General features: G+C 36.2%; 13 protein-coding genes and 1 pseudogene across 22 annotated transcripts; 7 read left to right on the top strand and 7 right to left on the bottom strand.

Annotated features, from left to right (window-relative positions):
* Nucleotides 1-11,867: 11,867 nt before the first annotated feature.
* LOC122147835 lies at nucleotides 11,868-13,203 on the bottom strand. Its single transcript, XM_042771829.1, has 3 exons — nucleotides 12,963-13,203; nucleotides 12,752-12,864; nucleotides 11,868-12,591 (listed from the first exon to the last, which is right to left on the bottom strand). Exons 1-3 carry the CDS (start codon nucleotides 13,065-13,067, stop codon nucleotides 11,949-11,951), a joined length of 861 nt encoding a protein of 286 aa, XP_042627763.1. The 5' UTR covers nucleotides 13,068-13,203; the 3' UTR covers nucleotides 11,868-11,948.
* Nucleotides 13,204-14,935: 1,732 nt separating this feature from the next.
* On the bottom strand, nucleotides 14,936-18,551 carry LOC109104160. The gene is made up of 3 exons (XM_042771751.1): nucleotides 18,455-18,551; nucleotides 17,071-17,131; nucleotides 14,936-16,524 (listed from the first exon to the last, which is right to left on the bottom strand). Exons 1-3 carry the CDS (start codon nucleotides 18,549-18,551, stop codon nucleotides 15,909-15,911), a joined length of 774 nt encoding a protein of 257 aa, XP_042627685.1. The 3' UTR covers nucleotides 14,936-15,908.
* Nucleotides 18,552-20,002: 1,451 nt separating this feature from the next.
* LOC109104455 lies at nucleotides 20,003-39,419 on the bottom strand (annotated as a pseudogene).
* A 3,225-nt stretch (nucleotides 39,420-42,644) lies between these two features.
* On the bottom strand, nucleotides 42,645-47,716 carry LOC109104169 (E3 ubiquitin-protein ligase RNF186-like). Its single transcript, XM_019117526.2, has one exon. It carries the CDS (start codon nucleotides 47,237-47,239, stop codon nucleotides 46,469-46,471), a length of 771 nt encoding a protein of 256 aa, XP_018973071.1. The 5' UTR covers nucleotides 47,240-47,716; the 3' UTR covers nucleotides 42,645-46,468.
* Nucleotides 47,717-48,075: 359 nt separating this feature from the next.
* Nucleotides 48,076-56,871, top strand: LOC109104170 (sphingosine-1-phosphate phosphatase 2-like). Its single transcript, XM_042771814.1, has 5 exons — nucleotides 48,076-49,255; nucleotides 49,765-49,926; nucleotides 52,121-52,300; nucleotides 54,100-54,189; nucleotides 55,509-56,871. The coding sequence occupies exons 1-5, from the start codon at nucleotides 48,977-48,979 to the stop codon at nucleotides 56,070-56,072; spliced, it is 1,275 nt and encodes a 424-aa protein (XP_042627748.1). The 5' UTR covers nucleotides 48,076-48,976; the 3' UTR covers nucleotides 56,073-56,871.
* Nucleotides 56,872-57,658: 787 nt separating this feature from the next.
* LOC109104167 (phenylalanine--tRNA ligase beta subunit-like) lies at nucleotides 57,659-66,514 on the bottom strand. Its single transcript, XM_042771804.1, has 17 exons — nucleotides 66,378-66,514; nucleotides 65,798-65,853; nucleotides 65,197-65,351; nucleotides 65,043-65,118; nucleotides 64,759-64,874; nucleotides 64,525-64,675; nucleotides 62,845-62,953; nucleotides 62,620-62,690; nucleotides 61,913-61,974; nucleotides 61,329-61,380; nucleotides 61,014-61,075; nucleotides 60,734-60,941; nucleotides 60,555-60,635; nucleotides 59,157-59,249; nucleotides 58,925-59,042; nucleotides 58,704-58,856; nucleotides 57,659-58,056 (listed from the first exon to the last, which is right to left on the bottom strand). Exons 1-17 carry the CDS (start codon nucleotides 66,433-66,435, stop codon nucleotides 57,905-57,907), a joined length of 1,773 nt encoding a protein of 590 aa, XP_042627738.1. The 5' UTR covers nucleotides 66,436-66,514; the 3' UTR covers nucleotides 57,659-57,904.
* A 1,338-nt stretch (nucleotides 66,515-67,852) lies between these two features.
* On the top strand, nucleotides 67,853-92,019 carry LOC109104457 (SR-related and CTD-associated factor 4-like). The gene is made up of 19 exons (XM_042771803.1): nucleotides 67,853-68,046; nucleotides 68,566-68,649; nucleotides 69,502-69,546; nucleotides 69,638-69,799; nucleotides 69,897-70,026; nucleotides 71,133-71,278; nucleotides 71,991-72,080; nucleotides 72,542-72,627; nucleotides 72,711-72,774; nucleotides 72,859-73,023; nucleotides 73,675-73,745; nucleotides 73,827-74,041; nucleotides 74,243-74,343; nucleotides 75,514-75,627; nucleotides 76,161-76,317; nucleotides 76,423-76,514; nucleotides 89,793-89,919; nucleotides 90,432-90,494; nucleotides 90,927-92,019. The coding sequence occupies exons 1-19, from the start codon at nucleotides 68,011-68,013 to the stop codon at nucleotides 91,403-91,405; spliced, it is 2,427 nt and encodes an 808-aa protein (XP_042627737.1). The 5' UTR covers nucleotides 67,853-68,010; the 3' UTR covers nucleotides 91,406-92,019.
* Nucleotides 92,020-93,597: 1,578 nt separating this feature from the next.
* LOC109058609 (rho guanine nucleotide exchange factor TIAM1-like) lies at nucleotides 93,598-175,907 on the top strand. Of its 7 annotated transcripts, none has more exons than XM_042771781.1 (29): nucleotides 108,522-108,700; nucleotides 123,282-123,348; nucleotides 124,266-125,154; nucleotides 128,938-129,147; nucleotides 130,257-130,530; nucleotides 131,391-131,563; nucleotides 132,700-132,924; nucleotides 134,626-134,811; nucleotides 137,262-137,408; nucleotides 137,748-137,822; nucleotides 139,071-139,241; nucleotides 139,627-139,731; nucleotides 140,212-140,293; nucleotides 141,440-141,526; nucleotides 142,930-143,142; nucleotides 143,468-143,560; nucleotides 149,835-149,887; nucleotides 156,072-156,266; nucleotides 158,095-158,163; nucleotides 159,567-159,692; nucleotides 159,963-160,071; nucleotides 160,420-160,599; nucleotides 161,108-161,226; nucleotides 161,840-161,948; nucleotides 162,097-162,155; nucleotides 165,806-165,911; nucleotides 166,020-166,107; nucleotides 174,637-174,809; nucleotides 175,256-175,907. In XM_042771781.1, exons 3-29 carry the CDS (start codon nucleotides 124,276-124,278, stop codon nucleotides 175,759-175,761), a joined length of 4,812 nt encoding a protein of 1,603 aa, XP_042627715.1. In that variant the 5' UTR covers nucleotides 108,522-108,700; nucleotides 123,282-123,348; nucleotides 124,266-124,275; the 3' UTR covers nucleotides 175,762-175,907. The 7 variants fall into 7 exon arrangements, with proteins under 7 accessions (XP_042627709.1, XP_042627715.1, XP_042627710.1 ...); XM_042771776.1 differs by lacking the exons at nucleotides 149,835-149,887; nucleotides 162,097-162,155 and adding exons at nucleotides 122,964-123,167; nucleotides 165,510-165,568 and having other exon boundaries at nucleotides 128,938-129,156; nucleotides 143,468-143,568; nucleotides 175,256-175,906; XM_042771777.1 differs by lacking the exons at nucleotides 149,835-149,887; nucleotides 162,097-162,155 and adding exons at nucleotides 113,237-113,537; nucleotides 165,510-165,568 and having other exon boundaries at nucleotides 128,938-129,156; nucleotides 143,468-143,568; nucleotides 175,256-175,906.
* A 4,154-nt stretch (nucleotides 175,908-180,061) lies between these two features.
* Nucleotides 180,062-182,960, top strand: LOC109058630 (claudin-8-like). Its single transcript, XM_019075832.2, has 2 exons — nucleotides 180,062-180,590; nucleotides 181,711-182,960. Exons 1-2 carry the CDS (start codon nucleotides 180,540-180,542, stop codon nucleotides 182,449-182,451), a joined length of 792 nt encoding a protein of 263 aa, XP_018931377.1. The 5' UTR covers nucleotides 180,062-180,539; the 3' UTR covers nucleotides 182,452-182,960.
* Nucleotides 182,961-185,108: 2,148 nt separating this feature from the next.
* Nucleotides 185,109-186,497, top strand: LOC109058629 (claudin-8-like). The gene has a single exon (XM_042771828.1). It carries the CDS (start codon nucleotides 185,209-185,211, stop codon nucleotides 186,103-186,105), a length of 897 nt encoding a protein of 298 aa, XP_042627762.1. The 5' UTR covers nucleotides 185,109-185,208; the 3' UTR covers nucleotides 186,106-186,497.
* Nucleotides 186,498-187,160: 663 nt separating this feature from the next.
* Nucleotides 187,161-189,870, top strand: LOC109058628 (claudin-8-like). Its single transcript, XM_019075831.2, has one exon. It carries the CDS (start codon nucleotides 188,003-188,005, stop codon nucleotides 188,813-188,815), a length of 813 nt encoding a protein of 270 aa, XP_018931376.1. The 5' UTR covers nucleotides 187,161-188,002; the 3' UTR covers nucleotides 188,816-189,870.
* Nucleotides 189,871-195,662: 5,792 nt separating this feature from the next.
* On the top strand, nucleotides 195,663-224,522 carry LOC109047044 (glutamate receptor ionotropic, kainate 1-like). 4 transcript variants are annotated; one of them, XM_042771799.1, is made up of 16 exons: nucleotides 195,663-196,684; nucleotides 196,774-196,865; nucleotides 206,782-206,949; nucleotides 208,008-208,265; nucleotides 209,436-209,617; nucleotides 209,820-209,873; nucleotides 210,548-210,721; nucleotides 211,981-212,124; nucleotides 215,149-215,391; nucleotides 216,670-216,783; nucleotides 216,855-217,058; nucleotides 217,198-217,421; nucleotides 218,527-218,645; nucleotides 219,451-219,668; nucleotides 221,062-221,287; nucleotides 221,999-224,522. In XM_042771799.1, exons 1-16 carry the CDS (start codon nucleotides 196,662-196,664, stop codon nucleotides 222,286-222,288), a joined length of 2,733 nt encoding a protein of 910 aa, XP_042627733.1. In that variant the 5' UTR covers nucleotides 195,663-196,661; the 3' UTR covers nucleotides 222,289-224,522. The 4 variants fall into 4 exon arrangements, with proteins under 4 accessions (XP_042627733.1, XP_042627731.1, XP_042627734.1 ...); XM_042771800.1 differs by having other exon boundaries at nucleotides 195,666-196,865; nucleotides 215,149-215,255; nucleotides 215,352-215,391; nucleotides 221,999-224,521; XM_042771797.1 differs by having other exon boundaries at nucleotides 195,663-196,865.
* A 6,556-nt stretch (nucleotides 224,523-231,078) lies between these two features.
* On the bottom strand, nucleotides 231,079-242,136 carry LOC109073802 (NACHT, LRR and PYD domains-containing protein 12-like). The gene is given in 11 exon segments (XM_042771802.1): nucleotides 231,079-231,378; nucleotides 231,776-231,949; nucleotides 232,334-232,507; nucleotides 233,300-234,725; nucleotides 234,728-235,065; nucleotides 235,342-235,392; nucleotides 239,808-239,921; nucleotides 240,203-240,319; nucleotides 240,560-240,700; nucleotides 240,820-240,952; nucleotides 242,065-242,136. Coding segments are annotated over 10 exon segments (2,739 nt in total). The 5' UTR covers nucleotides 240,870-240,952; nucleotides 242,065-242,136; the 3' UTR covers nucleotides 231,079-231,224.
* Nucleotides 242,137-243,476: 1,340 nt separating this feature from the next.
* LOC122147821 (ribonuclease inhibitor-like) lies at nucleotides 243,477-244,948 on the bottom strand. Its single transcript, XM_042771749.1, has 3 exons — nucleotides 244,903-244,948; nucleotides 244,359-244,530; nucleotides 243,477-243,953 (listed from the first exon to the last, which is right to left on the bottom strand). The coding sequence occupies exons 1-3, from the start codon at nucleotides 244,946-244,948 to the stop codon at nucleotides 243,785-243,787; spliced, it is 387 nt and encodes a 128-aa protein (XP_042627683.1). The 3' UTR covers nucleotides 243,477-243,784.
* Nucleotides 244,949-245,187: the final 239 nt, after the last annotated feature.

Here is a 245,187-nt window from a genome sequence, read left to right as displayed (position 1 = left end):
GTTCAGCAGCAAATTGAGAGGTTAATATATTTTATAAGAGTGGTAGAGGTGGTCTGCAAGATATTTGTTCTTCTCAACACTGTAAAAAAAAAGATAAAAAAAATATCTTAAATATTATGTAAGATTTTCTACTCCAAAATGTCATATTTAATTAATTGTGTTACTTGCTGTTTGTTTGCAGTTGTTTACATTTACAAGCAATTTCTGAGTGAAAATAGTTTCTACACCTTTTTTGTGTATTTGTGTGTGTGTGTGTGTGTGTGTGTGTGTGTGTGTGTGTGTGTGTGTGTGTGTGTGTGTGTGTGCACAGCTCCGGCTTTCTCTCATAGAGCAGTGGTTTTCAAGCCTCTCCATGAAGTACACCCAGCACTGCACATTTTGCATTTTGTATGTCTCCCTACTGTATATCTGACACACCCACTTCAGGTCTTGCAGTCTCCACTAATGAGTTGATGAGTTGAATAAGGTGTGATAGATGAGGGAGACATATGAATGTGCAGGGCTGGGGGTACTCCAGGACAGGTTTGAGAACCACTGTTGTAGTGGAAGCGTTTTGTCCAGTTGAAGCCTTGTTCATACTTTATGGAAAGCCGATAGGGCCAAAAATGCGCAAATTTTAACATGTCTATAATGTGCTGTCTATGAATTGTTTGTGCATCTATTATGCTTGAATTACGTATTTTACGTGTAAACAACATATTCTAGACGCATTAAAATTTGCACGTTTTTGGCCCAAATGGCCTTCCACAATGCTTTGCCTGCCTCTACACCGCAAACCTGCTGACGGTGCGCACTCCTCCCTAAACAGACGCAGCTTTTTTTGACACTTGCTTGACACTTTTTTCACTTGCTCGCCGTTGTGTAATTCTGTGAAACAACAGGGCAACTCAGAGTATGTGTTCTCCAATCCATCGGAAAGCAGCGGTGAGAAGAAGTAGTTTGCCGAGTAGTTTGTCAAACAATCTTTTCTTGAGAAGTTTATAAATAATGATACTGACTGAACAATACTGATTGAACAATACTGATTATTGATTACAATATTGATACAAACACTGACAAATGGTACACCACAAAGAAATCTTTAGTTTTTGGTTTTATTGTTCATCAAAAAAAAAAAAAAAAACCTTTGAGCAAAAAGTGTTAAATGCTATTTAAATACATAATTCTTGTACATTGTACATTCTTCTAACGTTTACATTTTAGATAAACTTTCTAATTTTAATAAACTTTATATACAACAAAATAAACTTTACATGAAATAAACATTAACCTTTTTTTGTATTTATTTATTTATTTATTTATTTTTGGAGTTTTGTATTTCCTACAGGGCAGGGGAAGGGAAGATGTATGTTAAATGAAAATGGTTTCTAAGTACTTGTACACATCTAAAGGTTTTTTTTGTTTTTTTGTTTTTTTGCCTTCAGAATAGGTCCAGATAGATTTGAGCCTATAGGGATGCCTACATTGGATGGCCAATTTCACATGTATTTTGTTTATTTTTAAAATACAAATACTCTATTTGTATTTAAATACATTTTACCAAACAGTATTTTGTGTTTGTATTTAAATATATTTTTCCACAAAGTATTTAGTATTTTTTATTTTAAATACATTTTCATGTATTTGTGCATGCATAAATGAAAATTTTTGGTCATTTCTGGTTGCAATAAATCACTAGTAAAGAATTATGTATTTATGTATCATCTAAATCTGTGCTAAATAAAAAGCATTTCATCTTCATGCAACAGCTTTTAGGTGAAAAATAATGAAAGGATATCACAGTTAAAAGAGATATTTGCACTCAATATGACTGAATAATGCGTATAATAAGATAATACTTGAACCACAAATGATGCTCAATAAAATGTATTTTTATTCACTCCAGCAGTAAGCAGACATGCTAACATTAGTTTACTTTAACAGTACTTGTCATCTTTCAAAATTTATGATTTTTTTTTTTTACATATGATTGATTTTATCTACCAATTTTAATGTTTACTGCATTCAAAACAAAAACAAAAAATCCTCAGCTTAATAAAACTTTCTATATGTGAGGAAAGCAACTGTCAAGCATTACTCTTCTTACAGGCTGTCACATCTAGCTTTGTTTTTCTCACACTGATAATATGGCAAATTAGGTGCAATTTCATTCAGTCTCTTTATCACATCCTCCTTTTTATCATGTGTCCAAATTTTTTTGAATGCAAAAGCTTTAATACCCACATACTTTTCTAACAGTACAAGACTGTCTTTAACGCTGTATGGCCCAGATTCTGCTAGGCATGTTTTCAAACAGGGTGAATTTACAGTGAAAAAACCCACACACTCATTTTCATCCTTCAAGATATTCTTCAGATAATTTTTCAGACGATACTCTGAATGATCTTTTCCATTCGGATTTGCAGCAATGAGGTCATCGCTCACGTAAACCTCTTTCAGCTGAAGTTTTTCTTTCACTTTAGTTAGTAAGTCCTTGCTTGGATAGCCAGAACCTTTAAGACAGTTGTCCTTCTCAGTACTGAAGGCGACAGCGTATTGTCCCATGTTACCCAACCTGGAAATTACAAAGAATGTAATATTTTATAAGAGCTTATTTCTTGAGTTTTAAAACAAAGATTAAAAGAAAAATATGCATTATATATATTTAAAAGTGATAAAATACTTTAATGTTTAAATTATTGCATGACGGTGTAATTATAAAAGACAAAACATTTTGATTTAGAACTATTGTTAGTTTTTCTTAATATATTTCTTAATTTCTTATTAATTTTTATAGATAATTTCTAATATTTCTTATATTTGATAATCAATTTCATGATTTTGATCATGTATGTGCAGTTTTATTTAATTAATTTTTTTTTTTTTGTAATTGTAAATTCTGTTTTCATGTTCAATCAGAGCAACGTACTGATTCTCAAAGTTCTTTACAATATTCATGAGAGTTTTGGGGTCCACATTCTGACCGACTGCACAAGTGCAAAACTGAAGCAGGCAGATCAGGAGGATTCTCTGAGGTACAGCGAAAACCTGAAACAAACACACACAAATATAAAGATTCATATACAAAGTATGTGTACAACAAAATGCTGAATTTTAAAATAGCATTCTGTCTGTTAAAAACAAAATATTCTTTGAAATTTTGTTGCGTGTACAGTTTTTAGAAGCTTTTATTTCACAACATGAGCAATAGTGATGCTGCTTAGCTCCACTAGCGATGATATTAAGTAATAGAAGTATAACTTACCATTTTATCTGTTGCTCAAGATCCAACGGTTCAGAGATGCTGTGTGAGTCTTTAATGAAGCAGGATTGATGAGAAAGAGGAAGCAGATGTTGTTTATTCTGACACTCGTCCAGTCCTCTTCTTTAACACCGTGACAGACACACTTGACTTACTGATCACACTTGAATTGCTGACTCCTTTAACAGTGTCATTGAGATCTTTGTGAACGTTGGACTTCCTAGAAACTGACGATAAGAAACAGAACCCATAAATTAAGACTGTCTAAGACTCTCATGGGTTCCTCCAGTAACCTTTTAACATATAAAAAGAAATGGTTTTAAGGCCCTTGAAATACACAAATATAGAGTACACTGTATTAACATATATTGGAGGCAAGCTGAAAGGTTCCCCAACATGTGAAATGTAAACAAGGAAATGAACCGAACTGGCGAATTGGGTGTCTGTTTTTACTTTTACAGCTGTGTTCGCTCAATAGAATAGAATTTGAAATTATTTGAATTATGAAATACGCACAAAAGGAACAATGGTATCACTTTCCCAACATTTGTTTTATGTATTTTTTATTTAAATGTATTTTATTTTGTAAAAACATGGAAATAACATACATGATGCTGATTATAATAAATTTAAAATATGATTTAAGATGTTGCTGTGGGTCTTACGCAAACTGCATTTGCAAAACATTTCTGTTATTTTCTGTGTTACAGAGTGGTGCAAAGCATTGTGGTCTGTTTGATAGTTTTTTGGTTGTAATTGATCTGGCAGTTTTGTGTGTGTGTGTGTGTGTGTGTGTGTGTCAGTCATTGCATTTTGTCATATTCTCCACATATTCACACTACTGTATTTACAAACAGATGCATTAAATACACCCTTGTGGAACCATTTATCAGCATGATCTGTTTGGCCTTGTGCAATTGTGATTAATATTACAATGTTTTGCCACACCTTGTGGTCTGTTTGACATCAAGCTTTGTGCATGTGAATGACCTTGTGTGGTCTGACGACAGCCAGTGCTGCAGCAGTGAACTGTGACAATCTCTCTAAGATGCTTCTAGAAACCACAGGTTGTTTGGGAGGGATTCAAGAGAAATCCAAAAAACATACTCTAGCACATAGGTCTTCAACCCTGCTCCTGGAGACCCACTGTCCTGCAAAGTTTATCAGCACACCTGGCCTGTGACTCTACAAGTGAACATAAAGACCTTGATTATCTGGTTCAGGTGTGTTTGATTAGGTTTGGAGTCGAACTCTGCAGGACAGAGTCTTGGGCCGGCAATACCACGACTGAGGTGCACTTGAGCAAGGCACTGTACCCACAAATGCTCCCCGGGCGCTGCAGCATAAATGGCTGTCCACTGCTCTGGGTGTGTGTTCACGGTGTGTGTGTGTGTTCACGGCTGTGTGTGTGTGTTCACGGCTGTGTGTGTGCACTTTGGATGGGTTAAATGCAGCACGAATTCTGTGTATGGGTCACCATACTTGGCTGTATGTCATGTCACTTTCACTTTTTTATTTCATGTATTTGGCCCAAGTGTTCAAATGAGCATGAAGACCACAGCTTGCATCCGAAAACTGAAAAATGCTGCCCTTTTGAAGGGCAGTATTTACATTAGTTATTTATATCTTCAGAGCTCAATGTCTAGTTAAACTCATAATATTAAGAAAAGTCTTGGTAATGAAATCAAAATTAGTTTATAATAATTTTCTTACACTCTAAAAAATGCTAGGTTGTTTCAGCCCAACTTTGGGTAAAATGGACTAGGCCACCTTTGGGGTTAAAAAAATTAATCAAAAATGTACTCCAACAATTGGGTTAGTCCATATTTGACCCAAAGTTGGGTTGAAACAAGCCAGCATTTTTATAGGCTAAATGGGTTTGTTTAGCTTTGCCAACAATAAGAAATAATAAGAAATACTGTAAAATATATTTAATATTATTTATTCATACATTTTGAATTTTTGTTTTTAAATTATAAATTAATATTATCAGTATTATTGTTTATTGTATTAATATTATTGTTGATTTTGGACAGTTCCACAAATATATTTTATTCTACAAAGGTTCCACAAATATATTTTATTCTACTGTGTATGTTTATAATGATGCTGATTGTATTTTTATTATTATTATTTGATTTTTATTTTTGATTTTGATCTTCTGCAAACAGGGTTTTGTGAAAAATCATCTCTTGTTTGGCAGTTTTTATCAGTTCTAACAGTTACGTGAGGTCACACTGAACTTCCTGTCCCATATGAAAATAATAAATACTATATGTAACATTTCATATTCATATCATGGCTTTAAATGTAAGATAATGGAAGGATATAATAGTTAAAAGAGACATGGCCAGTGTTTGAATGAGATAATACTTGGATCACAAATTATGCTTAATAAAACACATTTTTATTTGTTCCAGCACTGGGCAGACATCCTATCTGTAATGTGGGCTACTTCAGAGGAATGAGTGAGAGAGTATAGGATCCAGATGCAGCAAACATTTATTCAAAATATGATGATATATGTGATTAGTTGTCATGGGTAACAAGGGTAGCTATGGTAACAAACAAGGGGAACTATGGCAAACAGGAACTGAGAACACAGAAACAATTTTACAAAAACATTAAATCCTTTACAGATTATAGATTTTATTTGCTAATTTCATGTTTACTGCAATTAAAAGAGAACCAAAACCCTCAGCTAAATAAAACCATGTCTGTTTGTGAAGAAAGCAACTGTCAAGCATAAGCATCGCTCTACTTACAGGCGATCACATTCAGCTTTGTTTGCCTCACAATGATAATATGGCAAAGCAGGTGCAATTTCCTTAAGTCTCTTTTTAACCTCCACACTTTCATCACGTATCCAAAATAATTTGAATGCAAAGGCTTTAGTTCCTTCATATTTTTCTAAATTTCTCAGATTACCTCTAATGCTGAATTGCCAGGATTCTGATATGCATTTATCCAAACAGGGTGAATTTACAGTGAAATAAACCACACATTTATATTTTACATTCAAGATATTCTTCAGATAATTCCTCAGGCGATACTCTGAATGCTCTTGGTCATTTTTTTCAGCCCTTGCAGCGATAAGGTCACCACTCACATAAACCTCATTCTTACTAAGTTTTTCTTTCACTTGTCTAGTTATTAATTCCTGACCGCCATAGTTGGAATCTTGACATTTTTGCTTCTCGACTCTGAATGCGACAGCATATTGTCCCATGCCAGACAACCTGGAAAGCAGTGAGAAGTTATTATTTTGCTTATCAAATTAACAAATATTATATATAATTAAAATAGTTTAATGTTAAAATTATTGCATAATGATTTAATTATAAAGGGAAAATGATTTTGATTTGGAACAATCTCTGTTATATTATTATATATATATCATTTTATAATTTTGATTGCATTTTTATTGTGTTTGATTGTTTTTATTATTTGTACTTGTAAATTCTGTTTCCATGTTCAATCAAAGCAACGTACTTTTTCTCAAAGTTCTTTACAATATTCATGAGAGTTCTTGGGTGCACATTCTGACCGACTGCACAAGTACAAAACTGAAGCAGGCAGATCAGGAGGATCATCTGTGGTACAGCAAAAACCTGAAACAATCAAACACAAATATAAACATTCAAATACAAAGTATGTACACAAAGAGCACAAAATCATTCTGTAAGCTAGAAAATTAATATTCTTTGAAGGCTTATTGTATTCACACTTTAACTTTTTTTTATTTATTTATTTGACAAAACAGGTTTTCCAAACAATGTAAGCAAAATTTGAATGTTGGGCTTCCTGGAGACTGTCGTTAAGAAAAAGCACCCATAAATTCCTGCAAGAACTCCAAAGACTGGGTTCGTCTAGTAACCTCAGTATATGAAGATAAATGGTCATTGATACTGACAAATACACAGTAATAACACTTATTTGAGGCAATATGTTATACTAGTGTTAAGACCATAATGGTATTGCTTTCCCAACATTTGCTTTATTTATTTTGAATTTGAATTTATTTTATTTTGGTTGTGAATGATCTCGCAGTTGTTTGTTTGTGTGTGTGTGTGTGTCAGTCATTGCATTTTATCATATTCTCCACTTATTCACACTGCTATTTACAAAACAGAGCAAAATGTCCCTAAGCATTCAACCCCAATCCCAATGAAGACAAAAACATTCATTTTCTGATTGTAATACTCAAGTTACCTCACCTCACCTGATTATGTTCATAGATTTGTGTTGTCTTTGGAATGGAAATACGGATATTTTATTTGTAAACATCATACCTTTTTTAGCTTATTTCAGTTAATCTCATAAAACTACTGTAGTGAGCTAAGCCAGTATTAGTACTGACAGTGACGTAAACATGGCTGAAGATGGGAAAAGTGGAGGAACAGACAAACAAACAAACCTAAAACCAGTTCAAAGAGCCAATCATTTTCTAATTTAGAATAATTGGACATTCCGTTGCACATGGTCCCTACAGGGACAAGAGAGTTTAAAAACAGAACAGAAAAGAAAGGATACTCAAACTTACCATTGCGACTGCTTGAATTATGAGGAAGAAGATGCTTATTTTCAGAGCTGAAGCACTTTTGTTTCTCTTCTGATATGCTGATGGTTGAGAGGAAATGAGGAATATATAAAGGCCTGACTGGTTTATAATTGACAAACTTAGTGTTTAACTAGAGTGGGTGGGATTTTTGTGTGTGTGTTTGTGTGTGTGCTTTTCACTTTTGTTTAAGATAACTGATAACCAGGTCCAGAATCTGTCTACATTCTTATCTTCTATATCGGGAAATCCAGCAGAATTCTGTACGATAAATGTAAACATGGAAAAATGTAGTAATCAGAACAAACAGTAATGTACATAAGCATAACTATTCATCAAATTACTGGATGGTGCTATTAAACAAGACCTAAACAGTAAAACAATGAAGACACAAAAAATATTATAAAAAAAAAAACAGATGTAAAAGTATGATAAAAAAAAATTAAAGTATTGATAAATAAATAATGACTAAATTACAAATAAAATAAAATAAAGTGGCGTTTATGCATGGATATTATCTACTGGAAAATTCATAAAACATGAGAGAAACTCACCATTTAATGGGTGAATTAATTAATTTAATCATGCATACCATCATGAAATTTTGGATTTGTTAAAAGGCAAAAGAAAAACAATTGTTTATATTCAATTAACATTAGAACTAGCAGACTAGCAGCAGTTTATGTAACCGGCCACTGAATGTGACTTTGAGAATAAGCACAAAGATTAACATTTCTCTACAGCTGTTTATTTACCTTCAGTTTCACTGAAGAGCACACATTTCACTGAAGCTGTTTTTTAACCTTCGGTTGATATAAACAGCATCAAGGTTACATCAGAATTATACAGTACATACACAAATGGGCATAAATTAATGTGTGCATATTTTAAAATATTATTTGCAAATATATTATATGTAAATATATACTATAGTCCTTCATAAATGTAAATATTCTGTATATAGTCCTTCACAAAACAAGTTTTATTTAGGGGCAACACATAAAGTGATGTGAAAATCATTCATTACCATACAACAACAGCATGATTATTGACATAAAAAGCTTTTTCAGCAAACACAGTTTGAATGCAACTTCTCACTGCCAGCATTTCTGCACTTATAATGTTGCATTTGATTATTATTTTTTACACATCGATAGAGAGACACTAGATTATTCATCTTTACAATTTGCTTATCCCGATTCTGTGATGAAGCAGTCGAGTCAACACGCCAGTTCTCATGGAAAACAGAAGCTTTAATCCAAATTTTCTGTGTGTTTAACCATTTTGAAAGGCCATATGTCATACTGTCTCTGCTTTATCATTAATGCATTTTTTTATGCAAGTGTAAGGTCCGCGCACTCGGTCCAAGGAAGGTATCCGGTCCTGGCTGAAGGTGTCTTGCGTGTTTGGTCTTTTCAGCACGCAAAGTTATTAAATTTAGGTTAAACTCAAATCTGACTCCATTTTATTATTAAATCTGACTCCATTTTAGTATGACCTCGAATTTAGGTTGAAAGGCAAATTGGTTGCTTGACCATTTCTAATCATTATTATTCTGAGATTTGATTATTCTATTTATTCTCTCATATTATTGTACTCGTTCATTTGGGTGCTTATGTCACTCAAAGATATCGCTTTGGCCTTAGCGTATCTTATGGTCACATTCTCGTCAGTCTTGGTTATTAGACAGAGGTAGTTGGCTAATACTTTAGACCGCTGCTCCTTGCTCATTCTAAAAGTACTTTTAATTATCCCCCATAGATTTGTACACACTTGAATAAAGCAACATTATTTCTAGTCAGAGGTCACGACCACTAGGTATAAGATGACCAACATTACTTTCCCTGATAGTAGATTTGGTATGGTCATACCATGGTTTCCCATGTACACTTAGCAAAAGTAATATTACAATAAACAGAGGTTAGGCTCATCCTATTTAGGTTGGTCGAACAACATCCAGTTGACCTAAACAGAAATTCCCTATAAGCCCTTACAATCTAAGTACACTTGAACTAATACCAAGTGTTAGCCAGATCTCTAAAGATACAGTTGGTGTGCTCTATGCTCCATCTCAACTGAATTTTAGTCCGTTACTAACCTGACGCAGGAAATGCGGTAACAAGGATACAGCGTAATCTACTAGAGTCAATAAATGTGAACACAGTTCATACACTCCCTCCCACCTACAACTCCTGCCAGCACTGAGACTCAAACCTGCGACCTTCGGGTTACAAATCCAACTCTCTAACCATTAGGTTAGAACACACTTCATACCATGGGCTCATTCCGGCTACAGAAGGCCCTGATCCTGGTGCTCTGCATTTACATTACCTTAAATACCTCAGACCAAGACAAACAGGAACAATTGGACTTTGCATTGACAAAGGGCATTTTGCATTAAAGACACTGGTGAAATGGCACCCCCTCTACAGTGAGCAAAATATCTCTTAACTCTTAGGATCTTTATCACCTTTTAGTCTATTTATTGTAAAATTAAGACTATTGTACCAGTCGCCCTGAGACAATTCAAATGACACCAAACATGACTGTAAATATCACTTGCATTAATGTAGCCTATTATATTCTACTATTGACCATTCTGAGTGAGCTGGGTGAAGGGAAGGAAGGGGATGAGGAGGAACTAGTGACTATATGAGAGAGGCATTCCCCGCATTTTCTCTCAGTGGGATGTGGGAACAGATGTCTGTATGTAAATGCACTGTGTGTCTTTTGTGTGTCTCAGAAGATCAAAGTGTCTGAGGTTCTGTAATTCTTACACAAGGTGAGTTGTAAGTATTATTTAAAAAAAAAAACACACACACATTGATCATCATTTTCCATGTTCAAAATTTTGGGGTCATGTATTTGACCATGCTTATGATGAATGTTAGATAAAGGAGACACTTCTGAGCTCTTCAGATGTTGGGTCCGCTCGATCCGACTGAGAGAATATTTATCCTGGGATCAGCCATATGCAAATAAACTACTTGTAATCTTTAACAAGGAAGGCTGTATTAATGTTCGATAAACTCTTTGACATTTGCATATTATTTAGTTCATATCAGTTTATAGTTTGCAAATTACAATGATAAACTACAGTGGTATAATTAAAATATCATAACAAGAATATCTTCTCTTGCATGACAATCTGACTGGATTTCAGCTGGCGCTCTCTACATCACACTTTGTTGTCTCTTCTGAAATAGAGCTTTTAGAAACGAGTGTTTGGGAAAGAATACAAATAATCCTCCCTAAATATATACTTGTGCATCTGGCAACAAAACCATATGCAACAGATTTCACTTCAAGTTTATCATTGTGAGAATATAAGTGTAATTTCTCTGAGACCTAATTTTTATGACCAAACTGCTATCTCTTTAACATTTTGTTATAGAAGATACAGAAAAGAACCACGCTAGAACCACATAAAATGACATAATGACTGCAGCGACTGGCTGTGTCGCCTGTCAAGAGACTGAAATATAAGACATTATTCACTGTAAACTTATAGAGATAACCCATTTGTGTTCATACTCAATAACTAAATGTAAAATTTGACACTGACAGTTCTTAAAAGAACTAATTTTCTTTTCTTAGTGTAAAGAACATTTTAATAAACTTAAGTTTTTTTTTTTCTCTTGCCTTTTGTGGAATAGAAAGGTTAAATTGATCTACACAGAACCATCAATGCCAATAAATAATCGTTATGATTAAAAAACATGTCTAGAGACACTGATCATTTGGTCTGAAGAGTCTTTTACTAAAAGTGTGTAACGATTACATGAATGTGAGACACTATTTAATCTGTATTTTGCGTACTGTGCAAAATATAGGCTTTGCTCGAACAACTTTTGCTGGAGATTAAAATTATTGTTTTTAAGGAATAACACATTAAAATGATCAGAAACAAACTGTTTTGTTAAGAGTTAGAAGCACTAGATAAAAGTCAACAAGATATCCATGAGCAGAATATGTCTGCACACAAATTTGTAATACATATTATGGCAATCGACAAAGGACACGTGTATAATTATTATTTTTATTTATTTTATTTTATTTTTTCACAGAACAGGTGTTCAAGAATAATATGTGTGTTTGGTTAATATAATTCAGATTTCATAGCCTAACTAAAGCTTGGCGGAAAGAGCTTTATGAAAGAAACAATTCGATCATTGTCAAAAGCATTTCTTGGAAATACAAAAGTATAGATGTATTATCAGGCAGACAGAAATCATTCGGAGTGTTTCCATTGACACAATTCTGACATTCCATCACATTTGTACTCTTACACCTATAAAGAGGCACAAGCTTACTAATCATTAGGAAATCATTGCCAATTTCCTTCTTGGCATCCTTCCAGAGATTTCCAAAGACAAAAACATTCATTCCCCCTTCTCGAACTTTATTCCAGTTTTCAAGGCCCGGAAAAATATTGTCAGCACTCTTAATACATTTTTTCACACAAGGTGAGTTGTAAGAATAGAAAACTACACAGTTGTTTTGATCTGTATTTTTTAGAAGTGTGTCCAAGGGAGAATTACCTGGAGGAAAGAGCAGAACATGCTCAGAATGTTCATCTGTGACTACGTTTGGCCTTGTGGCAATGACATTTTGTGATGCTGAGCAGCGTACACATGTCTGTCCTTCGGTGATAAAATCTTTTACATATTGTGCCTCTTCCCTGCTGAACACATTCTCAATATGAGATTGTTGGTTTGTACACAGATCCTGTGGGACACTGATTGCTATTGCATACTGGGCATTAGTTCCTATCTTGGTCTTTGGCTGGACACTGGAAGACATAAAACAGTAAACAATTCTCAAGAAACATTGTATTTACCTTGTTCCTTGTGCATTTTTACATTCAAACTGCATGTAAAATTACATGCATTTGACTAATTTAAAGCTGAATTATTGATTCATTTGTCTAAAAACTGTACAAACCGACTTACTTGTTATCAAAATATTGGATCATATTAGCAAGGGCAGCAGGGTTCACCTGTCCCTGAATGTTTTGAACACACAGATTAAGCATGCAGAGGACGATGAGACACTGCAGTGAAGCCTAAAGTGCAAACATCATTCATTTCAGCACAAAACTTGAGTTAAATCAATGCATATAAAAAAAAAACAGAACAGAAAAGAACGTTTACTCAAACTTACCATACTGACTGCTTGAATTATGAGGAAGAAGATGCTTATATTTTTAGAGCTGAAGTACTTTTGTTTCTCTTCTGATATGCTGATGGTTGAGAGGAAATGAGGCATATATAAAGACCTGACTGGTTTTTTATTGACAAACTTAGTGTTTAACTAGAGTGGGTGGGATTTTTGTGTGTTTGTGTGTGTGCTTCTCACTTTTGTTTAAGATAACTGATAACCAGGTCCAGAATCTGTCAACATTCTTATCTTCCATATCGGGAAATCCAGCAGAATTCTGTAAAATAAGACCTAAACAGTAAAACAATTATGACAAAAAAAAAAAAAAATGATCTAAAAGTATGATGCAAAAATATCATAGTATTGATTGATAAATAAATAATGAATAAATTATAAATAAAATAAAATGGTGGCCTTTTTGGGTGGATATAATCTATTGGAAAATTCATTAAACATGAAAGCACCATTTAATGGGTAGATTAATTTAATCATGCATACCATCATGGAATTTTGGATTTATTAACATGCAAAATAAAAACAATTGTTTATATGCAGTCAACATTATAAACTATTTGATTCATTGTGGAGCTGGATATTAAGCGAATGCATAGGTGAGTTCCTGAACATTTTCACACTAGTCCAGTGTGTCACAGTTATGTTCTGTTAAACCCATTTTCATGGACTTTTAGTTGCTTTGTTCTGGTTTCCCGCCACTCATCTTTTACCATGGACACTAACTCAGTCTTCACAGTTGCTCATCATTTACCCTGCGTCTCAATGTGTCTACTTATACTACGCCCTTAAAGTATGTACTCTTTTGGTGAAGAAAAAGTACACACTTTTGAGTGTGTAGTAGGCAAGCTTTGGGACATACTATCACATCACACAATTGTGTCTTTGTCTATGCATTTAAAAGTTAACGACCAAATATATGTTTATAAAAGTTCACATTGCTGTTGCAGATGAAATATAACATGGATAACAATAAATAAATATTTTTTCACCAGTTAAATTTTGATTAGTAGTAACTCAAACCCCTTTTTGTAAACCTCTCTACCTAACTCATTTTATTCGTGTTTGTAGTTCTGGACCGAATCCTTCACCAAATCGCAATGGATTGTGGGTGATTTAGCCATTAGAGTGTGCTTGGATCCACACTTCAAAAATCAACCTGAAATAGTATACCATCCAGGGACTTTTGGCATACTCTTTTCAACATACTATGGTTTGGGACACACTTATTCTAATCTTACATACTATTTAGGATGGATATATGAACATTGAGATGCAGGGTAAGTTCATCACCACTGAGCATTTAAGTTCCTCTTTGTGCACTCTTCAGTGCTCTGGTCTCATTAATGTTAAGCTGTTTGCTTGCCTGCTTGTTGGATCATTGCATTTTTGGATGTTTTTTAACCTGATCTTCATCTTTCTGTACTTTTTTCAGCCTAAACGTGACACAGTGGGGCCAGCTGCATGAACATAGTCACTAAGTTAAGACTGTGTCTAAACAAATATTTTGACCAACTAGCTGTTAACCAAATGTTCAGTCTTACTTTTCAGATTCAAAATAGACCAATCTGACTTAAAAAAAAAATAGAATGACTTTTAAGCAGTAGTTTATGTAACCAGCCACTGAATGTGACTGAGAATAAGCACAAAGATTAAGGTTTCTCTATAGCTCTTTATTTACCTTCAGTTTCACTGAAGAGCACACATTTCATTGAAGCTGTTTTTTTAACCTTTGGTTGATATAAACTGTGGTGTATTCCAGAAAGCAACATTAACTTACCGTCACATACACCCTGAACTCTCGGTTGATTAACCCAGACCTTTCTTACAGAGATATGCTGGTTCCAAAAATGGGAGCATGTTCACGTTTAACACACAACACTTTCTCAACAGAGCGACGAATCGACGAGTCATTATGGAAATGAAAAAAGTGCACCATACTTCTTCTTTTGTTCAATAGCCATTTACATACATATTTACTTAATTGGTGGTTGTGCAATCATTTTTCAAACTTTTCATTTGATGTTTAATCACTGGGAATAAGAATTATATTGTAATAATGTTTAGATACACCATTAACTTATTTCAACAGGTTGTTAATACCGAGGGCAATAAATATCTATCAAATTATTAATGTTCTGGTTTTAATTTCTCATATAACTATAAATACTTTTATACAATAATACAGACAATTACATTTACAGCCATAACAAATTATTGCATTTAACATTTTTATTTGACTTTGCAGTGCTTTTGTTTCGCTGTGCTGTCAATCTGTGTTCAAAGGTGCACCACTCTTCATATGTGAAAAAGTTTGCAATCCACAATAGAAACAGAACAGAAATGAAATAAGCTTAAAAAGATCTAAACAAAGTCTTGATTAAGTTAGCGCATAATGAATTAATCTGCTTAAAGGTTTTTGTGTTTGCATTTGTCCAAAAATTATTCTCAAATTATTCTGAAATCGCATTGTGATGTCTATGAAATACAATAACTGTCTTCCATTCTTAATAATCAGTATTTTCAGGGCCTGGTTGCAACAATCCCCTTAAGTTAAGAAAAGCCTTCGTTTTAACAGTCTTTTAGGCATTTGATGCACCTGCCTGCAGACCTGGTGTCATTAAGTAAGAGTGTAGCATGATCTTCAGCTTTCACCGCATGCTTTCCTCCTCTTTGATTTAGATATTTTTTGTGTGAGAACAGTGGGTGTGTTTATGAGCATTACTGCAGCCCATAGCCTACTCTAAAAGATCCTCATTTGTAAGTTTGGATAAAACGAATAAATGTAAATGTAAAACAAGTGTTTACCAAGCAGAAGTATTTTATTTGTTCTAGCAAGAATCATGACTCATTTTTAAATGCATTTTAGTAGTTCATCTATCCATATTGAATTTAAACACAAAAGTTAGCAGATCTGAACACAGACTCACAGAACTGTTACAATTCATCTTTGATCTTTTTTGGAGGCAGACAGTGCGCATCTATGGGAGTGTTTCCTTCCCCTTTACAAGCATAACATTGATTCTCACTCACACAGCGGTAGAGAGGAACATGAGCCACGATCTGCTTAAGTATGGTCTGGAGATTTTTTTCAAGGTCACGCTTCCAGATATTCTTGAAAACAAAAGCTTTAATTCCTCTGTGTTTTTTCCAGTTCTCCAGGCCCTTTAAAATGTTGTGGTCCCTGGTCGCATTCAGACATGAGTCAACACAGGGAGATTCAAACGTGTAGAAAACCGAGCAGCCGTCTTTTCTTTTATTTAATAGTTTGGTCATGGCTGAGTTGTCAGCAGGATTCAGCAGAAGAGACTCTGAATGCATGTTGTATTTCTTGTTTTTATTTACAACCTTTTTAGTTCCTGCAGCGATGAGTTCTGCACCTTGGTAAAGTGCCTTTGTGTCATCACTAAGAGCATTTCTCACGTTCACCGCATCCTCTTGAGTCAGGAAGTTGTTCTGTGCAGGACTGAAGTTCTTTTGACACTGATGCTTTGGCACGTTGATGGCTGTAGCATACTGACGAGGATGTTTATCTTCATCAACTCTCTTATAGCTGGAAAACAGTAAACGGGATCAAATATTGTTTGGAGAAATCAATAATACGGGCTAGAGTACCGATGTCCACAGTCTCAGCATCAACGCTTTCTGTCCAAACACACAAACGCACACAGAAAAACAAAATGAATGTATAAATCCACTGTGCATAGTTCATCAGAAAAACTCCTACAAACCCAAAGTGAAACAAACCTGCTCCCAAAATCACTGTGTAAGATATGTGACTGACCAATGCTGGTTCTTGTTTCAGGTGATGAATGAATGAAGTGAAAGAGAAAGTAGATTTCTTCTAGTCTGCACCAGCCCTCTTCTTAAAAAGACTGTAGAATCACTGACTCCCCAAATAATGCAAGTGCCATTTTGTGTTTGTATGGCCCTTAAAAAGAACCAGTTATTACATGATATGATATATTTCAAAATGTTAATGGACTTTATGTACAGTATGTGCAACTAAAGGAACGAAAATGCGAAGTAGTGTTATTGTAGGATTGATTCGAGTATTTGTTAATGTTTTGATGGTAGAGTTGCAGGTGTAATTACACACCAGTAGAGGGCAGCATTGCGATGGAAATACATCAGCAGATATCCAAAATTGCACAGCAGTTCTGTGCATAAATATATAAAAGAGATAATGAGAGGGGAAAACTAGAAATGTAGATCAGTGTATATGTGTATATATCTACAGTTTAAATCAGTCTTAAGCTGTACTAAATATTGCAGAGCCAATGGAGATTTTATTTGAATTTATTTTCCGTTGGCGGAGAAGAAATTAACAAGATATCTGGCCATATTTAGTTTAAAACATAAGCTACATGATATTAACTGTTATATGAAAACAATATCTCAATCACAATCACAGCTGTGACTCTTGTCTATGCGATATTGATTATTTGAAGAAAAAACCACAAAAAACTACTAGATAAATAAATAAATAAATATAAAAACAATTAAATCAAAGTTAAAAAGAATAAAAATGTAAAAATAAATAAATATATAATAAAATAATAATAAATGCGAATAATACATAATGGAATAATATTATTGATATATTTTATTATGTATTATATTTTTTTTTTTTTATAATGTATTTTATTTCTTTATTTTCCTATTATTTTGTTTCTTTATCTATCCAGATAGATAGATAGATATATATATATATATATATATATATATATATATATATATATATATATATATATATATATATATTATATATATATATATATATATATATATATATATAAAGTTAAAAAAAATAACAATTTTATTAGAAATTATCTTTGTTTTATCAAGTCGGTTATTTCTTTATCTTCCGGTTTATTTTATTTCTTTATCTATCCAGATAGATAGATAGATAATATATATATATATATATATATATATATATATATATATATATATATATATATATATATATATAATATAATAATCTATCATAAAATATATATCTATATATATATATATATATATATATATATATATATAAAGTTAAAAAAAATAAAAATTTTATTATAAATTATCTTTGTTTTTATCAAGTCGTTTATTTCTTTATTTTCCTGTTATTTTATTTCTTTATCTATCCATCCATCCATCCATTAATTTCTGCAGGTTTGGTCCTCCATAAACGTGTCATATCACTTTGAAAATGTTATACGGTGAACTGATGCACAAATTTGTGTTTCTCTGCTATGTGAGCGTAATCAAGTCAAGACCCATGTTTGAGGATCAGATGAAAAACAGATCAGACTGTAGTTTTATTTTCATCTGTCTCTCGCTGTGATGAACATGTGTCGGACCTGTGAACTTTGCACTTTGACCCCTCAGATGATGGAGCAGGGTGAAGGAGAGGACGCTGTTTGAAGGTTGGCACGTACAGGGGAAGACAGAGGGTCAAAAGAAGCTTCTGAGAGAGAGAGAGTGACATAAACTAGCATCTGTCTCCCTGTGTTTGAGGAGGTTTTCAGTGTTGGCTAGGGCACAGGTGAAGCGTTTGAGCAGCTGAGGAGGAACAGAGACGTGAATCATCCTGAAAAGTGTGAAGCGTTAGCTATGACTGCAGACAGATGTGCAGAGATCACACCCGTGTGCTAAATTCTGTTGTTTTTATGTCAAATTAATTATAATGAACACAGTATCATTTCAGTAATAATGACATACAGTTATAGTTTATATTAATATCTTTTTTTTTTGTATATTTTGTGTTTCCTTTTTAATTTTAGCTTAATTTTAGTCTTTTTTGTTGTGTGTTTTTGTCATTTTTATTATTTTTCAAAGATATGTCTGTATAATTTTTATTCAGTTATTTTAGTACCATTTTAGTATTAAGTTAAACTAAATTAAAATGACAAATGACAACCAGCTGAAATAAAATAAGTTTAGGAATATTATTAATCATTAATAAAACTTATATTTTATTTTATTATTTTAATTGTTCTATTTAAATTTAAATTTTGTGAAATTTTCTTGTTTATTTTATTATTTTTAATTTTTTTATGGTTTTAGTTTTAGTTAATTATAACAACTAATTCAAAACCTAAAATTTATGCTAACCCTAAAACATTAACTTTTTTTTTAAAGCCATGAATAAATGTAGCAATTGCCAACATCTACAAAAGCTTTGAAATTAAGTCTTTGTTCCCAAATGTATATAGCTCAGTACATATACACACAAACAAGGTTTATTATCATACAATGAATGATTTAATTATGCAAAATATCTGGAGGATACAGATATACATTCTCACACACACATACAAAATAAATTAATACAAAACATCCAGAGTTGTTGTGGCTGTATTATCAGGATATTTGAGCACTTTTAGTGTTTTACCATCTCTTGGAAAGAAGGAAAAACAACATTAGGAAGTGTTATTGGGGACGACCAAATTTATATTGCAGTCTTAAACATATCAGATAATATCAAATGCTTAAAATAAAAAGTCATTTTCACAGTGCACCTTTTAACACTACAGCACCGCTATAGGAATTATTTCTGAGATGTAAAATCAAACAAGTATGATTTTGAACTCCCAAGTTCCCAAATAGTCGTTGCTCATTTAAAAAAAACAAAAATATCATTCAGATGTCAAGGAATGCATGAGAAAAGTTCCTTTTCAGCTACAAAACATTTGTCTTTTATTTACAACACATATCCAGCTCAGCGCTTTCGTCTGGCCTCATAAGATCGGCTCGTATGAATATGGCCATTTTTTTATATTGCACTTCAACATGTTTCTCAGTGAAAAACATCTCTTTTTGTTTTGATTCAGCTTGTCTCGTTGTGTTTTCTGGGATTGTTTATAATTCTGCTGGAAGGGCTTTTGAAGAAGAGTTCAAGGGAATGTTTGAGATCTTTTGATCTGCCGGCTGTGCCATCCAGTGGTAAAGAAGTTTTATTTTTATTGCCAAGAGTTTTGTATCTCTGTCTGCATTTCTCTTCTGTAGAAACCTTTATTCCAGGACTTTGGGACTTTACGTCACACTCCTTTAGCTGCACGAGCCGTTCAGGCGATTTCAGGCTTCAGATAATGAAAGGAATCTGGAAGAAATTCAGGTGTAAAGAGCATAATTTATTAATAATGTTCAATGATTTCACATTTAATATACATCTTAATAGTAATATTTGTTCTGATAATATTTGCATGACCTATTGCAGCCGTTGAACTCCAAAAGAAAGCATGTGTCGTCCATTTGACACAGCAACCAGGCGGGCAAACGCTGAGCCTCCGCTTTAAGAAGGACTCATTAAAGAGCTGCTGTATTTGTGCATCGTTTCATTCAAGCATAACTGTACGAGCTGTGGATAGTGAGTTAGACAAGCGCAGCTGCTTCTCATCATGATCCTGCCACAGGAGATTAGGATCCAACCATGACATTCACACACACACGAACCCGGTCCAGATATTACAGTATCAGACCTCTGCAAATCACATACAACTATATACCAGCCTCTGATGTGTGTGTGAAGCCTTTTAACCTTTTATTATTTGTTCAGGTCAAGAACAAACCACATTTTGGAGTGGAATCACCTCCGTTTTGAAGTCATTCACAAAACTGTAATAATTAACTCAGTGATGAGTGTAGCAACGTATTGTGTGTGTCGCAGCTGTAAACACAGACACAAATACAGATACAAAATATATAACCTGTTGACAGTTTTTCACTAATGCAATATTAGCCATCAGAGAGTAAACTGTTGTTGAATTTCCTGACAGACATTATTATAAATGTTATTTTAATTTAGTATTATCATTAAGCTATATTTTGAGATGGTTAATGTTAATGTAAATTATTTGAATTTATTTAAATGTTTAAACTGTTGCAATGATTATTTATATATATGATATTAATTAATTTTATTATATATTTAGCTTTTATATATTATATATTTTGATATATAAATACAATTATATATAAATATGTAACTATATACAAATTTGTATTTTAATAAATTTGGTACAGTATGCACAAAATTGAATAATATTGGTCAAAGCTGATTTCAAGAGCTGCTGGTTAAGCAACTTAAAGATGTTAAAACAATTTTAAATAGTAAAATGTTTTTATATATATATCTATATATAATTTTTTTTATATTTATTTCATACATATTTTAATATATTAATGTATAAATACATTTCTATATTATATTAATATTTTTATTTTAATATTATTAATATATTACTATTAATATTTTACTATAATAATAATAATTACTAATTATATATATATATTTGGTACAGTTTGCACAAAATTTTATCATGACAATTTAAGCTAATTTATGGTTTGTGAACTATATGAAGCTTAACTGATGGTGTCAGTTTTTTTTATATATTTTTGGCCTTTTTACAAGGTTTATTAAGAAAAAAGAAAATGATGGACAGAAGACAGGTACAGTGTGCTATCAGCAAATGATGCAAGCCACAATCAAACACACGCAGTCCAGATATAAGTGCACATCACTAACTAAGACTCGCTAGCTCACTCACTCACTTGCTAAGACACAAACAAACAGCACACAGCTTAAGTCAGATAAGAAGGATGAAGTAGTCTGACAGTAATAATGACCTTACTTTGTCCGTACTGGCTGTACTGGTAGGGGGCGCTGTGCTCCATGCTGTAGAAGGAGGCCTGGACGTAGGACTGTGGGCTGGGCAGGTTAGAGAGGGCAGGTAGACTGGACAGTGGCTCCATGCGCTGAGAGCAGCTGCTGCTGACCGATCCACCCGAATCCAGAGCACCGCCGAGAGACGACAGAGAAAACTCAGCCTGAGTCTGATGAGAAACTCCAGCTGGGCTAATGAGTCCCATAACCTACAGAGAAACAGAGATCTGAGTATCAGCCTCGCTCAAACAAGTGTGTGAGATTGGGGTTAGTGCGTCCAAAATCATAGTGCACTGAAAATAATCTGCCAACATGCCCCTATCAGAACTTTTACTGCTCATATGATCCTAATACTGATCAAAAGGTCAATAGGTCATAATTTAAATTATGAAATATATGAATCGTAATTGAATTCTAAATGAAAATATAAATGTATGTATTTATGATATAGTCAGAAGCACTAAATATTTTCCTCCAAACTAAAATGTAAAATGTAATAAACATAAACATTAACAAATTTTAATGCTTTATTTAATATTTATATAATATTAAATCAAATTATTAATTTATATATATATATATATATATATATATATATATATATATATATATATATATATATATATATATATATATATATATATATATATATATATATTATTCTGTATTTGATTTAAGTAAGTTTCATGTAAATACATGAGATTTTCATCTAAGCATCAAATCTGCTTTTTTTGTGTGCTTTTTTTCACAGGCTAATTTTACCCACAATCCCCTGAGTTTCAAAAACAGAGTTTGTAGTGGTTTTCGTTTGAGTTTTTATAAAAGCAACAAGAGACTTGAGATACAGTATGTTGTGACTGTATTGTTAAAATAACACACACACACACACACACACACACACACACACACACACACACACACACACATACAGATACATATCTGTAGATCTATTTGACCTGCAATTGATCAGGCAAAAAAATAATTGAATTTGGGGATTGTTTAATCTGATTCTTGGACTAGAACAGAGCCAGAGGGCAGCGTAGTGTGTGTGTGTGTGTGTGTGTGTGTGTGTGTGTGTGTGTGTGTGTGTGTGTGTGTGTGTGTGTGTGTGTGTGTGTGTGTGTGTGTGTGTGTATTAAGGTGTGTGTACTCATTACTGTTTACTCTTGAAAACACTGTGCTGCATTTGAGGAATGTTGCATGTGCGCTCTGGGGAATAAAAGTTCCTGAAGCCTAATTGAATCTACCAGCAGAAATATGGCCAAAATAAACACATACTCCAGTTGCTGCACCAAATAAGCACCTTTACATAGAAACAGAGAGAGAAAAGCATGTCTCCCAGGCTACAGGATCCTATTACATCAGTGCATACAGTCAAAGCACTGCAGCACACACACACACACACACGGTCACGCACATGGTCTCGCTTAAACCATTTCCCATAGTGGAGCAGGGAGTGACGTGTGCCGAAACCATGGTGGAATTCTGTTTCCGAAGCTCTGGAAGGTTTTCTTTATGATTTTTGGAAAATTTAGCACTCAATGGAATCTAAAAAAACAACACCTTTATTCCAAATGTACATACTTTCTGGATACTATATAAAATAGTAGAGTTTGGCAGTGGGAAGTTACATACAAAGTTTTTAATTCACTATAACATTGAGAAATAGCTATCTTTTTTAAGATTATAAATATTTTACTGTCACTTTTGATCAATTTAATGCATGCTTGCTGAATAAAAGTATTTGTTTCTTTAAAAAAACACGTAAAAAATCTTGTTGACCCCAATATATATATATATGTAACACTGTGAAGATTGAAACATCCATCTCAATACTACGCCGGGATGCTTTGAATCTTAACAGCATTTTTCATGTATTAGCACTGTGGATGATGACAGCGAGAATGTGAGACTGTACCAGACTCACTCCTCACTACATTCACACCCGTCAGACCTGTAATTCATCGCAGGCTGTCAGTGTTCTTGACAAACACCCCCCGTTGAGGCTTTGGTGCGCTCCTTTAACAAATGAGAAGCATGTGGAGGTCAGTCGTCTATCTCTCACACAGAGGGGTGTCAGTGTTTCTGTGTGTTCTGTGCTGCGTTTGCACGGTCCAGTGGAAAGCTAAAGATAACCGAGTGAAAAATGGCCCTTGGATGGTGGAATTTATCTGCGTAATGCGTTGTCTTGGAATGTGTAATAGTTTCTACAGAAGCCAGAAGAGCCCATTAAACTGACACTCAGCTGTGGGTCAACAGGTGGGATCCACTGCACCGTCCACTGACTCACTTTCAACTGCATGTTTTTAACATTTAAGGGTTTAGCTAACTAACTAAATACACTATTTTTTATGCTGTTTTTAAAATCTCAAAAAATGTGCTAGGTTTAGGCTTGATCTTGCTGCCAAGCACCACAAATAATTCAGACAATTTAGACTCATCCCTTAACTTGCAGCTCATAGTTTTGTGAATTTGTCACAAAAAACGTTTTAATTATATATATATATATAAAATAAATAAATGGAAAAAATGAAATCAATTAATTAAATTAATTAAACTGTTAAATGGATAAAGTGTCATATAAATAAATAAACCTTTCATTAAGAACATGAATATTTTTTTTCATTGGACTTTAATGTGTATGCATATAATCTACTTATTAGTAATTAAATCATGAAATAAATTAATTAATTAATAAACAAATTTAACATTTTTCCACCAGAAAACATTTAGATTTTAAACATTATAAATTAATATTAAATTAAATATGCTAAACATTAATAAATATTATTTATTAAATAGTTTATAATATAATTACATTAATATTATAATATTATAAAATAACTTCACATTGTTAAATATTTTCTTTTTTCTACTGGAAGAAATTTATATACATATGACATATCAGGTATAGATTTTTAGATTTTCATTGCATGAAAGAAAAACTTTAAGTGATTTTATCATACACAGATGCAATATTTAAGTGTTCTGGAAACGCATTTAAAACATGAAAATGATTTTATGTTAAAAGTGCATTTCTGATGCTGAACACTTGCCTAGACTTCCATGATAATTGTGTTCCTGTATGCAAAATGAGGGACAAGTTGACATTATTTTCTGTGGAAATCAACATCAGGCCATTGAGGCTTTACTCCTATCCAGTTTGAAGTTCAGACATAGTCATGTGACAAACAAAGCCTGACAACTCACAACTCACTCATAACTGAGCATTCTTAGAAATTACATTCAGGGGTTTAAAACAATTGAATGACTTCATTACCTGAGAAGACAGTCCATTACTGATGGCAGAGTTGGTGTGACTGTTATGAGGTCCAAATGTATCTGAATATCCTGCGTAACCATGGCGACTGGAAGGTAGGAAGCCCCGCCCTCCGGCCCCGCCCCACCAGAACTCTGATGGCCTGCAGGCAGCGTGAGCGGATGAGGTCTGTGTACAGTACTCGAATCTGAGAACACAAACAGTCATTAATAGAATCTACCCGGAAAGATTTTATATGTCAAAGTGGATGTAAATACAACATGTTTACCTTGAGAAAGGCCAGAGGGTGGGTACGGGCTCTCTGACAGCTGATACGGGGAGAGATGTGAAAAACCACCAGGGATCAGGTGATTGAACGGCATGAGCTGATTGGCTCCCGCTTGCTTCCTCCAACGAGCTCGTCTGTTACTGAACCACACCTGAGAAAAGACAAATGTAGGAGTGTAATGAAATAGTTTTTGATTCTGTCTGTTGTTTTGGCAGGTGTGTGGGGTGTATGTGTACCTGCACTCGTGCCTCTGTGAGTTTGGCTCTCTGAGCGAGCTCTTCTCTGGTGTAGATATCAGGGTAATGCGTGCGTTCGAAGGCTCTCTCCAGCTCCTCCAGCTGTTCGGCTGTGAATGTCGTTCGACTGCGACGCTGTTTCCTTTTCAGTGGCAGATCGGGCTCCGATTCCACATCTGAACCTTCGTCAGATGGACTCGCTGAAACACACACAAATGCAAAGAATGAAATTAGAATTTTTTATACATCATATATATATATATATATATATATATATATATATATATATATGAAATATTTATTTATTTATTTTTAAATTGGATTTGATTATCAGATTATCAGATGGTCTCCCTGAAACACGGATGCAAAGAAAAACAGATTTTTTTTTCCACACTTTATGATTTTTTTTTATTATGTAATTAAGATATAAAAAAAAAAATTTTATAAGTTTATTTAGAAAATGGTATAATGTAGATATTATTTTTATACATTATATAATTTTCTAAATATCTAAATATGTACTATAAATATAATGTAAGAAAATAAATATTTGTAATTTATTTATACGGTATATTTTAAGATTTTGAATATATTCTGAACTGTATTTTATTTTATATAATATTTAATGTAAGAAATATTTTATATATTATATAATGTTTATATATGTATATATAATTTTATATAGATTAAAAAAAAATCAAAAGTATCCAAACTCTTCAGTCTCTTCAAATCCAATTTTTAAAAATACATAAATAAAAATTCTTGAAAATTTTTGTGCGCATGTGTGTTTAATAATTTTTTATTATTTATTTTTAAATTGGATTAGGTTTTGTCTAGTGTTTTGGAAGCAGTAGTGGTTAATGGCAAATCCCCACTTAAACAATTGTAAGTGTCATAAGCCTACTGTAGAAAATACACACAAATATGAAAAAACAGAAGCACAGAAGATGCTCTTCAATGCGTAGAAGAACCAAACAAACATGTTTTAGCAGCTTTTACTAATTTTTAATAATATAATGTTTTTGTGAAGAGAATTCTATGTGCTTCTTCACATCTTTTCTTGAAAGTTTTGAGCAAGGTTTTTTTTTTTTTTGTAAAGTAGTTATTTGTTTTCTTTTTTCTTTCTCTCTCCATTTTGCCTCAGTAACTAAAAAGTACACAGAGCAACAGTCAAAGAATAAAACACAGACAGAGAGAGTTGCAGGAGGGAATATAAAATGCACAAGAGCAAAAAAAAAAAAAAAAAAAAAAAAAAAAAAAACAGGATGAAAGAGAAATACAGCGGAGGAGAAAAGAAAGAGGCAATGTGCTGAATGATTGTAAAATTAAATTGTAAATAAATAAATAAAGCGCAAATCATTCATATAATAAAACATGACATATTTCCTCATAAAAAGCTTTTGTTTTTCTTGTTTCAAACAGAAATGTGCGTATGAGAACTATGGGAGAATTTGGTTGAAGGAACACTGAAGCATGTGTTGTTGTGAATGTTGTGACATTCCAGACAGAGAAGCTGGGAACTATATATTCATGGTCCTGGAATTAAAGGAAATTCATATTTAGTGATTTTTTATTCTACAGACATTGAGCTATTTGTGCATCTCTCTCTCTCATTCTGTCTTCCCTTCAGTCTTTGTCGGATCGATTTGCACGCTCCATCTGTGGAATCCGTCATGACGGCCGGGGCTCTCAGTGGAGGCCGTCACCTGCCCTGGAGGGGGTGGAAGGGGCAGAGAGAAGGCCAAAGGTGGGTGGGTGGCAGGGCAGAAAGGGAAAAGGTTCGGCCGGGTAGTTCAAGTGCTCAGTCTCTTCAAAAACCCATTTAGAAATAGCGCAGAAGCACCTGAAACTTGGGATGTGGACACTGCTCTGAATAATGAGTCATCTGTGGGTTTTGTTGGTGTAACCTGATGCATTTCAGAATCAGAATCAGAATCAGAATCAGAATGAGCTTTATTGCCAGGTATGTTTACACATACGAGGAATTTGTTTTCGTGACAGAAGCAGAAGCTCCGCAGTGAAACAGAATGACAGAACAAAAAAACACACAATAAAAGAATAAAAAAATACAAAAAATACAAATCAGTAGGTAAGGAATGACAATATACAAATTGACAATTGTATGGCAGATATATTACGAGCAGTTATGTATGTACAGGTATATTATGTGCAAAAAAATAATAATTTAAGTGTACATTAAGTATGTGTGTTAGATAATAAGTGTATGTGTCTGTAAAAATAAATAGTGTAATGTGTTCCACAGTTATTGTCAAGTGTTCATTAGATGGATTGCCTGGGGGGGAAGAAACTGTTCCTGTGTCTGGCCGTTCTGGTGCTCAGAGCTCTGTAGCGTCGACCAGATGGCAACAGTTCAAACAGGGAGTGTGCTGGATGTGAGGGGTCCAGAGTGATTTTGCCAGCCCTTTTGCTCACTCTGGATAAGTACAGTTCTTGAATAGACGAGGAGGGTTGTACCGATGATTCTCTCTGCAGTCCGGACTACCCTCTGTAGTCTTCTGAGGTCAGATTTAGAAGCTGAGCTGAACCAGACAGTTACTGAAGTGCAGAGGACGGATTCAATGATGGCGGAGTAGAACTGTTTCAGCAGCTCCTGTGGCAGGTTAAACTTCCTCAGCTGGCGAAGGAAGTACAACCTCTGCTGGGCCTTTTTCACAATGGAGTCAATGTGAATGTCCCACTTCAGGTCCTGAGAGATGGTGGTGCCCAGGAACCTGAATGACTCCACTGCAGTCACAGTGCTGTTCATGATGGTTAGTGGGGGGAGAGCAGGGGGGTTTTCTCCTGAAGTCCACGATCACCTCCACTGTTTTGAGCGTGTTAAGCTCCAGGTTGTTGAGAGTACACCAGACAGCCAGCTCTTTAACCTCCTGTCTGTAAGCAGACTCGTCACCATCCTGAATGAGGCCAATGAGTGTGGTGTCATCTGCAAACTTCAGGAGCTTGACAGAGGGGTCCTTAGATGTGCAATCGTTAGTGTACAGGGAGAAGAGCAGTGGGGAGAGAACACAGCCCTGGGGAGCTCCAGTGCTGATTGTACGGGTGCTGGATGTGTATTTTCCCAGCCTCACTAGCTGCTGCCTGTCTGTCAGGAAGCTGTTGATCCACTGACAGACGGAGGTGGGCACAGAGAGCTGAGTTAGTTTGGGGAGGAGGAGGTTTGGGATGATCGTGTTGAAGGCCGAGCTGAAGTCCACAAACAGGATTCTCACATAAGTCCCTGGTCTGTCTAGGTGTTGCAGAACATAATGCAGTCCAATGTTTACTGCATCGTCCACAGACCTGTTTGCTCTGTAGGCAAACTGAAGAGGATCCAGTAAGGGTCCAGTAATGTCCTTCAGGTGGGCCAGCACCAGTTTTTTCAAATGACTTCATGACCACAGACGTTAAAGCCACAGGCCTGTAGTCATTTAGTCCTGTAATTTTTGGATTTCTTTGGGATAGGGACGATGGTGGAGCGTTTGAAGCATGAAGGGACTTCACACAGCTCCAGTGATCTGTTGAAGATCTGTGTGAAGATGGGGGCCAGTTGGTCAGCACAGGATTTCAGACAAGCTGGTGTAACACAGTCTGGGCCTGGTGCTTTTTTCCTTTTCTGCTTCCGGAAGACCTGGCGCACCGCATCCTCGCTTATCTGTATTGCAGGGTGTGGGGGAGAGGGGGGATGCAGGAGGTGTGAATGGTGAGGGCGGTTGTTTGGAGAGGTGTTCAGGACGGGTTGCAAGAGGTGTAAATGGTGTGAACGGTTGTGTGGAGAGATGTTCAGGGCAGGTGATGGGTGTTCAGGTGATGGGTGTTCTTTCAAACCTGCAGTAAAACTCGTTCAGATCGTCTGCCAGTCGTTGATTCTCCACAGTGCTGGGGGGTGGTGTCTTGTAATTGGTGATCTCTTTCAGACTTTTCCACACTGATGCTGAGTCGTTGGAAGTGAACTGAGTCCTTATTTTATCAGAATAATTCCTCTTTGCCACTTTGATCTCCTTTTCCAGTGTGTATTTAGCCTGTTTATACAAGACATTGTCCCCCTTCCTGAAAGCATCTTCTTTGGCCTGACGGAGCTGACTGAGTTTTGCTGTGAACCACGGTTTGTCATTGTTGTAAATTAGTTGAGTCCTGGTAGGAATACACATATCCTCACAGAAACTGATATAAGATGTTACAGTCTCTGTGAGTTCGTCCAGATCAGTGGCAGCAGCTTCAAAAACACTCCAATCAGTGAGGTCAAAACAAGATTGTAAATCCTGCTCTGCTTCATTAGTCCATCTTTTTACAGTCCTTACTACAGGTTTAGCTGATTTTAGTTTCTGCCTGTAGGTCGGTATAAGATGAATCAGACAGTGATCAGAACCGTCCCAAAGCTGCTCGTGGAACAGAGTGATATGCATCCTTTATTGTGGTGTAACAGTGATCCAATATATTACTGTCTCTTGTGGGACATGTAACATGCTGTCTGTATTATGGCAGCTCACGGGAGAGGTTGGCTTTATTAAAGTCCCCAAGAATGATTAAAATGGAGTCCGGGTGTTGTTGTTCTGTCTCTGTGATCTGATCAGCGAGTTTCTGTAAAGCCAGACTTACGTGCGCTTGCGGAGGGATGTAAACACTCACCAGAATGAACGAGTGAAACTCCCGCGGCGAATAGAACGGTTTGCAGTTAATGAAGAGTGTTTCGAGATCTGAGCAGCACATCTTTTTTTAACACAGTTACATCTGTACACCACCGTTCATTGATGTAAAAGCACGTTCCGCCGCCGCGCGATTTCCCCGTTGATTCTGTATCGCGGTCCGCTCTGAACAGCTGAAAGCCCGGCAGATGGAGCGCGCTGTCCGGAATAGCGTCATGCAGCCAAGTTCTCCGTGAAACACAGAGCAGCAGAGTGTGAGAAATCCTTATTTGTCCGAGAGGAGCAGAAGGAGTTCGTCCGTTTTTGTTGGGGAGAGAGCGGAGATTGCCAGATGGATGCTAGGCAACGGCGTTCGAAATCCGCGTTTTCTGAGTCTCACGAGCGCGCCAGCTCTTTTTCCTCGTCTGCGTGTCCTCTTGAAGCGTGTGATCAGCGCAGCTGCTCCACCGACAAAAATGTCCAGCAAAACATCAGAATAGTCGAAAACCGGTAATATATCGGGAGATGTGTGGTGCCGAATGTCCAGCAATTCGTCCCTGGTGAAACTGATTGCAGGAATATAACTAGAGACAGGACAAACTAACAAAAACACAAAAACAACTGCAGAGCACGTCACTGAGGCAGCCATCCTGTATCGGCGCCAGCTCGATGTTTCATTGTTTTAGTGTTTGTTTAGGGTGATTCAGATAATGTATGTTATATATTAAGTTTTTATATTATATTACACATTTTTTCATACATTTTAGGTTAACACTACCAAGCTCAACTAGGTGGCTGTGATCTTCTGTGCTGATTTTTAATTCATTTTTTACTATGCTTGTCTATGTAAATATGCTCTAGACACGACTGATACTAAACAGCTTTGGTTCTCACATCATTAAAAGCGATCGCAATGTGGCAAGTTAAAAAATGCAGTCTCAAATGAGATTTGACACCAGAATCAGTGAAAACAACTGTGAATTTGTCAATCTATTGTATGATTCACTGTAAGAAAATATGAAATATAGTGCACATAGACTACTTTTATACTGCTTTTATGGTGCTTTTTGTCTTTTTAGGCAAATTGACAGATGCAGGTTTTTGTCACTGTATGGAAAAGTGTTTTCACAAGAAAGAAAATATAGGATCGGAACAACACAAGGATGAGTAAATATGGTCAAAAATGTTCTTTTTTGTTCTAGTAGCCAATATCGTTAAATTTAGATATGTTGGTGTAACTTAATGTTTTTAGGGTGATTCGATGACTATAAATTCTATTCTACTTTATACTAAGTTATTATATTAATTAAGTTTTTGACTTTAATGTAGTTGAAATGTAGTTGCATGAACTGCTTTTGATACTTTTATGGTGCTTTTTGTCATTTTAGGAGCTTGACAATTGAATGGAAAAAAATATACTGTAACAACACAAGGGTGAGTAAATGGTCTCAGTGTTCATTTTTGACATCTGATGACTTGGGTAGCAAATAAGCAAGCATTTAATTTTTATATTTTTGATGACTGAATGACAATCAAGGCAAGTGAATAAACAGAACCAAAGAGCAAACAGTAAACACCAGTTTAATTCTGACATCTGATGACTTGGGTAGCAAATTAGGCACAGTAAACACCAGTTTAATTCGGTTCTAAACACACACACAACCAAAACCCAAACGTCATGGAAATGGAGCCGCTGGAGAATCTAGAGATATTCTGCCTTCTGTAAATACACAGTGTGTATGTGTGTGTGTGTTTTCAGGTCTTTGGCACGTATAGCGTGTAGTGTGCATGAGTATGTGTTTTAAGATATTTTAGCCCTCCGCTATGTAAACGGTGCAGTCCCTAAAAGCATCTCCATCTGCCGTTTCTCTTAAGCTCTGGGCCCTCGTCGCTTAAATTCAATATTCAGAGGCGAAATATCACCCTGAGCCCATTTACCTCATGCGTTCATGTACACAGAATCCACCTAAGGAGTTTCATTAATACTGCAGGACGGCGAGTGCATATCCAGCAGGCTTTTGCACTTAGTTTTGGTCGGGTCAGGATAAAACCATATGTGCGTGTGTAGAGTTAGTCTGTGTGTGTGTGTAAGAGTGATTCTCTTGGGGGCAGGTAATGAAGAGAGCTAATTGAGCCAATGACATGGCCCCTCGCCATCAAAAACAGCCAAAAAAGAAAGACAAAGACATGCACAAAAGAAAGCTTGGGAACTAATGCAGCGTCTCGGAGAGGGGAGAGCGAAGCGGGTCCTTTTCAGTGCCGAGGTTGGCTGAGTGACTGCCCGACTACATTAAGCAGTACATAGAGAACTAACAGATGCCGGAGACAGAAAGGATGAGTGACAGCTCGTGGGCCCATCTGCCCCCCAGCGTTTAGGAACAGAGAGAAACAGAGGGAGGACTTGACTTGCTAAAGAGCAACTGTGACCCTCGCAGCTGCCCTCAAACAACCACACGTTCCAGCTCTAAACCAAATGTGCTGTTCATCTGTTTAGCCTCTTTTGCTTTGCTCTCGAGTCACTTTTGATACGTTTTTTTGGCGGTGTGGCTTTTGTAAAAGAAGTTAGTGCGTGAAACAGCATGCATGCAACTATAAACATTTAATGGTGCACGATATGGCTTCATCACACTTGGCTTCAAGCTATTAATTAGAGATGATTATTTTGCATTTTTAATCCAAGTTTCTGTAGAAATGTGTTATCTTATACCACCGCTCAAAAGTTGAATTAAATTAATACTTTTATTCAGCAAGGATGCATTGAATTAATCAAAAGTACAGTAAAGACCCATATTACAGCAAATAAATGCTGTTCTTTTGTACTTTCTATTCATCAGATAATCCTGGGGGGGGGGGGATTCATAGTTTCCAAAAAAATGTTTTCAACATGTTCCTTGAGCAGCAAATCAGCATATTAGAATGATTTCTGAAGATCATGTGACACTGAAGACTGGAGTAATGATGCTGAAAGTTCAGCTTTGCATAAATTGCACTTTAAAACATTTAAATTGTAATAATATATCACATTACTCGTTTTACTGTATTTTTATCAAATAAATGCAGCCTTAAGATTTCTATTGAAAACATAAAAAATTATTGCAAACCTCCAACTTTTGAACAGCAATGTATGTCTGTATGATCAGAAAATAAGTCAAGAATAAGATCGCTATTAATAAATCATACTGTGATATATACATAAAGATCAGGTCAGTGCATTGCATTGTATATAGTATTTCTTACATTGTGTGTATTGCATATTTTGGCAATCGTGGTGATCATTTTGCGCAATACAAAAAATTTGCATACTATACACTTACTACAGAAATAGCACTAGATTAATATGCTAGTATGTACATAGTGTGTAGTGAGTGCCTTTAAGGGAATAGAGTTAAAACAGGAAGTTGTCACCTGTCACTCTAAACACACACCAGTGTGACCTTTGATCACCGGAGGTCAAACACCAGTGATTTCATCCTGCTCTGTTTAACAAATGAAAACACATATTCAGACAAATGTTTGTAAACAATGCACCATATTTTTAAAAAAACAAACTAAGCAAGAAACTGCACTTTGTGATTGTGATAAGGTGAGTTGATTCATGTTTTCATACTTAAGTCTTATAGGCTCACTTATCAACTATCCAATAAAAAGCAACCTCCCTGAACTCTCTCAGTGTTGTTTTCATGCAGTCTGTGTCCTAACTGACATGCACACTGTAGTTTTGCCTTCAGGGCCTCAACTCAAGCAGACATAGATTCCTAAGTCTGCTGACCCTGACACTGCACGCTGGACACAATGGAGACAGTTTTGTTTGGGGGGTTTCCCAGAATTGTCCGTCCAACTGTACTCCTCTCACTGTCTGTCGCACTCTGTGTCAGAAAAGGATGCAATGTATGCTTTAATATTTCAAATAAAATATTACTCTATATCAATCATTTCACTAGTTTTTTATTCCTAACCCGAGACCAAATTTGCACCTGTTACTCCTCCTACAGATTTTAAGCCCAGGCTTCATCTAGCCAAGTTTGTGTTGACAAAGTTTCCTTTTGTAGGGTTTGGTGGTGCATTTGTGTTCTTGTGCTTGTGTTGGTGTTTGTTTGTTGAATTACGACCCGCTGACTGCACACTCCATGGTGCCACACAAACCATCCCGCACTGGGCCAGTTGGCACTGTTTATGTATGCATGTATACGTGTGTGCATCCATGCGTGTGTTTGCATGTTTGTGCATGTGCATATGTTTGGCCACATGTGCATATGTGCATATTATAGGAGTGTCAATAATTTTACACTTTTCTAAATATGTTTCTCAGTATCATTTTCTGTTTGAGTAAATTAATTATATCTTTTCCAACAGGACACAATGCATGCCAGGAACTGAAAAGGGAACATTCTCAGAACTTTGTGTAATGTTCTGGCAAGGTTCTCTCAAAGTTATGAACAAAAATTCTTCCTGTAATGTTAACAGAACGTTGGTCTTTAATATCATTCTCAGTCAAAAACATTATTTTTGCATACGTTTTTTTTTTCTTGTTGCATGTTTGTCTAACATTTTTAATTGCTACTACTTATTACTTTCAGATGGTTCAGAGAACTTTCAAAAGTTACCTTCCCATAATGTTTGCAGACTGATAAAGTGGAGTGTTCTCTTCATGTTTTTCTGTTTACATAACCAATAAAAATCTTTAAACATTTTTTTTTTAAAAAATTGGATGTTTTAGAACGTACAGAGAATGTTCAGAAATAACATTTTAAGAGCTTAAAGGGAACATTAGGAAAACATTCGTAGAACATGTTTTTATTAGCTTGGAAGTTTCTCTCAAAGTTATGAACAAACATCTGGGAACGTTAATAGAATGTTCATTCAAATTTATCTGGCATGTTTTAGTATAACATTTAACATTTGTTGCATATTTGTCTAAGTTTTTTTTTAACTTTACTACTTATAGTTTTAGATGTTCAGAGAACATTCAGTTGTAACATTCCCATAATTTTTTTTTTAAATGATAAAATAGAACTTTCTCTAAGCGTTTTTTTTTTTTCTAATGTTCACATAACCAAGAAAAGTTACGTTTTTTAAACATTTATTTAAAATGGTGGTATTGTTTGTTCGTTGAGAGTTCATTAAATGATGTTTTTTTAATGTAATGTTAGGTTAGAATGTTCATAAAACATATTTTTGTTAGCTGGGATGAGGGGAGGGATAGCAAACAGTGAGATTTCATAACCTACAGACTCCCCCCACACACATCAACATCTTTGAGTCTTTAAGATGATATATGGAGACAGTATGAAGGAGAGGGTTCAGGAATCAAGCTGTTGCCTATTCAGAAGAAGGGTGTAAATGCTGAACTCAACTTGCCTGTCTGTGTCTCCCAGAAAAGGAGGGGCGTTGGAAATGGAAGGGACTGACAACGGCCCACAGATATTAACTGAAAATCTGCCGCAGGCCAAGAGAGGTAGAACGGGGCATGAGGAGGACAGAGGAGAAAAAGAGCAAGGCGTGTTTGACTCATTGGACAGATGAAAGTGAAGTTCAAATAAAGAGCCTGATTTAAACGGCTCGGGCAACTCGTCTTTCTTGGATCGCGAGACAGGGAGAGCGTGACGGAATGGCTTTGTGGCAACGCGCATGATGAGAGGCTCGCCCCCATTGTGACCGCCGCTCCGGGCCATGAAGGAACAGCCGAGAACACTGGTCCCTATTGACGGAAATAGCCTTTAATAAACTCCCATCACCATTAAGTGTGACACTGCATCCCGATCAGTATTATTTAGGGAGCTGAAGTGGTGTTAGCAGGGCATCAGAGGCAGTCAATAACGTTCACCTTAATTAGTCACGCAGGGACAGACTGTTAGCTCATTAAATATCATTACAGAACAGCAAAACATCAGTCACTTCAGCTGTTGGCCAGTAGGCAGCAAGAAGGCAAAAATAGACTCTCTTCCACTGTTCTTCATCAAATTTTTCCTTTTGATTCCTCTGAGGCCTCTCTGCACAGAAATGCTATGATGTCCTTTCTTAACAATTCATTTTGTTGTCATATTTTAATATTTATGATAATTTCTCCTTCAGAGAACAGAAAGAAACAGAAGAAAGGTCATGTACAGTAGGTTTGCAATGACATGAGGGCGAGTACGGTAAATTAATGAAAATGACAATTTTCTTATTTTTTATGGATTATTAAATTTGTTTTAGTATATAACTTATATTTTCCTTTTTTTAAGTGAAATTCAAGTGAAATGTAGAACTCCATTTAAGATCCTCATTGCATTTGCAGAATGAATCTATCATTGGGGCCACTTTAAACAGATTTCCAACATGTTTGGTGGCTTTTTCCTCCCACTTCCCTCATGCCTGTTGCATAATACTTGTTAATATACTTCAGATTTATTATTGGTTATTGATCATCAGTAAATCTAATTCATCATTAATGCAAAGAAACTAATTAATATACTAGAAATGTTACAAGTCAATACACCACATTTTTGTTTATATTTATGCTTTATAAACTACTTGGGCTCCTCATTGCATATAATAAATTCATAAATTCATCAAAATAATAAAAGTCATCAAAACTATGAATTAACACAAATTAAAAATGATGCACTGACCAAGAAACGTTAAATGAATGAATTACAGCTAGATTACAGCTTTACACATTCTGGAAATTCTTTCAGCCAACTTTATAAAGTGCATCCTGGGATGATTTTGAACACTTCTAGACACTTGTTGTCCTGCTTTCCTTCATTATGCAGTCTGTCCATTTAAAAAAATATTTTGCTGAGAAATTCATGCTTGGGAACAATTTATATTAATGCACAAAGCTTTACAAGCATTTTTAAGCAATTGTCTGGCAGGCTAATTTCTTTATTTTGCTATATGGTTAAATTTATAAGAATCATTAAAAGCTTGTATCACCATTATAGGCCTCAAGGGTTTCAAGCCATATATATATATATTATATATATATATATATATATATATATATATATATATATATATATATATATATATATATATACATATATATATTCATAAAAAAAAAATAAGTCTTTCATTCTAGTTCAATTCAGTCATATATTTCCAACAACTCTAGATAAACTACAATCACAGTTATTTCTAAAACCTGTTAAAGAGTTTGTAGGATCCACTCACATCTGTCTGCGAGAATCCCCTCGATGCTGTGTCCGCTCCTGCGGCCGTGTTCTTCCTGCTCGCGCTTTTCGATGTCCTCTTCATCCTCGTCCTCCTCCTCCTCCTCGTCACCTCTCTCGCCGCATCTGCCTCTCATGATGCGGCTTATCGCACTCACTGGACAAGAGTTGATCCGAATGTGTAAGTGCTCATAATATGTTTTATAGCTTTTAATATAGAAATATGCATTTCAATACGTCGATCTAGCTTACGTTGACAAAACATTGTTCATCGCTGTATTATAGATTTTATGCATATCACAAGAAAATAAAAAAGTTGACTACTAACTGTGAGTTAAAAAGTTTTTTTTTTTTCGCACACTGTAGCCTAGTTCATGTATTTTTTTCGTTATGTTTGACGCATACCTGAGGGTACGTTGTTCCGGTCACAAATGCCCTCTTTGAGCAATTTATCCTGAATTTCCCAACTGAATATTCCAGGTTTTTCCCGTTTATATTCCTCAACGCGCTTCTCCACATCTGGAGATGTAGTCTGTTAAAAATAATAAAAATAAATAAATAAAAACACTCAACAAGGTGCCTGATTCAATTCAAAGACTCGTATTTCAAATTCAGGGTCATTATGTCAAAAGTCAGTCGGCGTTGTCGGTCAATCATCGACCTAGTTGCTCCGAGATTATCCACAAGTTTCCTTGGAAATATCCGCATGCCCCGCTGGAACAGATGGATGCGCACTTCCATGCCTCCCTCACCTTGGATTTACTCCCGCCGATGGCTCCAGGCCGGATGGATCCAGTCTCCTGGTACCGGCACAGGATTTTGGAGACGCAGCCGTGAGAGACTCTGAGCTGGCGGGATATCACGCAGGGCCGGATCCCGTGATGGGCCATCTCCACTATCTTATGCCGAATGTGGTTTGGTAGAGGCCGGCCGTTGATGAAAACTCCTCCAAGCTGGTTGACTCGACCCTGTCCCATCGGAGTTGACACTGCATCGAAGCCAACCCAAATCATGACAGTGGAGAGGTAACATAATTGCAGAAACATGAAAGAAATAAAAAAAAAACATGCTGCATAACTATTCCTAAATAACTTTAGTGTGCTTCTGGGGTAAGACAGTTCAGATAGCTTATAGGCTCCATGTGCAATTAATTCGCATATTCAGGTGTTTCTAAACACGTTTTTTCTTTTTTCTTTTTTTTTCTTTTTTTTAAAAAAGCAACACAGTAAACAGTCAGTATAATTGCTGCTTTAAATTGAAGGTAAATTAAAAGTGGTGCTAAAGTTACAGTCACGCTATTTGAAATTAATGACTGATTGAGAAACTCTAAACTCATGCAATCGAGTAGAAATTAAAGGAATTATTGCGGCAGATGCATGGAAACAAAGCCTGGTGCTTGATGATGAAAATAAATGAATGATGCCGATTAAAACAGCCTTTTTTAACAAAAAAAAAAAAAAAATCTAAGAAACTGAAGCACAATGTACAGTGAAATGGTTATTAGTTCTTCATACTGGAGGTATTTGAGAATCACTGAAGAATATTTATTTTTTAAGAATTCTAAAAAGAAATTAATACAATGTAGTCTAGCAACAGTTAACAACTTTTAATATTGTAATAAAATATTTAAATTTGAACAGAAATGTAGGCTACTTCATGCTAAATAATAATTAAAAAAAAAACTTTTTTTTTCTTGTGGAAAAATAACATCACCGTTTTCAGTTTAGTTAGTCTACTCATGCAACCCAGATTCCAAAAATAGTTTACACTTTTCCTCAAATTTAAAATGTAAAATTAAATTATTTTATTGTGCATATTTAATGTAACATGTTACCCTCCATTGGGAAGCCGCTGCGGGGATAGTTCTGAGAGAGAGTTGGACGCATCATCCTCGGAACGGTCCCTGCCAAGCCGCTTTGCTCCAGAGCAGTGCGGTGACTAAAAGTGCTCTTCAGCAGGCTTAAAAATTTATGTAAATATTCCACGATTAAAAACAAAAAATATAAGCTCCGATGATCTTGTTGTATCCCTCCGGAAAAACAGACAAATACGTAGGCTACTCGAGGATGAAATGAAATGTTAATAATCAAATGGCGTCTCTTCTCTTTTGTGGTCCCTGGTCTTTGTTTTCATCATGTGACGAGAATTATAATCGCAGCGTTATTGTTATTAACAGACGTTTAGGATGAGCGCGAGTGCTCAAACTACCAAGACATTTATGAGTTTGCAGAGACCCCCATGTCTAGTACTCGAACATCGCGTTCTGATTGGTCCACAGGATCCCGTAAACGAGAGCTGATTGGTCAAATAAGTATTTTGCTCTCAACGTTCCAAAGTGGAACTCGAAGATTTCAGCAACTGATCTGAGATAGTGGCTTGCTGTTAATGAATGCATGATGACGTGTAATCAAATTATTCTTATATATAGGCCTATATATATATATATATAGACATAGGCCTACATACATATAAAGACAGACATGTAAACACTATTTAAATAATAAAATAAAATATCGAATTATCATATCGTAACATGTTTTAATATAGCTTAATATTATAGCTTAATATAAGTTATTCACTTTATTAACTTTATAAGTTATTCACTTAAAATGATACTTTGTTGATCATTTGAGTTTGACTGTTATCATTTTGAGTGACACACACACACGCGCGCGCACAGTGATTTCAATGACATGTGGCTCTTTTGTTCGACTAAACAGAAACTTCAAATGTTTTCTTTCTGCCTGCACGCGGGGGAAACGGGGGTCCTTTCACGTGCAAAACACTAGATTATTCTCTCTTACTTAAAAAGTTAAATAAAGCCAAAGAGGTCGGACCCTGGAGACACCGACCCAACTATTTAATGTTTAACAATGAATGAGTGTGTGCTTGTTTGTTAATGAGATTCTATCCGATGCATTAATTGCATTAGCATATTCACTATTTTTCTGTCAGATTAATATATTTATATTGAATGTTTGTTTATATCTGCTGTACGTCATCTTATATTTCTACTTTTACAAGGAGGCTGAATACGAAATCCCTCATTTACAGAACATAAGAAGTTTAGTTCATTCTAAAAAACACTAAGGTTCTCAGAGTCATTTTTAAAACAAAAATCACACAGAATAGATAATGATTTTTTTTCCCTTTAAACTTTTGAAAAGTAGCTATAATCTATTAATGTTGTGTGACACATCTAGAGTAGCCTACATTTATTAAGAATAAATAGTTTCTTCTTTATAATAGCCTACATGTTGGGTTCTTTTGTAGGATTTATTCAGCATTAAAATTCAAAAACCTAAGGTGATTGGTTAAAAACGAGAACAGGCGGAGGAATGATGCATGTTTCAGCCTTTTGAAACACCGGATCCGCGTGTCCAATCCATTTTTAGGGAACAGATCTCGAGCAGTGGTGCGCTCTGATGAGAGCTTAATTAGTTTTATTATCAAGGGTCAAATATAGCAAATAGTGTCAAAACAATTTGAATCGGTTTTACAATATGCATGCGAAAGTTATAAAAAGTTTGAAATGTATGCATGAAACAAAGAAATTTGAATAGAGTTAACTGAGATCCCCTTACAGCATAACCTGATGTTGAGTATGTTGGTCAAATCTAACATTAAAATTAGACTAGGTTTGCCAGTGTTGTCAGGGAAAGGAAAAATAGAATTCACCAACACCATTTAATGAACTTCTTGAACAGTGCATATGTTGTTTGTGTCATTTGTCTTGTCCAGTCTGAGGAAGGTCACCACCCCGTTAACCTCAATTAGATGGGGTTCACTCAGAGAAAACGTAAATCCTCCCCAAAGACAACTTTAGAAAAAAATCATCTGTCCTGCATTTACTGGCACAAGCATCCATGAGCTCCAGGCTATGGAGAACGCATGGAGGACAGCATGGTTGAGATAGGCCTACTCTGCTGAGACACTTAGCCAGGTAGGCCTACTGAAAACATTTATCATTCATTGTCATGCTGTGTAATAATGAAAATTTGAAGAAAGATCATAACAGGTCAAGTTTATTGTTGATTGTCTCAAACTTGGCCCTCACGTTTAAACGATGGAAAGTTGTCAGAAAACATAAATTTGATACTCTCTTCGCGTGAGTATTCACAGTAACATGTAAATGTTAGTGGAAATAAAATATTTAATTTTACCCACCTTATTTATAATGTAAAGGCAGGCACGGCCATATTTGTAACATGAATGTTTGAAGCTTCTGGTGCAATTTGCTGTTATTTTACCTGTACAAAAACTGTCCATTATGCTGCTTGATACTGCAAACTGGTTGATTTGTTTTCATGTTATTTTAATTATATCATCATAATCATAAACACACTTGTTTGTAGCGCAAATAATTTTACCATTTACTAGCCTACTACTTTTTCTTCAGCAACTAATGAATAGTACATCTCGCACATTCTAAGACAATAGTACTTCCGCGTTTCAAAATAATTAGGATAGATGCACACACATGCAGTCATTTCATACTGTTTATATGAATTAATGAAAACAGCCGTTTTCTTCATTTTTCTCATTTATTAGCCAACCGAGAGTGTGTTCTTGTATGTAAACAGAACAGTTTCAATGTGCAAATACAATTCAAACAGGTTTCACAACAATTATTGCGGCATGATAGTAAAAACACACATTTCCTAATTTCTAATAAACATATTACAGAGTATATAAGGGCTGTGTACAAAGCCCGTGACCCTATGTAGTGTTACTAAGAGGGCTGGAGTGCATTAAGGGAAGTATAGTCATCCCAGGCAGTAACACTGGGTTCAGGTAAGTGCCGTGCAGTCTCTGGGCCAGTGTGTGTGGGAGAAACAGACATATAAACAGATGTACGCACATCAGGCCGGATGATCCAGACAGTCACAGTAAAAGCAGTACCATGAGAACGAGGGGAGATCACACTGAATGGTACAGAAATATCAGTTTCACTTGATATGAACATTTTGATCGTCAGTTTCGTTCTTTACAGTTTGGTCCTTGTTTTTGTGAGTCAGCAAGACTGAGTTGACTGAGTTCACAACTCTCTTCAGGCTCACATCTAGCCTATGAAACATCTGGACCAGGACAGAAGATGAGCATCTTATCTCTTTTCCTTATCTGCACCCCTGCTGAAAAGACCAGCATATATTGAGCTTTGAATGCCGGTGTCCCTTCCAGTCTTCTTAACCAGCAAGATTTTCTTGGTCCACCAGCTTCACAAAAATGCTGCATTTTTCCAGCAAGACTAACCAGTGGACACCTGTTAAAAATTTGGAGTTGGTAAGATTTTTCAAGGTTTTTGAAACAAGTCTCTAATGTTCATCATTTATTTGATAAAATAAATGCATTTTAAAATGTATATGCATTTAAATGCATTTAATGTGTATTAAAATGTAAAATTTTAAAATGTAATATGATGCAAAGCTGAATTTTCATGTCATTACTCCGGTCTCACATGATCCTACAGAAATCATTCTAATATGCTGCTCAAGAAACATTTTTGTTTATGATCAATGTTGTGCTGCTTAATATTTTTGTGAAAACCATGATTTTCCCGGATTCTTTGATGAATAGAAACTTCTAAATCATTTACTTGAAACAGACATCTTTTGCAACGTTTTAAATGTAACTTTTGATTGATATAATGGGTTCTTTCTTTTAAAAACAAACAAAAAACCTTGTTGTTGGTCTTTTCAGCAGGGATCAAAAAGGCAGTAAACTGAGGTCACTGTATAAAGTATTATGACATATATTGCCCAACAGAATGGCAGGAGGAGCTCTGAAGCTGGTGACTATAACACTATTGCAATGCACACTACACTACTTTCTCTACAAATGTTGCTTTGAACAGCATGGATAACAGCAGACAATGGCTGTTTACATCCTTAACACACAGGAAAATAACCTTAGCGTGTCTAAACCACTGCTGCAATAATTCAAATACCCCCACATTCACTTTGAAAAACCTTCCTTACAAAAAACGTAATCAAAACCTCACATCACTACACACAAATGACTGCATCACTACACTTGTCCACCAGAAGAGGGCAGACCTGGTTTGATCCATCACATCTGCCTGAAACAACAGCACAACTTCTCAAATATCAAATGGTAAGCTTATATAAACTTAATAAATAAAAAGTAAAGGCACGTAAGAGCTAATTTAAAGAAGTAGTGATTGAAAATGTTTTACACACCCTCATGTTTGCTCTTGTCCTATTTAGAGAATGACTTTTTTAATATTTCTCCTTTTGTGTTCCACAGATTAAACGAGAGGATTCAGGAATAACATGAGGGTGAGTAAATATCAGAATTGTAATTTTTGGATGAACTATCCCTTTAAGAGAATATAATCAAGTATGTTTACCATCCTAAAGAAAATTACCTTTACCCTAATGGAAGGAAATTTAGGCCATCAAGTTTCCTTTAATCATCGTCATCAAACCATTAACTCAAAACAATCAGCTAGACGATATATTCAGTATAATGCCAAAGCTTGCTAGATAGAATGTGTTAACAAGCCACAGTTAGGTGGATGAAAATATCAGTTAGTGACACTAAGACAAATGACCTATAGGAGAGATGCAGAGTATCATAAGTGGGTCAGTAAACACTCGAAAGCACTTCTTGGCGGCAGTCCCAGTGTGCAAGTCTTTATCATTGATTTCTTTATGGCTGCATCCTGTCACTGCAAGGACAGAGCAAAACTCTAGCTGCTTCTCAGGTGTCAGATTCCTTCTTACTTCACCCGCTATGCACATTTTTTCTAAATGTGTGGTCACATTAGTGAAATTTCACGGACAAAAATAGACCATTCTCGGATTTATAAAGCACAGCTTGCACAAAAGTCACTCTTATAGCAAGCAGCGGCCAACTTTTCCTATTCCTATTTGAATGACTGGAATTCGTCCATGAAATTTCATTGAGCAACGGTAAATATGAGCATGCTTTAACATAGCTCTGAGTACGGTTTGTATAGATTTCCACCAACACTTTTTACATGAAACATCATCATATCAAATACCCTTTATAAATGACTGATTTGCCATTGCTTAATGTAGAAATCAGCAGTACTGATTTGAGTAACAAGAAAGCTTTCATCAAGCAGTGAAGGCTGACCTTGGTTTCCAAGCACAGTTCAGTATCTAGTGTTTGTTTAACATCATGCAGGGACATCACGGACTGCTCATCACAGGTTTGCGTGATACAAAAATCCGATGAACGAGGTGGTAAAGTACTAAGGTCAATGCATTGTGAGGCTACGCATATTGAAAGCACACACAGACGATAGCAAAAAGAGATTGTCAGTTAGTTGTTAAATGACACGGTTTTACCGTGATAGATGCATAGGTGAAGTGAAGAACAAAGAGGTGGTATAAAATGAGCAGTTTCCATAGTAAAGCTATTGATCCATAAGAACAAAGAGGTCTTTTCTGAATAGTCGCCTATATGATAAAGGAGAGGATGACAACACCCAGCAGCCATTTTCAGAATATCATCCAATAAATTGGATTTGCCCAGCTGATTCAAATAAGTATTTTACCTAGCTACCAGACTTTATTAGTGAATTTTAAGTATTAATTTTAAATGGCAAATAAGTCCACGTCTCATTTGTTATGATAAACCTGTATTATGCAGGCCTACAGTGGGGTCCAGAAGTCTGAGACCACATTTTATTATTCAAACCTTGATATAAACAGAATTACTTGGATTTTTTAAAAGTACTAATTTTTTTTAATAAGAACTAATTCTAAGTCAGCATGCAAATTTGTGACATTGACTAGTTTTTCAAAGTCATGGTTCGGTTCCTAGGGAATGGATGAACTAATAAAACGTATACCTTTAATGCAATGTAAATTGTTTAGGATGAAAGTGTCTGCCAAATGCATTAATGTAAAATTAATTAATAATAAATGTAATAATAATATGTATTTTCCCTTGTGGTCTCATTTTTGGACTTTGGGACCCCACTATAGTGGCTCCACAACCAAAGTCTGAATATCATTGCATTAGCAACTAAATATCAAACCAAATGGCAGCTGTGGGTTTTTACCCAGAACGTTTTTTTGCAACAGTGTTTAAACAACTGATGTTTTGGTGATTTTCAGTGGATGTATGAAGTCAGCTCTTCTTAAGCTTACACAGGTGTCCTAGCAGAAAAACCCCAGGTGGCCATGCACAAATATGAGGCCCATGAAGAGCAGCACAAGAATGGACAGACAGGAGAAGATGGCACACACGTATCCGGTTGCAGTGGATGCCGTAGGGCAGGTTCTGTATCCGATAGTCTGGTGCATGCAGCATGGGAGCATCTGATGCGCCATGGCTTCTCCTTGTATAACTGTAACATATGCAGACTCTCCTAGGTGTGCAGGCACTCCAAGATTTTGGGCAGATATAGTTGAAACGGTAGTAGATTTTGCACTCATACTCCTCGTGGGGAAACGCCGGCCCGTACCAATAAGTGATCCGATAGTGTCTCATTAGATACTAGTACTTCTCTTTAGTTATTGAAATTTACTATTCAAGGAGTTACTAGTATATTTTACAGTTTCCCTAGTACTAACTGAATAGACAGTGTGAATTCCATGTAACTTTACAGTAAGGTTCCAGTTGTTAGAATTAGTTAATATGAACTAACTGAAAATTACTTCTGAAGCATTTATTAATCTTAGTTAATGTCCATTTCAACATTTACAGATACAATATTAAAATCAAACCTGGTTTCCGAAGATATCAGCCTCACTGATTCAGCTCGCTCACTGAATGCATCTCATTTTTCATCTCAAGGACAAGAAATAACAAATATATTTATTTATATCTGAATGGGGCTTTGACACAATGTATTGCTCATTGTAAGTTAATGCATAAACTAACGTTAACAAATAGTTTATAATCATTACACAAATATAAGCAATTGTAACTTGTGAGATAAAAATGTAACTAGTAGCCTAATGCTGTAAAAAAGGTGGGTTTTTTTTGTAAACACAATAGAAGTTGGTCTACGTTTTGCAAGACAATACTTTCAAAATTCCACGTTTAATTCAGTGTTACTTGAAGTTCTCTATAAGTATTTGTGAACTTTACCATTAATTTCTGAGTGAAAAAAAAAAAAATCCCAGTATAGCCTACTGGGATTGATACTAGTTGGCACATAGCCAATACTAATAAATAGTATAACTCTTTAAAAGATACTTATAGTAATAGTAACACAAAAAGAAACTAACCGGTATTAAGAAATAAATGCTGAAAGGGCTTATCATACGATTCTGATTCTGTCACGCGTTTCTCCGGCTCGCGTTAGTGGTGGCCGAGGAGCGGCCCGTCTCGTGCTCCGGTCGGTCTTTTAGCCAGTAAAGGAGCCACGTTACCATCGCCGACACCATGGCTAGGATGCTTGCCACCGACAGACAGAGGGGTCCCGCGGGCGAAGGCGGCCCGCCGTGGCTGTGTACGAAAACGAGGCCCATGAAGAGCAGCACTAGCATGGACAGTAAAGAGAAGATGACGCACACGCATCCGGTTGTCAGCGCGAGCCGCCTGCAGTTTTGACAGCTCTCGTAACGCGAGACCGAGTCCTGGGACAGCGTGGTCGCGGTGGACACCGTCGTGGTGGACGGCGTCGCGTGACCAGCCATGGACGCCCCGGACGCGTCCTCCTCGCGCCTGAGCGCCACGAGCGCCGGGTGCAGCGGAGGCCGGTGGGGCGGCAGAGCATCTTGAGGCACAGGGTCCGAATCGATGTACAGAGGGAAGTCCTCCGTGACCTTGGTGTTGTTAGGCAGGTTCTGTATCCGATAGTCCGGTACGGGAGTGCGGTGGCGGCACACGGGGCAGCTGATGCGCCACGGCCGCTCCTCGCACAGCTGCAGCGAGTGCAGACACTCCTCGCAGAACGTGTGCAGACACTCCAAGATCTTGGGCGCCCGACGGTCGTGGTCGAAAAAGTTGTAGCAGATTTTGCACTCGTATTCCTCGTAAGGAAACGCCTTGGGTACCGGAACACCGGGCGGCTCCGGCCCGTTAGCTGCTGCATCCGCCGCTGCCATGGCATCTCGCGCCGCTTCACATCCTCGACACAATGGGCGCCAGCCACCTTTTCTTCTCTCTATCCTGTCAGCGAAAGCCGTTAAAACCGGGCATTTGATGTGTCAGGCATTTTTAAAAGCGCTTCTTTTAGTCTCCGTGCGCATTGAGTAAATAATTAACCGTATGTTTCCGGTCCGTGCGGGAGGTGATGTAATGCTGCCTGAAGGGCGACTTTATTCGCTCTCATCCAGAACCGATGGGCGAACGCGAGCGCATCGAGCCCGGAAAGATGGGGGACGCGGGGATCACACCTCAATCAAAGCACGAGACACGCGTCCGGGTCAAACAGCGCGAGCCTTTCGGCTAAACGATGCTGTTTGCGTCAGTAGATTTAACTCCTTCTTTGCTGTCCAGACCTCTCTGTATCATTCCCGACTCCGTGGAATTGAAAGCTGCCGCGTTTATTCCCCACTGAGAGTCATCTACCTGTTTGACATTTCAACTAGCGCACGTTGTTGCCAAGGAAACTAATAATCCAGAAATATAAGACTTGCCTATGCTATTTCAGGTTCATTCAGAGACTTCTCAGACACCCTCAATTCAAATAAACAAACATGTTATTTACTAATTAGCCACGGTGTCCTTTTTGCGTTTTATATAAAAAAAAAAAAATTAACCCAATTTAAAAAATTGGAAATCACATTTTTGTCACTTTTCTCCACTTCTTTGACATGAAAAATTGGCAGTTTATTAAGAATTCTTAAGTGTTTCTTCATTTTTTTATTTTTACTAATCAAACAAAACCTTAATATTAATTTCCTGTTAGTCTTTTTTGTAGTCTTTTGAACTAAACTAACAAAAGGCATTTGCCAAATGACATCATCTTCCAGAACCAGGAAGTGCATTTTTGGTGGGAAAACAACAGCAGGGCCCCAAATATGATTGGATCAGATTGGATCAAATCTTGAAAATAAATTCTTATCTGTTCAGATTAGATTATGTCTTGGTTTTGATCTGGGTCAAAACATCAGCAGTGAATTCAGGGTAAATATGGACACTTTTTGCCATTGAGATTGCTTGAAAAATGACCAAATTAACCCCTGTCTGTGTGTTGTTAAAAACTTTTAGGTAAGGTTGGGATTGATCCAAAACATCAGGAATATCCTGGAAAAAAAGAGTGGATTTAGATTGGATTTAAGGAACAAATTAAAACTTCAAAATTGGTCATATAGCCTAATACAATAGGCTACTTGAAGCATTCTGATCCGGATTAAACTTTTAGAGTTTTAGCAAAGGATTTGGTAATTGCTGTGATGTTATTTGATTTGGTTAATTTGTCTCACTCTTAAATTCTACATCTCATTAGATAAAATGACATAAAAAGTGTTATTATCATATAAAATATGAATTTGAAATAAACACAAAGTTGACACCATAACAGTCAAACGCTAATTCTTTATTTTTGTTATAAATAGGTCTACTCAAAGATCGAAGCCTGAGCTTTATCAGAACATATTTCTGAAAGTTACTTTAAGATGTATATATATTTTTTGACTATAATAACACTAGAATGTATTTTTAAAGGCACAGAGTTAAAGGTTCTGCGTGGCAGGAATGACACACCTGTGACAGGTACGATAAGCAGGTAATTTTCCGTGAGTAAACATGTCAGCCAATCAGAACAGCCATGAGCTTCTACGTCAGCAGTCTTTCACGCTCCGTCACATGAAGCTGTAAAACTCACCTGTGAACGTGGGATGGGCTGGGCGCGGAAGCTCAAAATGTGGGGGTTCATCTCGTACCTGAACAGCCCCGAGCTGGTGGCCGGCTTCCAGCGGTGCTGCGGCCTGGTTCCGAGAGAGACGCGCTCGTATGTTAGTCGAAACGGACTCGTACACGCGAATGGATCCGGTAGGGACGGTCCGGTCACGATACACCGGCGCAAAGCGGAGCAGGTGGCGAACGGGACGTCACGCGCACACGACAGTAACTCCAACTATAAATCCGCCAGTTCACAGTATGAAACCAAAGGCGAAGTAAGTAAATCAGATTTAAATGAAACTCTTCATTCAGGTAAATTGAAATCGAGAGGTTCCTCTGTGTTTTTAAAAACAGAAATGGCAAACTACAAGATTTTCCTGTTTTTCTGGTTGGTTTAGACTGTTAGAAGTTTATAAAGCAATTTTTAATGTCTCATCTAGATACAGTAAAACTGTTTTTAAAATTCATTTATGTTGTTAATATATACAATGAAGAATAAACTGAAAGGCAGGTCACTGACCTAATAACATACTTTAATCATAATAATTAAAAAAATACCAGTTTTTAGTGTGGATTTAATTAGTTATTAAACTTTAATATATTTTCATAATCAGGGCGAACTATGTAAAAGTGAAATTTGTTTGATATGTGATGGTGCATAGATAAAAAATGTGAGTCTTTCATGGTGCATATGTATATATCCGGTATAGTGGAAAACTAAGTGTGATTGTGATTTGTGGTTTGTTGAAGCAGTTTATTTAGCTATGCATTTCTCTGTGTTCAGGAACATCACAGGCCTCTTTATGAGGTGAGGAACTGGCTCTTCTACTTCCTGTTTGTGACATCAGCCACACTGGGACATGAAGTCTTTTACATCACCTTCCTGCCCTGCATCCACTGGAACCTCGACCCGTTTCTGTGCAGGCGGCTTGTCAATGTGTGGGCTGTGAGTGGCTGAGAAAACACACACACACACACACACACTTTGATTAAGTCATCATACTGTTGGGTCTTTGTTTTTCTGCAGCGAGGAGAAATATATTACAATAGACAGAAACAAAACTAAATTTAACTTGGACAGCTGTTGTAACAAACCAAATTCTCTTCTTAATTTTCCTCAGTGTTTCTTTTTTAGATCTTTGTTCACTTTATGCTATACCACGAGTTTACATATAGTTTCCACAGCATCAGACAAACTGCATTTGATTGGTTCACCTCTGGAATCAATGTAGCTGAGCTAAATTAAACATGAGTGGAGAAGTTATTAATTTGTTTGATCGTTCAACGAAGCTTAATTTTGAATTGCTTTTTTTGTTATATCTCCTGAAGAAACAAGGATGAACATGACTGAACCAAGGTTATTATCATTAACTGAGGGGTTTACACGACACTGTTTTCAACTAAAAACTGAAAAAATTATGCACTTAGGCTGTTCATTTACATGTTTTGGGAGCCTGAACATGCAAACTTTTGAAAACGTGTTTCAAAGCACAAGTTTTTTAAAATGGTCATGTTATCGCCTCAGTGTAAACTCAAAAAAGTGAAATTATGAAAATGGCGATGTCATTTGCTCGCATATTATGCATTCAATCTATAGAATTTCATATGTGTGTGGTAGGTTTTTTTTTTTTTTTTTTTTTTTTTTTTACAAAGGGACATCGCCAACTACTGGCCTAGCATGCATAATACAGTGCTTTTAGTTTTAGTTTTCGTGGATCCGTGAATATAGCGATCATTTTGACAATGTTGTCATCTGTAATGTGTTTTAAAAATGCAAAGGAAAAAAACATTTTTAGTGCAATCGTTGTTGTGTAAACGTACCGTAAAACTGAAACCATTACAACATTTTGTTACTTAAAATAAACTAACTGAAAAACTAAAAAAAAAAAAAAAACACAATTAAAAATATTAGTAAACTAAACTATAATAATGTATTAATGATACTAAAATAACACTGAACTAAATGATGCATATTATTACCTTAAAGGTACATATTAGAATTTTTAAAATATTGGTTTTGTAAATTATAATGGTTTATATGATGCAGCTAAAAAGAACATTTATTTTGTGTATTTGGTGTAATGAAATGGGTTTATGCGGTTTAAGGTTAAAAAACACTTTATTTTCCACATACTGTACATTATTGTTTCTTCTCTATGCCCCGCCTTTGGAAACGCATTGATTTTCACAAAGATCATCGCTCTGAAAAGCGAGGTGTGCTGTGATTGGCCAGCTATCCAGTGCATTGTGATCGGCGGAATTCCTCAAGCGTGTGATGGAAATGTTACGCCTCTTAACATTTTGATATCATATGCCTTGTCCGGCCGGAGTGACGAGACAAAAACATAAAACCCATTATAAACGTGATATAAACATGATTTCTAGTCGTATCTTCTTTTGGAAGGCAAAAACAAAGTAGTTTCGCTTTCTCAATGAAACAGCGTCACACACCGCAGCCTTGAGTGAGCAGAGACGGGCGGCTTGAGAACGGTGCGGCAGGCAGATTCTACGAAGGAGCGTACCTTGTGCTTGCGGCCACCATATGTGACGACCCTGAGCTGGACACCGCTTCATCCACGGTGAAAGCCGATTCAGCGATCCACAGTGCAAAGTTGATGTATTTCCTCAGTGACCAGCACGGATCAGCTCCAGGCATGACGAAGCGGATGTCATCCTCTCTTGGAAGGCCAAACAAAGTAGTTTCGTTTTCACAGTGAAACACACAGCGTCTATACGACAACAACAATACTGCAACGAGAATAAAAGGTATGCCATCTTTCTTTGCATGAACATCTGGGCGGCATTATGCAAATCTTCCCACATAGTGACGTAGAGATGTGGGGGCGTGTTAGAACGAGCCATTTCAGGGGGCGTGGACGAGTATTAACTTTTATAAAGAATATCTCTTTGGATTTGAGACTTTAGTCTTTGCAACTTCACAGATCTTCTTTATTCACCAAGAGCTTGTAACACTCCAAAGAGAATGGAAAATTTGAAATCGCATCATATGACCCCTTCAACACTACAGTAACAGCTATTGTACCTTTTTTCTGAGAGTGTATTATCAGCAACAGTAGCCTACTTATTTTGTATTTCCCCTTTGCCTCATTTACATCTCATTTTTCTGTCTCTCTCTGCAGGTGGTGATGTATATTGGGCAAGTGATGAAGGATATTTTAAAGCTTCCGCGTCCTTCATCTCCCCCTGTGGTCAAACTGGAGACACGTGTGGATGCGGAGTATGGGATGCCATCCACACACGCCATGGCAGCGACGGCCATCTCATTTACGCTGCTTCTCAGTGCTCAGGAGAGAGTGAAGGTCAGACACACATGCTGGATTCAGAATGTTTTGAATGTGGCTTGTTTTTGCACAGTTCTCTGAAGGGGCGGGGCCATCTGTCACCATCGGTCAGCCAAGTCCCGCCCACACATCTGCTGTGTGCCATTATAATGAACTCTCAGTAAATGACTGTCAATCAGCGTCGGTTATAAATGGTGCCATCAATCAGCTTTCAATCCTTTGACTTGATATTTAAGCATTATAAAACTTTATTAGTGGATTGTAAAGTTGCATTCCTTTTAAGAGTGCTGTTTTTGTCTGTAGGCTTATTTTTTATTTGTTTATATGGACTTCAGTTTTTAAATGTTATAATATTTTAATTTTATTTATATGATTAAATATCTGTGTTGAAGCTAATTTGAAACCATATTCAAGATATCAAGTTAAATGTACAAAATAAGATGAATAATGATTAAATAAATTGCAGTCAGATAAATATTTACACTGTCATCAAAAATTTGGGGCCAGTAAGATTTTTTTTAAAGAATGCAATACTTTCAATCAGCAAATATGCATTAAATTGAACAAAAGTGACAGTAAATACATTTGTTATAAAATTTCTGTTTCAAATAAATGCTTGTTCTTTTGAACTTTCTATTCATCAAAGAATCCTGAAAAATAAAATGCATCACGGTTTCCACAAAAATGTGAAGCAGCACAACTGTTTATAACATTGATAATAATCAGAAATGTTTCTTGAGCAGCAAATTGGCATATTAGAATGATTTCTGAAGATCATGTGACACTGAAGACTGGAGTAATGATGCTGAAAATTCGGCTTTGCACCACAAGAATAAAGTACAGTTTAAACTATATTCAAATAGAAAAGTTTATTTTAAATTGTAATAATATTTTACAATATTATTGTTTTTACTGTATTTTGGATCAAACAAATGCAGCCTTGGTGAGCATAAGACAAAAAGTATTTTGTTACTAGTCCAGATATTTAGTTTTGAAAATGGCTAAACTATATTGTCGCCCTACTTAAAACTGGTTAAATTACTAGCTTAAAAGGAAAAATGATTCTGTGTACGTAAAGGGAACCAGAGAGCTGTGTGTATGATTTATGAGTAAAAAAAAATCTATTCCAGTCTATTATACATGAGCTCTACTGTCCCACATTCCTCCGTGCCCATTCAGGAAACGTTCTTCATTAACTTCCTGTGAAAGACCCCCAGCTGACAGATGAAGAAAGAAAGGGAGGAGAGGAAAGGAGAGATAGACAGATGGAGAGACAGGAGATGGATGGAGAAAGACAGAACGGAGGGGGCGGGGCAACTTCATGAATATGTAAAGACTCTTCCAGTGTTGTCAGTGATTAACAGAGTCCTGAATAAAACCAGAGGGAAGAGCGCTTATTAGGAGAAGAGCTGCCACACAGAATGACAGAAGACCACATCATAGAGAGAGAGAGAGGAAAAGAATACAAGGAAAGATGGATGAGAGGATGTTTTAATAAAGACACTGAATTTTCAGCTGGAAGGATGGATTGGGAGGAAAAAACACCATAGAAGTGACATTCAAAGTAGTTCATATGACTTGTGCACTATATTCCAAGTCTTATGAAGCTAAAAGATAGCTTTTTGTGAAGAATGGATCAAATTTAGCACATTATTTATGGAAAATCTTCCCCTCTGCTATAGCTTTCAAATCAAATGTGTATTTGTTTACATTCAAAGTTGTCCACTTTTGATAAAAGTGACATCAAATTGACTGTGAATGATGATAAAATGCTCATTTTTGATTGAACTGTTCATTTCTGTCTTTGTGCATGTTAGTTCCCGTTTGAACTGGGACTGATTGTGGCCGTGGTTCTGTCTGCGCTGGTGTGTCTGAGTCGTCTTTACACCGGCATGCATTCTGCTCTGGTAAGACTGGAGGAGAGACTTCAAAATGGACATGTGCTTTTGCATTTGATATGAAACATTTATACTCTTGTATAATTCATATCGTCTTGCTGGTCTCTATAGATTTTAACTCTAGTTGCTTTAATACAGCACAGCTGTGGTGCTGCATCATGCTGAGGCAAACATTTGGCCTATTGGTCATGCTTGAAGATATTAATATAATAAAATGTTAATGAAAATAATGTTAATACAAATATTTTTATATATATATATATTTTTTTTTTATTAGCAAACATTTTATATGTAATATTATACAAAAACTTAATAGTTTAGTAGTTTAGCATTAAATCTAGCTATCAACCTGTTGTTTTAAATGGAGCTTTAGAAAAATTCCATTTAGAACACCCTGTAAACAGCTAAAAACATCCTAATAATAACCATGCAAAACACCCTAGCAACCACACAGCAACATGTTAACAACCATTTAGAGCACCCTTGCAACCAGCTAGAAACATTAATTACTTAATTACAATAACCTAGCGACTAACAACACATTAACAAGCACTCAAAACACCATAGCAGCACGATAACGTAAAGATAAACTTTGTAATCTAGATGGCAACATCTTAACCACTTATAACACTCTAATAACTACATAGCAACACATTAACAAGCACTCAGAACACCCTAGCAACTACATAGCAACACAGTAACCACTCAGAACACCATTGCAACCATCTAGAAACATTATAAAAACCACTCAGAACACCCTAGTGTCCGCATAGCAACATATTAACAACCACTCAGAACAACAATGTAGCAATCATATAGCAACACATTAAAAACAACATTAGCAACTATATATTAGCACGAACACCATAGCAACAAATTAACAACTATTAAAACACCCTAGCAACCACATAGCAACATGTTAAGAACCACTCAGAACACTCCAGAAACTGCATAGCAACACATTAATAACCACCCAGAACACCCTAGCAACTGCGCAGCAACACGGTCACCACTCAGAACATCATTGCAACCATCTAGAAACATTATAAAAACCACTCAGAACGCCCTAGTGTCTGCATAGCAACATATTAACAACCATATAGCAACACATTAAAAACTACATTAGCAACTGCATAGCAACACGGTAACCATGCATAGAAAATGTGTGCATATTTCATAATAATGGCAAAGAAACTGCATTATTGTGTCATTAGGAGTTGTGTCTCAATGAGTTTGTGTGTGCATAAAACTGAGCTGCATGAAGCTAGAATTACAGAGTCTGATACTAATGACTTCAATCTTTCTCCTCCGTTTCCTCTTCCTCTCAGGATGTGATCTGTGGTGTTTTAATTTCAGCGGTCATCATGGCTGTGTCGTACCCGTACTGGGGAACCATTGACTACCTGCAGCTGCACAACCCGCTCTCCCCCGTGGTGGGGGTGGTTCTGCCCCTCTTCCTGTCCTATAAGTACCCCGAGCTGGACCATTACAGCACCACACGGGGGGACACCACCATTATTTTAGCATGCTGTTCGGGATGTTCAGTTGGATACTGGGTGAATGAGCGACTGGGCTTGACCTTCGACCTAGCCGGGCCTTTTCCAGTGACCCTTCCACCGCTGACCCTCGTGGCCTTGGGTCTCGGTGTGGCGCGGTTCTTGGTCGGGTTAGGGATGCTGGTTCTGACCCGGCAGACGGTGCGCTGGGCGAGTCTGCGGGTGCTCTGTCGAATTAACGGAGCGTCTGTGAGTGACGTTGATGCACGCAGGAGGAAAGAGATTGAAGTGCCGTATAAGTTCAGCACGTATGTTGCCATCGGACTGGTCAACAGTATCTTAGTGAACAGAGTGTTTGTGATGATGGGACTCTGGGATTTGGGAAATTCTGTGTAATTTCACAGTGTTTACAGGCAAGTTTGAACAGAATCTCACTCCGTAATTCATTCTCAGGGAAAAAAATCACTGTATGCTTTGTTCAGGAATGGTTGGCACATATAAATGCTCACATTGAACAGTAGTTTGTTAAACCTACTAGCTGCATTTTGTCAGATTTTGAAAACCGAATTACATTTTGTGGATGTTTTGCATCAGATTCGCTTGATGTTTAAGGGAATATTCTTGGTTAAATTCAAGCTAAAGGTGAACGGTGTAATTTGTGTCACCAACTGAAATCAGAAACGCATACAAATCATTTGAAAATGACTAATGAATCATTTCCTTAATGCTCATCTGCTAAGAAAAAGATTTCACCACACAGATTTCGTGACGGGTTCAAGATGGTCACACAAATTTGTTGACTAACAGAAAGCTGCTTGAGTTGTGCTACACCATTGACAAAGGACCTTTTGGCCCTCAAAATATCGCTCAAATTTTGCGAATGTGGCCGCAATGCGTTCCTTGAAGGAAAAAGGACCAAGTTCAGTTTTGTGACATCACAATGACAAGCTTAAAAGATAGATGATGATGTTAGCATGATCACAGATGATGTTTAATAATGACCAGTTTTACTAACACAGTGCTTTGACTGCCTCAAATCTATGTTTTTTTTTAAAAATGTGTATGCATTTGATATTTATTACAAAATACTGAAGAACATATTTTGTTCTTTGAGTTGCCAGGTATGATACTCAGGATGTGTGTTTATGAGCTTTTACTGATGTGGTAAAAGAAATGAATAAACACATTAAAAACAGCTCAGAGTATGTGTCTTCTCTCTCCCATCATTGTTTTTTAATTGTGTTGAGGAGTGTCTGTTGAAGAGGGTTTAACAGTTCTTTATGACAGAAACCACAAACCCTCACAAATGCAGTGTACACACAGGCCATCCTTTCACACACACACACACACACACACATTTAAAGACTGAGAATAATAGCCTCTAATCACTCACCCTCTTAAATGTGCAATTCAGACCCTAAAGACACACCTACTCAACTTTTAACACTTAGAATAATATCAAAGGCATTAAATAGCTAGTATGAAACTAACAAGTATGCGAAGCTGTTGAGCTCGTTTTAAGCATATGAACTGAAGCCTTTGGATTTTTAAGATCACGAAAAACTAATTCAGTCTAATGCGTGTAAACAAGTCTGGTATCTGCTGGAAATCAGGTGGAGCCCTGACCTGTCTGATAACCCGTTAAACCAGACACTTCCTCGCTATCATCTCAAACCAAACACACAGATTTGGGCTTGTTAATCAGTGATCAGGAGTCCTGCTTAACGACTTACAGCTGAAATATACTCACGTACACAAGCCACTTCAGATATACCTGTGATTACTCCTATATAGCACACACATACATAGACATACACACTTGGTTTTCTAGCATTAGTGTAGCTAAAGTTGTTTAACACACATACATACAGGTAAACATCAAAGTTCACCTTGATTTAAAAAACAATGTACAGATAGAATATTAAGTTAGCTTTAGATAAAGTACAGTGCGTCACATTAGATGAATTGCTCAAATCTAGACATTTTTGTTGTATTCATCCATATTTATTTGTTTCTGTGTTGTAAAATGTGCTGGACACAAACAGACAGCCATGATGTTTAATATATGAATAACATACTAGCAGTGGACAAGTTGAGTTTCATTAAAACATTGATTTATATCCTGAACATACAGTAACACATGCTCCAAAAGATAGACGGGACAGTAATGTATGGCTGGGAGGAGCCCAAAGCGGAGGGGTGTGGCTAAGGTTATTTGCATTATGACATCACAGGAAGGGTTCGATGTCGATATCGATGGCGGAGCAGGGCATGGTCAGCTCAAAACGACTGATGACATCAGGGTGAAGGACCCCGAGGTGTCCGATGCTTTTGCCACATGAAAAGATCTCAGCACAGCGGCCAGGAAAGAAGGTGGAGTCTGTAAGGAATACAATGAAAATAACATTCTTTATAACAACATGCACAGTGTTATTTTAGCATATATCATATACTGTTATAGTATTTTGTAATATTTTAAATTAACTTTTAATATTTTCAATTTAAATCTGAAAGTTTGTCAATTTGGTTTGTGCTTGTCTTTTATTTATTTTTTATTTTAATATTTAGTTTTCATTTAGTTTTTAGTAAATTTTAGTACCTCAACTTAAATTATTTTAGCTATGATCATTTCCAATTATGTTTTAAGTATATTTTTTATTTTTCTTAATAAATATAATATGCATATAATTTAAATTATTTTATTATAAGTTATTTTAAATTCTGTATTTTTTATTTTATATTATATTTTATTTCAGTTTATTTATTTATTTTTTATTAAGTAAAATTATTTTTAATAGTTTAAGTTTTAGTTAATAATAACAACAGTGAAAATGTACTGATGAATCATTTACAATAAAACCAAGAACATGAATCAAGGAATTAAATTTAGGGTCAATTTTTATTGGCAGCTAAGTTTTTAAATGCTATTAAATAAATCTTTGAATATGGCTCAGAGAGCTCATAAAACAGGTGCACAAAGCGTTTACAGGAAGGACAACATGTCAACTTTTAACATTTATGACTCACCCTCTGCCGCCTGGATGTGGTATCCTTGGTTACGGCCCGGTTTGACGTCCAGCAGCTGCATGACCCGGTCCAGAAGTCCATGGATGACTTCAAATCCCGGGCTCTTGTTGTAGTAAACGGCACAGAGACGCCTGTTGTTACGGGCTCCTACGTCTGCCAGACAGATGAGGTTCAGTGACCGCATAATTGTTAGCATATTAGCATGAGGACATCAAACACACCTTTTGTTTCATCCTTCAGGACGACGTCTGAAATCTCGAACAGTTTGAGAGGAAGGGGCATCTTCCTGTTGGCAGCGAGAGTCTTCAGGAGTCCAGGAAGAAGACAGGTGCGCGCCACCTACATGAAAGCACGGTTTAGTTAGTATACCCTCACTACTAACTGATTTCAACTTGTGAACGCGCCCACTAGTGGACAGATGTGAGAAATGCCAAACAAATCTTCTGTAGGTACCTGAAACTCGGTGGTCTTTGGGTTTGAGATGTGAACAGCTCTGGTTTCTGCGATGTTTTTCCTGAGTTTATCTGCGATATCTTCTTCTGAGCACTGCAGAGAGAGGAAGAGACCATTTTAAAGCAGTCACGTCATGGAAAATACGATGATAATATGAAAATAATGCAAAGTCAAGAAACAGACAACACGTCTTTGTTACATTGTTCTTGTGGCTGTTTACAAAAACAAATATACAGTGCAACCACTGTTGACTTTTATGAGAGGATCTTCTATTTATTATCTATTTTCTAAGTGCATGTTCTTGATCTCTTTTTTTTAACGATTCATCCATGCATTTTTTTTTAACATCTGCTGCTACTTCGATCACTACTTGAAATGAATCAGTCAAAATGACTCACGAACTCAAGATTTACTGCTTTATAATCATTTTCAAAAGTGACTTGTTGAATCTGTCAGGTTGCTATGACAACGTGCAGTTATAAATACACAGTCACACAAAAATGTTGTTGTTATAAATGGTATTTAAAAAAATAAACATTACAATATGTTGTTTAGTAAGCAGTTAAAGGGGTCATATGATGCGATTTCAATTTTTCCTTTCTCTTTGGAGTGTTACAATCTCTTGGTGCATAAAGAAGATCTGTAAAGTTGCAAAGACTAAAGTCTCAAACCCAAAGAGATATTCTTTATCAAAGTTAAGAGTCAACCACACACCCCTGAAACAGCTCGTTTAAGCACACCCCCACAGCTCTACATCACTTTGTGGGAAGATTTGCATAATGCCTTCCAAATGTTCATGCAAAGAATAAGACGTAACTTTTATTCTCTCTGTTGCCGCTGGCGTTATGTTGTGGAGACGCTGTGTGTTTTGTTGTGAAAGCGAAACTACTTTGTTTGGCCTTCCAAAAGAGCTTTGTAAAAATCGACACGTTTCAGAAAGGCGTAGTTTTTAAACAGTTTTTATTTCAGTGTTGATTAAAAATAAATGCAAATTACTTTCTCTGTTGTTAATTTTAGCCTGTAATATTGAAGTAATGTACCATCTGACAGGGATCCCTGTATAGTTTACAGCATTAGTTGAGAGATTGTTTTCCTTAAGAAAAATCGACAAGTACCATCCCTGATATTTATACGGACAAACTGATATCGAATTGAATCAAGAGCTTTTGAATCAGGATAGATTTGATTCTTGAAATGTCTACCCAGCCCTAATAACAAAGATTATTTACATACACAAATCCTGCAAAAATGACCTTTTTCAATTTTAATGGTCAGAGAGAGGGAGAAAAATGACCATGAAAACTAAATGACACATGCTTTCAGTACAAGAAACATTATGAATGGACTTCAAGAGGAAAGCATGCAGAATATAAGAGAGAAGTAGTAGTGATTTCTAACCAGAGCGAATGTCAGTGCTTCAGTAAACCCAGCGGCCGCGAGGTCTTGTCTCAGTAACTCCGTCAGCTTATTTAGAGGGAGCTGCAAATATAAAAACACATGTAAGAGCCATGAAGCCACCGCTGAACCTTTAAAGTGATCTCAAGTTTAACTGGTCAGAATGAATGTTATTCTCAAACCTGATTGGCTATGGTGTACGTGCGCGGCGTGCTCCTGACGATGTTGTTGAAGCCGTACGCTATGGCAGCGTCCTCCATGATGTCACAGGCGTGGATGACATCAGCGCGCGTGGGCGGGATCTCAACCTGGATCAGATCGCCCTCCCCGCTGACCTCTGACCTCAAACACATCCGGGTCAGCAGCTGAGCGATGCTTTCTGCCGATTCACTGAGAAACAAGGGTTCAATCTACTGACCGAAGTGAGGAAAGGTTCAAATGAAATATTTATAATGTGCTCACTTGATCCCAACTCTTTTGTTGATGAAGTCTCCAGACAGCGTCTCCGTCCTGTACGCCAGCTCCTGTCAGCAAAGAACAATATTTAATTAATTTTAATCTAGATTTAATATTTAGTCCTCTATACAAGTTAATCTTTGTCAGCAACATCTGTAGCACAAAAATATATTTATGTGGGTTAAAATAAGACCAATTGTGTAAGTAAGTGATGACAGACTTTTCATTTTTGGGTGAACTATCACTTTAATTTTAATGCAGTTGTGTGGTTAGTTCAGAAAATGAGTGTGATTACAAACAAGTTGAAAACTGAATACATACAGGATACACACACAATCTGCCGTCGGGATAAACAACCTCTGCCCCCTCAACCCTGAATAAAGAGACAAACACATAAAACACAATACACATCGCAGAACTGAACAACATGAAAACTGGAGATGCTAGAAAACAATATGTGACCCTGTAGCACAAAACCAGTCTTAAGTGTCAATTTTCTGAAATTGAAATTTATACATCATCTGAAAGCTGAATAAATAAGCTTTCCATTGATGTATGGTTTGTTACATTTGGCCAAGATGCAACTATTTGAAAATCTGGAATCTAAGGGTGCAAAAAAATCTAAATATTGAGAAAATCGCCTTTGAATTTGTCCAAATTAATTCTCAACAATGCATATCGCTAATCAAAAATTAAGTTTTGATATATTTACTGTAGGAAATTTACAAAATATCTTCATGGAACATGATCTTTACTTAATATCCTAATGATTTTTGGCATAAAAGATAAATCGATAATTTTGACACATGCAATGTTTTTTGGCTGTTGCTACAAATATACCCCAGCGACTTCAGATTGCTTCTGTGCTCCAGGGTCACATATAGAGTGTGTCGTGCGATACTCACGTGAACGGTTCCTCACAGTATTCACTAAACATGGTCACTACCATGTCCAGCGTGGTCTTCGCCTGCAAACACACACAGAAAACGCTTTTCATGTTTAAAAGCATGTGGTAGTTCTTAGTTACTTTTCAGGATCGTTTGATAAATTGAAAGTTCAGAACAACCGCATTCGTTTGAAATAGAAGTTATTTGAAACATTATAAATGTCTTTACTGTCACTTATGATTTAACGCATCATTTCTGAGAAAGTATTCATTTCTTTAAAAAAAAAAAAAAAAAAAAAAAAAACTTACAGACTCCAAATGTTTGAACTGTAGTATTATATATATATTGTATTTTTACTAGTGCTTTCAAATGATTAATTGCATCCAAAATAAGTTTTGTTTACATAATATATGTGTGTGTATTGTGTATATTTATTATGTATATATAAAAGCACACACTTACAACATATATTTTGAAAATATTTACATGTATATATTTATATTCATATAAATTATATCATATATAAATATATTTAATACATAAATTTAACTTTTTTTAAAAATATATACATGCATGTGTGTGCGTTTATATATACATAATAAATATACACAGTACACACACACATTATGTAAACAAAAACTTTTATTTTGAATGCGATTAATCATTTGACAGCACTAATTATTACAAGACAGTAATAATAACAGTATAACAGTAAAGCGGTTCACCTTTGTGAGGTCTGTGGCCGTGCACTCAATGAAAATGTTCTTTGTGTTTAATGAGATTTTGCTGTGGTCCCCTGAGAAAGAGAAAAACAAAGCTTTAGACTAACAGTCTCAATGAACAGAGCTATGTACAGAAAACTGATCAACAAAATCACAAAGCTTAAAGATGAATAGAATGAAACGATCTATCCGTGTGTCTGTGAATGCATGTGTGTGTATTTAACTCGCCGTTGATGATTGGAGGCATAGACAGGACGATTCCGTTACTGTCGTATATGATGGGGTAGAGAGGTTCATTCTCGATGATGTGGAGGTAGTGTCTCAGATGACTGTCAGTCTACAAGACATTAAATATTCATAAAACAACTTATTAACATTAAGATTGATTACGTTTTTTTAAACTTGTTAAATGATGCAGTCCGAGGAAAAATCTCTAAAAGATACAAGATTTGACAAATACATGAACAAACAAGCTACTAATGTATTAAAGGGGTCATGAGAAACTGAGGAATCAAAATTCCCTTGATCTTTTGACATATAAGAAAGAGGTCAGTGTACTATAAAAACAACCAAACTTTCTTGTTAGTCTAAAAACGGCTTATATTGAAGCCGATCTGCTAAAAACGACAGCTTGTGGAATGTGTCACTTAATGATGTAATAGCGTGGTTAAACTCCGCCTCCACAGAAGAAGATCAACGCCTGCTTCTACATCACTGCCTGTTTAGCTCCGCCCACTGATTCATGCATGTAGTGTAAATAACAATAGAGGCCTTTCTTTTGATCCCAACATTAGAAAAGAGTGGATGAACTATATTTTTAATGAAGTTCCAGACTGCGTCAGTAAGAAATTGGCCCTTTGTTCACATTTTACTGCGGATTCGTTTACCTTCAGAGAACATTAAAAATAAAGGCAGTTCATAACCCCTTTAATGTATTTATGTATTTAATACATTACATACATTTTATGTAATATTTTGAATAAGATTTTTTAAAAAAAATTCTGTTATAATTTTGTAATTTTGTCATTTTTATTAGTTTTTTTTTTTTGTTTTAGTTTTTAATTTGAATTTGAACTAAAAGGGATACTCCACCCCAAAATTAAAATTTTGTCATTAATCACTTAACCCCATGTCATTACAAACCCATAAAAGCTCTGTTCGTCTTCGGAACACAATTTAAGATATTTTGGATAAAAACCGGGAGGCCTGTGACTGTCCCATAGACTGCCAAATAAATAACAGTGTCAAGGTCCAGAAAAGGTATGAAAGTCGTCGTCAGAATACTCCATCTGCCATCAGACGTGCAATCTGGGTTATATGAAGAGACAAATGCTCTTCTGTATCATCTGTGCCACCAGGATGCACTGTTTCTACATGTATTTAGCTTTGATTTTAAAGAAAACAGCGCCTCCTTGTGGCACAGATGATACAGAAGAGCATACACAGCATACGGTGATATTGAGAGACACAGAGGAGACCGCTGACAAAGGAATTGTTGAATAAAGTCATTATTTTTGTTTTCTTCGCTTACAAAAAGTGTTCCCGTCTCTTCATATAACCCAGATTGCACGTCTGATGGCAGATGGAGTATTCTGACTATGACTTTCATACCTTTTCTGGACCTTGACTGTTATTTATTTGGCAGTCTATGGGACTGTCACAGGCCTCCCGGTTTTCATCCAAAATATCTTAAATTGTGTTCCGCAGACGAACGGAGCTTTTTATGGGTTTGTAACGACATGGGGGTAAGTGATTAATGACAAAATTTTGGGGTGGAGTATCCCTTAAAAAAAAATTAATAAAAAGAATTAAAAAAAAGAAAATGTTTTAAGTAATTAAATTTTGTTTTTATGGTTTTAGTTAACAATAATAAACCTAATCTGGTCAGAACAACCAATCAATTCTCACCTTATAGAGGCTCATGAGCTCTGTGGCGGTGTACTCTTTGCTCTGATTGAGCGGTTTGAAGCGGATCTCGCCGGGAGGTTTGGCTGTGTAAGTGAATGGACCGGAGATGGTGTCCAAATCATGAGTTCCTATGGCAACCAGGGTCCTTTTCCTGATGGGAGAAGAACAGAGTGATAAAACATCAGAATCCACAGAGTTCACCTTCTCATAATAAACCAGCGAGTGTTGAGTCACCTGCAGATGTTCTGGTGCAGCTTCTCCTGCAGCTCTATGAAGCTCTCGTATCGCTCCTGAGTGAAGGTGATGTTGCGCAGTACAGCTGCTACAGCGTGCGGCCGCACAGACGCCGTCTAGATAAACACGTAATATTATCTAAAACATCAGCACTGCAACCATTACATACATTTTAATGATCTCCCTCCATTCTTCACCACGGCTGATGCTTTCTCACTCTACTCAAGCTTTTAAGAAATCAATATAATTAAACCTCTAAGCTGAAATACGACTCTGATATGAACCTCCTCGGTTATGACCAGCCGCTGAGGCTCTCCTCCGTCCGCCGGACTCACACGCTTGTACCGGGGAGCTTCCAACCTAAAAGCACAACAAAACCAGCCATATAAAGACCATAACACAGAGTCAGACAGCAGAACCACACACACTGAGTCTCACTTCTCCTTGAAGACCTGCAGACCCCTGACGAGACCCTCCAGACACAGGAGATCATAGCGGTTAGCTGGCACGTCGATCTTATACAGCACTACATCAGACGCTCCTTCTGCCTTCTCATCGCCCTGCTCACGGATTAAGATTTCCTTCTCCGATGTCTAGACATGGAGAGACAGACAAAATCATGATTTAATCAGATGCCCTAACATCAAACTTCTATAATGACATTCCAAATATAGATATATTTTATTATATATATATATATATATACACACACACACACATATTAGTACTGTATAATATTAAAAATATTCAAATTGCTATAGTTATACATTTATACAATTGATAAAGTTTTTACATTTTATTGTTACTATATATATATATATATATATATATATATATATATATATATATATATATATATATATAAATAAATATATAATACATTTCTTAACACATGTATACATACACAAAAACTTCTATAATTATAATAAATATATGTCTGTTTATATATAAGCTATATATATATAAACATAGGAGGTAAAACTCTAATAACTCTTTAATAAAGACAGAGTGTAAACAGATATAGTTTCATATAACTTACGATTTCGTCCAGCTCGAGGCCGAACTCGAAACATAGTTCATCAAATTCTTCATCAGCTAAAATGTGGATAAAAAAAATATATATTTTATAATAAATTAAAAAAAAAATTTAATGAAATTCTGAGTCGCGGTATGATTGCGTCATCAATGGGCGTCCAGTTTGACATATCGGTTTTTTAAATGAATGAAGAAGAATAAAAACTAACGCTGGATTACAAGACATGAAGCACTATAGTATTCAAGCAGCACCGGACTAAAAAAAATACATACATTAAATATAAGACACAATATTCACTGAATTCGGTAAAATCTCGGAATGATCTGAATCTGATGCAATCGCTGCGACACACCGGAGAAATGTCATTTAAATTCGTTTTGAGTCTCGAAATAAATTCGTTCGATAATGATGGGACAGTAGGACACGTGATCCATAAAATGTGATTTGTTTTATTAAGACATTCCTCGATGATTTCCACAGATGCAGATACAATCACACACACACTGAGCACATTTTCCCTGCTAAAACACACACTCGTGAACGCGCTCGCCCGATAAAACACATAAGTGTGTGAAACACTTACTGTATTTTTGTCCCAGAGCTTCAAAGAGCAGATCTCTCTTCACGCTGACCGTCGGCATGGTCGCAGCTGATCACCGGAATCTGATCCAGCGTCACCGGAACACTACTGCTTTTCAAAATAAAAGTTCACGTTTTATGAGAATAACATGGAAAATGGCTATAAAAATAAAAATAAAAATTTATTTATTTATTTAAACTCAGAAATATGGCACTATCTCCCTCCCGAATATTTTTGCAAATAAACAAATATATTAATAAATATCCCAAAAAAATAAAATAAGCGTCTCAACTAGACCGGGGGGGGGGGGGGGGGGGGGGGGGGGGGGGTTATTTATTTATATATTTGTTTATTTGCAAAAATATTCGGAAGGGAGATACTGCCATATTTCTGAGTTTAAATAAATAAATACATGCATATATACATTTTGGGATCAGTAAGATTTTTAACGTGTTTTAAAGAAGTATCTTCTGTTCGTCATGGGCTGCATTTATTTGACCACGAATGTAGAAAAAAACAGCAATATTGTAAAATATTATTACCGTTTAAAATGACCGTTTTCTGTTTTAATATACTGTAAAATATAATTTACTTCTGTGACGCAGAGCTGAAGAATTACTCCATTCTTCTTCAGTGTCACATGATCTTTCAGAAATCATTCTAATATGCTGATTTATGATCAATGTTGGAAACAGTTTTGCTTCTTTATATTTATTTGGAAACTGTGACACTTTTTTCAGGATTATTTGATGAATAAAGTTAAATAGAACAGCATTTATTTAAAATAGAAATCTTTTATTTCTTTAGGATTATTTGACGAATAAAGTTAAATAAATAGCGTTTATTTAAAATAGAAATATTTTCCAACAATATAAGTCTTTATTATCACTTTGTTATCACAATAAATGCTTTTATTCAGCAAGGATGTGTTAAACTAAGTTTATTCTTCAACAGTTTCAACATCCTTGCTGAACAAAAGCATTTCTTTCAACAAAACAAAACAAAAAGAACGAAAGAAAGAAAGAAAGAAAGAAAGAAAGAAAGAAAGAAAGAAAGAAAGAAAGAAAGAAAGAAAGAAAGAAAGAAATTACTGACCCCAAACATTTAAACGTTAGTTTATATTGTTGCAAAATATTTCTATTTTAAATAAATGCAGTTCTTTTATTAACTTTATTAATCAAATAATCCTGAAAAAAGTGTCACAGGTTCCAAAAAAAAGCAGCAAAATTGTTTCCAATATTGATAATAAATCAGCATATTAGAATGATTTCTAAAGGATCTTGTGAAACTAGACTGGAATAATGATGCTAAAAATTCAGCTTTGGGTTAAAATAGAAAACCATTATTTTAAACTGCAATAATATTTCACAATATTAATGTTTGTACTGTATTTATGATCAAATAAATGCTGCTGCCTTTAAAACACATTACCAGTGTCGCTGCAGTTGTTCTCCGCTCCGCCACGCGGCGCTGTCTCCCCGCGCACTCATCACTCCTCAGCGGTCGCGGACGGAAGGTTGTGTTGTTGAGTTTCTGAGCGTCAATCTCATGTGGCCTTGTCGCGAAAATCCAGTTCATACATGTTTATTCGGGTCCAGGAGAATATATCCAATAACACACTGAGTTACTAACGCTCATGGACATGGAAGCGGTGAACGCCTTTAACGGGGAGGTGAGAATTCGCGTTTTATTCGCCGTGTAGCTCTCATCGCTAGCCGAGCGCGCCCTGCAACTTCAAAACAATCCGTGTTTGTGTGTGTTTGTTGTTCACTGACGGATCAATGTCGTATATTTTTGCAGTTTAAAGTTCTAAACTCAAATAAAACCCGAAATATAGTTCAACAGATGTGATATGAGTATGAATTAAGTTAGTTTGTTTAGTGACCCTCCACCTGTTCGTGCTAAGCCTAATAATACATTAGCTTGAGTGCTCACAGCACCTTTATGAGAGATTATATAAGAGATACACAGTATTTTAAGTGACCTGATCAACTCTATTGATGATTTAATCATGTGATATAAAGGCTTTCCTGATCTCTGAACGTTATGAGGTTCAGTGTATGTTTTATTAATTTTGACATTATCTGTATTGAGTTCGCAGTAACTGAGCTGAAAGGTTTGCATGTCGGTTTGATATTCGTTCTGTAATTTCTTATGAGGATGAATTGGACTTTTTTTCTTCATCCTGTAGATGTCGTCCATGATGGACATGACTCCCCCAATCTCTCGAGCCAAAATGATGTCTGTAACCAAAGCAGGAATCAAAGCTATCAAGGTAAGTCAGGACAGAAATAGGAAAGGGAAAGGATTTTGATAAATTATAGTTATTTGAAGAATGATTTGATTTATGTTCCAGTTGTTTTTGAGTTTGCAGTTTGAAAGATGTGTTCTTCATGCACAGTCATATATTAAGAATGCTTAAAAGAATGCTTTTAAAAAAAGAAAATTAGCTCAGCCTCAAGGATCCCCTGTAGTGAATTGGTGCCATCAGAATGAGAGTCCGAATAGCTGATAAAGATAATCCACACCAGTCCAATCCATCAGTTAATGTCTTGTCAAGCCAAAAGCTGCATGTTTGTAAGAAACAAATCCATCAAGTTGTTTTTAACTTAAAATCATTGTTTTCCGGGTATAATGCAAGACTTTCTCCAGTGAAAAACGCATCTCTTCTGAATCAGGAGAGAAATCTGCACAGATCAAGCACCGTTTACTATTGAAAACAGTCCAAAACAGCTCTAAACAATTATTTATGTGGATGCTTTTTCACTGGAAGAAGCAGTATTATGGATTATGGACTCTTATGGACTTTTGGCCGAAAGGGACGGTTAAAGTTGAAATGTCTTTATGATGGATTTGTTTCTTACAAACGTGCAGCTTTTGTCTTCTCCAGATGTGAACTGATGGACTGGAGTGGTGTGGGTTACTTGTGGATTATTGTGATGTTTTTATCAGCTGTTTGGACTCTGATTCTGACGGCACCCATTAATTTTACATGGTAGATAAATTAATTAAAATTCTCATTTGAACTGAGTTTTCGTGCGTTATCTGTTTATTGATTTTGACAGTTGATGCTGATAGTTGTTTATTGACAGTTTGTAGACTGAATTTTTATGGTTTGCTTTGTTAGCTTTACAAGCACGTTGTTCAAATCGTGGAGAAGTTCATCAAGAGGGTATGTAATAAACAATAAACTCACGTTCTTGTACTGATGATGGCTGTCATGGGAAGGTAAAGATTGACTGTGTTTTTCTTTTTGCGATCAGTGTAAACCAGACCTAAAGGTCGCTGGTCTGTATGTGGTCGACTCAATCATCCGACAGTCCCGCCATCAGTTCGGCACAGACAGAGATTTGTTCGGTCCGAGGTTTCTGAAAAACTTCACACTTACTTTTCAGAACCTTTTCCAGTGCCCAGCTGACGATACGGTACTGAATAATTGCATCCAGAATTTAGAGTGAAATTGCGCTGAGTTGTTTCTGTGCTGGTGGATTTCATCGGTGGATTTTGTTTGTTGAAATGCAGGGGAAGATACTGCGTGTGTTGAATCTGTGGCAGAAGAATGACGTGTTTAGCATGGACATCATTCAGCCGCTGTTAGACATGGCCACAGCCCCTGTACTACCTCTTGTGGAGAATGGAATCCCAGCTGCCGGTAAATAAGAAAAATAATTAAATCATGTCATTATGCTTTACTCTTTAGGTTTTGTATCAAGCCTTTTGAGTCAAAGTCTTTAAATTTACACCACCGTTCAACAGCTTGGGGTTGGTAAGATTTCTCTCCAAGGCTGCATTTATCAGATCAAAAATACAGGAAAAACAGTTATATTGTGAAATAGGGCTGGGCGATATATAAAAAAAAATTATATCTCGATATTGTCACAATTTTTATGATATTCGATATATATCTCTATGTTTGCATTTGCATTTAAATATTAAAAAAACTCTAGACCAAGTCATCACTTAAAGGGTTAGTTCACCAAAAAATGAAAATTATGTCATTAATGACCCTCATGTCGTTCCAAACTCGTAAGACCTCCGTTCATCTTCGGAACACAGTTTAAGATATTTTAGATTTAGTCCGAGAGCTTTCTGTCCCTCCATTGAGAATGTATGTACGGTATACTGTCCACGTCCAGAAAGGTAATAAAAACATCATCAAAGTAGTCCATGTGACATCAGATGGTCCGTTAGAATTTACTGAAGCATCGAAAATACATTTTGGTCCAAAAATATCAAAAACTAAGACTTTATTCAGCATTGACTTCTCTTCCGGGTCTGTTGTGAACGCGGCTGCTGTGACTGTTGACGTAAGACGCTGCTAACGTGTTTTCTGGTGCGCCCAATAACAAAGAAAACCACGTCAGCAGCGTCGTACGTCAACAGTCACAGCAGTCGCGTTCACAACAGACCCGGAAGAGAAGACAATGCTTAATAAAGTCGTAATTTTTGTTATTTTGGGGCCAAAATGTATTTTCGATGCTTCAACAAATTCTAACGGACCCTCTGATTTTTTCAGGATTCTTTAAATAGAAAGTTCAAAAGAACAGCATGTATTTGAAATGGAAATCTTTTATAACATTACAAATGTATTTACTGTCAAATTTGATCAATATAATGCATTTTTTGCTGAATTTCATTGCATTTCTTAAAACAACAAAAATCTTAGTGAGCCTAAACTTTTGAACAGTGCATATACTTGGCTGAATTGTTATTCAAACTAACAGCCTGTTAAACTGCAGTTTTCATCTCTTTTTGTAGCGCCTCCAGCCGTGCCGGTGCCGGTGGCAGTGCCAGAGCCAGCGCCGGCATCAGCTGTTGCTACGGCAGCGGCTCCACCCACCCTTCAGAACCCAGTGGCCCTCGCCGCAGTCGCCCAGCTCCTCCAGGGCACAGGGGGCGTCGAGGTAAAACAACACTCACTGCACTCAAATGCGGCTTCCTTTATGAAAAATGGTAGACTTGATTAATCCTGTTACATATTATTGAGCATAAGATTTTGTAGGAGTGCAAAGGAGCAACCAGGCACACTGTAAAAAAAAAATACTTATTAGAAATTGTAAATTTCTAAAAGTATGTTGCTATTTCAGTCTTTCTACTTCAATTTTTTATTCAAAGGATTGTTGATTCTTTATAATTATTTGTGAAATTTACTAGCAGTTTCTGAGTAAAACAGTTTCAAAATGCATTCTGTAGAGTGCACATTTTCTGTTTTTTCTCATCTAGCCATTAAGAGATGCTTGACTTCCTCCATAGTGTTCATGAAATGTACTACAAGTTGCATTAGCAGGCTGAAATTTTACTTGTGCAGTGTTGTTATCATTTTGAAATAAAATATAAATATAATCTAAAAAACTTATTTAAAGTAATTGCAAAGGCGACATTTTAATTTCCTTTTACGTTGAAGCATTAAAATTTCTAGAACTGAAACGAAAATAAATTAAATCTATATCGAAATATACAAAAAATAATAATACAAATGACAAAGCATGTAAAAAAATTTAAAACAAAAGTTAAAATATATAATCTAAATAATACTAAAATAACACTGCTTCTGCGTGCACTGAAATATTTATATTTTGATATTTAATCTGCTATGTTTGTGTGTTTCATTTACAGCAGCTGCTCCAAACTCTCCAGCAGGCCGGAGGGGCGGGGCTTCCTCAGTCCACTGCCCCGCCCCCTGAGCAGAAAACATCCTTAGCTAAGGTAAGCAGTCAGTCAATTTGATGCTTTACAACCATTTTGACATTACCCATATATCCTGATATGTCTGGTAGTGTTGTTAAAAGTACTGAAATTTAAAAAAATGCGGCAATATCAGCATTTTGAGTGCTGTTGAATGGCTTGTTAAACAGCTCTGATTGGCCATTGTGTTCACGTGCTCAACAGTTATGTCTGTGATTGGCTACAATGATCATTGCTGCATCTATCAGAGGATCTTTAATAAATCTGCTCATACACTGATCCGCTGATATTGTCACATTTTTAACATTCCAGTACCGACGTTGGTACTTTTGACGACACTAATGTCTGGTTAGGGAATGAATAGAGTAGAATCTGGAAGATAACAGCCTATCTCACTGTTCTCATGCAATATAGAAACCACAGAGTGGACACATTGTTAGGAGCTATTAATTCTGTAACAATGTGTTTCTGGTTTGACTCAGTCTCTGCTGGATCGATTCGATTATGATGATGACCCCGAGCCTGTGGAGGAGAAGACTGAACCAGCTCCTGCTGCTCCCATTGCCATGTAGAGCATAATAAACTCACTTAAGTGAAATATCATTTTGTTTTTTTTTGCAGATATTGATTGAATATTGTCGTTCTTTACAGAAACCTCCCCCCAGAATTACAGCAAGCCCTGCAAGCTCATCTTCTAAGCCAAATTGTTAGCCAGGTATTTACTCTGACCCACTGAGCTTTAAAGAATAAGGACATGACAAAAATAATGTATGCAATCAAATGGTTTCTTCCTGTCCAGACGCAGATGCAGGGTCAGATGATGTCGCAGGGTCAAGTCCCGTCCCAGGGTCAGGTGGCACCTCATGAGTTCCCAGTGATAGTTCAGACCCAGATACCAGATAACACTCCTCACGTCTGTGATGAGAGCATCACACAGCCCAGTACAACTCAGCAGCTACAGCAGGTATGGAGCATCTTCACCAGATGTCCTCACCAGTCCAAGTAGAGCTCTTATTGAAACTTAAATGAAATTAATTATTTTTTTTTTGGATTCTGTTTTAATGGTTTCATTTTAGTAATCAAAAAGCATATCTAATTAAACTCATGAAACGTTTACAGTTTAAAATCAATTTATTAAAAATGTTACTTTTATGAGTTTTTTTTTTAAATGTCACGATTCCAGTTTAATAATCAGTAAGCATGTCGGGTCAATTGAATTTACGAAACTTTAGCAATTTCATAATTTATCGGCATTTTTAAAACAATATTTTTTTTCTTTTTTCTCATAAATTCTATGTTGTCTGTTTCATTGTTTCTGTATTTATGATTTTATACTAATTCATTATCAAAACTGGTGGTAATCAAATGAAAACATTAACTATTTAATCAATTCTTTTAAATGTAATTATTGCTATTTGATTAGGTGTACAGCCATACTTTATTCATTAAACTTTTGCCAAATTCTGTGACATTCCGTGTTATACAGTAAATTCCATTTTTATGACTGTATTCTGTTATTGTCTGTTTTCCGCATTGTGGAAATCATAGGACCATATCTAAATGCCTACAACAGTTAGGTTAAAATCACATACAGTATGTCTTTGACTCATTTCAGGTTTCAGCTGAGACCGAACGCTCAGTGCATGATGGAAGAGATCGAAGACCCGGCAGACGGACGAGATCAAGGTGTGCTTCATGAATGTTCTTCAACTTAAAGTCTCTTAAAATGATTGCTGTCTAATTTCTGAATGTTGTGTCTTCTCCCAGGTCTCCACGAAGACGATCGTCATCACGCTCACGGAGATCGCGATCCGGCTCACGTTCCCACCGAGAACGGTCGAGGCATCACCGCACGCGCTCCCGATCCAGAGAGCGCCGAGGCCATTCCCCACGAGCGAGATCTGAGGAGAGAAGAGACAGAGAGAAAGAGCGAGAGCGGCGACAGAAAGGACTTCCGCCTGTCAAGAAGGAAACTCTCAGTGGTGAGAACACCACCTTCTCTTATAATTGTGTTTTACTACAGTCAAGTCTTACCACTATTTTTGTAAACATGAAATAGAATGTGTAGCTGTCTTGGTTTTTTTTTTTTTGTTTTTTTTTTGCACTAATAAATGTTAGATGTCATCTTATTGTGCTATTGTACTGATGTGTTATTCAGGAGTGTTTTTGTTAATTTGTTTTAGTGTGCAGTACTACACTGTGGATCGGACAGCTGGACAAAAAGACTCAGCAGCAGGACATCATGAGTCTGATGGAGGAGTTTGGACAGATCGAGTCCATCAATGTGTGTATAGATCAATCATATCAATGCACGTCACTGTTCAAAAGTTTGGGGTCAGCACAAATGTTTTTTTATTTATTCTGAAAGGGTGCATTAAATTGATAAAGTAGCAGCAAAGTCATTTATATTGTTACTAAAGTAAATAAAGGTCTCTTGGAATTTCTATTCATCAAAGAGTCCTGAAAGAGAGTGCATCACAGTTTCTAATATATATATATATATATATATATATATATATGAGCAGCACAACTGTTATAAAACAATAATGATAAATGTTTCTTGAGCAGCAAATCAGTATATTAAAATATTTCTGAAGGATCATGTGACACTGAAGACTGGAGTAATGATGCTGAAAATTCAACTTTACATCACAGCAATAAATTGCATTTTGAAATATATTTAAATAGAAAAGTTTTTTTTATTTTAATCATATTTTACAATAGTACTGTTTTTACTGTATGTATCAAATAAATGCAGTAGGCGAGCACAAGAGACTTCTTCCAAAAACAAAAATTACTGACCCCAAAATTTTGAATGGTACTTGATAAAGCATTATAGGCATCACATGAAGAGATGGAAGTCCCAAAATTGCATTTTTATGTGTATTTCAATATGGTTTTGTTCGCTTATCAACATATTATTTTCAAATGTTGTAAATGAGGCTCAGATAGGTCTCCTACATAGTTCGGTTTTATTTAGGATGCAGCTGCCTATGTAGACAACAAGACTGCTCACTAGATTTTGAAACAGAGCCTGCTGGTAAAATTTGCATCTCTTCCGCAATGGAAATTTGGCTCACGGGAATACGGAGTCAAATGTAAAAGTTTTTTTTTTTTTGTGCATTTACTCTTTAAAGGTGCTGTATGTAAGATTTTGACTCTACTAAAGCATAAAAATACTATAATATGTTTGCAGATATTTAAGAAACATGCTAAGTTAACATACTTGTTTATCTGAAAAACAGTGCTGCAGTCAGTTATTCTCCTTTGAAAATGTGAGTTCCGGGCCGGAATGTCGGTGTTTGTTTTGGTTTGTGAAATCCACCCACTGACAGTTTACCCAATTGTATTTCAGCACCGCGGGTTGCCAGTTGGTGGAAAACATTTGGTGTCAATCCTACATACAGCACCTTTAACTAAAGTTAAACCAATTTTATTAAATATGTTTCTGTAGATGATTCCTCCCAGAGGTTGTGCCTACATTGTCATGGTGCACAGACAAGATGCCAACATGGCCCTGAATAAACTCAGCAGAGGGGTTGTTAAAGTCAACCAGAAAACTATTAAGGTACCGTAACCAACCTTTTCTTCCTGTCGGCAATGTTTTTGGGTTAAGATTTGAGTTATTGCGTTTTATATGACTCTTAAAAACATTTAGTATATGGTTATATTCAAATCAAGAACACAAGCAATTTGTTACAGAACCAACAATATTGATAGTATACAGTAACAGTGCCAATTCTGAATGGTCAAAGCATTCTGTGGATGAATATATTTGTATAATGATAATTTGTAGAATTGACCGTTGCCTTAGAAATCAATTTACTACATATCTGTGCTAGTTTTAAGTCTCTTACATCACTCTTCTCACGTAATTAATTTCATGGGTAAGAAGTACATTTTGATAATCATTGTCTTTATCATTTTATTTCTCTGGATACACTTCCAGATGGTTTTTCTAGTTAGGCATAAATCCTTTAAACAGTCATAATGTGTTGTGTTTGCTGTTGGATTAATTGCGTTACTCGTCTCAGATCTCATGTTTGCATGTGCCGTAGCTTGTTTTGAATCTGCGCTGTTTGACTTGTTGTCCTTGATCAGATCGCATGGGCGTTGAATAAGGGCGTAAAAACGGACTTGAAGAAGTTTTGGGACGTGGAGCGGGGCGTCACGTATATCCCATGGGATAAAGTGAAACCCAATGATATTGGAAGTCTTCAGGAAGGAGGCATGCTTGATGCTGAAACACTCAAACAAGGTAAACACCCACATATGACCTTTCTTTAGCTTCTAGTTCATTCTTTAATAATGTTTTTTCGAAGAACTTGAAGTGAATGTATGTATTGTTTAATTTGATCTTTAGAGTGGAAATGTGTTGTGGGCAATCCAGCTGTGCCAGTAACAGGACCTGAAGGAAAACAGGAAGACGGAGCTGCACTACCAGCAGTATCACAGGTAAAATACGAGGGGTTTCCTACAGAACTCCTCCAGGGCGTTCAGTGTCTCGGCCAGTTTTTCTGCTCTTGTTTTGTCACGTCTATGACATATGGGAGGCAAACAATGTTTGTGTTCTTTGCTTTGCACTGACGGTTTACTGGTGCATGGTTGCCATCATTTCTGGCAAGTGAAGAGCCATAGAGCACAAAATAAAACAAGGTTAGTGTCATGACTGTCTAGTTTTCTTTCCGTGTTTCAGTGGCATCGCTTTCAATGACGTTTTTTTGTCACACGGTCACTGCTGTTCTGTAGTAGAGGTGATTTCGCATAAATGTGTGTCTGTATTGAACATTCATGACGTTTGACATACACACAGGCACACAGTCTCAAAGGCTCTTATAAATCTGTCGTATATGTTTTGGATGGATTAGGTTGCTTTTCAAGAAACTTTTGGTACATCGTTGTCTGATATGACTTACAAATGATTTGTTACTTAGCTGCTTAAATGAATAGTTAACCCAAAAATAAAAAACTGCTGAAACTTTATTCACCTTCAGGCCATCCAAGATAATGGAGAAATGCCTCTGCAGTGAATGGGTGCCGTCAAAATGAGTCCAACAACTGATAAAAACATCACAGTAATCCACAGCACTCCAGTCCATCAGTTAACATCTTGTGAAGTGTAAAGCTGCGTGTTTGTAAGAAACAAATTAGCTGTTATCAGCTGTTTGGACTCTCATTCTGACGGCACCCATTCACTGCAGAGGATCCATTGGTGATCAAGTGATGTAATGCTACGTTTCACCAAATCTGTTTCCATAAAAAGAAAAACTCATCTACATACTTGGATGGCCTGAGAGTGAGGAAATTTTCAGCAAATTTTCACTTTTGGGTCACTATTCCTTCAAATTGAACGGATGCAAATGACTATACTTCATGTAAAACTCAATTTTTAGTAAATGTAATTTGCCAACTTCAGATTTGACCCAAATTTGACTATTTGCGAAATGTGTCAGTGAGCAGTACAGTACCACAAGCTCTAAACGGAAATAATAACGTGGAAGCCTAAAGAGACCATACAGTATTAATTGTCTTGTTTTCTCAAACAACTTATGTGTCTTATGATCTTGACATGAAAACAAGTTTTCTTGACAAAAAGTATGAAATATAACAGTAATGAACTGCCTCCAGATAACTCGCCAACATTAAAACGGCTGTCATTCTCATGCAGTTAGCCCTAAATAATATGATTTCCGTTGTTTATTTACTGTATAAAATGGAATACACACAGAGAGTGCCTTATAAATAAATGAACTTTATCAGATGGAGTTAAATTTTTATCTATTTCAAAAAGACTATGTGCTGAGAGCACAACAGTGGTTGGTACATGGGGTGTTTCTCTTCAGATGGCTGAAGTGTCTGACCAGTAGAAACCGTTCTATGCTGTGTCTTGACATTCAGTGGCACCTCACATGCATGCACTCCATAACACACTGAAGCTCATAGAGGTTTAGCAGTCACTTTTATAGGAAAACCACAACTTTGTTGCATCACTGGCTGATTTAGGCAGAAGGCGGAAGAAAAGTTGCTGGGAAAACGCAAAAGAGGACAACAGGTGGGTTCAGGAAATGCAAGGAGAATCAATTATAGACAGTTTAATACTGGTTTATTTGAGTTTTATCTATTGTTAAAAAAAGCGACAAAAAAAAGCTTCAGCCCATGTCAGATTAAGACTTTTGCGTGTTGAGTAAAATGTTTGCATCTGGTAAATTAACTGTAAATAAAGGTGGCAATCTACTCAAATGCATTTATTATAATTATAATTGAAAAAAAAATTCTAATTATAAAAAACTTTCTAGCTTCACTACAAGCTGCATGGCAACATGTTGCTACACTAAGGCTACTTCATACTTGTTTTTCAGTCATGGGAAATACATAAAGCTGTAATGTGTGTTAAGAAACAGAACAAGAAAGGTACATCTTAAACTTTTTTGTGTGTGAGTCTTGAGAAAATTCAGAAATCGAGATGGAACATGTATTTATGGTCAAAAACACCTCTGAAAAGGGTAAATCTTTCAAACCGCAGTCAGTAGAGAATAACATTGAGCTTGCATTGAACCTGATGAAGACCCTCGTTACTGGCCAATGTTGGAATGCATTTGTTTCAGCTGTAGTTATATTTGCGTATTGTCCAGTGCTGTTTTTGAACTCTGTGCTCTTAAGTATCTTATTTCATTGTTAACTCCTGAAGCACTCTGACGTGTTCAGTCAGTGAATCGTCTGCCGGATTCACTGATTCACAAACGCACTTATACTGACTGATTTGACATTGTACAGACATACATAAATGATTTGTTCACAAATATATTATTTGCTGGTCCTGGTTTTGTCCAGAAGACTGAGAAAATGAGCAAACATTTTTAGGCAAAAACAAAGTTTGGAAAGAACTTCTGAAACTGTATTGATCTTAAATCGACGACTTAAGGCAAGACACTACAGGTGAATATGGTCAAAATATGAAACAACAAGGCAATGATAAATGAACAACCCTCTCTGTAAACACCTTAATAATATAGATAGAAGTAAAGCTGTAAAGTTTGGTGTAAGTGCTACTGAAGTGGAGATTTCTGGCTCAGTACATGAGGATCTCATTTTGAGGAAACTGTGTGTATTGTAAAAGAAACCTGCAGACTCAAGTGGATGAAGTGTAATAAACACATTCGTTTTTTAGATGTTTTGCATGTAATGTCTTGTCTTAATCGATTGCTTCTGAGAAATTTAGTTCAATTAATAGCAGTGCTTGCGCCCAACAGTGGTAAAGTTCTCTAATGGTTTTTCACTGGTATCTTCAGTCTGGTGTTTGGTTTAAAAAAAGTGAAATGTGGTCATATTTAAAGCAGATTTTCTACAGACATTAGGCTCTTGGTTTAAAAAGTTGTTAGTAAAAATAAACCTCTGTTCAAGCTGAACTCTCAAAAATAGTTCTTTGTCAACTCTGGTTCCTTGAAGAACCTTTAACATCTTTCCATTGTGCAAAAGATTGTTTATAGTGGAAAAAGTTCTTCAGATTATTAAAATGTTAAACCAGTGGCTCTCAATTCCAGTACCGTGGCACCACATATTTGATATTTCTACTTCTACTTAATGCAGCTTTGGCTGGATTTGAATCAGGCGTTGTAAATGAGGTAGACATACCAAATGTTTAGTTTATTCTTCACAACCTAATGTCCATAAACTCATCCAAACAGCCTAGAAGCGCTTTGTTCAAACTAATGACGGAGCATTTGAAATGACACGTCGGTCATTTGTATTGAGAGCTCTTCTGTGCTTCTGCTCTTCTTGAATGGAGTGAAATCACCAGTTTTCTCCAGTGGACTCACAAAGGTGGTGCTGGATCCGTCAGCTTTGCAGTTCTATGGAGAACTCCAGTGCTGGGAAGGTAAACGGTCAATGATTTCAGGACAGTAGATGTTCGCTGAGCTTCACTCAGCCACAAACACACAGAAAGGTAATGGCTTAATGCCCGGATGAATGAAGTTTCACATTCGCTCTAATCTAGTTTAGTGAAATGTTTGGATTTTCCACTTTTGAAAATGGCAAGGCAATGCATGCATTGCAGAACTTTTAAATGACATTTTCGTTGTTCAACCAGTTGGATTCAAATCTGAGAATGAAATGCGTACACGCCATTGTCGAAACAGCAGCAATGCATAGATTGGAGAGATGGAGCATCTACCACAGCGATGGCCTTGTGTATCTGAGGATTGAGTCTTTCGTGATACAGCATCACCAAATGGTGATTGTTTGGAAACCGCTGGAATCATTTCGGTCGGGCAACCAGGATGTCTGATATTCTGGAGTGTCTGCTCTCTTTCCGCGAAGGAACCAGAGATTTGGTAAGGTGAAATTCTCTTTTACTTGACTTCAGTCCAACCACGATTTTAGGCCAAGTGTTAACAGCGTCTTGTTGCGTTTTTCTTACTCTCAACACTAAATATGTGAAATTGCAGAAAACATCTTTTGTGCTGATCTATTCAAAGAGTTTAGTCTTAGCTCTGATTGATTGACAAAGTCAGAATCTTTTTTGCTAAGCAGCAAGTCTAGACTGCAGTTTAAAAAAATGGCATAAAGTGGTTCCGTTAAGAACCTTTCCATTGCACGAAAGGTTCTATAGAACCTTTGGTTCTTAAGATTCTTATCATATCTTTCACACTGAGAAAAGAAAATGGTTCTATTAAGAACTGTTCACAAAAAAGGTTTTTAGGGAACCAAAAATGGTTCTTCTAGGCCATCTCTGCGAAAAACGACAACCACTTTTCAGAATATTATATTAGCAGAACTGTATAATGCATACTGTCATTTAAACTGCATACTGTTATATTTTGTAGTATGTGAAACAATTAGTAATATGCTTTGATAAACCTTGCATCATTTTTTCTAAAAATACCTTGCTTTTGGCAGCCCAATCAAACTGCTAATCAAGAAAAAGATCACTGTTGACAATGCATTCAACACTGTGTGCATCCTGCCAATATATAGCCACAGTTAAATAACTTTGCTTCAATAAAGAAGTCATGAAATGTTTCAATATGAGATTCTTACCATGGGTAAGGCATGCAAAACAGTGTTTTTATAAAATGCATCCAATTACATGTTTATTACTAAACATTGAATGACCTTAACGCAATCTAATTTGACAGCAGATTCATTATGTTCTATTTGATTTATTTGTTCTGTTCTATTCTGTTCTTTGGCCCCAAAAACACTTCACTCTTGGACACTTCAGTCACACTTAATTTCTGAATTTCATTGCATTAGATGTAAAATATCAAACTTAATGTCATCTGTATACAAATTATGCTGGAGCTTTTCTTACTTTTCTGAGCCACTTCGATTAATTCAAAGTGTTTTTTTGTTGTTGTTGTTGTTGATCTGTGACGCTAGTTCCCCGTCTTTACCCAGGTGTCCATGCAGAATAACCACTGGACAAGACTTTTTGCCTTTTTTTGAACATTATTTGTCTTGCTTCATACACAGAGAAAAAAAAAATTGAGGTAGCATTTACCTCAAAATAATTTTCACTCAGAATTTTTCTTTTTTTTTATTTTTTTTATATAAACACATGCATTTTAGGCTGGGGTATAACAGACAGGCTTAAGCTTAAAATGCATATCGGTGAAACCAGGCCTTGATATTTTGATGGAAGTACATACAATTGCAGTTACAAGTGTCCGTTCACTTTTGTGGCTACATGACTGAAATGTTGTTTTTTACAGAAATGATATGGTGAAAAACAGTGGAGGACTTGATGCATCTTTGTGATTATGACTAATAATGATTATACTATTTTAATCGATTGTCAGGCTTATAAAATGTTTATAAAGTGGCAACAACAGCAATATAACAGAAGTACACACCAAATAATGAATAGTTAATGGAAATAAAGTTCCTTAGTTCTTTAGTCTAATTATGTTTATGATTGCATAGCAACATAACTTCATTATAAATGTATTAGTATTGAATATTAATATTGGCTATATTAATATTGAATGAGTTTATGGGTATTTCACAGCAGCTTCAAACATCATTTAGTATTTATAATCTGAATTAGTTATCTACGGTATTTCTTTTGTATGAAGTGCACTTTTATCTCAAGTCATCTGTTAAATATTTGATATCTCCTCATGTGAAGGGCTGTTTTCTTGTTACTGTCAGTGAGATCCTTCTCTGTGTTTAGGACAGATCTCAGGGTCAGCATACGGACCCATAATGACATATTTGGTTTGCCCAGGACCACTACTGATATTAAAATAGTCACTATACAGGTCCTTCTCAAAAAATTAGCATATTGTTCATTGCACACCAACTGAAATATTTCAGGTCTTTTATTGTTTTAATACTGATGATTTTGGCATACAGCTCATGAAAAACCCCAAATTCCTATCTCAAAAAATTAGCATATCATGAAAAGGTTCTCTAAACGAGCTATTAACCTAATCATCTGAATCAACTAATTAACTCTAAACACCTGCAAAAGATTCCTGAGGCTTTTAAAAACTCCCAGCCTGGTTCATTACTCAAAACCGCAATCATGGGTAAGACTGCCGACCTGACTCTTTCTGAATAACCATCATTGATACCCTCAAGCGAGAGGGTAAGACACAGAAAGAAATTTCTGAATGAATAGGCTGTTCCCAGAGTGCTGTATCAAGGCACCTCCGTGGGAAGTCTGTGGGAAGGAAAAAGTGTGGCAAAAAACGCTGCACAACGAGAAGAGGTGACCGGACCCTGAGGAAGATTGTGGAGAAGGACCGATTCCAGACCTTGGGTGACCTGCGGAAGCAGTGGACTGAGTCTGGAGTAGAAACATCCAGAGCCACCGTGCACAGGCGTGTGCTTTTGAACCAGAAACAGCGGCAGAAGCGCCTGACCTGGGCTACAGAGAAGCAGCACTGGACTGTTGCTCAGTGGTCCAAAGTACTTTTTTCGGATGAAAGCAAATTTTGCATGTCATTCGGAAATCAAGGTGCCAGAGTCTGGAGGAAGACTGGGGAGAAGGAAATGCCAAAATGCCTGAAGTCCAGTGTCAAGTACCCACAGTCAGTGATGGTCTGGGGTGCCATGTCAGCTGCTGGTGTTGGTCCACTGTGTTTTATCAAGGGCAGGGTCAATGCAGCTAGCTATCAGGAGATTTTGGAGCACTTCATGCTTCCATCTGCTGAAAAGCTTTATGGAGATGATTTTGTTTTTCAGCACGACCTGGCACCTGCTCACAGTGCCAAAACCACTGGTAAATGGTTTACTGACCATGGTATTACTGTGCTCAACTGGCCTGCCAACTCTCCTGACCTGAACCCCATAGAGAATCTGTGGGATATTGTGAAGAGAAAGTTGAGAGACGCAAGACCCAACACTCTGGATGAGCTTAAGGCCGCTATCGAAGCATCCTGGGCCTCCATAACACCTCAACAGTGCCACAGGCTGATTGCCTCCATGCCACGCCGCATTGAAGCAGTCATTTCTGCAAAAGGATTCCCGACCAAGTATTGAGTGCATGACTGAACATAATTATTTGAAGGTTGACTTTTTTTTGTATTAAAAACACTTTTCTTTTATTGGTCGGATGAAATATGCTAATTTTTTGAGATAGGAATTTTGGGTTTTCATGAGCTGTATGCCAAAATCATCAGTATTAAAACAATAAAAGACCTGAAATATTTCAGTTGGTGTGCAATGAATCTAAAATATATGAAAGTTTAATTTTATCATTACATTATGGAAAATAATGAACTTTTATCACAATATGCTAATTTTTTGAGAAGGACCTGTATATAGCAGTTTAGTCAAACAAAATGGATTATTATCATTTGTTTTGTACTTAATATTTGTTAAAAATAATTTTTTTGTAACAAATTGATATGCTCAATTCAGTGCTGAATTCAGTGTTTGTGAGTCTAAAGCAGGGATCTGTTCTTTGTATCTTAATACATCTTGAGATGATTTGACAGATGGCAGATCTTTTAATCTTGATAACTGATCTCTGGATAATTTGGCAAACATTGATGGCAAACTAAATAGCTTCCTCCTTTTTATCAAGACAATTCAGTGCTTATACACCAGTGAGAACATTACTTTTATATATATATATATATTATATATATATATATATATATATATATATATATATATATATATATATATATTATATATTTTATATATATATTTATATATATATTTATAATATAAAATCTCAACCAAAAAAAAAAAGGAAATTTTATGTTTATGTGTTTATAGTTTTGCCTTAAATTTTTATTTAATCATTTATTTATTTTTTAGCTATCCTTAATTTTCTGGTCATATTCGGAACTGGAAAACCGAGTTTTGTTTGGTGTTCTCATTGCTTTTTGCTTCTGTTTTGGCACATCAAATAGATGTGTGCTGTTTTTGGAGAACACAAAATTCCTTAAATTAATGCAGAACTCCTGCTTATGAAATAATATTAAAGATTATATATTTAAATAAATATATTTAAGAGAGTTTTTTGCTCTTACTGTACAATCTTTGTTTTTAAACTGTGGTCATAAACACAGCCTGATGGTTCAGGATCCAGATCACTAACTCAAAGATTGAAGGTTCGGTCTCAAGAAGGTCTGATCCGGGACCTGGAGAGTTACTGAGCATCAGGAAGGCACTGTGTGAGCGCTTCTGTAAGTGCTGAGGATGTAATGATTCTCCTGAGAAACACAAAGTACTATCATCCCTATCAGTCTAAAACTGTGCAGTATTTTTTCTTTAGTAGTGTGGGTTAAACTGTCCTCTTTGATAAGTGAGCAGGAACATATGGATGCCAAACGTGAAAAGGTGTTATTTAGGTTTTTCATCCTTTATTCAATGTTCAAGTATTTGGACACTTAACCAACACAAATGTGTGAATATCAGTGCTAAGGCAGGAATATGCTACATGATTTTAAAACACTAGGTATCATACACTTGCCGAGGAGTAACTTAAGCGACTGAGGATCTATCACTTTCACAACAATCTCGGGCAGAAACACATGGCTTGCTGCAAGGAGATGCATGAAAAAAGAAAACTATGTTTTAAAATCGGCTTAAAATATCAAACATTTGTCCACTGACGACTGAAGGGAATCAGAGCCTGTGCCCACCATACACTACGTGATTTTCTTTCTCAACATCTACAGGCTGGCTCTGACTTTCAGCGAATAATATCAACTCGTCCAGACTAAATCGGGGCAAAAATCTATACAGAAGTTGTGTATTTCAGCCTTTAGATAGCAAAATATCTTAATTTTATATTTTAAAGAATGCTAGCACAAAACTAATTTTGATGAGTTTAAAATTCTAAAGCAAATACTAGTAAAAATGGCTTGTTATTTTTATACCTAATACAATTACATTAAGACCATTTAGTTGTGATTTAAGTGTCTAAATATTTCTTGGTTACAATGTATAACTTAAATATTTTGGTAACACTTCACAATTAGGCTCTATTCATTAGTTATTGCATCAGGCATTATAATAAAACACAGAACAATACTTAAACATGTATTAATCATAATGTTAATTTCTAAACATACATTTTATCTATCCATTTTCAAGTTAAAATTAGCAAATGTATTATAAGTGAACAATATTTATTTTTAGTAACTGAACAAACCTAAATTAATATATGTTCCTGAGGCTATTTTATGTTTGCAACAAGCAGCTGCAACATGCAAAACGTGCCACTAGATGTCATCGTTCTGCCTTCATTCTGCATGCACATTATTGTGCCTCTGGGGTCAGTGGCAGGGCAGGATTTAGGGGGCCGGGGGCCCCTGGGCTTCAGGTTATGTTTGTCCATATATGTGTATACTACCAATGTCCTCAAATATGATATCATGATGCAGTAACACAAAATACACAAACATTTAAATATACTTTGAGGTTCATATATAGTACAATTAATATGCAACATGTCTTGCCCAGTTAAAGTTTAGATATAATATTAAATGGTCATTATAATATGATAAAAAGATCAAAACCCTGAAATTGCACCGAGCAAATAAAGCCAGAGATGTATTATTATACAAATCTATCATATCTGTCATATCTGTGTCCTCTTATGTCAGTCAAATTTGATCAATAAAGACATTGGCTATTAACAATCAAATAAAAACACTATCAGCAAAATCCATGGATAGATTCTGCAAAAAATATGTTGTTAAAATATAACATTTTAATGTAGAAATATTAAATGATTGCAAAAATGAAATAAGCTACTTTTGTTAAAATATTAAACTACAACCGCCAGTAGGTGGCAGCAAGTGTCTTAATGAGTGAGTTGAATCCTTAAATCAACTGATTCGTTTAAAATGCTAATTAATTTAACTTCACAAACGACTGTACTTGTAGCCTGATTGAATCATTTACTGGTCTGTGAAACCTAAGGAACAAAACACTGTTGCTCGGAGATGCATCGGTTCTGCTGTTTGGTCTGTTTTCTTTTAAAGCAATAAACCCCAAAGAAGCCGTGGTTTACAGTGAATTTATAACAGCTAAGGGGCGTTGTTAGGCACGACGTGAATTCACTGTAAACCACGGCTTCACGAGGCTTTTTGCTTTTATAAAACAGTTATTCCATATACGTAGTAAGGTTTCACAAAATAAAACAGAGCAAATAAAGTGTAATAATATTAATAAAAGCATTATTCTTCCGCCAAACAATGTAGTTTCTCAGAAACGGTTGTGGTTACAACAAAGTGGTTGCCAAGCAACACACAGAAGTAAACAAAAGGTGTATGTTTGTAGAGAAATTTACAACAGCTTCGAACGCGGCTCAACCAATCAGAATCAAGGACCGGAACGATCCGTTTTATAATCGGAACTTTGTGTCTGAAGTTACTCAGAATCTTGTTGTTTAGCCTATTTTACATTTGTGATCATGCAGATATTTTGAAAAACAAGAATCTTGTTTGTGTGATAGGCTAACTCTATCATAGGCTATAAAAACTCATTAAATGGCAATTTTTTTTTATTTTTGCATCCTTTTGATGACATTTCTGCCCCACTATGTCTGATGGCAGTGAGACGGGGGAAAGCACTCAAAACTCTTCAAATCGCATAATTTATTGGAGCATTAATATAGAATCATCCTCTGTAAAGAAATGAGGTGTGAACATATGAGAATTTATCATTATCTTTATCAATGTGCTGAGCTGAATGATTAATGGAGCTGTTTAAAGTACCCATGTGATCACAAATTAATAGGCACAGATGCGATTCAATACGTGTGTCCTTGTTCTATGTGAAATAATCATAAATAGCAGTTTATGCTGTTTGTTTATGGGCTTGAAGGTCGCAGTTGGAAGCTGTTAGCCCCGGCTGGCCAGTTCAGCCCTTGCGTGTGCAGTGGAAATGCGGCTGATCATTTCTGACCAGCATATCACTGAACAAATCAAACAAACATAAACAGGTAAATGCGGGGCCCCCTACAAGACGGGGCCCAGTCAAGCCCAATGGTAAGTCCAGTCAGTGGATGTCTGGGTGCAGTCCATTCAGCAAAACTTTAAAGCAATAAAGAATTATAAAAGAATTTCTGAAAAGTGAATATATAAGTATTACTAGAGAAAACTTGAAAAGTTCCCTCTAAATTCTCTCCGTGGCAGTCTTAGCCTCAAGTCAATTTTTTTTTTATTAATATGATATGCTTAATTTAATAATATATTAATGTTTATATTATATTCTGTATATTATGAGTTATATGTGCATATTATCTGAGTTAGTCTGTGAAGTAACTGTGTTTATAACTCAGGACGGACAGAAATTATTACATTAATGCACACATTAAACAATTATTACATTAATGCACACTGTGCTGGTATTATTTTAAATTTTTTTTTTTTTTTTTTTATTTGTTTGTTATTTTTTTAGACAACTGCTGCAAAAAAAAATATAACAAAAACAAAAAAAAAAAACTCTTCATATAAAAAAATGAGCTGGCCTGGTGCCTTGAATTCAGCAATACTGAATGCTGGAATACACTACACAAATTCTCAAATCTGAACAGATTTTAGGCATCACACCATTGCTGGCTTTGAAAATAGTTACAGAATAAAACTGGTGATCATACACTAGATGCTTGAGGATCACATTCTATCAGACTTTCAAGTCGTTACGAACACAACAAACACACACAGAAACATGCTCTAGGAGACACATGGCAAATGAAAACAGTAAGTGTTCTCAAAACATGTTTGATATCCTCCCACTGGATAGATTTGCAGTCTGAAGCTAAAGAAATATCCGTGTCTGTGTTCATACACTGTGATGTTCAGTGAAATGAGTCTTCTCAAATCTGCAGACTGGCTTTGACTTTCAACTTTGTTGTCAATTCATCCAGACTGTAAATCAGGGCAAAATTTGTGTAAAGTATTCAGTGGGTAGCCTAGGAAAGGTTGCAAAGTGGATGAGACACTATGCTGGTAGTGAGAGACTGGCTGTGTGAAACTGAGTTTGTGCTAATGTTTACATTAAAAGAATAGTTCAAGTATACATTTGCTGAAAATGTGCTCACCCTCAGGCCATCCAAGATATAGATGAGTTTGTTTCTTCATCAGATTTGGAGAAATGTAGTATTGCATTATTTGCTCAACATTCTCTCCAATGAATGGGTGCCGTCAGAAGGAGAGTCCAAACAGCTGATAAAAACATCACAATAATCCACAAGTAATCCACAGCACTCCAGTCCATCAGTTAACATCTAGTGAAGTGAAAAGCTGCATGTTTGTAAGAAAAAAATCCATCAAGACATTTCAACTTTAAACGTCCCTTCTGGACAAAATACAAGTCCATAATCCATAATAATGCTTCCTCCAGTGAAAAAGCATCCACATAAATAATTGTTTAGAGCTGTTTTGGACTGTTTTCAATAGTAAACGGTGCTTGATCTGTGCAGATTTCTCTCCTGATTCAGAAAGGACTACTTTCATTGGAGAAAGCGATATTATGGATAGAGGATGATTTGGAGTTAAAGAGTTTTAATGATAGATTTGTCTCATAAAAAACAGGTAGCTTCATAAGAGGTTAATTGATGGATTGGAGTCATGTTGCTGGTCAAAGATGATGGTGATTTCCTGTCTTCTACATTTGGATATTTAATGTCATTCACAATTTTTTCACCATCATGGAGATGTTACTACAGATTCACTCTCTGGCTCTCTCGTGTAAAATACTCTCATGCACTGAGATCACCTTGGGACGAGGATGTTCTCACAGGATTTTATACCGACTTCCAAAGTCTCTTCAAGTTGGTGCTGACATTTCAGAGTGCATTTTATGCAAGGTTCAGGCAATGGATTTTGCTTTATCGTACAATACTGGTGATAGAAACATAATGGAAGAAGAAACATCTTCAGTGTTTTGAGGTCTGAATGTTAAACAGTACCTGTGCATGTAAGACCTTTAGTTTTGAATGTATGGCTTCAGATGGCAGCAAATCAATTTTATATGCCTTTTTTCAATGAAAAATCTAAATAGTATTACCTTTAACATGTGACATTATTCAACTTCTTCCAGGATTGATCCTCACTTTTCATTTCAAAACTTTCAGGTGTAGTTTAAACGGTTGAATCTAAAGTGTTTATTTGTGTTTTGTGTGCAATAAAGAATACAGCAGAACACTCTTTGCCTCCTCGTGTCCTAATAAACATATCTTTATGATCTCTCAAGTCTCATTGCTGTTAGAAATGTCCTTTCACACAGCTGTTCCTCATCTTTTTCTTCTTGACATTATAGAGCCCTTCACTGAATGTTGTCCCAGGACCCTCTCCTAACATGAGTTTACCACCTCCAGCCATGATCACAGGAGCCTCCCCTCCGTCGTTCCCTCCTCCTGGATTCAACCCCTCGCAGATGCCCGCAGGTACTGAAGTGAATACTTCTGTTCAGCAAGGATGCATTGAATTGGTCAACAGTGTCAATACAGACATTTATAATGTTACAAAAGGTTTCAAATGCTGTTCTTTTGAACTTTCTATTCATCAAAGAATCTTGGGGTTGAGTTAGAGCTAGTGTTGAGTTAGAGCTAGTGAAAAAAAATTGCATAATGTTTTCCACGTTGTTGTTTATAAGAAATATTTTTTTTGAATAAGATATGCATGTTTGTTTTTTTTCTGAAGGATCATGTGACACTGAAGACTGGAGTAATGATGCTTGAAATTCAGCATGGCGTCACAGAAATAAAATACATTTTACAATATATTCACATAGAAAACACTTATTTTAAATTGTAATAATATTTCATAATTTGAGGATCTTTAATAAAAATCTTACCGACCCCATACCTTTTGTCAGTGTTAAGATGAATAGCTAGACCAGAATGAAATAATAACACAAAGTCACCTTAACATGAATTATTGCCTTGTTTTTAAACAGGATTCCCTCCTGCCGTCCCGGTGGCTTCTATGAACCCCGCAGGTCCTCCTCCATCCGTCACAGGTATCCATCAGCTGGAATTCAGTGTACAATTAAATTCAACATGAAATCAAAACTGGCCAAAAAACTTGATACATGTTCCAGGTCCTGTTTTTAAACGATTCGTCATTCTTGTAAATGATTTATCAGTGCACGTAACTCCAAAGAAACTATAATGGTTTGTAAAATCTTTCAAAATGTACTCCGTACATCTCTGAATTATTTAGCTTTATGGGTTAATGTTGAGAACGTGTCAGTGATATCAAACTCAAGGTCACTTCCCGCCATCAAGTCAGTTCCAGATGCATATAATCAAGTGATGAATATCCTGATTCACTTGGAAGCTTGACTTGGTTTATATATATGCAAATGATGCTGGAGAAATCAAAGGCTGTCTGTTTGTAGTTAAACATGTTTACTAAAGCTAGTGATGTTTTTTGTCTTTTGTAATAACAGAAACCCCAACCGAAGAACCTTCAGATGAATCCTTCGAGGCTCCCAGGAGTCACATGGACCCGACGGGAGCTCAAGCGCTCAGTCCGCCTCCTCTCAGGGGGATTCTGGGGCCCAGACCGGGACCCCTACCACCACACCCCCCTTTGGGGCACCGCCCACCATTCATGCCCCCTTTCGCTAATAACGGGCCCCGTCACATCCTACCCCCTCCCAATATGGCCCCTCAAATGATGCCCCCTAGGGGCCCCAACCCCATGTTCGGAGAACCCCCTGCAGGGCGATTCCGGATGCGCATGATGGGTCCTCCAGGACACGATTTCCCCCGTCACAGGCTCCCGATGGGTCCTAGAGGAGAGGAACCGCACTGGCGGGATCAAGGACCCGAAAGGGCCCCAGACAGATTTGGAAACGAGCCACCTTTTCATCGGGGTGGATGGGGAAGGGGGGGCCCTCGTGGACGAAGTCGCTTTGGGAACTGAGCTGCGTGTTTTTTTTTAGGCACTACTGGTTTCAGCTGCGGAAAACGGGACTGCGTCCCTGTGAAATGGGAATACGGAGAACATACTCCATGTATTATATAAGGAGTCCACATGAAATCAACAGACACTGTTTCTAAAGTTCACATCTCTGAATATGAGTGATAGTGCTCATGTTCGCTTAATTAGGCGAGAAAGATCCAGGGATCATATATTATGAAATTCCCATCTCGCTCCATGTGAAATCTACGAGGTCTGTCATTTTCAGACGTTACACTCACTACCACAGACTAATATTAGAGGTCTAGTGTAACTTGTTAAATATAAATAGTATAGTACAGTTTGCACATTTCTCAATTGTTCTATGAAGAACCTTCTGTGGAAAATGTTCAGCCCATCTTCCGTTGTGTATATTACGAGGAAGTATTTCCTTTAAAACTATGTAGGCTTTCAGTGAGGAAGAAGAGTGAAACTATAGTCAGAAGTCGAGCATCATCTTTGGCCAGTTAATTTTACGAAGCTATTTTTTTACCAATCAATCTTGTTTTCTTTTTCTGTCTTAATAGTTTGTATTAACATGCTAAAACGAACACGAGTAAATGTTGTGGCTACTTAAACTGACTTGTTAGATATTTTTTTTTTGTTGTTGTTGTTGCAAGGACTTGAAGTGTAGAGGATGCAGTTTTGCAGTTCTCTCAGTAGAGGCCGCCATTTGTCAAGACTCAGACCCGAATACTGTCAGTCTGGTAAAATGTAAAAAAATAAATAAAATAAAAAATAAATTACTTAACCAGGGTTATAATAGTGAACTAAAACTAAAAACCAAAAAAAAAAACCTTTCTTATATAAAAATGTATTTTTGTTTTATTTTAATTTCATCTAGCTGCCAAGTCAACGTTTCTTATTTTAATTTAGTTTCTTGAATAACAGCAACTAAAACTGAAACTCTAAAACTATAAAAAGATGAAAAAAAAAATACTAAAAATTGAACTAAATTAAACTGATACTTATTATAATTATGCTAAAACAACACTGTTCTCAACACAGGTGTCAGATAAAATTAATTTCATTAATTTCAGTTGTTAATTTGCATGTTAATTCATATCAAAGACAGGTTATTACAAAACTAAAAACACAGTACAGCTATATAAAGTTGAATCATTCTAGCTAGAAGACTCCAGCTCAATCCATGAGTAAACAATCCATGGCATGTATTTAATATTCATCAAGTCTGTAGATGTGTGTGTTATGAATAAATCTTTCGTTGTAGTTCTGTTTATGCTTTTGTAGAGAGGATTTTTAGCTTTAAACAAACAAAGAAAACAATAAATTTAAGAATATATGTTGTAATAATATATTACTAATGTATTACTATTACTATTAATATATGTGACCCTGCAGCACAAAACCAATCTTAAGTCGCTGGGGTATATTTGTAGCAACAGTCAAAAATACATTGTATGGGTCGAAATTATCGATTTTTCTTTTATGCCAAAAATCGTTAGGATATTAAGTAAAGATCATGTTCCATGAAGATATTTTGTAAATTTCCTACTGTCACTTAATTTCTGATTAGTAATATGCATTGTTAAGAATTCATTCGGACAACTTTAAAGGCGATTTTCTCAGTATTTAGATTTTTTTGCACCCTCAGATTCCAGATTTTCAAATAGTTGTATCTCAGACAAATATTGTCCTCCTAACAAACCATACATCAATGGAAAGCTTATTTATTCATGATGTATAAATCTCAATTTCGAAAAATTGACACTTAAGACTGGTTTTGTGGTCACATATTACTATAAATAGTGTTTTGTCAGAGGATCCGTCTGCAAAGTAAATGTATTATTAAATACAGTTTTATTACGATTTCATTATTTTTCGATGATTATGTGTATCTAGTGTAATAATAATCAAAATATTAATATCATAATTAAATAATAAAAAGAAATCGATTTATTAAAATTATTATTCTAGAAATAATAAAAAAATGTAATTCTAGTCATAATTACAAAATAAAAGTAATAATATAATATTAATAATGTCTTGTATTTTATATAATAATTTATTATTTACTAATTACTAAATAATCATTTTTACTCAATTGGCCAGCATGGTTCCAACAAGTGTGTGCGCGCGCCGGGTGAGCTCTAGTGTTCAACGGGTACAGCGCGCGCGCTCCTCACTTGGAAGCGCGTGTGCGCGCTCGGAGCGCTGCGTCTGACAGGAGAGAGGATGCTACGATGTCTCACAGTCACCCCACACGCAGGACACCGTGCGGAATTATGACAGGTATGTACACACAATAATACACATTTACAAATGAATGGCATTATTTCGTGCGGAATTGCTATGAGGCGACACAAATGCTGAGGCACGTGACTGCGGCATCACTAGAGACCGCGCGTGCTGGGCGCGAATTGTTAATTGACTCGCAGTAATTGTGTTTGTTTATCTAGACTGCGTGTATTTCCATAACAACCGTCGGCTGCGTTTAGGTCAGTGATTCTCAGCTAACCGTTTTTGGTTCCCGCCCTGATCAGAAATTTCTAACGGAAATTCTGTCAGAATTAGAAAGCAATCCTAAAGGATCCCAATGAGAATTTACAACATACTACAGTAAGTATGTCTTTTTTAGGTCATAGTTTCCCAGATGCCCGTGTGAAACAACAAATTAAGCATCTGAAAACTTTAACTTAATCCAGTAGCGTCTTATTTGATTATTTACGGATTCATTCAAGTACAGATTATGATACAAATTTCAATAGGAATACTGTACATATTGCTTTAGGATTTTTTTTTTTACCAGGGCAGTGTGGTTTTAAATCAAATAAACCTCAATGAAAGCTTTACTGAACGCTCTGTATAAGTTCTTAGGTTGTGAAACAAAAATCTTCCTTAACATTCAGACAATATTAGTTTTTGGTTCTGAAAAATAACCTTTACAGAACGTTCTGTATAATTTCTTATGAGGTAATTACACAAAAACCTTCCCTTAATGTTCCGGGAATGCTAGTTTTTGGTTATTAAAGGGATACTCCATCCCAAAATGAATTTTTTTGTCATTGTTCACTTACCCCCATGTCATTCCAAACCCGTAAAATCTTCGTTCATCTTCGGAACACAATTTTAGATATTTTGGATGAAAACCAGGAGGCTTGTGACTCTCCCATAGACTGCCAAGTAAATAACAGTGTCAAGGTCCAGGAAAGTATGAAAAGCATCCCACCGCATCTCACACAGAGGAGAGGAATTGTTGGATAATGTCTTTATTTTTGTTTTTCTTTGTGTACAAAAAGTATTCTTGTCACTTCATAACGTTACGGTTGAATCATTGATGGCAGATGAAGTATTCTGACGATGCTTTTCATACTTTTATGGACCTTGACACTGTTATTTACTTGGCAGTCTATGGGACAGTCTCAAGGCTACTGGTTTTCATCCAAAATATCTTAAATTGTGTTTCGCAGACGAACCAAGCTTTTACGGGTTTGGAACGACGTGGGGGTAAGTGAACAATACCAAAAATTTTCATTTTATAAAACATAACAAAACATAAAAGATTGTTTCTAGAACGTTAGGAGTTGGTTCCCAAAAATAACACAAACCATAACATTAAAGGATTAGTTTACTTCCAGAATAAAAATTTCCTGATAATTTACTCACCCCATGTCATCCAAGATGTTCATGTCTTTATGTCACAAAGAAATTAAGGTTTTTGAGGAAAACATTTGAGGAATTTTCTCCATATAATGGACTTCAATGGTGGCCTATGGGCTGAAGGTCCAAATTGCAGCTTCAAAGTTCTCTGCACGATCCCAGCCGAGGAATAAGGGTCTTATCTAGCGAAACGATTGGTAATCTAAAAAAATAAATATATAAATTTATATACTTTTCAACCACAAATGCTCTTCTTGCATTGGCTCCACGATGCACGTCCGCAAATTCACGCATTACGTTATCACGTTGGAAAGGTGACGTGCGGTTAGCCCTGTGTACTTTGGTTCAGAAAGGTAGGGTAGGATGAAAAACCATCTCACCTTTCCAACGTGACTACGTAATGCATGAATCCAGCTAGTGCAAGATGATGGTTAAAAAGTATATAATTGTGTTAATTTTTTTTAAGAAAATGACATTGTTTCGCTAATTAAGATGCTTATTCCTCGGCTGGGATCGTGTAGAGCTTTTTGAAGCTGGATTGAAACTGCAATTTGGACCTTAGGCCCATTGGTTCCCATTGAAGTCCATTATATGGAGAAAAATCCTGGAATGTTTTCCTCAAATACCTTAATTTCTTTGCGACTGAAGAAAGAATGAAAGAAGTTCTTTTGTACTGTTAATCTCAGAGTCAACAGATGCGTTCGCGATGCATCAGATGTTTGAGCGCGTCCATGCGTGTGTTATGAATTCATCTGCAGGATGCTCAGTCAATGCCAAGGGCACAAGCTCCCCGGTGACCCTGTCCTTACAGCTCAGAGCGTACTGTACTACTGATTTTAATACACGGATGTGACAATCCATCATTGCTCGTGTCACTGGAGGTTTTCCCTCTAGAATAAATGTAGAGAGATTGGCTTCTCTTGATGTGTGTGATGGTCTGACCCCTGCATCTGGTGCATTGATGCTCAGAATATGTGCCACATGATGACATGCAGATCGTTCTGGTTTAAAAATGGAAGTTTGGGTGGATTTCCATTCATTGATTAAATGCATAAACAATGCATAACATTATATTAGTGATACCATTTGTAATGACAATTCAGGCTTCAATAGCATGATGCTGTGGTTTTGTGGGTGACTGCCGGGGCATTGCTATTTGGTTGCTAAGATGTTGTTTATAATATTCAGATATGACTCGAATCCATCCTTTATTGGAAGTAAGTGCTTCAATGGAGTTTGCATTCCATGCAAGCTCCTCTCGCTGTGAATCTGATTGGTGAGATTTTCTGTACAGCATCATATAGCTTTCCGCCAGAAATTCAGCTTTTAAACTGATGTTAGAAATCAAGTGAACGGATGGCTTCAACAAAAGCATACCATCTTTTAACAACCTTGAAACTCACAGTAGGTCTGTATTTAAAGCATCATAAGTTATCATTGAAAATCAATTTCCTATGGAGAAAATGAATGAATTTTGTTTTTTTCTGGAACCCGTCTTTATTGTGTCAGTTCCAAAATCAAAACGACCAATATGTTCACCAAAGCTTTGTAAGCTTAGACCATAGAGACTATTGGTGCCAATGGTTTCTACGATCTACAAAGATCGTATAATGCTCCATTAAAATGGATACAAAGTCCCAAGCAGGACAAGGAAACCCCAGAGCATTTAAGTGGCATATGAGGTCGGTGGAGAGCAGAGAGTGTTTAGTTAAAGATCTTTGAGTTGTAGCTTGATGTGTCTCCAGGGCAGAGAGAGAAAACTACTCTCTCTCTCTCAGGTTCAATCCTCAGTTGAACAAGCTCTGCGCTGCTCCTTTATCAGAGAGCAGATATGATCTCTGATGCTCTGAGAAGATTGAAAATGAGAGATGAGAAGCGTTGAAATGCATTGATATGCACCAATCAGCCATATGCTAAAATAATCAGCTGTATAATCGGTGCTCATTTAGGACTCATGCATATTTTATTTTAAATGCAAAATGGCTATTTAAATTTTTGACCTGTTTCATAATGCAGTCTTTTACTTGATAAAAAATGATGTCTGTGACCCTTGTTATTCCAGCTGTCGTGAATCATAATGTTTGTCTGGGCCTGTTGTGTGATTTGTGTATTAATAACAGAGGTGTTTGTACAGATCTTGATGCTGTGATGAAACATGCCAAGTGTAAGGACTCCAAATATGCATATTTTAAATCTTCCCGATGTGAATTATTCATATCATACCCATGTCCACAGAATTGTTCATTCACTCCAGAAAAGGCCCAGAATAAATTGAGCACTGTTTTTGCTGAGACAGATGGGTTTGTTTTTGTTTATAATTAGGGCAGCGGGATTCACCGACCACAAACATTCTTCATTGACTTCATGTCAGCAAAAAAATAATAATAATTTTGAGGGTGTAACGCAAATTATTTTGAGTTTAATTGTACTTTTGTCTTTGAACTATTTACATGCTGAATTGAGAGTATTATTGATTCTTTTTAGATGTTTTGGTTATGATTGGTTAAATACAATTTAGTCTTGAATTTTTAATCTGTGTATGGGTACTAATTTGTCTTAGATTGTGATTGTTGCTAAGATTGGAATGATTATTATTATTGGTTCAAGTTATTGTTTGGTGTGCAATTACTTAAATGACTTGCAGATTTTTCTTCTGGCAGAGAATAAAACAGCAGAAGAATCCAGTAGATTAGCATTTTGCATGGTTCACCCAAAAATGAAAATTTGCTGAAAATGTACTCACCCTCAGGCCATCTGAGATGTAGATGGGTTTATTTCTTAATGGAAACAGATTTGGAGAAATTTATTTTATTTCATTTAAATTCCATCACTTGTTCATCAATGGATCCTCTGCAGTGAATGGGTGCCGTCAGAATTAGAGTCCAAATATCTGATAAAAACATCACAATAATCCACACCACTCCAGTCCATCAGTTCACATCTTGTGAAGTATAAGAAATAATGTGTGTTTGTAAGAAATAAATCCATCAAGACGTTTTCAACTTCAAACTGTTGCTTCTGGCTAAAATATGCATCATACATCCATAATATTGCTTTCTCCAGTGAAAAAGTTGTCTTATCTGAATCAGAAGAAAAATACGAACATAGCAAGCACCTTTTACAAGCAAAAAACAAAAAGTCCAAATAATTCAACAGTGAGAAGACAACAGGAATGGACTTCTTTGGTGGAGGAAGTGTTATTATGGATTACGGTCTTGTATTTTGGCCAGAAGCGTCAGTCTAAAGGGTTCATATGATGCGATTTTAAATTTTTCCTTTCTCTTTGGAGTGTTACAAGCTCTTTGTGCATAAAGAAGATCTGTAAAGTTGCAAAGACTAAAGTCTCAAATCCAAAGAGATATTCTTTATCAAAGTTAAGACTCTGCCACGCCCCCCTGAAACACCTCGTTCTCACACTCCCTCACATCTCTACGTCACTATGTGGAAATATTTGCGTAATGCTGCCAATGTTCACACAAAGAAAGAAGGCATGGTTTCAGTAACCGCAGTTAGTGTTGAAGCAGTCATGTCAGGGAGATGCTGTGTGTTTCTAGGCAAAAGCAATAGCACTTTATTTGGCCTTCCGTAAGTAGATGCATTTAGGAATTTTTAAGATTACTTACAACAGAACAGCAACGCACCGAGGACGACCGTTTCGTGAACCCAGGAGAGGAGGTAATTCTGACTTTGCAACGATAATCTGGCGCTTCTGAATCAGCTACTGTAAGTATGTTTTGTTATTAGTTTAAGTATTTGCTGTTGACTGTTAAAATGCAGAGTTTTGCGCGTCGTGTGTGTGTTGTGTGAGGGGGGAGAGAGAGAGAGAGAGAGAGAGAGAGAGAGAGTGGTGTAATGGTGTCAGCTGTCTTAACCGTCCGTGGCTTGTGTAATGTTTGAGCTTATTAGCTTTGTCTGTGTGTCGACTCTGTTCCCCTCTCAGGCTTGAACTGATGGTAAAACTAAGGACTTTATTACCTGTCGTATATCGGTCACCCATCCGGGCCGATCATGAGGAAAATTGGCAGATTCCGATCTCTGGCTGATCGATCGGTGCATCTCTAGAAGCAATAATTTCTGAGGTTAAAACACTGGCTTGAGTCCAGGCTTAAATTAATTTGATACACTTGCAGCTTTGCATGGAGGGAGTCCAGACAACATGCCAACTTGAGTGAGATAAACAAACTGCTTAAGATTGTTTCTTGTTGGTTTAAATGGCCCTCTTTGTGCGTAACTCATCTCCATTGCCTTAATCACGGGATTATGGCCAGAATTGTCTTGTGAGTGTTATTTGCATTTTCTGTGGAGAACAACAGATTACTTATTCCTTCTCATACAACATGAGTACATATTACTGTCTGTGCTTTGCAGCAACTTATTTGCCTGTTTGATCACACTGGGTTGTTTTAACTAAATGTACGTCGTGTAATCAGATTAGTTGTGCTGGGTTTCCCATGTTTGGACATATGGCTGTGTCTCTGGTTATTTGTTTTGAATGTTTTCTGTGTACGTGCTATTGCAAGATTCCCACGATTTGTTATAGAAAAAGGATCAGTGCTAGGCCTCTTACTAAGACCTGTCATGCAGTGCACAAAACTCAACCCTGAAAGACTGAACATTGTTTAATTATCTCAAGGCTGTCTGTCCAAACACTTATTTACAGTCAATGTGTCCTTGTGTTGTGTAACAGCAAAACCCTATAAACAAGTGCAGAAATGTCTTATAAAATATTGTTGACAACTTAAGATCAGTGCTGAGTTTATATCAGTAACTGATATTTAGGGGTAGTTTGATGTGATTATGAACATTTTGAAAATTAAAATCAATTTAAAATTTTCGAATGTTATTTTATGTCACTATTTTTTATTTTTAATCACTATTTGGCCTTTCAGTAGTTAATTTATTTAATATATTTACATATAATATTTTTCTAAATATATTAAAATGTTAAAATAATTTGATATATAATTTATTGATTTGATACTGTAAATATAATTGTATAGTATTATATTTTATATATATATATTCTTAAAACAATGTAAGACATCTATCTATCTATCTATCTATGGTATGTAATATATTTAATGTATTTATATTGTATTGAATATATGTATTTATTATAGATCCCATTAAATATTAATATATTTTTTCAAATATTTTAGATTTATTAAATATATATATATATATATTATTATAATATCTATATATATATATATATATATATATCATTACATTTCCTTAATTAGCCATTAATATTAATATTATTTTATTTTTAATTTGTTTGCAAATATGTTTGTTATTAAATATTTTAAGATGTGCCATCAACTGGAAATGATGCAGTTCTGTTAATCAGCCGATGCTATAATCACAAAATGGCCAATTATTGGCTGATATATTGGACGGTCTGTACTTAAAGCACCTCCACTTCACCTTCTTCTTAGTTAGTGTTGTCATATGTTTTTCTCATTTGTGAGCTGTTGTTCTGGACGTTGTGAACCGTGTGGAGTTGGACTCACCAGTCCTCATGGCTCATTGGCTTGTCCTAGATACTTGGGGCTTAAGATGACCCACTTAGATGCTTTTACTCATTGTGTTTCTGACTGTGCAGCAACACAACACTTGAAATATGTATTACAATACACCTGCGCTCATATTTCACTGTGCAGGCTTTAAACTAAAGTGAATGTAGAACTCCGGCTGATAGGCTGGTTCTCGGCACAAGCACGTCTGATTGGTCCTGATCTGCTTTTAAGTCTGTAATTGGTTTGATTTATGTTTTAAAACATCCATCTCATCTCACTCTAGTCCAGGAGAGGACAGATGTGAAGTTGGCTTTGCATAATGGACCATGCATCTGTATTTTGCCAGTAATGGATGCTGGGAAGGAGAGGGACGGCTGCTGAGCCAGCGTGGCTGATAAAAGACATGCACGCCTGTACATGCAGGGTCTTGGATTCACATGGATGATCCCTAATCCTGATAAATATGTAGGATGAATTGTCTGGAGGGGTGACTGCAGATCATGGCTCTGACTTCGGGAATGACTCAGCATCCTCTGCAGCTAACGAACCTGCAGAGGATTGTGGGGAAACTTAAAGTGGGTCTGTTAGCCCAGCAGATCAGAGTAAATGTATAAAACAGGACCATCCATCAATGCTGTTAATTATGCAGGAGATAAATAATCCTCGTAACTTTAGCATGACAGAGGACAGATGCAGAGGAGAAATGTCACGGTGTAGCTGTTTCGTACTTAGCATTTCCAGCCTTATCTAAGATCTGATACACAAGAAAATATGCCAGCACGTTATTGTCAGCCTGATGTGATTGTGTTTCAGATCCCTGTTTTTGAAAGCAGACAGATGCTCCCATTGCAATGAAACTCGTATTTCATTGTTGTTGATGTGAAATGGCTGTAGCTGGAATGATAAATAACTGGAACTTTTTGCACCCTGCAGGAGACTGTTTAAGACTAATTTGGTCATTGCAAGGGAAAAGTGCCAGGATGTTGTACTGCTGAGCCTTCAGGAAATATTTTTCCCACCTTATACCTGATGTGCCATAGATAGACATCCAGTACTGCCAAAGAGATACAATGTCAAATATGTAGAAGAGTACCAATAGTTTTAATGTAAACATAAATTTACTGGTAAAAAGATATTTATCTCTGTTAGAACTAGGGATGGAACGGTTCGCAGAAAAAAATCGACCCGTACGGTTCTCCACACACGGTTTGAGACCGCGGTTCAACTTTAATCTGACAGCGCATCTGAAATATGGTTTGCTAGAAATAACACGTAAAACGAACAGGGTTCGGCTAATATATGTTTCTGTTGATAGATGGGCATTCTGGCTTCCCATTACATTACATTTCAAAATAAAAGTCCCGGTGCATTTCGGGCTTGTTTATAATTAAAAGTCACACGTTAAGTTTTTTTCTGGGCATTATTGGTATTTTGGTTACACAATTAATTGTATTTAATTAAATTTCCATTTCATCCATAGTAAACTATTTTAGTTTCAGGCTGGGATGCTTCCTCACAGGAAGAAAAGACTAAGAACATTATTTGACATATATTGTTCAATATATAAATTTTACTATGACACAAAAGCACACAAAAGGCATTTTCCTGAGATTGACCCTGATTCTGATACATTTGGTTTTCTGGATGGTCTGAACAGAAGGACATTGACTGTCCCTTAGTTTAGCTCTGGCTGAGTTCACAATTTATCACACTTGTTTATTTTATGACACTATGCTGAAGGAAAAATTCAACCAAAAATTTTAATTCTGTCATTTGTTTCTCACCCTCATGTCATTCAAAACTGTTTGCTGTTAACTTTCCATGCAACACAAAATGACTAATTTTGAAGAATCTTCAGCAGCTCTTCATAAGATGTTAATTAATGGACTAGAGTGGTGTGGATTACTTGTGGATTATTGTGTTTTTATCAGCTGTTTGGACTCTTATTCTGACGGCACCCATTCACTGCAGAGGATCCACTGGGGATCAAGTGATGTAACGCTATATTTCTCCAAATTTGTTCCAGTGAAGAAACAAAACTAACCTTAGATGAACTGAGGATAAGTACAGTTTTTAGCAAATTTTCAATTTTGGGTGAACTGTTTCTTTAAGACACAAAACGTTCTGACCTCAGAACCGCTCACCAGAACAACCTCACCTTTGTCTCTCCACACTGTGCAGTAATCAGCGTGCAGTCATGCTGCCCAAAGTCATGTGACCCTGCAGGAACGCCCTTTTCCCCTGGTGATGTGTGCGCAGATATTCAAATGTGTACAATCTTGTGCGAGAAGATCAGCCCACCTCAAGCTAACATATCATCGACTGCCTGAGAGTTTGCATGACATGTTCTGGCTGGTTTGCATTCATAGTGACAGACATGCTTTGATGTATATTGGAGAGAAGGAGATGAGATGGATGGAGTCTGCTGGGGATCTTCACTAATGATCTCCAGTATGTTCCGGCCAATCCCTTTCATCTGGTCCCTAATACTGAGGCTGTGTCTTTGTTGTTTGAGATCAAGCCTAGCAGGACTGTAATAAATATTTCTTTTTCTTCTTAAGCCCTAATTGAAGTGAGGTATGGCCGGTAAGCGTCCTCTACTCCATGCTCATGCTGTGTGTTGCTTCTACAAGAGAAGGAATGAGTGAAGATCAGATCATAGAAAGTCAACATGCCTGGATTTTATTAGGGATTTGAACCAGAATCTCAAATATTGAAGGTTCCAGAACATATTTAGCAGCCGTTGCTTCCTAACAGGAATCTTACAGGTTCAATCCAGGGTTTCTGAAACATCTGCGTCATCTTCTCAAGCCTTTCAGACTCTAAGAATATAAACAAAAAGAAAAAAATCTTTTTTCTTCATATTAACTGTATAATGATAACAAACATTATTAATTTGAATGGGAAGGTAAAAGTATTATATTTAAGTAATTTTTGCATTGCTCTTCTGCTCACCAAGGCTGCATTTATCTGATCAAAAAATACAGAAAAAAATGTAATATTATTTAATATAATACATTCATATTTTACATTTTAACTTTAAAAATGGTTAATGTTTTAAACATAAATATCAATGTGATCAATTTGTGTCCTTGCTGAATAAAACTATTCTTTTAAAACTGACCAAAAACTTTTGAATGATCCATTATATATTAAGCTATTAAAAATAATATCCACATTTAGATCAATAATGTAATAATAGATCACACAGATCCCCTGCAGTGCCTACATGGACTCATCTGTATTATGGTTGACTGTTGATTACAGGTACTTTTAATGTTAACTTTTTTCATCTTTTACAACTTTTTAATTGATAGATATAGTAAACAGAAATTATAAGAAATTATTGGTAAAATCTCAAGCCGGACTTTACTGCTGCACCACTAAAACTGACCATTAACTCTTGCTATTGTTGATACTCATACTAGGGTTAAGCTAAGTATTGAATTTTGTCTCTTTCTGCACCATTTATGCAACAGACGTCAATGATAACAGCAAATCAAGCTTTTCTAAGCAGTTTTCATCTGCTGCTTGATAAAAATATGTTTCTTCACAGAACAACACCGTGAAATTATTACAGGACTATCTTGATAAGACAAAACATAAAAATAATGAAAGCCAAACAAACGCTTGCGGTCACATGAGAGGTGCAGTGTTTCTCATCTCTGTCGTGTTTTACAATCAGACAAGAATGTGATTCCCAAGTCGCCTCATGTTTCTGCATCTTTTTGCTAAGCCAGGGCATTGTTTCCAGTGTTATGAATATGTATTGTCTTTGAACGTGATTCCAAATATGGAGTGCATTTCTGTGCAGCTGGCGCGTTGATGATTTTAAATGAAAATCCCAGTTAGGCTGCTAGCTTTAGCGTTCGGTGTAAACCTCTCTCCTGGGTCACTGAAGTATTGTGAATTCAGGGACAGTAGATGCTGGAAAACAGCTTCTCTGTGGGAACACTGATATTTTTGTCTCAGTCGGTGATGCTTTATTGAATTCCTCAGTGACTGACGTCAGAAAAGCTAATGCAAACACGGCAGATGGTGAAGGTAAAGTCCCTGAACGTAATTGAAAGTGACTCGTGTCGGATCAGTTTGAAGAAGGATGTCGCGTTTGCTTGTCCTTTATTATCATTGTCTATGGGTCATTCTCTGCATTAGCCGATCGAGGAAACTTTTTTTTGTTTGCTTTAAGGCGTAATGATGAAGTTAAGCTCAATTTCAGACACAACAGTCACACATTGTTATGCATTTTTCAGTGTGAATTGTTCACAAATGCATTTTTTAATTTTTTTATATTGAATTTGAACACAATCAAGTAATAAATCTAGTGTTTTACAAACAGTTAACAGACATTTGTTCTGCTCATGTTTAACATACGAGGCCTGTTGTGTTCCTGTACTGTAGGGGGCGACATTCTTAAACCAGGTGTGTAATTGCTATAAGTACACTGGCAGTTTAGCCATCTTTCTCCTCTTTAATCCTTAGCAGCATTATTGCATTATGAATTGCAAGAGCATTTCAGAACGTGTGATGTTTGCAATCTAGTTTGCATAGTTAGAAGTATTTTGACACTTTAGAAGTATTTAGTTATGCCAGTTTCTTTAATGCTTTTTTTGTAGTGAAATAAATATTTAGTTAAATACATAGGCCTAAGGAATAATCTACAGTAAGTGAGTCGTTATCGCAAAATAGACCCGAATATGAAAAGAAATTCAGGAACACTGAATTCAGCCTCCTCTTAGATGGTGGTTTGTTTTTGAGCCTTTATTCTGTAATAATAATCATCTGACTGCACATTATCCCACTTATTAAGCAGCTACTTTACAAAGAAATTAATATATGAACATGAAATGTTCAATTCAGCAAATTATTTTATTAGTTCACTTGTAAGAAATATGACAAACCTTGAATATACACCTTTCAAAAGTTTGGTATTGGTAAGATTTTTTTAATGCTTCTTTAAGAAGTTTCTAATGCTTACCAGGGCTGCATTTATTTATTTATTTATTTATTTATTAATTTTTATTTTCAGCAGCATTCGTCTTCAGTGTCACATGATCCTTCAGAAATCATCTAAATACGCTGATTTGCTGCTCAAGAAACATTTCAGATTATTATCAGTGTTGAAAATGCTTGTGCAGCTTAATAAACATTAAGCTACATTACACAAAAAGCATACATTTATGTATTTATTATCAAATATTTTGTAATGATTTATACATCTTTACTATCATTTTTGATCAATTTAATGCATCTCTGCTGAATAAAAGTATTAATTACTTTTCTTTAAAAAATAAACAAACAAAACCAGACATTACTGATTCCAAACTCTAGTGTAGCTCTGTATGAAATATTAGTTTCAGAAATAAGCAGTTAATTTTAAAGTGTTTTGATGGATTGATGCCATTAATATCAGAAATATTTGACAGCTGAATGTCACGATTGACCAATCAGAATTGGTATTCCAGGATGCTGTTGTTTATCACTATGTTTATGAGTTATGTAAAGTGTCAAATATCGTTTTATTATTTATGACTCCGGCTTTCTAATCACTTCAGTTTTGCTGTGACTGAATCGTTAAGAAGAATGTCTCCTTCAGCCCTAGGACTTTCTGTCTGGAATTGAGGTCACAGAGGTCATTTTCAATTCTGATACTAAAAAATTATTTCACATATATCCCAACATTACCATATTAAAGTCGGAAGATCTGAAGCGTCATGAATACTAAACTGCTTCATAATCAGCCCATACCATAATGAATCATTTGCAGAATATGAGAGGTTTCCACGATGGTTCTTAGGAAGCAAACAGCTGATAGTTTATCATGCGAAGCAGACGTGGTGGTAGTTCTGGCATTCCTGTGGGCTCAGACGGACCTGCCTTTACCCTGTTCCTCCTGCGAGACTGTCATGTCACGTCTGACTCTCTCCTAACAAAGACAACACCGGCTCGTCTTGTTAAAGCTGATGTGTGTCATTTCTGCACACATCATCATTAACTTTCATAATACATCAAATGAAGCTGAATAATTGGAAATAACGTAGGGCAGGACTTGATTTTATCCATCAAGAAAAGTGTGCTATGAATATTATGTTTTTTTTTCTCTCTTTATGCATATGATCTAATTTGCAAATTGTTTGAAAGGTAAAAGTTAGGTAAAAGAAAAAAGTTATTTATTTTAATTTAATGTAAAATTATTAAATAAAACAAGTAATTTATTTTTGGAATTATTCATATATTAATTATGCAATTTTTAAGATTATTTTTCTTTATTAATATTATAGAATATTATAGAATATAGAATATTTTAATTACGTTACAGTAGGTATACACAAGACATTTCTTTCTCTCTTCCTTCTTTCTCACTCTCTGCTTCTCTCTCTCTCTGTCTGTCTGGCTCTGTGTTTTATTTGGGAGAAAGTATCCAGCTGTGGCGTTTGTACAGATTAGGGGTCATAACCTTGGCTTGCAAAGTTAGTCACTTTTATACAGCATCAGACTAACCACAGTGCTGAGGTTCTTATTTTAGACAGTTTAATCACAATCGTCTAGACAGGAGGTTGCACTTCTGAGCTGACTACAGTCCAGTTCATCTGTCCGAGCGTCTCGCCCCCTCCGTAGCGTGCCGTCGCTGGGTTATATCAGCCAGCCAACACTGCTCTCAATCTGGCCCCGGGCGTCTGTGCTGCTATGTATGCAAAGCAGCTCACAGATCACATGATCAGAGTGATGGAACAGCTTCCTGTTCCCAAACACTGTGGCCACTGCCTGGCGTCCCAGAATACCTACACAAGGTGTGTGTGTTGAAAATGAATTCAGCTCGGGCCGTCATCATTGACGTCTGTGTCTCTCTCCTCCTACAGCTCTGGTGCTATGACAACAACGCTGCTGCCTTCCCACCAATCACACCTCTATCTCCACAGACACATATGCATGCTGTTCTGTCCAAATATTTAAGATTTAACCTCTTCTAACTGGTATTATGGCATATGATAGATGTTTTTGTAGACGTCATGTAATGTTAGGTTGTGATGGGTGATTATTGATATGCATGCCTGGGTCATATTTTTACTTCAAAATCAAAAGAAAAAATTCAAAATTATATTTTGCATGATGAAATGGAACCTATTTATAGCTTTACTGCATTTTGATGTTATTTTGATGACAGTTAAACAGAATGTAATATATTTCCCTTAAAACAAAAGAAAAAATTCAGGATTATATTTTGATGAAATGGATTGCATTATGACATTATTTTAATGACAGTTAAGCACATATTTTCCCTCATATTCTCATTACCATAATGCAATAAAAAGTCATTTTCATTACTTTTATGTGAAAGCAAAAATTACACATTATTTCAAATTATTTATGTATCATGGTAGAATTTGCTGTTGCATTTATTAAACCTTTAAATAACGTTGATTCAAATATTTAAAAAAAACATTGTATTTCGGTAATAAAGTAATCTGTTGAGAATAATTGGGGGAGTGGGTGTCCAGACTTGCTTAATTGTCATAAAAATAATATTGCAATGGGAAACAAAGCACCATGTTCATGCAGTAAGCTTATAAAAATATAATTAATAGGTTTTCTTTTGATTTGGTGATTAAATGTGCCTCAGGCATGTTTTCTTTTCTTTTCTTTTTTTTTTGTGGGGTGCGCTCTTTATTTTGCAGACTTTATTTCAGCAGGAGAATTTGCCCTGAGGTGGGCGGAGCTCTGGGAAAGGTGTGATAAGTGGGCAGAGTCTGTGTTTGTGAGAGGTGGGTTTGAATTCTTGTGTAAATTTGGTGCTCTCCGCAGGGTCATACCAAAGCCGTTCAGACAGACCAAAAGGAGCAGAACCACACGCATTCCTGCTCCCAATCTCAGTCATTCCAAGACAGAAGGAAAGGGGGAAGGGGAAGGAGGTAAAAAGAGTGTGGGAGAGGGGAGGAGACAAGGGTGGGGGGGTCGCTGAACGGACACAGCCCCCATCCCAAGCTGTTTCAGTTCCCGTCCACTCACGTGGGAGTCAGTATGTTGTGGAGTTGGAGACGGAATGTGGACGGTGATGCAGGAAACATGAGATTTTAGAAAGGACGCGTGTCGTTGGGTCACAGGATCGCCCCCTGGGAAGGTAAGACGTTTGTGCGGTTGTTGAGGTGTGGTGGCAGGCTTTAGGTTTGTGTTGATGCTTTTCGGGAAAAGACACGCTGCAGTTTCACGGCTCCAAAGACTCTGGATATCTGTCGAGAGGCAGAGAAAGCAGATAAAAAGGATTTCCCACATCTGAACGGCGCAGTCCGTACGTCTGACTTTCCCTGTCTCTCTTTGACTTGCTCTATTTGAACATTCAGAGGAGCTTATTGACATGATAAACAAGGGGTTTTTGCATCTGCAAATTATTAATAACCATTACATGTGTACTGTTGGGTATTCTATACTGAACACAGGTCTTACAGACTTTTTGTGGATGTGCAAAGTATGTTGGTCACTATCTAGTGTTTGTATCTCAATGGTTTTATAAGTTTAGACTTCTCTGCTTTAGAATTGTTCTTATGTTTATTAATGGTTTTATTGTTTTAGTTTTATTTGTTATTTGCGATCAATCTTAGAGAATCCTAATGGAATCACTTAAGAATTGCATAAGATTCTATTAGATAAAACGAAAATTATTTCCTTTGATTTTATTCATTCTTTTTTTTAAATTATTATTATAATTATTTGAGACAGGATCACAACCATATTCACAACCTGGAAATATCAGGGAAGTTTATATATATAAATTATATATATATATATAAACTTCCCTGATATTTCCAGGTTGTGCATATGGTTGTGATCCTGTCTCTAATAATAATAATAATAATAATAATAAAAAACAATGAATAAAATGGCGCAGTCCATACGTCTATGTATATATGTATGTATGTATATATATATTTATTTATTTTGTATGTATGTATGTATGTATTTATTTATTTTTTTATATATATGGAAAATTTATATTTTTATCTCTGTAAAAGATTTTTAAATTCCTCATCCAGTAATTTGGTATAACTGGAAAAGCCCTGAGCTCTGTTGAGTTCCTTTGGATTTTGAGTAGTCATTATCAGAACTTGACCTGTTTTTTTTTTTTTTTTTTTTTTTTTGGAATAATGTCTTAACTAGAGTTTAAAGAAAGGTACAGGAGTTTTAAAACCCTAAAAGATTTGCTTTAAAGTCCATGTTATTTTCTACATGGACATTTGATCCCACTGGGAACCAAATAGTCCTATTGTGAACTATCTGTTCTTAAGATCTACTTGTTGTTTGCTGGAATTCCCATTAGGATCCAGTTGAAGGGAAAAATTCCTATAGGATTTGATTGGCTGGATTATATGAGTTTGCATTTGTGACATTTGGACTGTGGTTTGCAAAGTACGTTTGCCGCAAGCAAAGTTGCATGTCTTAATAATGCTGCTTTTCCAATTGTCTGTTGCATATCAAAAAGATACATCCTGAAAGAACAAAGCTCATTTAAAGCGTTGTGATTGTCTTCCACGCGTGGTCTTGTAAATGCTAATTGAACTGGTAGTTAATGACAGAACATCAGCACGCAAACACAGGCTTTCTGTGGGTGTCAGACGCTATAAACAGTCCATGCATGCGTCCTTAGAATGACAAAGCTCCTGTGCTGGTGCTTTTGTGTAGCCGTGTGAGGAAGATGATGAATTGCAAATGTGTGAGTTGGTCAGAGTCAAGGAGAATCCCCTCTGAGCATGTCCTGGTGTGAAGGACTTTAGATGGGCTGAATTAATTCGCTCTGAATGGCCTGAGAAAAGGAAAGGCAGGAAGATAGAAGGAATCTGTCATCTGCTGGTATACAGATGGAAATGAATCAGCCATCCGCAGTCAGGCAGGACAGGAGGACCAGCGCTGGTGGAGCTGTGAAGTGCATTGCATCATACAAGAGCCATTAGATAAGTTGGTAATGAATCCGCCGTAGAAACATAACTAGCTGGTCTGAGGCACAAGCAAGGTCAGATTTGGGCCAAAAGTGACCAAAATATGGCAAAAAGGTCCCTTTAGCAAATTCTTGCTTCTTGTAGGGGGTTAGTTGTCACACTTTTGCCCTAGTTTCTAGGTTTATTTTATCAGACACTGAGAACTTTCTTTGAGCACTTCACTGAAAACATATTCATTTACTTTGTGACAACATGCCCCAATCACAAATAGGTCCCTTTACCCAGTTATTCTTGTCTAACATTTCATACAGATCATTTAATAAATTTCATAGGAGATCGGGGCTAGTTGTTACACTTTTTACTTAGTTTCTCTGCTTATTTTTAAAAATCTGTTTCTGAGAGACAGTTTCACCATTAGAGTTTAAATTCACAGTTCACATTGACCCTTTGTGACAACATGCCCCAATAGAATCATAATAGAATCTCTTTGGCCAGTTCTTGTTGTTTATCATTTCATATAGAGATAACCTTGGCTAGTCACACTTTTTTTTAATCTAGTTTATAGGTTTTATTCCCAAAATTATATTTCTGAGAGACAGTTTTACTGTTGATGATCAGAGGTTTAGAATCACAGTCATTGAAAAAACAATAAATGTTTGTGACAATATGCCCCAATGGCTTCGCAATGGGAACCTGCCATGAAATGTTTTATGTAATGATATAAGCTACTTGTTGATTTGATTGTATATTTAAGCCATAAGTGTTCAAATGTAAGATTCCTGTCAGTTAATTAATGCAGTCGAAGTAAAATGATTAGTGTGCTGTTATTCAGTATGCCATTCTGAAGGTAATAATGGCCCTAAATACCAGTTCCAGGGGTAAATACTTGCCGTTAATAGGCTAATTTCTGAATAAATATATAGAAACAATATAAGTTTTGAGGAAGTTATACTTTTTTTTTGACCGTAGTGCAGTTCAGTTTTCATAATCTCCATACGGGAACCAGCATTCAAGCCAACAAAGGTTTAATTGTTATTTAGTTCTGCACGAGTGAAGAACTAAACAGGTTTAATACAGACCCAAGCTTTTTCTTCCCTTAACAATAATTGATTGAAATAGTTTCCTTCTTTACTCTTGGGACACACTGACTTTGATAATTAAAAATGAGGCTAGAATGTGATTTTCATAGATACAGATCACTTTCATTGTGCTTTGATGTGGTCATTGCCGCTGGGTTGCGTTTCCTGTATCAGCGTTGTTAATTAACTCTCCTGGATTGGTTTTGGGGGGTTAGAGGGATTCAGAACCATCGTAAGCATGAGATAGTATCTCGTCCTGCACTTATGCATTGTTTTCCAAACAGATCCTTCAGAGTTTTATGACTTACAGGGCATACCTGGAATGCTTCCCTGTCAACAGGATCGAGTGATGTGTTCATACTAGCAGCTGAGTGATAGTAGTGTTTAAACACAGGGAATCCCTTTTATCTGTTCACCTCTCAACTTTCATGTCAAGATGCTCTGGTCTTGCTCTGTTCCATAACCCAGATAGCTGCTTTTCGGTCTATTTCGGTCTACACTGGCTTCGGTCTACACTGGCAGCATCTTATGATTTCAAAAGCCTGTTTTAATTAATAGAAAAATAGAAACTTAACTACAATTGACTACATTTAGTTTTAATTTTATTTATTAATTTTTCATATACTTTTCTATAAATTTATTATTTTTGTAAATAGAAATATAAAAGGTATTAATATATGAAATATATTATTTTAAATTTTAGTTATAATTATTTTTTTTTTTAGTTTTTTTTTTTATGTTAATATATTTTTGTAAATGTATTATTATAAATAGCAATTTGAAATTAATTTATTAATCTGTTTTTTTTGTAATTACACTAGAGATGTGTTCCAGTAGTGTTTATTATTTTATTTTTTATAATTTAATATAATAATTTTATATATGTATTTATATAAATGTATGGTTTTTACTATAAATAGAAATATAAAATTAATTTATTAGTCACTGTTTTGTATAATTACACTAGAGACTACAATTTATTCCAATGGATTTTTACAATTTTTATTATTTATAATTTGATTTAATATTTATATATTTCATAAATGTATAATTTTTTATAATACAAATATGAAATTAACTTATTAGTTACTAGTTTTCCACACTTGAGACTAGACTACAAATAATGACGAGTATGAGTTTATCATTTATATTTTTATTTAATAAATTAATTTTTATTTTAATAAAGAAATATGAAATTAAATTATTTTTGAGTTTTTATATCAATACTCTGCAGTACATTTATAAACATTTCTTTTACTCTGATATTATTTTGGATGATTTTGTTTTCTGTGCACTGCATTATGTTCTTGCCTTCTCCACAAATCATGCATTTGATAATCTGGCTATATCTTTCGTTTTGATGGTACACACTTACTTAAAATGCCTTAGATATGCTGTCTAGGTAAGCAGCTCACTAGGTTTTGTCTCACTCCTGTGGCCTATAATTCAGTTTACCCAGAATGCATCAAAAACACCATTCATACCTGTTCATACCCTGCGTTTTGATGAGTGATTTAATTGAAGGGTTATTATCTCTGGAGTTGAAGGCAGCTGTTTTAAAGTGGTTGTCTATGATGTCAAACCCCAAGACAGGTGGTTTAGGTCGACAGACTTGTGCACACAGTTAGTTTGTTCTTCATCTTCCAGCTCCATCGTGGCACGGAGAGAGAAACAGGGGGCGTTATTGTACTGGAGCCGGATGGAAATTAAAGGCCTGTGATCGGAGCTCGGAGCAAGTAAACTCATTTCAACGCGGCTTTGTGTAGTCATGTGTGTCTGAATCCTGTCTCGTTACACTCGGCTGCACGGCGCAGGACGAGGGGTGGGAGGAGAGACCCCAGGCTTCAGCAGAGGCTTCCACAGGGGAAAAACTCAGATAATGTGCAGGAGAGATTTTCTGGAAACTGGATTTGGTTCATCTGTTCTCTGCGTATCACACGGGGCTCAGGTAATCAGAGGAACACATGCTGCCGCTTGTCCTTCAGAAAATACTTCTGCGAGCTGGAAAAGATTCTTGGTCTGACCTCCGATGAGCTTTAATCACCTCAGTGTGTTTGAGAAAGTGCTGTTTGTCATTTGTTGGTTTGGATTTAATGTGTTGGGCTTCTGCATGTGTTAATTTTTTGTTTACTTTGTGAGATGGAAGAAAATGAGAAGAATTAAAATATAAAAACTAGGGCTGTCGAGGGGTTAAAATGTTTTAATCTAATCAATGAAATGATGTGCTGATTAATTTTATAAATCAACTGGCACGTCATTTAATTAATTCAATTAAAAACAATACAGTGTGGCCATTTTATTGTTTTCAGAATGTTTTGAATTTAGGTGTTTTTGTGTGGTGATTTTATTGTTTTATAAATAATGCTATGACAGTAATGGGCTTTAAATGGGCATTAATGGATTTTTTTTTTAAATGGATATTGAAATATAATATCCTATATATATATATATATATATATATATATATATATATATATATATAATATATATATATATATATTATATATATATATATATATATATATATATATATAAATATAAAAAAAAAAAAAATGAAATTATACTCAAAATATGAAACTAAAACCGCCAGTAGGTGGCGGCAAGTCACTGTTTAATGAGTGAGTCATTCAGAAATGAAGCAAGTGTCTTTATGGATGGGTAACTGAATCATTGGCTCACTCGATTTGTGGATTCATTCAGTAACGAAACACCACTGTGCCTTTGGAACTATTTTCGCTTGCGAAACAGAGACAATATTGTGACTACAACATGCATTAAATGCGGTAATCATTTTAATGTTCTATATTTTCCACGATAATTTCAGTGAATGAACGTGTTAAATCAACAGCCATTATTAACAGTAGTGAACTCGCAGAAACTTCAACACAATCTATCATGTTTTTAATTTTTAGAAATGCACTGCACATTGTAAACATTGTTTCCTTAAGCAAGCTTGTAGCACTTTGAACCACTGTAGCAAATCGAGCCGTTGTAAAGCCTTGTTGATGCTTGACACGTTCAGTCTGGCGTGAACCGCTGCAGATGTGCTCATCTCACGGCTCTCCAGAAACAACAGGTGGAAGTGCGGAAAACATCTGAACCAACACAAACAGCAGTAAAGTCTGCATTTATAAATGACATCACTTTTGCCAAACATATTTGTATGAATTAAAGTAGGTTGACCCAGTTGCTTGTAGGTAAATTTACTCCAGTATTATGGGGTGCACTGAAACTTTGTCAAAACTCAAAAACCTATTTGTTGTTAGTATATAGTTTCACCACTATAGTTGTAAATAATGATTTGGTACAAATATTTAATATTGAAAATAGTAAAGTATCATGGTGATGCCATCCCGTTAGCCAAGTTGCTTCCCCTTCCCTTTTGGTTTAAGTCTCAGCTGAGTCAAAAACATCACGCAGTGGCCCATTTCATGTGTAAACATGTAGCACAGAACCGTTAAGTCTTTACAATAATTATTGCTAATCCTTATAGTTTTGTTTTCACATGCAGATTGTCTTAAAGGTCAGTCATGTGACCTCACTCTTCCCCTGGGCTTGAGAACTTTATTTTCTTTTGTTTGCTTCTTAAAGGCACAAGTAAACAGCGCAGACTTGTTGGTTGACCCTTTTGCGTGCTGGAACATAGATGGTAACGTTTGTTGTTAAGTGGTGCTTTACTAAATATAGAAACAGTGTTTTTGTGATTATTTGTCTTATTAATTACGATGGGAATCATAAAACATCAATAATAATATCAATATTTTAGATTTGCGTTAGCTAATTCTGTACACTGCAAAAAAAAAAAAAAAATTGCAGGAAAATTTATTGTAAACATTTCAGTCTTCAAATTTCATTTTATTTAAATGTTTTACTTGCAGCTTTTTGTAATCAATTATGAAATTTACTTGCAATTTCTAAGTGAAAATGATTTCTGTATCTTTTAATTTCAGTGTAGTAGTGTTTTTAAGTGTCACTAAAAATTTAAATCTAATCTAGATTTTTATATTTTCATTATTCTTTTAAATTTTAGTTTAACAAATTGTATGTGCTTATTTAAACATTTCTATTTAGCTTTAATTTTTTCTTATTTTATTTTGTTTTAGTTGTAGTAATATTTCACATATTAGATTTAAGTTTTTCATCTAATATCTGTATTTAATTTAAATTACTAATTTTTTTCAGTTTTTTTTTTTTTAAAGTAAAGTCAAAGTAAACTAGATCAGTTTTCAATTTAAGTCATTTTATTATGTGCTATGGTATGTTTCTATTGAGCTTTAATTTATTTTTATTTTAGTTTTAGTTAGTGATTTTAGTACTTCGCCAAGGCAGACTTTGCCAAGTTTTTTAAGTTTACATTTTGCGTTTAATATTTCTATTTTATTTAATTTCAGCTTTGTTTCAATTACTGAAATATAAAGTGAGCTAGATTAGCATTTCCTCAAGAAAAACCATGTTTGCATGTAAGCGAAGAGTAGTTTAGTGCTTTTGTTTCAGGCTCGGATGGGCGGATGGTCTCAGGTACGACTCCCCCACCTCCTGTCCCCCTTCCGTACAGACCTTTCACCTATTCAAGCACAGGGCAGGGAGATCATCAGTAAATGTCCCTGAGGAGGTGCTGGGACATGCCTGGACCTCCTATCAGCACGTCGTTCACGGGCTTCAAAGTTATGTCACGGGGCAGGGGATTTGCTCTGGACGAGAGGAACTCAGGAAACTAATTTTCATTAAAAGATTTAGTGGATACTGAAGTATACAACCAGTTAATGTAGCTATGTGGTAAAGATTAGTGAGAAAATAGCACTCAAAAGGTCACTTGATTTACTGCATTTGGTTTTCAGTTATGTTTTTAATGTTTGCCATTATTCAACCTGTGGTGTGCATTTGGGGGTGTGGCTCTTTTCCCCCAATGGAATCTGTGTTATTTTAGTTATATATTATTTATGTAGTATTTAAGCATTTATTCATATTTTTAACTAACTTTTATTTTTATATTTTTTAATTTCCATTTTAATTGTAGTTTAAATGTTACTAAAATAACTGATATATTTTTATTAATATTTAATCTTTTACTTAGTTGTTATAATTTTTTTATTTATTTTAATTTTATGTAGTACTTAACCTTGCCAAAGCAGCAACTCACATTTTTAAGTTTTTTTTTTTTTCATCTAATGTTTATATTTTTTTTGTTTCATGCTGTAAAACAAATCTGTAAATATAGGGCACGATGTACTGTATTAATATCAAGGAATTTTCCGTATAAATTGAGTAATTATTTATGGGAGTTCTACATGATCTAATGGATATGTGATACATTGATGTTTTTTGTTATTGTGTAAAATTAATGCATAATGTCTTGGCACAAAATTAATAGTACATTTTACTTTTTTTTTTTTTTTTACATTGCAGCTTTATTTCAAGTTTTAGTGCCTGTACTTTTAAAACAACACTGTTTATGGCATTTTTGATACAAATAACTAACTAATTTGAGGTCTGTTTGGCACTATTTTGTTGAATCCTTCTATATTTTTTTTCTTTGCAGTTTGTTCGTTCTGAGCAGAAATGCAGCGATAATTGCTAGAATAGAAAGAGCTGATTTGGTTGTCTCTCAGGTTTTCTGTGTGTCTAGGTTTTGAGTCGACCTGTCACTTGAGCGTATCCACTGAAAGACCTGTCGATCATTCATCACAACACAGTGACCTCCCTGCACAGTTTTGCCATAGGCACATACTTTAAAATCATAAGATGCTCTTATATCTCTGAACCTCATTACGCCTGCTGTGTGTTTTATGTTGCGTTGGGTGTCTCTTTCAGACAGATGGTAAATTTGTGCTGTTTTCATTAGTGCTGAATGCCCCTCGCAGCGTTTCTCAATTAAATGTTTCTACCGTTTCTAAATGAGGAAAACAGACACCAAAACAGCACTGCAATGGAAACACGATGGGTAATCCTGATTAAGAACGAAAAATTTAAAATATATAATAGAAAATTGAAATTCCCAAAGATGTTTAGTGTTTTGATTGCGATATAAAATAGTCATGGGAAACGTGGAAATAACTTCAGAAGCTGAAGACATAGAAACTTGCTTGCCCAGTGTAATAGAAATATAATTGGCAGAGCTGAAACTGTGAATGTCCATTTGAACATAGACTCATATTGCTCATTCTTTTCTCCAGATGCATTGTGGGTATTACCATCTCCAATATCATGCTTTTAAAAACATCTTGTAAAAGATGATCACCCCTGGAGCATGTCAAAAAAACGTCATGCCTATCTTGGCACTTAAAGGGTTAGTTCACCCAAAAATGAAAATTAGCCCATAAATTACTCACCCTCAAGTCATCCTAGGTGTATGTGATTTTCTTTTTTTCAGACAAATCCAATTGGACTTATATTAAAAATTGTCTTTGATCTTTCAAGCTTTTTAATGTCACTCAGCAGGTGTTGCATGCATCAGTCCAAAAGAAGTGAAATAAAAAGCGCCCATCCATAAAAACGGCTCCGGGGTGTGAACAAAGGCCTCCTGGAGCGAATCGATGCGTTTTTGTAAGAAAAATATCCATATTCAAAATGTAATAATCACTTTAATGTAGCTTGCGCTCACTGTCGTACACGGAAGCAGTTCCAGGCGGATGAGGGATGGAGGTTGGCTTTGTGCATCAATGTAGCTTGCGCTCACTGTCGTACACGGAAGCAGTTCCAGGCACGTACACGGAAGCAGTTCCAGGCGGATGAGGGATGGAGGTTGGCTTTGTGCACCCATTAACTTCCATTGTATGGACAAAAATTCAACAGAAGTCATTGGGAACCAAAAGTATTTGGTTACTAACATTCTTCAAAATGTCTTCTTTTATGATCCACAGAAGAATGAAAATTTGGGTTTCCAATGACTTGGTGTCCAAAGTCCGGCCTGTGGGCCAAATACGTTCTGTGGATGAATTTCAAACGGACCACAGCTCTATTAAAATATATGTGGCCCGCCAAGCATAATTTACAAATGCAGTTTCACAATGTCAACTCGTATGTGCCACCATTTTCTATAGCACACAAGAATTCCTGAACACACCAAACTTGCGTACTTGTTTGAAGCGTGACACAAGGACGTTTATAGACTAAATACCGTAAAGCCATTCTATATATTATGGAAATAGAAATCAAAATTTTTGGTTAGTCTAAGTTAGTCCACCAGAGTTGTCAGACATGCAAGATCATCTCTGGAATTGATCCATTTAGTTTAATTTCATGCTGTTTATCCATTATAAATTTAGTTGTGGAGTTGCTGTCTTGTATAATACAGAATGCTAGTCATTGTAGTACTTTGATAAAGTGCTGTGAATTAATTACCAAGCATGAAAATCACAAACAGGCCCTCGCTGATTTCCTTGGCAGGAAATGTTCCTTCTTTTCCACCCTGCAGCTGCTGATGAATTTTAGGTTTTGTTTCCAGCTGCTTCTGAGCGTTCCCATGCTCCCACGCTGAGAAACGCACGTCAGGTTAAGCTTTGGGGCAAAAAGTGCTGTTTTTACCCCTTCGCGTCTTTGGAGTTGATGGAGTTGATCTTTTTGAGTTTTTGGTGTGTAGGTGTGAGACCGCTCTTCTCCTGTCTCGACAGGTCATGGTATGTGCGTTCAGGGGACTCTAATAACAAAGGACTGCAAAATGCACCTGTCACATTTTTTGGGCGATTTTCAGGTAAACACGCAGAGCAGTGAAGCGGGTTTCTGGATCGCGTGATAGAGCCCCTGGGTGTGTTTGTTTGCACACCTCCATGAATGGGGATTTGGGATGACATGATGTTTACGGCTGTCGGTTATTTGCCTGACGTCACTGCTGGATTTGATAAACAACTCTGTGTGACGCCACACTGTTTTTGCTGTCTGCCAGGGATCATATCAGCTAAAGCAGGCTCATCTCAATAACACATTGAAACTGATAAAACAAACATGCTTTGAATTTAAATAAGTGTGATTTGGTTTGAGTTTGCTGCTCTTTTTAACCTTGTTTGGTGGCATATAAATGAGAAGACCAGAAATGAGCCTAAGGCCAGTTCAAAAGGTTTATATTTTATGAATCTGTAGTGCTCTTTACTGATGCAAAAGTCACCAACACAATGCATGGGTGTTCAGGGTGGTTGCTAAAGTGTTCCGAATGTGTTTAACATGTTGTTTTGAAGTTTCTAGGGTCTTTGTTCAAATCACTAACCCTGTGGTGGGTATACACCAGACCTGGGCATTGTAGAGCCCCCGGGCCACATCCGGCCCTCAGGCTATCCTTGACCGGCCTGTGTGAGGTAACTGGTAAATTAAAAGTCAGAAGCAAATACAGGTGTACTTAGTTGCACACAATACAAACGCACTGCTTTTATTTTGAAGGCAATGGCTATTTTTTTATTTTTTTTTATTTACACTAGTCTTCTCTCAAATGTGTTCGTGATCATGTAGGACAGCTTTCAAGAATGTGAGTTTGCCATTAACCTTTAAATATGTTAGCTAAAGTTAAAAATATATCTTTTTTTTATTTTTGTCTAAAGATTTTTCTTCATTACATGTTTTGTTTGGATATCTTTTGTATCATTGCATGTTAAAAATAATTGACTTTGTTATGCAAGCGCAAAACGTGAAACTGCAGTCTTATTCGCAGTCTAGGCTATTTATAGCATGTTTATAAATATGTGTACGATATTATATATTCAGCCTATTTCTGTATCTTAATTAACTCCTTAGCATTCCTGTAAAATTTACCTAAAAGGCCTAAGAAAGTCATACAATAAGTAAACTGCATGCTGTTCTTGAGCCATTTGGAGTATTTGCATGGTTTTGGTCTATATTGAAAGGTGACACATCCTAAACAGAACAAACCTCAGAATCACTGTAAGTCTTACTAGTATTGAATAATAAAACTTTGAACACACTTAAAAAAGGAAAAAAAAACTTCTGCCTACATTAGTTTTGTAATCAGATGCCTGCAGATGACTATAGCTGGGAGCTATTAGCTGGAAAACTTTTGTTCTATCGTTCTATCTAGTAATATTTTACTATATCTTATGCATGAGTGTTTCTTTTTTAACATCAAGCCAAGTAGATTCATGAAGGTGGAAGATTGTTTTGTAACCTTTTCACATTTGTTTATTAATATATGGGGCAGATGATGTGGGCAGCTCTTAAAAACGCAGCCTGAGGCCTGTGGGCACATCGAGCTGATGTTCTGAACTCACATGTTTTTTACCCATGAGCACTTGCGCTTAGCTGCTGTAGTGTGAGAACTTTGATCGAGCACTTGGGGATGTTGCTGGGCCTGTGCTTTCTATTTTGGTGTTATCCTGATGGTTTAGACCCCGCTCCATCAGTGAAGAGCTGGCCTGGTTTCCACGGAGACACGGGAGAATTTCTGTGTGTTTGCGTTTCTTGGAGTTTTGCGCCATCGTGCAACGGGATGGAATTATTCAGACACGTTTTATGACTCGCCACACAAAAGATCAGTGTATAAACAACAAATAGGGACTGTGAGAATGGTAAATAGGTAGTTTTTTTTTTTTTTTTTTACATTGTCTTGTTTTCCATTAAAATATGTAAACATCCATAAAATTGGATTAATTTACTTGAAAATGATTATTTCATAATATATTAAGGTTTGTTTGAAGACAATATGTTGCATATCTGTGTATTTTAGGATTTTTTTTTTTTTTTTCTTATTTTAAAATTGTTGCTTTTCATGTAAATGTGTCTAATTTTATGGATCCATTGATATTATTACTGGAAAACAGTACAAAACTTTCTGTTTGCAGTGTTCAGTAATTTAATACAGGCTGGCTAGGAGTGAGAGAAATGAGAAACATGATGCACACATGCAAATCAAATACTTGTTATCCTGTTTTGTTTCTGCTTTCCTCAGATGTCTCCTGTTAGGTTCTCTGCCCTTTATGTGCCAAACAAGAACTCTGTATCCCGGTCCTGATGCTCCGCTGCTGTTTGCGGTTGAGTTAGCAGCCCTGTCATGAGCCTTTACTATCGTCTCTCAGCTCCGCTACACACTGACCCCAGATCTGCTCTGGTGCATTAGTCAAGACAGACAGAGAGATCCCACTCTGAGAGAATGAAGACAGGAGAGGAGAGAATCTAACACTGCTCCAGGCTGATCCCTCTGCTTCCTGCCGATTATTGGAAGCACACCCTCATGTTGATGCAATTCTGAATGACTTTCTTTCTTCAATGCAATACAGAATAAGATGTTTTGAATAAACCAAAAATTAAAATTTACTAACCCTCAGACCATCCAAGCTGAGTTTGTTTCTTCATCAGAACAGATTTGGAGAAATGTAGCACTGTATCAGTGTCTCAGCAATGGATGCTCTGCAGTGAATGGGTGCCGTCAGAATGAGAGTCCAAACAGCTGATAAGAACATCACAATAATCCACAAGTAATCCACACCACTCCAGTCCATCAGTTAATGTCTTGAGAAACAAAAAGCTGTGTGTTTGTAAGAAACAAATCCATCAACTTTAATGTTATTTATGAAACTTCCAACTTTCAAAAGTTCATAATCCATAATATTGCTTTCTTAATTGAAAGAGTCCATCCCCTGTAATATTATGGATAGAGGACTCGTATTTTAACCAGAAGCAATGGTTTAAAGTTAAAAACACCGTAATAATGGATTTGCTTTGTACAAACACGCACCTCTTCACTTCTCCAGATGTAAACTGATAGACTGGAGTGCTGTGGATTATTGTGATGTTTTTATCAGCTGTTTGAACTCTCATTCTGATGGCACCCATTCACCGCAGAGGATCCATTGCTGAGCAAGTGATGGAATGCTATATTTCTCCAAATCTGTTCTCATCTTGGATGGCCTGGGCATGAACACAGTTTCAGCAAATGCTAATTTTTAGATGAAAAGTTTCTTTAAATCATGTGACTGGAACTGCAGTTCCACATTGACCTTGAGCTGGTGATATTAGCAGTTTTTGTTGATGGTTCACATTGCTTCCATTAAGGTTTTTTTTTTTTTTTTTTTTTTTGCTAAATCAACCTGTACCATGATGCTTTTTCATTACAAGGTGTAATTCACACTCACTATGAGGGGGTCTTTTTGGAAAATCCTGCATGAATAGGCTTCAGAATAATCATGAAACTAATCTCAGTGGAGCGGTTCTTTGCGTTTCATGCAAATCTAATGCCAATGGATCAGTTTGTGTCAGGACATTTAGTGCAAGTTTATCTTCAGAATATAAATGTTTGGGGTGTTTAAGTTGAATCATTTTGCTAGCGAGTATACTATTCATTAGTAAAGTCTACAGCGTGTGCTAACTGACCTCTCTCTCATACCGTATGAAAAATTGGTCTTTTGGATTTCATTGTGTATATATTTTCATGCAGGCGTTTATTGGAAGCAGCAGTAACCACGGGTTGATAGATCTGTGACCACACATGCACAGCTTCTCATGTGGCTGTTCAGAGTGAAGTCCGTCTTCTTGCATTTGTTGAAGTTGTCCAGAACGCCTGAACATGTGTGGTCTCCAACCACAGCGGCAAATCTCTTCAATCCCTCTTTCAGTTCTAATTCTGTCGTATTTCTCGGTGGTTAGTCTAATTTTATCCTACAACAGCTCGTCCCCTTGTACTGCCTCAGAAAACTGCTGTGTGTGGATTTTTTTGAATAGTAATTTATAACTCTGTTGCCTTCTATTTTTTCAGATTTTGGAAGCTGATCTGTATGCAGAGTGAAATCTACCATGACTGTGATGTCATCGGCACACCGCAGGTAATTTCAGAAAAAAGTCATGCTGTACCTGTCAGACTCAACTCTTGGTGTCATGCAAATGCATGTGTGAAACTCATTCAGAGTGAATATGATCTCACTAAGAATGACTTTAAAAATATATATAATTGTATTTTATTTTTGAAAATGTGTTGTGTTATACTGAGGCTTACTTACTGGATAATTCTAAGAGTACACTTAAATAGATATTTATATAAACTAAATATTTTGCATAAATTATTTTAAATATTATTATTATTTTTAAATAAATATAAATATTTTTAATTGATTTTTTATTTATATGTAATAAATATCTATCTATCTATCTATCTATATATCTATATATATATATATATATATATATATATATATATATATATACATTAAATAATATGATGCAATTTCAATAATAATTTCAATAATTAATACATTTAAGCAGTTCATGCATAAATGGTTTTTTATATTGACTTTTCAGCAGCATAAATGCAGTCAACAACTGACCTTAATAATAGATTTATGTGAATTATTGAATTCAAATGAGCATTTATTCATAAGCATTGTTGTATAAAATAATACTTACAAACCTTATATTATTTATTTTTAACTGCACGTTGTCATAAAATGCACTAGAATGAAAATAAAATGCATTAAAATACTCGCACAGTGAGTATATAAGGATCATTCATTCTTTAATCAGACTCTACTGTACAATATATATTTAACTGTCATTAAGTATTTTAGAATTTTGGTCTTGTATTATTGTTAATTGTCTAGTTTTTGTTAACTGTATGACTTGAGTGCTAGTGACTTGCTAGTGTCATGGTGTTAAAAAAGAATAAATGAATACATAAATGATAAGGCAGTGGAAAATTAGTTATATTTAGTTGCATGACCTCTGTGTTTTTTCTTTTTTGCTGCAGATACTGAGCCATGGGTAACACAGAAAGTCATAGCGGCGGCCATGGTTACTATGGAGACGGCCAGCGCCACCTCTCTCGTAAGCACATGTCACGCTCGCTACGCCTGTCTAGCAAGCAGACGTACTGTACCCGCCGTACGCCGTCTGGAAAACCGGAGCATCGCAACTCCGAGACCAGCACGCGGTCCAGCAGCACTCCCAGCATCCCGCAGTCGCTGGCCGACCACGGCCTGGAGCCCTTCAACGACTCGGACATGCTGCCCGACTTCAGCAGCCCCATATGGGTGGACCGCGTGGCCATGAATCTCAGACCCATGTCCTTCCACAATCATCCGGCCCATTCGCCCGCCGTGACCCACAGCGCCACCACCGCCGAACAGGCCATGCAGCAGGACCACGCCGAGCCGTCGGAGGACACGACCCACGTCCAGCACACACGGGACGGCTCCCAAGAAGCGTCCAGCTTTAAAAAGAAACGCTCTAAGTCTGCAGACATGTGGAGGGAGGACTCGCTGGAGGTGTCTTTATCCGACCTGAGCCAGGAGCACATGACCAGCACGGAGGAGATCGGAGACACGCCGGACACCTGCGAAGCCAGCTTGCAGTCGTCCGCTCAGGAGCTGCTGGACTCAAACCGTGCCAATTCTTTAGACGAGCTCTACGGACCGAAGAGCCCCGCCTGCAGGCCCACGCACGGACGCTATGCCAAATGGCACAAGGGCAGCGCCACAAGCAGAGAAGGTGATGAGGACAAGATGATCTCACCCTGTGAGGACGACGGAGCCGCCTATAGCGCGTATACGCTGCCCTGCCGCCGGTCTCACTGTCTGTCGGAGGGACCGACCAATCATCAAGGAGTTATGCAAGGGAGGCGGGCACAAACCATACAGGTGAGTTTTGATTGGCTAGCCAAACAGTGAAATCTTATTGGTTACTACTCCAGTATTAAACACCAAATAAATTCAAATTAGCTGTAATCGTGTTATATTTTTGTATTTATTTAGTTTTTTTATATTTAATCTAAAAAGTATTACATTTTTATAAATACTTTTATCTATAAAATATAAATATCATCATATTTTATATTTTTTAAATATTCTATTTATACAAATATATAATATAAATACCATTATATTTTTGTAATTGTTTGCTTTTTTATTTATTTATTTTTTAATAAAAAATATCAATAATGTGTGACGAATAGAACAGCACCAAACACAGTCCATGCAAAAAATGTAGAGAAACTGTCCGGGTGTGTAGAAAAAAAACAAGAAAAAAGGATCTGCATACAAAAATTTAGGCAAAAGCTTGTGTAATTTTTTTCATTGAGGCCACAAAAAAGTGCAAAGAAAGTGCCAAGTGCAAAATGTGTTCAGTTTTAATCCTTCATCTGTGCCATACCTATAAACTATACCATTATGTTTTAGAATTATTTGTTTTGTTTTCAATGCTCTATCTATAAAAATATAAAATATAAATGGCATCATATCACAGTCCATCATATTCAGAGTCCATCATATAATAAAAAAAAATTATATATCCTCCTGAGAACCATAAAAAAGTTTTGTTAATGTTGTTTTTTTATGTTATTACATTAGTTAGAGCATAATAAACAAATGGAGAAAAAAACATTTTTGAAAAAGATATTCATATTTTATTCTATGTCCTTTGTGAAGGACACCAGACTGTTATTTAATTATGTTGGTTGGAGTGTAAAGGAATGTTTGGGATTGAATTATGTTTTATTTTTTCATTCACCAATCAGTTTTTAGGTTTCTTTATACAAAGATGATTCTCAACTATTTTATGTAACATATTACAGAATGATTTGATATACTACTACACTTTATGGAATATGTGTGTGTAAAATGTCCGTAAATTGGTGTTCCATTCTGCACATTGTTCCTGTGGTTCAGTGGTAGAGCATTGCGTAATTCCCAGGTAACGCATACTGAAAAAAAAAACAACAACAAAAAAATAAAATATTGTATACCCTGCATGCACTGTAAGTCGCTTTGGATAAAAGCATCTGCTAAATGCATAAATGTAAATGTACATCTATACATTGCATCTAATTTGCATAATAATGTGTTCTCGGGGCAAAACATAATGAAAAAAGAAGTGTAATAATGGGAGTAAAAACTTGGCAGCATTTTCATATTCCGATTTCAGATTTAAATGATAATTGCAAAATATTAGCATATTTCCCTAAGAGTGCTAAATGCAATCATTCTGTTAATGGTCAAGTTGGTAGTGAACTGTACAACTTTGAAGCGACACGTGTTGTTTCAGATCAGCATCTCATTGAAAGTGAATGGCTTTGTTTGAACGTTTGGAGTCATCGAGTGTCAGTGTGAACGCGTGTAGGTGTGCAGTAATAATGTGAGTGTAATGTTGTGTTAGTGTAGGTGTACACAAGGGAATTTCAGTCTTGCAATGAATGTTGCCTGTGGTTAATCCCCCAGAATCCTCTGAATCTCCTCATGTAGAGAGACTGTACATATGAATGACTCATTTGTGTGCAAGTTCACACAGACTCCACTATTGTTTCCCATTGGACAGTATTATAACTTCACTAGAAGCTCATCCCACTCAACTGTTGGTGTAAACTAACAAAAATATAATGTTAAATATTTTTTATATTTTTATAGGTAATGATAGTATTTATATTTACTATTTTTTATAGATGAAATAAAAAATACCTCATATTTATAAAAATATAATGTTATTTATTTTTGATATATATATATATATATATATATATATATATATATATTATATATATATATATAGATATATATATAGATGGTATTTATTAATTCAGATTTTAGAGATAAAATTATAAAAGTAGTAAATATTTTGCCAAAACCTTATAGATAATATAATATCATTTATATTTATATTTTTTGATTGATAAATTATATATAAAAATCTAATAATTACGAACATATAGTGACATTTATATATTATTATATTATATTTTAATAGATAAAATATATAACAAAAAGATAAAAATGGTATTTATATTGGTATTTATATTGCATTTATTTTATATATTTTTATAGATATAATAAAAAGATATATATTTAAAAAAACTATAAATGTAATTGTATTTATTTATTTTTTTTATAGTTTTTTAATACCATTATACTACCATGGTAGCACCAAGGTAGTATATTTTAAGGACATTTTTTAAGTACTTTGTTAATACCATGCTATATTAAAGTACCATAGCATTGACATCACTATACCATAGGACCACCACAGTAATTCTCTGTGACGTGTGTTGACAGTCCTAGTGCATTGTGGGCCTGTCACGCTGTCCATATGGTGGTGGCTGTTTTTTCCTGCTCTCTCTCGGATGATCCAGATCCTGGAGTCAGACTTCTGTGAGAACATCTCGCTTCTTTTGTCATGCTAATGAGCTGTAACTGACAGGAACGTGATTGAGAGAGAGTGAACGAGGAGGAAAGGTAGAGATAGTTGAGGTCTAGATACGCTGGTTTAATTTTCACTATATTTCTTGGTTAAATATGTGTGTGCACGAAAGTGTTGTGAGTTGTGTGTAGGTATTTGCTACAGCTAGAAAGAAAAAGGAAATCACCGTGTGACACTGCCTCCCCGTGAGACTCCATCGGTGAAGATGAATGGCATGCCGGGCTGCACAGTCCAGTCATGTGACTCCCAGAAGATGCCGGGTTTGGTGGGTAATATCCCATCATTCCCCAGCAGCAGTACAGAGTGGTATTGTAGTCAAGTTTACTGTGCTATAACTCGACACACAGAGTTCAGACAGCGCTGTGGTCTCTCAGGCAGACCTGTGTCAACTTCTGTAAAATGTTCACTTCACAACATGCAGCTTGTCATCTGCTTCTGAAGACACGATGCGCTTCGGCCAACAGGTAGGAGGACTGAAGATGTGTTGGAGAAGAGCCAAGTTTATTAGAGTGGAAAACTGACTCTTTGTCTTTTGAGTCTGTCGAAATCACAAGAGTCACGTTTAGTTGCTAAGAAAGAAAATCCAGGAACTGTGATTAGTTTTATTGCTTAGTTTTAGGTAAAGTAAGTCATGTTAAAACCAAAAACCAATGTCCTTGGCTAATTAATTAATTAAAAAAAAAATGTTTTTAGTAAATTTAGATACATGTCATGTCTTTTCATACAATCTGGTATTCACAGAACTCATTACATGTTCATTTTTGGCTCTGGCTTTTTCACTGATTTTACCCCAAAATAACTTCACATATTCCATCTGGGCCTATATTTGATAATTTTATGTACTTTTACTTGCTGTCATTTAATACTTTTATATATACAGTGTTTTCATGGCCTTGAAAAACCTGGAAACTTAAGGAAATTTCAAAAGTGGGATTACCAGGCCTAAAAAAAAATAAATAAATAAAATGTAAGTTTGAAAAAAATAAATAATTAAAATATTTTCATATTAATTCATTTTTTATATATATATATATATATATATATATATATTCAAAAAATTGTGTTTATATGCTCAGTTCAGTTCAAAACTGTTTTTTTGGCTAGAAATTACTCTAATTTACTATTTAAATAAAAAAATTTAGTTAAATTTATACCTATAAAATTGTGTAAATTAAATCATTATCCCATCATCACAAATAATCATGGTAATTTTTTAATGTGTTTTTTTGGTACTGGATGTCACGTCGGGGGATGGCAGTGATTATGAGGACAGCGGTATCGATGGGCTGACGGGGGACAGTGAGGCGTCTCAGCACCACGCTCGACGCTATAAGACCATGTCTGCGTCTTTCTCCGCTTACTCCACGTCAGCAGGGGGCGCCTTCGCCGGGAGCGACAGTGGGAGCAGCAGCGGGGCTGGAGCGGGACCCTCAGATGGCACACAGGTGGGCAGTGTGAGTCATTTATTACTGCTCTTTCCCTGGTTCCTGTTTCATAATGTTTCATCCAAACATCAGCAGAAACACATTAACAGCAGATAGATGCATGAATGTGACAACATCAATGGGTAAACGTTCCATCAAATGAGTAATGTTCATTAAAATAAAATATATGCAAATAAAAATGTTTATATGTGTGTGTGTATATATATATATATATATATATATATATATATATATATTATATATATATATATATATATATATATATATTAGGGCTGTCAAATGATTAATCAGATTAATCACATCCAAAATAAAAGTTTTGTTTACATAATATATGTGTGTATACTGTGTATATTTATTATGTATATATAAATACACACACATGCATGTATATATTTAAGAAGAATATGTTATGTTTATATATTAAATATATTTATATATAATATAAAATATAAGAAAATATAAATATATAAATGTATATACATGTAAAATATTTCTAAATATATAATTTATGTGTGTGTATTTATATATATACATAATAAATATACCCTGTACACATACATATATTATGTAAACAAAACTTTTATTTGGATGTGATTAATCGTGATTAATCATTTGACAGCCCTAATATATATATATATATATATCTATATACTATATATATATATATATATATATATAATATATATATATATATAAAGTATATTTTTTTATTTTTTTTTTTTTTATTTATTTATTGTCTATCTGTCTATCTATCTATCTAGAAATAAATAATAATAATAATAATTTTTATTTATATAGTGCCTTTCCAACACCCAAGGTCGCTTTACAGAGACATCACAGCACAATATATATATATACCAAGGGCTTAAAATAATATACAGAGGTCGCTTATTGTTTATTAATATTATTTAATAAAATATTAGGTCAGTTATGTGCAATAAGAGACCAAAGAGACTTCTATTTATTTTTTAATTAGGTAGTTTTTTTTTTTGTGTTTTAGTTAAGAATATGATATGATTGAATTGGATATTTTTTTTTTATTTGTAAGTTTGTGACGTAGTTTAGCACGGTGTGTAATAATCGTCCTGGACCTGTGTGTGTCTGACCAGGGCGTCTATGAGAACTTCCGTCAGGAGCTGGAGCAGAGCGTGAGTCCGGCTGAGGTTCCCGAGGAGAGAAGCTCAGCGTTCAGCGACGAGCAGAGCAGTGTGACACTGAGCTCCGCTTACCACACAGACCCTCTGCTGAACGTGGCCGCCGTGCAGGGAACCGTGCGCAAAGCTGGACGCCTCGCCGTCAAAAACTTCCTGGTGCATAAAAAGAACAAGAAGGTGGAGCTCGCCCCTCGCCGCAAGTGGAAGAGCTACTGGGTGTCCCTCAAAGGTGTGTGTGTGTGTGTGTATGTGTGTGTGAGTGGTTACCTGACAGGTTTTACAACTTCCTGTGAAAAGGTTTGTAAGAGAAGAGGAGGATTATGTTTGTTGTGTGCTGTTATATGGGTATAATATCAACGCCCATCATTCACTATGTTACCTCTGACATGATTGTTTGTTAAATACTCTGGCAAATTTGATGTTTTAAGCTTCTAAGTGACTAAACACATTTCCAATATTTATTTTATCATCCCCATTTCTCAAAAAAAAAAAAAATAGAAAGTCTTTACTGACCGTTTAATGTGTTCTTACATTTACATTTATGCATTTAGCAGACGCTTTTATCCAAAGCAACTTATAGTGCATTCAGGCTATACAATTTTTTACCAGTATGTATGTTCCCTGGGAATTGAACCCACAACCTTTTGCGCTGCTACCACTGAGCCACAGGCACACAAATTTTATTCTTGCTGAATAAAATTTCTTTCTTTCAAAAATAATCTTACTTGCCCCAAACCATAGTGTATATACTGTATATAAGTTCCTCATAACTGGATACAGACAGTGTAAGACATGTTAGAAAGATCTGTATCTTTGCCAACAGTGTGAAAACAACAAAATCAAAAATCAAAACAATCCAATAAGTGTGTGCATTATATTGGACTCTAAGAAAGCAGCGCTGAATTTCTTATTTTGGCCACTGGAGGGCAGAGTTCCATCAGTAAAGCTGCATAACTCAATTCTATTGGATATCCTGCTCCCGTTCCCCTGGAAACAGCGACTGAGAGATGATCTGTAGAGTTAATTGAACTCACGTGAACAACTTTGAATTTCTGATTCTTGAGTGAATGTCCCAATTTGTTCGACCAGGATGCACTCTGTTTTTCTACGAGACGGATGGCCGGTCAGGCATCGATCACAACAGCGTCCCTAAACATGCCGTGTGGGCCGAGAACAGCATCGTCCAGGCCGTCCCAGAACACCCCAAAAAAGATTTCGTCTTCTGCCTGAGTAACTCGCTTGGAGACTCCTTCCTTTTTCAGGTAACTGAAAATCCAGTGCAAAACCTTCTTCATATACTGATACTGAACAGATAATGTAACAGACTGAGTTTCATACAGTATATGTGACCCTGGGCCACAAAACCAGTCTTAAGTGTGATTTATTTTTTAATTGAGCTTCATATGCATCATCTGAAAGCTGAATAAATAAGCTTTCCATTGATGTATGGTTTGAAAATCTGGAATCTGAGGGTGCAAAAAAAAAATCAAAATACTGAGAAAATTGCCTTTGAAGTTGTCCAGATGAATTCTTAGCAATGTATATTACTAATTAAAAATTAAGTTTTGATATATTTACGGTATGAAATTAACAAAACATCTTCATGGAACATGATCTGCATCAATGTCCTAATGATTTTTGGCATAAAAGAAAAATCTATAATTTTGACCTATACAATGTTTTTTTGGCTATTGCTACAAATATACCCCAGCGACTTAAGACTTCTTTTGTGCTCCAGGGTCACATATAAAGTCTGACTTACTAATATGTTCAAAATAGTAGCACACCATTTATTTATTAACAATAAATATGTTTACTTTGCATTTTTATCCAAATTTTGCTAACTTTTAGCAGAACTGATCAAAACTCACAGCTATAGTCGATAACTGTCACTGGCTGGGATTTATAAGTTGCCTAAAATGTCCGGGTTTTGGCTTTGTTTTGCTATTGACGTGCTCTCTACAGTTCTTATACATTACATGTACGTGCATTTGCATTGCTTTGACCAATCTCTTTAGATCCCACCTTCTCACATGCCATGATTGGTCAGTTATGTACAATGCCTGCACGCTATTGGTCAAGCTAGTTTTCAGTCATTACCATCAGAAAGTATGAAAACCATAGGAAACAAGACATTTTAGGCAGTTTAGAAATCCTAGCCAGGACATATCTGGGAAAAATAAGACTTATGGTTGCCCTTGTTATTTGTCAATCGGAGAATGGAAATTCAAATTGAGTGCATTGTATTGTGGGATGCCATGGTATACCAGCTGAAATACCGCGTATTTCATGCATATTGAGAATTTTCTCACCATGCACAGTATACATACTGCCAGAAAAAAGTAGAGTAGTGTGTTAATATACTATTTAACCTTTGACCCTTGACCACTTTCTGTAGACCTGTAGCCAGACTGAGCTTGAGAACTGGATCACGGCCATCCACTCGGCCTGCGCCGCGGCCGTCGCTCGGCAACACCACCGCGAAGACACGGTGCGTCTGCTGCGGGCCGAGATCCGGAAGCTGGAGCAGAAGATCGACATGGATGAGAAGATGAAGAAAATGGGAGACATGCAGCTCTCCGCCGTCACCGACGCCAAGAAGAGGAAGACCATTCTGGAGCAGGTTATTGATTGGTTATTTACCATGTTTGGGTCTGAATTACCCACAATCCTATGTGTTTAGGGTCAGATCATCCAAAAACTGCAGCCAGTCAGAACATATTTGATGTTGAGGTGCGCTCAGTATTTTTCCTCAATAAAAAAGTTAGAAAATAATGATAAAATTATAAAATAAAATATAACATGTAATATAAAACATTAAAAAAATTATTTTATATAATTATATAATATATAAAATTTATATAAAAATATGTTATAAGTTTTAAAATCTGTTTAAAATTACAATAAAACAATAAAAGTGTCAACAAAAATCATAGTTGACTGTGAATAGATCTTTAGTACCTGAAAAAGTTCAGGGTCAGTAAGATTTTTAAAATTTTTTGAAGTCTCTTCTGCTCACCAAGGTTTCATTTTTATAATAATTTTTGATTTTATAATAAAAAAGATGCAGTAAAAACCGGAATATTGAGAAATATAATTACCATTTAAAATACGTGTTTTCTGTTTAAATACATTTTAAAATATAATTTATTCCTGTGATGTAATATGCAGCCATTATTACAGTCTTCAGCTTTAATATCATTTTTTAACGTTTCTTATTATCCACGTTGAAAACAGTTTGTATATTCTGTATATCTTATGTAATATACACTAATATGGAGTAGGGTTTTGGACCGATGAGATTCGTGGGCGGGGCTAACTAGCACAACATGATGGTACAGAAGCTAATGACAGAAGAAATGTTTTAAAGGTACACCCCAAAATGTTGGTAACCCATCAGTTGGTGGTAGCCATTGACCTCCACAGTATGAAAAAATACTATGGAATCAATGGCTACCGGAAACTATTTGTTTGCCAACATTCTTTAAAATATCTAATTATGTCTTAAACAGAAGAAACTCAAAGGTTTGGAACAACTTGAGGGTGAGTAAATGAAAACAGAAGTTTTAATTTTTGGGTGAACTGTCCCTTTAATGTTCAAAATGATTGTCGCTTGCCTCTGGTTAGGACAAAAGGTGTTGAAGAGTCTGTCAGCGCTGTTTTGTTTTCTATAATTATTGTATCAATATCATAAAGCGTTACAGCACTAACTTCCTCCGTATCCGCTGTATTACTGCAGATTTTCATCACTGTAATTCCGATGCTGTCATAATGTTGACAGAACAATGATTCACTCCACACACTTGCTGCAAAAGTTCACGTTCCACTCAATGGATGTTTACGCAAGACACAGAGCTCAGAATGGCCCGCGGCCCGTCAGGAGGAGGGTTAGCGGGTGCCTGTGTGGGTATTTAATTTTGGCAGCGTCGGGTTACGCATTGTGCCTGGGTGAATGGCAGCAGGGTTGAGTTCCTATGGAGTCCCAGACCTCTCTGCCAGTGGAATGTGTGGCGCTGTTGTTTGCTACTTTGTGTGTTGTCTGGACCGCTGCCCCCTCGCCGCGTCTTCCAAAAAAAAAGTGGCAGGGAGGAGACGCCGTGGTGTATAAACCCACTCCACTGCCCTCCAAACACCATTTTATTTGATCAAACCAGACCAAACACAAGGCATGGAAGCTTCTAAATATCTAGAGATGGTCCTTTAAGGCTAAATGTAATATAATGACCTTGTTTTTCAAGAGAATGATCTTTTTGACGACTCTTATATGCCGCTAACCTGCTGTAAACCAAGTTCTAACCGATAACTTTCTCTCTTTTCCTCACAGATTTTCCTGTGGGAGCAGAATTTAGAGCAGTTCCACATGGATCTATTCCGTTTCCGCTGTTACCTGTCCAGCCTGCAGGGCGGCGAGCTTCCCAATCCCAAACGCCTGCTGGCCTTCGCCTCCCGTCCCACCAAACTGGCCATGGGCCGACTGGGCATTTTTTCAGTCTCTTCCTTCCATGCACTGGTAATTATCCCTCAGTTTTCCTATATATAGATATAGATATTTCTATGTAGATAAATAGGTAGATATAATTTTTATTTTTTCTAGATATTAAAAATTATTTAATATGTATTATGTTATTATATATCAAGATATATATTGCATTTAATATGTATGTATATATATATATATATATATATATATATTTATGTTTTTGTGTGTTTGTGTTTGTTTTTAATAATATATATATATGATTGTACTTAAAAAGTAATATATATATATATATATATATATATATATATATATATATATTTTTTTTTTTTTTTTTTTTTTTTTTTTTTTAATATAGAGGAAAATAAAAAGCTAATTTTTGTGTAATTTGAGGAAAAGAAACAATATTTTTGTGAAAGATAATATTGACAAACAGTTTTAGAGATTTCAGTCTTTCTCCTTTCAAGTAGATATAGAAAACAACTCCCTGATGTCATTAAGGGAACTTACTTCGACTTATACCTTTTTTTTAAATGTTTGGTATCTAACTTATTTCTAACAGAAGCATTTCTTGGAAACCTACATCAAGCGCATCAGTGTCGCTCTATTTTTACCCAGAATGCTTGTATTACCCTGCTTCCTTCCCACCGGTCAGTGTTGGTGTATGTGGGAAATGGATTTTGGCTAAAAGGAAACAGTAGTTGAAGGGTTGGTTGGTGTATTTTCTTTTGGATGTGATACGGCTCCGGCTCCGGCTGATCAATACCATCCATCCTCAGATTCGCCTCCAGCTCTGGCGTTCTGTGTAGGAGCTGGAGGACACTGGGATACAGGGAGGTTTTATTTTTGTCTGTGCAGCTTGGATGAATTTTTTTGGGTGGAGGGGGTGGGGTGTTCTTGAGTATTCACATTCTGGGAGGATGGAGAGAGAGGATAAGTGTTGGGTCCAAATGAAGTGGTGTTGGCCCGTGTGCTGTTCTTCACAAATAATGGCTTGGTTCAGAGCAGTGGAGAGGGTTTTTGATGCAGCCGGAGTGCTTTTCTCCATCAGGAGACCCAGAAATGCCACAGCGCGTTCAACACAACAAGCGTGTATAATTTTTGAATGACACTGAAAAGAACTCGCCAAACACTTCACTAACCTTTAAAATTCATCCGGACCCGAGTGACCACAGGATGCAAGTTATTTTTGTGTGTTTGCTGCTCATTTATGAATGATTAAGTGTTTATTTGATTTTGGTAGGGAAAGTCACATCTACCAACTGTTTTTGCTGAAAAAAGGAATAAAAGAGCGGTGATGGATGAAATCCGTCCTCTGACATTTCTTTTGAGAACGTCAGAGCAAAAACAATTGTGACGGACTGAATGCAGTTTATTGAGAAACTTTATCCAGAAAATGGTGTGATGGGGATTTGTCTTTTCAGGGTTGTTTGTATTCAGCAAACGTACACGCTTCTGCTTTCTTATTTTATTAGTGATTTAAATGCAGGAGGACTCCAGAAAATGCCTTGATCACACAGTCACCATTAATAACAGTCAGTGTTTGTGAGCTTTGTGTTCTCAAGCAGTTCTGATCAGGACATTGACTTTTCTACTAAAAATCAGGAAAGCAGCTGAATTTTGGAACATGGCAGCTAGTTTCTAGCTGATCATTAGCTGGTGCAAGCTTGCAAAAACCAACAACAAACCAGCTACCAGTTTAGACCAATTTGTGACCAGTTTGTCCCAGCTAATGACCAGTTTAGACTAGCTTTCAACTAGTTTACTCTGCTGATGAATAGTTTAGACTAGTGAAAGATTCATTTAGACCATCTAACAAGCAGTTTAGACCATCTCATGACAAGCTAACGACCAATTTAGACAGACTCATGACCTATATAGAGTAACTAATGACCAGTTTAGACCACCTTATGACCCATTTTGACTAGCTAACAGTTTAGACTAACTCATGATGCATTTAGACCAGCTAAGGACCATTTCAGACCACCCCATGACCAGTTTTGTTTAGTAAATGGCTCATTTAGACAAACTAAAAACCAGTTTAGACCAGATAATGGCCAGCGTAGACTAGCTAATGACCCACTAATGACCATTTAGATCAGCTAATGACAAGTTTAGGCCAGCTCATGACCTGTTTAGATTAGCTAATGACAAGTTTAGACCACATTGCCACCAGTTTAGACCACCTAATGACCAGTTTTAGAAAATCTTATTACCTATATATACTATTTAAAAACCAGCTTGCACATGTAATGGCCCATTTAGACCTGCCAATGTCCAATTTATACCCAGATACTTGAAGACCTTTGCTTATGAAGCTCACGGCTGAACATCAGTGTGACTGAATCAATGAGAACATGTTTTACCAAGCAGCTGTGTTCATATCTCAGACTCCTGCTAGGAGCAGTCTAGTCAGTTTGATCGCTGGGACACACAGTATGAATGTTGTCCCTGTACCTCATGCGGCTGTTTTGTGTCTGTAGGTGGCGGCTCGCACAGAGAGTGGCGTGAGGCGTAGGACACAGGCGATGTCGCGCTCCACTAGCAAACGCAAGAGTCGCTTCTCCTCACTATGGGGTCTGGACACCCACTCCAAGAGAAAGAGTAAAGGTCATCCCAGCATCAGCCAGGTAAACTAAACATGCGTTTAATTCACACTTGGAGTTTTCTTCCAGAACACATAAACATGCATATGCACAGATCAACAAGCCCTGCTTAAAAAAATAAAATGCACATTCATTTGCATGCTGGTCCGGACATGCTACCTGCTGGTGGTGCTGGTTGACCAGCAAATCTTGCTGGTTAAGACAAACCAGCATCTCAAGCAAAGGACAAAGACAATATGAGATGGTCAACAGCACTTTTTTCAACAAGCAGATGAAATGAAAGCTACAGAAACACATACAGTTGGTTTTCGTGTTTTGGTTTTGGTGGATGACTGCTGAATGATAGATGATCTTTTGAAACAGGTTTTTGCGGAAGGAGATGACCAAGTTAAAGGTCCTCTGGAAGGCATGTTTGAGGGTTCTTCTTGTGAGACGACGGTAAGAAACATGCATCTCTCAATATTACACTACATCTATAAAAGTGGCAAAAACACACAAAATACTATGTGAGCCCCATGCTCCAAATCAAAATTGCCCTGTTCAGAGAGATGCGCTCTGGGCCAGATCTCTGGAGTTGGTTGGCAGAGATGTGGGCGTATATTCATCACTGGCGTTGGCGGAGGTGTAGGCATTCGTGGCGTAGCAGCATTAGAGGTGGTTGTGCTATAATCCACTGACCTGGGGTGCAGATAAAAGTGCTGATGTTCTGATTCACTCACTCCATCATAAGCAGAGAAAGAAAGATGGTGGAATGGGAGATTACAGTGCATTTTTATCCATGTTTAATGGCTGGAAAAGTTTTTTCGGTCGGTAAGAACTCTTATTGTTTCTGAGAAGTGTCTTCTGCTCACCATATAATTTATTGCTGTGAGTCAAAGCTGATTTTTTTTAGCATCTTAACTCCATTCTTCAGTGTCACATGATCTTCAGAAATCATTCTAATATGCTGATTTACTGCTCAAGAAACATTTCTGATTATTAGCAATGTTGAAAACAGTTGTGCTGCTTCATATTTTTGTGGAAACCATGATGCATTTTTGATGCAAGTTAAGTATAAATCTGAAATATAAATCTTTTTTAACATTATAAATATCCTTACTGCCACTTTTGATCAATTTAATGCATCCTTGATTAATAAAAAAATAATACATCAAAATCTTAATGACCCCAAACTTTTGAATGGTAGCGTAATGTATACTGCATACTTTAAAAAAAAATAGTATGCAATGATAGTATGCTATGTTATTGTCACATACTGTCACAGTGTTGAAAAAAACTGAAATAAAAACACTAAATTTAATCCAGTTTTGTGTAAAAGTGTAATCATTTTTGATCTTACTTCCTGTTCAGTGATCACAATGGAATTTGAATATCAAGTTAAGCAAATTGCATCATGGGAAACACAGAACAATATGCTCTAGTTGTGTACTGTACATTTTGTCACATGTATGTAAATGTATTTTATGCATACAGAAAATGTGCATATTCTGCACAAAATAAATACTGCAGAAATAATGTAGTAATGTCTTTTTTATGCTAGAAATGATTAGCATACAGTGCACCCCAGATGACGAGTTCTTAGAAATGATGAGATGAGGATGATTATCATTTCACATGATTAATAGCATCTCTAAAGGCCTCGTTCACAGCTGAAGCTTCACCGTGCTTTCATTTATCACATTACAGAAAGACACCAAGACCCCAGTGAAAGGCCTGCCAAGACCCAGCACAGATCATGACATCTGGTCCAGAGACCACCTCACTCCATCATGGGTGCTGCTGCCAAACGACCAGCCTGTGTTAGCCATCATCCAACCCGGAGAGTCACCCCTCGACATGCTGGAAACGATCTGCAAGGTAACGCCAGGAAACCTAAGATCTCTGGTGCAAGAAACATTCAGCGTTCTCTTCCGCTGCCAGATTTTCAGAGAGTCGCTCCAGCCTTCAAGGAATTGAATGTCAGTTTGAAGGTCACTGGTGTAGTAAACTCAGATGCTGTGTCCCGCAGAGGGGTTTCAAAGTCTCAAGCTTGTGTCCACCCTGTATAAAGCAATTTATTCGCTTGCATGCCAAATAAAAAAGTGTGCTGCATCCTCTCTGATATGAGCGTTTGGGCCTTTTAGCGTGTGATTCCTGTCCATCTGGCCCACTGTGAAGAAGATACAGCCCAGTAACAAGTCTTGGCATTGCTCTCCATCCATTAAATGTGTGTCTGCTTACATCTCTCCTGGTCTCTCTCCAGGCTCACCAACTGGACCCCACTAAACACTACGTGCGGCTTAAGTTCCTCATTGAGAACCAAGTGCAGTTTTATATCCCCAAACCGGAGGAGGATATTTATGATCTGGTAGGTTATGAGTTAAACTCGCTCTCCCACCCGCTGCTTATATGCTGTCTCATTACTTTCATCCTGCTGGGACATCACACTTCATCCAGACACCCTGTCCCTTCCTCTCTCCTTCACGCTTTAATAACAAAATCTTTATTACTTCTGTGGAACACAAAAGGAGATGTTTTGCTGGTCCTGTTTCCTTTTGACCTAAAAAAGACCATTTTAAGCTATGGAATTGCTTCATTCTTTCGAAGCTTCACATCATCCTTTAACTTCTGTTCAGCGTCTTCGTTTATTATGTTTTGAGTGTGCAGGTCAGACACAATCTATCAAACAGGAACATAAAGTTCTCCTTCTGTGAAATGTGATCTGTATTCTGTCACTCTTGCCCTTTCATGCCCTTCCGTGTGTGTTGTTTATGCTCTTTGAATGTGGAATATTAAAGTCATGTTCAGTGGAATATTAATGAATAATGTCCTGTGCTCTTCTTCTCAGCTGTATAAGGAAATCGAGCTGTACTGTAAAATCAGGAAGGTCATCCAGTTTGATCGGGATGAGTCCTGCATGATCGGCTACGGTGAGAGCCAAAAATGTGTTATGTTCATCAAATCATGTCTGTTTTACATTCACCTGTTTATACTGGGAACTTTACACTGGTGCCTGGAAAAAGTGTTCCCAGTGGTTTTTAAATGATTCTTTCGATAAAAAGTTTACATATATCTGAGTACGTCCACTCAAAGTAGTAGCTTAATAAACGCTATTTTATCTTATATGGTCATTTTATGCAGGATGACAAAATGAGATCACATGACCAGCCAAATCCAACTAGTTTTATCTCAGTAAACTGCATGTTTTTGGACGCTTTGGTTGACAGATTATATTCAGTTTAACTACTGAAAACACTTGCTTTTTGGTGATCTTACATCCACATCACAAAATGTCAATATAAGTTGTAGCAATGTTATTTTAGTATTATTCATATACTATTATGGTATTTATTAATGATTTGGATAAGCATTTATATTTAAATTTTCATTTTCATTTGAGTTATTTTAGTTATTTTTATGTGCTTTTGTCATTTTTATATTTTAGTTTTCTCTTTATCTGTATTTTATTTTTATGTTATTTAGTGATTTTAGTACTTCAACTTAGTTGTACTTCAGTTAGTTGTAAAAGGCAAATAAAAAAAAAATTAATTTACGTTTTACATTTAATATTGATTTTTTATTTCAGTTTTAATTCAATTGCCGAAAACAAATTTTAATACTTTTAGTTAATAATAACAACACAGAGTTGTAGATGATTGTATTTATTACTTTTATTTTTGCATTTTTATTTATTTATTTATTTATTTAATTTTTTGCATTTTGTATTCAATTCTATTTATTACTGCATTTGGGAAATCCTATAGAGAATATGCTATTTTATACAAATGCATGTCTATATAATGGTGGTGGTGGTAGTTAAAGGGACAGTGCCGTGAAAAATGTATCATTCTATGATCATTTATTTTATGGTCCATGTAAGAACAAAAAATTCAGATTGGGTTTAAAAAGACATGACGGAGAATTTATGATGACAGAATTGATATTTTTGGGTGAACTATCCCTTTAATAATCTGACCTTGTACTTAAAAGGCTGTAGGTTCAAACCCTTTTGAGGTTTGCTTCATGATTATACTTGATTTAGGATGTCTATCACTTCATCTCTCTGTCTCTCACAGGTTTTTCTATCTCTGTGGTGGAAGAGGACAGCGTTCAGCAGCTCTATATCACTGACGTGAGAGCTGGAGGATTAGCGTTCGCTAAAGGTTCATTAGCTCGTTTCACCTCCTAATTACATTCTCTTTCTCTTTTTCACCCCTGTCTCTCGGTTTGTTCTTTTCTCTCTCTCTCTCTCTGTCTGTTCAGCATCTGTAAAGTAATTGCTGTGATATCTGTGCTGTGCTCCTGGTGTTATGAAACATGTTGTCAGTTCTATGGGGTTTCTGAGAGCCAAAGATTGCAGATTTATTCTCAACCCTTCTAAACTCTGAATAATGACAAACGATAGAAGGAATCAGAGAGACGATTAAAGTCAGAAGTATAATGCAAAACATGATTTTCTTTGCTCGTTTTGAAGATTTTGTAGAGCATTTACAGGCATTTTGCACACAGAAACCTTAAAGGTACAGTAGCAGAATTGGCCCATTTAATTCTAACATTGAAGATTAAAGCGTTCTAAATAAACAGCAACACTTTGCACTGTACTCTTTTACAGTATTAAATGATTTTTAAGTAAATTTATATTCAACATTTCGCTTACTCTTTTCACTAGACATTAGCTAATATTATAAGTGGATTTCAGGGCAAAATATAGAATATGGCCCCTTTAAATGACCATCAAAACAAGCTTATCTTGACATCCAGACACTGTCAACATGCTGAATAAGACTCTGGTCTCTCTGAGTGATGTCTGCGTGATCAGTGTGGCAGGATCAGGTCCGACTGGCTTATTGCTGACATTTCACATCGCCCAGAGAACTGGGTCAAACCCACAAGCTGTAGGGGCTGAATGGAAAAGCTAGAGACAATCTCTTTTTTTTTTGTTGCATCTATTTATTTTGAGGCTGGCCTTCAAATCAGTGAAGACAGGACATTGTATTACTTATATAACATATTTGCAATTGAAATAGCATATTTAAGTAAAATAAAAAGTAGGACAGGACTTAATTTTATATGTTGCAGTCTCATTGGATTGTAAAAAGCGGGGTTTTAGTAATTCAGCTGATTCAATTTAGTCACTTATTCTAGCTTATTTATCTCAGTTGATTGCCAATGCAACATTTCTACGTTTAGTATTAGCATGCATTTAAGTTCACGTTTTTAATCTAATATTTATTTATTTTGTATTAGCTCTTATTTTATTTCAGTAGTTTCATTTTTGTATTTATTATTATTATTTTTGCAGTTTTTGATTTTAATTGTATTCATTATGGATCAAGGAGGATTATTTATTTTTGCATTAATGAATCACGCAAAATAAGACCATTTTTTTCACTCAAGGGACCATTTTTTATGTCATGGGATATTTAACTTCCTTTGCTTTTTGTTTTTAATAATTGCTTGCAAGCTCTATGCATTTAACCATTTCACCATGTCTCAAGAAGTCTATGATTGGAATATTTTACTACTTAATTATTCATGAAATATTACCATATATAAATGATTGCAGGTCTGAACGCAGGAGATGAGATTCTGCAGCTGAATGGGAAGGATGCCCGCACTCTGACCTTCGCTGACATGAAGGTGGCGTTCGCTCAGGTCTCTCTCTCTCTCACCGTCAACACGCTGCCCCCTGTTGACCGCCGGCAGCTCTGCTTCCTGCCACCGAGACGCTCGGACGCTGTGGACAACGTCTACACGGACATCTTCTCTCAGAGTCAGGGTGCGTGGAGGCCAGAGATCTGCCGAACCATTTATTTGACCATTTTTGTGTTTTGATTTGACTTACGATGCTATAATGCTTCAAAATAACCGCAAACTGGTGCATAAATATTAACAAGGGGTTCATGCTATTTAGAGTTTTTAGAAAGATGTTTGAAAGTTTTTAACTTTACACTCCTATTGATAGCTGAATGCATTATTATAGCCAAAATATTAAAAGAAATGCACAGATAATCTCTGAAATGTTTATATATATAACATCCAGAAACATTGCAAGGTTTAATGCAGTTATCTGAAAATTAAAAAAAAGAACTGTGGTTTCGCAGAGGAGATTCTTGACGATGGAGTGGGTCTGATTGTGGAGACGTCAGGAGACAGTTTAGATGACGACTTGGAGCTCTTCGCTGAGTTTGACGACTATGGGAAGGTAAATAGCTCTGCTTACCTCAGTTTTGATCATAGATTTTGTTCCAAGATATTAGCCTGGATCTTGTGCGGCTCCGCCTGTAACGAAGGGACACTTTTCCTGTCTGTGCGTGGGTTTCGTTCACGCTCACCAAATCTAGAACTGCAGGCCTTCGAAACTCTGAACTCTGATTGAGAAGAATCACACTGCAGAAACGCTCCACCATCTGTCATCCGTGCTGTTTTTAAACGGAGGGGCTCTTACAGTTCAGTCGGTTTCTGTAATTTGTCGTGTCACGTTGATAAATCTGACCCTGTCTGTCTATTAATTGTTTTATATTTCTGTCTGTGTATTCATGTCTGTCTGTAATAAGGAACTGTCTGCAGATGGATCTTGTACCAGAAGCTTTTGCTGAGTGTTTGGAGATAATTAGTTTGCGTTAAGACGGGTGACAGTCATTTGATTTTCTTTTGCATCCTAATTGCTTTATTATGAGGCACAATTAGCCAAATCTTGAAGGCGACGATGAAGATGGTCTCAGAAGGTGGTCTCTCTCTGAAAAGTGTCAGACAGATATAACGCATTCAGACGTCGTGAGAGTGTGTCTAGTTGTTTTTCCACATCTCCAAGCTGCAGGATACAGTCACAGTTGTTTCATTGGACGGACGTGTTGATGGATGTGTTGAGATGATGGAACCAATCAGATTCCACACGACCCTTTCATATTTACATAGAGAAACTATTTTTAGAAACCTGTTTCCAGAATTCCCTGTTCATCCTATGTCACTAGAGCAATGTTGAGTTGAGACCTTAGTAGTGGAAGCAGAAAAAAAATATATTTGATGATTATATTTGCTGATGTTCTTCAATTCTCCAACCTAACATCAAGACCTTACGCGGTTTAAAGCCAGTCTTTGTTCCTAGTCCAGCTGATAATGTACTGCAGGGATACTCTTAATTACTTGGGGGCCACTTTTAGGAAACAAAGTGAAATTGTACTTGATTTTAATTGGTTTTAAAAAATGTGGCTATTGTTTTTTATAATGTATGCAATATTTTAATTTTCCATTTCCATTGAAGTCAATGCATTCATGATATTTATGAATGTTTCCAGTATGCTGACTTCTCAACTACTTCACATGCAAACTTCTTATATACTTATTATTCATGTGTAAAGTCAATTAACAGGTTTTAATTGGATGCAGCAGTTTAGAAATCAGTCCATTTGGTCTGTTTTCACTGTCAAGCTTTCCACATTTTGCCGTTGTTATCACATTTTTTGTTGCTAAGTACAGTTCACACAGTTTGAATATGCTCCAAGCTGTTGCACCAATCAGCGATGACAGTATTTGCATATCCTGATGTTTGGCTTCTCGATTATTCGTGCAGAAATACGACTTGCTAAATATTTTTGGAATTAATCTGCTTGCTCCACCAATTAAATGCAATATAAATATAAGTTTCACACCCCGTCTGATCTGCAAGCAAGTGCCGCAGCATGATAAAACTAGATTTCTCACATTATAAGCCCGGTCTTTGAGCGTCTCTGATGTGCAGAATGAGTTAGTTCTGGATCTGAAGGGTGTGTTGCTGTGGGTTGGCTGTCAGGCCCAGCAAAAGATGAACTTTGGGTCAGCAGACAGACAGCAGGACTCTGTGTCTCACTGGGAGCTTGGAGAAGATTGCTTTTGGCATGCATAGACATGTATCTTTCTCTTTGCATAGCACTATCTCTCTGGCCTTTATTAAAAAGGAGAAAGTAGCATTAAGGGGAAACAGGGAATGCAAAGGAATCTATAAGCAGCTTTAATGCACACTCATATATACACATACGCACACACATCAAAGTTAAATGTAATGCAGGAATCTTTAATGAATGTAATTCAGGTTTAGTCTGAGTGTGCTCTGAAAATATGAATACTTTTGAGCTGCGAGACACAACTAAATATGATTTCCCTCAGAAATTCGGGGGGGTTTTATCTTCTATGCCATTATAGTATATTGTGTCCCCAAAAAAGTATTTGGACACTTAAGTCAAACGTATTGTGAATGTCAATGCATTAGAAACAAAATATCAAAGAAGCTGCATTTACACACACACACACACACACACACACACATATATTTATATATAAATGTAATACAATTTTAATCACTAGTGAGTTATGACTAATATTCATCACAGCGATTCAACACTGTATGTCCCCAAAAAGGGACACTTAATAACATTAAATATAAATGTCAGTGCAACAAAATATTAAAGAAGTTGCATTTATTGCATTTCTTTCTTAAAAAACATGGCAGAAGCTCAATTTTCAAGCAAAACATTTCAGAAAAACAAATTAGTGAGGCTAAAAGTAATTGCAAAAAATGACTCAGAAAAGTTTAAAAGGTTTGTGATGAGAGTTAATCTTTACTTTTAAATGCCACTTTGTTTGATAATGTGTCATGCAGTGTCATTCATGCATTTTTATTGTGGCTATCGTAAGTGTCCCAAAAGCTCGCCAAAGCTCTGACTTCATTGTTATTTGTTTTAATTGCTGAAACTTGTTGTAACGTATCCATTTTTAAAGCAGCTGTCAACACGTTCGCTTCATGAGCTCAGGTGTGAATAACGGTACATTAGCAGTGCTTCACTGTCTGCTGGGATGTTATTCTGTAGGTGGAATAGAGAGGGATTTGTACGCAGGGATCATTTGAAACATTTTCCTGTGTGATTTGTGGTTCTCTGCTTGCTGATCTCCACTTTAACAGGCGGTTGGGCTTGCGGTGTGTGATTTGTTATATCAGGAGACGTCTTTGATGCTAAAAGTGTTCAGTAGAGGATTTGGCAAGTCGAGTCTTCAGCGCTGGTCTTCTTCTGTGAGCTTTTCTCATTCTATTTCAGGTAGCTGATGGTTTTTGCTGTAACAGACAGTTCTCGTTTTTTGTGCATTTCCGTTTAAAAGACTAGGGTCGGTTTTGGATGTTTTTCAACAAAGTTGCTTCTGCTCACCAAGGGTGCATTTATTTAATCAAAAATACTGTAAAATCAGTAATATAGTGAAATATTATTACAATTTAAATTTAAAATGTAATTTATTCCTGTGATGCAAGTCTTCAGTGTCACATGATCTTCAGAAATCATTCTAATATGCTGATCTGCTGCTCAAGAAACATTTCTGATTATTATCAATGTTTAAAAGAATTGTGCTGTTGTGTTTTTTTGTTGAAGAAATGTTTATTTTTTTTGGGATTGTTTGATTTTTAGTGATTCTTAATGTTTTTCTTTTATTTTGTAACATTATAAATGTCTTTACTGACACTTTAGATCAATTTAATGCATCCTTGCTGATTAAAAATATTAATTTCTTTCAGATTGTCCTCAATCAATTTGATTAATTGTGCATAATGTGTGTGTATTGTGAATATTTATGTATAAACACACATACATGTATATATTTAAGAAGTATAATATATATTTATATTTATATATTTTAATGAAAAGTATATAAAGTAAAAAAAATATATGTGTGTGTGTGTGTGTATATATATATATATATATATATATATATATATATATATATATGTATAAATATATAATACATTTATGTGTGTGTATTTACATATACATGTAAATATACACAATACACACACTTATATTATGTAAACACAAACTTTTATTTTGGATGCAATTAGTCACGATTAATCGATTTGACAGCACTACTTTCAAAGAAAATTTCTTACTGACCTCAAACTCCATTCAAAATTAAATGAAAGTGAATGGAAATAGTCAATTTAAATTTCATACACATTGACAAAGAAAATACGTTTTTTAAGGATGGTACAACAAAAATGAATTCCATCTTTCTGACGAAGGCAGCATGAGTCTGCAGAGCTGAAGTGATTCTGTCGTATCATTGTTCTGCGGTGCATCGTGTTCTTGCGCTCCACCATCGCAGCATGTGTTCACGAACTGCAATGAAGCCTGAATCACAGGATCTGAAGGCGCATTTCTCTCCGTGCTCTTTTAAGTCCTAGTGCATTCATTCTGTTTATTTTCCCCCGCTGGCTGTCTCTCTCTCCACATGGCAGTTCAGATGATCAGTCTTTATGAAACAGACACTCGCTCCAGTCCTATATAATAAATCATGAGGCATGCTGACAGCTGTTAGACAGTTTGCACATTAAAACCCTTCATCCACTTTTAAGCGCCGCTGCTATATACATACACATGCAGATGGACATTTTTGGCCTTTGCGTCATGACTCACAATCCTCTACCATAAGAATTGCATTTAAAGTTGCAAATTGTTAAAAATACCTCAAAACCCCTCTTGCAAGTTGTTTTTGAACACCAGAACACATTAGAAATGCATCTATTAGTGGCCAGGTGAACCCGAAACCAGCTTGATTGGGATTGTAATTATTTCTGCATGCTGGAAAAAGAGCTTTAACCAGCCTAAAATGTTTTCAGATGCTTTTTTTATGATTTTGAACAGCTAAAAACTAAATTTTCCAGGCTGGGAGACCACCATGTGTCTTTCAAGACCATCTAATCAACTGATTTAAGTTGTTATTGTAAGCAGGGAATGGAAGGAAATTCATTCTAAATGTGGATTTCCCTTTGTGTAGGTGTGACTGTTTCTTCACAGCGTGGAGCCTTTTATACTCATAATGAGATCAATAAAAAGATCCATAATTCCACTGTAACACTAAGTTCATTTCTAGATTCATACTTCGAAGATTTCGTACTTCAATTGCGGTCACATTTACTGTTTTTTAGCTAATTTCCTCAGCTGAAATTTCCGTAGGAATCCATGCGATTGGGAATTTTACACGAGGGTAAAAGATTTCCCCACACTGATTTTAAAACGGATTCAGTATGATTGTGTGAATTGACCACATCGACTAGCACGCATCTGATAATGGTCTGGTATTTCTGTTTTATTGTGAGCAAGTCATCACTGCATATAATAAATGCGTTCTGCAACTGCATTCTAATGATTTCTTCTGAAAAAACAAGAATGCAGTACTTCACTCTTCCTCTACTTTTTTCTGTTGACTTCTATTGGAAAATGTTAACTAATATCCATTAGCCAGTGAACGTCATAAAGCTATCAGAGGTGATCTCTCATTAAAAACGGTAAAGTTTGTTGCATAAAATATTATCCATTCTAATGAAATCGCAAAAGAAAATGCAACCACCAGCGTTCCGATTTGTCATCTCAAGTAAAGGTTTTGATTTTAATTTGTTTATTTAAAGTGGTAAGAAAAAGAGGTATTCTTAAAATAATATTCAAGATATTATTTACCCTGATTTTATGATGCATCTTGGTAAAAATGCCTAATATTCCCTAATTTGACGATATTACCTAAACTTTACGTAATATTACAAATTTTACCTAAATATCAGTCAGTATTTTGATCGATTTCAATATTTCGCAAAATAAAAGCAGTCAAATTTCAAAAGTTTCAAAGTATTCAAAATGTATAATTCAACTTACAGTTTGCAAAGGAGTAGAAAAGTGAAAATTAGGATTAGGCATAAAATAATGAGTTCAGTTTTTATAAGGGATGATACAAGACTTCTTCACCGTACAAATGGATGTCAAAAACAAAAATACTATGAAATGCTACAAATCATATTTTGTGGCAAGTGTGACATTCTAAAGCAAAACAACATAAATTATTATGGAGGAAACAAGTATGGATTTCATTTGCCAAATATGATGCAGGGTGGTGTAATCAACTAGTCTTTCAGGCAGCTAACTAGTTCATTTTATTTTAGTAGTTTTGCATATCCGTAACTACAATATCTCTCTCAGTCTCACTGGATTGATATTCTTGTGCGGTTGAACTTGCACAGCCCATCACGAACAATCACAACAATCTTGTAAAGGAGATTCCTTCAACTTCCTCTTCCTCTTCCTCTTCCTCTTTCCATTCACCCTTGATTGTTTTTGCATGTGTGTTGAGTATCTTAACTTATGTAGCTCAGTGTTTGCTCAGCGTGCCAGGAAGAGAGAGAGAAGATAAATGAGGTGGTGTCGCATCAGAACGGGAGGGTGAATACAGAGTTGGACGAGCAGAGAGGAGGTGGGCGAACGAGTCTCTCTCTCTCTCTCTCCACTTTGTTATTTGTTGTATTTGTCATAAGCGGAGGGATGTTGTCGGGTGCTGCAGCAGTGAATCTGTGATTTCTGAGGCGTTTCCTGAAACTGATCCAGCGTCAGTGACGGTGGGCCGGCGTGATTCTCTCCGAGGCTGTTTCTACTGATCCTGAGTCAGTCATGTCTGTGCTCAAACGCAACAGACACAGCAAACGCTCGTCGGACTCAATCTATGACCTGCTGCACCTGGTGAGAAGCGTTTTACGACTGGCGTTTTTCTTAAATCACTGTCTTTTATTGATCAGGATAGGGCTTTGGGTTTCTGCGCTGGTTTTTGTTGGTGTTTTGTGGATTGTTGCTGTCAGAACATCAGATGTTTGGGTTTTCTAGTAAAAAGGGGCCATTATTAATATATCGTTCATGCACATTTTACTATGGTAATACCATGTTGCTGTTTTTTGTGTGATGATGAATTTAAATATCATGCATATTGTCATGGATCAAAGTACCATCATGTTAACATCTAATATTATGATTTTAGGTTTGTACTATTTTATAGACCAATCGGATTGTAATCATGAGCAATTTTGTGCTTTTTGCATGCTGGAAAAAGTTTAAACCGGCCTAAAGTGGTCTTGACATGATACCAGACTGGTTTCCAGCTCGATTTTTGTTGGTTTAAGGGGGATTTTGGACACTTTTGAACAGTTATAAACTGGTTTATCCATGCTCAGAGACCAGCATACACCACCTCAGGCTGGTTTAAGTTGTTATTTTAAGCAGGGTGTGGCAATCTTGGGATTTCATGGAGGAAAGTTCCCTGGAAGTGTGGATTTCCCTTTGTGTAGGTGCACAACATATGTGTTTGTTTCTTCAGAGCATGCAACCTTTAATACTCACATTAAGATCAATAAAAAGATCCATAATTGCACTGTAACACTAGGTTCATATAAAGTCAGGAATGTGTTTGGAAAACCTTTACTAATATTGGAATATGAACACCCTTATCTGTGAAGTCACACTGCAAGATTTAATTCTTGAAGTCATATTTACCCTTATTTTTAGCAAATTTTCTTAAAAATTTAGACAGGAATCAATGCGATTGGGAATTCCGCGTTGGATTTACCATACACATTTTGCAATTGTTTTAAGTTGTTCATGCAAATTGGCAACGCTGACTGACAGAAAGATACTTGGTTTGAAAGTGACTTTTTGAGAACACTGACACTAGACAATGTTTTTTTTTGCCTGCATAATGTCACTAATGTGATGCATCTTTAGGGTTAGGGTTTGTTCAAACAGGAGGTTGTGAGCTCTACACCTCAGCAAACACCACTAACAAGCGTGTTTTCCTTTCACAGCAGTGACATTGGCATTTACCCAGCAGTTAATGTGTTTTATAGTGTTGTGTGCTGGACGTGCGGGGTGGCGTATTTGCTCTCTGCTGTTGTGTTGTTCTGAGACTCAAGGACGCTGGGAGAAACACTGTAATTCATCCGTTGTGTGTCCTTGCGTGGGCATTCGAGGACCGCTAAGACTCTCACCGCTAATGAACAAGGAGAGCGGCTTTCACACGTAAAAAAAAAAAAAAAAACCTGTGTCAGCCAAAATAAGCACCTGTAGTCTGCTAAGTAAATAAAAGTAGTTTAAAGTCAATGTTAGCGCTTTCTCTTTGCAAAATGCAAATCACAAGGTTTGTTTTAATGAGTAGCTGGGTACATATTTTGATGAATCTGACAGTTTTGCTTATCCTGAGCTGGGACTTATTGATGCTTTGGGTTTCTGTGTTGGCTTTTGTTGGTGTTTTGTAGCTGTCAGAACGTCAGATGTTTGGATTTTCTTGGTAAAAGTGCTATATTTTTATGTAGTGTTAGTATTTTGTACATAGACATTTTACTATGTTAAAACTATGTTTTTTGCATGATAGTACCATGAAATACCTTAGAGTACCATGTAAATATAATGCATATCACCACATATCAAAGTACCAAGGTGTTATCATCTAATACTATGATTTTACTGCCACAATACTTTTTTGTATGGTTTTACTTGCTAGTCTTTGCTTTTAAAGACTAATCGGATTGTGATTATTCTGTGCTTTTGCATGCTTTTTTAGTTATTATTATAAACTATTTTACTTGAAATAAAATACTAAAACTAAAATTATGTTACTTGAAAAAAACTGAAATAAAATAAAATATAAAAAAAGTAAACTTATTTTATTTCAATTAATTGTCAAGGCAACTCTTTCCATTTTCATTTTATTAGTAACTTAATGTATTAAAATAACTACAACTAAAACAAAAATGATTAAAAACTATATTGACATATTTAAAAAAAAAATTAAAATAAAAAAAAATACTAAAACTTAAAAATAATTAAATGAAAATATGAAAAATAACTAATTCAAAATACTAACAAAAACTACAACGTTATCTCAATGAAATGAAATGAACACTGGTACACAGAGACGTAAAATAAAGCTTGTTTACTTTTAAGAGTGCATTCTGGGAGACCCGCCGGTGTCGTCATGCTTTGCATCTTCAGCGCGACTGTTTATGTCTCTCCACAGAAAAAAAAAATGTTTTAGTAGCTGACCTTTGGACTCTGTTTATATCACTGGTTTTTGTACGAGAGGTTTTCTGTGTGCAGTAGCCTTGATCTTCCTCTTCAAATAATCTCTTATGTCTCTGTTTTAAAAAGCCTCCGATGTGACTGCGTTGGTGGATGTGTGGCGTACGAAAGGGCTACTTCTTCTCTCCCTCTCTCATAGTTTCCTAATGTACTTGTCTCAGACTGTGCCACTTCAGAGAATGATGGAGAAATTCAGTGGAAAGCTGACAGCTGCTGTATCTGAAAGCGTGTGAACATGTCTCTGTGATAACGGGATCACAAACATCTTGACAGTTCTCTCGCTGCTTGTACGCCGCAGTTGTGGCAGCTGATGGTGTTTTAGCTAATGACTAAAGTGACAGGTGAAGCCCGACGCCCCTCGGAGATGATATTCTGCATCTCTGATTTAAGACCTGATTTATTTGTTTACACACAGACAGAGACACAATGTGACGCTCCTGAGGAATTATTTCGAAGCGATTCTTTTTTAATAACACATAATGTTCCTGCTACCTGACAGAAGTCACTAAAATTGTCACCCTGAGAAATCACACCTGATGTAGTCTTTGAAGAGCATAAACAGCCCATGGCCAGTCTGAAGTGCTTTATTTACGTGTATTTAAGTTTGCTGAAATCCAGTTACCTGTAAAAAATGGCAGGTTTAGGTAGGGCTATGCGATTAATCGAAATCGAGTCGCAATCGCGATTTGAGACGTTGCGATTTGCTAATATACATGACTGCCAGCCTTGAGTGACAGTCTTACTAACCAATAGAGTAAGCGCACCTCCATTCTCCCCAATCAGCTCTGCTCTAGCCAACGGCGTAAACGCCCACCATTAAAAAAAACAGACAGCGGGAGAGAGACAGAGTGGCATTATGGCGTCTACAGGGTCAGATCAATAGTTAGGCAAATTAAAACTAAAGAAAAACGTTATGTAACTTAAGCTTCAAAACGTCAGACAACGAAGAAAAGGTCATTTGCAAGAGCTGCATCACAATCAAGAGCTCCTTTATCGGTTCTGTTTACAGTACTGGAGAATAAAAGATACATTAGATGTTTTGTTAGTACATGAACATTATCTTACACATTTTATCTCCCCAACAGATTAATTTGAAATAAGTTTATATTGCATGTTCGCTATTCCCAATTCAGAAGACACAGCCTGTGTCTCCTGTGTGAATGCTTCTCATACTCGCTCCTCTCTTCCCCTCGCGGTGCGAATCCCATGTCACAGACGAGCCGTTCACACTTGCCGCACTCACGCAGCCTGTTTCGTAACACTCGGTTATATTGGCGCACGGCCCTGCATCGCAAATCTCCATAAACGCATCTGGCAGTATGGATGAGACTTGACGCTCGCGCGCAACCTGCGTCGACTCGCGCCTGGCTCCGCGTTTAAAACGAATGTAGATTCAGTCTAACTACTTGCTAATTTCACTTGGATGAAATGAAACATTCAGCACATTTTCCACTTGTTCTTAAAATCCCAAATACAGTGTAACATATGTAATACTTTAATAATTGACTAAAGAAATAAAGTTCTTTATTTTAAAAAAATAAACAAATCTTTCCAGTGAAATTCAGTAATTAAGTTAATTCTATAAAAGTAGTTATACCATTATAATCTTGTCTGCTGAAAAAACAAAAACAAAAAAAAAAACAGAACCCCTCCCAAAACACAATTGAAAATTGAATGGATTTCAGGGTTATAATGGGAATTGTATTGGTTTTAATGTAAACTATAATGGTGTCTATTTGATGGATTCTATTGGTGGGATGTAATCTGGCAGATGGCAACCAATAAAACAACAGTAATTTCTATTGGAATAATGCCAAAAACAAAAAGGGGTTTTGTAATGGTTTAATGGAAACTAAGAATCTTTTTTTTTTTTTTTTTTTTTTTTATTCAGCAGGGTAATGATACTCATACTTTGATGCACATTATTGACAATATTGAGCTGAAGCTTGACTTTGCAAATTTAAAATCGCAAATCAAATTGCAATATCTGTCAAAAAAATTGTGATTAGATATTTTCCCCATATCGCACGGCCCTAGGTTTAGGATAGAGGATAGAGAGCTTGTAGTTGAAGGTATGTAATCTGAGTTGTGTGAAAGTGAAATCACTTCCAGCACCTTTAAAGCAATGAAGTGAGCTTTTCTCTACTATCTGCATTCCCATTGGCTGTCGGTGCAACTTATTTGTATAAAGTTGAACTCAACTCAAGGTGGTTGCATCAATGAGCACTTTAAGAGATGATTCAGTAACATTTGCAATAAAGTTTGGGTCACTGAAAGTTTTGTTTCAAACACTTAGTAATGAGACAACTTTAAGCTGTCTTCTCAGTTTTGGTCAAGTTCATATGTACTTGCCTCTGGATGTTACCTTTAAAAAGCAGCAAAAGGTTGTTGATTTAGAAGGAAACTCTTCAGCCTCAACAGAAAGAGTGAAAGAGAGTGAGAGAATTAAAGATGATGGATGGATAGATAGATGGATATATGAGCATAATGATTAATTAATTGTAATTAGTTCTATATATATATATATATATATATATATATATATATATATATATATTTATATATAAATTAGTATTTATTTAATTTGTGATAATTAATTAATGCATTTATTCATATTTAGTTCAGTATTTTATTTATGTTCTTAATTTAATCTTTTTTTTAATTAAATTATTTTTCATTAGGTAATCTTTTTTTATTTATTTATTTATTTGTGTAATACATGTTTATTGTTTAATGCTTTGGCAACATTGTGCTACTCTACAAAGTCAAGACAGTAAATAATCTGAATTAGTATAATTTTTTTTTTTTCTGGAAATTGTAAAAATATAATGGTTAATACATTTAATAATCATGCAGTAATGTCTATTTTTTAAATAGTGCAGTGAATGAAATACTTTACAAATGAAAGGCTCTTCATGTAATTTGATTATTTTTCTCTTTTTATTTGAAGCTTCTAGGACTCAAACCAAAAGATCAGATCAGATTATTCATAACAAATGAATGAGTCTGGCATCAGTGCAAAACAGCTTCTCATTACAAAGCACTCGAGTTAAAAACAAAAGACTCAAAACAGTAAACACTATTACTGTAAAATGACTCATTTGCAGTGCACTGCGGAACAGATAGATATATTTCATATATAAGTCAAAAACTTCTTTAACAAGTTAAGTTGCAACCTTTTAACAAGTTCTTCATCATCTTGACTTGTCTGGGATGCATTCGGATCCTCAGTTTCACGTTTCTCATGTGTAAATAACATACAGCTGTCCTGCCTATGGCTATCCCTGCATATGTATCTACCATAGTATGAAGAGTGTAGCAAAATATCTACCAGTTGACATCGATCCCAAGCAGATAGATAGATGGATGGATGGATGGATGGTACTTTCTCTCAGTCCGTCAGTGTTACTGTGAGAATAACAGTCCATGTGCCATCACAGCCGTTCCTATAGCAACCGCATCCATGGACAGGTGCTTATGTTTTGGTTGGTGTACAGAAGAAATGAAGACATTTCAGAAGAGCAGGGAGGGAGGGATGGAGAGAGAGAGAGAGAGAGAGAGAGAGAGAGCCAAAAAGGAGAGGAGAGGCTGAAAATAGAGCAAATGAGCACTAATGATTTTTTATAGCGTTCTTCATCTGAGTGCCGGGATCCAGCTGCAGGTGCTGCAAGTGTTTGTGTGTGTGTGTGTGTGTGTGTGTGTGTGTGTGTGTGTGTGTGTGTGTGTGTGTGTGTGTCGTAAAAACAGCACAGGACTGTCAGATCTCTCACTCATCACGACTGTCTTTCTTTCTCTGTAGAGTACAGAGCAGGTCGCAGCTTTCTGCCGCAGTCTGCACGAGATGAATCCCTCGTCTGAGGTCATCGCTTCCTCGTCCGGCCCGGAGTCTTCCTCACTTCCTCCGAGCAACGCCACTCCACGCCAGCTCTCGGATGCTGACAAACTCCGCAAAGTCATCTGTGAACTGGTGGAGACGGAGCGCACCTACGTCAAAGTCAGTACCTCTGTGTGTGTGTGTGTGTGTGTGTGTGTGTGTGTGTGTGTGTGTGTGTGTGTTTGTTTAATCAGACATACTCGCCTGTGTGTTTGACTTACATAAGTTTGTGCCCCTCATCGAGTCGAGGCCTGAAGGGAAAGAAATTGTGCCCTTGGCTTGCCTTTTTCTGCACCCACTCACTCTTTGGCTGCATTTGAAATGGAATACTAGCGTACAGCATAGTGCATACTGACTTAAAAATAGCATTTGAAACTCGATGCATGATTTAAAACAGCAGTTTGTCACATGACCTCACAGTATTCTATGCAGTGTGCTTTATTGTATACTTAAAGGGATAGTTCACCCAAAAAAGACAGTTCTGTCATTGCATTTTTGCTTCTTCTTTGGGAACACAAAATAAGATATTAGCCTGTGGCATGCACTGGGGGGCTCGAGCCCCTGCCCCTTTAATTGCCGATGCTAAAGGTGCCCTCATACCGCCACTCATATAATCCTGTTCTGTACACACACAGTTTAGTAATTTATGGGAGTGACAACTGTATTCTACAGCTGAATTATCTCCTGAAAAATGCAGGTAGTGACAACCGTATTTACAGAAATTGTGCACAGACTTATTTAAACATGTATCAGAGTGTCTTTTTATGTGCAGGGCAAGAAATCACTGGGCATGTTCTGAATCATTAGTGTTGCCAGATCTGGCTAGATTCTCTCTGTATAGCTCATGTTTGCTCGAAGTGTTGAGATTAACGACAGAGCCGTGACAGTATTTCCTCGTCTCCCTAAACAGTGTGTTCGGATTCATCTGCATGTTTGAGCAAAGATCAACAGTCTGAATGAATTACTCCAGCGGAAATGAAACATGACATGAGTGTGTGATGAGGCTGAGCAATATAGCTGGAAAAATTGTGTTTATATATATATATATGTATATATATATATATATATATATATATATATATATATATATATATATATATATCTATATATATATGTACATTGCTGAAATTAACACTTCTTTTATACAGTTTTTACTTATATTTGATATTTAAGTAATATCTATTATTAGATTTGTATATATTCTATATTTTTTTATTTATATCACAGTTATTATAGTTAACTAAAACCATAATAAACATTTTTGTATACATTAATGTATAGTTGACTCTTAATGGTGATTTTTTGACCCATAATTTTGACCAAACAGCTTCTATCTGCCAAGTGCATTTTAAATATCTACTGCATGTTAATACAGTAAAAAATGTTGTTCAGAATAATTTCAGTTTTAACAATGATGCCTTATAATTAATATTTTTAGTATAGATCAGTGTAACAATGCATCTCCTTAAACATTAACTTGTGCTACATGTATTTTTGACTAAAACAATTGTTTGATGCTTCAGGATCTCTGTGAACACTTTTGAGTGATTCAAATTATTAATTGAATCAGTATTTTGAACCAGTCAGGTTTATAATAGTAAACTAAAACTTAAATCATAAAAAAAATGTTACTTGAAAAGAAAACACATTTTATTTTTTATGAAAATAAACTTAAAAATGAATGAAAAACTATATAGACATTATAAAACACACAACAAAATTACTAAAACTTTAAAATTGAAAACAAAACAGAAAATATGAAAATAAACATTCAAATTATTAATAAAAACTATAATAGGATCTATGATGTTAAAATAATCTGGAACTAATTCTTTTAAATGCTAAGGTTAATAAACAGACAGGAAACTGGTCAAATATATTGTTAATATTGTAAATGTTGCTCAAAGGCTGTCCTTTAATATTATTGTGTGTTCTCTGTCTCTTTCAGGATCTGAACTGTTTGATCGGGCGATATTTAACCCCGCTGCAGAAGGAGTCTTTCCTCACTCAGGATGAGGTGAGCTGAAGCGCTGCTGGTGGATTCATGTTATTATCAGCTGGCGAGCTCAAACACACCTACAGAACACAGAACGATATTTCATAATCATCCTGATGGAGAGGAGCGTGTAGGAGGACACAGAGACAAACACACACACACACACAAGAAAAGAGAGGTAGAGAGGAGAGTGGGAGGGAGACACAAAATGAGGAAAACTTACATCAGACAGAAGAGAGGAAGTTCTCAATCTACTGTCTGCGTCTCTGCTCCTTTAATGCCCTACATATGGGAGCTGAGCTCATTATGCAGCAATGCAGACACTAAAGAGATGTTCTTCCAGCAATATGGAGTCTCTTAAAGGTTCAGACAGATATCTAGAGAGCAGTATATCATGTCTATATGTATTTTAAAAAGTATGTATTTTATGTAATATTATATACTGTTTTAGGTACACAATGAAGTGAATATTTAGTTTTATTTGTTATTGCAGTAATATTAAATACATGTATATTAGTTATATATATCATTATTTTGTATATATGGAGATTTTTATATATTATATATATTTTTTATGTTTTATATTTATTGTGTGTATATCTGTGTGATATGGAAGCCCGTTTTACCACTGCATAAAAAAATAAAAAATGTAATTGTGACATCTCGCAATTGCGAATTTATATAAACTCAATTGCGATTTAAACTCACAATTCGGACTTTTTTCTCAGAATTATTTTGTTTTTCGGGTTTGAATAGTTTAAATTTTGAAATTTTTTTTTTTTTTTTTGAGAGTTTATATTTTATATTTTTGAATTTTTGACTTTATAATTGCAATTTTGTATATTTTGTTTCTGGCACTTTTTTCTCGCAATTGCGAAAAAGTTCTGACTTTTTTTCTCAGAATTGCGAATTTATATCTCAATTTTGACTTTATAACTCGCAATTGCGATTTTGTATCTCGCAATTCTGACTTTTTTCTTGCAATTGCGATAAAGTTCTGACTTTTGTTCTCAGAATTGCTAGTTTAAATCTTGAAATTGTGACTTTTTCTTCTCAGAATTGCGAGTTTATATCTCACAATTTTGACTTTATAACTCGCAATTGGGAGTTTGTATTTTGCAATTCTGACCTTTTTCTCACAATTGCGAGAAAGTTCAGACTTTTTTTCTCAGAATTGCGAGTTTGTCACAATTTTGACTTTATAACTCGCAATTGCGAGTTTGTATCTCACAATTCTGAGAAAAAAGTTACAATTACCTTTTTTATTTTGTTATTCAGTGGTGGAAACAGGCTTCCATAGTATAAGCTTTTTTACTTAGCACATATATTTAAAATTACAATTATATTATTTATATATTAGATAATTATTTGTTTAAATTATTACATTTGACCACATTCATTTTTCCTGCATGTGTATCTAATAGCTGGACGTGCTGTTCGGAAACCTCCCGGAGATGCTGGAGTTTCAGGTGGAGTTTCTGAAGACTCTGGAAGACGGAACCCGGCTGGTGCCGGACCTGGAGAAACTGGAGCGAGTGGAAGAGTTCAAGGTTCGTCCCTCTGATCTCATTTACATCACATTAAACATAGTATCACTCAAAGTGTCTGGTCTGCTCATTTAAATAACAAATATTATTATGCTACCAAGTTTTTGGGGCATACCATGTTTTTTTTTTTTTTTTTTTTTTTTTTTTGGGATGTGTGAGATGATAACATGTTTTTGGACTCTACGGCTGTAGTGCATCACTCAGAGGCAAGATTTATCCAACACAAACCATAATACCTGATATATTTCTCTCAAAATCCCTCTCGTCTTACAGAAAATCCTCTTTTCTCTGGGCGGCTCGTTCCTGTATTACGCCGACCGCTTCAAGATCTACAGCGCTTTCTGTGCCAGCCACACCAAAGTGCCCAAAGTGCTGGTCAAAGGTGCGTAAATCTCTGCTCAAAGGCGACCTTGCTCCCTGTGAATTCTGGGATATACACAGAGTCCTGCACCTTGGGGGTCTGTAAATCTCATGTGAGCGGCTCCGGTGTGTAATACAATCCTGCCGCTGTGTGTGGGTGTGTGTGGGCTATTTTTATTATTCAATGTCGATTCTGTAGATTTGTTATAGGATAGGTTACGTAACAGTGTTTTCCAGTTAGTTGAAGGACTTAATGTACTTGAAAACATTTTGCGCCGTATTGTGAAAAGCACAACAATGCTACCCGTCTTCAAATCTTTCGGTCCTTTGACAGCGTAATCACATCTTCCTGTGTTTGTGTCCTCTCCAGCAAAAACAGACGTGGCCTTCAAGGCATTTCTGGACGAGCGTAACCCTAAACAGCAGCATTCATCCACGCTGGAGTCGTACCTGATCAAACCCATCCAGAGAGTGCTGAAGTACCCTCTGCTCCTGAGAGAGCTGCACTCGCTCACAGACCCCGACAGCGAGGAGCACTACCATCTGAACGGTGAGAGACTCCGGTTCATATGAGCATGCGTTGATTTTAATGTTTTTGAAAGGCTGCATTTATTTGATTTAAAATACAGTAAAAACAGTAATATTGTGAAATATTATTACAATTCAGAATAGTTGTTTTCTGTCTGAATATATTTGAAAATGCAATTTATTGCTGTGATCAAAGCTGAATTTTCAGCATCATTACTCCAGTCTTCAGTGTCACATGATCTTCAGAAATCATTCTAATATGCTGATCTGCTGCTTGAGAAACATTTATGATTATTCTCAATGTTGAAAACAGTTGTGCAGCTTCATATTTTTGTGGAAACCATGATAAATGTATTTTTTAAGGATTTGAGGAATAGAAATGTCAAAAGAAGTCTCATGTTTCAACCAACTTTCTGAAATCCACTGCTATATAACTGACACACACACACACACACACACACACACATATATATATATATATATATATATATATAACTGATATATAATTTCTTTTCTCTGCTGTTTTGCAGTTGCAATGAAAGCCATGAACACAGTGGCCAGTCACATCAACGAGATGCAGAAGATCCACGAGGAGTTTGGAGCCGTCTTTGACCTCCTCATCTCTGAACAGACTGGAGACAAGAAAGAGGTTTGTGAACTTTACATCAGTTTGTTCCAGTCATCTAGTTTCACTGGACAAGCAATGTTTTACTGTTTGCATCAATCCTAATTAAGTATTTAATTAACAATGCTCTCTTCGTTTATGTTTTTAAATATTCTTGATTCTAAAATGTGAGTTGCTCAGTATTAACTTTTTGCTTATGCAACTACTATATAAAACAAAATATTATTGTATCGTTCACATGCTGTCAGTTCACTCTTTGTTTTTGGTTGCATGTGAGTGCAGCTTGGGATAATACAGAACTTGGGTCTCAGATTTTCAACCACATTTCATGCTCTGCAGCTGATAAAAACTTAAAACTGTCAGATCAGGTTTCCTTCTTTATTCCTGTATTTACTGTCATCTGCCTGCATATTTGAATCTTATTAGCTTATTATGTGAAAACTTTGTTGCATAATGTGGCCGTAGCTCTAAATGATGCAGCCAGAGACGGACGAGATCCCTTCTGGATTGCAGATTGCGAGCTGTGTGTGTGTGTGTGTGTGTGTGTGTGTGTGTGTGTGTGTGTGTGTGTGTGTGTGTGTGTGTGTGTGTGTGTGTGTCGTGCGATCTCTAACGGTGGCGTCTGCTATGATTACAGGTTGCTGACTTGTCTATGGGAGATTTACTCCTCCACACCAGCGTGACATGGATCAACCCGTCCTCCTCACTGGGAAAGTGCAAGAAAGAGCCACAGCTGGCCACATTCGGTACGTTCTGTTCCCATAAAACCTCAGCTCATAGATAGATAGATAGATAGATAGATAGATAGATAGATAGATAGATAGTCATACAGATGGACAGATAGACATCATTTTATGAAGTGAACTGAAGTGTAATGTTATGTTTCTCCTCCAGTGTTCAAAACCGGTGTAGTGTTCATCTGTAAGGATTACTCCAAGCAGAAGAAGAAAATGGTGAGTGTTGTGATCTTCACTATCAGAGCAGTTGAAATATTTTCGGTCGGCAGTACGGATGTTACACCCAAACACTCCCTCTCGTTCTCTTCCCCCTCTTTTCATGGGCTTACAGAAGTAATTCAGCGGTTAATATGTTGTTGTATTCATGCTCTTGTTTGGTGCAGTATCGTACAGCGTTCACACCCTGATTCACTTCAAAATTGCCTGCTCGCACCGCTCTTTTTTGTCCCTGCCAGAACAGAATTGCGATTGTTTATGTTGTCCACAAATTTGATGTTCCCCTTTTATACCGCGCGACATTGCGTAGGCGTTTTGTTTGTCCTGCTTTTGATTCTACAATCTTCTGAGAAAAAAACAACAGATCCAGCCACCCCTACCCCTGCTCAGGTAACCCGTCCCTAGACGATCATGACACTTTTTTTCTTATGGTTATTCAGTTGGCTGGAACAGGCTTCCATAGTTAAGCTCGTTCCGTCTTACATAGCCCATATATTTTATAATACCCTACCAATTCATATTATTTAGAGACAAGAAATTATGTGTTTACATTATTAAATTTGACCACATTCATGTGTCGCATGGGTAATCGAATGAGCCCTGGAGTGTGTGCGGCAACTCCGGACGATGCTGGAGTTCAGGGTGGGCGTTTTTCTGAAGACTATGGAAGACGGAAGACCCCCGTTCTTCCCGGGGGCGCTTTCTACCTACTCACCCAGGGCAACTCGAGAAAGAATGGACTTTCCGCGAGTGGCAAAAGAAGAGTACCGAGTTCAAGGTAGGTCCCTCTCATTTACATACCACTATAACATAGTTGCACTCAAAGTGTCTGGTCTGATCATTTTAATATAACAATATTATTATGCCTACCAAGTTTTTGGGGCATACCTATGGTTTTGTTTTTTGTTTTTTTGGGCATGTGGTTGTGTTGATGTTAATGTTTTGGACACTACGGTTGTAGTGCATCATCAGATGGCAGATGTGTCCAACACAAAACATAATACCTGACTGTATTTCTCTCAAAATCCCTTCGCTACAGAAATCCTCTTTTTCTTGGGCGGCTCAGTTCCTTAGTACGCCGACCCATACGCCTTTCAAGATTCTAACCATTAATGCGATTTCTGTGCACCAGCCATACGAAACGTGCCAAACAAAGCAGTGCTGGTTCAAACGGTTCGCGTAAGAAAATCTGCGGTCAAAGGCACCCTTGTCACTGGAATTCTGGGATTCATAAACCAGGAAGTCCTGCCACTTGGGGGTCGTAAATCTCATGCGTGAGCGGCTCCCGCTGTGTAATACAAATCCTGCCCGCGGTTGTGTGGGTGTGTGGGGGCTATTTTGGCTATTTTTGTTATTATTCAATGTTCGATTATGCAGCAGATTTTGTTATAGGATAGGTACGTAACCGTGTTTTTCCAGTAGTTGAAGGAACTTACTGTACTTTTGAAAACCATTTGCGCTCCTTATTGTGAATAAAAAGCACAACAAATGTACCGTCTCAAATCTTTTCGTCCTTTGAGCAGCGGCTAAGCCAGTCCTGTGTTTGTGTCTATCCAGCAAAAAAACAGACGTGGCATTCAAGGCTATTTACTGGTACACGAGCGTAACCCTACAACAGCAGCGCATTCATCCATGCTGGAGGCAGTACGATCACTCTAAACCCTCCAGCGAGGCTGAACTAGTGACCACTTCTGCTCCTGAGAGATTATCTAAGAGAGCTGCACGTCGCTCACAGACCCCAATTTTAAGACACTGCGTAGGATCAACGCAATACCATCACTGTACTATGGGACGAAGACTATCCGGTTTCATCATATGTAGCTGCGTGATTTTAATGGTGTGTGAAATGGCTTTGCAGGATTATTTGATTTACAATACGTAAAAACCGCAATATGTGAAATATTATACAATCAGAATAGGTTGTTTTTCGATCAGAATAGATTTGACAACAATGCAATTTATCTGCTGTTGATCAAAGCTGAACTTTTCCCTCATTAACTCCAGTCTTCAGTGTCACTGATCTCAGAAATCATTTCTGAATGCTGCTCTGCTGCTTAGAAAATTTATGATATTGCTCAAATGTTGAAAAACAGTGTGCACGCTTCATCTTTTTGTGGACCCATGATCTAAATGTCCTTTTTACGGGGATTTGAGGATTGAGGAATAGACATGTCACAAAAGAAGTCTCATGTTTCAACGGCAACTTTGCTTAAATCACACTGCTATATAAACTGACACACACAACACACACACACCACACACAATATTTATATCATATAGATATATATATAACTGATATATAATTTCTTTTCTCTCTGCTGTTTTGCATTGCAATGAAAGCCATGAACACAGTGGCCCAGTCACCATCAACGAGATGGGCAGAAGATCCACGAGGAGTTTGGAGCCGTCTTTGACATTCCTCATCTCTGAACAGACTGGAGACAAGAAAGAGGTTTGTGAACTTTACACAAGTTTGTTTCCAGTCATCTAGTTTCACTGGACAAGCAATTGTTTTACTGTTTGCATCAATCCTAATTAAGTATTTAATTAACAATGCTCTCTTCGTTTATGTTTTTAAATATTCTTGATTCTAAAATGTGAGTTGCTCAGTATTAACTTTTTGCTTATGCAAGCTAATATATAAAACAAAATATTATTGTATCGTTCACATGGCTGTCAGTTCACTCGTTGTTTTTGATTGCATGTTGAGTGCAGCTTGGGATAATACAGAACTTGGGTCTCAGATTTTCAACCACATTTCATGCTCTGCAGCTGATTATAAAAACTTAAAACTGTCAGATCAGGTTTCCTTCTTTATTCCTGTATTTATCTGTCATCTGCCTGCATAATTTGAATCTTATTAGCTTATTATGTGAAAAACTTTGCTTGTTGCATAATGTGGCCTGTCTAAATGATGCAGCCCAGAGACGGACGAGAGATCCCTTCTGGATTGCAGATTGCGAGAGCTGTGTGTGTGTGTGTGTGTATGTGTGTGTGTGTGTGTCGTGTGTGTGTGTGTGTGTGTGTGTGTGTGTGGATGTCGTGTGTGTGTCGTGTCGCGATCTCTAACGGTGGCGTCTGCTATGATTACAGGTTGCTGACTTGTCTATGGGAGATTTACTCCTCCACACCACGTGACATGGATCAACCCAGTCCTCCTCACTGGGAAAGTGCAAGAAAGAGCCACAGCTGGCCACATTCGGTACGTTCTGTTCCCATAAAACCTCAGCTCATAGATAGATAGATAGATAGATAGATAGATAGATAGATAGAGATACATAGTCATACAGATGGACAGATAGACATCATTTATGAAGTGAAAACTGAAGTGTAATGTTTATGTTTCTCCTCCAGTGTTCAAAACCGGTGTAGTGTTCATCTGTAAGGATTACTCCAAGCAGAAGAAGAAAATGGTGAGTGTTGTGATCTTCACTATCAGAGCAGTTGAATATTTCGGCTGTGGATGTTACGCCCAAACACTCCCCTCTCTCTCGCCCTCTCTTCATGGGCTTACAGAAGTATTCAGCAGTTATATGGGTGTTGTATTCATGCTCTTGTTTGGTGCAGTATCGTACAGCGTTCACACCCTGATTCACTTCAAAATGATGAATGAATGACATTTTTCTCACGCATCTGTCTCTTTTTCTCAGGGTGGTTCTCACAGAGCATCTGTCTCAGGTGAAGAGAAAGATCCATTCCGTTTCCGCCACATGATCCCCACTGATGCTCTTCAGGTGCGCACACTGTCCAATACAGGTAAGCTCACCTGTGACCCCCTCAACACACACAAAACAAACCAGTCAATGATGAAGTCAGACCCTATAGGGATAAACGGAGAGCTGATCATAGTGTGTGTGGTTTCAGATGGAGAGAGTGCAGCTGTGTGTGAGATCATCCATGTGAAGTCTGAATCCGAGGGAAGACCAGAGAGAGTGTTTCAGCTCTGCTGCAGGTCAGTGTCTCCTGCACTAAAACAATCTGCATAAATAGACTAGTTTATAATGCGGTCATATATATATATATATATGTGTGTGTGTGTGTGTGTGTGTATATATATACATATACAGGTCCTTCTCAAAAAATAAGCATATTGCTGCTATAAAAGTTCATTATTTTCCATATATGTAATGATAACATTAAAATTAAACTTTCATATATTTTAGATCATTGCACACCCAACTGAAATATTTTCAGGTCTTTTATTGTTTTAATACTGATGATTTTGGCATACAGGGCTCATGAAAACCCAAAATTCCTATCTCAAAAAAATTAGAAATTAGCCATATTTCATCCGACCAATAAAGAAAAAGTGTTTTTAATACAAAAAAAGTCAACCTTCAAATAATTATGTTCTGTTTTATGCACTCATACTCGCTGGTGGCGGGAATCCTTTTGCAGAAATGACTGCTTCAATGGCGGCGTGGCATGGAGGCAATCAGCCTGTGGCACAATGCTGCTGAGGTGTTATGGAGGCCCAGGCCATCGCTTCGATCAGCGGCCCTTAGCTCATCCCAGAGTGTTGGGTCTTGCGTCTCTCACCTTTTCTCTTCACAAATATCCCACAGATTCTCTATGGGGTTCAGGTCAGGAGAGAGTTGGCAGGCCCAATTGAGCCACAGTCAATACCATGGTCAGTAAACCATTTTTACCAGTGGTTTTGGAACTGTGAGCAGGTGCCAGGTCGTGCTGGAAAAACAAAATCCTCATCCCCCATAAAGCTTTTCAGCAGATGGAAGCATGAAGTGCTCCAAAATGTCCTGATAGCTAGCTGCATGTGACCCTGAAGGCCCTTGAAAAAACACAGTGGACCAACACCAGCAGCTGACCATGGCACCCCAGACCATCACTGACTGTGGGTACTTGACACTGGACCCCCCTTCAGGCATTTTGGCATTTCCTTCTCCCCAGTTCTTCCTCCAGACTCTGGCACCTTGCCTTTTTTCCGAATTGACCTATGCAAAATTTTGCTTTCATCCCGAAAAAGTACTTTGGACCACTGAGCACGGAACAGTCCAGTGCTGCTTCTCTGTAGCGCCAGGTCCGGCGCTTCTGCCGCTGTTTCTCTGGTTCAAAAGCACACGCCTAGTGCCATGACCGGTGGCTCTGGATGTTTTCTACTCCAGACTCAGTCCACTGCTTCCGCAGGTCCCCCCAAGGTCTGGAATCGGTATTTCCTTTCCACAATCTTCCTCCAGGTTCCGGTCCACCTCTTCCATCGTTGTGCAGCGTGTTTTTTGCCACAACTTTTTTTTCCTTTCCCACAGACTTCCCACTGAGGTGCCTTGATACAGCACTCTGTGGAACAGCCTATTCGTTCAGAAATTTCTTTCTGTGTCTTACCCTCTCGCTGCTGAGGGTGTCAATGATGGCCTTCTGGACAGCAGTCAGGTCAGCAGTCTTTACCCATGATTGCGGTTTTGAGTAATGAACCAGGCTGGGAGTTTTTAAAAGAAAAGCCTCAGGGAATCTTTTGCAGGTGTTTAGAGTTAATTAGTTTGATTCAGATGATTAGGTTAATAGCTCGTTTAGAGAACCTTTTCATGATATGCTAATTTTTTGAGATAGGAATTTTGGGGTTTTCATGAGCTGTATGCCAAAATCATCAGTATTAAAACAATAAAAGACCTGAAATATTTCAGTTGGTGTGCAATGAATCTAAAATATATGAAAGTTTAAATTTTATCATTACATTATGGAACAATACATGAACTTTTTATCACAATATGCCTAATTTTTTGAGAAGGACCTGTAATATTATATATATATATATATATATATATATATTATATATATATATAAAAAAAGTGAAATGCAAATATATATATATAATATATATAGAATACTAGATGGTAGACAACAACCAAAATGAGTAATACCGCCGGTGGGGGCGCGTACCGCCGCCCGCAGGGCCGCGGCGCGTTAACTTCAAGTCAGTCAAGTGTTAAAATCCTTCGCGAAACTACCACCAGGTGGCCGCGACAAAGGGACGGATTGCTGAACTGAATGTAAATTGTAAAATGAGATAAAAGGAGGAGGTTACAAACAACAATAACATTATGATATAACATTGTACCATCTTTAAAAAACCATTAAAAAATGATATAAGTGAGTTAATTTCAAAATGTAGGATAGTCTTAGGCTACAGTCTACTCATCAAAAATTAAAAGAAGTCCTTTACACAAAGGATCTTATGCTTGCTATTGTTATTAAACAGTCATTAAATATAAGGCCTATATATACGGATAAAAAGCTAAATGTTTTCATTTCGGTTCATTGTTGGTTTAAAAAAAAAAATCCTTCAGGTTCCATTTGCAGATAGAAAGAGAGAACGGTCCAGCATTTAGCAATAATTATGATTCATTCTGTTATTATTCTTGATTTTTCAAACTGCTAACACTTTGCATTTTTGAAATTATGCCTTTACTGTGTGACCAAAAATTTTGTATTTTCTGTTTCAGCTGTTTGATCGCGCTGGTGCCATCGCGCACATTCATTGTGAAACAGTAGCCGTTCACCGTGCCATTCGGGCGCGAGCCAGCGGTCCACTTTGGCATATTTTTTGTTAATTATGATTTTTTAATTTTTTCCGTTCCCCGATACTGAAACACGCGTGAACTACAAAGCCTATTTTTTCCTAATGAATAATAGTTAAGCTTGAAATAGGCAACATCACGAATATGAAAACGTTTGGATTTCTCCCGAATGAGAGCCCAACCTTACCTTATGGTTCGCTTTATATTATTATTCATTTTTTTGTTTGTTTGTTTATAGCTAAGCCTATATTATTATACTGCAATTTTATTTATCCATTAGAATTATATATTTGTAATTATTGTTCTGTTCTGATAAATTTTGTTAAAATTTAAAGGATTTGTTGTTAAGTGAAGAGAACTAAAAATATCCTGTTGGCACATTGATAACATTATTAGGGCCAGCCGTTATTATTTTCTGAAATGTAATAAAAATGCAACTTTATACATGACTTATATATTCTTATATATAACTTATATATTTTTTCCTCTCACAAACTTAATTTATTTTTTAGCCCTGTTTTAAAAAAAATGAAAAAAAAAAAACCTTAATAAAACTTTGCAAACGAAAATAGGTGATTAATCGTTAAAATTTGTTACTTGTTGGGTAATTATAATTATTATATACTTAGGAACAGAGTCTGGGCCTAATCTAGGCTATCCAGGGTTTTTTAATATTTTTTTTATTTTTAATTTTTTTTCATTGCATCTGAAAATGACTTTTGTGCAGCACATTCACGCTCAACCTGCCTCGCCGCGCGCGTTGCTCAGCTGTGGACGATTTAAAAATGTTTGATATAAGGGTTGCTGTCATTTTATACAGGAATTGTTCATCTTAAAAAAAAAAAAATCGAATTATATTTGTTAGTTCTAATTTATATTGTTAACCACAAGTTAATTTAGGCTATTTAACATGCACTGTGACATTTTAACCCTTTTTAACTTATAAATTCCTTGAGATTTTAAAGTCAGTTTAATAGTATTGAAGTTCAAGTTTTTAAAAAAAGGTTTTAAATGCTTAAATTATTTCTATGAATTAATAATATGTTATCAGGTTTTAATTGCTTAAATTATTTCTATGAATTAATAATATGTGTATCATGTTTATTCTTGTAGAAAATAAGTGTTTATTCTTTAAGAAAATAAGAAAAATAAGGAAAAATTAGGGACGATCCAAATATTATTCATATTTGTTTTGCTTCACCTATTTATGTAAGCTACAATTATTCTAAAAAAAAAAAAAAAAAAAAAAAAAACCATATGTAATTAAAGGTGCCATCGGCCTGAGTAATTTGACCATTATAGAATTGTGACTTTAAAGGTTAGTGATTTAGGAGGTGAAAATACTGTGAAATTACAAATGTTATGGGATTTTAAAGCATAACAACTGCTTGAAGGGCTATGAAACGTTAGCCCAGTGGTTCTCAACCTTTTTTTCCAACGGGCCGCACTATGGTGCAAGTGCAAGTCTCGCGGCCAACGCCGGCTGCATATCATTTACATATTACGTTATCAATACAAACCAACCTGATTTATAATATTATAGCCTAAATATTATGATATTTAATCGATTACATTCATTGAAATAAATTAATAATTCTACTCCCCATAAATAAACACCTGATGCTGTCGGGAGCTGACCAATTTTTGTGTGAAATTCGGCTCGAAAGGAGTAACAGCACAATGAAGTTGCGATTGTAAGTTGCAGTCTGTAAGACGCGCACGGGAGCATGACTTGACTCGCGACATTGCAGAAAATGTGCGTTCACAAATGTAGCCTATGTTGATCCAAATATGGAAAGCACTTTCGAATTTAATAATATGAGGTTCTCTCCAGAGATGTTTTGGACACATTTCTGCAATTAAGGATGATTGCTGCGTAGTATGGGGTGTTTCTATTTGCCTGAACTTCTTCAAGTGAGTTACGGCGCAATCCGAAAATCCAGCACTCTCCTTCACTGCTGATACTGTGACTATTCTTGTTTGTATGTGTTCATTTGCTGGCATTTCCACACTTCTTTTTACTCCCTTAAAAACAAATTTGTCAATTCTGATGCTCAATTTTACCGAACTAATGGCTGTTGATGACTATTTGAATTGAATTCTGCCAAATTGCGCGCTTGTATGTGTTTCATAAAATGCAGAACGTAGGTCTGCTCATGTCTGAAAATAATATATGAAAAACAAAAGAATTTTACATATAAACATTAGGCTATAGCTTATTTTTTTAGTACATTTTTAAATGAATGTAAAAACTAAATGAATTGTAAAACTGAAAGTTATCTTTTTTTTTAATTGTGTTCCAGCATGGTGGGCCGCATTTGAATTCGTGACGGGCCCGCGGGTTTGAGAACCGCTGCGTTAGCCAATAAAGCATTTTTTTAAAAACAATGGCACTTAAAAGTTTTGAACTAAAATATTATTTCAACCATATAGCCTGCGAATAAACAAAATGCATCCTTTTCAATGAAAGAACACTGAGAGTTTGCTTCTGGTGTTTGGATTTGTACTTCAATAATGAGCTCCAAGATTTAGGAATAGCCAACACAGTTTTTTTTATTTCTCTCTCTCTCGCTCTTCTCTCTCTCTCTCATCTCTCCTCTCTCTCTCTCTCTCTCTCTCTTTAACTCTCTATTTAACTCCTTAACAGCATTAACTTACAATGAAACACCATCTTCCTTCAGGTAGACTGAATGTTTTTTCTGTTTGCCTAAATGTTGGGCTCATGATCCGTAAGTTGTATTCGCTCAAATTGATTTAGTTAAATCAAAATGTGCGGACCTTTGAAGCTGGGTTGCAGTTTGCGCGAGTCACACGCGCGCTGTGAAGCGGGAGCAGCTGATGGAGGACCCCGCTTGGTCTTCTTAAAGCCTTCCGCAAACGCTACGTTCACAAATTAACAATGATTTCCGTTAAATAATGATTAATTATCAATTGATAATTTGTTATTATTATGGTCTTGTGGAAAACAATAATATGGGCTTGGGGGAAAATACTGAATAAAAAGAGTAAGGCTGCTGTGAGGTGCAGGCATGTTTCAACACAGTAACATGAGAACACACCGTTCCTCACAGCCAAAAAACAGACCGAATTCAGTTCAGCTGCAGGGGGTTGGGACATTATGTATAGCTTGTGGGGGTCGAGATAAAGGTGGTGAATCTCTTGTGACTCTTTGGTCTTTCATATGGACAGTGTCTTATGAGGGGGTATCAAACTTGCAGAACAGGTTTAGATAGGACTGGTAATTTTGGTTTTTAGGGCAACTTTGAAGAAAGGTTTGATCCACTTCAAATGTTGACTAATGTATTAGCAATATATAGTGTTATTAGTTATTATAACTTCAGAGGAAGTTTGCCGTTAACTCAATAAAATAAATAAATATGTAATTCGCAAACGACATCCAGACCAGTCCAGACATCAGTATGATCCGTCTATGATGTTTTTATAGGCTTTTTTCGATTTGGGAATACACATGCGTTACACAGACATGACAAAAAAAACTTTTGGAGACATTATTATTATTATTATTAATTATTTTTATTTATTTATTTTTTTTAGGGGCCTATTTACAATGCACAAACCAGAAACAACAATATCTGCAGAGAAGGGTTGGCCATTCTCAAAAAAAAAAAAAACTATTTTATTTCAATTTTCGTTTTTTTGTGTTTCAGAGGGAAAAATCAGTGTGTTAAGGCATCTCTCCATTCAGACCGTTCTGGAAAGAAGAATGTATGCAAACGCGCATAAAATGCTTTAAAAACTTTAACAGAGATGTCTAGAGGCTATTTAATAGATCTGGCTGCCTCCCATGTAAGATTTTTCTAGTTACTAGTCGTTCATTTGTCATTATTCAACTAATCGCAGGATTATATTACATTTACATATATAATCCATAATGAGCCTTAATATATTTGGCGCCTCACAGCACATGCATTAAGTTTTGCCCCCAAAGCACCAGGCAGAAGTAGCCCAATAATTGGTAAAAAAAGGAGACATTTTAATTATTTATTAATAAACAAATGTTTTCTTGGTCGGCTGCAAGATGAAATTCACAGTGCTGCCTCTCTCCACATGAACGCGCCTTCACAGATTACACAATGCCATTTTTCGTTCTGAATTGATTCGTTTAAAAGACATTTCAAGCTTTCCTGTAGATATATTTCTCATGTATGTGAGACACCACAATTTTAAGTTAATTCATTATCAGGAAAAAATTCAAGTGATCTAGAGGGCCCCTCCCTGTCCTGCATGCGCATTAATAATTTTCGCACAAGCACTTGAATATGAATAGTTATCACATTTTGCATATGCATTACAACGTAAATTATTTTTTACATGCAATTAATTTTGCATATGCACCAAACAAGATTTGTAGTGAAGATAAAACAAATAAGAATAAATGCTGCGCATGCACTCAGCATCACTCGCGGCCGCGCGCAATCTTGCACGCAGACATTTTTACACACCTGCATTGGCTGGCTGCAATTTTTTTTTTTTTTTTTACTTAAATTCTATGTAAGCCAAGTAACGGCGGCTCCCTTTAAAATCACTGAAGTTGTCTATTAATGAATCTCTTTTTTTTTTTTTACATCATTTGCAGGTCTTTTGGTGATATATAATGATGAGAGAACTTGAGTTTAATCGTGAGGACGTTTTTATTAATCCGTCCATTCTTTAGAATTTCAATGATTTAGCTAAATCGTTGCAGGTTTAATTTATTCGTTTCTTGTTTTAATCAGGCCTAAATAATGGGAACGAAATTATACAGTGCCTCACGGTTTTACTAAAAGAAAATAATTTATAAAACAAGCAACAATTTCATTACAGACAAATATATTTTCCCAAGAAGTTGTCTGTCAAAATAAAGGACAGTTAACGAATAACAAAAAATGCATGTTGTTTTATTAAAGGAATTTTAAAATATAAATTAAAATATAGGCCTAATATATGAGAATATTGACATTTTGCATATAAATGTAGCCTAGCTCACTAAAATAGGCTACCACTTTTAATGCTCTGATGCAAAGTAAACCACAATTTCTTTTGAATAATATAACACATAATTCATATTATATAAATAATACTGCACACCTATTAAATGTGTCAAATCTAAAATATGGTGTAATACTGGTGGTAGCTTAGAGAAAATATAAGCACAGGCTCAGGCACAGGCTTGACATTTATCCTGCTTGAATTCGTTCTAAGAAATGCACATAACTTTATAAATTACCACAACTTTCATCTGTGAATATTAAATATTTTTAACTATAGTGTTTTTCTTTCATTTTCCCTGACTGCAGCCGTCAAATGTAACACATCAGAGAGGCAAAACTGACGTCTATTTGCGAAAATGTGTTTTGATGCGCTTGTTTGAAAACTTGTGATTAAAGCGCCACTCAGCGGTCAAAAGCTGCAAATGCACTTTGCAGACGCCGCGGCGGCGGTACGAGCGGGCGGTAGAAGTGACGTTTTTGGATGTCTACCTACTGTATCGGTTTATATATATATATATTTATTTCACTTTTTTTTATATATAATATATATATATATATATATATATTATATATATTATATATATATTTATAATATATATATATATATATATATATATATATTATAAAATTCAAAAATAAATATTACAATTAATTTTGAAGTATATGAAAAATTATAAAAGTAATATATATTAACATTTATTTCAAAAATATAAATATTTATCATATATTAAAAAAATCATAATATATTTCATATATAAATATATTTTAGAAAATAGATATGAAGTAAACTGTCACCATCTGGTGGAGGAACCTTGTACTGCCTTTATGTACATTTATTTGTGTCAAAACTGAAGTGCACTGTTATTGTTATGTGAACTACAAATACAAACCATATGTCAACATTCAAAGTCAACATGAATATTAAACTGATACCACTGTGCCAAATTGCGTCTGCAGCTCTCCAGAGAGTAAGAAAGACTTCTTGAAGACAGTTCACTCCATCCTGAGAGATAAACAGCGCCGTCAGCTGTTGAAGACGGAAAGTCTTCCTCTCAGCCAGCAGTACGTTCCCTTCGGAGGAAAACGCCTGTGTGCCCTGAAAGGAGCCCGACCGGCCATGAACAGAGCAGGTAAACACACAAAGAAATTAACACTTCTATTCAACAAGGGTGCATTAAATCTATCAAAAGTGAGAGTAAAGACATATATTTTACAAAAGATTTATTTTTTAAATAAATGCTGCTTCTTTGAACTATCTGTTCATCAAAGAATCCTGAAAAATAAAATATATCACAGTATATTTCCATAAAAAATATGAATAATCACAATTGTTTTCAACATTGATAATAATCAGAAATGTTTCCTGAGCATCAGATCAGTATATTAGAATGATTTCTAAAGGATCATGTGACACTGAAGACTGGAGTAATTCAGCTTTGATCACAGGAATAAATTACATTTTACAATATATTCAAATAGAAGACCGTTATTTTAAATTGTAGTATCACTTCACAATTTAATGTCAGATCTCTGTGTGAACCATGTTAGTGATGCTCATGGTTTTGTGTCTTCTCAGTATCTGCCCCGACTCGTACTCTGGGCCGGAGGAAACTGGTGCGGAACCGCTTCACCATCGACACAGACATTGTTTTCGACACCGAGCCTGACAGCGACTCGCCGGACTCCCAGCATGCTCAGCAGCAGGGCGTCGTTCCGGCGGGTGACACCGACCGCTGGGTGGAGGAACAGTTCGATCTTCAGCGCTACGAGGAGCAGGAGCAGGACGTGAAGGAAACGGACATACTGAGTGACGACGATGAGTTCTGCCAGTCCGCTCTGAGCCCTTCCACCGAGCCGGACGTGGAGGGAGCGCTTTCCACCCTCTCGCTGGAGGGAGACACGGCTGAGGAGGAAGAGGAGAGCAAGAAGAACTACAAATCCCAGCATGCCAAGCTGTCTCATTTAGGGAAGCAGTGTGCCATGTCAGTCGCCAGCGTGGATGAGCAGGTGCCCGATGAGGACATCTGGGTGCGAAGGGACAGCAGCACAGAGAACGAGACACAGGACGAAACCCAGAGCTGAAACACATCAGGAGACAGACACAATTAAAGCAATAGTTCACCCAAAAACGAAAATTGGCTGAAAGTTTACTCACCCTCAGGCCATCCAAGATATAGATGAGTTTGATTCTTCATCAGATTTGGAGAAATGTAGCATTGCATCACTTGCTCAGCAATGGATGCTCTGCAGTGAATGGGTGCCGTCAGAATGAGAGTCCAAACAGCTGATAAAAACATCACAATAATCCACACCACTCCAATCCATGAGTTAACATCTGGAGAAGACAAAAGCTGTGTGTTTGTAAGAAACAAATCCAACTTCAAACCATTGCTTCCAGCTACAATATGATAATATAATCCATAATATTTTTTCTCCAGTGAAAAAGTCATCTTGTCTGAATCAGGAGAGAAATCTGCACAGATCAAACACAGATTACAAGACAAAAACAGTCCAATACAAATATGTGACCCTGGAGCACAAAACCAGTCTTAAGTTGCTGGGGCATATTTTTAGCAATAGCCAAAAAAACACTGTATGAATCAAAATGATTGATTTTTCTTTTATGCCAAAAATCATTAGGATATTAAGTAAAGATCATGTTCCATGAAGATATTTTGCAAATTTCCTATTGTAAATATATCAAAACTTAATTTTTGATTAGTAATATGCATTGCTAAGAACTTCATTCGGACAACTTTAAAGATGATTTTCTCAGTATTTAGATTTTTTCACCCTCAGATTCCAGATTTTCAAATAGTTGTATCTCGACCAAATATTGTCTGATCCTAATGAACCATACATCAATGGAAAGTTCATTTATTCAGCTTTCAGATGATGTATAAATCTCAATTTCGAAAAATTGACTCTTAAGACTGGTTTTGTGGTCCAGGGTCACATATGTTTTGTGGATTTTGATGTGAGAGGACAACAGGGGATGGACTTTTTCACTGGAGGAAGCGTTATTATGGATTATACACTCATATTTTAGCTGGAAGTGACAGTTTAAAGTTAAAACGCTTTAATCATGGATTTGTTTCTTACAAACCTGCAGCATTTGGCATATCAAGACATTAACTGCTGGACTGGAGTGGTGTGGATTACTTGTGGATTATTGTGATGTTTTTATCAGCTGTTCGGACTCTCATTCTGACGGCACCCATTCACTGCAGAGCATCCATTGCTGAGCAAGTGATGCAACGCTACATTTCTCCAAATCTGTTTCCATGAAGAAACAAACTCCTCTACATCTTGGATGACCTGACAGCGAGTAAATGTTCAGCAGATGTTCATTTTTGGGTGACTGTTCCTTTAAAGCTCGCCGGTCAAATACATCAGCCGTTGCATGACAGTTTCTCCACGCTAATATTCCCGAATGTTAGACATGCCTTTCCAAGTAGCTGTAAGATATGACGCTTTAAACACATAAGATGAGCTCTACATGTGCGCTGTGGCCAATCAGAAACCGCAGGAAACGTTGTGGTACAATCAATAGAATTAGAATTGCACATTCGCCGTTGGACCAACGTCTGCCAAACATTTCTGTTTCATTCTTGACATCGTTATTTCCAAAATAAGGGCTGTGATTTATTTATTATGTCCTTCAGATATAAGAAGAACGACAGCCTGATTAAATATCTCACTTTTTAATTTGTTGGGTATTGTCTCATATTTGTACAGAGAAGCTGAAAGCGCTGTTTTTCCTTTGGGTTGTAAATATTTGTTTATTTCTTTGTGATTTATCCGAAATGTACATACTGCGCACTATTCTGACCTGAAATATACATGTAATTTGAAATTTTGTTGGATATTGACTTAGATGTGCACATCTCAGGTCAAAATAATGCTGAATGAATTTTTATGATTCCTTTCTCAGAGCGGAGGATTTTTTTTACAGCTCATTCTAGGTCACTATGTCCTGTTTTACTTGAAGTTTGTTGATAAATGCAATATGATTTTTAGCGGATGGACTGTTCTGTTCCTGTTTAAATGGTTTGTTGTGGTTCAGCGCTACATTATTGACACATAACGACCCTCGTTTTGACGCTCGCACTCGACGATCCGAGCCTTTACGCAGACAAAATGCATACAGTGTCATTTTTTTTTTTTTCACAGTTAAACTTTGGGTTCATGTTTTAAAATTCCAAAAATTGCTGAATGCAATCAAGAGAAGCCACTGGAAAATATTTTAGATGATATTGAATTCTAATTGAAAACCCATTGAGCTATAGAGACTGCATTTTTATTTTGTATATAGAGCTGTGGATTGATATTATATCAAATAAACTGGTTTCGTACGTATCAAAAGCCTGTGATTCGGATGCTTCTGCATTTCCAGTACATCTTTACACATTTACAGCCGCGTCAATAAGAAGCACTTCTGCTAGTGTGATCTTGCCCTTCATGTGTTAAAGTCACTGACGGGGGAATTCGAGTTGGATGGCACCACTCTGCATTGCTGACAGATGGAAGGGCCAGGATGGCTTCGGGCTGAATGTTTGAGCGGAAACTCTGGAGTCGAGAGTGAAATACAAGACGAGTGAAGCAATCAATCTCTCAGTGCTCAGATGTATCTGAGATATAGGAGCTGATAGAGCTTCTGTCCGCAGGCCAGACTGACATCATCAGACCACACACACACCAGCACACATCATTTATAGAAATGAATTCATGAATAAGATAATATTAATCTTTAAAGTTATTGATTTTATATTGAGGGAGAAAAAAGGGTTTTCTCCTTCTTGAGGCATTCAGAACAGAGTCAACTATATAATGAAGGTAGGTTTAAACCTGTACAAGAGTGTTTTTCATGTCATGTCAAAGCAAACTCGGTCACTGTTTGCTGTTGTGCATGTTTGATAATCTTAACTTTAAAGCATGCAACTTTTTACATCTTTTCGTTTTCATTAATTGTTTTCATAATTGTTATACAGCTGGAAGTGTATTGCTTATGTTATGTTATATATTTATAAATATGTATAATTATAACATTAGATGGTATAATATAATTATAACATTATTTATATATTTGTATCTTTTAACCATAAGATAGATCAATCTGCCTCCCAGTGGACGAAGTTGGTACCATATTTTTGTGCAAAATATTTTTTGTAGGCCTAATGTTCTCAGACTCAGTGCACACATTAAGTATGCGAAAACATTATTATAAGGGTAAAACTTTGATATTGTGCATAGAAAGATCATGTTTTTGTTTTTACAGCAGAAGACGATTTATTTCCGTAAGTTCATTAATTGTGTTCCTTACGTTTCAGTGTTAAAAGTTATTTTTCTCTTTGTCTGTTTTCTAGTACAATTTTAGCAGATGCTGAGAAGAATACTTTCACCTATTAATATCTGACTCGAGGACTTCTGATGAGAAAAAAGGCAAGTTTATCAAGTTATGTTAGATTTAAACTAAATTAATCAACATTTAGGCTAAATATGAACAAAATTTACAGTTTCTAAAAATAATGGAAATAAGCAACGTTAGTTGTAATACGATGTAGTGAATGATTATAATATTAATTTACCATGTATTATGTGAAAAGCGTGACAAACGTTTTGTCGTCGTAAATGCAAATTAATTAAATACCTTTATCTGTATTTATTAATATTTTTTTTAAATGAACGTTTTGAAAATTGTAGTATTGATGTTTAAGGTGCAGTTTTACACAGATGCACTAGATGGCGCACAAACATTTCGTGTAAATGTTAATCTGAGGAGAGTGTTTTCATCTACTGCAAAAATAAACAATGATCTTTTTTATACAAAAATCTGCTTAAATGTTGCATATATGTATTTTTCTGGTCATGTATTAAGACAAGAAGTGAAACATTTCTACTGTCACGTTAAAGGAAAGTAAAAAGTGAAGTTAAGTGCTGTCTTGTAGGAAAAGTGTAATATTTATTGACAGAATTCATTGATGTAAGTCTTGAGTTGTTAAATGTCCCTCCTGAAACTCAGTCTCTGCGGTCCGACCTGTCAGACAGGTTTGAAAGTTTCTGTTGACTTTTAAATGAACCTCAAACCGCTTTACAGCTCACTGTGTTTTACACAAACATTAGTGACATTTTAGCTCAGGTGAGACACGCTCCTGTAAACATACTCCACATGATCTGATGTTCAGCCAGGATTTTCATCTCAATCCTCCAGGCCAGGGAGTCAAAATGAGACATAATTAGAAATTCAAAGTAAAATACATTTAAAATTAAAATACCAGATCATAGTTCTAAAAACAAATGATATTCAGTTGTTGTTTGTAAATCTCACATATGTCATTTCCCCTCTTTAACATATATATATACTATTGTTTCTGAAATGAGATGATGCAATACATGCACACTAGTGACACAGCATCAGCTGTCAGTTGAAACAGCGCCTGTCACAAAAGCATTTTGTTCCTCATATTTGAAATTTTAAAGCTTAATGCATGGTTTATTTGACGTGTTGAAACTGTTTCGAGGGAAAAAACCTCTAGTCATCCTATATAAAGTTCTGATTAAACTGAGGTCAAATCTAAAAATCAATTTTATTTTATTTAATCACTTATAAAAGATTCAGATTATCATTCCTACAATTTCATTGCTTCTGATAACAGTTTTAAATACTCACAAAAGTCAGTTTTCACTTTTTTTTGTGGTGCTTGTTCATTTCGGATTGCCGTTAGCTGTATTTTTGCTATCATAAGCTTCTCACTATTACTAGTTACTTAGGAGTCACATAAGACCTCATTTTAATTTTTTTTCTTTCCCTATCTTTCAAGACATGGACACAAGTCAGAGTGGAAAAGAGCTTCTTAAAGATGATTTCTGCTTTTCTACTCGACTGCAAACAGGTGTGGATCAAAATGAGGGTGAGTAAATAATGAGTTTTAATTTTGGGGTGAACAAACCCTTTAACCTAGTGGTTCTCATCCTATTTGACCTTTTGACCCCCAATTATTTACAGCTATATTCTAAGGCTCTAATTAATATATTTACTTTGGAAAAATCTGTGTGTGTGTTTTAATGGATAAAGATTAAATATTTTCTTTCAAATATTTGTAATAAATATTTTAATATTAAAACCTAATTATAAAATTTTTTATATATATATTTTTACTCACAATTTTCTATCTGATCAAATATTTTAGATCTTGGCATAACCAGAAAAAAATACTTCGGAAACACTTAAGGCTTTGATTAGGTGAATTAAAGCCTTCATGTATAATGCATTATAAAGGCATTCATAATATACATCATCATATATCTTTTCATAAGTAAGTATAACCAAAGTTAAAATGCATTAAAATATTTGCCTTGTTCCTTGTTACATCTAAAATCAGTTTTCATGTGTTTTCATGAAATACACCTTCTAAAGTTGTATCAGTGAATAGATAAATACTGTAATGTATTATAAATGTGGTTAAAATTATTCAGGAGAGCATACAGTGCATTATAAGGTGCATTACAAGGCATAATTAATGCATTAAAGTTGGTTTTGTCAAGTGAAGTGTTACCAATGATTTTTATTAATTTCCCAGGTCTAGAAATCACACTTTTAAAATTCCCTCATATATCCACATTTTCAAAGAAACCCTTAACATCTAACCACTTCCAAGTAAAAATGTCTTAATATTTAGCTGTTTTATTTTTTATTTTAAATGATTATTTTTAAATTATTTAAAATGATTTTATTTTAAATGATTTTAGTTTTTTAATCATTTAAAATATTGCAAATTATTTTATTCTTTGTTTAAAATAATTGTATTTTTATTTTTAATTTTGAATTATTTATCACATTGCTGCCACTACTTTAGCTCAGGTTGGCTGTCACTGGCTTGGAGTTGGTTTTGTTTTTAACCAGCGAGAGCAGTTACTGCTATATTAACAGATGCTTGAAGTTATGGACTTGCTTTAAACACAAAACTGTGAGAAACCAGTGTTACCGCATAGCACTGATGGACTAAACCCCTCCTATCTCATTCCTGTCAGATAACCCGTGCACATTTACACTGTTTCACATCACTTCTGCTCTCGGCGGCTGCCGTCATGAGGGCTAAACTGGAGATCCTGGCTCTGGTTCTGGGCACCATCGGTCTGGTGGGGACCATCGCGGTGACCGCCATGCCCATGTGGAAGGTGACGGCGTACATCGGGCCCAACATCATTGTCATGGAGACGCTGTGGGAGGGGTTATGGATGGCCTGCATACGGCAGGCGGACATCAGCATGCAATGCAAAGTCTACGACTCGCTGCTCATCCTGCCGGCGGACATCCAGGCGGCCCGCGGGCTCATGTGCGCCTCCATCACTCTCGCCGTCCTGGCCGTCCTGGTGTCCGTCTGCGGGATGAGGGGCACGGACTGTTGCCATGACGACCTCCGGGGCAAGAACGTGGTCCTGCTGGTGGGCGGGTGTCTGTTCGTGGTCGCCGGCCTCACCACTCTCCTTCCCGTCAGCTGGTCGACTCACTCCATCGTCCGAGACTTTTACAACCCCATGGTGTTGGAGTCGCTCAAGCGGGAGATCGGACAGGCGCTGTATGTGGGCTTCGCCACGTTCATGATCCTCCTGGTCGCCGGGGTGATACTGCTGTGCCGCTACGGCAACCGTCAGAGGAAGGACGAGGAGGAGGACAAGCCATACATCCTGGTGGAAAAGAACAAAGCGGGAGCGAGCTTCTTGAAACAGACACCCTCTTCTGACTCGTACCGGACAAGTCAATACGTCTGACAGACAGAACCGACTCACTCTCACTGCTTTTCTTTTTAGTTTTATTTCTTTGCAATTTAACTGGGTTAAATGTTCCTCACTATCTAACTAAACACATTTAGTCTATTTAAAGTGTCTGATGATATGATTGTATATTATATTTTCAAACATTCTGGGTTGTAGTTCTGTTCTTGTAAGGGAAAACTGAAAGTGATTTGTGCATCCACAAACATATATAGCTATTTACTGTACATACTGTAGCTATTTTTAGATTAGAATTTAAATGTTATATTTAAGATAAGTAAATGATGAATTAGATTAAACGAGCTGTTATTGTGATCCTTAAAATATTCAAATATTGTATTTATTTACTTTTAATTAAATGCATTAGTATTAAATATCAAAGTAACTGATTTATTGTAGTTCTGTCCTTATACAGCAAATCTGAAATTAGTTTGTGTCCACAAACTTATGATTTACCCAGCTACTTTTATGCATATCTGAATTATTAAATTATGAATTCAACTAAACAAACTGTCATGTTAATTTTTAAAAATGCATTTTTTTACTATGATAAAATATGTTATTACTTATATTTATAAATAAATATTGTACTATTTAATATTATAGTAATTGATTTATTGTAGTTCTTTGTAGGAAAATGACAACATTAACTTGTGCATCTAGAAGCATACGATTTAACTTTTTACTTTTTTGCTGCTTATGATAAAATATATTATGTACTGTATGTTGTAATAAATTTTGCACTATTAAAATTTATAATAATTGTAATATTCTAATTGTAATATTAAATATTACAGTTAAAATTAAGTATGAAAAGATAATTTAAAAACTAATATTGATGTTTAAGTTGTGTTTCTCAAAGAAAACCGGTTTATATTTCCTAGAGGTTTGTAGCATAAATCTTTAAATTCAGCATGCTACACCTTTTATTTTAAAAACAGCTGGATGAGAAAACATGCCAAAAAATTCTGACTTGCTGTCTGCATTTGCTGATTTTTATCTGACATACAAGCCAGACATTTTAGTAACACCCACATGCATTTATTTACTGTAAGTGAAACTAAATGTAAACCACACTAATGCTAGACTGCTGTGAGATGGATATCTACAGATGGAGACTGTGTGTGTGTGTGTGTGTGTGTGTGTGTGTGTGTGTGTGTGTGTGTGTGTGTGATTGTGTGTGCGTGTGCGTGTGTGTGAGTGTGTGTGTGTGTTTGTGTGTGTGTGTGTGTGTGTGTGTGTGTGTGTGTGTGTGTGTGTGTGTGTGTGTGTTTTGAGACTAAAACCTCTCAGGTTCCACCTCCATCATTTGTCAGGTTCTAGTTCTAGAAACGCTGTGACACCTGTAACACACATGACCTCTCACTGACATACAGCAGCTGAAGGAAACAGCAGTAGATCAGGGACTTCATGGGGAATTCAAATTTTCTCAAGGAAAGTCTTGCGAAAAAAAAAAAACGAGTTTCATTAGACAGTAACAATAGAAAAGGAAAATCTGAAATATGGTCTATATTTAACATCTTGATTGTTTCTACTAGACAGCAGTGAAGTCCAATGGAAAGCAAACAGACTCTTTTGTTTTCTGCTTTTCAGATTTGATCTCTCAGAGTTTTAGAAGATATCCAAACAATATCTCAAACTGTGCTTGGATTTGCCAAACTATGTGATAATGTCAGAGATCTCAATATGAACTCAAACATTTATCACTAAATTCTTCCAAAAGATGAACCATTAAATCATCTGAGCTGCTATCCACTGGCATTTTACATGTGGCCTATTATTTAATTTGTATATAATGCTTAATTTTAAGGAATTTTAAGAAAACATGAGACAAAGCTAAAACTTAAATTATATATTATTCAGAACTCATCTATAAAAGAGCAATAAAATTTTATATGTTATGAAACCTTTTTAGTTTTATTGGGTTGGGTAAGTATGTATATTTATTTAATCTACATGTATATATGTGTGTGTGTAGTTAATAAAGGCAACAACAATAATAATAATTAGTATTATTTTTTTATATTAAATAGTAGCAGTGTAGTGTATTTTATAACTTAAGCAATAAAAATGTGTATATGCATGTTATGAAATTTCAAAACTCACATTTAAACAAACAATTTTTTTTTTGTCTTTTGCAGTGTTCAGTACTTTTTTAGTTAGGTAGGTATTTTATATGTTCATTTTGTATATTTATTATTACTATTATTATTCTATTCTTTAATAATGTGAGCAATACATTTGTACAGAAGCATGTTATGAAATCTCACAGTCATATTTGTGACTAACTTTTTTTTTCTTACACCCTCAGTGCTGAATATCTTTTTAGTTTGATTAAGTATACATTTTTATTTATTTTTATATTTTATTATTCTTATATTATTATTGTTGTTGTTTTTTGGTCTCGAAAAGACCTTAAAAGCTACTGTTAATTACATTTTAATTAAACGTTCCCACAAGCTATTTCATGCCTCCATTCTGTTCTGAAGAAGAGTATATTTATATTTCGAAAATGGCAACCGTCGCATGTATGTTTTAACATTTCAAGTATCACGATTTTCCATTGAGCTGTTTATCAGATTCTCCAGGAGCAGGTGAACCAGTCTGATGACATAGCATCATTAACATTTTTTCTTGTCTGTAAATACTTGTCATCTGGATCTTCCGGTCTCATTTGAGAAACGCCACAGTGAAGGAGAGCTGTGTCACATCTGTGTCTGATCCTTTGTCGTTTTGTCCTGGCACTCGACCATCATGTCTTACACGGCTGGGTCTTACGCGGCCAAACCCTACGCGGATAAGTCCTACGCGGACAAATCCTACGGGGGCAGCATGTACACGAGATATCCAGATGAGAAATCTGCGAAAGACATGTACGAGGAGCAGCTGAAGCAGGAGAAAAGGAAGAGACGGGAATCCATGTGCTGCGAGGTGGTTGCGCTGATCATCGGCTTCATCGGACTGATCGGCGTCGCCTCCGTCACAGGCCTCCCGATGTGGAAGGTCACGGCGTTCATCCAGGAGAACATCATCGTGATGGAGACGCGTTGGGAGGGATTGTGGATGAACTGCTACCGGCAAGCCAACATCCGTATGCAGTGCAAAGTCTACGATTCTCTGCTGTTCCTCCCGGCCGACCTCCAGGCTGCCAGGGGTCTCATGTGCTCCTCCGTGGCTTTGACCGCCTTCGCTTGCATCGTGTCGTCCGTAGGCATGCGCTGCACCCGTCTGGTAGACTCCCGTCCCAAAACCAAGCACATTGTTTTGGTGAGCGGGGGGTGTTTATTTTTGGCTGGCTGCTTGACCACCATCATTCCCGTGTCGTGGACGGCTCATGTGATCATCCAGGACTTCTACAACCCGTTGTTAATCGACGCCCAACGTAGAGAGCTTGGCGAGGCCTTGTACATCGGATGGGTCACTTCGGCTTTGCTCTTTACTGCCGGGGTGATTCTGCTTTGTCGACATGCACCTCGGACCCAGGACAAAGAAGACTTGGCTGCTGTTCTGTATCGGGCCGGATCGGCCCCGTATAACTCCTCCTACAGGCCTGGATATGGATACCAGCCTGCGTACGGATACCCGCCTGCCAATAACTATCAGCCAGCCTATTCTTCTGTCCCGTCGGTTTATAACCCTCCCAGATACTGAGACACACAGTGAGTGCTGTGCTTTACCACTTCTATAGAGACTCCGATAAAATAAAATTGATTTGGGAGCGATCTGCATCAAGATTCAGAAGAAACCAGGACTGATGGAGACATTATTTGAGATTATATGTGGCTGTATATGTGAATATTAAATTTTTACATGCTTGATTTGAATGCATTTCCTCCTCATCTATATTATAAAGGACTGTTTGTAATTTGCACAGAAATAATATGCAATATACTGAAATTAAAAACAGCATTTCCACACAGCATTTAACTGTGGATCCGTGACTCAATGTTGACTCTGTGATATGATTGTGTTTGTTTTTCACGTTGTCCATTTTTAAAGCACTGTTTTGACTTTAATTGTATTCAATAAATGTGTATAAAGAACTGTGGATGTACTAGTTCCTGGTCTGTAGTCTTAAAATAGTCCTTTCCTGGATTCAGCAATATTATTTTGTTGTGTTTGCGACACTGGTCAGACCAGTTGAGGTGGTTTTCCAGTGTGTAGTTCTCTTCTGTTGCTCCACAACCTTAAAACTCACACCCTTAATGCAAATTTACCAGCAAACACGAGCGACACACTGTGTGTTTGTGTGTCCAAAAGAGACGTGTATATGTGATCTAAGATAAAATTTATCTGCATAGGAACTGAATAGCAAGATGCTAAAAACTCAGCATTAATGAATGAAATTGCAAAAATACATATAGGTTGCTAAGATGTTTCTATGCAGCTGCTAAGGAGTTCTGAGTGGTTGCAATGAAGTTGTTAAGACTCTAAAAACCTCATAGCAACATGTTAAAAGCCACTCTGAACACATTAGCAGCTGCAGAGCAACACCCTAGCAACCACATAGTAACATTCTAAAAAAAAATAGAACTTCTTATCAGTTGCATAGCAACCACACAGTAACATTCTATAAACCACTCACAACCCTTAGCAGCAGCATAGCAACCACACAGTAACATGCTAAAAATCACTCAGCATTAAATGGAACTACAAAAATGCTTTACTGTACAAAGGTTGCTAAGGTGTTGCTATGGGTTCTAAGTGGTTCATAGGATGTTACTATGCGGTTACTAGGGTGTTGCTATGCAGCTGCTAAGCGGTTCTGAGTAGTTTTTCGAATTGTTCTATGCAGCTGCCAAGGGATTGTGTGTGGTTTATAGAATGTTACTATACGGTTGCTAGGGTGATGCTATGCAGCTGCTAAGGGGTTCTGAGTGGTTTTTCAGAATGTCGCTGTGTATCTGTTAAAGGGTTCTAAATGTTTTTTTTTAAAGAAGTTATTGTGCGGTTGCTTATGTTCTGAGTGGTACTGTTGCTATGCGGTTGCTTTCTGTGGTTCCCATAGAAAACCACATAGCTACATGCAAACAACCACTCAAATGGAATTGTAAAAATAACAAAATTCAGTTTGATGTCTCTAGCGGTGTAGAAATGACACACTTTACCTTTAATTAAACGTAAAACATCAACGTTAAGCCATCAGCTGACTTTACAAATGTTCTTCTGAACATATCAGACAGCAATTTAATGAGCCGCAACATCAGTGGTGTTAAACATTGACAGCAGTCCAAAGTTGTTGTGTGTCTGCTTGTATCAGTAACCCCTCCAGCAGTGTTTCCTCACTTAACAGGATCCCTGACAGAAAACCAAGCCTGCTGAGCAAACATCAACACAGCTACGGGCTCCTCCTCCTCCCCCAGTTACACAAAACCAGACACAAACACTCGCCGGAGGGATTTGATTTCATAGCAACCAGCCCTGGCCCTCCCTCTCCTGAGCAAGAGGGCGGAGGCTGGGAACAGGTGAACACCTATCAGCTCCCATTCCTGCGGGATGCAAAACCTCACAGTCAAAACCAGTCCTCACTCTTCAGGCTTCTGGAATCATGGCGAACGGAGCGCTGGAGATCGTGGGAATGTGTGTGAGCCTGATCGGCCTCGTCGGGGTGGCGGCCAGCACTGGGATGCCGATGTGGCGGGTGACGGCATTCATCGGGGAGAACATCATTGTGATGGAGACCCGGTACGAGGGCTTGTGGATGAACTGCTTCCGGCAGGCCAGCATTCGGATGCAGTGTAAGGTGTACGACTCTTTGCTGGCACTGTCTCCGGACCTCCAGGCCGCCCGGGGGCTCATGTGCTGCTCCGTGGCATTGACCGGGCTGGGTTTACTAATTGCCATCGCTGGGATGAAGTGCACGGCATGCATCCAAGGAAATGACCGCGCCAAGCGGATGGTTCTGATCATCTCTGGCTGCATGATCCTAGCCGGCTGCTTCTGCTGCCTCATACCTGTCTCCTGGACCGGACATGCCATCATCCAGGACTTCTACAACCCCTTGCTCATTGATGCCCAGCGTAGAGAACTCGGGGAGGCGTTGTACATCGGTTGGGTGTCTTCTGCTTTCTTATTCGCTGGCGGGTGCATATTCACCTGCTGCAGTGGCTCCCTGGACAAGGGCCCAGATCCGAGGTACAAGTACACCAGGAACGCACCCTACGTGGCCTATCACCCACAGCCCGTGGCCTATCACCCCCACCCGCACTCGGTGTACAGCCACCCGTCCGGGCCACCGTCGTTCATAGAGCAGTCATACCAACCATCCAGACAGCCGTCATTCATTCAGCCTTCCAGACAGCAGTCATTCGTACAGCCGTCCCGATATCCATCCGCCCGCAGCGCTGTGGCTTATCTCTGAAATCCAGCTGGATGTTTCACAGGCCTGTGTATTTGCGTTTGTGTGTGTTAGAGAGAGATGGAAAGGACGGACTTCTAACCAAAAGGTTTAAAAAATATATTTGAAAAAAAAAAATGTAAATGTAAATTAGACCTAAAAAAGTAGTCATTTTTATTTTTATTTTAAAATATCTAAATAGGAGCAGATAACAGATGGAAAAGAACTGAGTTTTAATCAAAGCTTTTTTTTAAACAAGGGAAAAAGACTATTTAAAGACTATTTTAAATGGTTTTAAATGTGACAAAGACATATCCTCTTTTTATCCCCGTTTCATTCTTGGGAATGTTTTTGACAGAATTTTTATACCATTTGCACTTTAGCTTTTTAAATGTATAAGTAGGAGCAGATGAGAGATAGAAAGGACAGACCTCTAACCAGAGGTTTTACAAAAAGAAAATGTGAAAAAAAAACTTTTTAAATGTAACAAACTTTTTCATAAATGTTTATTTTTTTTATTTAATTATTGTTTCTACTTTGTTTTTGTTTGTTTTTTTTTAAGTAGGATATGAGCAGGTTTTTATATATATATACAGTATATATGAACATTTTAAAAATTTGGTACATTTAAACTGTTTTAAATGTAGCAGCTAGTTATGCATTTCAATTTTTTCTTCCCCAGTTCATTCTTTGAAGTGTTTTTGACAACATTTAAATGTTTTAAATGCAACAAAGTCCATTCAATTCCCCCCCCCCCACATTTCATTTTTTGAAAGGTTTTTGACTATACATTTAAATGCCGTTTCTACTTTATTTTTGATTTTTTAATATGTAAGTAAGAGAACCATGAGAACTGTGACTGAGATGAAAATTTGTTTTAAAGATTTTTTGTTGTTTTATATGATTCATTGTAAATACAGTTCATACCTCAGGACATTGCAAAGGATGCTACTTGAGGTATTTTGTATTACTTGGAAGCTGTCTAAAATAGAAACTTGGGAAAAAGTTAAAATATTCAGATATAATGTTTTTATTTAAATATCAATGATTTAAACAATAAACAAGTGAAGTATCCTTAATGATGAGATATTTGCTATTCCTCCTTATATCTTTCTGCATTTACAGGTAGTTTTAAAAGATTGTGCTCTGGTTTCTGCTGTCTATTTGCACAGTAATAGTTCTCAGGAGAAATCTGTTCATCTCTATGCTTCAGAGGACATGTTTTCTCGAGTTACAGGCAGGTGCTGAATTTGGTGGTTTAGTGCATTCAAGATCTTTATGCCCTGTGGCTTCAGATAAACAGAAAGTCGCAGTGAAATGTAAGACACCTATTGTGTTGAGCGTCTCTGACACGCCCAGAGAATGAGTCACACAAGAGCTGCTTGTTAGTATAATAGTGCTACAACAGCACCAGGAAACGGATCAGAACTATCTGCTATTCAGCTGAGAAATACTCACCCACACATTAAAACTGAACAAGCTGCTGTAAAGTTTTAACCGCATACTTAAAGACAGACTAAGGTGTGAGAATTTTACTGGGATCTATGGTATAATGTTTTGTTTTGTTTATAAAATATTTATAAAAATATTAGTGGAAGACCAGCGATAAAAAATATGTTTAAATAAATCTTTTTCTAACACAGCATTGGTGAACTTTGCTGTGAAGTATTTTAAGGAATCATAATCAAATGTTTTTTAGTATTGTTTATTGTATTGTTTTATAAATCTTATGTGCTTTTGTAAATTTTTAAAAAATATATTTCTATTTAGCTTACATTTATATTTATATCAGCTTTAGTTTTAGTAACGTTAGTACTTCAGCTTAAACTCATTATTTTAGTACAGTTCAGTTATTTCTAATAACTTCGTTATTAGGTTTACATTTTATATTTTGTAAATTATATTATGTTTTATTTCAGCTTTATTTAAATTAAAAATATATATTTTTAATGGTTTTAGTTAACAATAATAATATTGTCACAGGTTTAAATGTAGACTTAATGTAGGCAGCAACTTATCTGATGAGATTCTTTTGGTGTCATCCTTCATGAAGAATGCAATCCCAGAATGCATTGTGCTCATTGAAGAAAAATAATAAATGCATTTGCATTTGTTTTAATACAAAACACTATTGATAAAACATAGTTGAGGAAATACAGAGTATATGCATGCTGTTTTTTAATGATTATTAGGGTCTTGCATTATTAGCTTAGCAATACGCTAAGTGTAGAACACTTGTGTGCTGTTTCATTGATATTTCTGTGAAGCAGAAAGGTGCTGAGTGTTCTAAATCACTCACTTATGTGGATCAATTTCAGTGAGGATGCTTCTTTTTGTAAGTTAGCTGTCTGAATTGGTAGTAAACAGCAAGGCAGCTCACTAGGGTTTAGAACAGAGGTGACATGCACAGTGGTGGCCTCAGTTAAAGTTGCCAATGCAAAATACAGTCTTCACCAGGAAGAAGTGACCCAGACTGTATATCTGAAATCAGCTTGTGCTTTGGATAAAATGTATAGTATGCATGATAAATGACAATAATGACAGTAAAAACAGAAAAAGCTTTTAGCAGCAAAACTGTAGATTGCTGCCTAGTCATTGACTATCCACTCTATTTTTAAGCATGTGCTGGTTAGGTATATTTTAAAGCTGGGATGTTGGTTTGAGCTGGTTTAAGATGGTCCTTTGCTTGTTTATACTGGTCCTTAGCTGGTCATGTGCTGGTCTTAAGATGGTCAGACCAGTTTAGGACCAGCACATGACCAGCTAAGGACCATCTTAACTTTCTTAGTCAAAGTCATCTGTTCATTTGAGTGTGTTTGTTTATGTGAGAAACCTTGTTATACTGTATGACCACTGGAGAGTAAACACTCCATTAGCATCTCCACTTACCCTCATCATCCTCAACCAATCAGAAGACAGCTACAGGTATGTGACTGTCCCATAACAAAGACAGTAAGTTTGTCATTATTTTTAAGTTGTATAATCACATAAATCACACTCTCTCTACACTGCTATGTGGACTGCCCTGTTTAATCTAGGAGCAACATTTACTGCATTTAATACACTAAGTGCAAATAGCAATACACTAAGTGTAAATAGCAATTAGATGCTATTTACATTAAGTGAAAATAGCATATTTTCTTAGCGATGGATTATATTTACACTGTGCAAATAGAGATAGAGGCTATTTACACTATGTTAAAATAGCAGGATTTTCTGCTATTTATGCAAATAAAGGCAATTATCTGCACTTCAGTATTATAATACATTATAAAACAGTATGCAGCAATAATGTATTGCGTGTAAATTCTAATTTTAATTCAAATTATTAAATGGATGCCACCTTATTGGGACAATAAAGCCCTCCCTACACCTACCCTAACCCTACCCAATACTTTATTTTCAACTTTTTGATTATTTCCTTAATTTTTATTGAAAATAAATGCCTTTCCGATGCTATATGAGATTTGAAAAGGGAGAAAAAAAAAGTTCAGTGGAGTCGAACCCGAGTCGATTGCGTCAAAAAGAGCTGACGACTGTCTGCCATCTTTTGTTGACCATCCCGATTACACGTTTGTGGGTTGAGCTAGTGTAAATAGCTTCTGCCAACAAGGCAGGCTGTTTGCACTTAGTGTAAATACACACTCCTTAAAGGAAAAGTTTTATTCTGTTTAATAGGTCAGGAGGTCAAGGTTTGCTGCTTTTATTGGTGCAGAGAGTGAAGATATACCCTGTTGTTAGATGCAATAACAACACCATCATGAGGCTGAAAGCATCTTTATCACCATTTTCTATATGAATGCTGTATATTGTTAAATGTAATTTATTCCTGTGATCAAAGCTGAATTTTCAGCATCATTACTCCAGTCTTCAGAGTCACATGATCCATCAGAAATCATTCTAATATGCTGATTTTCTGCTCAAAATACATTTCTGATTAGTATCAGTGTTAAAAACAGTTGTGCTGCTTCATATTTGTGTTGGAATCATGATACATTTCAAAGTTATTAGTTTTTACTGTAACTTTCGATAAATTTAATGCATCCATGCTGAATAAAATGAATAAAAGTGTTCACCGTCTGTTTGATTACATGACAATAACTAACTGCTTGATTTTTATTTTACATTTCTGCCATATAGAAATCAACCTGAGATAATCACCACTGATAAGCTATTACTAAATATAATGTAGAAACTTTAATTTTCTGTAAAGCTGCTTTGCAACGATTTGCATCATGAAAAGCGCTATACAAATAAACTTGAATTGAATAAAAATATTAAATTACTAAAAATCATTACAATACTTGCAATGCAATGGAATGGGATGTTTGGAAATCTAGTGGAACACTAAAGCAAAAAGAAACACAACCATGTATCTTAAAGCAAATGTTGTGAAGCATAATAATATTTTGCACAGTGCTGTAAATCCCTTAAAAATATAGACTTTTATTACAGTAGATATTTTGGCAGTGTCTCTTAAAAGCGTAAAACTGCCTTAATGCTGTTTGCATTTAAAAGCATTTGTCTGGTGCTATTAAAAACTTAGATTAAATGCAAAAAGCATCCTATGCCAAAGGCCCATCAGGTAAATTGCGAAACTAATAATGTTTGTTTATCTATTTTTAGGAAAGCTGATAACAAAAGCGTGTGAGGTCAGTGATGGGTCAGGGCAAGTGTGAACTCATCGCCCTGTGTCTGAGCATCATCGGTCTGATGGGGTGATGCAGATTTTTGCATCTGTTTGTGTAATCATCCCGGTCTCTCGGACGGCCCACACCATCATCAGAGACTTCTACAACCTCCTACTGATTGACGCTCAGCGTAGGGAACTAGGAGAGGCGCTGTATATCGGTTGGGTAACTAGTGCTTTTCTGTCATCGCATTGGTCCAAAATCAGGCTCATTTTATGCTCACCACAAGCTAATAAACCCATTTTAAACCGCTTCCAGACCTTTAACTCTACAAGACACCAACCTTTGGTACAGAGCAACAGTTTTCCATTCAACAGCCTTCACCATCCAACTTTCAGGTACGCCTTTACGCCCTCTAGTGGTCAACATTCACCCTTCAGCATGCAGCCGGTGGCCTTTATTGTACAGTCAGAGTGGTCAGAACCTGAACTATTATGGCCAACCTTTGTCAAACTTTTTCATTCCAAATCCCCCCCCCCCCCCATTATCAAAGACAATATTTTCACATTTTATAATTAATATTCTCTGATCTTCTCTCTTTCTCTCTCTCTCTCTCTCTCTCTCTCTCTCTCTATATATATATATTTTTTTTTTAAGACAAAGGGAGTGGTAGTATATTAAAATAATTAAATAAAATAATTATTTATCATTTTTATGTATATTCCATAATTCTGGAAGTTTCAATAACTAAGTGTTATTCTGGAATTACACTTTATTACCAATTAATCTACATGACTCCTTAGTCATTTATGATCATTTTTATTAGTCATTGATTTTTTTTTTTTTTTTTTTTTACTCACAAAGAGTAATTTCTCTGCAATCTCTACCCAATAAAATATTTTAGAGGTTGGCATTTACTTAATTTAAAAAAAAGGTTAAATTCCAGTACTTTTCCAGGTCTTGGAATCACATTTTTAAAATGTTCCCTCATATGCAGGTTTTCCAGAAATTCTTTCATATCTAAGACTGTGAGGACCCTGGTTCTTGAATAAAAATGGCAGATTAAAAAGAAAGCTTACTTTTTTAAAGCTGTTGTAGTTTGTTTAATTTTGCAGTGAGTATTACACAAACTTTTTACAAATTATTTTAAAAGAGAGACTAAGAGCAAGAATGCATATACAGTATTCAATGCATGCAACATCACAAATACATTTTATTAAAGTAGAAATTTTGCTTTTCATAGGACTCTTAAAAGTGTGAAATGGATTTATATTTTTGCTTGTCTGCTGTTTTCAACGTCACATGTGATAATAGAAGCTATTGAAGGATTTGTATCTATCATGGTGTCATTTTCCTGCAGCTCCAGATTCTCCAGTCTTTGTCCCATGAGCTAAAAAGGCAGCATGCAGGTGGAATATCCTGCACCAGCACCGGTGGAGCAGCTGACCTTGAATATGAATGCTAACGGATAGAGAGCTCCAGGTAAAATTATTAATGGATGCTGAGCTGAAGTTGTGAACTCAGGGCTGCAGATGTTTATTATGCCGACTGCATTCAGCCCCCATAAACAACCTTTGTTTCACATTGGAGCATGTGGACAGCAAACACTGAATCAGCATACGGCACATCAGACTGGTTTAGCCCTGTGGGAGGATATTTGCTGGCAGTTAAGAAGCGGTGTGTTATTCTCTAAATAAACAGCTCTGAGTTTGTCCTGGAGCTGAGAATATGACAATATTTGAAGAGATGTCATGTGAATTTCCCATCGGCAAACAGAGGACTAAAATTATACTGCATCTTTAAACAATTTTTTTTATTGCCCCTTACAAATGTGTAAATTATTATATGCACTGTTTTCCAAGTCTTTGCTGTTTCTATCAAATGTGGCTTTGAGAGAGAAAATGTATTAAATAGGCCTGGAGAAGACCGGGGTTGGTTGTCACAAGGGTTATTTCAGTTTTCACTCCAAAGTTCAATGGCGAGACTGATTTTTTGTGTGTTTTGTTGTTGTTTCTTTGTTTCATTTTTCTTGCAAGGCATTTTCTTTCAAAAAAATAATGTGACAACTTGCCCCGGCCTCCCCCTAGTCATTATGATGATTAACCAGTAGATGGCCTTACAAGTGTAGCATATGGGGATTTCATTTTTTTTTTTTTTTTGACATTTTATAAATTGTAAGATGCATTGCAATTTATTTTTTTGAGATTTTTTTTAAAAGAAACTCACAACGACAACAAAAATGTATTGCAATTCAAAGTCAAGCATGTCAGACACCATAGTGTAAAACAGGTTGTCAAATTCAGCACCTGGATGTCCAGAGCCCTGCAGAGTTTAGATTCAACCCGAATTAAACACACCTGATCCAGCTAATCAAGTCCTTCAGGCTTATATGAAAACCACATGGTATGTGTGCTGGAGCAGGGTTGGAACAAATCTCTGGGCTAAGGCCCTCCAGGAAGTGAGTTTGACACCCCTGGTGTAAAGTATCCTGTAGAATCACATGATCTGGCTTTGTTGGGGCTGAACTCTTCTCTCTCTGAATGATCTGTGATTCAGATCCTGTCTCTGTAATCCCTCTAATGCCAAATAAACCCATTGCCACAATGACCTAAAGGATCATGGGTAATAATCTCCTTCTAAAGCAGATCCAGAATTTAGAAAGCTCTTGTGGACAGTTAAAACAGGACAATTTTGATCTGAGTACGGAAAAGTAGGCTATTGATCTGACTTGCTGATATTTGTGGGAAAACAGTAATGATAGGACACCTCTCGAAGTAGATGTACTGACACGTACAGTTGAATTAAGATTAATTTTAAGAGTGATTTAGATTAAAAGTAGGTCAAACTGCTGTTGAATAAGGTGTCTTCCCCTTTGGTGAAATCACAGAGAGCGAGTGACAGATAAATGGGAATTAATCCGCTGGCAGATGTGCGTTTCCATCAGAGCTCCGGCACAAGATTTAATCATTTCCTCGGTGTACCAAAGAGCAAAGACGTTGTCGAGGTCGACTGCTGCCAGATTTGAAGTTAATCTTCACAACGGATCCATGTTTGCGGATCAGAGAGTCGCCGGTGCCCTCAATTGAGCCCGTGCGCACGGACTGGGAGCCGTTCTCCGCGCGCTCGCTCTGTCCCTGATCGGCACCGCTATGTCCTGAACGCGCCGCGCGCGGAAGGGATGCTCATTCACGGTGACTTATTCTGGAAAGTGATGCCCAGTTAGCACCTATGGATTGAGGATGGGTGACTCCCACCAGCACGAGTGAGTGGAAAGATGCTACTCGGATGGAAATTATTCCTGTATGGATACAAAAAGAAGAAGGAGATGGATGTTGAATGTTCCTCCTGCAGGTGCAGCATGCTGAAGGGGACAGGTGTGAGCTTCATCCTGCTGTGTCTGATGGCAGAGGTCAGTCTCAGCGCACAGCAGGTCTTGAGGATCGGTGAGTAGGAACTTAGGCTAAAAAAACTAAAACTTCTAACGATTTTGTACTATGAAAGTGTGTTTTTGTGTTTATTTCGCCTTACTCAGTGACTCCAAAACGTATCTGGACCCTTAAAAACTTCTGAATGTCATTGCATTAGATAACAAACAAATGCAATTTGTTAAATTTTATTTCTGTGTTGCTAGTGCATGTGTTTAGCCTGAAATACTCACTTCTATGCAATAAATGTATTGTGTTATTTATATCCGCATAGAAATGTATTTTGACACTTTAGTCACTTAAAAATGTCTGAATGTCATTTGTGTTAGATAAAAACATTAAACAAAGTGGGCTTTATTCTAATGAAATAGCACTAACAGGATATTTTACAAAAAGAAGTGCACTGTAAAATTATTTTTTTTATTGTTGTAAATAGAACAAAGATTACTGGAGTCTGTTTTGCAAGAAAATACTAATTCAGTCTTTCTACTTCAACGTTTCCATTAATTTCATGTTTAATTCAATGTGTTGTTGTTGTTTCTTTGTAATTATTTGTCAAATTTACTAGCAGTTTATGAGTGAAAATTGTAAAATTTAGATTTCTTTTTTTTTTCAGTGTGGTTTTGATAAAATAATGGATTTAATGACTCCTGTGAATTTTGAGGAGAACTGACTTGATACATCCACTAAAAATCATCAAAACAGAAGCTGATTGAAAGTAACTGAGCAACACTAATGAAGAAGATTTTGGTTCATTTTTTGCAGTTTGATAGTTTCTTATCAAATACAAAGACATCCAGACATTTGGTACTATTGAAGTTCATTTTTCTTGACAAAACTTCAAAGCCTGAAGTGATTTTGGTGCCTTTTGATTAACTTTTGGATTGCATATGGTTTTTCTTACTAGAACATGATTTTAACAATCTTTTATGTCAAGTTGCATGTGATTGACACTGGTGAGTGGTGAGCTCTTATTGGATAGTAAAGTATTTACTTGGAATTAATGCAGCAGAATTAGAATAAATTTAGTCTTATGATCACATTGGCCCACAATTTGAACTTGGCCACCAATCCATAACAGAATATCATTCATAAGTTCTCAACCTGAGTCATCAATTTGTGATTGTATGTATTTGAAATTGGTTTTGCATGAGGTGACACTGATGTCCATTTCAACTAATCCTGATTTTTTTAATCCTGATGTCTTTTGTGAGAGAAAGAGAGAGAAGGGATGGAGAGTTTTGCTGAAATGCAGAGATTAAACTTCTGTTAACAGTTTCTTATGATTTGTTGCTACGTTTATTGACTAGTGACCATGTGGTATCTGATTTAATGTAGTCCAGTTATGAATGTAACGAGTTTGGTGATGCTTAACTTATGTGTTTGATTTTTTTTATTTAGTAGTTTGGGTGTTGTAACTATTGAGATTTATGGAGTGATTAGCGTCAGAGAGGGTTAATCATTTTCTTTGGGGTCTTTTCATACTGTTCTTTATGTGTTAAATCCGCCTGTATAATTTCTCCTGGTTTGAGGTCGAATCTAATCTTTGTTTCTCTGCAAACTTTAATCTGCTCCATAAGGCTGTTGTTTTAATTAGTCCTCTCAGCTTTTGCTGGGTGATACTGGAGAATCGTCCCTGTTAAGCATGTTAAACGAGCGCTGGGCTAATCTGCTTTCTGCTCAGAGACCCTCAGAGTGAGGACTGATGCCCGGCATCCAGAAAAACCCTTCACAACACTGTGAGGATGCATGAGGCTTAGCAGTTTATTGAGTCACATAGAGTATTGACAGTTTGATTATGAAATGCTGTCTATGCTTTATGGTGGATTTTATGACTCAAAATATTTTTTATTTAAACAGACTAGTTTTAGAAACTAGAAAGGAATCTCATGAAATATGTCCAGGTCACATTTCACCTCAAAATCATAACACTCAAAATCAAATTCTCATTATTTTCAGTAATAATTTTCATTAGAATCTCTTTTTGTAACGCAGTTATTGCTGTTAAACAGTATTAAGCTTGTATTGTAAATAATTCTTTATTTTGTTAATGATTAAATTTTTTTATATTGCTGTTGTTTTATATAAAAATATTTTCTTTTATTTATATACATTTAAAAATATTTCATTTTTAAATAGTTTTATAATAATAAATATTATATATATATCCATTTATATATGCACACATTATATATACATAATATTATATACATTCATAAAAATATAATACATTTGTGTATGTAGTATATATTATTATATATACATTTATTTGCATTATTACAATAACTATTTGCAGGGTTAAACCGGTTTATATATAATTGTTATATATATATATATATATATATATATATATATATATATATATATATATATATATATATATATATATATATATTATATTGGGGGGGGGGTAAATGTACTTAATTGTCATTAAAAAAAAAATTCAGAATGCACCTTTAATGGTCTCAAAATAGGCTCCATTTGCTTTATGCAAAATATAATTACTTGACATGTTCTTGACAGAATATTTTGCGAGATTCACCTATAAAGTACTTTATTTAAAGCATCACTGTGATGTTCATGATTAACCAGATGCTGTTATTTCATTCAAAACAATAATTTAACTGCATGAGACTGTTAATATCTCTGTGTTTACTGTGTATTTTTAATAATAAGCAGAGTATAAAAGTAAAAACAAAGCTTTTTATTGGCCAGTTAAGAGCGATTAGGTTCCTAGAACAGAGACAGAGGCAACTCAGTCTCACACACATCAAACACACACACACACACACACACACACACTGCTGGTGATCCAGTGATGTGGGATAGTGGGATGTTGAATGAATGGAGGAAACAACTGCATCTTTGTCCTCCGATCCTTTAGCGCTTCCCTCACATCGCAGTGAGCTCCATCTCTCCGACACAACACTGACATCCACAACTCTCACAGCAACAGCTCTCGATCACTTTCAGCCGGCACAGTCTCACCATTATATGACACAGATCTGAGCACGATCAGGACGGGTTTCACCAAAATTCAGAATTTTGCTTCCAGGCCATTTCATTCAAGTGTTAGAAGTTAAAACCTAAACTACCTGTCACCACCTACAGTTCAGCTTTACATCACAGGAATACATTATATTTTACAATATATTCACATAGAAAACAGTTATTTAATTGTAATAATATTTCACATTATTACAGTTTTTACTGTATTTTTTTTTTTTAATAAATAATCAAATAAATAGGACCTTGGTAAGCAGAAGAAACTTTTTTCAAAAACATTTAAAAAAAATCGTAATTATTCCAAACTTTTGACTGGTATGTGCAAGATTTTGAACTGTAGGTGGTGCTAATGGCTTTGGAGGACTGATATTGCTATGACTGTTGCTTATTTGAAGATGCATTTGCCTTATTTTTATACAAGATTTGTTATTTGTAAAATGGAGCTTTAAGTAGAATATAGTTTATTGTTTGTTGGTTTTAATGGAGTTTCCGTCAGTCAGTGAAATACAGCTTTGAGTCTCAAAGACAAATCAAGGTCTTCCGTGTGACATGCAAACATTACAAACCCAGAGCCTGAAATCAATTAATTCCGATTTTTCCGCTTCACGGCGAATTGTGCAATTTATCAAAGTCTCGGTTTTGATTGATGCCTTCATTTGATTAGCATATCATTACCCAAAAGCCCCTGCGATGATGTCAGAGCTGGAGACACGTCTGCCGATGAGGTGCAAATGGGTTGCGAACTTCATGCACAATGATGATTTGAGTGTTTAGGGTTCATCAAGTGTTTCTTTCTCTGAAACTGAGCCCAGTTTGTTCTTAAATTCTAATTTGCATGTTGGTGTATGATTGGATGATTAGATAATAGGTCAGCAGGTCAGATGTTAAATAATATCTCTCTGCACAAAGGTCCAACCATTTGTGTATTATATTTCTGAAGGGTAAAAATGTTACCTTAGTGTTTCGAATTCCAAAAACTCTATATTAAGGTTCAGAAGCATCTGCTCTCTGAACCCGAGAACAGCAAAACTGAGCAGAAACCGCTGTAATCTGAACACCAGTTTCTACTGAAGCAGGTCAGAATAGTGGAACGCTTCTCTAATGAAAAGCAATCCTCATTTGTGCTGCTACATCTCTGCTGGAAGTCACATGAAGGTGAGGATGTTGGAGGAATCTGGCATGTTCAGTTTTTTTTTTTTCGCACTAACCGCAAGGCTATTGGCGCCGACAGTGTAATTCGCTCCCATAATGCTCTGCTGCTTTTGAGGTGATATGTGCCCTACACGCAAATGTCACATTAGAATTTTGAATAAGATCCTTGAGATGACCTCCATCTAGTATTTATAAATAAACAAGAACTGCACATGAACAGGAGCATTTGAGAAAGGAAAGACTTGTTTTACTGGAAATATTAAACATGAATAAAACAGTTAATTAAATGCAATTAAAAAAATTAATTAAAACTGTTTTAAATTAAATGTTTAATTTAATTTAATTTACTGCTAATTTAATTTAATTTAATTTAATTTAATTTAATTTAATTTAATTTAATTTAATTTAATTTAATTTAATTTAATTTAATTTAATTTAATTTAATTTAATTTAATTTGAATATACAGGAGAGTTTGAAAAACGAAAGACTTGAAAGATTAAACTGAAAAATAAATGTAATTATAGTGAAAATTGTAAAAATATATGTTAAATATAATAAATATAAATATATTTGTATTTAATTAAATAATTTTTGAAATTATACATTAATAATTAATTAATTAATATATTATTTTTAATTTAATATCAGTTTTGATTATTACCAAATACACTTAAAAATGAAATATTTCTATTTGAAATGCATATAAAATTTATATATATATTCGGATAAAACAGTTATAGCATAAACGATAGTGATTCATATTTGTCAATCATACATAAATAAAAGAGGTAAGAGACATATGATTTCTGTATTAGTACTTATAAACTTAATGTGGTTTAAATACACAATAATCAAGTATTTACATTTATCATAAATAAATCCAATTTCTTTTATTCTCATGCATTTTAACTAATTGAATACTCCAAGCCAAATTCTAACCATATTCTTTTCACAATTAACAGATTTTTGTAGATACCAATCAAATTGAATTAATGCCAATAGTTAATAATAAACAATGGCATGATGGATTGTGTTTTGAGGTACTCTCCCAACAGTTTTGCTATTCACGACAGTGTTAGGTAGTTAATCTCAAAATGGTGCATGAAGTGTGTGTTTACAGAAGTGGATTAGTATGTGCACAAGGTGACTTTGAATTTGTAGAGCTTCTGCAGAGTGAATAAGCCTGTAATGGCTTGATTTACTTCTTGGGCATTCAGTTGGATTTTGCTTTTTTGCTTTTTTAAATTTTTAATTTAAAAGATAAATGCATGTCAACTTCAGGCTGTCCTTATGGTTTCAAACTGGTTGGGATCCAGCACTATAAAGTATGATGGTATACTAGAGATTACTATATTCATATATCATTGAATGTACAGTTTATTTCAGCACGGCACAAGAGCCTTTTTTCAGCCCTATCCTGAGCACTTGAGTTTGTTGAGCCGTGAGGAGCACTGACCCTGCAGTTCTGTGAACCTTGATGATGCATTTGTTTCTGATGACATCAGTGACTTTACACACATCTGTGAAAACCAGGTGCCTTAACCAGCAACCCGGCAACAAGCAGATCAGGACCCCGTCATGGTTGACTTCCTCGCTGCCTGACAGAGAAACAGCTCTTATTTAACCGGAAATTGAAATAGTATTTAAAGGAATGAAAAAAGGAAGAAAAAGGCTGCTCTGCTTTTATATTCTAATATAATCTGGTTGGTGAAGAATGAACGAGAGAGTTTGTGGTTGCTGTCCTTTATTTTCTCTTCTATTAAGGGCTCATAGAGGTGGTTATGTATTTTTCACACTGTATCAAATATTTTATCTTGAGCTATATATCTGCCATGCACTCTGTGGCTTTGTTTAAAAACCTAGTGAGCTTCCTTGCTGTATATTGCCTATATAGGCAGCAGACTTCTAAGACAGCATCCTAACTGACACAGAACACCCTAAATAGGGAAGGATGTCACACAGACAAAACTTCTCTTGATTTCCATAGAGTTTGATAAATAGCATGTTACAAAGCTATTGATGCAACTATAATAAGAATAAAATTGTAAAATGTGTGCATGTTTGTGTGTGTGTAATATTATTAATAAATTATTATTAAAAACACATCTTAATTTTGAAATATTTAAAATTATAATTAAAATGAATTATGAAATTATGATATATTATTAAATATATGTTTTACTACAGAAACTTGCTTCTGCCATAAGATAAAAAATAAAAAAGGTAACTTTTTGTCTCAAAATTTTATCTCAGAATAGTGAGGGAAAAAAGTCAGAATTCGCATTAGATACAAAGTTGCAATTACCTTTTGTAATCTTTTATTTTGTGGCAGAAAAAAAGAATTGCGATGTCTAAATGTGGAATTCAGAGAAAAAAAATCATAATTGCAAGATTCAATTCAATTCAATTCAGAACTTGCAAGAAAAATGTCTGAATTGTGAGATAAAAGAGTCACAATAACCCCCTTTTAATCATTTTTATTTTTATTTATTTTTTATTCCATGGTGGAAACAAGTTTCCATATTTTACATATACTTTTTGGTATCAAGTGATTTCTTAGAAGGATTTCTTCACTGAGCCCATTGTAATGCAGTGTGGGATTGAGTCTCTGATTAACCAGGTGATGCTGCCAAAATGAAGTAAATTATAAGGCAGCATAATGTACATTTTGAAACCACCTATGATATCTTAAAATGTTGTCTAGGTAGGCAGCTCACTATGGTTAGAAACAAAAGAACAGTGATAATAATGTTAGAAGTATATTGTTTGATATACAAAGATGTTCAGCTATATCTGTTTTTATATGCTGCGAAAGATTATATGATGCATGCTTTTACACAAAATCTATAGCTGTGTAAACAAATATATAATGCAAATAGCTTATGCAGCATATCATAAGACAGAAAGCATCATTAAAGCAAACATGGCAGCTGAACAGAGACGCTAGTGGAACGATGAAGCTGTCAAGGCCGATGAAATGAATCTGAGCGGTTCCACAGGAACGATTTAAACATCTGAAGCTTTAGTACATATTTGATTTTCATGCCCTTTTCACATAAGTGGTTCTGCTCGAATAGCCACAGTGAAATGTCATTACATTGAGCTTACCGACGAGAAAGCCTGTATTTTTACTCGTCCTGTGAGAATGAAATATTCCCACGGAACAGAGCGGTTTCCGGGCGTAACCGTGATTAATCCTGGAGTTTATTGGGCTGGATTTAAGCGCGTGCGGAGCCCACCCAAGGCTCTCTCAGTGTGAGCATGAAAGGTGCCTCAAAAGGTCATTCACAATCAGAGCCCAGAGGGGAAGCCCTGCCCTCTCGTTCTTTACCTGCCTCTCTTACAATCAGTCACAATCTCTCTAAAAAATCTGGCTGAAATTGTTTATTCCAGGTGCTTGCATGCAGACAATCGCAGCCAATCACTGATTGTTCCAGAATTGTCATTTATTAAACAGGTGACTGAAAGAACGTGCTGATTTGATTTAATTTGTAGGGAACAAGAAAGGGGAACAAAGCAACTGCTTTGATCAAACATCATAAATGTTAAACAATAGATTTTACTCATCATAGTATATATATACATCAAACACAAAAACTCACTAAGACTAAACACAAACAACCACTACATGTGACCATGGACCACAAAACCATTCATAAGGGTCAATTTTTCGAAATTGAGATTTATACATCATCTGAAAGCTGAGTAAATAAGCTTTCCATTGATGTATGGTTTGTTATGATTGGACAATTTTGGCTGAGATACAACTATTTGAAAATCTGGAATCTGAGGATGCAAAACAATCAAAATTTTGAGAAAATCGCCTTTAAATTGTTCAAATGAAGTTCTTAGCAATGCATATTACTAATCAAAAATTAAGTTTTAATATATTTACAGTAGGAAATTTACAAAATATCTTCATGGAACATGATCTTTACTTAATATCCTAATGATTTTTGGCATAAAATAAAAATCAATCATTTTGACCCATACAATGTATTTTTGGCTATTGCTACAAATATACCCCAGTGACTTAAGACTGGTTTTGTGCTCCAGGGTCACACACACACACACACACACACACACACACACACACACACACACACACACACAATGTACAAATATGTATTTATAATTAATTTGATTATCTGAATTTATATGATATATGTTTATATGTGATATATTTTACTATAACTTATATTTTAAAATATTATAAGCCTCACATAGGCAAATTTATTGCCTGTGTCTTTGTTACCAGGTTATTTAATTTTATGTAATGTGAGCAGATGTTCATTATATTTGTTTTGTGTTCGTAAGATTAAGGACTGTCATTATAAGGCCTTTAATTAGTATTACTCAGTTTGAGAAATGGCAGTGTTAAACATGTTTGTTTTCATATGAGCTCAGAGTGAAAAATGATGATCAGTTTGCTTTTTATGTATATCAGTGTAAATGTCGTATGATAAATGATTAATGTCTTTATCTTCATGCAATCAACAGTGCTTGTATGTTTTGCATTTGTCATCCCACTAAATGTGTTTTCTTCACATTTTGACCAACGATAATTTGAATATCTTGTGTTCATGTACAGATATGCGTGTTTGCTCTGCACTAAAGCAGATTTTGTATTATTTATTTGTTTGGTCATATTTTGGCCGTAGTTGTTGTGGATTAAAGGTCATTTAAGGATTAGATACATCCATGAACTGTTTTGTGCTGCTGCAGTTTGAGTAAACAACAGTAACATTAACTCAGACTGTAAGACAGTGAAGATGACTTGTGTCTTAGGGTAATAATTGATTAAATCACAACATTTTAACCTTCATCTTACACTTAAGGGTCAGACATTTTAATATAGGATTTTTTTTTTTTTTTTTTTTTTTTGGCATTTTCTTATTTGCTTCTATTGTAACTTCTAAGCACATTTTAGCAGAAACATTTTTTCTTGAATAAAGCATAACTGACAATTCTGAGAAAGTCTCTTGAGCTATAGTTCACATACATTGAAAGTATAGAGCTATTTGAGACATTGTTGAGATCCCTAAAGTTTTTTTTCCCCCTCAAGAGAAGCAACTGGAAAGCAGGTCTGAATTTGCTCCCATTTAATGTCATTGTTATCTAGGAGAAATATTTTAGATCCTAAAGAGATTTCTCTTCCTATGGGTTACCAAATGTGCATTTTTTTTCTTCAGTGAAAAAGGCTTACTAAAAAGTGTAAACTCAGAATTCTGTGAAAAAATCACAATTGAGTTTATCTCGCAATACTGATTTATTTCTATATTTAGGTCTTTTAATTCAGATTTTTTTTTTCTCTGAATGGTGAATTTACATCTTGCAATTAACGATTTGCAGTTGTGAGACATAAACTGTTTTTTTCTGAGGAAAAAAGTCTGAATTGAAAGTTTATAAATCAGTATTGAGATAAACTCTCAATTGTGAATTTATATCTTGCAATTCAGATTTTTTTCACACAATTCTAAGTTTAGATTTTGCGAGAACTGAGCTCACAATTCTGGAAAAAAAAGTCTGATTTTGTGAGTATATAACTCAAGATTAAGATTTATAATTGCAAGATTACATTTCTGAGAAAAAAATTCTGAATTGTGAGATATAAACTTTTATTCTGTGGTGAAGGTAAGCTCATGTAGTAAACACTGTGATGGTGCCAAATCCTGCTTTCTTTGAGCAGCTCGTCAGCTTCAGACTCTTGTGACTAACTGTTTGTCCAAATTACCATGTGGCTTCATTTTTAACTTCCTTTTTCTGTCTATGCAGGTGGGATTTTCGAGACACTTGAGAATGAACCGATTCGCATGGAGGAACTTGCCTTCAAATTCGCTGTAACCAACATTAACAGAAACAGGACTTTAATGCCCAACACCACCCTCACCTACGACATCCAGAGAATCAACCTGTTCGACAGCTTCGAGGCCTCCAGACGAGGTTTGATTCTTACATTTACACATTTGACAGACACTTCTATCCACTGTATGCACAGGTCAGTTCATGCATTCCCTCCGCATTGAACCCATGACTTTGGCTTTGCTAGCGCCGTGCTTTACCATTTAAGCTGCAGGAATGATAACAAAAAAATAAAAAATAAAAAACTGGAGTGTGTTTTACGAGAAATCATCATGGAATAAAAATGTAAAAAGATAATTGTGACCTTTTTAAACTCAGAATTGATGACTTTTTTTCTTGCAATTCCAAATTTTTAACTCACAATTTGAGTTTTTTCCCCTCTGAATTCTGAGTTTACATCTTGCATTTCTGTTATTTTGTTTAAGCCACTGAATAAAAAAGAAAAAAGTAATAATGACTTTTTATCTGAAAATTCTGACTTTTCTCTTGCATTTGTGAATTTATATCACAAAATTCTGACTTTTCTTACAATTCAGACTTTTTCTTTTCAAGTTTTTATTTTGCAATTCTGAATTTATATCTCACAGTTGTGACTTTTTCCGCAGAATTTCGAGAAAAAAGTCTGAATTGTGAGATAAAATCTTGCAATTACGTTTTTTTTAAACAAACAAGCTTCCCTAAATTGCATTTGAATACACTGTAAAAAATGTGATGTTTAATACGTCATGGCAACATATTACAATTCCAACTTCATTATTTAAATTATACAATACTAAACCAGGCAAGATTTGAAAAAAATTGTTAAAATGGCTTGTACAGCCAGTTTGATTATACTTAAAAATGGAAGGCTGCAAGGCTGAACCCCCTCTGGCTCCACCTGCTACAGCAGCCACGCCCTAAACTCTTGCTATTGGTTGAGCTAGAGTGACTGACAGACCTGAGCGGTCCTTAGTAAATCTTTTGATGGTGGCTAAGAGGCTCAGTGTTTTCACTTTTTGGAGAGATAAACCCATGAATGGCATATTTATAGTAGTCAATGAACAATAAATTAAGTTAAGAGAATGTATTATAACATATAAATTAAAACAAATCTTACAAGTTTGTTAACAAAGTGACTGATGTTCTTGTCTTGATTGCAGCCTGTGATCAGTTGGCTCTCGGTGTGGCCGCCGTGTTCGGCCCGTCCCACAGTTCTTCAGTGAGTGCGGTCCAGTCCATCTGTAACGCGCTGGAGGTCCCTCACATCCAGACCCGCTGGAAACACCCATCTGTGGACAACAAGGACAGTTTCTACATCAACCTGTACCCAGACTACGCCTCCATCAGCCGCGCTGTACTCGACATTGTGCAGTTCTACAAGTGGAAAGCAGTGACGGTGGTTTATGAGGATGCAACAGGTGGGACAGTTTCTTTTTCATTGCTCAGGAAAGTGGCATGCTCAGATATAATTCACGTTTGACTCATATGCTTCTCCTAAAAAAATAAATGTGATATAAAACAGGCACAAATGAGACAATTATTTGCATAAGTGTATCAAATGAATGTGGATAGCAGCCCAGATGGAACACAGGAAACACACACACATATGTAATGTCCTCATACAGCATTGATATAATTAAATATAATCAACTAATTAAAAAGAAGATACTTTATGGAACTTTTCCAAGTATGCAGGAATTAGATGCATGTATCATCATCATATTAGTGTGTATATATGCCATATTTATCAACCAGCCCGTGAATGTCTGATGGTTGTTAGGATCTTGATGCTTTATGAAAAAAATGTCCATAATTCACATTTCTGCTCTGAATATGACATTATTATGGAAACTGGTGCGGGTAATATTGACTTTGCGATCATATCTGGGATAATTTGTTTGCTGAAGTGACATTTCTTCATTATTAAAAAGATTAGGATATGATTAACTGCGTGTAATTTGTCAGGGCTGAAAAATATTGAAAACACAAAAGAATTTCAGATGATGAAAAAATTAATTAAAGCTGAAAATCATCTTAAAATGTTATTTGCTAAATGTGAGTCAAAGCAGAACATGATTAGCTCATTTAACACACTACATTACCATAATATTTTTAAATGAAGTCTCTTCTGCTCACCAAGGCTGTATTTATTTGTTCAAAACGTGCGGTAAAAACAGTAAAATTCTGAAATATTATTACACTTTAAAATAAGTGTTTTCTATGTGAATATATTGTAAAATGTGATTTAATCCAGTGATCAAAACTGAATTTTCAGCATCATTACTCCAGTCTTCAGTGTCACATGATCTTCAGAAATCATTCTAATATACTGATTTGCTGCTCAAGAAACATTTCTGATTATTATCAATGTTGACAGTTGTGCTGCTTCATATTTTTGTAGAAACTGCAATACATTTTATTTCATGGTTATTTGAAACCTTTCTAAGATTATACTTGTGTTAACTGTCACATTTGCTGAATAAAAGTACTAATTTCTTTAAAAAATAAAATTAAATACTGACCCCAGACTTTTGAATGGAAGTGTATTTCTCTAATTTATGCTGATTTTGTCTATGTAATATTTTAAGGGCTAATTCGTCTTCAGGAGTTGATCAAGGCTCCGTCTCGCTACAGCATCAAGATTAAAATCCGACAGTTACCAACGGGAAGTAAAGACGCTCGGCCGCTTCTTAAAGAGATGAAGAAGGGGAAAGAGTTTTGTGTCATCTTTGACTGCTCGTACCAGACCGCAGCAGACGTCCTCAAACAGGTAACACACCAGCACAACTGAGACTCAACTGAGATCGCCGTTAAAACTCCAAATCAGTTTTTAAATTCTGTTCTAATTTAAGTTGAAGTACCAAACAGGATACAGATATGCAATTCGAATTTAAATGAATGTAATTTGAATTTTGAAAATGATTGTAATTCTTCACGGGAAAACATGTTCTCTCTCTGTCTTTCTGTTGTAGCTGTTGTCTATGGGCATGATGACTGAATACTACCATTTCTTCTTTACCACTCTGGTGAGTTTTTCTTTGGTTCTGTCATTGGTTTGACTGGAAATTTCAATAAGGTTTGTTCTGCTTATTTGCATTTTGTCTTAAGTCAATAAAGTGCTGCAAGTGCTGCAGGGACTCATTTTTTTGTAGGCCAATCTGGAAACTCACATCTCTCTGGTTCCCTCGACAAAAACACAATAGGATTTTTCCATTGCCTTTTGGATGATTGCAGAAAATAAGCTCTGGGACCAACAAAAGTTTATGACTCTTACATGTTTTGTTCATCATGTTAATCTTCACAACTATTATGAATTTTGAAGCCTAATTGCAATAGCCAGAAGTAAACAGCTAAACATAGGCTGTGTACAAACTTCACCACGATCACACCACCAATTAACATTCAACAGCTCTATCAGTCTTTATTTAATTATTATTATTTTTTTAATCCCAAGGTGGTATTTGCTGATGTATTTTATGTCATAGAATAAACCTTAAAAATATTTTGATCTTGTGTTAACCACAGACTTTATTTCAGGCATTTCGCTTAAAAACCCATTGACTTCAGGACGTTGTAAATGTGCTAAAAAGCTTGTTTCTATAAAAATAGGTCATGCCTACCATGCTCTATAACTAGAAACTAAGCAGCATTTTAAGAAAAGGAATCTATTGTTAAACTTCATATATTGATGTAACTTCAGGATCTGTATGCGTTGGACCTGGAGCCGTACCGATACAGTGGCGTGAACATGACGGGTTTCCGTCTGCTCAACATCGACAACCCTCATGTGGCGTCAGTGATGGAGAAATGGTCCATGGAGCGACTGCAGGCTCCACCCAAACCCGAGACCGGCCTGCTGGATGGAATGATGACAGTCTGTGCATCCTCTTTTCCTTGATGTGTACACTCTTACAAATAGTTAGCAAAAGAGGGTTTTAGAAAAACGATTTAAGGTTCCCCAAGGAAACTTTTAGTTAACAGTCCTTAAAAGAACCATTTTTTCTTAATTTGAAGAGAATTTTTAAAAACTTTGAAGAACTTCTGTCCACCATAAAGAACCTTGGAAAGCTTCCAAGGATGTTACAGGTTCTTCATGAAACCAATAAAGAACCTTTATTTTTAAGACTGATATGAAAATAAAAGTTCTTTATTGGCATCAGTAACGTTCGGTGAATAGTATGGTTTTACCATAGTACATGTTAAAAAAAAACAAAAAAAACATGATATTTCCATAGTAAAACACCTCCACAGAATAGTTTTACAATAGCACTTGATCAAAAGAGAAAAATAGTCTCTGATTTGAGTATCTGCTTTATCTGTTGTCTTACTGTGCATCGATTAAGCCAAGTCACATTTATTTCTATAGTGCTTTATACAATACAGATTCTTTCAAAGTAGCTTCACATTATAAAAAATTTTTTTATGGTTTTATTAAAAAAAAAAATAGGGTCATTTTTTAACTTGAGCCAATGAAAAATAAATAAGTTATTTTTAGGGCAAGTTATTTATTTTTCATTAGCTCAAGTTAAAAAAATATAGATGTGAATCATTACCCTATTTTTTTTTTAATTGGATGAATGAAATATTTTTTTTTTTGAGTTAATTAATAGGAAGGTAAATGTATTTATTTTTGTTAATTCATGAATAATGAAACAATTTCTGCAGTAAAGCAGCTCTACAGAAGACAATAGTGTCATTATTCAGTTCAATGTTAATTTCAAGTTATAAAATCAGTTATTAAATTAACTAATTTAAACTATAAGCAGCTCTAGTTTAATGTTGATTTAATTCAGTTCAATAAGTGCCAATATTGTAAAGTTCAATTGTGAAACGAGTTCAGCTGAGCTATTAGGCAGCTCAACAGAAGACAACAGTGTCATTATTCAGCTCAAGACACTTCAGTGTTGATTCAGTTCAGTTCAATAACCGTGAAACAAATTCGATTCAGATATAAGGCAGCTCTACAGAAGATCACAGCATCATTATCAGGTTTTGTTCTCAAACCAAACCAATATTACTGAATATTTTGAACCCATAATTTGATTCAGAATCAAGTGAGTCATTTCATTATGTGAACAGATACATCTAGTCTAGTTTCATGAGTGATGGCTCATTTCTATGTCTGTGCCGCAGACTGAAGCAGCTCTGATGTATGATGCTGTGTATTTGGTTGCTGCCGCGTCCCAGCGAGCGTCTCAGATCACCGTCAGCTCACTGCAGTGTCACCGACACAAACCCTGGCGCTTCGGCTCGCGATTCATCAGCATGTTCAAAGAGGTAAATGCACCTGTTCAAACACTCGTCCAAAACCAAAAGAACAGTTTACCCACAAATCATCTTTTACACATACGTTTGAAATGAAGAAATTATGACCGAATCATCATTTCTGATCTTTTAACTGTGTCAGATGCTCCTGAACTCTGATAGAGTTTAGTCTATTTAGTCCAAATGCATCATCACTCACTTTTCTGGAAAGTGTTTCGAGCCACTCCTAAACAGCTGCAGATGATTTATGTACAGACAATCTCTCTCTCCCAGTGACTTCTTCCAAGTGTTCTTGTCAGAGCTTCCTGTTTTGGAGGAGGTATTGTTGAGTCAGCATGCTGGCATTGCAGTCTAAAGGATGAATGTGTGTTGGATGAGAGCGTAATGGCTCTAGCTGAATTAATGTTGCAGTGCGGATGAACACATTACAGTGGAGATGTCTTCATTTAGAGGTGAAACATGTCATTTCTGCTCTACTAGTGGCTCTGAATGGAACTGTAACCAAATGGGCGACATTACAACACTGACTTATCAAACGGTGTGTATTTGGTGGCCTGTTTGACTCAACAATGACTCAGGAGATTTTTATTTATTTTTATTATTGTGATTTTTTCTCTTTATATTTTTCATAATTTTGTTTCCTTTTGGGTGATTTACTTTAAAATAAAAATAGAGAGAAATGCTAAAAAAGAAAAAAAAAACTAAAAACAACTTTAATTATTGTTATTTGTAATAATTTTGAAATAAATAATGTATTAAAAAAATTATTGTAAAAACAAATTATTATTATATATGTGTTCTGAAGTGACAGAAATTTAAAAAATGTAAAAACTAAAAACAAAAAAATTATAAATATAAAAAAACTAAAAAAACTTGTTATTATTTAGAATAATTTATCATTTATTTTATTATTATTATTATTATTATTATTATTAAAATAATTAATCATTCTATTTTTTATGTTTATTATTTTATGTTTTATATATATATATATATAGTATATATATATTATATATATATATAATAATATATATATATATATATATATATATATATATATATATATATATATATATATATAATTTATTTTTTTTTTTTCCAATAAATTTAGTTTGTGTTTTTATTTCAGATTACAAAAATGACTAATTGAATATTCATTCCCATGCACTACAGGTTGTGTGTCAAAAGGAATGTTTTCTGACACTTTCACTGAACTCGTTGTTGGTTAACGCATCTCTGAAGTTGATAGATGACTTGACTTCTTGACTCTAGTTGATGAAGATGTCAAATGGGACAGTTAATACAGTCTACATTAAGCACTACTGAGTGTGGTGTGTTTAATCTTGCATGCTTTTGGTAATCGGAGCTCACTGTATGAGTGATCTGAGCAGGACGTGAGAGAAAGGAAGGATCAAGTGAGATTTACACTAGAGAATAATCGCTAAGCATAATCGTGTATTCTCAATTTAAAAGCTAGATATACTTTACTTCTAATAATTCTGTACAGAGAGAAAGAGTCTTTCAGTTTAAGAGAATAAGAACAAATCTGGACAAGGGTCATGTGACCTCAGGGTGAGTATATGAAGCAAGTCTGAGCTCCACTACTGTATGTGAAGATTATGAATGCTATCCACCCCATTTTAATTCTTAAAGAACAGCAAATTAAAGAAATAATCCACTGGATTTGCACTCGAGGCTTTAGAGAATGTCTGTTGACTATATGAGTGCTGCATCCTCATAAATTCACGTTCTGGGTGGAAGATCCACTGAATCATGTTTTGGACAGAGACCATTTAGACTGAACTCACATATTCACTCTGTGAGCTTGATTATAGAGTCCATTTACTAACAACTCCTAGCAGAACCCAGATGATCTATTGCTCTGTGCACTTCTGTTGATCAAGAAACTATTTATTTATTATTTCTCTTAGCTGTTTGTCACTGGGTGAATGGGGCTGTATAATAGTATGTAAAATTAAACCCCTTTATATTTTTGAGTAAATTATTTGATTAATTTGTTGAGATGTTGTTGAGGGTGTTTTGCTCATTATATATTTATAGAGTGTGCGTGTATTCTCAACTTAAAAGCTAGCTACTTCTAATAATTCTGTACAGAGAGAAACAGTCTTTCAGTTTGTACAGACAAACAAATTGCAATATGTGCCAGATTTATGAATATATTTGTAAATGTTTGGGTTAATATGTAGCAATGCCTTTGGAAAAGGATGCTTTGCTCAGAGTCCTTAAACGAAAAAAGTGTTTGCTAGAAAAAAAAATTGTAATGCATTATATATATATATTTTTTTTAATCATTAAATTAATAATAATCATATTTAATAAATATATTTATTTATTTAATATAAATACAAGGTGTTTGATAGAAAATATTTTAATGTTTTTCTATAATAAGTAAATCAATAAATAAAACTTATAAAATGCATTAATCTTATTCATATTTCATTAATGTATTTAATTTATTTATTTAGAAATAATTTAATAAAAATAGAATAATAACAGAATTAAAAAAATAATATTTTAAATATTATTAAAAATACATATTTTTATAATAAATAAATGAACAAATATAATATAATATAATATAATATAATTACTTATTTTTATTTATTTATTTATTTAATGCTGTGGCACTGTGGGTATGTAAGTGTCGTTGCTTCATGTGCTCCCAGCTTTGAGTCTGATCTGGGTTATGTCACATATCTCATTCCCTCTCTCTCACTTTTACTTTGCTGTCTGCACTTTACGGTAGTATTAAAACAATGGCAGATAGCGTCCCAAAACACATAACAGTGTGTGTAAGCTAATACATCAAGGAAAAGAACATGGGCTGAGCATGAGCCAAAAACACATTCTCAGCTAATGATGATGATAATGCTGCATCTGGCCTCTAAAGTGAGACTCAGAATAAAAGCAAATGAGCAATCAGAGTTTTATCATCTCTGTCTTCATTACGACACCCTCATGTTTAATCTAGACGCCTGTTCTGGAATAAAAATCAGATCTCTTCTCTTCTTTTAGGCTCAGTGGAACGGACTGACCGGACAGATCATCATAAACAAGACGGACGGCCTGAGGAAAGACTTCGATCTCGACATCATCAGTCTGAAAGAGGACGGGATGGAAAAGGTAAAACTAGAAAATTATCCCGTTTGCATGATCTGCATCTGTCTAAACCAATATCTGTCTCACATGTCAAAACTGGGCTTTTGTTTTCTTTTCACGTTTATGCAAAGTGGTCGCTTTAACAAAGTATGGAAGAAGGTTTGTATTGAATGTCAGAAATGTGATGTTTAAGTCCCTTTTCCCCTTGCAAAACATACCACGGCACTGAATGATACTATGTTATTTACTACATTAAAAACAGTATTGCCATAATACTTTTTCCATCTTTAATGACCCTCAACCTGCTGACACCTCTTGTGCTGGTTTCTAGATATTATTGATGTCTTATATCCTCATGTTGGCAGATTCATGGCTTAGTTACGGATTATACTTAGTTTTACCACTTATTTATAATTGCATTAAATAAACTTAATTTATTTCCTTCTCTAATGCTGTCAAACTCTTAGCGGGTGGCTCCAAACCAAATGCAACATAAAGCAGCTAAGAGCTCTGCATCCATTTATGAAATATCACATCACTCATAGAGGCAACAATGCAGAGAGCTCATTTTATAAAACATCTGTTTATGAGCACTAATCGCACGCCAAGTGCTCAATTTGAGGACTCTCTACTAATGCATATTTTACAACGCTCTTCTTGACAACAGCTATCAGACAGAGGTGACGTAGCATAGCAAATGAAGCTACTATGGTGCCAAGAAACACACAGTGACCATCTCAGAGGAGTTACTGCTTGTGACGGCTTTCAGTGGCTTTACATTAATTGGTCATGTAAAAGAAGGCACTGATAGAGCACTTGCTTGTGCACAATAATATATGTGGTAGTTTACTCAAAATACAGTCTGTTCTCAGCACTATTCGAAAGTTAAATGCATTTTCTCTTCAATAAAGCACTATTCTTGTGCTCCACTAATGCAGCGAGTGCATTTATTCCTGTTTCCCCTTAATCCTTTTGTGTTGTTTTGTTTGCACCCTATTAGACCTAAAGCTAAAGTGAGTCATTTCTGTGCATTATCTATCTATCTATCATCTATCTATCTATCTATCTATCTATCTATCTATCTATCTATCTATCTATCTATCTATCTATCTATCTATCTATCTATCTATCTATCTATCTATCTATCTATCTATCTATCCACTATCTATCTATCTATCTCTCTATCTCTCTATCTATCTATCTATCTATCTTTTAACAATAACATGTTTTAAACCACAGACATATGAATATTTCTCTCTGGTAAATATTTTAATAAATACTGTGTCATCTTTTACTCATGCTCGTGTCACCCGTTTGACTCATGATGACATGAGGATGAGTAAATGACAGATATTTGATTCTGGGGTGTATTATTCTCTTAATCTGTCCTCTAGAAATGATTTGGTTATTTGTTTATGTGGTTCTGCATCTGTTTAGATCGGTGTGTGGAACTCAAACACCGGCCTTAACCTGACAGACAGCAATAAAGACAAAAACACCAACGTGACCGACTCCATGGCCAACCGCACGCTCATCGTCACCACAATTCTGGTAGGAATCAACCAATGCAGAACATCAGCAAGACCATCCACCTGCAACTAATGATACTTTTGCCCCTGTAGGAAAACCCATATGTGATGTACAAGAAGTCAGATAAGCCTCTGTATGGGAACGACCGGTTTGAAGGCTACTGTTTGGATCTCCTGAAGGAGTTGTCCAACATCCTGGGCTTCTCCTATGAAGTCAAACTGGTGTCTGATGGGAAATATGGAGCTCAGAATGACAAAGGAGAATGGAATGGCATGGTCCGAGAGCTGATCGATCATGCAAGTCCAACTTTCTAGGTTTAATTATAAGTTTTCTGGCTGATCTGTATGCTAGTTTCCTCATCGAGTCATTTTATGTGGTCTTAAAGAGTCAAGCGAGTTCCCGTGTAGCTATAAATTCTCACTGGCTTCATTACAGGTGGCAGATTTGGCCGTGGCACCACTCACCATTACTTATGTGCGAGAGAAAGTCATCGATTTTTCCAAGCCCTTCATGACTCTGGGAATCTCTATCCTCTACCACAAACCCAATGGCACCAATCCAGGCGTCTTCTCCTTCCTGAACCCGCTCTCTCCGGACATCTGGATGTACGTGCTGCTGGCCTGCCTCGGGGTCAGCTGTGTGCTGTTCGTCATTGCCAGGTAAAATCCATATCAACCCATTTTAACCTTTAGATTGGATTCAGTTCTTCCAGTTGGAACCGTTTCATGCTTTTATTATGTCTTGTTGGATTGCTGTTAATTAGCTCTTGCTTTACTGCCCAGCAGTAATAGCTCAAAAACACAGTCTTGGCCAGCTCATTTTAATAAAAATGCAAATGTGTTTTCATTTTGCAAATTTATATATATATATATATATATATATATATATATATATATATATATATATATATATATATATATATATATATATATATATATATATATATATATATATTATATATATATATATATCATTTTTTTTTTTTTTTTTTTTTTTTTTTCTTTTTGAACTTCTTTTTGAACATTTCAGTTAAAATAGGACTTTTAGTGAAGTTATGTTTTTTTGGCTGACACTCAAAAAACACATTTTGACAAAAAAAAAAAAAAAACAAAAACAACGCAACAGTTTGGACCAATGTTTTTATGTTATGACAACTTCTAATAAAATCATGTTCAACCAACAAATTACACTCAGTTAGAGGAACTTTGATTACTGTTCCAACTAATTTTAACATAAATAGCTATATAAATAGTTATTTCTTTATTTGTTTGCATAAATTAGTGTATTTAGGTTGATTCAATGATGTTAAATAATATTTTTGACTAAATAAATGTAGTTAATTGAAATGTTACCATTTAGGTTACCATTCTTTCAGTATAACACTTAATTTGTACATCTATTCTCCTTATGCAGTCTTATGCAAAGCATGCTGGGAACTAGAAACCAACAGTCCAATTTTCAAGTTATCAGGACAATTTTATTAAATTATAAAAAAAAAAAAAATCAGTGAACACAGAAATTTGAGATTAAATTACACACGATGTTAAGCTGATCAACATTGTGTCAGTTAGAACTCATTGAATAATCTTTGCTACTTAAAAGGTTTAATTAAATCAATAAGAATTTTAGAATTTGAAACTTAGAACTTAGGTTGTGGTAACAGATGCACTGAATTGACTTTATCAGCCACAGAATTTTTCCAGTTACTTGTGTTTGTGTGTATTTACAGTGAGTGTATGTTGTTGTGTTTGTGTCGTTCTGCAGGTTCACCCCGTATGAATGGTACAACCCTCATCCCTGCAACCCTGATTCAGATGTTGTTGAGAACAACTTCACCTTAATCAACAGTGTTTGGTTTGGTGTTGGAGCGCTTATGCAGCAAGGTATGAGATTTAACGCACATGATTTTCTACTTTAGAGTAATGTCCAAATGTGTTGAAATCTACAAAAATGTCTGTTAAACTCTGAAAATAGTGTCAGTGTGTGCTTTCACTTTCATTATGTTCGCTTGTTGAATAGACTTGGTAAAAGACACATATAGTTGACCTCGTGTGCTACAAAAGATCTTTCCAGATTATTGTGCAAATCATTCATTTGTGTCAGGATTATTAGAAAAAAAATTTGATTATCAGGAAGAAAAAAAGTCTGCAGTAGACATTTTAGATAAAGCAAGTAATATAAAACACTTGCATCTACTGGTTTTGTTTGTTTACTTATTTATTTTGAAGACCACGTTTATTCTCTTCATGCATTTTATTTTTTATTTTATTTTGATTTAATATTATGTTATATTATATTGTTTTTACTTTAAATTGTTATTTTATAAATTATTTTATTTTTTCTTTATTTAGAAGCCACAAGTTCATTCTCTTCAAGCATTTTATTTTATTTTTTTATTTTTTTTATAATATTATATTGTTTATTTTTAATAATGTTTTTATTTTATTAATTTTATTGTTTACTTTATTCTGCATTTTACTTTTATCTTAATTTTACCTTATTTTCACTTTGTTTGTTTTTTTATTTTTTTTGTTTTTTTTTTTTTTTTTTTTGTATTTGTAAGTATAAGTAAAATAATTGTAGTTGTTGTATATATATTATTATATATAATGTATATGTATATATCCTGGATTTTTCAGCATTTTTAAACATTCGTTTGTTAACTGGTTGAACATTTCTTGTGGTCAGGATCGGAGTTGATGCCCAAGGCTTTGTCCACCAGGATTGTAGGAGGTATCTGGTGGTTCTTTACCCTCATCATCATCTCGTCCTACACGGCTAACCTGGCCGCCTTCCTCACAGTGGAGCGAATGGATTCGCCCATAGACTCGGCCGATGATCTGGCCAAACAGACCAAGATTGAGTATGGTGCTGTGAGGGACGGGTCCACCATGACTTTCTTTAAGGTTAGGCAGCTCACTTTGATATTGTATTATTATTAGTCTCTACAAGCAAAAATTCAGTCTGTTTAACATTTCATGCAACATGTGGGTGTTTTGTGATACTGTACGTTCATTTGGCGTTGAATTTAGACAGGTGGTTTGAGGTTTGACGGGAGAACAGCAGTTACTCCTCCAGACACGAGACCTGTGATTTTACAAGCACAGAATGATGGGACACGGACCTCAGCCAGCGGGAAATACATGCACAGAGCGAATTAAAGCAGCTTATAGAGAAAGAGAGTGTTATGAGGACATCTGTCACAACAGCACTGATCTAAACCAGCAAAGCAAAGAAGGATTTCATGGCAGAAATAAGACATAAGCACAGGAAATCCTGTAGAAAGATGAATTTTGGCAGAAGAAACTCTGCTCATCCTCTAAAAACCCTTGAAATTTGCACTATTGCTGTAAATAATTTCAGATAGTTTTTGGAAGTAAAGATTATTAATATTCTCCTATAGAAAACAATAGTTTTGGCTCTTTATTTTGATTATAAAATGAATAGTTCTAGGATGCTGATTGGTGTACATCAACTATATCAGAAACAGCTTAGTTAACAGATCATCAGTAGATCTATTTATGAATCTTTAAGTATCTGATTAATAAAATAACATTTTATAAAAAATACTTAAATATAAAATTCAGCCTCTCCTGTCTTATTTCTTAATTAGATGATCAACATTCAAAACTGTAACAGTCAAGTCAAATCAAGTTTTTATTTATATAGCGCTTTATACAATACAGATTGTGTGCTGATAATAGAAAACAGTCAGTTTATCAATTAAAGTCAGTTCATGTCAATCCAGCTCAGTTCAGTTCTCTTTAAATAGCGTCTGCGCAATGAAGTCAACAATATTGCCAGAAATTGTTGATATACTCATAAAAACAAAGAAGGCTTTAAACGAAAGATTTTTAATGATTAATAGTTGTTATTTTTTATCGTGTTTTGCTGAAATTTTATAAAAGCAATAAACCACTAAATTTATTTTATTCATTTATTTTATGATTTAATTAAATTTAATAATTTTTATTAATTATTTTAAAATGAATTTTTATGTAGTTATTTTTTATTTTCATTTCATTTTATTTTAATATTTAATTTTTCATTTGATTTAATTGTATTATTTTATATTTTATATATATATATATATATATATATATATATATATTTTTTTTTTTTTTTTTTTTACTTCAGTAAAGTCTGACACACACCTTTAAGTGGCTACTTGCATTAATATAAACATTTTCATTTATGCATTTGACTTATGCTGCCAAAGCGACATTTTATTCAAGGTATATATGTGTTGAAAATTGGACCCATGAGCTCTACTATAACACAATCATACATCTTTTGCAGAAATCAAAGATCTCCACCTATGAGAAGATGTGGGCGTTCATGAGCAGCCGGAAGAACACGGCGCTGGTAAAGAATAACAGAGAGGGAATCCAGCGCGTGATGACCACAGATTACGCTCTTCTGATGGAGTCCACCAGCATCGAGTACATCAGCCAGAGAAACTGCAACCTCACGCAGATCGGAGGACTCATCGACTCAAAGGGCTACGGAGTCGGCACTCCTATTGGTTCGATTACATTAAACACGCATTTGTCATACATGTTCAAGTAATGCTGAGATACAGCTTTTGTTTGTAAAACTATTATTAAATGTTAAAATTAACATGAACAAAAACTACTGAATGCTTTAGAAGTATTGGTCATTGTTAGTTCATGCTAAGTAATGTAGTTAACTAATGTTAACAAGTGAAAAGTTATTGCAAAGTGTTACCAATAAATCTTTATAATTTTTTTTAGTTAAAAAGTTAGTTAGTTGTTAGTGTTTAAATTTGTATTTTTTTTTTCTTTCAGTATGAGGAACCATAATTCAGACCAGTGATGTTTTGCATTATTTTATCATATGTATTCATATGTGCACATATACCATAATATGGTGCTGATTACAGAAATGGAAAAATTAAATACTTTATCCTATTGTTTTGTTTTTTCGTAAACTTGAAAAAATAGAAGTACTCTTATTTTGAAAATATTTAGTAGTGACAAATTCTAGAAAAATTTACTATATTTATAATATAGTGTATATTATTTTATTTATTTGTTTGTTACTTATTTATGGTTTTAGTTTCAGTTTAATTGAACTATAATTACCCTGAATTAAACTAAACAAAAATCTGCTGAAATTAATTAATTGATGTTTATTTTATTTCAAGTAACAAAAATGTTTGTTTTTTTAACGGTTTCAGTTTGAGTTAATGATGGTAACTCTGGGTCTCTCTCAGGCTCCCCGTATCGTGACAAGGTGACCATCGCCATCCTGCAGTTACAGGAGGAGGGGAAGCTGCACATGATGAAGGAGAAGTGGTGGCGAGGAAACGGCTGTCCCGAGGAGGACAGTAAAGAGGCCAGCGCTCTGGGAGTGGAGAACATCGGAGGAATCTTCATCGTGCTGGCGGCCGGACTCGTCCTGTCTGTGTTCGTGGCCATCGGCGAGTTTATCTATAGGTCCAGGAAGAACCTGGACATCGAGGAGGTGAGCGTGGGACAGTGTGAATGGCATAATAAATACTGATGGAGCTGGTGGACAACGCAGGACTTCAGAGGACGTCAGTGGGAGTTTTATAATGTACTTTTGCTCCTCGACTTTATTAAATCCAAACACACACTGACGAAACATTACTTATATGATGTCAGCTGTGTGAGAACTGGTGGCGACTTTGGATACTGAGCAACATTTTTTTTTTTAAACATTTTTCATTTTCAGATGGACAAACAATAAGGCATCTGTCAGTGAGATATGAATCAAGACAGGAGTGTAAGTTTGCTGTTTAACTATTACTCCAGTTACTTTATTGTTGAGTAGTTCACTTCCATGTAGTTTGTATTTAGATTTAAAAGACCTCAACGTTTTATTCTTTACAGACATATTCCTTCTTAATCTAATTTATGATTTAATCTAAGGTATGTTTGTGAGTTTTATTATAGGTGATGTTTGTAATTTTTCATGTTAAAATGAGTCAGTTATACATCATTGATTCATAGGTTGATTTTCCAGAAGTGCAGACAACATTTTTTTTTTTTTTTTTTTTCGTTCTTTCTTTCTTTTTTTTTCTTTTTTTCTTTACATTTTTATTACAATTTCAATTTACAATTTATTGCAATAATGAGGAAGTCAGTGTGGTTTTCAGGTTAAAAAAGGATGCATTTATTTGGAAAATCTCTACATGGGTTAGATTTATGTATTTTTCAGTAAAAACATTTTTACAGTAATATCTTCACATGTATAACATTAAAATATCATCAGTTTCTCAAAATGGAACTTAGAGCAGTTTCTCAATAATGATGATTAATTTGTTATCTTTAAGGAACATTACTGTTTTAACATGCATGAAATGTCAAATAGTAGATGGAAAACCTGTTTGGAAACGTTTTTTGCATTTCAATTTGATGTAGAAATGACATACTTCACCTTTAAAGGCTCATTCTGACTGTCTTAGCCTTTCTCTTATGAAATGACTTATTTTATTTAATGACTGATGGTAACATGCAGTGTGTAATGCAAAACCCCATTTTTATGTCTATAATGCTGATTTAACATGCAGGACCAGCATTACATGAGTCCTAACCATACGTGAGGCGTTAATTCATTTTTCTGTCCTCATTAAAATTGTAAATGCAGAGCAAAGTGACAAAATCATAGCTGAACAGAGTAGTTTGTGGTTTTAGATGCAATGAGGGGGATTTTGAGAATGCGCAACACATCTAAATGTCATGGCTCTTATAGGACAAAACCTCCAATTATCAGACTGGTTACATTTTATTCAGTCTACAGGTGCAAGACTTTGTCTTCATGTTTTCATCATTTCTGCTTTTGTATTGTTTGACACTTATGAAAATGCATATAAATATTTTATCACTTTGAAATTATTTCTTTATGAGCAAAATATGTGTTTTCCTTGGTTTCTTGATTTATTATTTGCCTCTTGTAGATTGATAAGTGCTTTAATGATTTTTGGCATGCAAAGTTTTTTTCAGGGATGGACGTCCAGTCTTCTGCATCTGAAAATACCATGAGTATTTTATTATTGAAGCTCTTTGGTGATTGGCTTCTGTGGAGAAAACTGCATTGTGATGTCTTTTCCATTCCTTTTTTTAAAGGTTTGTTTTAAAGCTTTGTTTGAGAAACAAACTTAAATTTAAGTTGCTTTTGTCCCAAATACTTCAGCAGTCATTACATATGTGAACCACTTCTGTTTGGTAAGTGAAATTACGTGAAACCTTTCACTTTTGGGTGAACTATTGCTTTCAGAATAATTGAAAAATGGGTGACCATATGGAGCTACTGTGGAGCTTCTTTGATGGCTTGTCATCTCTCCACAGGTGTGGTAAAGTCCTTGTTGAAGCCTCTGATAGAGAATATACTCTAGTGAATGTGCTAGTCTTTGTCAGTTTTTCACTTCTCATGTTTCACAATTTCCATATTATTATGAACGCTGGCTTCAGGGCTCGACCCATCAAAAGAATAATCTCTGAACTCGTAAGAGACCTATGAAATGATTCCATGCAAATGAAGATCAGATCAGATGTCTCGTGTACAGTGTGTGTGATTTCTGCCTCCCTCCAAAGACGTTGGGGGTTTTACGTGAAAGAAACACTGAATGAAAAAAGACTTGCTTTCATTTTTCACCCTTTTCAGACCTTTTGAATTTGCCACGGGAAGAACCTGAAGGCGAATCAAAAACATCAACCTCTTCAAAACTGAGTACAAATTTACACACTTGTTTTCTCTCTGCTTTTGACTATTATTTATTCTGTCTGTGACAAAAAATAAATAAATAATTATTTAAAGAAATCAAGGACACATTGAGTGCAGATACAGATAATTGATCTAATGCAAACACGTTTAACCATTTTTCTTTGCTATAAGAAACCTTTTCGGGTTACAAAACACATTTTTCATAACTTGTCACCTTTGAAAGGAAATGATTTAGGATCATTTTCACACTTTTTTGGTCTAGTTAATGAACAAGGGAACAGTATGGAAGCTCATTTCCATCACAGAAGAAAAATATTAGGCTTTGGTAAATTATAATTAAGAGTTAAAAAGTCAAAATGACAAAAAATAATTATGAGATAAAGTAATTGACATAAATAGTCAAAATTATGACATTATGAGATAAAATGACTGATGACATCAATATTCCTAATTATGAAGTAAATTACAAATTATGAGATTGAAATTCTAAAGTATGACAGTCATGATTATGACATACTATGTCATTATTATGAAATAAAAATGTGAAATTATGAGAAAGTCAAAAGTGACCGAATTGTAATTAACATTGTGACAAAAAAAAAAATGTTATAATGACTTATCTTATAATTTTGATTTATCTTTGAATTCTGATTTACCACATCTTGTTTTTTTCTTATGTGGCAGAAATGGGCTTTAATAGAAGGGTATAGTTGTAGTGTAGGATGCTTTTTCCACAGAGTATCTCTTCTGCTGAATGAGTTTGAGCTGCACAGAAGCTTGAAAGGAGCTTTTGCATTAATCTGCGGTTGAGATGACAGTCTGAGGTTTGTATTTTTGATGAACTCTGGGATTGAGTTTAGAACTGCTTCATTTTTGTTCACTGGAGTGTAATCCTCTAACCCTGCTTTCTTAATCAAAACGGAGAGTTTTTAATCTAGCGTGGCACAGCGCAGGATTATGGATCTATGACCTTGTGCTGCAGCACAGCTGTTTCCTCCTCAAAGCAGCTCTCAGTTTAGTAGAGCTTGTAACATCTGGAATAATCAGACTCTTTGTATCTTTCTCTGCATGTGTGATTAACCTCTGTTATTAGTGCGTCTGCCCATCTCCTCTCTGCACGTTTAACAGCTTTAAATGGTTTTCTATGATAGGGAACAATATGGCCCCTTGAATGTAGTTTTTCCCTAAAATACTATGACAACAAAACCCCCCATACTAACAATATTAAACCTTAATAGATTGTTTTACATAAGTGGGGAGGAATGTAATTATTGTGACAAGTGGGTTCTTATTAACTGGAGAGTCACAATGGAGATTAATTTGTGAAATATTCAGCTCTTAGAAGTACATCATTCATTAACTAATATTATAAGTCATAAAGTATATAAAATATTATAAAATGCCAAATGTCATTGAAATTGACAAGGAAAAGAGATCAAACTAGCATTTCTATTTCCTTAATTTGTCAATAATAGTAAATGTTAATAGCTTTGCTAATTCTTTAAATGCATACACTGTTAGGGCAATTATAAAGGTTTTGTGCGTGTGTTTTCGTTCTCTCTCTCAATTTTTTTTTTTATTTTTTGATCAGCACACATCAATTGACACTGTACTAGAAAAAAATACTAAAATAATTTGCAGTTTTTTCTGCCCTCTGCTGGTAAGACAGAAGAAAAGGAATTCCTCCCCTCAGTAACCCTGAATCTAAAATGTGTTCACATACCTAAAATGCATAGACAATGTTTTAAAATATTACAATCTTATTTATGCAAAAGTGTAAGATCATTATAAAATCTATTTTATAATAATAAAAAATACCTTCAAAAAGAGAAAAATTAAATTACAAAGTCACAAATCACAGTGATCGCAGACATCTAAATACAGCCCTACAATAAAACACATAGACAGTCACACGAGTATGAGGCATTACTGCTGTCACATCACATCAGCAGATTCATTTCAGAAAAAAACAGCCAGAGATATTAGAGATATGAATGAGAAACTAATATATTAATGAGTCATGTATTAAAATGATTGATGGTTTCATGATTGAAAAAATGGTCAATGTAAGAATTAAACTCTTATTAAATACTATTTAAAGTACAGAGACTAAAGCGGAGCTGAATTATTACATTCTCCAATTACACGTATGAGGCCTGTTTTAAAAAAAAAAAAAAAAACCTTTAAATAAAAATATACTCACAATAGTATAGTTCTGCCAGTTTTAATGTGGCTCACTCTTTAGTTCAGAAAGTAGCTGGACTTGAGAACATCAGGTTCCCTTTCAAGGGAACTTCGAACTGCGTCCTCTAGGGGTCGCTATGGGGAACACCTCGTCGTGACCCGTGTCTGAAGCATACATTGAAAAAACACCAACGAGTTGGCCGGCGACAGCCTCTGAGGTCACTACCGGCGCGACTATAAAACAGGCACCGGGATAACATGTCATTCTCTTGTTCGTCTTCAAAACTGACCGTTTTGTTTGAAGCGTGCATCTGAAAGAACCGGTAAGAGTGCTCTTTCACTGTCTATCATGGCGACTACTAGCAAGCGTTTAGACAATGTGTGCATCCGTGTCGGCGTTATTTGACAAAAAAAAAAAAAAGGCAGCCATCTGCTTCCTGCGGTTCAGGACCCGCTGCTGCTGAGGCACGGAGGAGAATGAGCTTGTGATAATTTCAGGTGGATCTGTCTGAATGATTTAGAGAGCGACTTTCCCTTTCGCGCTCATAATGGCGGCGGACGAGAGAGAGCCTCGGGAGGATGATGTTATATCTTTAACACTTTCTGATACTGAGGTTAGTGCTCTGCTGGGTTTTTACCCAGGAAAAACAGGAGATATTTGAGGATGGTGAAGAAGATGAGGCTGAGCCTTCTCAATTCTCCTGCCCTGCGTATGTAGAGCTGTTGGTGTTTATGGATGGCGCCTCGATGAGCGTTATCTTTCCGACCATAGCCCTCCAGCTCAGGTGAGCCTTCCATTTCTGCCTGATCTCCATACAGAGATCGAAAGGAAATGAAAGAGGCCGTTTTACAGGAGAGGATGCCCCCTGTAGAAAGAGCTTTCATTCTGCGGGGGAGACATCCTCTCTTAATCTCCCTCCTTGCCATCTAAGCCCCTTCAAAAAATACATCTCACTTAAATGGCAAGGCATGCGCAGCAGCAGGTCAGGCTGTGGCTTTATTACACACGATGGTGGTGCTTCAAGCATATCAGACTGATCTGCTAAGAGACCTGGATAGAGGCGAATGCCTTTTTCCTGATTAGGTAGCTGAGCTGCGCCGCACCACAGGCCTCTCTCCGGGCTACCAAGCAGGCCGCCTCTGCCAAGCGCAGGACTACGGCGGCCATGGTGGTGGCGGAGAGACTTCTGTGGATGAACCTGGCAGACAATAGGGAAGAAAGAAAAGGCTTTCTTCTCGATGCTCAGGTTTCACCTTCTGAACTTTTCGGTATTTCTGTTGAGACGGTGATCGAGAAGTTCGGGGAGACGAAGGCACACTCCTCTGCTTTCAGATCCTTCGTTCCACGAAGGTCCAGGTCTGAGCCCGAAAAACATAGGGGTCCTGGCCTGTCTCGATCTGAGGATCAAAGACAGGCACAGAAGGGTAGTGTCACGACTCGCGCTCCTCCCCCACCTGCGGGCAGGGGTAAGAAGAATTGTGGGTCACAAGGAGGTAAGCAGAACCTAAGGGATGTGATCCAGGCGAGGCAGCGTTCTCGTCTGAGTCAGAGTGATACTGAAGTATCTACTCGTTCCCTTTAGGGATTTTTAACTTCTGCTTTTATCCTCCTCTTCCTAATTCCCCTGTAACCACCAGCTCTCCACCTGATCGAGGTTAGGTGGAAACCTCTAACGCATAACAGTCTCCTATGCTGGACCTATAATGCTTTTGGCTGGTTCTATGTTCATAGCAACCCCCTTACTTATGGTCCGGATTAAAAGGAGGCGCCCCTTGAGCGGGGCTCCAGCGCAGGAGGGCGGGAGTATAAAAATAACCCTTTCTGTGTATACTTGTGTGTAAATTGCTGGTGGTTATGTGTCTACTAATCAACTCTGTGAGTTTCCTTTGCAGTGCTCAGTTACAGTGTTTACTAAACACTCGTCAGCACGAGCCATCCGGCTTCATGTTCCGGTATTAGGCGGCTGAGATCACAGGTTTCTGCGGGAGCCTCCTTGATCATCAGGCCTGGCACAGCACTGCTGGGAATTTCATGGATGTCCAGCCAGGTCACCCTGAGGGGTCTCCACGTATTGGTAAGTGTGCACGCAAGACTCTGCACACTTTCTGAAATCCTGTATGGTAAGGGTTACGCGCTCCGCCTCATTCCCTTTCTTGAGATGATTAGACCTTGGTTCCTTGGGCTCCATTCAGCCAGTGTGTATTCATTTATACACTTCAAGCATCGCTTCCCTCAACATGAGGGGCTATCTGGGCGATTCTCGTGGTAGTTTTAGCAGCGCTCCCCTTTTCCAAGAATGGTCGCCTATGAGTGCGCTACTCTGGATTCAGGAGTTCTCCTCTCATATGAGACTGAGTTCACTGTTTTTCCCAGAGCGCTCCAACATTATTTCCACAGATCGAGTTGAAGACTCTCAAACATGCTGTTTGAGATGCACCATTCCATCTATGAGCTGCTCTATCAGAGTGCCACGAGAGCCCTTCCTTAGAACAGTATTTGAAAATTTTCTTTGCACACTTTCTGAAATCCACACTGTGGTAAGTTCGCACGCTAGTATTCTGCGTTCTTTCTAAAATCCTATATAGTGAGGGCTTCGCGCGGTTGCTTCGTGCCCTTTCTTGAGTTGGTTAAAAGCCCCGTTCATCTTGGGCGCCACTCCACCTATGTATCCTCAGATACCTATCTAAACAGGGTGTTGCTACTGGAGATCTGTTGAGACAGCTCCTTCAGCAAGCTTTTGCGGAAGCAAGCGGTAGCCCCTGTGTGACAGGCAAGACTTAGTATAAAATGCTAGGTTCCTAGCCGTATCCCTTTAAAGGAATCTTTCCTGATTCCAAGCCTTCAGCTCTACTCCGGGCCGAGGCCCTAACAATTAAGTTGGGTATGTAGCTTAGGCCTTTGGCCGTAAGGGGTACTGTCACAGACAGCCGTCTAAACATCCCAGGGGCAACTCCCATGGAAATGGTAGAGTTGGTACTTAGTGTTCGCCATGATTCTGGCCTGCACTCCCCTCAGCATGGCAGCATGGGTATACTGTTCCCCATAGCGACCCCTAGAGGACGCAGTTCGAAGTTCCCTTGAAAGGAAACATCTCAGGTACGAATGTAACCATGGTTCCCTGAGTAGGGAACGAGACACTGCGTGCTCTAGCTCCCTGCCATGCTTCGGACACAAGCTTCAGACGAAGAAGTGAATGACGTGTTATCCTGGTGCCTGTTTATAGTCGCGCCGGTAGTGACGTCAGAGGCTGTTGCCGGCCAATTCGTTGGTGTTTTTTCAATGTATGCTTCAGACACGGGTCACGACGAGGTGTTCCCCATAGCGACCCCTAGAGGACGCAGTTCGAAGTTCCCTTGAAAGGGAACCATGGTTACATTCGTAACCTGAGACGTTATTCTCAGACAAGCTAAGATGTTTCAGGTGTGAAGGGTTTGATTTCAGTGGAGTCACAGCAGCACAACCTTCATCTGTGACACCACAATTTTCTTAACCTGAAGACAATGACAAAATGTGAACTGTAGTTGAAGTGTCTGTAGTTTTTCATTGAAGTGGAGATACAATGACAAGCATTGCCACATACTGCTGCTGATTGAATGAGATTTACAAATGTTGATGCTCAGTGGTGCTGTTTGAAACTGTCATGTGGTTCAGGACTGGATTGACTGAACAGTTAAATAAGATTAATAACTGTGTCTGGTCTTTGTCAGCTTATAAACTGAATAGTAATATGGTGAACTGAATAGAGACATTCAAGGAGTAATGAGATAATTTGTACTGAGATTTAGTGTTTACTGAACATTTATTTTCCAAGCTGATTTTAGAATTTACATTAGAGGACATGTCTTACTGAGGACAAAAGTGTGTGTGACTATCAGAGAGATGATCTTACCACAGTTTCTCTAGTTTACAGTGAGAATCTTTAAGTCCAGTACAATGAAGCCTCACACCCAAATCTCATAGATTATACCAAGAAAGAACCAGTTCTCTCCCTCACAGACTTATTGGAAGTTTTGTTCATATTATACTTCGCTAAGTCAGGCAAAACCATACATCACTGCAGAATCAGTGCAGAGTGCAGTGACATTTCTGACCATCATTTTTTTACATAGGGACTGAAGGTAATCCCAGCATTGACAGGGGTCAGTCAGTAATTTAATTTCCGTCCGAAATGTGTTTTTTTATTATTATTATTAATTTATTTTTAATGGCTTGTTTTGTCATATTCAGTTCAGAGTAATAGGAAAAGATTATAATTCAGAGGTGCATACTAATGGTAGTAAATACACTAAGTAGATTGATATTTTGGCCTGTTTCTGAGAAGTTATTGAAGTAACAAAGAGGCAACATGGTTGTGTGTCTGTGTGTGTGTGTGTGTGTGTGTGAGAGAGAGAGAGAGAGAGAGAGAGAGAGAGAGAGAGAGATGTAGTCAGAAATGTATTTTATTTGTTATAGCATTTTTCAATTTTCAATAAAATGTAAGAGTAGTACAGTATAATCAGACAGTCATTAGTAATTTATATTTTATGAAATCTAAAGAAAGACTTTCTTATTAATCTTACTACATTCATTAATGTATAAGGGGATAAAAGTCCATAAAGGAATCAGAGGAGAAGTATTCAAGGGGATTGTTGGAGTGCAAATTTCCCTGCAAGTTGTGAAATGGTAAAAAAGGTTGCTGGGCCCCATCTATAAAAGGTAGTCGTAGCGGGAAACTGGAAATCCTAAAATAAAACACAGACAGTCATTTGTGTGATCAATTATAAAGACTGGTTATCTGTTTTTTTTTTTTTTTTTTTTTTTTACTCCATTATGCAAATGTATTTAGTGTCTTGTGAAAAAAAAACTGTCAAAGTTTATTCAGACTAAATATCACCATCAAGTAGGATTTTCGCAGTGGCCAAAATTTAGGCAAAAATAGGTTGCATCACAAAGAGCAGAATTAAAATGATCACTTATTAGGATACCTATTAAACAATTTACAGTGCAATGACTAAACTGAAGATGACTCCTATGTTACATTGCCTTCATGACAATATAGGTATGTTAATGTTCAACTACATGAATTTAAAATGAAAACATTATAATTTTTTTATTATATTCATTTGAAATACTACTTACTGCAGTGTCTCCAGTTTATAATGTGGAGAATTCTTTAGAGCAGTGAATAAATTCAATCCTGATTCTCCTACATTATTCCCAGACAGATCCAGTTCTCTCAGGTGTTCAGGGTTTGATATCAGAGCTGAAGCCAGAGCAGCACAACCTTCATATCTGAGACCACAATTACACAACCTGTAGAGAACAATGACACACTCTGCATTATCAAATTTCCACTGTATTACGATGTTATGGAGAGGCACATGCAGTACTGCAGTACTATGATATTTCTGACATGACTGAATCGAGTCCACCTTTTCCTATTTTTCCTGTGTTCCCATACATATCAGCTTGGAGAGGTGTTTATTTTACATAAAAATAAAGAAAATATTTGAAAAGTCAAACCAAAGTGGCCAACAGTTATTTAATAGACCTATTGTTGAATGACATTGCTATTTTGCATAATGTATCTTATTGTGAATTTTTTGCTGTAGTGATGACAACTGCTGTGGTGGTTCAGACACGCTGACCATGCCCCTATATTCCCTGCTTCAGACTACCAGAGAGATGATCATATACCTCAGTATCTCCAGTTTACAGTGATGATTTGCCAGTGCAGCAGAGATTAGCTTCATGCCTGAATCGTGAAGGTTATTCCCAGTCAGATCCAGTTCTCTCAGATGTGAGGGGTTTGATCTCAGAGCTGAAGCCAGAACAGCACAACCTTCATCTGTGACACCACAGTAACTCAATCTGTAGAGAACAATGACACACTCTTCACTCTCTAAGATCAGATCAATAAAACTTAATTTCCACCATCATCATACTGAGGAGAAGCTTACGTTTAACCATGGGAGGTCTCCAGGGACTTATTAAGACGGGGAACAGAATTATTTAAAAAGCTGGTTTTCGTGTAATTCACCAAATCTAAAATAAGATTTCTACTAGCCCTACATCTGAACTCAGTGGAGTCTCAAACTTAACATTCATACAGCAAAACGTTATCATAGTGGACTTAGATCTCTGACAGTTTCAGCTTCCCATCTGGTACCCCGCCAGAGATAATCAACCCAAAAATAAGGAGAATTTAAATATTAATAATAAATGAATAAATAATAAATAAGTCTCAAACCTGTTCTGCATGCACACTATACTTATCTAGGTATTGCCTAAAAATAAAGGACTGAGATTTAAATTATTCCCATTATAATTTAATATTATTCAATCATAAAAGTTGAACTTTGAGCAATCTTGATCATTACATTTGGATTAGATTCTAAATTTTGAAATGTGCTTTGGAGATATTTTATCTCACTGATCTAGGAATATCCTGATCTGAGATGTTTCCGGTGGTTTCCTATGTAGCTAAAATATGTTGTGTGCCAAAGATGGCTGCTGTGGTTAAACCATATCAAAAAAAATAATACAAAAAAATACAAAAATAATTTTGTAATACCAATGCATAAAGGTATTATAAATATAAAAATTATGATAGATAGATAGATAGATAGATAGATAGATAGATAGATAGATAGATAGACTTACTCAGCTTTTCTGGATTCTTTAATCACAGGCAGCAGCTTCTGAAGAATGAGATCAGCTTTATTTGCTCCAACAAACTCCTTCAACCTAAATTTATCCTGCTTCTTCTCTGATGTCAACAACACAAAAGCTACAGCTGACCACTGAGATGAAGAGAGTTTGGCTTCACTTATTCTTCCAGATCTCAGATAATGTTGCATTTCCTCCACTAGTGAATGATCACCCAGTTCATTCAGACAGTGGAACAGATTGATGGATTTCTCTGTAGAGTTAATGGTCCTGATCTTTTCCTTGATGTACTCAACTGTTTTCTCATTTCTGTCAGAGCTGCTTCTTGTCTGTTTCATGAGTCTTTGCAGAATACTCTGATTAGCATTCACTGACAGACCCAGAAGAAACCGCAGGAAAAGATCCAGATGTCCATTTTTACTCTGTAGAGCCTCATCCACAGCTCTCTGATGTACATCAGATAAATTGTATGTGAAAAACAATGACAATTCAGAGGACAGACAAGAGAAAAACTGTGAGCGGTTGTTTTTATAGGAGAGGTGCACATATAGAGCTGCTAGATGTTCCTGAACGCTCAGATGAACAAAGCAGAAGACTTTCCCCTGATACAAGCCCAACTCCTCTCTGAAGATCTGAGAGCACAATCCTGAGTACACTGATGCTTCTGTCACATCAATGCCACACTCTCTCAGGTCTTCCTCATAGAAGATCACATTGCCTTTTTCCAGTTGTTTGTATGCAAGTTTCCCCAGTTTGAGGATCATGTCTTCATCTGTCACCTTCTTCTCATAGTCCTTCTCATGTTTGATGTTGGTCTGAAGGAGCAGGAAGTGTGTGTACATCTGAGTGAGAGTCTTGGGAATCTCTCCACTCTCTGCTCGACTCAACATCTTCTTCAGAACAGCGGCTGAGATCCAGCAGAATAATGGGATGTGGCACATGATGAAGAGGCTCCTTGATGACTTCAGGTGTGAGATGATTCTATCGGCCAGACTCTGATCACTGATTCTCTTCCTGAAGTATTCCTCCTTCTGTGGATCATTGAAGCCTCATACCTCTGTCACTCGATGGACACACTCAGAGGGGACGAGATCAGCTGCTGCTGGTCTGGAGGTGATCCAGATGAGAGCAGAGGGAAGCAGATTCCCCACAATGAGGTTCGTCAGCAGCACATCCACTGAGGCTGATTCACTAACATCACACAACCTCACATCGCTCTGAAAATCCAGAGACAGACGACACTCGTCTAGACCATCAAAGATGAACAACACTTTATATTTGTTACTGGATATTTCCATTTCTTTTGTTTCAGGGGAAAAGACATGAAGAAGATCTGAAAGACTGAGTGTTTTGTCCTTCATCAGATTGATCTCTCTGAAAGGAAGTGGAAATATGAGCTGGACGTCCTGATTCTCTTTCCTTCAGCCCATTCCAGGATGAACTTCTGCACAGAGACTGTTTTTCCAATGCCAGCGACTCCCTTTGTCAGCACAGTTCTGATGGGTTTGTCTTGTCCAGGTAAAGCTCTAAAGATGTCACTACATTTGATCGGTGTGTCCTCTGTTGCTGCTCTCCTGGATTGTGTCTCAATCTGTCTCACCTCATGCTCATTACTGATCTCTCCACTCTCACTCTCTGTGATGTAGAGCTCTGTGTAGATCTCATTCAGGAGTGTTGGGTTTCCCTGCGGCGCTGTTCCCTCATAAAGGCACTGAAACTTATTCTTCAGATTTGATTTAAACGTGTTGAGGACTTCATGGCTGTAAAATTAATAATACCACATTATTGCACTTTAGTCATGATAACTCTTTGAATTATTTTAAATACTTTTTAAAGGCAGAGTTCAACTGAAATTGACAAACAAAATCATCTAGACTGTTGGAATATAATAAATATTATGCTCTTTATATTATGTAGTGAGGTGCACAATCTTACAAGCCACCAAGTCTAAATAGTAAAAGTCTTATGAGGTATAAAAAAAGCAAACAAATGTTGATCACTGACTTAAAAAAATAAAAAATAATCTGACAGGTTACCTGAAAACAGTTGATGTATCTGTTCTCCTGTGTGGATGTGCTACGACAACACTGAACATAAAAAAACATTATACATCAGATCAACTTACATTCTTACATATAGTGAAAAAAAGCAAAATACAGATCTAAACCAACACACATGACATTTAAACAAGATGAGCAAGCAAAAACACAATAGAATGTGATGAGCCTGCTAATGTGAAGAGACGCTTTCAAAACTGAAATATGTAAGAACTTCAGGAATCAATTTACCAAGGATGAACAGGAATCTACAGTCTCGGTGCACCACAAATACTGAGTCAATAAAAAAACGTAGAACTAAGGATTAGGAATGTGACGATACCAAAAACTGAGTACTTGGTACTGATACCACCAAAAGTACCAAAAGTAGCCTGGGTCACACACTACACAAGCTGACACCAACTCTGTCACCCAATGACTCTATCAGGTCCCCAAACCACGTTCTGCCATGAAAACAAATGTGAGAAGTTGAACAGGAATAACGTGAAACAAGTAAAACAGCAGTTGTTTATTTGAAAATGGAAAAAGAAAAGAAATTAGTGCTGCAAGCTGTTTGCGTGAGGATCTCTTCCGAAAAATTTCGCTCCATTTCTTGTGACCAAACGGTCCAAACTTTTCTCAAAGCCATGTTGCTGCTGCTGTTTTCTTCTGCTGACCTCAAAACATGCCTTGCTCTCTCATTGGCTGTAGCTAGTTTTCTCAAAGCCATGTTGCTGCTGCTGTTTCCCTTTCATGCGATGACGTCATTGCTATGGGAATATGGCATTATTTCCCTGTCAAATGTCGAGAGCGCATTATTTCTCTGCTCGCGCGCACTCTCAGATACACGTTGCTCTTGTAAGAATTTTCTCTGGGCTCGCTCAGAGAGCATGCCTGCACTTAAAACGTGTGCAGTGCAATCGCGAATCTCTCCTCTTCGCTTAAAGTAAGCGTGTATGTGCTTAGACTGTGTCCCATGCGTTCGCACATGGCCAAGTACTCTTCTCTTCGATTTCTTTCTCTTTGCTCTTGGCATAAACGCTGTCAAAACGGCAACAACCAATCAGAAATAGGATTCAACGACTGACCAATGAAAACGCGACATCGTACATGGAATCTTATTGGTTGATATTGAACCGCACATGGAACACATGGAATAAGTTCACTGCACTAATTAATGAATGCACGTTAAGCACGGACTCCACAGCTGACATTTGCCATGCGGTTTGGTTTTTGGTGCTTCATGCTACCAAACACAAGTCTGTCCAGCTAATAATTATTCTTTCACCTCCATTGCTGTTTTGAGCTGGAACAAATAGTGGACTCTGTGCTATGAGCTGGATTTGTGGAGTTTTGCAACAAACATTTGTCTTGCAACATGGATTTTTGCACTTTAGGCTACCAACACTATTTTCACAACTGGCCTAATCATTATTCTTCTCATCCTAACTGAGATGCACTGAGCTGAGCTACTGTGTGAATGAGTTCACATGTAAGAGTATCTCTTATGGCAAGCTATTAATGCTCACCATGGTCAGCCTACTTCATATGATTGATGTGGCGCTTTTGCTACCAGCACTCGCTTCACATGACTGGCTGCATTATGTGACTGCAGCATACATTATTGTGCACTAGAAATGTTGGGTGCTTCATGCTACCAAGCAGCGGTTTGCATGACTAATTACTCTGTTCTTTTCAGCTCAGCTGTTTCATTGAGCTGGAACTGTGTATGAATGTGGGCAACCTACAAGTTTGTTTGGCTCTCTATCAGCTGTTCCACCGCATGTTGCATTTCGGACTGATTTTGACTGTTCTCCGCGCCTTTGCTTTGGAGATGGAGAGGATAGCCCTAAAGTCATTGGTGCAGGGTCTATGTTGACATCCAAGTCACCACCCTGTGGTTGGTGCTGGCATGTCTGATTTTAGTATCCGTTCCTGTTTCAGAGGTTTTTCCCACAACTCAGGTGTCTCTGAGCCTCAAGAGGGAGGATAAGGCTGTCGTATGGTTACACCATCCAGCTTCTAGGGGGTTAATTTGATTTTCGTCACCTAACCTTGCGCTTGGAGGAAGCGATGTCAAGATGCTGACGCAGAAGTTCATCCTGTCTCTATCTGAACTGGAGATAGGTTTGTGACCATCGATCTAAGGATGTGTACTTCTGCATCCAGACCATCAAGAGACAAGTTCCTCCGGTTTGCTTTTGGAATAAAGCTTGCCAATACTGTATTCTTCCATTGAACTGGCCTCGAACACAAGGTGAATGGATGCGTCTCTGGCCCTGTTGTGGCGGGGTGTCTGAGTTTTGAGTTAACTTGACGATTGGCTGATATTAGCTCAATCACACAAACTGTTGCAGCGTTCTGGCACTCAAACAGTTCTTACCCAATTGAGTGGTTGGTCAAGGACTGACAACACGGCTGTGGTCTCATACATTGGTCAGGATTACGCCTCTCACCCCCTGTGCAGGTTGGTGAGATGTATTCTTCTTTGGATGCAGACCAGGTTCCTGTTGATCTGTCTAGTCCATTACCCTGTAGGGACCTGCCACAGGTTTATGTGGCTGCCATATCTGCTAAGCATTACCCATAGAGGTGTTTCAGCAGGATTTCACCCTCTGGTTTCCCGTTTCATGCAGGGACAAGATGGCTTAGGCCTTTCTGCCCAGCACAGATTCCTTTTTGGGACTTATTTTTCAGTTGGAAGGCCTGGCAGGCCATCCATTTGAGCCATTTAAGTCTGTCAGATACTGTAACTTAAAATCTTAAGCAGTTTTTTGGTAATCCTATCCTCTGTTAGAGGTATGAGGATCTGTAGGCTCTGTCAGCTCCTCTTGTATGGACTGGTTAAGTCTTACTGCTTTCTAACCTCTTGCTCATTTTATGAGAGTAATGGCTTCTTTTCAGGCTCATTTTAAAGAGCCTTTGATGGGAGATTCCTGTGCTGTGGCAGGTTAGTCCTCTCCTAGCACTTTCATCAAGTTCTAATTGTCTGGATGTGAGGATGGTTCTTGGCTCCCGGGTCTCTTCCGCTTGAGCAGACTCTTTCCTTGGTCTTCCAGCGATCTTACGTCAGGCGTGATGGTATACCATTCCCATAGCAATGACGTCACCGCAGCATTGAAGTGAACCTATGAAAGGGATCTCAGTTACGTATGTATCCTTGGTTCCCTGGATAGGGAATGAGATGCTGCAATGCTTGCCATTCCGTACCTTCGATATCGCTTCCTTCATCATAGTGTAAAATCTGATGTAATAGAGCGCAGCAGCATGCTGCACAGCACGTATGTAACGTATGCTCTGGGTGGTGCTAAGCGCTATTGGCCAATAAATTGGCATGATGGTATAAGGGCTTCAGACATTCATCACATCGGAGGTGTTCCCATAGTGATGACGTCATTGCAGCATCTCGTTCCCTATTCAGGGAACCAAGGTTACATACGTTACAGATTTTTTCTTCCACTGACCTCAAAACATGCCTTGCTCTCTCATTGGCTGTAGCTCGTCGCAACAACTGACACCACATGATGTCGATTCGGCCGTCCGGTCCAGATATTTAGCATGCTATATATTTTTTTGGAGCCAGCAAGGCGTCAGTGAGCCTCTTTGTCTGCATTTACACATGGCATTAACATGCGACCTGTATCCGGATGTTGTCCACATACACATTGAAAAGACAAGTGTAAATGCACTTCTGATCGGAATGTTATCCGATCAGCGTGTCCTGGTCCAGAGGTAGTCGAGGACGCATTGTGATTGGATCTCAGTGTAATGTAAACACAATCCAGCCATTGTGTCTGCATTCGCAGGTGGACATCACGCAAAACGCAGTCCCCACTATCGCGAACTGACAGAAAAAAAGACGGAGAACACCCATCTGGGGACTGAGTCTCCTACACTTATTTTTGATTTGCAAAATGTCCCATGACTGAAAATGTTTTTCAAAAGAAAACCCAACACTTCAGGTTAACTTTCCACTGGGCCATTCTCTGCAGACTTACTTATATATTGTGCAGGAAAGACAGATCCGATCGGTTATCCAGATAGAAAAGTCCATTGATGTTGCCAAGTGTAAACTGCTTTATCGGATCATCAGTCAATCAGAACACGGCGCGTTTACACTTGGCAACAAATGGACTTTTCTATCTGATCACCCATTGACTTTCCCTCAATCAAAGTCCGACCTGTTAGCAAACTCATTGAGTTGCAAATAGATCTTAAAATCCTGTAGTGTGAACTTGCCATTACATGCCTCTGATTGGCCATTCTGTTCACATACTCAACAAACATACCTGTGATTGGCTACAATGTTGCAAAAACATGTAAATTGAAAGCTTTGATGTTCTTCTGAGCAGCCACCTGTCAGCAGGTCGCTACTACCGGCACTGTGGACTGCTGGTATTGCTATGTTTTTCAAAAAGTAAATATAAGACTTAGTCCTGAAGGATACAAAACATTATAAACTGTACCAGCAGGCAGCGTTTCCACCAGTGGAAAGTATTGGCTGATCCACTGAACAGTCCCTCTTCACAGGAACATGGCTGGGTTTTGGTAGATTCATCTTCATGCAGTGTTTTCTCTTTCTACCAACATCAGATTAAAAGAAAGGTTTAGGACATTTTAGTGAACAGCAAACATGGTCTCTACCATCAGCTCCATCTGCTATTTCTCATGTACAAACAATTTCAGTGTTTTTTTTTTCATACTGTGTATTTGACAAAATATATTACAAAATCCTTCTCTAAGGATTGAAGTGGTTAGTAATAAAATATAATTGTATTGTTTTCAGCTGGCCCGCACTGTACTGGATAATTCTATAATGTTTACATAAAACTGATACCATATGTTTGCAGAAATGTAGTACCTGCTGCTAGATGATGTGTTTCCATCATTAAAAAACAGTGGTGGGTTCATAGACTGATCACTCTTCATTGACACACAGCTGGGCTCTGCTGATTCTGTTCTCATAGGCTTGACTGAACTGAAACAGTGTAGAGATATAGCTTTATAAATCATTTTTAAGAATATTCAAGCGTAATGTCCTAAAGTCAGGGAGAACAGAAAGGTTACATATAAAGCAGAGGTGTAAAGCTGTATCCTGTACTAAATGCTTTTGTGTGAACAGCACCTTGAACATCAAAAGATTAGATATGAATGCCAGTTCATAATTCACATGATGAATTTACTGTCTGATTCCACAATGTAAACAAAATACTGATACCATGTGTTTGCAGAAATATTGGACTTGCAGCCAGGTAATGTGTTTCCATCATTAAAAAACAGTGGTGGATTCATAGACTGATCGCTCCTCATAGACACACAGCTGGGCTCTGCTGATCCTGTTCTCTTCTGCTGGACTGAACTGTAACAGTTTTGACACGCAGGTTTATGAATGAATATTAGCATATATTTTTACCATATCTGCTATATATTATTTTACTGATTTATCATTATGTGCCATTTTGAGTCGTTGAAGAGTACCTGATTCCTGGACAAAAGTCTCCATCACTGGATGTCTGTGCGTCATCCATATTGGAGCTGCAAAGGTGGATCAGATGAGTCTGATCTCTTACACACCCATCCACAAAATGATCTGCAGTTTATTCCACAGATACTACAGAAGAAAATAACACCAAAATCATCTTAGGTCATCACACACACACACACACATACATATATATATATATATATATATATATATATATATAAAACATTAACATGGCTAATTCAGCCATTTTTACTTAATGACTATATATATATATATAGTCATTAAGTAAAAATATATAACTGTAATATTAGTTAGTACTGTGATGTCAACTGTAATTTCCACCGGTTCTTGTTTTGTTGTATTGTTTGTCAAATAATCAGCCAGTTAGTTGTTTTGGTTCTCCCTATTACTTAGGTCTATAATTAATGTGTCATGATTATTTTACTTTTTATGTAACAAGTAATGTTTTTAATTAAGTTACCCTTGGAGAGCTATGCCTAACAACAGTTTATACTGATAAAAACATTTAATATGTAGATCTAGTAGCAGTATGTAGGAAAATAATCAAATAAAATAAATATTTAAGTAACAATGTAATAATGTAATAATGTAATTAAAAAAAAAGTGCCTAGATATATCCATTCAACAAATCCATCTGTAGGCTAAACATAAATATGATTAACACTGGTCAACACAGCCTTCTTCACTCAATTGAGCCACAACTGAGTTCTCATCTACACGTAGATATGTACAGTTTTGAAAACATTAAGCAATTTTGCAAGCGTTATGTAAACGAAAATTATCAAAATGAGAGACGACAGATGAAGTTTGGGAAAGGACGTAGCCCAAGCTTTTAAAACCGCACGTACCTGTACACTACAATCCTTGGCCTCAAGGCGTCTCGGACACCTAATTTATCGATTCATAAAAGAACTAAGTCTAGGCGTTTTAAATTAATGCATGGAGATAACGGTTTGAATTATTTCTGCACATATTTAGTGTATATTAGCACCGTTTGTTGTTTGTTTTTGGCATCTGATAGAGCAGTACTGCGACTAGGATTGCCAACTTCAGAAAAAGTCTGGGAAGGCTGCGTCCCGTAAATGGCCCGTATGGTCCCCCTTGGTGAAGGGAATTGCGTTAGCAGGTTATCCTATATTTGTAAAGTAGTACGTACAAGTACAAGAAAACTTCAGTCATGCTGTTGAGTCTATAAAAGGATAATCTTTAATACTCACTCTTTCTGGTACTTTGATAACGCGATGGAGTCCTTTAGGCACAAAATGGCCTCTGAAAAAAACACACTTTCACTTTCGTTTAATAAGTCAGGCAAAACCATTGTAGGAATAAGTCACTGCAGAATTAATAAAGGAGTGCATTATTTTACACAGGGACGAAGGGTAATTTCAGCAGATACAGGGGTCAGTCAGTAATTTGATTTCCGTGCGAAAATTAAAGCTGTTTGTTGATATTCTTTCTTTTCTTTCTTTCTTTCTTTTCTTTTTTTTTTTTTAAATGGCTTGTTTTGTTACATGAACGTAGTATGTATGACCCTCGATAGCCAGAAGGGGGCGATGTTTCATTACGTTTAAATTAAGTTTTTTGGGGGGCTGGGTTCAGTTTAATAGGAAAAGTTTATGATAATTCAGAAGGTGCATGATAATGGTAGTAAATGCAGTAATTAGATTTATTTATTATGCATGCACCATTTGTACCAGTCATATATCAGTGGTTTTAAAAGTTTTAAGGTATGGTAGCATGTTCAAAATGTTGTTGTGTTGTGGATAACAATGTGCTTAATGCTAACTTTGCACTTTACTCATTTTTTTTGTTGTGAACTGTTATTGGATATAAGATGGCACAAAATGATTTTTAGAGAAAACTGAAGGAGAAATAAAATGCTGTTTAGTTGTACAACATCTGCAGCTTACATTTAAAAACGAATGGTAATTATTATTTGACATGGAAATGGTGTTTCTTATATGACACTTTTAAAAAGACAGCATCCTTCATGATTATTACACTATTATATTCTCATTTCCATCTCTAAATTTTCATCAAGATCACATTAGTACAAACAGCGACATCTTGGCCAGTTTTAATACGCTGTTATGAGTAATAAGGAGGGCAGCACTGCTGTGTGTCAAGTCAGATTTATTTACACGGTGCCAATAGTTACTTTATTTGTCATACAGCCTGAAATCAAACACCATTCCAAATAACTTTTCCAGCTTTATTTACAATTTTGGTCTTACAACATCAAACCAACGTAAGTAATAATACAACAGTTCTGCAAATTTATAATAATTATAAAAAAAAAAAACTAGAATAACAGGGTTGGAAAAGTCATCAGTCCCTTGATTTTATTAATACTCACTGTAGCATGTCCAAATTATAATAGGGTATAATAATGGTAAAATTCACACATTGGTGCATACCTCAGTTTTGTGGTAATGGTTAAATACAATTTCGGTACAGCAAGACAATAAAGAATCTTGTCTTGACACAACAATTCTTATGAATTCTTACAATTTTATGAAGGTACTCATTTACATATCATTGCACTATATGCATATGACTTCTTGAACTAAATACTAAATACAACACTACTGAGAATTTTATCTGCACATTGTATAAAAAAAAAAAAGTAAAATAAGGCTGCTGCACCATAATAATTTATTTAAATCTAAGAGATTAATAATGCAGCTCTACTAATGCAATGCTAATGTTTCAGTGTGGCTCAAATACATTGAGCAGATCGATCAAATCTGTGTTCTCTTTACCACTGAGAATGCTTGCATATCTGGACTATTTTGAATTGAATTGCTATGTAATATTGAATACTATTCATTTGATTTTTTTTTTTTTTCAGTTAAATTTCCTGATTTTTTTCATACAGATTGTTGGCTTAATTTTCTCCTGGAGATTTGGATATGCATTTTGTTCTGGATATTGCACTTATAGTTGCAACCCTATCTTATAACGTGGATCATTCTTTAGATGAGAAATCAGATGCACTCCTAGTTTATTCCCAGACAGATCCAGTTCTCTCAGGTGTTCAGGGTTTGATCTCAGAGCTGAAGCCAAAGCAGCACAACCTTCATCTGTGACTCCACAATAACTCAACCTGTTGAGAACAATGACACACTATTAAATCTCTGTATTTATTCAGCCGGTTTGCCAAAAGCAAGTTCTCTGATTTTGCTATTGTGGAACATAGGAAATTTCAAATGTCAAATCATGAGTTTTTAATAATAGATTTTTATTTTTGTAGCTGACAGTCTTGAGGTTTTGTTCTGCATCATGTGGTCCTGTTTCCAATGCAGATAAGCTAGTAATAATGACCTTCTGTAATGCACTACTGTTCTACAGTTTCCATAAACTATGCTCAATGGGTCCAAAATGAACCATACATCACTATGATAAGATTACAGTCCTCTTCCTTGTCTTTATGGTAGCATAAACATCAGAAGGTTCTTAAGCTGATTTTAAACAATATATAAAGTAAAAATCACAGAAAAAGAGATATTACCTCAGTATATCCAGTTTACAGTGAGGATTCTCCAGTCCAGCAGAGAGCAGTGTCACACCAGTATCTCCCAGATGATTCCATGTCAGATTCAGTTCTCTCAGGTGTTCAGGGTTTGATCTCAAAGCTGAAGCCAGAGCAGCACAACCCAGCTGCGATAGCACAGTGCCCCAACCTGCAGAGAACAATGACACTGTTTGGATCATTTTTTTATGATGTCCCTGGTATTATTTTTAACTTACATGTGTACACACACACACACACTCTCACACAAGTTTACAGAATTTCATGTATAATCATATATATATATATGTACTATGTATATATAGACACTACTGTTCAAAATTTAGGAATAATTAAGATTTGTAAAATGTTTTAAAAGAAGATTAGCAAAGCAGCACTTATTTGATCAAAGTAACAACACAGTAAAAACAATAATATTGTGAAATATTATGACTATTTTATAGAACTGTTCTCTATTTGAATATGTATGTTAAAATGTAATTTATTCCTGAGATGGAAAAGCTGAATTTTCAGCAGCCTTTACTCCAGTCTTCAGTGTCACAGAAATCATATTTGGTCCAAAAACGCATCTAGCAATAGCCCTAATACCAAGACTCTGAATTAATCAAACTTAATTTGATGGTCTTACTTCAATATTTGCAGTTTACAGTGAGGATTCTCCAGTCCAGCACAGAGCAGTGTCACACCAGTATCCAGATGATTCCATGTCAGATCCAGTTCTCTCAGATGTGAGGGGTTTGATCTCAGAGCTGAAGCCAGAGCAGTACAACTTTCAGCTGTAAATCCACAATTCCTCAATCTGTAGAGA

The sequence above is a fragment of the Cyprinus carpio genome, chromosome A15 (assembly GCF_018340385.1).
Source record: "Cyprinus carpio isolate SPL01 chromosome A15, ASM1834038v1, whole genome shotgun sequence".
Lineage (NCBI taxonomy): Eukaryota > Metazoa > Chordata > Actinopteri > Cypriniformes > Cyprinidae > Cyprinus > Cyprinus carpio.
The sequence above is the reverse complement of the archived record's forward strand: the minus strand, read 5'-3'. Positions and strand labels throughout refer to the sequence as shown.

Bases quoted from the DNA above. Each gene is read 5' to 3' on its own strand.
- LOC109047044 (XM_042771797.1), top strand. From the start codon at position 196,697: ATGCTACTCGGATGGAAATTATTCCTGTATGGATACAAAAAGAAGAAG. The intron at 208,266-209,435 runs GTGGGACAGTTT...TAATATTTTAAG, and splicing joins GGTTTATGAGGATGCAACAG to GGCTAATTCGTCTTCAGGAG. The intron at 218,646-219,450 runs GTATGAGATTTA...TCTTGTGGTCAG, and splicing joins TGGAGCGCTTATGCAGCAAG to GATCGGAGTTGATGCCCAAG.
- LOC122147835 (XM_042771829.1), bottom strand. From the start codon at position 13,067: ATGCCTCATTTCCTCTCAACCATCAGCATATCAGAAGAGAAACAAAAG. The intron at 12,865-12,962 runs GTAAGTTTGAGT...TTTGCACTTTAG, and splicing joins TAATTCAAGCAGTCAGTATG to GCTTCACTGCAGTGTCTCAT. The intron at 12,592-12,751 runs GTAAGTCGGTTT...TATGTCTTCCAG, and splicing joins ATCCAATATTTTGATAACAA to TGTCCAGCCAAAGACCAAGA.
- LOC109104167 (XM_042771804.1), bottom strand. From the start codon at position 66,435: ATGCCGACGGTCAGCGTGAAGAGAGATCTGCTCTTTGAAGCTCTGGGA. The intron at 65,854-66,377 runs GTAAGTGTTTCA...TCCACATTTTAG, and splicing joins AGCTCTGGGACAAAAATACA to CTGATGAAGAATTTGATGAA. The intron at 62,954-64,524 runs GTGAGAATTGAT...AATGTCTTGTAG, and splicing joins AGCTCATGAGCCTCTATAAG to ACTGACAGTCATCTGAGACA.
- LOC109058630 (XM_019075832.2), top strand. From the start codon at position 180,540: ATGATTTCTGCTTTTCTACTCGACTGCAAACAGGTGTGGATCAAAATG. The intron at 180,591-181,710 runs GTGAGTAAATAA...CATTCCTGTCAG, and splicing joins AGGTGTGGATCAAAATGAGG to ATAACCCGTGCACATTTACA.
- LOC109104160 (XM_042771751.1), bottom strand. From the start codon at position 18,551: ATGATTCACGTCTCTGTTCCTCCTCAGCTGCTCAAACGCTTCACCTGT. The intron at 17,132-18,454 runs GTTTATGTCACT...ATTTATGCACAG, and splicing joins ACACAGGGAGACAGATGCTA to AACTGCTGTGCAATTTTGGA. The intron at 16,525-17,070 runs GTGTGTAATTAC...ACTGTTTTCCAG, and splicing joins CGCAATGCTGCCCTCTACTG to CTATAAGAGAGTTGATGAAG.
- LOC109104169 (XM_019117526.2), bottom strand. From the start codon at position 47,239: ATGGCAGCGGCGGATGCAGCAGCTAACGGGCCGGAGCCGCCCGGTGTT.
- LOC109058609 (XM_042771781.1), top strand. From the start codon at position 124,276: ATGGGTAACACAGAAAGTCATAGCGGCGGCCATGGTTACTATGGAGAC. The intron at 129,148-130,256 runs GTGGGCAGTGTG...GTGTCTGACCAG, and splicing joins GACCCTCAGATGGCACACAG to GGCGTCTATGAGAACTTCCG. The intron at 140,294-141,439 runs GTGAGAGCCAAA...TGTCTCTCACAG, and splicing joins GTCCTGCATGATCGGCTACG to GTTTTTCTATCTCTGTGGTG.
- LOC109104457 (XM_042771803.1), top strand. From the start codon at position 68,011: ATGGACATGGAAGCGGTGAACGCCTTTAACGGGGAG. The intron at 68,047-68,565 runs GTGAGAATTCGC...TTCATCCTGTAG, and splicing joins TGAACGCCTTTAACGGGGAG to ATGTCGTCCATGATGGACAT. The intron at 76,318-76,422 runs GTAAACACCCAC...TTTGATCTTTAG, and splicing joins TGCTGAAACACTCAAACAAG to AGTGGAAATGTGTTGTGGGC.
- LOC122147821 (XM_042771749.1), bottom strand. From the start codon at position 244,948: ATGCGTTTTTGGACCAAATATGATTTCTGTGACACTGAAGACTGGA. The intron at 244,531-244,902 runs GTAAAGGCTGCT...TGTTCTCTGCAG, and splicing joins CTGTGACACTGAAGACTGGA to GTTGGGGCACTGTGCTATCG. The intron at 243,954-244,358 runs GTAATATCTCTT...TGTTCTCAACAG, and splicing joins TGTAAACTGGATATACTGAG to GTTGAGTTATTGTGGAGTCA.
- LOC109058628 (XM_019075831.2), top strand. From the start codon at position 188,003: ATGGCGAACGGAGCGCTGGAGATCGTGGGAATGTGTGTGAGCCTGATC.
- LOC109058629 (XM_042771828.1), top strand. From the start codon at position 185,209: ATGTCTTACACGGCTGGGTCTTACGCGGCCAAACCCTACGCGGATAAG.
- LOC109104170 (XM_042771814.1), top strand. From the start codon at position 48,977: ATGGGCTGGGCGCGGAAGCTCAAAATGTGGGGGTTCATCTCGTACCTG. The intron at 49,927-52,120 runs GTGAGTGGCTGA...CTCTCTCTGCAG, and splicing joins GGCTTGTCAATGTGTGGGCT to GTGGTGATGTATATTGGGCA. The intron at 52,301-54,099 runs GTCAGACACACA...TGTGCATGTTAG, and splicing joins GTGCTCAGGAGAGAGTGAAG to TTCCCGTTTGAACTGGGACT.